We start from the raw sequence: 288,358 nt of genomic DNA on the forward strand, positions 1-288,358 counted from the left end.
AGTAATTGATGTAGATTGTAAATAGTTGTGGCCCAAGCAGTGGGGTTGCTGGACGCTGGCCCATGGGGCCCCAGCACTGGGTCTACTGTGCTGTACCCGGCTGGCCAGATCTGAATCTATTTTATGAACAATTACAAAATCTGAATTTAAAACATGAATCAGATGTTTGCTTTTTAATTCTCGGTCGATTATATTAATATAGGGGTACACACTTACTAACAGAAATAGTTTAGTCCACATTCTCCTGTCCATAAACTTTAGTCATGAAGTGTACTTCAGGGGTGGAAGTAGAGAGGTTCTGGTAGAGAGGGGCTAACTTTGTCGCTGATCTTCAGGGCCTGAACGACTATGACTTGTGCAGAATTGTAAAAAAAACTACAAGCAATGCAATATTCAATTTATCACTGTTGTTGAGTTTTTGTTAAACTGCAAGAAGTAAATTGGACTGTGTTGATATTTTCAACTGGACAAAAGTACTTACTTCAATAAAAAAGACTTAAAAATGTTATTTTTCAATTTTTCTTAAATTCCTTAACTGTTTATTAAAACATGTTAGGCTCGTCCACATAGAGCGTGCTAAGTGCAGTTTTGCTTCATTTGACCAAGTTGTAATTCTACAAGGTAGGTTTAAAATTGTCAAATTCACACTGCACACAACAAAGTCAAACCAAAGTTAATATACATATTTAATACCCAATACCCAATTTTAATTATAAGCCATCACATCAGAAAAAATGCTGAACTTACTTCTGCAACAGCCGTTTTGACATGGAAAATAAAGAATTGATTATACCATGAATAAATTGTTGTGTTGGGGTAATTGTGTGATTTGACAAGGGCACTAATATAATCACTAAACCTACTGTTTAGAGATAAGTAAATCCACAAACAAACTTAGTTTTAATTTTTAAGTGAACAACATTCGGAAATTGAACAGCTTGTAAAAGATAGTTAGATACGATCAGATTGTTTTCCTGAATAATTTATTGTTATTGATAATTTCGGCTCTCTTAGGGAATGGATAGCAGGCAGTTTTTTAAACTGCAAACATGTGACACAGAGATACCAGGAAGAGCAGACAGGGCAGTTTCAATGGATGTCAGCATAGAGGAGGTTCCATTAAAGAGACCACGACAATAAGTGCCAAACTAGTGGATGTTGGTAAACATGAAGCATCTGATTTTTGAGGTATTGAAAATAGGTCAGTGCAGTTGAAATGAACATAGTACCCATTGTCGACAGAGAAAAGACGACTACAACAATGATATTAACAACAATAATGGCAATATTGGCTTTAAAGAGCAATTGTAACTGAGAGTTAAGCATGCTGGGATTTTCAGGTAACTTATGATTAAAACAGATGCAGGCCATAAAGTACTGTTGCTATGATCTGCTCTGTGAACCGTGACCTGACACTTCCTGGGTTGACCAAATATGGGAAGTTGTTTGCTTTGAGTTGGACCTGATGGTGCCAATAGAGAATAAAGCTATGTGTTCCAAATGCAAGCTTGGGTGAACGTTATAGAGTCATTTACAAGTAATTCCATTGGCCAGGTCAAGCAATGTGATTGGTTTCTGGTTACACCTATGGCTGGATATCACAAAACTTTCTGGAAGGTTAAGACAGTTTTAGAATAAAGACACATGTTCAACCCTTTGTTTTCAGCTCAGATTAACTGTCGCAAATGTGCCCTGAAGAACACCTTCACAGAAAGACCATGAGGACAGATTCTCCATCAGGAACGGACATGACCATTTTGTTCTACACTGGGTAGTATCTGTTTTCAGTTAAAGAATTAGAGTTACTGTTCAGCTAAAAAGCTAATGTTCAGTTAAAGAACTAATGTTCAGCGAAGAGTTAGTGTTCAGTTAAAAGTTAAGTTTAGGTAAGAATTGAAGTTTAGTAAAAGAATTAAGAATTGAAGTTCAGTAAAAGAGTTTAAGTGTTGCAATTGTTGTAAGTTTGAGTTTGATACCAAAAGTGTTAATTAAAGGGAAGATTGTTGAGAGAGTTTGAATCAATTCCTGTCACATTAAACTGAAATGTGTGGAGTGAGTTTAAATTAGTAGCCGAATAATACCATATGGTTTAAAAAGATGTTCATTCCAATACCACTGGTTTGAAAGTTTCAACTGGCTAGAATACGCCTTCAAGCAAAATGCCGCATTTTGTTTTCCACGTCAAAGGTTCAGTTCAAAATACATCAGATACAAGAATGATTCATTGATTAATAATGGTTGTAACAACTGGAAAGGGGCACTGGATTCTTTTAGAGAGCATGAAAAGTTAGCAGTCACAAAGCAAGCATGTTGGCACGTGTGGCTTTCAGAGACAGTATGGTGCATGATGATGTAGTACAGCAGTTACTAGCAGCAAATGACGGTGAGATCAGAGAAAGATGAGAGTATCTTTGACAGATTATTGGGACCTCGTAATTTCTGGGAAATCATGGAATGCTGTTTAGAGCTCATGACATAACTGAAGGGAGCCCAAATAGGAGGAGTTTTGCTGAGTGCTTAAACCTGCTGACGAGGTTTGACCTGTTTCTTCAAAACTACAAAGCACCATCCAAACCAAGTTAGACTGCACCATTATCTCAGAATGAAGTTATTCAGTGCTGTTCAGAAAAAGTAACATTCACAATAGTCAGTGAAATGAAGAGATTGGGAGTGCATACGATAATGGCAGGTGAAGCAAGAGACAAACAGCTGCCAATCAGCTTTCACTATTGGGCTGCATGGTAGCACAGTGGTTAGCACTGCTCCTTTGCAGCTCCAGGGACCTGGGTTTGATTCCTGGCTTGGTGACTGTCTGTGTGGAGTTTGCACATTCTCCTCATGTCTGTGTGGGTTTCCTCTGGTTTCCTCCCACAATCCAAAGATGTGCGGGTTAGGTTGATTGGCCATGCTAAATCGACCGTAGATGCATAAGTTTGAGGATTAGTGGGTAAAATATGTACAGATATGGGGTTTGGACTTGGGTGAGATTGACAATATTGTTAGCGTTGTTCTTGTGTTCTATATTCATGGTTTCTTAATATTAAGTATAAGAAAGATTTTGTTTAGAACAAACCCAGGATCTTAAATCTGAAACAAAGGCAACTATGTATACGGAAGGTTTCTTGATCAGTATGCCAAGGAACCAAGGAGGGAGCAGGTTATTTTAAATCTAATATTGTGTAATGAAACAGGTTTAATTAATAATCTTGTTGTAAAAGAGCTTCTGGGCAAGAGGGATCATAATATGATAAAATTTAATATTGAGTATAAGAAAAATTTTGTTTAGAACAAATCCAGGATCTTAAATCTGAACAAAGGGAACTAGGTGTAAGGGGTAAGTTGATTAAAGTGGACTGGAAACAACTTAAAAAGGTAATGATAGACAAATCTTGGTAAGTAGTTGAATTAATTCCTAATTCAAGCATATATCTATTCCTTTCAGAAAAATGATTTAACCATGACTGTGGTCATGCTAAATTCTCCCTCAGTATGCCTGAACAGGCGCTGTAGTGTGGCAACGAGAGGATTTTCACAATAACTTCACTGCAGTGTTAATATAAGCCAACTTGTGATACTAATAAATAAACTTTATTACTGCAAATTTGGTTTAAAGTAATGAATTATCTTGATTTTCAAATAATTAATTTTGATTTGTGATTAGACTTGTACTTTAGACAGCGTTCCCAGCCATTTAATAACTAAATCTGTAATTAAGGATCATTTGTCACCCTTGCTACGCCTGGGGTGCAACTCCACAGGAAAATGGAGTTGAGACCACGATCAGATCAGCCATGATTTTATCAAATGGTGAAGCAGGCTTGAAGGGCTGAATGGCCTACTCATACTCTGATTAATATTCTACCTGACACTATTACTAGGGTGCTTGGGAAAACTCCCATTAATGCTTTCCGTCCCTGGTTTTCTTGGTTATATCTGAACTGATTTAATATCTTGGTTTTTTGCAGTCAGATTCTATCTCTCTATATCAGTATGATACAACATAAATTCTCTGTTTGAAAATACAACGACCCTGAAATAATTAATTCCTCATCTTAGTCACCCAGCAACCATGCCTCCAGAATGGGTCTTCAGTGAAACATATTTATTTCAATCTGCATTAATATATTTTGTTGTGAACGATACACACATTTGGGTACAGTGCACTAGCTTTGTTACCCTCACTGTCGCACTGGACTTATTTTTTTTAAACCCAAATTGTTACTTTCTGCCCTGCAGCTCTTTGTCTTTTGTTTCTTAAACGCTTTTGAATCAATCCTTTCCTGAACCCTATCAGGCACTCATTGACCATTGCTGTGCCTTGAGCTGGTTCTGGCTGACGCTGAACACCACGCTCCTGCAGCACCGCCCAACCCCGGCAGGGGGAGCCACACAGAGCAAGTGCCCAGACAGGAGAGGTCCTTCGCCAGGAGAAGCCCCTTCAGCAGCCTGAAATTCAAATGCTTTTCAAACTTGATTTTTATTTTGAGTTACAACGCATAATAAATTGATGAAAAAGGCTGTGAACGACCTCGTGCTTGGTTGAATCGGAGAGACGGTTCGTATTTATTACGCGCTCAGGCCGGCCAGCTGCCCTGGGGTCCTGGCGGGGTTGCTGTGGAGATCTAAGATGGCGGCGCTCTGGCTGGCCGGCTCCGGTGGGTACAAATGGGGCCGGGAGCGCCTGCGTTGGGCTCGGGTCAGGCTCCGGTCTTTGGGGGAGGGGGGGGCAGGTTTTAGCCGCTAACCCTTCACCGCAGGAGCGGAGGTTGCAGGGATTGGGGCTGCGCTGGCGGTCCATTCCGCTGTCATTTCCTGAGTGTGAACAGTCAGTAACGGAGGGGGGGAAGAAGGGGGCGGGAGCTGTGATTGACAGCGCGGCTGCCCAATCAGGGAGCGGCTGGCCTGTGCCCTGCAGATCCTGTCCAATTAGCTGGAGGCGGGGGCGGGTCCCGCGCGGGGACATTCCAGGTTCGGTCGCGCGGCGGATCCTGATTGGAGTAGAGAAGAGGAAAACTCAGGCTGCGAATGTGAGCCCGGGACTGGAGCCCGCAGCATAAGCACCGTGCAACCAGTGAGCCACTGCAGGGCAACCGGTGTGCAACCAGTGAGCCACGGCAGGGCAACCAGTGAGCCACGGCAGGGCAACCAGTGTGCAACCAGTGAGCCACTGCAGGGCAACCAGTGTGCAACCATTGAGCCACTGCAGGGTGGGCACCCTGGAGCACTGTGCTACCATTGCGATATAATATGGATACCCTGGAGCACCCTGCAACCACTGAGGACCCCTGGAGTACTGGAACTACCCTGCTAGTGTCTAGCTTGCAGGAAACAAAGCTTTTCACTGCATACTAATACATGTGATAATAAATCACTGCAGCATAGGCACCTTACACAACTCTGCAACTACTGTGCCTTGGGCACCTTGGAGTACTGTGCAACACCTGTGCCACCACAGCTTGTGGAATTTGGAGTACCATACAAAACCAAACCTCTGTGACATAGGTGCCCAGCATACTGTGCAATGCATGGAACCTTGGAGTACTCTGTCACTGTGGCACTGGTGCCTGCAATTTTCACATTGGTACCAAAACACATTTAGCCAGATAAGGTTACTCTTAATGGTGCCTTCTGTTGGCCATGCATAAATGTTGTAGCAACTTCAAATGAGGGGCACATTTATGGCAAGATGGACATTTTGAAAAATTGCTACCCAAGTACCCAGCTGGCTTCATGAAAGCAGCAGCTTGCTGTTTGTCTCATCATTGAATGACAAGTAGTTGCTATGTTTGCAGAAGCTATTAGCTAAACCCATCACTGAATGTTGGCCTTTTTGCAAGTGGAAGTAACCCTTTTAATGATATATGTTAATTGCTGTTAATCTCTGGCACTCAAAATGAACAATTGTGAGTGTGAAAATTATTTTCTTTTTGTGCTTATTTCTGCTTTGGGTAGTAATTATGGGAATTTTACTTTTACTTTCTGTTTCTCTCACAGTTCAATTTTCTTTCCCTTCTTTCCTTTTCAGTATTTAATTTTACATCGAATTTGCCTACTATAATTTGCACTGTCATCTCAGTACTTGCACTGTTAATTTCACAGTCCTTTAATCTGTTTGGGTGACATAAACATTTATGTTTTCCAATTGCCCAGTTTCACACATTGCAACAATATTGTGCTTTCAGTAAATTGCCATGAAAAAAAAATCAAAACCTATGGGCATGTCATGAAAAGACCACGTCTAACTCAGTGCAGATGCCATGCTGCAGCAAATTATGACCCAAAGCAATTGCAGCATGGTTACAGAACATGCTATATTAAGAAAATGAATACATATATTGATACTGAATGTAGACCTGTGGTATGGCTGATGAGGATATTTAGAAACCAGGGACTACATTTGCTGCTAGACAATGCCTTGAGGTCCAGATATGTGACCACAGGCTGATTTTTTTTGCACGATATCCCTCTGAAACCCTGTCAATTTGCTGGTATTTTCACCATCTTATGGGGTATAATGTATGATCCTGCTGTGACAATGAAAATGGTGCCAATGCACCGGCATGTTTCATGGTGAATTATACTGTATACTAAGCTTAATTGTGAAAGGTTCCTGAAACATTGTTTCTGTCCTGTGCAATTCCCAGTTGTCTGGTAATGATTCTTGTGGAAGAGAAAGGAAAGCGAATTGTCTGGAACCAAGGCAACACTTTAACATTTGACTGGAAGGCCATCCTGACTGGTTAGAGGCAGTGGGAAGCTTGTTTGGCAGGTTGTGTCATTACACTGTGTTCATCCCCAGACAGTACTCTAATAGGTTCCCTCTGTTTTGGTTCTGCTAATCTTGTCCATAAGCTCCTACTAAATAGGATGTGACCCTAAGGGAAGAGACCCTTACATACTTCTGTAAACATTCTTTGAAACATGGAATGGATTTCTAAAAATATAAAATAGCTAAAATAAATTAGCCATTTCATTTTCATAAGCAGAAATGCTGAAAGTGCTCAAAGAAACTTGAGTATTATGTGCGCAAGTACTTGGAGAGACGCGACAGGCATCCAGATGGCCCGCAGAATTGTAAATTCATCACTTTTATTATTTGCTACAAATGTAGAAACACTAAAATGCTCTGGGGCATTGGCTGGTACAGAGATCCCTTCTGCTCTTTCACTTCTGGAATCCAAAATCGGTGTTGACTATTAGCATAAAGTTTCACTTATGGCTGAAACATATCAAGTTGTTGGAACAGAAAGGCCTGTATTTAGTGCGTGCTTTGAGCTGTGTTTTATCATGGTATGTTTGATACTGACATTGAATAGTGGAGGTGAATAGGTCTTCACTTTCTATTTCCCAAATACATAAACTCAATTATGTATTGTGATGTGACAATCTCATTTGTTTGAGTTTGCTGCTGGAAAAACAAATTGCTGAATAGTTATAGAATAGAGTCCTAGAATGGTTACAGAAAGAATTCACAGAAGCCTGTTCAAATCTGTGAAGACTCTCTCTGCAAGAGCAACTTGGCTAATCCCTCTCACTTTCCTATACCTGCAGCCCTGTAATATTTTCCTTTCTGGTGCCTATCCAATTTATTTTTGAAAACCAAAATTGAATCTATTTCCGTCACTCTTTCAGACAGTACATTTCAAATCAAAACCACTCGCTGAATAAAAGGTTTTCCCTTCAGTCACTTTTCTTTCTTTTGCCAATTACTTTAAATAGGTTATGCACTGGTTCTCGACCCTTCCATCAGTGGGAAACATTTTCCCCCATCTATTCCATTGGACCCCACCAACAAATCTTTCAACCTTCTCGTGAAGGTGAACAACCCCAGCTTCCTCTGTCTATCTTAAACTGAAGTCCCTCATCCCTAGAACTATTGTAAATTATTTTCTTCTGGGTATCAGTCTGTTGTTGGCATATCTTGAATTTTTTCATTGTTACAGCAACTAGTATTATGATTTTAACAAGGTCCACTTTGCGGCTCTCCTAGAATACGAGCTCCCTGATTAAGGCAATATGTTTTGTTGAATCAGGGAGCCCTGCCTGTGTATATAATGTGGAGTATCAGGGTTACTGGCACTTTGGATTTGTACTGCATATGAGGAAGTAAGTACCTGTCTGAGGGTTGCTGACTATGTAAATAAATCTTAAGTTTGGTGAAAGGACACCTACCTCAGAGGAGTTATTTCTTTTAGTATTTGTCAATAGTAATTAGGTTCATGTTTCATTCCATGCTCAGAGTGAAGTTACAAATACCATGTTTGCAAATATCCGAGTCAAGCTTTTGGTTTAAAATTCCAACGTAGTAACATATAGTACCATTAGATTTACTGATTGCCCAGGTAAATTGGAATCGAAGATCGGGGCAGGTAGAACTGACATTAAAGGGTTGTCCTGAAAGAGGAGATATTTGAGATACATTCCCACCAGTAAAAAATGGTAGGACAAACAAAGCCAGAGCTCTCAGGGTGACAACAGTGATGGAGAGTAAAGACGAAGCAGGAAAAGGGTGGCTGTGAGGTAGATAATACAAATGAGAACCAGGCTGAGTTGAGAAAGTTCAGAGGGGAAATGAAAAAGCAAATAAGAGAAGGGAAGAGCAGGTATGAGACCAGATTGGCAGGCAATATAAAAGGGAATCTAAACGTCTGCTATTGGCACTTAAATAGTAAAGAGGTTGTCGAAGGAGTAGTAGAGATGATTAGGGACCAAAAGAGGGATTGGTATACGGAGACAGAGGGTATTGCAGAGCCTGACGTCCTAAATGAGCACTTTGCATTGTCCTTACCAGAGTAAAAGATGTTGCCAATATCATAGTGAGAAAGGTGATCATTGCAAAGAGACAGTATTTGTACTTCATAAGGCAACAGGATTGGATACACCTGAGCATACTGAGGGAAGTAAGGGTGGAGATTGCGGTGATAATCTTCCAATACTTCTTGGATATAGGGGTAGTGCCAGAGGACTGAAGAATTGCAAATATTACATGTTCGTTTAAAAAGTGTAGCGGTAACCCAGCAATTACAAATCAATTTAACAGCAGTGGAAGGAAAGCTTTTAGAAATGATGAGCTGGGTCAAAGTTAACAGTCACTTGAACAAGGGTGGATTAATTAAGAAAAGCCGTCATGGACTTGTTAAAGGCAAACCATGCTTAACTGACCTGCTTGATTTTTTTTTTGATGAGGGTAATATGGTTGATGTAGTATAATACATGGATTTTCAACAAATGTTTGATAGAGTGCAGCATAACAAAAGGACAGTGGCAGCATTTTTGAAATTCAATTTATTATTGTCCCATGCATTAGCAAACAGTAAAAAATATTTTTGTTGCGTGCTATACATACAAAGCATACCGTTCATAGAGAAGGGAGGGGAAGTGTGCAGAATGTAGTGTTACAGTCATAGCTAGGGTGCAGAGAAAGATCAACTTAATACAAAGTAGGTCCATTCAAAAGTTTGATGGCAGCAGGGAAGAAGCTATTCTTGAATAGGTTGGTACGTGACCTCAGACTTTCTTTTCTCCCCCCCCCACAGAAGAAAGTATGTCTGGGGTTCTAGGGGTCCTTGATTATGCTGGCTGCTTTTCTGAGGCAGTAGGCAGTGTAAACAGATTCAATGGATGGAAGGCTAGTTTGTATGATGGACTGGGTTTCATTTGCAACCCTTGGTAGTTTTTTGCAGTCTTGGATCGAGCAGAAGCCAAGCTGTGAGACAGCCAAAAAGAATACTTTCTCTGGTAGCATTGTAAAAGTTGAGTCATAGTGGACATTCCAAATTTCCTTAGCCTCCTAAGAGAGTGAAGGTATTGGTGGGCTTTCTTAGCTATAGTGTTGGCGTGGAGGAACCAGAACAGGTTGGTGATTTGGACACCTAGAAACTTGAATCTCTCGACCATTTCCACTTCGTCCCCGTTGATGTAGACATGAGCACATTCTCTGCTATGCTTTCTAAAGTCAGGGACTAGCTCCTTTTTGTTGACATTGAGGGAGAAATTATTATTGCCACACCACTTCAGATTCTCTATCTCATTCTTGTCTCATCATTGTTTGAGATCCGACTCACTATGGCTGTCATCAGTAAACATGAAAATCGAGTTGGAGGGGAATTTGGCCTCACGGTCACAGAAATGTAAGTAGTAAGGGATTGAGGACATTGCCTTGTGAGGCACTAGTGTTCATGATGATCGTGGAAATGCCTATCCTTACTGATTGCAGCTTATAAATTAAGGAGCCCCAGGCAATTAAGTTTGGAGATGAGTTTTGTAGGAATAATGATGTGAAAGGCTGGGCTGTAGTCAGTAAGTAGGAATCTGACATCGATGTCTTTGTTATCCAGATGCTACAGGGTTGAGTGTAGGGCCAGGGAGATGATGTCTGCTGTGGACCTTTGCAGCGATAGATGAACTGCAATGGATCCTGTCAGTCTGAGAGGTCGGAATTGATTCATACCGTGACTAACCTTTTGAAGCACTTCATAATGATAGATGTCAGAGATAATAAATGGCACAAAGTGGCATAGATTAGGATATCACTGGGATTTAAACCAGTTTCAAATAAATACTTCATGTTCCTAGAATTTGGGACATCATCATGTAAGATAGGGTTAATACAGTCAGGAGAAAACCAAATGTTATCATGCTCAATCATTTATTGCATACTCTTGTAAATTTCTGTGAAAATGAAGTCAAGTGTTTTTAACTGAAGAGGAAGATCGTGCCTTACTAACAGACATAGCCTTTCAACCGGGACTCCTTTTGACATTCTGCTGTGAGTGGTGCACTCTTGCTAATTGTGCCTTTCTCTAACAATATTAGAGACCTATCATTTGTAGATGCTTTACGAGATCATTGATTTAACATTGTGTATAATTTTCTCAGGATTTTCCATACCCCAGTGCACACGTGGGTTAGATTTAATTTGATTCATGTTGATGTTTTTCCAAATATTCTTGATTCTATTCATTAGGTTTAGTTTTAATCGGATTTCACTATTGATTACTTCAAGCCCAAACTTCATTTAGGTCTGCAAATTATTCTCTTGGAATGTACAGTCTGCAATGTCTCCAGTCTGTTAGTGGGATTCTGGAGTCTTGACGAGAAGCAACCCTCAATAACACTGTAAACTGTCATATCCAGACCATTTTCCTGTTAGTAATTCTGGTGCAAACAGATTTTTTTTGAATGAAAATTTAGCTGATAGGATGCCAGTCAAATGCAAGAGTGTCCTGTTTGATGTGATTCCAGTTTGATCTGCCATACAGCCAGGTCACCTAGTTCATGTGCTTTTTGAAATACTATACCATTGATGATATATTTGGAATCAGTGCAAATAGTTTGGATCGCTTTGCTGCTGGAGCTTCCAAGCTTTGTAACCGCAACACTTTTTTGTGTTGTGGATTATTTAATTCTGTAAATCATTATAATTGCTTGCATTAAATAATAAAGAATTATTGTTGGTAACTTTTAATCATGCGTACTTCTTACAGCTAAGAATGACAACACTGGGATTCTTGCAACAGTTGCTCTGGTGTGTCTCTCCTTCTCGATTGTGAATGCAGACTCAAAAGCAGTGACAACAACGCTCACCACCAAGTGGCCATCTACACCATTGTTATTGGAAGCAAGGTAATCGTATTGGTCTTCCATTTATCTGTCAATGGCTGAATTTCCAGTTCATTTGGTTAATTTCTTTTAACCCAAATGGAGGGCATTTTGGTAAGCAAATGCAAATACTATATGGTACCTGATCAATTAGTATTTGGTCCTGATACAGGAAAAAAATGTTCTTATAAAGAATTGCAGGGCTGTCAATGACGATCTACCCATTTCATGGTCATTTTCTGATGATTACCCACAAATTATTTGAATTCAGTTTCACATGTTAAAATTTAGGGGAAGGAGGAAGAGGGTTTAACAGTCTGGGTCCATTGTTGCTGTGAAGCAAACGGTTTTTTTCATGGAACCAGTTACATTGGTCTGATTATTCTCATTATAATTTTCTTCACTGATCCATTGAGGGTTACGCATGTCTTGAATTTTGAGCACAACTTGCTATATTGAGGTATTGAAGGAAATAAGGTTTGGATACCTTCGGGAAAATCTCATTTATTTCACGTTGCTTCACCTATGTTGATTCAAGTTCTGTGCAGCATTTTGTGTTCCATGACTGAAGTATCTATTGTAAATTAATGATCATTTTGTTGGTACCCTTGTGGATAAAGTCATTAAGTGTAGAATCTTCCATCTAAACAGATCAATAATAATGGATTGTTGCGATTTTAATGCAGCATCTCAATTACTATCTAAAAGCAGTGCAAGAAAGTGGAGTGGAAAAGGATAATTCCAGTCTTAGCATGTAGCTGTAATTTGAAATGTAATGCGATTGTTGGATAACTGATCGAAACACTTGTTAGATAAACACGTAACAAGGTCAATTCTAATAACTTTTGCATGCTGTTAACTGAAATAGTAATTTGATACTTTATTGTAGTAAGTAAATTGGAAGATGTATTTTCTTTTTCTTATTATTACAGTGAATTTTTGGCTGAAGAAAACAAAGCCAAGTTCTGGTATTTTGTGGATGCCACTCAAGAAATTCACCAAGGGGATTATGAAGGTAGTGATGACTTCATTGCAGAGCAATAATGTGCCACAGAGTTATCACATTTCTCATTCATTTACACCTTCACATTTCATACTGTAAGCCAACATTCAGCTGGAGGTGTGCGAGAAACGCACTGTCCTGATTAAGATTTTGATTGTATACTTGTCTGCTGTTCCACGCTCCTCATCACCATGACTTTTATTTTTGTCAGATGTTGTGGGCAGATGATATCTTTAAGCTCCTGCAACATTTTATATTACTTAATCAAATTGTAAGGTGAGACTGGGGTAGATGATAAAACTTATGTTTCTTTAAAATGATCACAGAATTCTCTGCAATGGCACTTTTGGTGGCAAATGCCACAAGTGAGTTTATTGTGCTCCCTGATCCTGGACTAGTGAATTCACAACAAAAGTGGCTAGAAAAATGATTAGGGTACTCTGCAGTGAGTGTGCGGGTGGATCAGGAATAGCTTGGCCAGTGTTTGCTGCACATCCAGGGAAGAGAGTCTGACGCAGAATGGAATATGGTCATTAAGTCTTAGAGCACAGAAGGAGACCCTTCAGCCCAGTGTGTCTGCATCAGCCATCAAATACCTATCAATTCTGACCCCATTTTCCAGTACTTGGCCAAAGCTTTGTATGCTACGGGGTTTCAAATGCTCCTCCAAACTCTTAACTGTTGTGAGGGTTCCCATCTCTACTACCCTCAATCATGTCGTTTCCTCCCCACCCCAAGCGCACGCTCCCTTTCTCTCTCTTTCCCTGCCTCCCCCTCCCCACCTTGTCCCAGTCTAACCTGCCTCCCTTCATAACTAATGCTCCAGTCCAGTCAGCATGAAATTCTATGGTGGTGCATTTAGGAGTAATGGCACTGATATGATGATGTGGGATGGGTTACCGTATGCACAGACAGAATCATTGCCTAATGTAAATGCCATCAAATTCTTAAAACAATGATGAAAGTTGTATCAGAATGACAGCATTTTACCTCTGAGGCTGATGTCCACTTTAAAGTCCCAGTTGGTGTTGAGTAAACAGTTGTAAATGAATAACAATTGAAGTAGGATTTCAAGTACTTGCCTCCTTCAGAGAGTACCCAATCTTTTATGTGGTTTTCTTGTGTATTCAACGCTTGTAAAAATAGTTTGCCTATAATTCTTGTAGCAAGCAAAATATTTAATAGGCACAGGATGTCCTTACCAAAGGAATACGAAGTGGGGATGTTGATGCAAATGTGAAAGTAATGTAAACATATTGTTAGACGTATTTATCACTTAAGAGGAGCTACTAGTTTATCTTTATGTCTGAGCATGTTAATCCCAGGAGCAATTTATCCCAGAATTGAAGTCCAGTGTGTAATGATTTCACTGACACAGCGATAAGGCTAATGAAGTGGGGTTTTGTGGCATTAGGTTTAGAGAAGGGAAAAATGAACCCAGGTTTCCATTTACAGTTGTTCTTCAACTCCTATTGGAGTAGACATGCAGAGTTTGGCTCAAGGCAGTGGCAGCTTTGTCTATCATCAATGGTCAAATAGCATTTTGACCTTTACTGACTAAGCTACTACAACAACAGTGGTATTTTGGAGAATAGAGTGACAAGCATCTATGAAATGTTACCAACAATAAATAAAAACAGTCAGTGAAAGAAGAGGAGAAAATTAACAGGGGGATGGGGCAACTTAAGGATGTAATTGTTTTGTTTCATATGACAGAAACCGATACCTCATACTACCAGTATATACTACAGAAAGCTGGTGAGCTTCTGACCCCTGTGCAGACCAACCTGCTGAAGTTTGCCTTGTCTCTACGGGCATACTCTGCCACTGTTCAAACATTTCAGCAGGTGAGTTGAGTGTATTTTACAGGATTCAATCTGGGTAGAAGCTGGGAGCTGTTTTTGTTCAGGATGATATAAAGGATACCAATTCTTCTCATAGATTGCAGCAGAGGAACCTCCTCCAGAAGATTGTTCTGCTTTCATAAATGTGCATGGGGAGAAAAGCTGCAATCCTGACAATTTGGAGGCACTTCTTCAGAGTGCTTTGGAGAGGTAAAAATAATACACTGCATGTATCAAACAGAAAAGTTGGGAATCATTTCTGTTCTGAATTAGTAAAATGGAATGGAATTCAATGTGTTATTAACTTGAAAATTGGCAAATTAATTGCATATGAACATGTGAATTGGGTACTGTGTAAAGTTTGAGTTCATTGGACTTACAGTTGTAATGCTCTTGAATGATCGTGGAACTTGTGCTTTAAGTGGATAATTCCTCAATTATGCTATTTTTGTGATCTGCATTCCCAATGTGCTGCAAATGGTCAAGTCACGTTCAAGATTGGGACTAATTGCACACTTTGTTAAATTCCTTTTTCAGTTGCACCTGCTTTACCTCTGTGCTCAGAATATTATAATGTCAAATGGGGTCTGGTGTTTATTTGGCAATTTGCACTAAGGAGTTCCTTTCTACTATGGTGACCAGAGTACTTAGTGTTCTGATTATGTGAGCTTCAGCTGCTGAGAGCTTGAACCAGTTGATGAACCACAAACATTTGGATTACAATTTGGTTTTGGATGATCTGATTTGCAATGAATGCAGAAGTTGATCTGCTTGACCTACAACACAGACCATATTGCACATGTGCCATGTTGTAAAGGGGCGTATGGTAAATTGGTGGAATTGTCATGTGACTGCTTGATGAAACTTAAAATTGGACTAGTTTTTTTTCAAATTAAGGAGTGTGAATGAGTTTTGTTCAATGAATTTCACGGAAGTGGTTAAACAGGTTCTTTCTTTTTATGCTTCCCAAGACCTGCTTGCTATCTTCTGTCTGTGACTAATGTTGTGTATCTGTAACATTGTTGTGAGCCTGTGATGTTTCTGTTGGTCTCTGGTTTACATAGTAAAAAGTCTGACAACACCAGGTTTAAGTCCAACCGATTTATTTGATAGTACACTCACTAGCTTTCGGGGTTAGTCCCTTCGTCAGGTGAATGGAGAGTTCTGGCCTCAGACAGAGCATATAAAGCACAGACAGTTTACAGATTACTGATTACATAAGAACCTAAGAAATAGGAGCAGAAGTAGGCCATCTAGCCCTTCGAGCCTGCCCCCCCATTCAATAAGATCATGGCTGATCTGTCGTGTCTCAGTTCCACATTCCCACCCTCTCCCCATAACCCTTAATCCCCTCTCTTATCAAAAACCCATCAACCCGCGTCTTAAAAATATTTAGCGAGGCAGCCTCCACCACTTCAACGGGCAGAGAATTCCAGAGATTCACCACCCTTTGAGTGAAGAAGTTCCTCCTCAACTCCGTTCTAAACCGCTCCCCCTTTATCTTGAGGCTGTGCCCCCTAGTCCTACTGTCCTTTCTGAGCGGGAAGAGTGTCTCCACCTCTATCCTATCCATCCCATTCATCATCTTATATGTCTCAATGAGATCTCCCCTCATTCTTCTAAACTCTAACGAGTACAATCCTAGTTTATTCAGCCTCTCCTCGTAGCCCAACCCCCTCAACTCCGGCATCAGCCTAGTAAACCTCCTCTGCACTCCCTCCAAGGCCAAAATATCCTTGCGTAAGTATGGCGCCCAAAACTGCACACAGTACTCCAGCTGCGGCCTCACCAATGCCCTATACAGCTGCAGCAAGACCTCCCTACTTTTATATTCAATCCCCCTCGCTATGAAGGCCAGTATCCCATTCGCCTTCCTGACCACCTGCTGCACCTGCAGGCTGGGTTTTTGCGACTCATGCACAAGGACCCCGAGGTCCCTCTGCACCGTCGCCTGCTGCAGTTTTTCGCCACGTAAGTAATAATCCTTCCTACCATTATTCCTACCAAAGTGGACCATCTCGCACTTGCCAACATTAAATTCCATTTGCCATTTCCTGGCCCATTCACCCAGCCTATCTAGATCCTTCTGTAGACTCTCCACACCCATTAGAATGTGAATCTTTACACCTAACCTGCTGTTCAAGTCTTAAAGTGGCTGACAATGTGAGTGGAAGGAGCGCTGATCACAGGTTAGAGATGTGTATTGTCTCCAGACAGTACAGTAAGTGAGGTTTTGCAAACCCAGGTAAGTCACGGGGGTTACAGATAGCACAACATGAACCCAAGATCCTTGTTGAGACCGTCCTCGTGTGCGGAACTTGGCTACTAACCCCGAAAGCTAGTGAGTGTACTATCAAATAAATCGGTTGGACTTAAACCTGGTGTTGTCAGACTTTTTACTGTGTTCACCCCAGTCCAACGCCGGCATATCCACATCATGACGGTCTCTGGTTTCACATATCCAGCAAAAACCAAATGATTGACTTTATCTAAGTCGTCATGATGCAATCTGATGGTTGGGGGAATTCCACCAGGTTCTAGCCGCTGTAGTGCCCAATTGATTCTGGTATAGCTGGTGAAAATGCCTGTCCAGTAAATAGGACATTGAGGTTCAAATCCCAGAAAAGCCTTATTCCCTTTTAACCTGCTGTGTTCAGGTTAAAATTTTGTAGCCACTGTAGTAGTTCTTTTTTTCCACATCCCCCAAGTCATTTGCCCAATTGGGAATTTTTCTCATTATTCTTACTTTTGCTTTTCATCTGGTTTTTGAATTTACCTGAAACCCACCCCCATCTCCACTCCCACCCCGAATAGTCCAATTTGCTGACATTCATCAAAAATTATCCCAGAGCTCTGATTTTGAAAACAGGTGGAGAGGAGTCACTGATCCTATTCTAAATGTTTTAAAAATGCTTTGTTGATTTCCTTTCAAAGTCGCAGCCACCTTTTTACTGACTGTTTACTTAAGGTGATTGGCATGTCACGGTATTTAATATTTGTTGGTCTAATGGCGTTGGGCTGCAACTTGTAACTGATTATAACTATTTGGTTCAGATCTGAAGAAATATATTTTTTGACTTTCCTAAGCCACAGTGCAGCCAAATTCCTAGCTTCCTACCCCTTTCAAACTTTAGCTGCGTACCCCGGACTCTTGTTATCTCTGAATGAGGATACCCAGTTTCTTATTGCCCTGGTGTTGTCTACAGCCTTCTCACCATCGCCTCCCACCCAGATTAACCCTATTTTTGGCTCCCTCTTAAACCAGCTTCAGCTCCAGGTCATCTCTGCAGGTGCCTCTCAGGGTAGTGCCTTAGACCCAACATCTCAGCTGCTTCATCAATGGCCTTCCCTCCATCATAAAGTCAGAAGTGGGGATGTTTGCCAATGTTCAGTGCCATTCACGACTCCTCAGATGCTGAAGCAGTCCATGTTCAAATGCAACAAAATCTGGACAATATCCAGGCTTAGGCTGATAAATGTCGAGTAACATTTGCACCACACAAATGCCAGGTAATGACCATCATCTGTAAGAGACACTAACCACTGCTCCTCGATATTAAGTGGTGCTACCGTTACTGAATTTCCCACTGTCAACATCCTTGGGGTTACCATTGACCAGAAACTCAATTGGACTTGCCACGTAAACACCGTGGCTACAAGACCAGGTCAGAGGCTAGGAATACTGCGGCAAGTGACTCACCTTCTGACTCCTCAAAGCCTGTCCACTATTTACAAGCACAAGTCAGGAGTGTGATGGAATACTCCCCACTAGCTTGGATAGGTGCAGCTCCAACAACACTTAAGAAGCTTGACATCATCCAGGACAAAGCAGCTGGCTTGATTGGCACCTCATTCACAAACATCCACGCCTTCCACCGCTGATGCTCAGTGTGGACTATCTACAAGATGCATTGCAGCAATTCACCAAAAAATCCTTGGACAGCACCTTCCAAACCCATGACCACTTCCACCTAGAAGGACAAGGGCAGCAGATACATGGGAACACTACCGCCTGCATGTTCCCTTCCAAGCCACACTCACCATCCTGACTTGGAAATATATTACTGTTCCTTCACAGTCGCTGGGTCAAAATCCTGGAATTCCTCCCTAATGGCATTGTGGGTCAGCCCACAGCATAAGGACTGCAGCAATTCAAGAAGGCGGCTCACAACCAGCTTCTTAAAGGCAACTCGGGATGGGCAATAAATGCTGGCCAGCCAGCGATGCCAATATCCCACGAATGATCTAAAAAAAACTTTTCCTCATTTCCTTGTAGAAGTTCAATGAGCAGCCACGTGCCCAAGCTTCCCACTTCCAGAGAAAAAAACAAGGTACTTCTGGAGGTCTGACGTCCTGAATCTGATTCTGGGTTTCTGGCAGCGGTCTTTTCATATCTGAACACTAATGATCTAAAAAAAAGCCCACTGTAGTTAGTTCTTAGTAAACTTTGATTTATGCCATGCAGAAAGACCAGTTGTGCCAGTCTGTTGCCAGTTATACTAGAGTTGTGTGTACAGTATTTGATAGGCTTCATGTCATATGTTCTTCTTATTGGCATTAAACATAAATGTTGAACTGTGAAAATAGCATCCATAACTTGATATGTTATTGTTGATGTAGTAAGAGATAAATTTCAAAACCAGCATCAATTTGCTTTCAATATTTCCATTGCATAATTTTATAATAGTTTGACAAACATGCTTGCATATCTGTAGTGCTATCTAAGAAAGTATGACAAAGCAATGCTTTACACTAGTAGGTACTTAACTAGTGTGTAATTTTACAAATACCACTGAGAATTAAATATTGTCTTAAATAAGGAGATATTTTCTGATAAACATGATAATCATTCTCAATTAAATATTTGCTTAAATGTCAGTTTGTAGGATGAGTAACTTAAGTTCCAGTTCATCTTTTCGTTCGATTGTACTTAATTGTAGCTTTATCTGTCTATTTGTCCCAATTATTTTAATGGACAAGCGCACCATTTTGTGACATTGAGGGATGAGGAGCAGGGTGGCCCCTGGCTCTGTCCCTTGCCTTAATTGAGTTGAGGTCAATCTCTGCTTGAATTGGGGGGGTAGTAAAATTGGGATCAACATTTGGAAAAAGATTAAAATGGTCCAGAGTTCAAGCATTTGATTATTAAGCAGTGACTCTTATGCTTATCACACTTGCTCTTTCAACAAATTTGGGTTCATGTTGGTGGCTTCTTTGTTTGAATGGCCTACCCACATTTACTCTCTCAAACTTATGCCTGATCAAAGGCTTCAGGAGCAATAGTGGAAATAGTGACCACCAACTTGCTGTCTTCGGAAAGAAAGGCTTCAGGGAAAAATGTTGGAGGGAATTTTTTGATATGTTAATTGCATTCTATAAATTCTCAATTTGAGTCTGAAAGTTAGATCAAAGATTTTTGTTCAATAATTATAGTCAAAACGAAAGAACGTTTCTATCATGGAAACTATAGATTCTGCAATGGGAATACTTTTAAAATATTTAATTTACAACTGATAAATGTCTGAGGAGAACTATTTAATGCAATTTTACTGGAAAGTAATGGGCTATTTTTAATTTTGATTTCTACCTTGTCAGACCCAAGCCATATTTATTTAAAGGCGATCATATTGAGTCATCCTTTAGAACTGAACTTCCGGTGGTGATTCTGTATGGTGAGATTGGTACCAAAGAATTTTCCAGATTCCACAAGCTTCTTCATTCTAAATCTGATGTCGGAAGTGTCAACTATGTACTCCGGCATTATGTTGCTGTAAGTAAATATGCTGTTTTGCTCCTAAATTGCATGTGTATTAATAGTAATTACTTGTTTGCCTTCGGGGAATTCCATTCAAGAATTATCAAAGTTGTCTTGCATTAAGATTGGGCAAATTTCACTTGCTGAATAAGTAACCACATTTCAGTAACCACACTTCCCCTTGCCAATTTTCTATCTTTCTTTGAATTGAGGCATTGCACCTTTTCTGGGAGATGAACATCTTTATTTTGTGCAGGTTACTCCCTAGTATCTTGCCTAAGTGGCCATTTTTATATGGAAGCTTTGTTACAGGGATGCTAATTCTATTCTAACCTCATTGACGTAGATTTCTGAGACTGCTGAGTGTTCAGTCATTCTGTTTCTTATTATTCACTTTCTTATACTTTGTGGACAACAACAGGAACACATAGTGACATTACAGTTTTCAGACCATGTGCCAGGTGCAAATAGGGATTAAAAGGATAATGATTGCTTGAGCATTTGTTAAGTTTCCAATTTTTTAAATTCAACTTTGCGATGTGAAAGCAGGACTTTTGAGCAAGTCGAAATAATGGAGCACAAAATAAAGAGGTTCATCTTTATGTAGGTCATAGGAAGTAGATTTTAATCAGCCTAAGTCAATCTGAAACTTTGTCAGTGATGTTGCTGACATGAAAGAAAGCAGCCCAGAAAGATCTAGCGATCCACAACAGTAATTGTGGAACCCTGGAGCATGTCTTGCTCTGCAGCTATAGTGATGTCAACAAGCAGTTAAGGAGCATATCGCATTAGATTATTTATGCACAGCTAACCAAAAAGTTGAAAGCACTTGATATAATTTATTTTTAATTTTCCAGGAGTAAAGTTTTCTTTACTCTTTCAGAGAAATTGCCATCACTGGGTTAGGCCAGCATTTGTTGCCCATCGTTATTGGCCTTGTAAAGGTGGTGGTGAGCCCTCTCCTTGAGTGCCCGTAGTCCATTTTGTGATACTGTGCCTCTAAGACATGTATTTTAGTCATGTTTCTGTGTTGAATGTGTTTACTAGTCCCTTCCACTTTATTGGAGCCATTTTGTCTGAATCCAGAAGCACTGTATTGTTACTGCAGCAACATAATTGATCTTAACTGATGCAGCGTTTGTTTTGATTTGAATTAATGCAGGGTTCTGTTGTTTTGTGTTTTCCTCTGGGATTGCAGAGTAAGGCTTGATTAGGTTGATTGACAAGTAGGGTCATGTGACTGGGCACAGCTAGATTTTCACAAAGAACTCTAGGCTGTCTATTTTTAGGATTTTTAGAGAGAATTTGCTTTCTCTGAATCTCTTGCTCTGTCTGAAGTAGAGACTGAAATCTGCGAAGAAATAAGCTTGTTTTGCTGATATTCTACTGTTTGGGGTTGAATCTTTCTCTGGAAGATGTTTTAGGAGAATTAGAATATAGGTGTCTGTGTGGATTATTCTTCAAGAATGTCAAAAGGTTGAAAATCTAGGACCTACGTAAGCAGCTTTTGTTTCTGTGCTAACTGGTCCTAAAGAAGGGATTCATGTCTGTGGGGATAATGCTAACTTGGAGCAATAGAGATAGCTAGCTTTTAAGGAATATACTTTGTTGTTTTAAGTATTTTAATTGATAAAAGTTATCCTAATTCTTTTTACTATATTCTGACTGTTCTTAAATAAAGGTTTTATTTTGATAAAAGCTCCCTCGTGGATTATTTGAATCATAGCTGGAGTGAAATGCCTTATGTCCATCCTAATGCCAAAATCAAATGTCAAAGTTATGATTTGGGTTAACTTCATAAAATATCTTGGAGTTTCTTATCTGGTCCTTAACAACTTGGTGCTTTTAGGAAGGGTGTTCTAGGATTTTAATCCCATGACAGTGAAGAAAATGATGATATTTTTCCATATATGTTTGGCTTGGAGGGGAATTTGCGATGATGGTGTTCCCCTGCATCTGCTACACTATTTCTTGTAAGTAGCAGCGATCATGGGTTTGAAGGAGCCTTGGTGAGTTAAAGTAGTTCCACCTCATTCAATTAGGTGCAACCTTTCAAAACACAACGAAAACAGAAAATGCTGGAAAATCTCAGCAGCTCTGACAACATCTGTGGAGAGAGAACAGAGCCAACGTTTCAAGTCTTAAAGTTTGCTCTGTTCTCTCTCCACAGGTGCTGTCAGACCTGCTGAGATTTTACAGCATTTCCTATTTTTGTTTCAGATTCCAGCAGTCTTTGCTGTAACCTTTAAGTGTTTTTTAGCAAGCGCAATAGTGTAAAAGTGAAAGGTTTTGTGAAATTATGATTGCCATGGGCATAGTAGTCTATGGGGACTTCCACAGTGTACCCTATGGAGTAACATGGACTTGCTGACGAGATTGTTAGGTTTAGTGGAGTAGTGATGATAAATGCACAATCATGACTACAGCAAAATCTGGGCCATTGCGTTATTGCATTGTTGGCAAATGTTTCATTAAGTAATGAGCCGATTTGTATGGGTGATTTATTTGTTTCTTTTATTTCATGCTTTTGGACTTTTTATTTACAGAATCCAAGTGAAGATAAAGTCTTGCTTTCTGGTTATGGAGTTGAACTTGCCATTAAAAGCACTGAATACAAGGCCAAAGATGATACCCAAGTTACAGGTGATTCAGATACTTCCATTTTGTACCAGTTCAAAACCAAAGTGAGGACTAAAGTTGTGTGCACAATTTGTGATATCTTGCTATTCTGATCTGAAGACCAATTTTCAGAATGGATCAGTTGTGTGATATTCATAGTTAATTATTGCTGGAGTAGATCCATAATGTGTGAAAACATTATAGCATTTGATGGACAGTGCAATGAGCACAGAACACCCTGGCAATTTTTCACTCTTTCCACCTGATACCATAATTCTTGCTGGGTTATGGCCCTATGGGCAGTGTGAAACTTCAGATATCTCTCAAATGGTTCTTTTTAAAGTATGTGATTTGACAATTAGTGTCACCAGGATGCTTGACTGTGGACTCCATAGGATACACTGTGCATCGCAGGAAGTTAAGCAAGTTCTTGCACCTTCAGCGAGAGTGGGGGATGGTGAGGCCTGGTGTAGCAAACTGTTTTCTAGCTGAAAAAAAAATTTGTAAAGACCTGGAATTGAACTAGAAACTTCTGATTTGGATGGCTGACTGCTGCATCAGGTGATGCCATTACATGAACACCAGGTTTCCGAAGCATTGTCAAATATGCCTTCCTATGGAAAAGAAATTAAAATTAAATTCATTGGATTTTAGGACTTGTATATTTGTAAACTGACATTTATTGACTATTAATTGTAGGTATTATATAATGATTATGTCAGTGATTAATAACAGGTAAAACAACAGGAGAAATATCCCTCCTGTGTCACACAATGAAAAGTCACATCTTTAAAGAAAATTTAGGATTGCATTTTTTTTTGATACAAGTTTCCAAAAATCCTAAGTGCTGATGACATGCTTAGTAACAGAGCAGTCATTGGGCATTACCTTTTTATGAGTGCCCATTTCCACTGATGTCAATATAATGACCTGAGGTGGTAGTGTCCAATAATTGTTTTAAAGCTAAAACATGACTTCAGAACTCTAATATAAAGGTCAGCCTTTTTGATTATTTTCTGCACCTGTTCAGGACATTTTGATGGTCTGTGTACTTGGACCTTTATTGTTGCTTTGGACCTCCAATGTTTCTCGCTTTTTATCATGTAGAAAATACATTTTTCAATATTTGTTTTTAAGGCCAAAATGGATCACCTCTCATTTACTTAATTGAAATCCATTCACCATCGTTTCACCATTCACTTAATTTATCAATATCCCTTTGCAGTTTTATGCTTCCATCTATACTGCTCACTTATCATTTTGTCATCGCCAAATCACAACATGTGACTTTCTTTCCTATCTGCTCTTAATAAATCTGGTGAATAGTTGAAGACCCAACATGAGCCCTTGTGAGACACCACTAGTCACATGCTGTCAATTCAAGTACCTGTCCGCTATCCCTACTCTGTGTCTCCTACTGCTCAGCCAGATTCCTAAATAGATCCTAAGGGGAGGTGGGCAGGGAGGAATGCTGTGCACTCTGCAATGGGTTTGCCGGGAGGGGATGCTGCACACTCTGCAACTGGGGCAGGGTGACCAACTGAGGGGAGAGAAGGGTTGGTGGTGTGGGCAGCGGCCAATGACAGGAGGCAATAGGCTGCAGAGGCCAGTGATATCAAGGGTGGGGCAACGACAGATCTTTCTGCAAACAGAGAGATCTGCGCGTGCGCAATTGCACCCACTGCTGTGAGCTGCCAGCTTTCGGGGAACTTCGGCCCAGCATCCTCCCCATTCTGGTAGGAACCAGGTTTAGCAATAATTTTTGCTCAGAGTCTGGTAACATCATATTTTTAACTTGCCCAAAATATCAGCACGATTATCTTCCGTTTTCTTGCTCCTTAGGCACTTAGAATTTTTTTGGTAAGATCGTCTATCACTACAGCTCCACCCCTCTTTATCCTTCCCATCATGCTATTTAAAACATTTATACTTTATTTAAATCTTTTTAATCATCTGTACCTTTTTTTTGGTGATGGATATCTTGGCCCTTTTGGACGTAAACTGGTTTTGTATCACAAATTCTTTTCTGAACAAGTCTCACTGTTCTTTCTGTTGTTTTACCCATTGGCAAGCTCCCTTATCCTCAGGTTATGTGTTGTTTTACAGGTTCTGAACTGAATGCCACTGTGATAAATGAAAACGATCCTGTTGATGAAGTCCAAGGTTTCCTCTTCGGCAAGCTAAAGTAAGGGTCTGCATAGGAAAACTGGGTGGACAAAAAATTGAATCTATAACACTGTTGCTTACACACACATAGACATTCTGACAAGTGGTTTGTAAATCTATCAATGATATAAGGCACATTTATGTGTAAATTTCATTTGGAAAAAATGTTTCATTTTGGTGCCATTATTATTTAATTTAGTTTACTTTAAGATGGTTCATTGCACAGGGTTGCATGCATGAGAAATACTAGCAATTTAACTGTTAAAATGAAATTACAGCACGTAACTGCAAATTCTTTGCATGAGAATGGATATAGGATGCATCAAGACAGTACACTGATAATTAACTACTTTACAAATGGAAACTGAATCAATATCGGGTTATTATCATTCTGAAAAATATATAGCTAAGTAGCGATCTATGATACCCTATGATCTCATTCCTTTCTGAGCCTTGGGACTGCCAATTATGGAATGCAGTGAACCAGTTTGAATGAAACAGACTAGAAGGTGACATTTATACTTGCTCACCATCAAGAGTTGGAAAGAATGTTTTGAGAATTTTGCGAACTTTTTTACGGTAACCGTGACCATTGGAAGTTGAGATTGGTGTAAATTATACACAATGGGAGTATTAAACTCTAAGATTTGAATGGTGTTTCTTTGTCCCAGGGTTCTGTGATAAGGGCCTGCAACTTCTGCTAGAGTGGCAATTAAATTGAATTGCGCTGTCCTCCTAGTTTTTTTACCTTAAAGTGAAGCTGCTCTTGAGGGCTCGGCTAAGTGAAGGGGTTGGGGTTTCAGATGGTGGTCAGGTTAGGCCAGTGCGTGGAGTTTGGTTAAGGTGGAGACTGTTGGGTCAGGGTCAGTCAGGGAAAAGTCAATGAGAAGAGGGTGGTTGGGGGTGTTGGGGATTTGTGGGAGAGGGGGGCGTTGGTGGGAATTCTGTCGGGGAGAGGTGTAGCCAGGGGTGGTGGTTGAGGGTTGTGGGAGAGTCCAGTTAGGTTGTTCAGGTAGGTTATGTCCGATAACTATTGATGTGGGAACAATAGGAACCACCTGAAGTTTATGAATAAAATTGCATTTTTGGATGGTTCCCAGTGTAGCGTAATTGCCCGAGCTTCCTGGAAAATTGCCATGTAATCTTTACTTGTGAATTTGCAGGGAGGATGGGTGGGGGAATAAGGTTTGTTTCCCAGACCATCTTTGGTGTATCCCTTTGACAGACTGCCCCGGAGCTCAGAGGTTAGGGGCCATTGTGTATTTATTATTTAAAATGAGAATTATATCAAACCATTGCACCCTTTCGGTGGATCAGTACAGATTTGCCCGATTGATAAAGTTTGAAATATCAAGCTTCAAGTTATTGCCTTTTGTAAATAGCAGTACAAGTAGGAACTTCAATCAATACTTGCCTTGATACCAAGGATTACTTAGAAAAAGATGATTTTGCATTGTGGTGTCAGTATGTTGCAGATGAATTCCTCTTGCAGTAATCATGGTTTTGTTTTTTTCTTGATGACAGACAGCTGTACCCAGAGATCAAGGAACAGCTCAAGGAACTGAGGAAACACCTGGTTGAAAGCACAAATGAGATGGCACCTCTCAAAGTCTGGCAGCTGCAAGGTAGGCTGAGAGGTTGTTGCCCAATTTAGGGCTGTCATGAAGTTGTCAGCCTAGTCATTACCTGGAAACTTACTCATTTAAATATACTGTTCAGGCACATTTTTGGATTTTCTTTTAAAGTAATATACTGATGCAGACGATTAGAAACATGAGATCAGGGCTTCACCTTTTAATGACTCCCAATACTCATTGGGGATGATTCTCCCAGCATGCTGCTCTGGTGGTGGAGGAGGTGTGCGTGCGCTTGTTCGTTCGTTCAGGGGGTGGCAGGGTTGCACGGCCAGCTAGACAGTGTCGCGGTGCTGGCCAGCAGTCGAGCGTTATGCTGCTGGCCTCTCCAGTGGGAATGCGCCCTATGCATTTTTAATGTGATTCACGCCAATGCATTCTGCAGTGCACAGAATGTCGGGGATTCATTTTGAAAATCATGCAAAAAGGAACAGTGGGATTTACTCCAATTTTTATGCAAATTCTGCATGTAGAAGTTTTGGGAAAATTCCACCCATTAACTTAGAATTCTTGCTAAACTTGGGAAGTAATGTTAAACTAAGTGAGATGAGAGGAGACTACTAAAGTGGATGCTTTTTACAAAATGATGCTTACATTGATTGACATCACTGAATGTTGAATTCATTTTAATCACCTGAAGGTTTATAGAAATGTGTGTCATCAAGCAATGTAATCAATTTTTGATGACAAAATACGCTTTTGTTCTCTTTCGCCCAGCCCTCCCACCTTCTGTAAGGAATAATATTCCATTCTGTTGAACCGTTAGGAACATGGTAGGCTAAAAGCAACCAAAGTCTAATCAGTTCATATTTAAATTTGCATTTGTTTCTGGACTAAGTATCTCTTTTTTTTAAGTTCAGCCCCACAGAGCACTTAGTTAATATAGCAAAAAAAATCAGGTTACCCCTGAAGTGCTGGGTATTGGATGTGTTCAGCAAGAATCTTCATGGCTAACAGTAAAGCATTTCTGCTTTGCTACTTTCATGCCAAAATGGAGGCCTTGCAAATTACCTGTCCCTCAGAAATTTCAAATCAAACATTAAAAAAAATCCTGAAATATGTTTTATAAATATACATTCACAGTTGCCTCCTTTCACTGCCATAATATATTTCTTGCAGTTTCTTGTGGATAGAGTCTTAAGTCAGCTTCAATTTAGTCAAACCAGTTTCAAACTGCTGTTGAACCAAGGAACATTATAAAATAGCGGATGAATTTAGCTCAGAGCTAATAGGTTTCATGCATACCTGCATTGGATCACCGGGAACTATCCCCCAAAAGGGAGGAAATACAAAACCTACGTGCCAGCTAATCCTATTAATCAAACAAAGGCTCGCATTCATACAGCACCTTTCAAGACCTCAGGCTATTTCAAAGTATTTAATGATATCAGTATAAATAAGGGTACAGATAGAGTACCCTTTATCTGTAAATTTGAAAACCAAATACATGCAACTTTCGTTGAAGCTCAATGACCTTTAGCACGGGAAGTCTAGTTTGTTTGTCTGTACTGTTTGTCTTGTGAAGTTTGTGGTGAATGTGACAAAAAGAAACTTACTGTAGATGCTCTGTATTTTTTATTAAGTGATACAACTTACTTTTCTTGCCATTTTACCTTAGATTATAGCTAGTCAAGACTTAGTCTTTTTTTTAGTTTGTTGAAAATGTTCATAAATTTTACATAGCAAACAAACAGATACAGATCCACACAGTTCTCGGTGTACATTCCAACGTGACTGGGCACATGGCTACCTGTGGCCAGGGGACAAGCTCCTGGTACTCCCAGCACTCACCCCACCCGAGTCTGTCTAATTCTGTCTAATTGCACCGGGAATGATGGTGATAATATAAAAACAAAAAGGCAGAGGAGCGCCCAAATAGCCCAAGCGATAAACTAGCGAGTGGAGAAAAGAAAGACAAAGAGAGAGAAAGCGAAGGAGAGAGAGGAAAGGAAGTAAGAGGGAAAATAGAAAAGTTCTCGTGTTGGCCCCCATATCTCAGTTGGGCAGGTGGAGCATGCTCACGTAAAGGGCCAGGATGCATCCACCGATTGGGGTGCGAGGTAGGGGGCGCGGTTTCTGTGGGAGCATCGTGGTCCTATGGCCATTGGGTATCTGGCTACAACTGCAGCATCCCGACAAGTACTATAAATGGTTGCCAGGTCTCTTAGAACCTAGTAGTGGACCCATGTCGTAGAGTCATAAAGGTTTACAGCAAGGAAACAGGCCCTTCAGCCCACCTTGTCCATGCTGCCCCTTTATTAACTACAAAGCTCGTCCCAATTGCCCACGTTTGACCCATATCCTTCTATTCCCATTTTATCCATGAAACTATCTAAATGCTTTTTAAAACACAAAATTGTACCTGCCTATACTATTACCTCTGGCAGCTTGTTCCAGAAACTACCCTCTGTGTGGAAAAAATTGCCCCTCTGGATCCTTTTGTATCTCTCACCTTAAACTATGCCCTCTAGTTTTAGACTCCCCTACCTTTGGGAAAATATATTGACTATCTAACTGATCTATACCCCTCATTATTTTGTAGACCTCTCTAAGATCACCCTTCAGCCTCCTGTACTACAGAGAAAAAAAGTCCCAGTCTATCCAGCCTCTCCTTATAACTCAAACCATTAAGTCCTGGTAGCATCCTCGTAAATCTTTTCTGCACTCTTTCTAGTGTAACAATATCCTTTCTTTAATAGGGTGACCAGAACTGTATGCAGTATTCCAAGTTTCGCCTTACCAATGTTTTGTACAACTTCAACAAGATGTCCCAATTCCAATATTCAGTGTTCTGATCAATAAAACCAAGCATGCCAAATACCTTCTTCACCACTCTGTCCATCTGTGACTCCAAGGAGCTATGAACCTGTACGCCTAGGTCTCTGTTCTATAACTCTCCCCAATGCCCTACCGTTAACTGAGTAAGTGCTGCCCTTGTTCAGTCTACCAAAATGCATCATGTCGCATTTATCTAAATTAAACTCCATTTGCCATTCGTCGGTCCACTGGCCCGATTGATCAAGATCCCGTTGCAAACCGAGATAATCTTCTTCACGGTCCACTCTGCCACCAATCTTGGTGTTATCTGCAAACTTAATAACCATGCCTCCTAAATTCTCATCCAAATCATTAATATAAATCATTTATATTTATGTAAATAACAGTGGACTCAGCACCAATCCCTGAGGTCACAGGCCTTCAGTTTGAAAAGCAGCCCTCAGCAACCGCTCTGTCTTCTGTCGTCAATTTTGTATCCATTTAGCCCACCTCACCCTGGATCCCATGAGATTTAACCTTCTGCAACAACCTACTAGGTGGTACTTTGTCAAAGGTCTTGCTAATGTCCATGTAGACAACATCAATTACACTGCCTTCATCTACCTTCTTGGTTACCCTTTCAAAAAACACAATCAAATTTGTGAGACATGATTTGCCACTCTCAAAGCCATGCAGACTGCCCCTAATCAGTCCTTTGTCTCTAAATGCCCGTAGATCCTGTCTCTCAGGATACCTTCTAACCATTTACCCACTACAGATGTGAGGCTCACCGGCCAGTGGTTCCCAGGCTTTTCCCTGCAGCCCTTTTTAAACAAAGACACAACAATGTTCTGGGATACTCTTTCAGGTCCTGGGATTTATCTACTTTGATGCACTTGATGTGCCATGTAGCCTGCACCTCATCTTCTCTAGTTTAATGGTATCCACCAACTCCTTCACTCGCTGAGTGCACCTGATTAGTCCTGATTAAACAGGATTAGTTATCTTGCAAGGAGTGTAGTGAAAACTACAAAATCAGCTTGGAATTTCAGCAGCGGTGGATTTAAAGGCACAACCTCAAACAGAGCAGCCTGGGGAATTGCACTTATGTCTTGATCTAGTGTTGCTGCAATCGTCTGAAGTATCAATGTCCAGTAGTTATACAGTGATGGGCAAGCGCAGAACGTATGTAAAAGGATGGCGGGAACTTGCCAGCACTGCTCACAAATGGGGCTTGTGCCTTGGTACATTCTAGAGAGTTTAACCCTTGTTAGATATGCTCTGTGAAGGAATTTACATTGCATCACACCCAGCTTGGCACATATTGAGGAGGACTTCACGATTGTACTGTAAGTTTATGTGCGGTATCTGAAGACTGAAGAGATCTGAAATCCAAAATGTAATCGGCCTAGAGGCTTCGGATAAAGGATACTCAACTTGTATATAGTTTTGCAGAGAAGAAAAGTAATAATTTGTCAGAACAGATTTGTTTTGAACAACATGGTTGCAGTGAGTTAATTTATCTTCAGAATGTCAGAGGAGCATCAACCATTCAACTTTTCTATCTGCTGATTTGTTATTGAACTTGAATGTTTTTATATAGCTTGTCATATGAGTGTACGCATTGTCTCTGTTCAGTTAATGCTAGGAAAGGCAGGGCTCTAATGGTTTTAGAATCTCTTAAGAGTTAAGATTCCATTAAAAGATTAATTTCCCAATGCCATAGACCAACTTTGGCCAAAACAATAACTGGATGATTTGCTCACTGTGCATGTGCTGTTCTGGAAATTAGATTTACTGTTCTATACTTCCCTAATTTTTTTTTATTAGCTTGCATAGTCTGGTCTCATTAGATTGAATCAAGAAGCCCCAAGAGCTGTGGTGGGAGAGAACAGCTGTAATTATACCTACAGAACAATATCTATTTTAAAACAGTTATCAAACTTCCAAACAGTGATATATTGCCCTTGAACTCTATTTGACAATCCACACTGAGTCATATTTGAAGAAGGGCTTCCCAATGTCAGTCCTAAATGAATTATTTACCAGTTTGAACTGTACTATTTGTCAGACGTGTTTCAATTGCAATATTACTCTGGATGTTTACCTTTCACATTCCCTTAATTATCTTAAATTACTCAGCTATTCCTGGCTGAATGTTCGAAGGCTTTCTATGTATTGCATATAGTTTGTAGTCACTTTAATTATTTGAATTATTATTTATTTTAACAGATCTAAGCTTTCAAACTGCTGCTCGAATCTTGGCTGCACCTTCAGTTGATGCTTTGATGGTTATGCGTGATTTGAGCCAGAACTTTCCCACTAAAGCCAGGTAACATATTGGATATCTGTCTATTGTTGTAAAACACATTGATATAGTACTGTTAAAATTATAGTTAAGTTTAAAGATGTGGGACCTGATGTTGAAAGTAATTGTGGGACCAGGGGTACTCACTGTTGGTTATGTATAAATTAGGTTACAATCTCTCGTGAATGCACATACGCAGAAATCTGGAAGTTGCTATCTGAGATGTCTGCAGGTCCATTGTCTTTGCCAAAATGGCATCTTGCTGTTTGGTTTAGCATTTAAGTATGCTGAATAGTGTGAAACTATACTGACATCGTAAGTAAGGACTGAATTCATTGCAAAGAGTTTTAGGGCCTGTCTATTCCATGTAAGTGCCCTTTTAATAGTGTGATAAGTGTTAATTACTGTCAAATAATTTCTCTGGCATTGGAAATCAACTTCCAGGAATAGGGAGTCTCATTGGTTCAGCATTTAATTACTTTTGGAGGTTCTTTTCTTCTTAGCTCTCTTTCTGCCTTTTTTATTTTGCTTTCTGTATTTGATTTAACATTAAAGTAAATAGCCTATCTGATACTTCTTGGTTCAGAATTTGCATCTCTATTTAATGGTACTTTACTTGAATTAGTACAGGAGATTCTGTTTCTTGCACTGTTCACACAGATCCCAGCCCCTTATAGGGTGTTTGGCCCTCTGACAGTAACTTACTATGTAAAACCCCATGGAAAGTCTTTTGCAAGTTTAACAAACTTCTAGTGAAATTCTAGCCCATAATTTTCAGAATATATTTAATTTGACCTGGTGTACTCATTTTCGGAGTTCATGTTGTATCAGCACAAGAATCATTGGAATTGTGAAATTGAATTTGTTTCTGAAGGAGATAGATATTCCATGAATCAGTTGATGATATTGTCACAGTTGAGTTTGCCAGGACCACTAAATTTTTTTTTACTTGGCTTAGATTCTTAACTTTAAAAGCCCATGGGTAGAATTTTACTAGTGGAGAGGTGGGTTGGTTCAGGCTGGCCCCAGCAGCAGAGGCCTGACAGCACACACTCTCTCCCTGTCTCTCTCTCTCTCTCTCTCTGAGTGTCAGGCCTCTGCTATTGGAATTGTACATGTGCAGACACAGAGATCTGCACATGCGCAATAGTTCCCTCTGCTACTGGCTGGTGATTTAAGCCCCGCCCACTGCCTGTAGTAGCTAGAAACAGTCAAGTCCATTTTTCATGCACTATGTGCACAAGATTGGCCCTAAAAATGCACCCAAAAAACAGATCTGCAACTATCCTATTTTCACGCTAACTGGATGCTTAGAATTTTTCTCATAAAATTCCACCCTATGAAAGTGATGTAAATGAGGGCAAATTTAGGGACCAATAATGGTGTTCGTAAAATGTTAATTGAGCATCCAGTAGACATTATTCAATGTATCAAATCATGTTTGCGTTTCTTAAGTATAATGTTTCTTCATTTTAAATGTACAGATCCATAACCAGAACTGTTGTGAACCCTGAAATGAGGAAGGAAGTAGAAGAGCATCAACAAGTAAGCATGTATTTTAAATTTTATCATTCTGCTCCAAATAATTGGCGATATAGGTTAAAAAAATCAAGTTGAACTGAATACAGTGCCATGTTTTGAGAATTGAACAAATGCATGTAATTTCAGGATTCAGATGGAAAAGGCTGAGTAACTGCTGCTTCTTTAAATGGCATTATGAAACCCAGTGGTTTCTAAAGAATATTCAATTTTGGTCATTGGATCTTTCGGATATACTTATTCTGCTCTGCATGTTTCTGCAGATACATTATTTGTTTCAGAATTGTGTGGGCACTGACAAACATCCAAGACATTCAAATTTATAACCATGTTATTGAGAACATCAGCAGTTGACAAGTTTGTTCAATCATTAAGTATCTTGAAGTTTTATTTTCACATTAATGTTTGGAATGTGTCCAACACTGAAATAGGTCAGTTTTCTGACTTTAACAAGTAATTTGTAACTACTGGAAAAATATAATTCTCTAACGCTGAATCTTTCCTCTGTTGTGACAGGTAGGGAATTACAATCCATGTAATGATTTATTTGTTAAAAGACCCTCTGCTTTTTTCATGCATTTCTGTAGGGTTTCTCATGACCAAAGGTAAGCTAGTTTCCAGCTGAATGGTGAGAATCTTCAGTCCAGTACAGCTGTATTAGTTTGTCTCTTTACTCATGCGTTTCTACATTCCTGTTTTCCCCAGTCCTTGCTCTGTAGACTTGTGTTCATCTGGAGTCAGCAGATTATATATATATTTTTCTGATCTTTGGATATGAGCAAAGTATAAAACTTCTGAAGGTATTGTCTACCATTCTGAACATTGGGACAAGTGACAAAACAATTCATATTGCTGCAATTTTTGAGAAATAGTAACGACAGATGTTGATGTGACATCTATTTTAGTGCTGATTTAAAATTGTACATATTTATTTCTCTCCTGCTTTCCAGTTAAGGAAATGACTGTTCAACTGCAATTTTGTTCCAAGCATGACCATTCATCTTATGCAATATGCGATTTGTGTGTTTGAGCATTTGACTGTAGAGGCATCACAGTCAATCCTGACTTATTTATGGCTGCTGTGCCTGTTTGCAGCTTGCCTGCAACAGCTGCCAGTTGGCGATCAGAAGGATTGGCCGTTATTTTTGTTTTCCTCCGCTGTCTCCCTTATCTCAACACTTGAACCACTTCTCTGATCAGGATCAGATAATAGCAGAGACTGAGTAGCTCCTTAGCCTGTTGTCTGGCTAAACACATTATAGCGCATTCACGGACTACAATAGGATTTTTATGTGGTATTAGTAGGAGTTGTAAGAAACATTTTTGGCAATAATGGTTTTTCTGCTTTCAGTATTTCAAAGAAACATTTGGCCTTCACCCTGGTGATTCTGCACTTTTCATCAATGGCCTCAGTATTGATCTTGATGTGCAAGATATCTTTAGGTATGGAGAGTTGGTCTGTCTCAATGTATGCAAATAAAACCTTGAACCCAAATACAAATTGCAGACAGTTTAAGCAGCTAGGTTCCTATTAAAATGAATGACTTTGTCTCTGCGTCTTTGTCAGTGTTCTGGACTTGCTGCGCAATGAGGCCCGTCTCATGGAAGGTCTGCATGAGCTGGGAATCCAGGGTGATGAACTACATGACTTGCTGAAACTAAATGTACAGCCTGCAGATTCTGATTATGGTGTCGACATTCGAAACCCAGCTATCTATGTAAGTTTGATTATCATGCACCCTGCATTTTGTTGTTCATTGTCCAAACAGAGGTACTTATTGAACTTGGAGATTCAGTTTCTATGTGTAGTACATTTTGCAAGTATAGAGCTGGGTAGATTACCATCTATCCATCAAACTTTGTTTTTTTTTAAGCCAGAATCTTGATACAAAATTTATTCTAACTTAAAAGGCCATTAAACAGAACTTTGCTTGGCTGAAACACTTTTCATATTCTAAATGATTTATTTGCATCTCTCAGCCATGCCTTCACTGCATCAAGTAGTAGCTTTATAAACTAACATATTCTGGCAGTGCAAGAGGCAGATCAATGTTAGGTGATACTATCATTTAGTTCAGGATATTTCAGTTGTGCTTATTATATTCAAAGCCCTGATTACATCCTCAGCATTCTGCTGAGCCAACAAAGTGACAAGAAAAAAATCAGAAGGGTGTCAAAATGACACAGAGTTGTTTTTAACTAACTAACTAAAGTGTCATGACTGGTTTCATAGAGGATGTTCATAGTGGTTATTCTTTTCAATATAGTGGATTAATAATCTGGAGATGGACAGCAAATACAACACGTGGCCTTCTAGTGTACAGGAGCTTCTGAGGCCTACGTTTCTTGGGGTTATCCGGCAGATTCGGAAAAACTTTCACAACTTTGTAAGTAAAAAGGAAATGATTTAATTTTGTTTATGTATGAGACAGTCAAATATCTCGATTTCACATTAGAGGATATTGTTATTTATGTGTACAGGAAAATAAGAGTCTGAGTTTTTATTTCCTAAAAGCAATTTTGAAAAATGCGAATCAATTAACAATATACATGAGCTCTTCCCACTGCATTATTCTGATTAATTTTCTGCTGAGAAATGACTAATATGATGGTGGTTCAATACCCTGGATAATGGAACATCCTTTAACTTCTCACAGCTCGTAATCTTATTTAGCATGACCTGCTTGTAGTGTGAAGGTTCTATTAGCTTCCAAACTGCTGCATAACTCCTCCATTAATACTTCTCCTGCTTGTATTCAGTACTTTTTCTCAATTTCCTGTGCCAATCATCCTTTGAGATAGCGTCTAATTGGATTAATTGTCCATTGGCCACATTCAAATGCGACAGTTTAATCTACCTAAACTTTGTTTACTTCTGACAACGTGCAATCATCAGAAGTGAGTCTTTCGGAACTAGGTGCTAATGGTAAAATGGGGCGATGACATCAGAAGAATATTGTGTGACCTATGCATGATCTGACTTCCATGGTGCTCCTTTTTAAAGCCTCATTTCTGTTTGCGACCCCACCTTATGAGAGACATAACACGCAAAGGGAAGATTTTCACCTAAGCTACTCTCAAAGATTTTGGGCTGTGTAAAATGTATGCTAATATTCAGACAGTGATTTTTTTTTTTGTAATATTGCTAGATCCTTTACAATTCATGGCTTTTGGCAATTGGAGGCTAGTGATGCTAAGTTCCCATTTGTTTCTTTGAAATGTTGGCACTTAAAGAGACTATATCCTCTGATTCCCGCGTTGCTGACCAATAAATAAACAATAAATGCTCATGCTATGTCTGATAATTCTGTTTAATTTTAGGTGCTTCTTGTTGACCCAACTGATGAGAGCACTCCTGAGTTACTGAAAACGGCTGAAATGTTTTATACAAATGACATCCCACTCAGGTGTGTTTTCCATGTCGGTTGGTTGGTGTTATAGCTTTGCTGATTATATTCGATATTTTAAAACGTGCACCTTTTTGAGAGAATGCAAAGTTAATCTTAAAGAATCTTGACATCAATTGCTTTCAAAAGAAACATTTCCTATTTGCCTTTGTAAACTTTAATGACTTTTTTTAAGCAGTGCTCGGACTGAGCAGTACTGTTTTGTTTCACGCTTCCTGTCTCTGTCATTTTGTATTTATTTGAGCAAAAAGCATTTATTATTAAGATGTCCAGCAGGGCATAAATTAATTAGAATAATTAAATAAGATTTGGTTATATTTCCAGTATTAAGTTCAAATAAGTTATTTGTTTCTTTTGTCATCTATCAGGCCAGGCAACTAATTTTTCACAACACAATTATTAAATGAAAAAATAATGTCAAAGTCATGTCTAGGTCATTCTTGAAATAAAACTTTTTTTTCACCCCTTCAAAAGAGGGAGATTGAGGGGGCAAGGTGACTAAAGTTTGGAAAAGAGTGCAAAACAATTTCAGAGAAACAATCAGGCTACATATTTTAAATTATTATAAAATCAGTAGACATGGCCTGAACTCGCAACTCCTGTTGAGGTGTGCTGGTGTTACTTAAGTGTGCCTTGGCACTTGCTTATAAAATAAGAGATCTGGACTGCATGGAAAAGCTCGTGAAATAATGAACTCTGAAAAAGTAAAGGAATTTTTTTCATCTATTTAAAAAGAAAATCAAGCATACTGAAGGATAAAAACCTTCCAATGACTATTCAGCATGCAGCTACCTTTTTCTTGAAAATACAGCAGATCGTAGAATAGTGCAGCACAGAAGGAGGCCTGTTGACCCATGTTAACTCTTTGGTGTAACAATCAATTAATCTCACTATCCTGCTTTTTCTCCATAGCCTGTAAATCTTTTCACTTCTATTTATTTGTCCAATTATCTTCAGAATTTTATTACTGTATCTCTCTCTGCCATCTTTTGGACAGTGATTCTAGATCACAACTTTTTCAAAACAAAGTTCCCTCATGTCATACATGGTTCCTTTGGCAATCTATCTTTAATCTGTGTCCTCTGGATACTGATCGTTTAGTCATAAGACATAGTTTCTCCTTGTGAGCACTACTTAAGCCATGCATTACTTTGAGCAAAATCTCCCCTTCTCCTTGTTCTGAGGAGAACAAATCTAGCTTCTTCAGTCTGTCCACACACTCGAAGTTCCCTATTCTTCACATCATTCCAGTCAATTGCTTCTGCATCCTTTTCAAGGCCCTGACATCACTCCTCAAGTATAGTGCCCAAAATGATTGGCGTACTCTAGCTAAGGCCGACCCATTGTTTAGGAACATTTAGTAGAACTTGTTTTTTACTAAAATCAAAGAACCCATGTCTATTTTTAACAACCTTCTCAACTTGTTTTCCACCTTTTTAAAAGTTTTATTTCCATATATCCCAGGCCTTTGCTGCATGTCTTTTAAATTGTGTCATTTATTTAATATTTCCTCCCCTCATTCTTCATGCTTATTTACATTGAGATGAATATACCAAGTGTCTGTTTAGTTCACCAATCCGTCTACATTCTCCTGAATTCATAAGCTCTTTGGTGTCAATGCTGACTCTGGGAATGCAACTCTGTAGCTTCCTCCAGTCTTAAAAACTATTTGCTACTACTTCAAACTTGCTGTCCTTCAACCATATTTGTGCTGCCACTCTTCCTTTTATTCCTTGGGTTTGAATTCTGCTATCAAATCCATACTGACTTTATACTTGTTGAAATGACTACTTTTCCAGGATTATAGTCTCCAAAAGTGTTCCCAGCATTGATTGCTGTTCCTGGCTTGTAATTACCAGATTTATCCCTCTCCTCTTTGTTAAACAGCATGGACATGTTTTTTCCTGTGGGTTTCAGGACAGAACAATGTATGATATGGGGAACAGTCAGTCATCTCTGATTTTCTTTGAACTTGCCACAGAATGGGCTCACTATCCTTAGTGGGTTCTCAGAAGCTGCAGGGCTCTCTATTGGCTCTTAGAAATAGTAGCTTGTTGCCTTTGCAGACAAATGAGAAAGGTAAGTATCCTCTCATTCAACCGTTTTTAACTTAAAAATATAAGCATGCCCTTAGAGGGGAACCATGCTACTGAGAGATCTGTGGCTGCAACTGGAGGCAGGAGGACCTCCAAGCCAGCCTAAAGCATCAGATCCTTAGTCTGCAGATGGAAGACAGCCTCCAAGCAGCTGGGCTGATCCCTGATCCCTCCTGGGAGGTTTTCTGTTGGCCTTTGACAAAAGGCCCTTATAAACCTTTGATCAGATCTACTTGGGTATTTGTAATGTCATTCAGCAATTTGAAATTCTGTACCCGATTCCCTCCAGACCACCATTGCCTTAAAATTGAACACAACGTTATTTAATTTTCTATTCCAAAAGAAACATCAAACCATAAACTATAAAATATGTAATTTTTGTTTATGCATAACCCAACAACGTGAGTGGATGACGATGTGTGATTTTATTATTTATTGCAGGATTGGCTTGGTCTTTGTGGTTGATGACTCTGACGAGGCTGATGGTCTGAAAGATCCTGGTGTCGCTCTCTTCAGGGCTTTTAACTTTGTTGCAGATGAATTGGATAATATGAACGCCTTCCAGACAATAATATCGGTATGATGGTTGTGATGGATCATGGATTGGCACACAAGCATGAGAGTGTTCTCAGTCCAGATTTATTTTTGTTCGTTGTCTTCCCTCCTTGTTGAGAGCACTGTTTCACACAGGGGTATGATGCCAGGAACTGAATGACATCGAGTTATTAATCAAAAAGCAGAATACTGCGGATGCTAGAAAGCTGAAATAAAATCTAAAAATGTTGGAAAAACTGAGCAGGTCTGGCAGTTTCTGTAGAGAGAAGAAAAACAGAGTCAACATTTCAGACTGTTGACCTTTCACTCAAACTTCTGAATGAAGAAAGGTCATCTACCTGAAACGTTAAATGTGTTGCTGTCAGCAGATGCTGCCTGACTGTCGAGTGCTTACAGCTTCTTTTGTTCAGATTTACAACATACACAGTATTTTGCTTCTGTATTGATGTTTTAAATGATAGGTTCTGATAAAAGGTCATTGACATAAAGTCACGTTCTTCCATTTCATAACCTAATAATACCATTTTCCTTTCAGCTAAACTTCCCAATTTGTATATTAACTTTTTATGATTTTTTTTCTGAATGACTTTCTCCTATTAGCTCATGCTTGAATAAAATTAATTCCTATTTGCTAATGAGTTAAAAACTCCAGGAAGACCAAGCTTTATTTATTAGACTAAAGATATCACATTATTATGTGTTTTATCATCCATATTCAAATATTAGCATGGAAATAAATGATTAATTTATTTTGCTAACAGTCATTTAATGACAGTTTGAGCGTCATCTCCAATCAATGTGAACTGTTACTTGTATAGTCAGGTTTACACTCTGGAATTTAACCTTGAACATTCATGACAGGTTTTACCTCCGTGGAGGTGTACGTTGGAGAGCAAGTGGATTAGTGTTAAAATTTAAACATCATCTAATGCAATTAATTATAAGTGGCCTGTGTTGATGTGGGAGATGGGTGGAGGCAAAGAAACAATCTAAACAAAGATAAAATCAAATCACTGGATGTTGGAATCGAAACAAGAAAGAAAATGCTGGAAAATCTCAGGCTTGACAACATGGAGAGAGAATAAAGCTAATGTTTGGAGTCAGGATGACTCTTCGTCAGAGCAAAAGAGGTCAGTAGATGTTTTGCAGTAGATGGAGTTTTATGCATAGTTATTTCTTTTGTTTCAGATGTATGGCAAGGTAAAGGAAGGTGAGAAGCTGGCAATTGAGCACATAATTGGTACCTTGGAGAAGGATTTTTCTAACGTGGAGGTGACCAGTATTCTGGGAGCTAATTCAGTGTATGACAGAAACCGAAAGGTAAGACTCGTTAATTAATGCTAGTGAGATTTGTAATATATCCAGGTTTGTTTGAAAGGGTACCTGGTAGGAACTAAAGAGGAGCTGAACATCGGGAGTAAAGTCAATAGTTCTGTTCTTCAAGTAAGCTGATTCGAAACGTGCTTTGAATTTTCTTCAGAGATTTGTTGCTGATGGTTGAGAATTCTATCGTCCATTAACCAGGAGAATATGCACTTGTGCAGTGTAATTGTAAATCTGTTCAGCTAGAGCAGCAGCACGGAAGAAAGACTCCAAGATCTTCAGTACTGTTGATCTCAAAACAATTACAATCAATTCTTTGCAAAACAAAATACACAAATCATAGATTTATCTGGAGATACAAAAGTTGGATGATTTTAAAAAACTTTGAAATATAACATCAAAAATGTTTTACCAAGTTTATTTGTAATTATTAAAAAGTGCATTCTCAGCTGTCACTTGGAAACTACCTACATCGATGTGGAAATGGTGTTTTCGTGAGGTGCTGAAAGGCTTAATTTCCAATAAATGGGATTAGCTGTTGGGATCATCTTAACAGTTGGGAAAATTTCAAGTTTTCTGTTCAGTGTCATTGAAACGTTTTGAGTATTGACCACTATCACCAGGGCAGTTACTTAGCGGAGTAGAATTAATCATCGCCTTGTCATAGCAGACTCACAATTTTATTCCTGACACCCAAGCATTGAAGTTGAAAATTCACTTCATGAGTCACATACTAAAGCCATTTTGCTTCGCAAGTGGCTAATGTGTATGATGGACAATTTAATAAAAAAAATGAAACTAAAGTTCTAGCATGCTACCACAGATAAAAGAAATTCAATACATGATATCCTGGGGTGCATCAATATCACAATTGTTATAATCTTAAGGAATCCACTTTGTTCTGGAACAATTGGGTTGCATTTTATGTTTGCAAGTACATGAAGAATTATCTATATTGGAATTTATTAGGTTGTAGTTTTGAGCAGAGCTACATTAGTCTAAGAGGTACAACTGGACTAAAAACTTGCTACACCTCAGCTTTAACCACGAAATGTCATTTACTTTGGAAGAACATCAGGCAACAGGAGTAATCAATGGCACGATAAAGCCTAGAGGCCCAGAACTGGGCTTAAAATTGAAGAGTATTTAGTAGGAAAATTATCTGAATTAAGTGATAAATCATTTTTGATATGACAAGGCTGAATCCAGTATACATATTTAATTATATTCAGTCTTTACTAGTCTGCTTGAAAGTGTCTTTCTGTGTGATCCTTTTGTTGTAAAGTTAACAGTAACACTTTGAAATTATATATTCATGAAAATAATCTGCAGCCTGAATGTTTTTTTTTTCTCAAGATGTAGTTTGTATTCTGTCAAATTTAGAAGAGTGAGTGAGGGTTGATGATCAAGGTCTTTAATATGATGGAGGGGTTTGATGAGATAGTCACAGGGGAAATCCACACTGAGGGAACACAATCTTAAAATTAGAAACAAATGGTTTAGGATTGAAATTAGGAAGCTCTTTTTCAAGTAGTGGTGGAAATTGCAAGTCATCCCCCCACCAAAAAAAATCTGTAGACGTTGAGGCAATTGAAATTTTCATACTGAAATCTATAGATTCTTTTTTCCATTATGCCTCCAACGAAAAAGGTAAATGGAGCTGAAGTACAAATTGGGCATGATCAAACACAATGACTGAACAGGCTTGAGAGGCTGAATGGTTATTTCAGTAATTATGTACTAAATTTTGTTTCACCTTGACATGGGAACAATCAGAACCTTAATGTTGAAATTTTAGATTTTGTACATGGTGTTTTAATGGCTATTCTAAAGTGAATGAAGCAGAATAAGTTGTTATTATTTGTATGGCTCTAAAGTTCTATAATCTTCACCAGCATGCTCAGTTATTAATAAGAATGAATTACTAATGCATGTAATGATTTAACTTCACTAATTTAAGTGATTGCACATTTTCTAAAAGAAAGGCTTTTGAGCAGAATAATAAAGATCGAATATAACTAAGTCTTTATATTGGATTCAGGCCTTATCGTATCAAATAAGTGATTTATCACTTAATTTAGATTAATTTTCCTATTCAATATTCTGTTCAGTTTTAGTTGCAGTTTACCATGTCCTGAAGCCTGGTCATCAGTGTCTATCAGTCGTTCCTAAAATATAGATGCATTCTAACTACAAAAATTAAACTTTTAACAGATCTTTTATAAAAATGCAAATCAAGATAAATGAGTTCTTTAGATAGAATTTCTAAAACTCCTAACACATTGTTTCTATACTAAAATAATGTTATAGTTCAGATGAATCCAAACTTGGTAACATTGTTAAAAGTTGCAATTATGTTAAGTTGATGGGTAATTATTTAATGTAAGAAAGTGTCACAACAGGGATTAGTTCCATGTTAAATTGTGTTCCTGTTACCCTTCTGTTTTTCTTTGGTAGGAATGCAATAATTACTATAAGCAGTCAGGCCTGGGCTCCCTGCCTATTGCCCTTTACAATGGCATGCCTTACCAGAGGGAACAACTGGATCCTGATGAGCTTGAAACTGTGACAATGCACAAGATCTTAGACAATACAGCTTACTTTCAGAAAGTTGTTTACTTAGTAAGTAATATTGTGCAATGTGTTGACTTACCTGAGTTAGACATGGATGCAAATATGAAATATGAACACCATGAAAGAATAGTTGCTTCATTTGAATCTTGGTGTGGACCATAATGTGAATGGGTGTGATTTAAATGCATGATTGTACAGCAATAAATCTAGCATACATTTCCAATACTTGAAATGGCTGCTATTTGCACTTGAGGCCTCAGTTGGTAAGTCATTGCCTAAAATTCTGAAAGAAGACAAAGTAGCATGAGAATGGTGATAATGTGTGTATTCCCTGGTACCATCATATATTGTATATTTAGCAATTTGATTCCAATAAGAATTGCAGAGTCACTTGTGACTGTAATATTTAAACCTCATGGTGAGGGTTAGAGGGGGTTTGGTGGTGGTGAAACAGGAAACAATAGGATTTTTTGCCTGTTATACACCCCACGATTTTCTTTTTTATTTCTATTGTTCCTCCCAAAATTGAAAGGCCCAGCTTAAATTTCTAATTTCTAAAATAGACTGCAGTTTGACTTTTATAGATTGGTTGCATTTATCCAATTCGCTTTTGAAAATATTGATCTGCTTCCACCCTTTCAGGTAGCGCATTCTAGATCATCATAACTTATGTGAAAACTAGTCTCATTATCTGTCCCTGGTTCCTCTTGACAATTTATCTTAAGTCAGTGCCCTCTGGATATTGACCACATCTGCCACTGGAAACAGTTTCTCCTTGTTTATCCTACATGATTTTGAACGTTGCTGTCAAATCCTCTCTTAACCTTCCTTGTTCTGAGGAAAACAATCCCATCTAGTCTCCCTACATAGTTAAAGTTCTTTGTCCTGTATTTTTAAGGGTGACATCAGAACTCATTTATTTAAAACTAACACCTACAAGATATTCCTTCTTTCATAATTGAGATACATTGTGGGTAATGTGTCCATGACACATCATGTTATGTTGAAGAAGTGCTTCACTCGTTGAATTGTAGATGAATTCTTCGAGAATGAAGTAAAAATCCACATTTAAATAAAATCAACCAGGAAGAGCCATATAATTACATTACTAAAATGCATTATTTTTCATAATCATATTTTGAAAAAATATGTAAAATTGCATTAGTTGTACTGTTAACTAGTTAGTCAAGAAAGTACAATTTGAAAATGAAAACTTTGGGCACAGTGAGAAATATTTGGAAGTCAAAATTCTTTGGATCATTAGCTGTATTAATAAAGAGTTGGATGAACAAGGATATAATTGTTGCTACTGTTCAATTTTCTTTTCCCACTACTTCTCCACGTACACATTCGTTTTTATAACTTCTATCTGTAGTAGTTTGCTTCCATGATTCCCACATTTTTTTTCTCTTCTGGGATGTAAGTATAAGGCAGTCACTTAAAAGGATCTTACCAAAAAAAAATCTCAGCGCTGAACGAGCATGAAAACGGGAGAGAATCACACCCTTTTTTGGGTAAGCTCCCAGACTCAATCGTACGGCAGTTAGATGTGATTCTCGCCAGCAGGGGGAGTGGACAGAGCAAATTCTTGCTGGGAAGCCATTTGCTGAGCTCTACGTGTGCTATTACTAAGGCATGCCAATGTCTCAGTGCACTGTGTACACACTGAGAGATTTCCTGTCATGGCAGCAGCTGGGACTCAGTAATTTTATTTAAATTATGTAATGCATATTGAAATTGGCTTTGTGCCCTTTATTGGCGCAAAGCTAATTTTGCCAGCAAAACAGGACTGGTAACATCATTAGAGGTGAAAAACTGGGCGTGAACTTAATTTTCCACCTCTTGCCCAATCTACCAGCAGGACGAGCCAGTACAATCACTCCCATAAATTCAAAAGGAAATCAGGAGAAGCTTCTTTAACCGTAGTGTGGTTTGTGTGTGGAATTTGCTATTGTAAATAACTTCGATTAATATTATAAGTGTATTTAAGGGAAAGATAGTTAAACACATAAGACAAAAAAAGGAAGGATATGCTGATAGGATTATATGCAATAGGGTGAGGATGTGCATGTGGAGCATAAAGACCAGCATTGAAATGTTGAGCCAACTGGTGAGTTTTTAAATTTTTCATTCTGTAACAATGTGATTTTCAGGGTGAACTGAACAATGATCAAGATGTTGTTGATTTCATAATGAATCAGCCGACTATTGTTCCAAGAATCAATTCTAGAATTCTCAGCTCTGACAGAGACCACCTGGATTTAGCTTCTGATGGTAAGTTATCAAGTAGCTTAGATTAGACTTGAGGCATTTTAATATGCTCCAAAAGCTTGCTACTTCTATTTTCTTTGAAAATAGTGCATTTTATTAAGCGATTAACCATTTAAAAAGGAAGTTTAATGTACAAACACAAAAGGATCCCCAGAGTGGTTTAATTTCCTTCCGACATTTAAGGCAACGGCTCAGTGCAGGCATGTGGTGCTGAGTTTCGGTTTTCTGCTGAAGTGGTCATTCTTCGAAACTACTGATTAATGGAGCCTGGACTTGCGTACTACATGTGTACGCCAGTATAAATAATGCAAGACACAGCTTTAAATTCTAAATACTGCACTCTTGATGTGACTGGTGGAAGAGAAAACAAAAGAGGAAAATGACTTGTTGGTAAATGGTTTTGTTATCTTGAGCTGATTTCTATGTTCATGCGATATGCATGACAAATATGCCAAATGCATAGGCCTGAATTATTGTAGAGATGAAGAGCCTCCCATCTTTCTGAAAATATAGGTGGAGACCCAGATCCAGAGGTCCCATCATTATCGAGGGAGAAGGGGTGTTGTTGGGGAATGGTGCAGGGAATGGAATGGGTGAATAGGATGGCTCTAAGTTGTACAGCTGTGCTTTATTGATGTAACAGCACATGTTAAAGTGCAGCTGCCTCAGGCTGTTATGATTTACATTTGTGGGATGTCTAGAACATGACCTATGCATGTTAGACCTGGTTGGAGAATGTTTAAAATTGCTGGAGTTCTTTGGAGTACTTGGGTACCCTTTTGGGGTGATAACATGTCCTTTTGGATTTGGTCCCGTGACACTTTTGGAGGAGGTCACATGCTCATTGGGAGATGTAAGATGCCATTTGTGATTGTTAAAAGTACACGTGAATGTGCATAAGCTTATTGGAACTGTCAAAGAGAGCGATCAAAGCATTTAAAACTTCAACCCTTAAATATTTGCAAAACATGTCTGTAGCATTTAAAAAAAGGGAATTTATTATTTCATTCTGACTGTTGTTGTAAGCCTAAGGATTATGATTACAGGATTAGTGTTGCATGACTAATTTCATACCCTTTTATTATTACAGTGGGGTGCTGCCTGTTCACAGCTTGATGGGCAGCTCCAAGTGGTTACAAATTCTTTGAGGTGGGACTACAAATTTCAGTGCTTGCTTTTATAAGGGACAAAAGGAAGTTAAATGTTTTGAATAGATTTTTATTAGTAAGAGTTCTTTTTCTGAAATAGTGAATGCATCAATAGGCATTTCAGAACTTGATTTAATCTCAAGTCCTAAGGTTTGTGCATGGTGAGTACTGGATGGGTTGGCATGGTAGATATGAAGGCAAAGGATGAGGGGTATGAGCTGACATGAGCCAGCACTAAATTGGCATTGGAGCTATAAAGGGTCATAGAGAGCAAGCAGAAAGGCACATGTTGGCATCAGGGGTCATGGTATAGATAGAGGGGCATGAGGTGGGATGGTTGGCATAGATAGGGCATGGGGAGGGTGATGAGCGGTGGAAGGTTGTTTTCTGCTTTTTTTTGATGCATAGAGGTAGGACTTTTACCCAGTCCGCATCTGTACCCTGACTCCTCAACATTGTTTCTGCGTCACCTGCAATGACTCCCTGAACCTCCTTGTCCCCGCACCTCCACCAGCAATTGTCGCAACTTAGACCTTGCTATCCTTAAATGAAGGGTAGAGTTTGGGAAAATTAGGCATTTTGCCTGCCTTTGTGTTTTCTCATTTAAGTTTGAAGAATTTATACAAATTTTCTGCTTTGAAATAGCAAATTGATATTTTAAACTGATAACTGCACTTCATCATGCAGGTTGAATTTAGAACGTTCTGAAGAATTAACATTTATAGGACTTGAGCAAATGTCCTTTAACAGCGTGTAATTGTAGTTTGAATTAGACAATGCTCCCTATAAATCTTTAATGAACTCAATTTTCTTACAGCTCATGATGGTGTAGATGACTATTCCCATTTTGCTTTCCTGAAATCTGAGGAAAAATCTGCAGCAGTCGCCAATAGTATCTTCTATTTGTCTAAAAGAGGTACAGTATTTGGTATTGAAGTGATGTCTGCTCTCTTTCTCTGTTCATATGATGTAACATTTATTTTGCTATATATACAGTCCCAATGGTGCTGTTCATTAACGTGTCAGAGGATATGATGTTTTATAAGGGTAAGAATACAAAATTGTAAACCTTAGAAGTTTCTACTGCTAAGGTTTTCATTTGACACGACTGTTTATTTACTGTTAAGCGATTTATTTTTTAAAAAGGTTCATTTAAGAAGCTGCTGTAGATATTCTGTCTTTTTGGGGAGATCCTTGCTTGGTTATTAATTTCAGAACAGTATCTGGAAATTGATAGAACAGTGTGACTGTCCAGAAACAGGTGCTAGACATACCATTTAACAACATGTATAGAAATAAAAGAAGCTGGAGTCTGAAACTTCTGCATTCATTCAAATTTGCATAGTTCCCTGATCAAATGACAATTAAACTTGTTGATCTGAAGCTGTATTTATTTAATAATTAGACTTTGTGACCTTGAAGAGATGCAGCTCCACTATAACCAGTTACATTGTGAATGCCATTGTTTAACACATCTATCCTTCTAAAATAGCATATTGCCTGGTTTATAAACAGAAAGGAGAAATGGAAATACTCACTAGCTCAGGCGACGTCTGCCAGGCAGAAGGTTGATGTTTCAGTTCATTGACGTTTCGTCTGAACCTGACTTACTGTTAGCTACAAAGAGATCAACTAATATATAAATATATATCACCTCTTCTAATATGCACCTGCCATTTGCAAGTTGTTTGAAATGTGCAGTGTATGGGTTGCTGATTTCAATAGACTGGAATCAGGCCTGTGGTACTCATTTCGTATTCTTCACTTATGTAGTGATCAGTGGTGTGAAGCTGTTAATTTGTTCTCTATAATGTAGCAATGTTGAAAATCCATCATCTGATTTTAATTGTGTTCGTCCCACACTGCCACTGGTAGGAAAGTAAGTGTGATATTTGAGTGGAGGTGGTAACAGGTGCTACTTTATAAATATTTGTTGGTAACTGCTGTATCTGTTATAAGCAAAATGAAGAAAGGTCCCCTTCAAGGTTTCCTACTATGTGTTGCTTATCAGCAACAAATAGTTCACGCAGAGAACAAGACTGTGCTTTATCAAGCAAGTCAGTTGATGTCCAAGAAAGGAGATGCATATAAATTGTCCTCAACCTTAAGTGGACATTTGTATGTTAAATTATATTCTGACCCACACAACTCGGCATTCCATGTTGTAATCGCTAAATAAAGAAGTTTCTTCTGAATTCTCTATTTGAATTTACCCATTTGGTAAAGGTACACTCAGTGATGCTGATGAAAGGGGGTTACAGGATTTTGACCCAGTGACAGTGAAGGAATGGTGATCTAGTTCCAAGTCAGGATGGTGAGTGACTTGGAAGGGAGGGTGGTGTTTTCATGCATCTGCTGCCTTTGTCCGTCTAGGTGGCAGAGGTTGCTGGTTTGGAAGGTACTATTGAAGAAGTTTTGGTGATTTGCTACAGTGCATCTTGTAGTTCGGGCTTGTTCAACTGGTGACCGATGGGCTGGATAGTGGCCTGTGACCTGTCTGGATTAGGCATGCTGAACATTGTTGGATATACAATTGAGTCTGTTAAATAGACTAGGAAGCTGCCTTGCTTGAGGACTGTGTTTGGGGAGTCAGCAAGTGAGCTACTTTCTGCAGAATTACCAGCTGACCCGCTGTTGTAGCCACTATATTTACATGGTTAGTCTAGTTCATTTTCTGTCAATGGCAACCTCCAAGGTATTGATAGTGCAGGAGTCAGCAGTGGCAATGTCAAGAGGAAATGGTTAGATTCTCTCTCATTAGAGATGGTTGTTGCTTAGCACTTGTGTGGTGCGAATGTTAATTGTCACTAATCAGCCCAAGCCTGGATATTGTCCAGGTCTTATGAATACAGACTCTCTCAGTAACTAAGGAATCACGAATGGTGCTGAACATTGAGCAGTCATCAGCAAACATCCCCATTTCTGACTTTATGATGAAAGGATGATCATTTCTGAAGCAGCTAAAGATGATTGGGCTTGGGCCACTAGCTTGAGGAACTCCTGCAGTGATGTCGTGGAACTGAGATGATTGACTTTGAACAACCACAGTCAACTTTCTTTGTGCTAGGCATGACTCAACCAATGGAGAGTTTTCCCCTGATTGCTATTGGCTTCATTTTTGCTTGGGCTCCTTGATGCCTCACTTGACCAAATGCTGCCTTAATGTCAAGGGCATTCACTCTCACCTCAGCTCTTGGAGTTCTGCTGTTTTTTACATCTTTGGAGTAAGACTGTAATGAGATCAGGAGCAGGGTGGTCCTGGCTGAATCCAAACTGAGCTTCGGTGATCAGGTGACTGCTGAGTACGTGCCAGTTGATTACACCATCAGTGACACTTTCCATCGCTTTGCTAGTGACAGAGTAGACTGATGAAGCGATAATTGGCTGAGTTAGATTTGCCCTGCTTTCTGTGGACAGACTGTAAAGTCACACTGCAATTCAGCTTCAGGCAACCAAACTGTTTCTTGAATAAAATATCATTATTTTTATAAATCTGCCCCTTTTCAATTCTATCGACCTTAAAAAAAAGCAAAATAAGCACTGGGATATATTTCTAATGATCTTATTGACCCGTATTGCTACTTTTAACGATTTGTGTATTTACACTCCCAAGTCGTTTGACCTGTTGACTGAACCATTAGGAGGTTAGGTGGATTGACCATGCTAAATTGCCCCTTAGTGTTCCAAAATGTGTAGATTAGATGGATTAGCCATGAGAAATGTTGGGGATTACAGCAAAGGGTGGAGAGAGGTCCTGGGTAAGCTACTCTGTCAGAGAGTAGGTACAGACCTGATAGACTAAATGGCCTCTTTTGCACTGCAGGATTCTATGAGCCATGCTGAGAATAAGACGGTTAACGTTTCAGCATTAGCATCTGTGACAGGAAAAGCTCTTTTAAATGTAAAGAATCCTGTCTAACTTTAATTCAGTTTGAAACAAAAACAACAAATGCTAGAAAATCACAGCAGGTCTGACAGCATCTGTGAGGAAAGAACAGAGCCAATGTTTGAGTCTGGATGACCCTTTGTCAGAGCTTCAGTTTGAGTTTGTGCTTGGTCTTGGACAGGGATTTTGTACCAGCTATTTGTAACAGTCTCATCAGGAAGCCAGTGGAACTGTGTTTCACCCAGAAACCTTGCCGATAAGTGGGCTATTATAAGCATTGTGTGTTAAATGGTATAATATTGAGTTTCCATTCAGTTGAGATATTTTTATGTGCAATTAGCCACAAATCAATAAAATCTGAAAAAAATAGCCTTTTAAGCACAAACTAAGTTTAGCACAAATAACTTCTGTGCTCTTTTGGGCTAATTTTTAAAAAGTCAGTCAAGAAGTTGATACTGCCGAACCAAACAGGCCTTACCATTCACTAAATTAATGACCAGGAAAAGATTTCACTAATTGTGCTTATTTGCATGCCATCGTAGAGGCTTCTAAAATTAAACCACTTCTTATGAGTGCAAGGACGTTAATCGCCTATTTTAAAAGCTTTTGAATATCTTTTAATTTGTTAACTTGACGATGATACGCCAAGAGATTAACACATGATTAGGTATTTTTTTTTGTCATTTTCGGTTACTTTCGGTTAGTCGCTATGATTCAGCACTCAGATTGAAATGCTTACTTATTTTGTGATTTAAACCCATTTTCAGCCATTTCAATTAACCTACAGTAAATTATTACTTTTGACCATGTTACTGATTGTTTTTAAAAAATTAAACTGGATCACGTTGGTCCATGGCAAATTAGAAAATTGGGGGAAGAAAAATACTTCTCAAAATGAGCATTATTAGCCCCTGACTCTGCAATTGTACCTAAATTGCAGGAGCATTAGTTACCCTCATGATTAACTTCATATGACAAGCAATATTGCTGCTAAACTGCATGGATACCCAGCTGCACGCATCTTGGAAGGTGCTGTGCAAATCTCATTTCATAAGAGATGGCATCTGTGTGCAACACAGAATTAAAGGGACCATGCATAAACTGGCTGTGTACAACAGCTGAAATTTAAAGGTGACAAAAATTGATTTTAACAATAGTTTGCTGTGATTTTTTTTGCCTCTGAAATTATTCTTCTTGTTAATAGATTTGATAGAACCTACTTTTCTTGTGCATATTTTAAGGAAGAACATGTTGTACTTGTTTCTCTTTCTGCACCTAAGGGTGCACAAGACAGGTTTTTATCTGTTCCCATACTGAGGTTTTCATGGAACAGGTTGCTAGCCTGTTGCCAGAGGCTTGTAACTGGTGTGGTGCCACTCCGCATGAAGCATGGCTGACCAGGAGTCTTTTCTGCTCTTAACATCCATCATTGGTGTGTTGAAAGAATTTTGTAGGTTGATACTCAACCTATTGGCCTCATTTATGAAGGCATCTTTCTTGGCCGTCACATGCTGGGATAGGACTTGAATCCAGAGCTGCTAGTTCTTGGGAGAACTTGTGCATGCCACAAATCCTACAGTGGATTATATAACTGAGTGATAGCTATTAGTCCCATGGCATGCTGCCCTATTATCAGCATTGATATAGGATACAAATTTCAATTTCTTGAAGACTTAGTATGGAAACCACTTCTTTAATGAGCGTCGAAAATCTAAACTCTTATACACGTTCCTTCTTCAGAAAAGCTCTGTGATTGATTGTTTTCTGACATTTTTGAACATTCTGGCTCAAGAACTCTATCTACTGCCAGATCTTATTATCTACTATTTTGTCTTTCTATGTTAAGCATGCTATGGATTGAAACGGGGTGTGTTGACCCATGGAGATTATTGCCCACAGTAGTTTGTTTTTCCAACTTGCTATGAATAATTCCATTTGCATACTCTTCCTCTCTTCACTGTTAATATGCTAGCTGCCAATGCTTAATTTTTCTGTTCAGCTTTTTATTGTGTAAATCTTGTGCAACTGCATAATTTTCTCAGGTGTTTACATTCCTTGTGAAAATTCAGGCATTAACTTTTGCTTTTCCTACATATTTTTCTTCAATTTCTGACAATCTTTAGTGACAATATTCCTCATTTATGGTGAATACTATCATGGGTGCGTTTTTGTCTATGTAGCTGGATTTTTTTCTTGCCCTGAGAATCCTATTGTTACACTCCATTACAATGCCTGACAAATAACATTTTTTTTTGTTGCTTTTGAACCATTTTCCATCATGCTTGAGCACTCCACAGTTGTATTAATAATGTTTTGGAGATGCTTTAAGTGGATCATTAGCAGCTTAAGTGTTAAAGTACCATTACAGGTGCACTGTGAATGTCTGATATTTCTTTATTACCTCCAAATAAAATTGCATTCTCAGCAATGGTACATTTTAAGAACATGGTTTTTTGCATTTTAATTATCAGTTCGAGATAAATTTAAAGAAAAAAAACTGCCTTTTATTTTCCACAGATGGAATTGTAAGCTTTTGGTGTTGTCACTGCATTTTAATCCCCTGGATTTGATGTAGTATCTTGATTATTAAGAACTAATTTTTCCACTCCTTACAGCATTTGGTTTGTACCGCTACTGCTGTGGTTCAAAAAGGCGGTTCACCCTTATCATCTCACGGGCAGTTAGCGATGGGCAACAAATGTTGATCTGCGCATTGACGACCACCTCTCTCTCTCTCTCTTCCCCCCCGCCAAACTCTGTGAATGAATTTTCCCATATTAAGTCATTCCCATCTATTTCATATTTTAAGATTTCATTGTGCTTTAGTTTTCTCCATTGCTTTTGGACAGATTCTAGTATGACATTACGTTTAAAATTTACCTGTGAAGGTTGTGTGTGGTGTTTGAAAGTTTAATCCAGTGACTTGATTCTGATTCAACAGGAAATGAAACCTTCTTTGTGTCGGTTTAGAGAATTGACTTCGAGTTTATCATAGAATCCCTGCAGTGCAGAAGGAGGCCATTTAGTCCGTTGAGCTTGCACCAACAACAATCCCATTCAGATCCTGTCCCCTTAATCCCACATCCTTTTGATACCAAGAGGCAATTTGGCCTAGTCAAGCAACCTAACCTGTACATCTTATTCATATGCACAAGTTTCCTGTTGCACTGTTTTTTTTGGTTCATTCCCACCTGCAACATGAATCTGAAGCTAGGTTGGAGCCATTCAAATGTTATGGAGGATAACTAACTGAATTTGATATCCTGGAAAATAGTTTCTGTTTGGCTTGTGAATAGCTTTTTTTATGTTTTGTTTTGCGGGCAAGTAGTAAGTTAGTTTGTATTATGAATTTTTTTCTAAAAAAGAACAAAAGTGAATTTCAGATTCCAAAAACATCAAAACAAAATAAGGAAATATTGTTTTTGGGTTGTGGGAAAGAACTATTAATTGATTATGCAGCTTGAAAGGAAATACAATTGCTTGGATGCATGATAGTAGCATGCTGGAGCATGGAACAAAACAGACCATTGCTCTGCCTACTGACTTGCAGACCTTGAATCTCTTATGTCTTTCATTCTGCCTGAGCAAAGAGGAGGATGTTTCTGTCAAGCAAGAGCAGGATGAATTCACATCAGGTCACACTATTACATGCCTTCGAGTGACTAATTACAGATGAGCTTATCTCTGTCAGCCTACCCACATTGTGATTGGCTGACACGAGATGGAAGAGGTCGCAAGTGTCAGGTTGGGGTGCGGGGGGACATGTAGTGGGATGGAGAAAATATTGTCTTTAAAAAGCTGAATTGTGCAACTCAGCAATCAAATCGAATTATTCTTTTTTGAAAAGTGAACTTTCATTTCTGTCAAGAGTTAAGTCCAGGTGGGATTCCAATTAAGTCAGTTCTGGAGGACACCTCAAAGTCACTAAATTGTTTTGTCTGAATGTTCAAAACTGTTTCAATAAATTCAAATGCTACTGACAGCATTTGATTTAACACTTTTTTGCATCTTTGGCATTTATGTCTTGAAGCATTTCTCCTTCAGGTGGTTGGGTTTACAAGCGGATGCTTTTTGTATTTGGGTGTCACAGGCTTTAATGTGGGAAAACAGTACCACATAATCTTCTGGGTTAAATGTGGCTGCAGCTGAACGTTGTTTGCTATAAATTTGACTTTATTCTGCTATTCATGTTTTTCATTTCTTTTTATTATTTATGCTTTTGTACAGGAATGTCTTCAAGAGAGATCTATGGTAACTTTCTGCTCTATTTGTTAGTCTGATTCTTATCTACTTCAACTGATGCATTTTTCATATTTTCCACTCAATTGCTTTATTATTGGGTTTTATTGCATCTGCTCAATTCTGCACGCATTCAGAATTCTTGTTACAAAACACGACTGTTTAAGAATCAAAATGCCCAGTTCACAGATTACAATTAACTGAATTATTGGACTGCAAATTTAAACATAAATAAAGGAGAGATAGCATAAGAACATTTGGCCCATCAAGCTCATTCCTTCTACATATTTAATTTGATCAAATAAAACCTAATGACCATTTTCAAACAGGTATTAATTTAAAGTGAGGAGCATGAAGTTTAATTTGGCAACATGTATTGAGCAGCTGCCTGAGATTTGGCCCTCAAACACCATGTTCAGTGAAACTTTCTGCTCAGTTATTTGCTATTAGAGAGCCCTTAGCAATTCAACTGGTGAATATGGTTTGTTGGTGTGACACTTAAAGCTATACCGACCTGGAGGTTGTTGCATTCAGTCTGCTCTGTGTGATGTTTAACCAACATCATTTGGGTGCAAGAAGAGCCCAGGGATGTGGAGAAGAGAAAAAAAACTGGGCTGAGTTTTTGACCATGACTCCACCAGAAAGTGTGCATCAATGGGTATTTCGCATGGGTATTTAATGAGGATCAGCTTGAGTTCAGCTGTAAATCTATCCAAGGTCAAATAACACAATGATATCACTGTATGAGATCAGTTGAAAAATAATTGTTTGAGTCGTGACCAGCACAGTTAGGGGTGGAAGGCTCTGGTGACAATTTCATTAAAATTTTCATGACTCAGATTGCATATTGGATATTTGCCTACTACATAAACACATATAAGATATACAGTGCTATTTCTGTGCTGGAATCCTCTAGTACGCAATTGAGTGGAAGAATAAATTGCTATGAGCTAATTAATCTTGCACCATTCTAACATGATGGATTATTTTCATAAATTCATGTGTTAGTGTTATTTCATTTCAACGATAGTTTTTAAAATTTTAGAAAAAATAGGGAGGCGGAAGAAAGGAATTGCACAACTCTAACTTTCAGTAGTTTATTGCAAAATTTGCTGATTCTCTCCATTCAATTCATGATTAAAGCAGTACCCTGTCTGACCATCCTGAGCCTCCCACTTCATGTTAATAGACACATCTTCATGAGAGTTGATGCTTATTGCCAAATTTGAAGCAGCTGTTATCCTGTTCCTTTGCATTTTATCTCCTCTGAACTGAAGTGCCCTTGCTATCAGAATGGTGAATGCAAAGTGAATCCCACTGCTTCTGATAGATTTTCTCACAGCAGGCTGGCACTGTTTTCAGATAGCATAACCTTCTTCTTGCCAACCTTCGTGTCGAGAAATGCAGGAGATTACTTCGGACCCTAGCAATCCCGTTTCACGTTACCATTCAAAAATATTTCATGGTTAGATCACAACTTTTGAAGGTGTAAGTTCACGAATATGGTCTTGATTGACCAATTTATTCCTAAACAGGACAGATCTTCAAGTTGTGTTTTGGTACAATCCTCCAGATTTGAGCTTCAGCACTTCTGTAACTTACAAGTTACTAAATTATACAGTTTGTAAATAAATGAGGTATCTAAATGTTGGAAATTCACAGCAGATCTTACAACATCTGAAAAGATAGCTCAGATTTCAAATAGAGATCTTTCATAAAAACTGAAAAAGGATTCAGCGAAGTCCCGCAATTGAAGCGACATAGGGACCTCCTTTTTATTTCAGTTCAAATGAGGATTATCCAACCAAAGTATTAACACAAACGATTATGTTTATTGGGCATTTTTTCATATTTTGCTTATTAGTCTATGGTGACAGTGAAGAAATTTAGATTTAGTGTGTAAGTGAGGGCTCGACTCCAGTTTTAAAGACTATCCTTGTCCTTCTCTTTCTGTTGGTTACTATTCAACTTTCCACCAACAGGTTGGGAATCTACACCAATGTCTTTGTTAATTCAACTCTCCAACCAGCTATGAGAAGCTGAGCTAAGGCGATCCTCACTTTTTCTAAAATAGAAAAACTTCACTTCGTACTTACAAAGCAGTACCTGATTTCCACTCTGAACCTTCACGTGATTCAGGAAACTAATCTAGGTGATAGCCTAAAAGAAATGATGGACATTTCCACCCTACTATGCCCGAAAGTATCCCAGTGTCTGCAAACATGTATTCCATTGGATGTGATCATTTTGATTGTTATCCTGGTCTCGGATGGATTAAATCAAGTTTTGAATAGTTTGCTTGAAATTTTCAGTGCTTCTCATATTCTGTTGTGATTTGCATGAAGAGCAGTTTTTGAAAAAATTAAATCCCTGCTCGCTTTATTCTACACATACATCAGTAAAGTTAGCGATTTGAGATAACACACTCTGAGCTCTATGGCTGTCCTAACGTGAAGTTGATTCCTTCACATAATATTCTCTTTTTGATCCATTAAAAGAAAATTAGATAAATACACGAAGAAAAGTTTACAATGCTTTGAGAAATGGGTAAGTGAGACAAATTAGTTGCTCTTTCAAAGGGCCGGCCCAAGCACAATAGTTTCTAGGGATTCATTGTATGCACTAAGGTTCTACAATCTAGAGTAGTGTGCAGTAACACTTCATGCTATCTTTATTTTTTGGAGAATGTACAGCCTTTGGTCACTGCATAGCTAAAAACGATAAATGTTGTTACATAAGATGGATACGTACCTGTGCCTTGTGTGCCCTCTAGCAGAGGCATTATAACTGCAGCTGCTAAAACGCTAAGCTAGTTATTCCAATTTTTTAAAGTTATAAACTGGCTGTCCTACCAAAATCTCAACATAACACTGTTCATCAAACATGTGAGAGTTAAGAACAAATGAGATCTTTGCAAAGATTAATCAAATGCAGGTAGTGAAAATAATGAGATGTGTAATTTTGTTATATAATTTTATGTAAAAGTAACTATCCTTAGCAGAATTTTAAACTTCAGTGAATAAATTGAACAGGCATATGTTGTGCAGACTAGTTAAAAGCCCGTAAACCTTGCAAAGGTTTTAACTCAAATGCTTAATAATATCAATTTAATTTTTGAAAAAAAATTTTGCCCACTTTATTCTTGCATCATATATAATATATATTTTACACTCAGGTTCCTTGTAACTTAATTGACTGGATTGGTGATCCAGAGTACTGTGAGCTAGATTTTAACCTTCTATAAGTAACTTTCTCATTTAGTGTGTCCCTTATAAGCATGCTGCTATTGACCACTGCTGTCTCTGATTTGAACTTCTAAAGTCAAGTGTTTGGCTTCCATGAGTTCATGAAATGTATTTTTTTAAGTAACTATTGAATCTTTGCATGTAAATTATTCTCCACCATGTATCATTAGGGAAGTTGAATGCATGTGACACTGATTTCTCCAAGATATGAAATTCCACCCACTGGAGGGTCATGTTCTTACATTTCAGGGTTTAGGTTAAACGTGACATCTGATCACCAATCTCACTTGGTTTTCAATTGAACAAGATAATTGACTGCTAAGCCACATGACTATTAATCGCAGCAATATATTGTGCCTGGTGGCTGCAATTCAATTGGCCTTTAGTTATTCCAAAGCATGGGAAATGCCTGCACAATTTCTTTGTTCTCTTTAGCTTGTGCCCTCCAGCTGGTTGAATGCAAATTTAATGGGCGAGGGATCATTATTGTATATTGGTATTTGATGAGAACTGAAAATTACGTTTTAAAATTGGTGAAATGCACATTGTTCAATTTACTTTCTTCACGTGGTTTATAGATGATAAGTATATTCGTCCACTTACGTTTTGGATTGTTGGAGATTTTGATGACCCTTCAGGGAGGCAGTTACTGTATGAATCCCTTAAGCATCTGGTAAGATATTAAAATTAAGTCAGTATCTTATTCACTTTCCATGATGTCTGTGCTACATTGTGTGCACATTGCTCTTTGTTAATATCCTCACCAGTTCAACCAACATCTTCTTTATAATGATTATTTATGTTTTTATTCCAATTCAATCAAATCATTATTTATAGACATGAGGGGTGGGGGCTGGTATTGAGATTGCATATATGCATTGTGTAAAATAACTAATTATCAAGGGACTAATCCTTTGGTTTGTGGGGGAGTTCCTGTTCTAATTTGGGATTGTCCACACATTTATGGCCCTTGTGGCCTTTGTTTTTCACCCCTCTTTGTTTCTTATTCCATATGCAACAAAAACACTTTGTACAAATGTGTGCTCTAATTTTCCCTCTTAATTAGAAAATGCATAGTCTTGGCAACGTATTTCTCTAGCACACAGCTGAATTTGAGAACTCATTGTGTAGGTAATTGTGATAATTACTGATTTTCCTTGTTCTTGATGTTTGATTACTGGACAAAATATACAACAAAACTAGGGTAAAATCTACACTTGGGGTGAAAACAGAACTTGGATATTCAACTTGTGTTGAATTGCTACTTTATGTTAACAATATTAAGCACTCAGAGTTGAGATGTTTTCATCCTACGGCTAAGGAAGCCAATGTCCTTATGGAAGGAGATTCTCTTCACTGGTTTATTTGACTTGGTTTGTTCGGAGGAGTTCAAAACAATATTTACTTAGCATTTATTGCTCTCCCAATCCTCGCATAATCTAAAGGCTTTCAAAATTAAAGCTTGGCATCACCTAACCAACATTTCTTGATTTATCTCATCTCTTCTTTTCAACCCTGGTGATATTATGCATTCTGTCCTTAATTCTTTAGCTAGATTTCTCAAAATCTAAATAAAGTTTTAAGTTTTCTTTTAAAGCAGACAAGTTCTTTGTTCTTCTGCATCTGTGTTTGTGTTTTGCTTTGCAGAAATCTAGCAATAATTTGAGGATTGGCTTGATAAACAATCCAAACAGCGAACTCACCCAAAAAAACACAATTGTCGCCAGAGCCATTTGGACTGCACTTAAAACTCAAAGTGTTAACAATGCCAAGAACTTCATCACCAAACTGGCAAAAGAAGAGACTGCAAAGGCATTGGCCGAGGGGGCTGACATCATGGAATTTGCTGTTGGCGTAAGTGATATGTCTTGTTAGTTTGTATTAGATTAGCGCCACGTTTTCATTAAATTCTAATGTGATGAGCATATATGGAGCATACAAAAGACATTCGCAGCCTTACTATTTCCAACATTTCACTCCTTTTGTTAACAGTTCTCGTTGCTCTGCAGTGAGGATATCACGTGCTTTCTGTGTCTGTTTGGGACTGCTATAGGCTGCTGGCTGCATTGATGCTCACTGTTTCTAGATTAGTATTAATTCTGTTGTAAGATACCTAAAGGCAGGTGCAGATCACTAATTGAAAGAGAGACAGTTGTCTGAGAACCCTAAAGTAGTAAAGAAAACATAGGAATGATGAGAGTGTGATAGAAATGCTGAAAGGAAGACATTCACAACATTTGGAGTTGGATGTGGAAGCCCTGCTCTCCTTTCCAGTAGATCCAATTTTAGCTGGTGCTGGAAAGGAAGGGAACATGATTCACACATCAGAGAAACCCAAACTCAGCAGGGTCATTGTCATTTGAACTTAGTGTTGAATTCAGTAGACCCCATTATGGCTGCTGCAAGGGCCTTGTGAGAGTCACAAATTGATGGAGGAAACATAAATGCTTTTGAAGGGCGGTGGATAGATCTGTCTGTCTGTCATGTTTTTTTTAGATGTCCCTGTTTTAAATTTGAAAAGAAAACAGGCTTTGCCTGTCGGTGAGAGTTTAGAAATCCTTCTGTGGGGATAGGGTAAAACAAAAAATAGCTTCTGGTTCTCAAAAGTCCAGTAATATGTGAAACATACACTCCATAGTCCAAACCATCTGAGAACCATGTCAGAGAGGACTTACTTTGGATATAACTACTTAATTGATTGGAGTTCAGTGGAACATAGAAGGTCAATAATGTACCACCTGTGTTTATCTTTGCTTTCAATTAATATTCACCATTCTTTGCCTGACCTGTTTTCTTTTGTTCCCTTTTGTAGGGAATGGACAATGATGCTTTCCGAAAGGCGTTTGATAATCTGAGTTTGGATTTCATTTTATCACATAGTTCTTTCTGCAAGGATGTGGTGAAATTGAAGGGAGGACAGAGAGCCATAATAAGCAATGGAAGAGTAAGTATTTTGTTGGTTTCTGTTGAAAAGAAAGTTACTGTAAGTTTCAGGCCAGTGACTGGTTCTGATGAAAGGTTATTGGCTTGGAACATTAACTCTTTCTCTGCATAGCGGTTGCCTGACTTGCTGAATATTTCCAGCATTTTCTGTTTTCATTATGTTTAATACTAAGACTGGATCAGCAACTTCTTTTCACCTGAATGTCTGCTAGTTTGGGGCAAATGTTTGCTCCAGCTGCACACCTAAGCCTTTAGTCTAGATTCTGCCAACCATCCTAGCTGTTGTCAGACTGGATTTAGGAAGAACAGAAACTCAGTGTCCAGCTCAGACTTGATTTTTGCTTCTCCCTCTACATTTGTTTTGGTCTTTAATCAGTCACTTTCTGACCCAGTCTTGCCTATTTTTTGCCAAAAGCCTCACTCTTACCTTTTTCACATTAGGAATTGACAGCTTTGCTTCCTGTTCCTACCCTACAAAGTTCAACTGATCAAAAACGCAGTAGTCTGTTCTCACTACCTCGTTATATTTTCAAATGGACCCTTCGTCAGAACAGGAAATGGAAACTTTTTTCTTTTTCTCCCTTCACTAGTTATATCATTCAATTGAATTGCAACTAAAAATTCACTTTGAATTGGATTAGGCTACGATGCTTTGACTATCAGCAATTAATTTAAAATGATTAAGATGTAGTTCAGTTGGGTGATTAATATTGATTACCTCTGAGTTTTCTATTCTGCCCAAGAACCAAGAGTACAGCAATGCAGTTGACTGAGCAGCTGAACATTTAAGCTGTGATGCTCTTAACCATGCCCATTGTTTTTGCACAGAGGAATTACCCACTGATTTATATTTCCACTTAAAGGAGTTTTGCAGCAGTGCAATAATTAATCTTGTGAAGCAAAAATTTGAACCAGTTTACTCTAAATTGAAGCAAATTCTTTAAACATGAGTAGTATACTTGATAGACTATCTTTTGATTAGCTGTAATGTTATAACCTTTAGACTGCTGCATTGGCCTGTTTTAAAAAAAATCTCGTTTACCATTGCGGACCATTTATGTTAAAATTCAAACATTTGAAAAATGGCAGTCAGTTAGAATAGGTCAGGAGGTGAATAAGGTTAGCTAGCCCAAGTTGAATATTCATTTGTTTCTCGATGAGTGGAACAAATATTCTTTAAAATAATTAAACATGTTGACCATTGCGCTCAGACAGGTGTCTCAACATTGATTAATTATTGCAGTTTTACAATTTCAAAATTTCTAATCGGGAAGAGCTGGTGGTGAGGGTAATTCTCCCAGCCTGCTGTGCTGCTCTAGCAGTGCAACGGGAAACACCAGTGGAGGCTGTTTAGTAGGTTCTCTGCTGGGCGCCACAGCCTCTGAGCGTCTCTGGGCTAGGTTTTTTTTAGAGTAACCAGCTCCGTGCTGGAATTCGGGGTGGAACTAATTAAACTATTGAAGTTTGGGTTTGCAACCGGTTAGCGGATTTGGGCTGGGACTGAAGTCTCCTGTCCCACTGGCATCTTTTTCCAGGAGCGCTTCTTCCAGCAGGGTCTAAAACTGCTCCCCACTAATGGGGAACAGGTGGCCCAACCCCGCAGGAAGGAAGAGAGGCCATTGAGGCCCTTCAAGGAAGCCAGGGATGGGGTGTGCCCCCTGGGCAGTGCCAGCCTGGCCTCTGCCACTGCCCAAGGAGCAAACTGGCAATACCTAAGCACCTTGACACTGCCCACTGAGATCAGCAGCGCCAAAGGGCGGTGGCTATTGGGGGGATATCAATGGGGGTGAGGGTCCCTCTGCCACTTTGCGTTGGGATTGGTGGATCAGAAGCAGGAGTGAGGATGTTGATTGGGGCTGGTCATCTGGATGTCTGGGGGGTGGTTGCAATCGAGTGGGCCAGAGATTGGGAGGCTGACAATGTGGAGCCACTGCACATGCTCCGATCTCGGCGCTGACAGATCAGCACATGTGCAGTGGCTCACTAAGCATGATGCTGTCGGCCTGTCCAGCAGGAAAAGGCACTGCCCACAGATTTTTCAGTGTGAATCCTGCTAGGGCACTTTGCAATGCTCAGCGTCGGAGGTTCATTCTGAAAATCACGCTTAAAAAAACCAGTGGGAGTTACTCCACTTCTCACGCAAATTTGACAGAATATTTTTGAAGAACTGCTCTCTCTGCTGCCCCGCCCCGCCCCCCCCCCCCCCCCGCCCCCCCCCCCCCCGATTGTCTAATGCTGTTGAACTTAATTGGTTTTATTAAACATTTTAAATATTTGCAACTTTAGCAAAACAATTCTGTTTAATACCAGCAAATACACAAATACCTGAAATCAATGTCTTTCCTGGCATGTAAAATATGCATACTTACCCATTAATGTTGCCATTAGATCAACATACTCAGAGATTGGCATACTCCATCAGAGCTGTGCGAACAGCTGTTGGACTAGGAATCCAGATAAAGATCAGAGACTATAATAAGTCAAATTGTATTTTTGTCATATGATCAAGAAAGCCGACACCAATGAATATAATATGGATACTGGGAAACTCATTCAGAATTGGAGGGAAGAAACCTCTCAATTGATTGTCTGGAGCTGAACATCAGGTTTACTCCTAATTAGTAGTTTCATTTCTCTGCTGGCATTAATCTAGTTTGTTGGGTTTGCCACCCACAATCTCTTGTATTGTGTATTTTATCTTAACCTCAAACTTATTTTGAAACTGTGCCATATTTTTCCATTCTGTACCCGAACATACAAGTTAGGAGCAGGAGTAGGCCTTTGAGCCTGCTTTGCCATTTAATAAGATCATGGCTGATCTGATTGTCATTTCAACGACACTTTGCTGTCTACTCCCCATAACCTTTGATTCCTTTGTCCATCAAAACTCTTTCCAACTCTGACTTGAATAAATTCAGTAGCTCAGCCTCCATTGCTTTCTGGGAAAGAGAATTTCACGTACGCCTCACCAATGCCCTATATAGCCGCAGCAAGACCTCCCTACTTTTATATTCAATCTCCCTCGCTATGAAGGTCAGCATGGCAGATGGCGGCGTGGGCTCGTTGGGCCGAAGGGCCTGTTTCCCAGGCTGTTTTTGTTCTTTGTTTTTTTATCCCATTCGCCTTCCTGACCACCTGCTGCACCTGCAAGCTGGGTTTTTGCGACTCATGCACAAGGACCCCGAGGTCCCTCTGCACCATTGCCTGCTGCAGTTTTTCGCCATGTAAGTAATAATCCTTCCTACCATTATTCCTACCAAAGTGGACCACCTCGCACTTGCCAACATTAAATTCCATTTGCCAGTTCCTGGCCCATTCGCCCAGCCTATCGAGATCCTTCTGCAGACTCTCCACACCCTCCGCGCAATTTGCCGTTCCACCAATCTTGGTGTCATCAGCAAATTTTGACACCATACACTCGGTTCCCTCCTCCAGATCAAATGGTAAATAGCTGAGGCCCCAGCACCGACCCCTGGGGCACTCCACTAGTCACCAACCGCCAATCCGAATAGCACCATTGACCCCGACTCTCTGCCTTCTATTTGACAACCAGTCCTCTATCCACGCTAACCCCTTACCCCCAACTCCATGTCCCCTGACCTTCTGCAATAACCTCTTGTGAGATACCTTGTCAAACGCCTTCTGAAAATCAAGAAAGACCACATCCACCGGCTCTCCTCTATCCACCGCCCTAGACACATCCTCACAGAACTCCAGTAAATTTGTCAGGCACGACTTCCCCTGAACGAAACCGTGCTGCGTCTGCTCTATCAAGCAATTCCCCTCAAGATGCCTCGCTATTTCCTCCTTGATGACGGATTCTAACATTTTACCTACAACAGACGTTAAACTAACCGGCCTATAATTCCCCGCCTTTTGCCTGGCACCCTTCTTAAACAACGGCGTAACATTAGCCGCTTTTCAATCTTCCGGCACTTCCCCGGAATCCAGCGACGTCTGGAAAATAACCACCAAGGCATCCACTATCACCTCTGCCATTTCTTTCAGAACCCTCAGACGCATTCCATCCGGTCCTGGGGACTTGTCCACAATCAGCCCCTCCAGTCTGTCGAGCACCGCCTCTCTAGTAACAATAATGTCATTGAGACCCTCCAGTCCTACCACCTTTCCATCTCTAACACCCGGCAAATTATTCACGTCCTCCTCCGTGAATACCGAAACAAAAAAGTTATTCAAGACCTCAACCATTTCCCCATCCCCTACCACTAAGTCCCCCTTCTCATCCTCTAAGGGTCCAACGTTCACCCTAGCCAGCCTCTTCCTTTTTATATACTTATAAAAACTCTTGCTATCCTTTTTTATATTAAGCGCTAGCCCAGCTTCATAGTTTCTCCTACCCTTCTTTATCAATTTCTTTGTCAACTTTTGTTGACATTTAAACCTCTCCCAATCCTCTTCTCGCCCACTACTCTTAGCTACTCTAAACGCCTCCGCTTTTAATTTAACACTTTCCTTCACCTCCTTCGTTATCCACGGCTTATTACCTCTCCTCCTACGGTCCTTTTTGACCGTCGGAATAAATTTCTGCTGAGCACCAAGAAAGATCTCCTTAAAGATCCTCCACTGCTCCTCAGCAGACCTACCTTCCAACGCACTCCCCCAGTCCACATTTGCCAATTCCTCTCTCATCCTACCGTACTCCCCTCTGTTCAAACAAAGGACGCGTGTCTGGGAACCCACTTGGTCCTCCTCCATCTGCACCAGAAACTCCACCATACAATGATCACTCTCCCCAAGAGGATCCTTCACCGCAAGGTCCCTAATTCTACCCGCCTCATTACATAACACCAGATCCAAGATAGCTCGCTCCCTCGTTGGCTCCAACACACACTGTTCAAGGAAACTATCCCGGCAGCATTCCAAGAACTCCTCCTCGAGCCCACCGCGTCCAACATGGGTCGACCAATCAATATGCAGATTGAAATCCCCCATAATTACGGCCGTCCCATTCCTGCACGCCACACTTATTTGCGCGTTAACAGCCCACCCCACCTCCAGATCATTATGTGGGGGCCTATAGACGACACCCACCAGCGTCTTCCTCCCTTTGCTGTTCCTAATCTCTACCCACAACGATTCCACGTTCTGTTCTTTGGCTCCAATATCATCCCTTGCTACCACCCTGATGCTATCCTTAATCAGCAGAGCTATGCACCCCCCTTTTCCTCCCGCCTATCCTTCCTAAACACTTGATACCCTTGGACATTCAGCTCCCAGTCCCTGTCACCTTGCAGCCACGTCTCTGTAATGGCCACCAGATCATATCCATTTGTGCTGATCTGCGCCACCAGCTCATCCACTTTATTCCGAATGCTTCGTGCATTCAGATAAAGTGCCTTCATCCCAGCCTTCACCTGGACCCTATTTCCCAGAACGGCAGAGAGTGGGGGTCAGTGGTTGCTATTCGGATTGGCGGATGGTGACTAGTGGAGTGCCCCAGGGGTCGGTGCTGGGGCCTCAGCTATTTACCATTTATATAGATGATCTGGAGGAGGGAACCGAGTGTAGGGTGTCGAAATTTGCTGATGACACCAAAATTGGTGGAAAGGCAAATTGTGCGGAGGGTGGTGAGAGTCTACAGAAGGATCTCGATAGGCTGGGCGAATGGGCCAGGAAATGGCAAATGGAATTTAAAGTTGGCAAGTGCGAGGTGGTCCACTTTGGTAGGAATAATGGTAGGAAGGATTATTACTTACGTGGAGAAAAACTGCAGCAGGCGACGGTGCAGAGGGACATCGGGGTCCTTGTGCATGAGTCGCAAAAACCCAGCTTGCAGGTGCAGCAGGTGATCAGGAAGGCGAATGGGATGCTGGCCTTCATAGCGAGGGGGATTGAATATAAAAGTAGGGAGGTCTTGCTGCGGCTGTATAGGGCATTGGTGAGGCCGCAGCTGGAGGACTGTGTGCAGTTTTGGGCGCCGTACTTACGCAAGGATATTTTGGCCTTGGAGGGAGTGCAGAGGAGGTTTACTAGGCTGATGCCGGAGTTGAGGGGGTTGAGCTATGAGGAGAGGCTGAATAAACTAGGCTTGTACTCGTTAGAGTTTAGAAGGATGAGGGGGAGATCTCATTGAGACGTATAAGATGATGAATGGGATGGATGGGATAGAGGTGGAGACACTCTTCCCGCTCAGAAAGGATAGTAGGACTAAGGGGCACAGCCTCAAGACAAAGGGGGGAGCGGTTTAGAACGGAGTTGAGGAGGAACTTCTTCACTCAAAGGGTGGTGAATCTCTGGAATTCTCTGCCCGTTGAAGTGGTGGAGGCTGCCTCGCTAAATATTTTTAAGACGTGGGTTGATGGGTTTTTGATAAGAGAGGGGATTAAGGGTTATGGGGAGAGGGCGGGAATGTGGAACTGAGCCACGACAGATCAGCCATAATCTTATTGAATGGCGGGGCAGGCTCGAAGGGCTAGATGGCCTACTCCTGCTCCTATTTGTTATGTTCTTATGTTCATACTCACGTCCCCTACTCCCTTTATTATTGGGACATCCTCGGTCTCTACCCTTACCTGTACCCTCTCCTTAACTTTAGGCCTCGTAATGTCACCTACCCTCACACACACACACACACACACACCCCCCCCCCCCCCCCCCCCCCCCCCCCAAATTAGTTTAAAGTGTCTACAGTCCTCTTTACACGATTCGCCAGGACTCTGGTCCCAGCACGGTTCAGACCCACCCCATCCTGCCCGAACAGGTCCCACCTACCCCAATACTGATGCCAATTCCCCATAAATTCAAACCCATTCCTCCCACACCAATCCCTGAGCCACCCATTCACTTCCTTAATCCTGTCAACCCTACGCCCGTCTGCACTCGGTTCAGGCAGTAGCCCAGAGATAACCACCTTGTTGGTTCTACTTTTTAATTCCATTCCCAGCTTTTCCATACTCCCTCCCCAGATCCTCAGTTCGCATTTTGCCTACGTCATTGGCACCCACATGTACCACAACGACCGGATTCGCACCCTCCCATTCCAGGTTCCTCTGCAGCCCAGATGCGACATCCCGGACCCGAGCACCAGGCAGACAACACACCCTTCTGTGCACTTTGTCATTGTGACAAAGGACAGTGTCAATACCCTTCACCCCACTATCCCCAATCACTACTACGTTCCTTTTCACCTTCTCTTTGCCTATGTCCTGCTGCATCACTGTACCGTGTGCAGTTTGCTCACCGACCTCACCTCCCTCGTCCTCGTCCACACTGGAAGCAAGAGCCTCAAACCTGTTATGCAGACTGAGAGGCTGAGGCCTCCGCTCCCCACCCCCCTTCCTGCTCTCCCCCGCCCGCCGTCCTGCTCTCCCCCGCCCGCCGTCCTGCTCTCCCCCGCCCGCCGTCCTGCTCTCCCCCGCCCGCCGTCCTGCTCTCCCCCGCCGCCGTCCTGCTCTCCCCCGCCCGCCGTCCTGCTCTCCCCGCCCGCCGTCCTGCTCTCCCCCGCCCGCCGTCCTGCTCTCCCCCGCCCGCCGTCCTGCTCTCCCCCCCCGCCGTCCTGCTCTCCCCCGCCCGCCGTCCTGCTCTCCCCCGCCCGCCGTCCTGCTCTCCCCCGCCCGCCGGTCCTGCTCTCCCCCGCCCGCCTTCCTCCTCTCCCCCGCCCGCCGTCCCCTCTTGTTCCTAACCCTTAGAGTTAACCAGTCTAGGGGGGGTGGATGTCACTTGCACCCCATTGAGAATGGCACCCTCTCGCCCCCTGATGAGCCTCAGTGTCTGTAGCTCAGAGGCCAGGTCGTCTACCTTGAGCTGGAGCTCCTCCAGCAACCTGCACTTACTGCAGACGTGGCCGCCGGGGAGGACCCTGGGGTCCACCAGTTCCCACATCATACAGAAACAACCCATCACATGCCCCTCCATTAATCACTGTAGTAGTATTGAAAATTTCAACACAAACTTACCTGGCCGTGCGCGCGCGCCCCCCCCCCCCCCCCCCCCCCCTTTTGATCTTAAGCCCTAATAGCTCACTCTGCTTCCCTCTCACTCCGCTGCCCGCTTTCTACACCAGGCCTCCTTTTAAACCTGGCGCTGATTTAAAGCCTGCTTCCCCACAACTCCCTGCAATCCACTCCCTCAGAATTCTTAAAGCGGTAAATACAAAAAGCCCACAAAAATGCTTTTAAATGATTTAAGAACATAAGAAATAGGAGCAGGAGTAGGCCATCTAGCCCTTCGAGCCTGCCCCGCCATTCAATAAGATCATGGCTGATCTGTCGCTGCTCAGTTCCACTTTCCCGCTTTCTCCCCATAACCCTTAATCCCCTCTCTTATCAAAAACCCATCAACCCGCGTCTTAAAAATATTTAGCGAGGCAGCCTCCACCACCTCAATGGGCAGAGAATTCGAGAGATTCACCACCCTTTGAGTGAAGAAGTTCCTCCTCAACTCTGTTCTAAACCGCCCCCCTTTTATCTTGAGGCTGTGCCCCCTAGTCCTACTGTCTTTTTTGAGCGGGAAGAGTCTCTCCACCTCTATCCTGTCCATCCCATTCATCATCTTATACGTCTCAATGAGATCTCCCCTCATTCTTCTAAACTCTAACGAGTACAAGCCCAGTTTATTCAGCCTCTCCTCATAGCTCAACCCCCTCAACTCCGGTATCAGCCTAGTAAACCTCCTCTGCACTCCCTCCAAGGCCAAAATATCTTTGCGCAGGTGCGGCGCCCAAAACTGCACACAGTCCTCCAGCTGCGGCCTCACCAATGCCCTATACAGCTGCAGCAAGACCTCCCTACTTTTATATTCAATCCCCCTCGCTATGAAGGCCAGCATCCCATTCGCCTTCCTGACCACCTGCTGCACCTGCAAGCTGGGTTTTTGCGACTCATGCACAAGGACCCCGAGGTCCCTCTGCAGCGTCGCCTGCTGCAGTTTTTCGCCCCGTAAGTAATAGTCCTTCCTACCATTCTTCCTACCAAAGTGGACCACCTCACACTTGCCAACACTAAATTCCATTTGCCATTTCCTGGCCCATTCGCCCAGCCTATCGAGATCCTTCTGCAGACTCTCCACACCCTCCGCACAATTTGCCGTTCCACCATCTTGGTGTCATCAGCAAATTTCGACACCCTACACTCGGTTCCCTCCTCCAGATCATCTATATAAATGGTAAAAAGCTGAGGCCCCAGCACCGACCCCTGGGGCACTCCACTAGTCACCATCCGCCAATCCGAATAGCACCCGTTGACCCCCACTCTCTGTCTCCTATTTGACAACCAATCCTCTATCCACGCTAACCCCCTACCCCCAACTCCATGTCCCCTGACCTTCTGCAATAACCTCTTGTGAGGTACTTTGTCAAACGCCTTCTGAAAATCTAGAAAGACCACATCCACCGGCTCTCCTCTATCCACCGCCCTAGACACATCCTCATAGAACTCCAGTAAATTTGTCAGACACGACTTCCCTTTAATGGAACTGTGCTGCGTCTGCTCTATCAAGCAATTCCCTTCAAGATGCTTCGCAATTTCCTCCTCAATGACAGATTCTAACATTTTACCTACCACAGACGTTAAACTAACCGGCCTATAATTCCCCGCCTTTTGCCTGGCACCCTTCTTAAACAACGGGGGCTACATCCAAGATGTGAACCTGCATTTTCTATTCACAATGTTGATTGATCTATTGTATATTTTCAATATTTTCTGTTAGACAGTACATGCCACGTCTTAAGTTTGGATCAAGGTGATCTTCCTTAAAGCTGGCCATGCTAATACAATAGAACTAACTCATGAAAGGAATCAGATGTTTAAAGGGTACTAATTGTGTGACAACTTCTTTTGGAGAGTGTATGCAGACTTGGTGGACCAAATGGTCTCCTTCTGTACTATAAGGATTCCATGGTTCAACAACATCAGTCTGTAACACCAAACTTAATCTTTGCTTAAAAAGGCAGAATATACAAATCATAGGGACGTGAGTAGAAATCAAGAATCAAAGAATAACATTAAAGGACCAAAGTGTATTACCATTTTTAAAAGAAAAATTAGAAGGTAGGAAAAGTAAACCAAGATCAATAAAAAAGAGAGAAAAGGAAGCAAGGATTATTAAAATTTAAAAAAAATGAAAGCAATTGCAAAGTTTAAAAACAAATTCTGTGACTATGTGGAAGAATAACAGTAATACAGATTGCCCAAGGCAGTGACATAACTGCAAAGAATGAACAAAAAGAAAAACATTGTCATTCAGGCAAACATAAAGCTTCAATTGCAATATTTTAATCTGTTGACTATTAAAGGGTGTTGATTTTCTTATTTGCAATGGTAAATGAGGTTGAAATACAGGAATTAAAATGTCAGTGCCATATCTTTTCCTATTTGCTTACTCCAAATACAGTTTAACTATGCCCAATAGAGTTGCATGTATTTTCTAATCGGTCCAGAACTTCTGCTCTTGTGATGGTTGCACTTTGGAGATAACCCCTCACCCACTTAGCTTTCATCCTACCCCTGACACCCTAACCCCTCACCCCCTGACATCCTAATCCTTCAAAATCACCTGAAACAAGAATTCCGACCCAGACTTGAGGTTCTCGGCCATAAGTTCATTCCATTTGCTGCACCAATTCTGAGTGTGCACAGTGCATCCTAGCCTGAAAAAAAAATGTCAGTGTATTATTGGAAAGTCAAACTTTTATGCAGCAAACAAAACCTGGAAAAAAATGTCTGCCCAATAATTAAGCATAGCATTATTTTTAAAAATTGTTTCTTAATTGATATCTACAATCTCTCAAAGCTATGTTCTATGATGGAAATTGACTAAAATGAATCCTTTATCAAATTTTAAGCCTAGTTGGTCATTATAGTTTCTTCTCCTCAGCCCTGCCAATTGTAGTCAGCTCTTCAGAATTGAAGAGAGGAGAAACAATTATTTTTCTCAAGGAAAAGAGTTTTTAATATTATTCACTTCCACACTTAACAGAGAGGAATTTATTTCTCAAGGATGTTAGTTGTCAATATCCAGTGAATATGTGAAATAATAACAGACTTGTAACTTTTCAATTCTGGTAGATTGTTGGCCCACTAGAAGAAAATGAAATCTTTAATCAGAATGACTTCCACTTGCTAGAGAATATTGCTATTGAGGCAGCAGAGAAGATCAAAACTAAGATCCGGATGTTGGCTGTTGAAGAAGATTTGTAAGTGATTTCAGTGACCATTCTGCATTAATTTCGATCAAAATCTTTTCAAAGAATTTTTGAAATGAATATTTGTCAGCCTACAAATTTGAATTGAAATGTTAATCTCCAGTGTTGGACATGCTGAGATATTTGAGAGGTTTTTTGTCAGTGAACTACACATTTAACAGACATCCAGGCAGCTACTTATAAATTTGTTTATATTTTATTCCAAATCTTATTTGGAATGAATGCAGCACAACATCAAATAAAATGACAGCATGTAATTGTGGACATCACAGTTTCATTAAATTTGGATTGTTCCAGAGATACGTTGGCAACAGATTAAAGGATTTAATTTTTAAATGTGTGGGCTGATGATTAGAATATCATAAACTATATATTGACTGCAGTCCATGTCAATCATTTCAAGCCTTCCTATTGGTGTTGTTCATGTTGTTTGTTAAAGTTCTGACCTCTGCGGCATGTTCATTGACCTGACTCTACTTCCTCATGGCCTGTTGGCAGCCACTAGCAAGCTTATCCGCTTTGATTCACCCAACGTTACAACCATAGTTGGCCACTACATTAGAGGAAATAAAATTAGCAGCTAATGCAGAAATCACAGGAGGATTTGGAGGTCAGGGAGAGCGGATGAAGAATCAGTAATGACTGGATGAGATATGCAGGGTTGTGAAAATGATCAATTCCGAATGCTTGTCAGCGGGCTGTCCTGCTCTAAGTGCTTTCCGAAGAGGGAAGAACAAAAACAGAATAGCAAAAGTGAGGAGGGCTAAGAATTGAGAAGCTAATATGGAAGAAAAGTTAAAATTGAGCAGTGTGAAAGGTGAGCATCTAAGAAGCAGATGAGAAATGTAGGAAGAGCTAGAGAGGAAAGACAATTGAAGGTGAGATGAGATGAAGTAAATGAGGGAGCAGAAAGTGAGACAAACTGGAGAGATTTGTCAAAACCAGTATCCTTGGGGGAGGTGCGTGAGAAGTTGTTAATTTTTTGTTGCGATTTGGTCAAAAAAGTTAAGAATTTTTCATTTTAGGAAGTCTCCTAGTCTGAAGAATGAACATGTTATTTGAGCTGTTTGTCAAGGTGGTTAAAATATATAAAACCGAAATGTTATTTTTACAAAATGAGATCTGCTTATTGCTGGTACTCCCAAGAGATGTAGTGGGCACATTTTAACTGGACTGACTCCCTTTTAGCAACTAAGATCCTTTCATCATCTAAAATCATTTTCATGTTCTCTTCAGCCATCTCTTTTCAATGGCTCATGTCTCCCCTATTGAATGGATCTGTCTCTTTCTATTGTAACTGAAGTATTCCATGTATTGGCATGGTACATCTATTGTGTTTTTAGGTGGCAGCTGTGCTCAATCCCTTGCTCTAGCCACTCCTAAACCAAAAAATATGGTGAACTTAATTGCAGCTTCATAGCTTCCGTCTCAGCCGAGACCACTTTCATCAGTAGTCTTAGAACCTACTTCTGCAGCCCGTCCTTCTATCCACCACACCATTTTACAGTGCTCGTGGGTTCCTAACTGCTGTAAGATCCTATCTTTGTCTTTTGTTCTCACAGCCCTGCCCTCCTCCAATACATCTAAACGCCATAGAACCATACAGTGCAAAAGGAGACCATTTGGCCCATCAAGTCTGTGCCATCTCTCCAAAACAGCATCTTACCCAGGCCCACCACCCTGCTTTACCCCTGCGAACCTATGCATTTACCATGGCTAATTGATCTAACTTCCACATCTTTGGGCACTGAGGGGCAATTTGACTTGGCTAATCCACCTAACCTGCATACATTTGAACTTTGGAGGAAGCTGGAGCTCCCGGAGGAAATCCACACAAACACAGGGCGAACAAGCAAACTCCACACGTACAGTCACCCAAGGCTAGAATCAAACCCAGGTCCCTGACACTTAGAGGCAGCGCTGCTAACCACTGTGCAACCGACTTGGGTTCCTGATACTGAGAGATAGCAGTGCCAACGTACTGCCCTCATTGCTTAATGTTTCAGTTGAACCTAATCCATTTCTGCCGTGTCTGACTGGTCCCAAGCTTTGATCTCCTGACCAATTGCTGCTGGTCTTTTAATTCTCCATAATCCCATCTTTATTCCTTACTCTTGCAGCTTGCAGAGTCATACCTGCTTCATGTGTACAGACTTGAACCTCCAACTCTTAGTTTATCCTACATCTCTAATGTTCTGGATGCTCCTAGTTTTCAGATACCTCTGAGTGATTTTTCTTTTTCCCTGCATCCTTTCCCAACCCGTACTTGCAGACCTTAAATCGTTTGCTCCAAGTACTTCAGCCAACATTCCACCAAATGAATGCTAACAAAAAGGCTTCACCCCTGCCTCTAACCCCACCCACAACCCTGAAAGTTTCCCCCAGTTTCAAAACTGCAACCCCATTGATCCTAAATTCTGGCAATTCATTCCTCGAGATTCGGTATATATTCCAGGTAAACCTTTCCTTTGTCCTCATTCCAAAAAACTAGGCTTTTACTGGCTCCCGGCTGAAATCTTTTATGTTTTCTCGTTTCAACTTTTTCCTGCCCTTAATTTGACCCCTTTCACCTTCTCATTTGGTAGTGCTGTGTCACCTCTTCAACAGGTTGGCTGTACTCCAGCTTCTGAGAGGATATACTGTTCCCTATTTTTCTGTATTCTGCTTTTGATCAGATAATTAACAATTGTGTCAATGCATGACCGTGTGTGAGCCATAGTGACACTGGAGATGTACAGAAATGGGAAGGAGTACCTTTATCAAAAAAAGGACAAAAAGAGAAAAAATAGGTACCAGAAGCAGAGAAGTGTGACAGCCAGCCTGAAAATGAAACAAGCTGAAGACAGAAGGAAATGCAAAATCAACTGGAGGTTAACAAAGAACAAAGACAACTGGAGACATTCAAGTGTTTTGCATAGTCAAACACTTCTACCATTATAAAGTAATTTATCCTGTAACTCGCTGTGAGCAATGTCAAACTGGTATACTTAAAAAAAATGTGATTGAGTATAATCATTCCTGAGTTTAGATGATGACAAACTACGTGTATAATTGCACTCTGATGTTTAATGTTCCAATCAATATAATTCTGCGACAAGCAGCCATTTAGGAATATTCCTCATTTTAAAATATTCCAAAGGTAATTTAGACAAAGCTGTATTCAGGACATTGTATTGAGCCATCCAAAGGTATCTGTGGATGAATGAGACACAGCATACCTATTTCAGAAAATGTAATCGACTGGATCTGGAGGGAGAATAAGTAATTCAGATTACATGATGTTAGAGATCATTGAAGTGAAATATCAATTAACCACACTGCTGGAGGAATAGTGAATAATTTGACAGTAACTAGCGCCAGCAGCTGTGATCATTTTCGTCTACTGAAATCCAAAGGAAATATAGACTCCACTACAGAAAGCAATTCAGTGAGGAGATAAATGCCCATCTCATGCTCTTTCCAAGTCAACCAGAAGAAATTGGAGCATGAAAATGAATGGGACAACATTTAACATGACAAACTGCAGTTCTTTTAAGAAATTGTGATCAGATTTAATGGAACCGAAGCTGTTTTTCTCTTTTTGAAGCCAATATCACTGGTTTCTTATTTTGTTATACGTTCTAATTATGACTTTAACATCTTGCAGCTTGGCTGTGTCCTTGGCTTCACCAGGATCCCTGTTCCTACCAGAATTTGTTTAATGTTAACTCAGACTCTTAGAGTTTGCAGCTCAAGAAGAGGCCTGCTGGCCTATTGTGGCTGCATTGGCCATCAAGCACCTATCTACTATAATTCCATTTTCCAGCCTTGTGTGTTGTGGCATTTTAAGTTTTCATCTAAGTGCTTCTTAAATGTTGGTATGGTTTCTGCCTCTATCGCCCTTTCAAGCAATGAATTCCACATTTCATCCACCCTTTTGGTGAAAAGGTTTTTCCTCAAATCCTCTCTAAATGTCTAGTTCCTTACATTTAATCTATGCCCCCTGGTTATTGACCCATAAGGGGAAAGATTTTTCCTATCCATGTCCCTTATAATTTTGCACACCTTGATCAGATTCTGCCCCACTTTGTTTTCTCTGCTCTAGGGAAAACAACACTAGCCTAGCCAGTCTCTCTTCATAGCTGAAAAGCTCCAGCCCAGCCAATATCCTGATGAATTTCCTCTGCACCCTGTCTCGTGCAAACATATCCTTTTTATAGTGTGGCAATTAGAACTGCAGATGTGGCTTAACGAGCGTTCTATACAGCTCCATCATAATCTCCCTGCTCTTGTATTCTACACCTTGGCTAATAAAAGCAGGTATCCCATTTGCCTTCTTAACCACCATATTTACTTGTCCTGCTCCCTTCAGTGAGTTGTGGACATGCACCCCAAAGTCCTTCTGGTCCTTTGTACCTCCTAGCATCATACCATTCATTGTGTATTCTCTTGCCTTGTTAGTCCCTTATAATGCATCATCTCACATTTTGCAGGGTTAAATTCCATTTGCTACTGTTCTGCCCATTGGACCAGCCTGTCTATGTTGCCCTGTAATCTAAGGCTTCCCTCCACGCCACCAATTTTCATGCCATTTGCAAACTTACTGAACTGATACATTATGGTACATTGCACTGATTACATATTGTAAAAACTGATTTATCTATATTCCAGTTTTATCTACAGTACTTTTACACTGGCTTTGATTAATACTTGCCTTTTTAAACACTGATATAAGCTTTGTCTTAACTGCAGAGTGTTATTAATGCAAATCATAATTACATAGTTTAAGACAAATTGAACTTTTTACTGAAAAGCATTTAAACAACGTTTCATAAAGCCTCTTGATTGTTTATATAGATAGCACCTTCCAAATGATTAATTACAAGTGCTTATCTCCAATTACAGTGTGCCTTTCATTTTTCTAAATTGGGGTATTCTTCCACACTGCAAACATGTAATTAAGAATATGATAGTGAAAGGCTCTAAGAAAATAATATTTTATTCTGATTTCCACCAGATCAGTGGAGATTGATGATTAAATGGCCTTTTGGTCTCCATTTGGAATTTATATTTATCAGTCATTTTTTTTCTTTCCCCCAGTGCTAGTGATCTTATAATGAAAGTGGATTCTCTATTGTCATCAAAGTCCAAAGGAGAAGCAAGGATTGACCTCCAGTTCTTTGAAGGACAGTTCAGGTGAGCACTAGGTAGTAAACTCTGTTTTAATATGGTGTACCTAACAACCTCAACCTCGACTGCGATTTTTGTTTTTTGTTTTTAATCAATTATTTTGAGCAAATGACTTAAGATTGTGTACCAGTATCTCTAATGTTTTCTAGCGTTATTAAATTACGGCCCAAAGAAGAACAGGTTTACTTTGAAGTGGTTGCCATAACAGATCCCGTGACCAGAGATGCTCAACGACTTTCCTCGTTCCTTTTGGTGAGTGGAGCTGTTTCCATTGTTTCCTTTGACGCATTCAAGTATTTGAGGTGATTGAGAAGAACCTCAGGCCTGAGCCTTAATGTCAGATAACTATGCAGTGAAGATAGGATAGGGGGAAAGCTCAGATTCATCTGCTTTGAAAGGAAATAAATGAGGGGTAATATTAATAAATTACTAAGCAGAACTGAAAAAGTAAATTATGAGCAGTGTTTTAAATTAAACTACAATTAATTACAAAAGATATAGGCAGAATTTGGCCTAGAATAAAGTGCCAGGAAACATTGTTTCATGCTGATATTGATTTCTGATGATCAGATTTCTGAGCATTGTCATGTGGACATGAATGAGGCAACCATTCAAGAGGTAGTGCACTGATCTTACAAGACCATGGATTCCTCCAAGATAATGAACAAGGGGACTTTCCAGCTTTGTCCTAGCCTTTCTGAATTCAAAATTTATTTCAGACAAAAAGTAGGCAGTGTTACAGTCCCAAAGTGTTAATTTTATTCAGAGTAGCAATTTATTTTGCACATCCTTTCTTTAAAAAAAATCACTTTAAAACAGCTATTTATTCTGTGGAATGATAAGAGAACAGATGATGGTGATCACATCCATTGTATCTGTCAGGTTTTGTTCCACTTCAAATATTTTTCCACTTATACCCTTAAAGTATGCAAGATGTTTTCAATCTTCCTAGGTTCTAAGCCAGCTGGTCAACATGAATATGCATGTGTTTATGAACTGCCAACCAAAGCTTTCTGAAATGCCTCTGAAAAGGTAAGAACTCTTCCTGCATCTGATAAAACAACCACTTTCAACTGATTGATACTCTGGAGATAGTGAAATATTATGCAAATATGAAGCTTCTGCATTTTTGTAGCATTCAATTTTTTTTAAAAAAAGGGAATATCATGCCCCCGGTCACATGGTTTTAGTTAGTTTAACAAAGACAATGATTACATAGTATCATCACAGGAGTGAATAGTGCAGAGGATGAAGCTGAGTACAATAGAATATTAACCAACAGTGTTATTGCTGACATAAAGAAGGGACAGTCTTTGATGAAGAGCTGAAGGTGACTGGCATTCCGTGAGGAACTCTTGTGTGAACGTTCTGGCACTTTGATGTATGGCCTTCATGATAGTCACAACCATTTTCCTTTGCATTGGGTATGATTTCAGCCTGGAGTTTTTCTCCTTGACCCCCAATGATTTCATTTTTCTCCTTGACCCCCAATGATTTCATTTTTCTCCTTGACCCCCAATGATTTCATTTTTCTCCTTGACCCCCAATGATTTCATTTTTCTCCTTGACCCCCAATGATTTCATTTTTCTCCTTGACCCCCAATGATTTCATTTTTCTCCTTGACCCCCAATGATTTCATTTTTCTCCTTGACCCCCAATGATTTCATTTTTCTCCTTGACCCCCAACGATTTCATTTTTCTCCTTGACCCCCAATGATTTCATTTTTCTCCTTGACCCCCAATGATTTCATTTTTCTCCTTGACTCCCAATGATTTCATTTTCTTCCTTGACCCTCAATGATTTCGTTTTTCTGAGGATGTCTTGAAGCCATACTCTGTCAAATGTCGCCTCATGTCAAGGACACTTGCTCTTGTCTATTCTGCCATTAAATTCTGGATCAGTGCATTCATGAAATCTGGAACGGAGTTTTCAAGCAGATATGAAGCATCAGTGAAAAGTACAATGGAACTTAAATGCGGATAGACTACAGACAAAGTAAATTCGGTTTTCAGGTGTACTTCAGCGATCTTGATATTGATGAATAAATTAGTGAATTCAGCAGCAGTTTCAGTTACCAGCCCATGCTTTAGCTTTTGGGAATTCCTCTATCGGTTGACTGAGAGGTTGTGGGAAAAAAATCATTTCACCTGTAAGCAAGTTCCTGTCAAAGCAACATTTTCCCATAAAATGTACATATGGATTGTCAGATCAATCCAAACAGTGTTCTGTAAATTGGATTAAATGGCTATAATTTTCCTTGTGTTATTGAGCAGCAATAATGCCTTAATCCATTTCAAGACAGCAAGAAGATCATTAAAATATGTAACATGTGTCTAATGAGTTGCATATTATGGTGGGATTCTCTCCCAAAAATTCTAAGTGTCAAATTTGCATAAAAACTGGAGTAAATCCCGCTGGTTGTTTTTCAGCGGGATTTTCAAAATGAATCTCCCACACTGTGTACTGCAGAGTGCACTAGTGTGAATTTCATTAAAAATTAGTGGGTGTGGCCTATTCCTGCTGGAGAGACCGGCACCATAGTGCTGAGCGGGCTACTGCATGTGCGCTGATCTGTCAGTGCTGAGATTGGCGAATACACAGCAGCCCCACGCTGCTGACCTCCCAGTTGCTGGACAGCTTGATTGCTGGCCAGCCTCACGACCCCTGCATTGCTGCTCCTCTAACCTCAATCCAGCCTCAATTTTTTTTTTGGCTTTTTCCACCCCGCAGCCCCAACACCCAAACCTACCCGGCAGGCTAACCCCACCCCCCTCAAAATCGGTGCAGACTGATGGCACCAGAAATCCAATGGCCAGAGGCTTGCGGAGGCCATGCGCCAGGAAAGCCTGCTAAATGACCCCGTGTGAGGTCTCCCAGCCTGCTGCAACTGGGTGAATTGCCCCTGAAATGTTTCTATTGAACAGATTTATTAAGAAACCATTTAATATTTTCACGTTGTGAAAAGATTTTGAAATTATATTGAGAAAGGCTGTTTAGATTGGATATAATTTTTAATGTTGCTTAAGAATAAAAAATCTCTGACCTTGTAAGTGATATTTAACTAAATTGGTGTAGCAATATCACTTTAAATGCCTTTATAACACTATTATAGTATTTTGTTTATTCACTGATACTATGATAATGATAATTAGACCCTAATTTGTTGTCAAAATTATGGTGAAGCTAATGGCACACACTGTTATTTATGTGCCAATCAGGCAGTAAGTTTAAGCGAGGGATAGATATTCAGTTGAACTCAAAAATCCAAAAGTGATTGTTTATGTTGCACCACTCTACTGTTAGCTTATCAAAAATGTCAACTCACAGATTGCATTGAATGGCATCAAGGAGGTATTGCACAATAGATACAACTAAATTTGTCACACAATTTGTCACAAAGTTTAAATTTGTCACAGATCACCAACAACCTGTCCTGGTCCCCCCCATACCGACACTATAGTTATTAAGAAAGTCCACCAATGCATCTACTTTCTCAGAGGACGAAGGAAATTTGGCATGTCAGCTCCGACTCTCTCCAACTTTTACAGATGCACCATAGAAAGTATTTTTTCTGGTTGTATCACAGCTTGATATTGTTCCTGCTCTGTCCAAGACCGCAAGGAACTATAAAAGGTAGTGAATGTAGCCCTAATCCATCACGCAAACCAGCCTCCCATCCATTGACTCTGTTTACACTTCCAGCTGCCTCGGCAAAGCAGCCAGCACAATTAAAGACCCCATGCACCCTGGACAGTCTCTCTTCCACCTCCTTCCTTCAGGAAAAAGATACAAAAGTCTGGGGTCATGTAGCAACCGAGCCAAGAACAGCTTCTTCCCTGCTGCTCTCAGACCTTTGAATGGACTTAGCTTGCATTAAGTTGAATTTTCTTGACATCCTAGGTATGATTGTAACACAACATTCTGCACTGTCCTGATCCCTTCTCTATGAATGGTATGCTTTGTCTGTATAGCGCACAAGGAATAATACTTTTCACTGTATGTTAATACTTTCGACAATAATAAATCAAATCCGATCATATCTTGTTCACTTCGTTCTGAGCACCCTTTTGATGATGGGATAAATGCTCATTACTGCCTGTCAACCTATCTTAAAATGAACTATTATCTTTATGGTGTCTCATTCCTTTAGGTTTTAATTGTTATTACAGATTTTCAAATGGTGAACTTTAAATTTAGTCCTCCTTTTATTTTTCCTTTTTGCCTTTTCTCTCCCTCAGTCCAATCTTTCTTTCCCTCCCTTTATTATTCTTTTGTAATTGACTTAATCCACTCTATACTTTCTTCTCAGTCTTTCTGTGGTACAGAGAATAGGCTGATGTTATACAACACACACAATGTTTTATGCATTGGCCAACCTGCCAGCAAGCCTCTTCACTGTCACAGGGCAGAGAGGAGTGACGCACCAATCTTACATAAGACTTTGCACAGAGTTTGCCGCCTTTTATAGCATGGAAGAGGTGGCAAAATGCATGATAACACTTGCAGGCACCAACATGATACAGCATCTGATTGCTGGGTTTGTCAGCTTCCAAGATAGCATAAACAAAAGTGGTGTTGCATAGGAAACTCATTGTGAAGTCAGGCAAGTGTCTTTTGCTGTTGTGCAAACTCAGGCTTCAAGGCTGTGGAAATCAGCACTCAGTGACTTTTCAGGGTCTTGCAGTGATCCAGCAATCTGTGCCCCAGCAGATTACTAGGATTGCTGAGGTGCTATCTGGAGTACTGGCTAACCCAAGCCAAATGTCTGCTGTATTCTGTCACAGTGACAATATTTATCTTCATACTGCAGTGATTCTCCTGCGCCGGTGACCTAGCTGATGCCATAAAACAGTCAGCCTAAGACTGGACCTTCTAGGGCCAATTCATCCTGCAAAGCCACAGCTGCTGGGTTAGCACTGTATAAGAGCATTTGACCAGTCAAAAATCCATAAGATTTAGGAAGGAAAGTAGGCTATTTGGCCCATCGAATCTGCTCTCCGTTAAATAAGATCATAATTGATATGATAATCCTCAACTCCACTTTCCCACCGTATCCCCGTGATTCCCTTATTGACTAAAAATATGCCTGTCTCAACCTTGAACATATTTAACAACCCAGCCTCCACAACCCTCTGCGGCAAAGAATTACACAGATTCACAAATCTCTGAGAGAAGAAATTCCTCCTTATCTCTGTCTTAAATGGAAGGTCCCTTACTCTGAAATTATGCCTACTGATTATGCCTAGACTTTCCCACAAGGGACTTGTGAACCTCTCAGCTTCTACCCTGTTAAGCCCCCAGAGAATCCTATATGTCTCAATAAGATCAACCTTGCAATTGCTTCACTTCTCCACCCCCCACTTCCACCCACCTCTTCCAGACTCTAAAGGACGTCATCTCCATTTCAGCTGGCTGGTCTTGAGTCAGAATCACTGCTCACAACTCTCCTATGATAAGAAAAAGGGGCTTGCGGGCCAGATTGCTGTTGTGCAGCATCATTGGGTACAGCAGTGTGTGTTGTGCTCTGATTTGGGCACGATCCAGTATGTAAGTGTAAATACATTATAACATTTGGAGCATTTTTCAAGGTTAGAATTGACAATTTTGACTTTCTTTTGAGGCACTAAAGCTTGAATGTCACCATTTATGTTATCACCTTTATCTATTCTGTACATCTGCTTTGAAAACAAAATTGTATCTGAAGCCTTTGATGCTCTTTAAATTTGCTACTCACAAAGCTAATTTAAAATAAATAGTTGGCAAACTGGAAAATAGCATGTTTTGTAGATGCCTTGATATTCATTTTTGGATTAGTTTTAAGTTGCAAAGACAGAATGCCTTGATGTTCATTTTTGTATTATTTTTAAGTTGGAAACAGAATGAAATGTTTCTAGTTTTATAAATACAGGAATTTTTTAGATGGTATAAAAAAAGAAATCTGTGCAGAACTTCTGTCCTTTTTATTTTGCAGCATCTACCGATATGTTCTGGAACCAGAGATTACTTTCACAGCAGCTGGCAGCTTTGCTTCCGGACCAGTGGCCAAATTTTTGGATATGCCTCAGTCTCCCCTCTTCACTCTTATCATCAACACCCCTGAAAGTTGGATGGTGGAGTCTGTCCATACGTCTTATGATCTCGACAATATTTACCTGAAGGAGGTGTGTCTTGTTAAATATTTGGAAGTCCAGGCTAGCGTGACCAATATACAAAGGCAAAGTGAGAAAATTAACTGGTGTTGGTCTTCCAGCATTCCATACAAAAATGTAGGAGATGTGTAGTTTTGAAAAAAAACATGCAGTGATGCAGTAGTTACTCTCGACCTTAGAACTCAACTAGGATTTTGTATCCATTGCTGGGCATCACACTTTTAAAAGGGACATCAAAGTCTTAGAGAGGGTACAGAAGAGAGATGTGAGAAACTGAAATGTTCTCCTTTAGAACAGTGAAGTTAAGGGGTGACTTAGCAGAGCTATTGAATATTGAGGCATTTTGATCAGAGTAAACAAGGAGAAAAGTTTTTCTCTGAGCAGGTAACCAGGAGGGACAAGTTTAAGATAATTTGCAAAAGAAGTAAAGAGGAGATTAGAATTTCTTCTACACAATGAGTTGTTATGATCTGGAATGCACTGCCAGAATGGATGGTCATGGATGAGAAATTTCCAATACTGATAGTTTGGAAATTTACTATTGTTCTGGTCTTTGGGGCTGGTACAGGGTTTTTAAAAAATCACAACTTTGCTGTCATTGATAGCAGGAACTGACTGCAGACCTATGATTACAGGGGCAGTCAGCATGGGAGAGACAGAACTGCTCCCCAAATCAGAAATTTACTCTTCCAAACTGGCTGCTGCAAGTCCTTAGATTGCAGGTTTTCTCTCTCTTGCTATTCTTCCAGAGATAGGACCAATGATTGGAGGAACGGTGAGAATGGGAGGGTGGGAACTTGTGATTGGAAGAATTGGAGCAGGTTATTGTAGCTGGTCCCGTGTAGGAGACTTTCAGCTGCATCGTCACCAGTTCTTTTTTGACATGTTCCAAGAGACCAATGAGAAGAAAAGAAGGGCGTTCTCACCAGTAACCAAGTAGGCCGAAGCCTTTGCTGAGGCTTAGTGTTTGGATTTTAGGGAACTCTAAAGTTTGCTGGTGGAATCGGTGAGAAAATTGTTCAGAGATACAGCTTCAGTTACTCAACCTCATGTTGGGTGGGTCCCAGCTGCTGTCCATTGTGCATCCGCAAAAATGACTTCCAGTGAACTGGAGGGCACTAATTTGGACCCCCTTTGCTTCTAGTGAAAATGCTTTAAACATAGGTAAATTGCCTTGAGTAAGTTGAGTGCTCTTTCAGTGTGTAGGAGAAACAAGTTCATTACAGGGTTGGCCATGCAGATCACAGTGGGAGGGGAAGAACAGTTGGTAACCCATGACAATTTGACACAGCACTGGCTTGGTCTACTTGGGACCTCAACGCTACTTAAGCACCACTCATGGAAGAGGCTGTGGTTCCGGGCATGCTTAAGGGTGATCAGCCTGAACCATGTAATGCGTAAAGTCCAAAAGATACCAAGGTGCTTGACTGTTGATTTAGAAAGAGCATCATGGACTGGGTCTGGTGTTAGTGGATGAACTGAGGTGCCCATTACATAAGCGTGGAATTGACATTACATTACCAAGGAGGCCAGTTTGCCCTTCCTTGGCATTACTGTTTCGTGACTGGCGCCACTGCCCTTGACAATGGCACCAGTCGAGGATCTGCAACGACCGCTGACAGAGGCAATGGCTATGATGAGGAGCTGAGTCCGGGCAAGATAGAGAATCCAGTTTGGGGTGAGGGAAGGATGGAGAAGATTGGGAGGGAAAGGCTGAATGAGTGGAAAGCTGAGAGCAAAGCGAGGCATGGGTGAGTGAGGGTGAAAGGATTTGGGAAGAGGGGCTACAAAGTGCGTGAGTGAGGGCACCAAGAACATAGGGATAGGGTTGGTGGAGATAAGCTTCATTGATTCTTCTGTCAACACGGAGTACAGAAAGTTTGACTGAAACCTAAATGATTACACAATATAACATTTTACAAAGTACTTAACTCAGATTTTTATATTTGTATGTTGATCTGTAATACATGAACTTGAATAATAATGCGAAATATTACTGTGCTGCTTTTTTACTGTTTTGTTTATCGCTAGCATCTGAGGTCATGGTAATTTTTCATGTGTTTATACTCATTCATGGGATGTGGGCATTGCTGGCAAGCCTAGACTTTGTTGCCCATCCCTGAGTAAGAAAGTGGTGGCAAGTTAAAATGGCGTTATGATGGAAAATAGTTTGCAAAGCAGTACTGTAATTCTTTGCATCACTTTTGTATGTACACAAGTAACAATGTCGTATTCTATTGTCAGTATGGAACTTCATTCTATATTAGATACACTAACTGCTTTGAAAGCTGAATGCTGAAGGACATTTACGATTTTATACAAGTGCATTGATCCACAAGTCTTGACAGTAATAAAAAGTAAACAAAGGGGAAAGTAATGTTTCTAGCCACTTGAAGTCAAATGAGCCTATTCATTTGAATAGAAGAGCCTGTAAGTATTTGCATTTTACTACAGATCATAAAAAATGTTTAAAATTGCACAATTCCTTGGCACAAAAAAAAGTCAGACCTTTTTGTCTTTGGCCAATCTCAACCTTGGATTGTAACTTTCAAGAGAGAATTGGATACATACTTGAAAATGAAATGTTGAAGGACTGTGGGGAAAGAGTGGGAAAATTGAATTAATTGTCGAGTTCCTTCAAACAGCTGACACAGGCATATTGGATCAAATAGTCACCTTCTGTGACATAAGGTTCTGCGAACCTTAGTAACAACATAACAGCTATTACAATAATATGAAGGCCTTTATAATGATTTCTGAAGATGAACTTAGAGTTTTTCAGTCTCTCGTCCTAATTCTACATTTTCAGATTGATGGCGGAGTGGCAGCAGAATATGAGTTGGAGTACCTTTTGTTGGAGGGACATTGTTACGATGTTTCAACAGGGCAACCCCCCAGAGGACTCCAATTTACCTTGGGAACCAATGCAAACCACGAAATTGTGGACACAATTGTAATGGCAAACCTGGTAGGTGGCAGAGCTTTTTACAAATATGTAAATTAATCGTGACCAATGTTTTTGAAATAAGAGACTCAATATATCCACAAGTATGAACTGCTGTCAGAATCCATTGTTTTCTTCCTTCTGCACTAATTGCCTTTACATTTTCATCAGGTAAGTTTATTTTTCTTTTTCTTTTTTCCAGTTGATTCTATTCTTCACCCCAGAAAAATTCAACCAAACTTGTTGCAGCAAACCAATTTGTCTGAAATTCAAGTTTCACAACATTCTCTATCAAGGTTTCACAATGAGTGGGGTGTTGCTCATGGTATTATTTTAAATGAGAATTAAGACATAAGAAATAACAGCAGAAGCAGACCCATTGGCTTTTCCAACCTGCTCCGATAACCCTTGACTTCCATTTTGATCACAAACCTGACTTAACTGTGAATATATTCATTGACTCAAACCTCCACTGCTATCTGTGGAAGAGAATTCCAAAGGCTAACAACTCTCTCAAAGGAGAAATTTCTCCTCATCTCAGTCTTAAATGATCCCCTTAATATTCCTCCGTAAGAATTCCAAAGCTGTACATGGTACTCACCAATGCCCTATACGGTTGTAGCCAGACTTCCCTACTACACCATTTCCCTTCCAAATTACTTGTTATATCTCTATGGGAAATTTTGTTCTTATGTATGAGAACACCCAGATCGCTCAGCATTTTGTATTCGCTTGACATTTGAATAATATTCTGCTTTTCGTTCTTCCTGCCAAAGTGGACAATCTCACAATTTCCCCACATGCTACTCCAGCTGCCACATATTTTGCCCACTTATTTAACCTATCTATATCATTGTCACATTTGTTATATCCTTCTCACCACTTGCTTTTCTACCTATTTTTGCATTGTCAAACTTTGGCTAGAATACAGTCAGTCACTTCAGCTTAGTCATTAATAAAGATGGTAAATGGCTGAGGTGCCTGCACTGATCCCTATGCAATTCCATTTGCTACAGTTTGCCAAGTTGAAAGTGACCCATTTATCCTGACTTTCTGTTTCTGGTTATGTAACCTGTCCACGCTACATCATGACCTCTTACCTCGTGCAGTAAACTTTTATGTGGCACCTCTTTGTCTTTTAGAAATCCAAGTGCGCTGATCTACTGGTTCCCCTGTTTGTTACATCCATAAATAACTCAAAATTTGTCAAACGCCATTTCCCTTTCACAAAACCATGTTTTGTGATTATGATATGATTTTCTAAATGTCCTCCTACCACTTCCTTAATTTAAAAATGGATTCTAGCAATTTCCCATTGATAGATGTAGCTAACAGGCTTATACATCTTGCTTTCTGTCTCCTTCCTTTATTGAAGAGAGGTATCACATTTGACTTTTTCTGATCTGCTGAGATCTTTCCAGATTCTAGGGAATTTTGGAAGATTACAACCGATGTATCCATTATCTCATCATTGTTTTAAATTCCTCCTTTTTGTCTCTTGATTTTCTACTAATCTTGATGCACATTTTATGTCTTCAATGTCAGGGCAAATACAAAATACTCAGAAGCCTCAGCTATTTCCTTGTTTCCTGTTATTAATTCTATTTAAAAACGTTTTTTCATGGGATTTGGGCATCCCTAATAGCCTGCGTGGGGGCATTTAAGAGTCAAACACATTGCTATAGGCAAGACCACGTTTGGTGGCAGATTTCCTTTCCTAAAGGACATTAATGCAACAGGGGAGCGGATGCCTCAGCCTCTCAATCTGCATAACAGGTTTGAGGTTCTTGCTTCCAGTCTGGACGCGAACAAGGGAGGTGAGGTCGGTGAGCAAACTGCACACGGTACAGTGATGCAGCAGGACATAGGCAAAGAGAAGGTGAAAAGGAACGTAGTAGTTATTGGGGATAGTGGGGTGAAGGGTATTGACACTGTCCTTTGTCACAATGACAAAGTGCACAGAAGGGTGTGTTGTCTGCCTGGTGCTCGGGTCCGGGATGTCGCATCTGGAGTGGGAGGGTGAGAATCCGGTCGTTGTGGTACATTTGGGTGCCAATGACGTAGGCAAAATGCGAACTGAGGATCTGGGGAGGGAGTATGAAAAGCTGGGAATGGAATTAAAAAGTAGAACCGACAAGGTGGTTATCTCTGGACTACTGCCTGAACCGAGTGCAGACGGGCGTAAGGTTGATAAGATTAAGGAAGTGAATGGGTGGCTCAGGGATTGGTGTGGGAGGAATGGGTTTGAATTTATGGGGCATTGGCATCAGTATTGGGGTAGGTGGGACCTGTTCGGGCAGGATGGGGTTGGTCTGAACCGTGCTGGAGCCAGAGTCCTGGCGAATTGTGTAAATAGGACTGTAGACAGGGCTTTAAACTAATTGGGGGGGGGAGGGTGCAAGGGTAGGTGACATTACGGGGGCTAAAGTTAAGGAGACGGTACAGGTAAGGGAAGAGGCCGAGGATGTCCCAATAATAAAGGGAGTAGGGGGCGTGAGTATGGTTGGTGGGATGAAGGCACTTTATCTGAATGCATGAAGCATTCGGAATAAAGTGGATGAGCTGGTGGCGCAGATCAGCACAAATGGATATGATCTGGTGGCCATTACAGAGACGTGGCTGCAAGGTGACAGGGACTGGGAGCTGAACGTCCAGGGGTATCAAGTGTTTAGGAAGGATAGGCGAGAGGGAAAAGTGGGGGTGCGTAGCTCTGCTGATTAAGGATAGCATCAGGGTGGTAGCAAGGGATGATATAGGAACCAAAGAGCAGAACGTGGAATCGTTGTGGGTGGAGATTAGGAACAGCAAAGGAAGGAAGAGGCTGGTGGGTGTCGTCTATAGTCCCCCAAATAATGATCTGGAGGTGGGGCGGGCTGTTGACGCGCAAATAAGTGCGGCATGCAGGAATGGAACGGCCGTAATTATGGGAGATTTCAATCTGCATATTGATTGGTCGACCCATGTTGGACGCGGTGGGCTCGAGGAGGAGTTCTTGGAATGCTGCCGGATAGTTTCCTTGAACAGTGTGTGTTGGAGCTGATGAGGGAGCGAGCTATCTTGGATCTGGTGTTATGTAATGAGGCGGGTAGAATTAGGGACCTTGCGGTGAAGGATCCTCTTGGGGAGAGTGATCATTGTATGGAGGAGTTTCTGGTGCAGATGGAGGAGGAGAAAGTGGGTTCCCGGACACGCGTCCTTTGTTTGAACAGAGGGGAGTACGGTAGGATGAGAGAAGAATTGGCGAATGTTGACTGGGGGAGCGCGTTGGAAGGTAGGTCTGCTGAGGAGCAGTGGAGGATCTTTAAGGAGATCTTTCTTGGTGCTCAGCAGAAATTTATTCCGATGGTTAAAAAGGACCGTAGGAGGAGCGGTAATAAGCCGTGGATAACGAAGGATGTGAAGGAAAGTGTTAAATTAAAAGCGGAGGCGTTTAGAGTAGCTAAGAGTAGTGGGCGAGAAGAGGATTGGGAGAGGTTTAAATGTCAACAAAGATTGACAAAGAAGTTGATAAAGAAGGGTAGGAGAAACTATGAAGCTGGGCTAGCGCTTAATATAAAAAAGGATAGCAAGAGTTTTTATAAATATATAAAAAGGAAGAGGCTGGCTAGGGTGAACATTGGACCCTTAGAGGATGAGAGGGGGGACTTAGTGGTAGGGGATGGGGAAGTGGCTGAGGTCCTGAATAACTTTTTTGTTTCGGTCTTCACGGAGGAGGACGTGAATAATTTGCCGGGTGTTAGCGATGGAAAGGTGGTAGGACTCGAGGGTCTCAATGACATTATTGTTACTAGAGAGGCGGTGCTCGACAGACTGGAGGGACTGATTGTGGACAAGTCCCCAGGACCGGATGGAATGCATCCGAGGGTTCTGAAAGAAATGGCGGAGGTGATAGTGGATGCCTTGGTGGTTATTTTCCAGACGTCGCTGGATTCCGGGGAAGTGCCGGCAGATTGGAAAGCGGCTAATGTTACGCCGTTGTTTAAGAAGGGTGCCAGGCAAAAGGCAGGGAATTATAGGCCAGTTAGTTTAACGTCTGTTGTAGGTAAAATGTTAGAATCCCTCATCAAGGAGGAAATAGCGAGGCATCTTGAGGGGAATTGCTTGATAGAGCAGACGCAGCACAGTTTCGTTAAGGGGAAGTCGTGTCTGACAAATTTATTGGAGTTCTATGAGGATGTGTCTAGGGCGGTGGATAGAGGAGAGCCGGTGGATGTGGTCTTTCTTGATTTTCAGAAGGCGTTTGACAAGGTACCTCACAAGAGGTTATTGCAGAAGGTAAGGGGACATGGAGTTGGGGGTAGGGTGTTAGCGTGGATAGAGGATTGGTTGTCAAATAGGAGACAGAGAGTGGGGGTTAATGGGTTCTATTCGGATTGGCGGTTGGTGACTAGTGGAGTGCCCCAGGGGTCGGTGCTGGGGCCTCAGCTATTTACCATTTATATAGATGATCTGGAGGAGGGAACCGAGTGTAGGGTGTCGAAATTTGCTGATGACACCAAGATTGGTGGAACGGCAAATTGCGCGGAGGGTGTGGAGAGTCTGCAGAAGGATCTGGATAGGCTAGGCGAATGGGCCAGGAAATGGCAAATGGAATTTAATGTTGGCAAGTGCGAGGTGGTCCACTTTGGTAGGAATAATGGTAGGAAGGACTATTACTTACGTGGCGAAAAACTGCAGCAGGCGACGGTGCAGAGGGACCTTGGGGTCCTTGTGCATGAGTCGCAAAAACCCAGCCTGCAGGTGCAGCAGGTGGTCAGGAAGGCTAATGGGATGCTGGCCTTCATAGCGAGGGGGATTGAATATAAAAGTAGGGAGGTCTTGCTGCAGCTGTATAGGGCATTGGTGAGGCCGCAGCTGGAGTACTGTGTGCAGTTTTGGTCGCCGTATTTACGCAAGGATATTTTGGCCGTGGAGGGAGTGCAGAGGAGGTTTACTAGGCTGATGCCGGAGTTGAGGGGGTTGAGCTATGAGGAGAGGCTGAATAAACTAGGCTTGTACTCGTTGGAGTTTAGAAGAATGAGGGGAGATCTCATTGTGACGTATAAGATGATGAATGGGATGGATAGGACAGAAGTGGAGAGGCTCTTCCCACTCAGAAAGGACAGTAAGACTAGGGGGCACAGCCTCAAGATAAAGGGGGGGACGGTTTAGAACGGAGTTGAGGAGGAACTTCTTCACTCAAAGGGTGGTGAATCTCTGGAATTCTCTGCCCGTTGAAGTGGTGGAGGCTGCCTCGCTAAATATTTTTAAGACGCGCGTTTGATGGGTTTTTGATAAGCGAGGGGATTAAGGGTTATGGGGAGAGGGCGGGAATGTGGAACTGAGCCACGACAGATCAGCCATGATCTTATTGAATGGCGGGGCAGGCTCGAAGGGCTGGATGGCCTACTCCTGCTCCTATCTCTTATGTTCTTATGTTCTTAAGTTCTAGATGGGTTTTTACGGCAATCGATCATGGTTTTAATGGTTATAGACTTTATAATTCCAGACTTTTTTATTTAATTCAAATTTCACACTCTGCCAAGGTGGGATCTGAACCTGGGACCCTGGGTCTCTGGTTTACTAGTCCAGTGGTGATAATACTATGCCAGTGCATCCCCTGGCCTCTAAGGGAATGACACTTACTTGAGCTACTCTTTTTCTTTGTGTGTATTTGTAGAAGCTTTTACTGTCTTTCTATTTCTTGCTTGTTTACTCTGACAGTCTAATTTTTCTTTTTGTACTTGTGCAGTCATCTTTTGCTGATATCTAAAATTTTCCCAATTATCTCTCCTACAGCACTGACACAGCGTTGTAAGCCTTTTATTTCAATTTGTTACCATCCTTAACTTCCTTTGTTAGCTATAGATGGTGCATCTTTCCTTCTCAATAAATTATAAGAACATGAAACTATAAGCAGGAGTAGGCAATTCAGCACTCATTATTCCGCCTTTCAGTACCATCATGGCTGATCTCACTTTCACCTTCCTGCCCGCTCCCATAACCCTTCACCCCTTAGTCTATGGCCTCTCCAACAAGGGGAACCATCTACTCTACATCTACCTTGTCAATGCCATTTAGCATCATATTTACTTAAATTAAATCTCCTCTTTCTTCCGAACCCTGGCAAGTGTAGGCCTAAACTGTCGGCCTGTCTTCATAAGACAAGTCCTTCATCCCTGGAATCGTCAAGTGAATTTTTTCTGAACTGCCTCCAATGCATTTTCATCTGTCCTTAAGAGGACCAAAACTGCGCACAGTACTCTAGATGCAATCTTAACAATGCCTTATACAGTTGCAACACCATTTCACTACTTTAATACTCTATTCTATTAGCAATGAATGCCAAAATTCTACTTGCCTTCCTTATTGTGTGCTGCACATTCATGCACAAAGACTCCCAGATCTGCACTGAAGCATTTTAAAGTTTCTCTCCAGTTAAATAACAGCTTACATTTTTATTCCTCTGACCAAAATGGATAACCTCATGCTTATTCACATTAAATTCTATCTACCAAATGTTGGCCCACTCACCTAACCTATCCATTTCCATTTGCAAATGGATTATTGTATGATCCTAGCAATCAAAGGCTGTAGCAAGCCTTCAATTCCATTCATCCCTGACTCACGTGAAATCTCGGTGTGGAGATGCCGGCGTTGGACTTGGGTAAACACAGTAAGAAGTCTCATAACACCAGGTTAAAGTACAACAGGTTTATTTGGTAGCAAACACCACTAGCTTTATGCTATCTCCACTCACATTGTCTGCACCTTTAAGACTTGATTGGCTGCAAAGACCCTCATTCTAATCAGTATTCTGTAAACTGAGTGTGTACCTTTATATGCCCTGTTTGTGATCAGAACTCCCCACTCACCTGACAAAGGAGCAGTGCTCCGAAAGCTAGTGGTGTTTGCTACCAAATAAACCTGTTGGACTTTAACCTGGTATTGTGAGACTTCTAAGTGTGTTCACATGAAATCTGCCTTATCTTCTGCAATGCTTTATTCCTGATTCTGTCTGTGCTCCATGTTTGCTTCCACTTCCCCCTTGGCCCACCTGCTTCAACTATTCCATCTTCATTCACTCCTTTTGCAGGCTTAACTGCTGTGTACATTGAGATCCTGCTAAAACGTTACATCCTTCCAACACTGGTCCACTTCCTATTCTATTCCTATGTGAGGTTAATTGACAAGTTGAATTTGCTTTTCACCTGAAAAATTGCAGTTCATTTGACAATGTATCCTGTCAAACCAAAGTGATTGCACTGAAACTAAATATCAATGTTGTATTTCTTAACAGGGCTATTTCCAGTTAAAAGCCAATCCTGGTGCTTGGGTGCTCAGCCTAAGGAAGGGACGATCAGAAGATATTTACAAAATTTACAGGTATATTACTGAGATAGTATTGACTGCTAGCAACACTTGAAACCTGCTTAACATCAACTACTCAATAAGACTGGAACCTTTGATTTTGTGTTTATAAGGTTAACTTTAACAATCTGGCTGAAGATGGTACCTTCTCTGGCACTTACTTCATCTTCCAAACAAAATAGGTGCACACATTTTTGCATATAGTGAACTGATTTTGATAATGCACTCCATGTTTAAGGACCTGTTTTAAGATGACTGTGGTGTACAACACACTCACATCATATGCAGGTCAATGCCACTGTGCTTAGTCTCACAGCTCAATTTGCACTCTTTTAAAACACAGTGCAGTCATATTTTGTTTTTTTCTTATGATGTATCCAGACTCGGATTTTAATATATGAATGCATTATATTCATACCTACATGGCTATCACCTTAGAAGAATTATATATATGCAGTATTTTGAGAGGTTTGGAAAAGATACAAGTACCTTTTTTTAATCAGTGCAGCTGATGTTGTCTTTGTGTGCTTTATCAATTTGCCAGTTTTACCCTTTCCCCACCTCTTCTCTCTTGACTGGCTTGGCCCCTTGCTGAGTAGTGGTTCCATGTGTACTGTCATCCCTGTGGTATTCAAGTAGCCATTATTCATGTGCAAATGTTGACCATGATAGCAGGTTTTTTATTCATGGGAGCAGTAAAAAGGATACAAAATTATGCCGTTCCCCAATGAACATCACGAAACGGGTGCAATTTGGGAGAAAGAACTAACAGTTCCTTCTCCCTGCTCCCCACCCATTAAGTGAGTGCTGACACTGGCATAACTGCTACCTGGGAACAGTTTGTATTGATCAGGGAATAGAACTGGTATGGCTCAACTATTTCCTGAATAAATTTGCTGGCTTAGCTAATTGCTGAATAAGTTTACTCAGCCACCTGTTACCATTCTAGTCAGGAAGTAGCATGTCAACAGAAAAGCCAAATGATGATAAGTAAGTGAGATGGTTAGAATCCTGTTTACTGCATTACTAAGGACCTTGTATTTTCTAATAATGTTTTGCAAAGTTTTTCTGACAAAATTGTAATTGTTAGCTATTTTTAAATATTTTGTTATGTTGCCTCCTTTTAAATACACAATTTTCATCTCCATCATGCAGCCACGATGGAACAGACTCTCCAGCTGGTACTGATGAAGTGACTGTGGTTCTTAATAGCTTCAAGAGCAAAATTATTAAAGTGAAGGTATGTGTTTAAAATTAGGGTTAAAGGGATAAAACTTTAAAGTTTAAATCAATTCAAGACTGTACCATGTGAAGTTTGTTCTTGTTTAGTTTTTTAAGCAACCTTGTTCAATATTTCCACACACTTTGCACAATGTGTTTAGCTTGGGAACAATTGCTAAATCGGAATATTTTTAGAAGGTAACAAAATTTTTAAAAATGTACAGCAGGTGAGAAAGGAAATGGGTGGTTTAACATTGCGAACTTTCAAACTTTTCGCTGGAACTGTGGTTGATTAAATTGTTGGAAAATAAGCATATACTGTTGGAAGATGGAAAAGAAATGGCTGATAATTGATTTCCAAACATGCCAATCCCATTGATGAGCAGTGTTGTTGATATGCCACTAGAGGATCAACTGTCCTCCATTAAGCCCAATGAAATTGATGAGCAGATTGCTCAATGGAAGAATCCTGTATCCAGGATTATTTAAAGATGACATTGATTTAGAGACTCAAGTTGGCATTTCTCCAAGGGTGGGAACTTACACTTCCCAGAATTTGAATCTATAGTCACATTGACATGCAGACTATGACATTAGAGACTTAACTGCAGGTCAAGCGTCGCCTGAGCAAGCTTACTTTTAGGAAGAAAATGAACATCTTGGTATAAGTTGTGACCTGAGGACAAGGAAAAACTCACTGCATATTAGCCTAAATAAATTGTTTTCGGTAGGCTCGTTCTTCCCGTTTACTTATAGCACATAAAATTATTTTAACTTGAAATCCACGCTGAAATGAGTAACCAATTTCTGACCTATGTCAAAAGATTCATTATCAGTGATTTATTCACGAGTTGTTTTATCATTGGTGTCTTGCTCTCCTTCCAGAAGATGCTACATAAGAAAACACACCTGTGATCATTGTGGTATAGAATATAACCTAATGCACTTCATTACTGGGTGCCCTTCGAACATTTGTAGAAATGTTAGAGTTAGTTTGAAAACCAGAATTAATTATTAAGCCACAATAATAATTTATGATATTTCTTAAATCCAAACCATAGAATCCCTACAGTGCATCAGGAGCCCATTCAGCCCATTGGTTCTGCACTGACTCAGCATCTTATCCAGTCCCCCACACACGTTGCTTCCCGCCTGCCCAATCCCTGTAACCCCTAATCCATTTTACCGACACAACTTGGGATGCTGAGGGGCAATTTATCATTGCCAATCCACCTATACATCTTTTGGATTATGGGAGAAAACTGGAGCACCCGGAGGAAACCCATGCAGACACAGGGAGACCATGCAAACTCCACATAGCCACCAAGGCTGGAATTGTTCCCAGGTCCCTGGCGCTCTGAAGCAGTAGTGTAAACTGCAGGGCCACCATGATTACTTGATATTTATTGCAGTGCTGCATTCCATAACCTGTTCCTCTTTAGAAAGATTTGAATTTATTAATTACTTTTCATGACCATTGGACATCTGAGTGCTTTACTATTGAAGTGTCATCACTGTTAAAATGAGGACTATGAGCACAAAGCTACATTGTTTGCTTTATTACGGTCATTAATTGTTCAATACTTAGAAACCTATAGTTTGTCGAAAATGTATTACAATGAGGACTAGAGAATGTTAAGTGGTTTTCTCCGGTTCTGCAGGTCCAAAAGAAACCTGACAAAATGAATGAAGAACTCCTTAGCGATGGAAATGCTGAAAACGAAGGCTTCTGGGAATCTATTAAGAGGTAAATTAACTCTTTGATCTGTAGAGATTATTAATTATTCATGAATAATTTCATTATTCATTTGTGGGACATGGGCGTTACTAGCTGGCCAGCATTTATTGCCCATCCCTAGTTGGCTTTGAGAAGGTGGTGGTGAGCTGCCTTCTTGAATTGCTGGAGTCCTTGTTCAGTCGGTTGACTCACAATGCCGTTAGGGAGGGAATTCCAGGACTTTGACCCAGTGACTGCAAAGGAACAGCGATATATTTCCAAATCAAGATGGTGAGTGGCTTCGAGGGGAACTTGCAGGTGGTGGTGTTCCATTTATCTGCTGCCCTTGTCATTCTAGATGGAAGTGGCCGTGAGTTTGGAAGGTGCTGCCTAAGGATCTTTGGTGAATTGCTGCAGTGCGTTTTCTAGATAGTACACTGCTGTTACTGAGCATTGGTGGTGGAGGAATTGAATGTTTGTAGATGTGGTGCCAATGAAGCAAGCTGCTTTGTCCTGGATGGTGTCAAGCTTCTTGACCGTTGTGGGAGCTGCACCCATCAAGGCAAGTGGGGAGTATTCCATCACACTCCTGATTTGTGCATTGTAGATGGTGGATAGCTTTGGGGAGTCAGGAGGTGAGTTACTCGCTGCAGTGTTCCTAGCCTCTGGCCTGCTCTTGTCGCCACTGTGTAAACATGGTGAGCCCAGTTGAGTTTTTGGTCAATGTTAAACCCAAACATGTTGACAGTGGGGGATTCAACGATGGTAATATTATCGAATGTCAAAGGGTGGTGGTTGGAGTGTCTCTTATTGGTGACGGTCATTGCCTGGCATTTGTGTGGCATGAATGTTCCTTGACATTTGTCAGCCCAAACCTGGATATTGTCCAGATCTTGTTGCATTTGAACATGGACTGCTTCAGTACAATCGCGAATAGTGCTGAACATAGTGCAATCATCAGCGAACATCCCCTCTTCTGACCTTATGATGGTGAGAAGGTCATTGATGAAGCAGTTGGAAATTGTTGGGCATAGGACATGACCCTGAGGGACTCCTGCAGAGATGTCCTGGAGCTGAGATGACTGACCTTCCACAGCCATCTTCCGATGTACCAGATATGACTCCAACCAGTGAAGAGTTTGCCCCCGATACCCATTGATTCCAGTTTCACTAAGGCTCCTTGATGCCACACTTGGTCAAATGCAGCCTTGACGTCAAGGGCTGTCATTCTCACCTCACCTCTGGAGTTCAGCTCTTTTGTCCATGTTTGAACCAAGGTCGTAATGAGGTCAGGAGCTGAATGACCCTGGTGAAACCCAAACTGGACATCACTGAGCAGGTTATTGCTGAGTGGGTGCCACTTGATAGCACTGTTGATGACTCCTTCCATCACTTTAATGATGACTGAGAGTAGCCTGGATGATTATTGGCTGGGTTGGATTTGTCCTGCTTTCTATGTACAGGACATACCTGGGAAATTTCCCACATTGTTGGGAGAACTGTATACACAGGAGTTACTTCACCCAGAGATGAAAAGTCAGGATCACTAATCCACAATGCCAATGCTAGCCCTACGCCCCTGTTTTAACTTTTTTTTAAAGCAATTGATTATTTATTATTTCTTTTCACAGAGGATTCACTGGAGGACCAAAACCTGAAGAACTGAAATTGGATAAGGAAGATGTCATCAATATATTTTCAGTTGCGTCAGGTCACCTTTACGAGAGGTTCTTGAGGTCAGTTGAATATCTCTTTCTGATCACCTCTTAGTTGTTTCATTTTTGGCTTCCAGAAACTTTATGCATCCTCAAGATTTCAGAACAGCATTCGAGTCAATGTCACCAAAGTGTTTTCCAGTGTGTGCAGAAAAGATCTTTACAATATTCATTTGTGTAGAGACAGCATAGCAGGAAAAAAAACTTGAGCATGTCTGAAGTACAGCTTTGAGAGTTTGGATTGGTGTGGTCCTGCAAATTATGTTTCAGGAGCCATGCAATCTTTGGGCCTCACCATAGGTACCTTAATTTACTAAAGAATCAATAGCATGCATACAAAGAAAGCATTAAGACAGTCCTGATGGTTCAGTGGTCATGACCACTGACCTTGAGGAATTAGTGAAGTTTCAAGACTGGCACATTAGCGTTGTTACATTAACTGATGGCAGTCTGGGTATAATTTGCACCTGTTAAGACTCCTAATGTAGATCATTTTGCAGGAATCTTTCTAAAAAAATCTCGTAAGGTCAGCATTGGGCTTAGTTACAACTTTCAATCCACTTCTGCTATCAAGTAGCTTTCTGATGTTTGCAGCCTCATACCTGATGAATAGACACCAATGAGGAACTGGGAAGAAGCAGGGGCTGTTGGTGCTTGTCGAATTACCACAGAATAGCTTAATGCTTTTATTAGGAGAGAGGCAATAAAATATAAGGTAAAGTTTGCCTGTCTGCTTTATTGACTGGCATTTCAGTTGTGCATAAAAGGAAAATTGAGGTTAAATAGCATTTTCCCCATATTTAACGTAATGAATTTATAGTTCCAGAATGTTGCAACAAACTTCTCTGCTCTGCCAACTTACCGTGGTGGATTGAATGGAAATGGCTTTCTTGAGCAACACAGTGGTATAGTGGTTAGCACTGCTGCTTTACAACTCCCGGGATCTGGGTTTAATTCCGGCCTTAGGTGACTGTCTGTTTGGTTTGCTCGTTCTCCCGTTGTTTACGTGGGTTTCCTCTGGGTGCTGTGGTTTCTTCCCACAGTTAAAAGATGTGCAGGTTAGTTAGATTGCCCATACTAAATTCCCCATAGTGCCCCGAGTTGTGTTGGTTAGGGGGATTAGCTGTGGGTAAATGTGTGGGGTTATGGGAATAGGGCTGAGGGGAGGCCCTGGGTAAGATGCTCTGTCGGAGAGTTGGCGCAGACTCGATGGGCTGAATGGCCTCTTTCTGCACTGTAAGGATTCTATGATTTGTCTGTAGTTTCTGTTGTCATCTATGCAATAATGCACCTAAAGGTTCAACTTTGTTTCATTATCTTGCAAAAGGTGATTGAAACACATAGAAAATGTACAGAGCAAGATATGCCTTTAGGAAGGGGTTATAAGAACCACGAACACGTCTGGCTGTGGCACTAATAAATTTCTGTTGATGGAGAAACATATTTTAGAATTTCATAAAAGATCACTGCAGTATCTGTTTTTCTGGAATTTCAAAATTGTGAGGAAAAGGATAAAAAGTTCCCTAATTTGTCAAAGGACTCCAATAAGACACAGATGCCTCAGCATAAGGCTGTATTGATTGAAATGTTATAAATTTAAGTATGTCAAAATGCCAGAGAGGAAGGGAATAACAGCTGGCAATTAGTCAACAAATTTCACCAGTATCATATTGAAGTTGTTGAGGTTTGACATATTTGTTGCCCCTTACATATCCATATTTATAGCCTGATTTATGGTCTGTACTTTGGCTTCATTTGGAACCATTGGGTAGTAATGAGTTCTGTATTTGACACCTGCATTTTTTTTGGTAGACAGTTCCTCCGTAGATATGTATAATAAACATGCTGTCTTCCCTCTGCCTTGCAGAATAATGATGCTGTCAGTGCTGAAACATACTGAAACACCAGTAAAATTCTGGTTCCTTAAGAACTACCTCTCGCCCACATTCAAGGTTTGTAGAAGAAATTAATCAAATTCTAGCATGGTTGGCAAGAGCAAAGATATCACGATCCATTTAAGAACGTGTATAGTTACTGACTGGTCACGCTTTGGCTCTTTCTCCCACATATAGCCTTTTTAAATAATGGAGCTGTGATTGTCATGCCCTGATCTTTAGGGATCTGTACAAAGTTTAGCAAAAATAACTAATTTCTGTTCCTATTACTTTTTCAGATTTGTGGGCAGAAGTTGACAATGCTAGGCACTTAGCTGATTTTACAAATATCTAGATATGTTTTGCATTGTGTTTAGCTCCTAAGTGTTATTAGACATCTGATGTACATCTATTATGTTATACATCTATAATGTTCCTCTACCTTCTCTCCTGGCACTATGTTTATTAGTTGCATTGATGTTCCCCACAAATTCTTTTGGCAAAGCTGATGTGTTGACATTAAATTAGGGCTTTAATTTAGCCAACAAGTGCTTTGTGATGACACTTCATGTTTGAAATAGGAAAATTACCTTCATTGGCCCTAGTATCTTTCAGCTTGAACATAAAAATTATTTGGCCAACAGATGTTCAAAACAATAAAAGCAAAATACTGCAGATCCTGGAAATTTGAAATAAAAACAGAAAATGCTGGTAAAACTCAACCTCTGTGGAGAGAGAAACAGAGTTAACACTTTGAGTTCAAAATGACTTCTTCAGAATTGAAGCTTCCATGAGCCAGGAACCATACTTCGGAACAATTTCGAAGAGGGGTCACATTGGACTCTAAACATTAACTTTGTTTCTCTTTCCACTGATGGATGCTAGACCTGCTGAACACTTGATGTTAAAAATTATTCTGTTATTGCTTTTGATTCTATAATATTTTTAAACAATTTAGCATTTTAGTTTCACCTCTCCCAAAGTGTCACAATATAAGAAATATTAGATCTGGGCAGATTTTAAATCCAAAGTACAGCTGCATTTCAAACAATGTTACCACATACCCAGCATGAAGGATTTGCAAAGATTGTTTCACCTCCATTGAACATGTCAGTTTATCTTGTGTAATTGCTGACGCGTTTGTGTCAAAATAATGATTGGTACAATTTGTACTGTTTTCTGAGAGATAATGATGTTCATTTGTGTTCTGGTAGGAATTTATCCCACACATGGCAAAAAAGTACGGTTTTCAATATGAACTGGTGCAGTATAAGTGGCCCAGGTGGCTCCATCAACAGACTGAAAAGCAAAGAATAATCTGGGGCTACAAGATCCTCTTCCTGGATGTACTTTTTCCATTGGCTGTTGACAAGATCCTGTTTGTTGATGCCGATCAGGTAATTTTTTTTAAGATGCACCGTTTCATGTTACAAGTAGTACATATAACATCTGAAGATTGTGAGCCAGACTAGTGAGTATTGTTGGCCTATTCACTCCTGGCAAGTGGTAACTCCACAGTTTTAAAACATTTGAAATCCTGCAGACTACCCCAATAGATGTGCTTTCAAGCAGTGATAGTGCATCAAAACAAACAATTGCCTTCAGGACCCAAAATATTCATTGGGACGATGGATTGGATATGACATTAAGTATCCTGTTGCAAAAAGGAAGCAATGACCCAGATTCTCTTGTAAGAAAGAACTGACAATAATTGGCATAAGGAATAGAAAAGATTTTGTTTTACAAGATGTTGATGGGGTGGAGATTTCACTGAAGGTCTTATTGTCAACTTCTTGTCACAGTACTGGTTTTGAAAAGATGTGAAGATTTTGAAATGGAAGCCAAGGCAAGACTATCACTTGGAATTGATTGTGCTTTCCTTTGATACATATCAAATATTTGATGGAGACCGAATGAACAGTAACAATGGCCAGATCTTTTTCCTCCTCAATCTATCAATTTTCTCATCTTCTTCACTAATTCCACAGGAATCATGGAAGCTCTGGTACCGTCCCCACACTGCATTCTTGATATGAGTCACTGACGTATTTAACCATAGAGCACATAACAGTCAACTCCAACTGGCCTCCAGCAGAGATTATTGGATTGCAATTAGAGAGGAAGATGTAGTTGACATACTCCTTAACCCAAAGGTGCTGGGACTAGTTCAGTGTCACACCGAAAGTTAACTAACTCACAACAGACTGGGTACTAAACGCAGGTCTATAATCTGTATAGTGCAGCAGTTCAATACCTTGAGTTAACCAGCAAAGCTATTAGATGACTTTTTAAATTTGTCTTGAATAGATGAAAATAGAGACCAGTTCTGTGGACAAACAAGCAGTCAATAAGATTTCCATCCCTTTTTGTGTACAATTCTTTGAAATGCGTGAATGTAAAGTTCAATTAAAGAGCTTCCATAATCAAATTACTTTAATAACTAGTCTTATTTTTCATCCAGTTGTTTTGGATTTGAGTCCATATCAAGGCAAGCCAAGCAGCTTGTAGTTTTTGTCTTTGCAGGTAATGCATTTTAACTTGGAGAGTTAGATGGGACAGTGATACAGTGGTTGAATCTGATTTGGAGGATGCCTCTTGATAAGGATAATAGTTTTTTGTTTAATAAAAACCAACAAGTGATTCTTAGAACCTTAAAATGGAAAGTTGAAATCATGCTGGTAATTATGCTTAAGTCTGTATTTCTTCAATTTATTAGCCTTCCTATGTTATAGCTAACAGCTCAATTTAGATATGTTTTTAGGCTCATTCAGTTGCTTCAGCAAAAGTCGCAAAGTTCAATCGTCACTGAATCACAAAGTTATAACAGATGTTGGCAGCCCCTCCTAGGAGTTGGGGAAAAGCTTAATCCATTTCCCTGATAGTTTTTCTTTCTCACAGATAGTACGTACTGACTTAAAGGAGCTGCGTGATTTGGACCTTGAAGGAGCTCCCTATGGGTATACTCCTTTCTGCGAAAGTCGCAAGGAAATGGATGGATATCGCTTCTGGAAGTCAGGTTATTGGGCAAATCACCTACAGGGAAGGAAGTACCACATAAGGTATAAGTCTAACAGTTTATAATTGAGCAATTTGATTTCGACATCTACCTTTTTATAAGTCTTTTGACTCTCATGTACCATCTGTTCTGTTTTTAATTCATTGGTTGTAAACTGCTTTGGCACATTCAGAGGTGTCAAAGACATTAGATGTAAATACATGCTGCCTGACCTGCTGAGTATTTCCCAGTGTTTTTTGTTTTTTTTCATTTATCTCATGTGTTTACTTTCTGATTTGTCACTACTCTCATTCTGCGATTTTTATTTTTGAAGCCAGTTTTGAAAGTGGACCTGTGTTTCATGTATGCGTGAACACCAAAGAGCTTGTCCCTGGTGGGACTTGATGCATACAGTACAACCAGAGTTGCTTCCTACACAAGGTGCAGATTTCAATATTAGCTTGTTGCTCACACAATTGTTCAGATGCCTATACCTTGGGGTGGCAGATTTCTGTGCCTATATATTGGAACGTGCTTTTGATGATCAGAGTTACTGTTAGCATTGCTCTAAAAACACTTACCTGCTATTTCTATCAAGATCCTTTTGAAGCCTCAATGGATGTAAATTTTCAGAGCATTCACAAAACCATTTAGCACTTGCCAGACTTCTCAATTCCTGCATGGCAGTGAGTGCTGCTTCTGCAGCAAAAGAATTTTTTTTACACTTTATCATGCCATAGCATCTCAAAAGACTCCATTGAATATATTAGTTTTGAGAAAAATGACTGCTGTTACATGGGAAAATCTAATGTTAGTGTTCCAACAACTTCCGTAACACAATGTAAGTTCTCCAGTTCAGTCATCCCTCCGGACAATAGTGTAGATTGGTATCCTAGAAACAATTCAAAACACATTGTCATTGATATACTGGGAATTAGTGCTCTGTGAGGTAAGTGAAGTGTTCAGCTGAGCTCCCCCAACAAATAGCTTTACTCAAGATAGGTCTGAACCTCTGTATATTGGACCTCTGATGTAATGCGTATCTCAGAGCCCACCACTTTAAGTGTACACACAACTTGGTAGTTCTGTCTGATTTTTTTTTGTTTACCTTTGGCGTATCTGAAACACTTGAGAATCTAGGTTAATATTTTTGTACAGTTAATTTATTCTGAGACCTTAGCTTTGACATTTTTATTCCTTTATCAGTGAAGCTAATGACATTCACTGTAACTTCAGGCAAGGGGCAACTACACAGTTGAACCTAACAATCCATAAACCGTTGTCCAAGTTGTGCCATTTTCCTAACATCTGTTTGTTGTGCAGCTAGTTGTGCACTGTGCAGCCCTTTAAGATTGACGAGAGGCCATGTTTGCACTCGTCTTGAAAGGAATAATGCTTGTAAGCGGCACATTCATTTTCTGCATGGCACATTCCTGACTGCTGCATACAATGCAACCACACAGCTTAGAACTTAATTTCTCTGTTAATTTCAAAAAAATGTCAATTTGTGGCATCTTTAAATAATTGAGTGAAGTAAAGCTCATGCTAACCTGCCTGTCCAGCACATCCACTGGGGTCTAATCTTGCTAATTTCCTCTCTGTCCGACTATCCCATTCCAGTGCTGACCCTGTAGAGTTTGTCAGCATATCAGCTTTCATTACCCATCTCCAGGTTTGCTGAATTTTGTTCACTTGTGAACAAGGCCCTTGCTATCCGTCATTGTCAAGTATTAATCAATATCATGGCCTTGACTGATGATACCTACTTTTTAAATGAAGCTTCTTTGCGGTTTTACCTTCCACACTTGTCCCACCAAAACTGTTGTGTTGCAGTGTGGCTCTTATCTCCAAATCAAATCTACTTCTCTCACTCTTTCTCCTCGTTTTGAGCTTCTCACCTTGTTCTGCCCCTTATTCTCATTCCTCATTTAAAATCCTCAATCTCTATAGCTACCCAGAACTATTTTGTTTTCCTACCAAGACATCTTGGCTGTTTACCCTATCAGCTTCTGCACTGAGTGACTTTCAATTCTTGCTGATTTTAATCTCAATTCATCATTCTGTCTCCATTCTGATTTCACTGCCACCTTTCCTGGCTTAATCTTTTCCTCCTTGTAAACACTCAGGTCCCCTTGACTGTGTCATTTCATGTGGCCTCACTACTTCAATCATGTCAATGATAGACACAGCCATTTTTTTGTATCACTCTCCACTAATATACATCTTTCCCTTCCTAACTCCACTTTCTTCTGTGTTGGCCCCTGGGAAAGCTGCTGCTTTTCCTCCCCCCCCCCCCCCAATTCACTTATAGTTCCATTTTCAAAATCCCAGCTGCCCATTTGCTCAGCCCCCACCTCCAATGTTGACGTCCTTGTCTTCATTCAGTCCGTTATTCTTTCACCTTGGCTGATCCCCCTGTTGCGGCCCCATCTCTGCTCCCTCAAGTCCAGGAACATGGACTTGAATGAATATGGCAGACAAATAGTTTAACCCTTCACTGCCAGGTCTGGCTGATCTCATAAAGCACTACTGGGTCTTGTTTTTGTCTGCCAAAACTATGAATTATTCCAGAATCAACAGAAATACAAGGATCATCCTGGAATGCAGAGATGTTCTATACTGCAATTTGCCTTTAGTCCCTGTCTCCTTCACCTTCAACAAGAAGTGCAAGGAACTCGGGTACTAACTTGCCACTAAGACTGAGATTATCCAGTGAGTTGCATGTGTGGCTTTATTCCCTTTCCCGGTTGACTGGGTCAATCTGAGGTCCACCCTCGTCCCAATCCAAAACTCACATCTCTCCTATCATCAGTTTCTCTCCTATCTTTCCTCATGTGTTCTCTGAACTTGGCCTCTCCCAAGACCCCCATGCTGCTCCCTTGATGCTACTTCTACTAAACTGTTGACCAGAACTTCCATTTCTGCCTGCCACCCAAGTTGATAGTGTTGACCATTCCCTTTCCTCATGTACTGTCCCTATCTTCTTCAAATCTGCCAATATCCCTCTCCTCAAAAAACATGTGACCCCTTCATCCTTACAAACTATGTTCCACCTCCAACTTCCATTTCCTCTCCAAGGTCTTCACAAATCTGTGCTCATTTTTCTTAGAACTTGATGTTTGAATCTTTCTGGTAGAATTTTGCTGCTGCCACAGTATCCAAGTGGGACTTAACAATGTGACAAATGACATCTTAACATAACTTTGATAAAGATATTACTTCTTCTTTTCAACCTGCCTATTATCATTACTCTCCCAAAATTGCTCCATCACTGTCTAGACGGGAGGAATTGCAGTCACTTGCTTTTGTCCTTTATCCAGCCATAGCCAATGGACCACCTACAGTGGTTTCGCTTCCCACTTTTGCATCATTCCATCTTGTGTGCCCCAAGTGTCAATTTTTGGCCACGTATCTCTTGCCTGCATTTTGTCCCTCGCCAATGTCATCCAAAAACATAGTGTCACTTTCTGCACTTGTGCTGACAACACATCGTCACCTTCTTTGATCCATTCTGTGTACCTTAACTGTCAGACAACTGGATGAGCAGAAATTATCTCCATCTAAATATTGGAAAGACTGAAATCTTTGGTTGTCACCTAAAGCTTTGATCCTTAACATCTTTGCTGATTAACCTTCTGATAAGTCTGTTCACAACCTTGGTGTCATGTATGACCTTTAGATAAGTTTCTGACTGCTATCTGCACCATCATTGAAACTGCTTATTTACACCTCTGTAACACTGTCCAACTCCAATCTTGCCTCAGCTTGCAGTCGACTTCGTTGTATCCGTGCATTGTATGGCATCCCACGTTCTATTCTTGGTAAACTTGGGCTCATCCAAAATTCTGCTACCCGTGACCTTACTTGCACCAAGTCTCATTCACCCATCGCTCCTGTGCTCACTGATCTGCACTGACTTCTAGTTAATCAAACATCTCAATTTTAGCATTCTCATCTTTGTTTTCAAATCCCTCCATGGTTGCATCCTTCCCCAATTTTGTAACTTTCTCCTGTCCTGCAACCCTCCTGAGGTATTTGTATGTATTCAGTTATAGCTTCTAGAGCAAGGCGAAAAGCTGCAGCATGCTACGGTGCAGACGGACTTGGGGGTCCTTGTGCATGAGTCGCAAAAACCCAGTCTGCAGGTGCAGCAGGTGATCAAGAAGGCGAAGGGAATGTTGGGCTTTATAGCGAGGGGGATAGAATATAAGAGCAGGGAGATCTTGCTGCAACTGTACAGGGCACTGGTGAGGCCGCAACTGGAGTACTGTGTGCAGTTTTGGTCGCCGCACTTGCAGAAGGATATATTGGCCTTGGAAGGAGTACAGAGGAGGTTCACTAGGCTGATACCGGAGATGAGGGGGTTGGCCTATGAAGAGAGACTAAATAGACTGGGTCTGTACTCGTTGGAGTTTAGAAGGATGAGGGGGGATCTTATAGAGACGTACAAGATAATGAAAGGGATGGATAGGGTAGAGGTAGAGAGATTCTTCCCGCTTAGAAAGGATAGCAGGACTAGAGGACACAGCCTCAAGATAAGGGCGGGGGGCGGGGGGGGGGGGGGGGGCGCAGTTTAGATCAGAGTTGAGGAGGAACTTCTTCACTCAAAGAGTGGTGAATCTCTGGAATTCTCTGCCCGTTGAAGTGATGGAGGCTACCTCGCTAAATATATTTAAGTCACGAGTAGATAGGTTTCTGATAGACAGGGGAATTAAGGGTTATGGGGAGAAAGCAGGAAATTTGAACTGATTGACTTCAGATCAGCCATGATCTTACTGAATGGCGGGGCAGGCTCGAAGGGCTAGATGGCCTACTCCTGCTCCTATTTCTTGTATTCTTGTGTTCTTATCCCTGATTTTAATTGTTGACAGATGGACTTTCAGCTATTGAGGACTTAAACTCTGGAATTCCTGTCTTAAATACATATGTCTCTGTCTCCCTTTCCTCCTTTTAAAATACTTCTTAAACCCTACCCTTTTGACCAAGCTTTTGGTCATCTACTCTAATATCTTCTTTGTGCTGCTCCATATCAATTACTTTTGATAATACTCCTGTGAAAATCTTGTTAAAGGTGCAGTATTACTGCAAGTTGCTGCTGCATTGTAAATGAAAACAAAACACATTAAGAATTTGTCTTGCGCATTATAGTCTAAAGTACTATTTTAATGATACACATTTACTTGTCCAGTTCATCTAATTGCATGGTTCCATTCATGATAACATTAACTCATTCTTTCTGCAATTTGCCCCCTACAAATTTGTAAACATGCTTTATTAAGTATAGAGGACGATTCTCCCAAAACAATTCTAAGTGTCGAATTTGTGTAAAAACTGGAGTAAATACCGCTTTTTTTCAGTGGAACTTTCAAAATGAATCCCCCACACTCTGTGCATTGCTGAGTGCATAGCTTGATTTATGCAAAAAAGCGTGGGAAGGGGAGACTATTCCTGCTGGAGAGGCTGGCAACATAGCACTGAGTAGGCCTCTGCGCATGTGCCGATCTGTCAGTGGTGCAGTCGGCGCATACGCTGTAGTCCCGCACTGAGTGGCAGCAGAACCTCTCACCCGCACCGATTACACCCCAGTAAGGCCGTGGCCCCCACCCCTGCTCTGTCCTAGCCCCCTTGGGAAGTGCCAAAGTGTCCTCTGGGCATTGTCACTTTGCCCCTTGGACCGTGCTGGGGGCACCCCTCCCTTACCCCAATCCTCTGGGGGGGGCCTCAATTCACTCCAGTGGGGTTGGGTAGCCAGTTCACTGTAAGCTGCTGGAGGAACTGTTGTAAACCTTGTTGAAGTGAAACATTCCTGGTGGGGAGGCTTGTGGGCTCCGAGATTTCAGTCCTGGACCTGCTAATTAGATGTGAAGTACATTGGAATACTAATTTAAATAAATTTATACAGCTCTGCACTGGAAATCTGGCGGCCTAAACCTAAAGCAGTGCAGCGGGCTGGGCAAATCACCCCCATAATCTGTGGCAGGTGCTGTTAAAAGCCCTGCCACAGCTGAGCTGTGTTATGATTACTCTTGAATAATTGGATTCCGTCTGTCCTGTTTGGTACAAGGTGCACATTTTTATTTGACATAGTTTCAAGTCCAAAGGGTAGATGAAAAGTTCTTGCTAGAAGAAAGACACAGAAAGCAGGGTCTGGGATTGATGCATTTGATTCATTTAATCTGATTCATTCCTCCTTCTTTCTGATTTGGGGATTAAATGCAATGAAGCTTTTTGTCATCACTTGCTGTTGAAAATTATTTTGCTGCAAAACTGAACTCGGACAATGTTTTCAAAATATAACTTCTTATCACCAGTGGCCTCCCCCATCCGTGTGTCATTGATGATTACATAATGCTTTTCAAATTCTGAGGACGTATTGAAGCACTTAACTACCAGTAAATTACACTTGAAATATAGTCAGTTTTAGTTTGCAGGTAGATGTGACAGACTTTGTTCCATAAAAAGCAAAAGAACCAAAGGGCAAATCAATTGATTTTGGTTATGTTTGATAACCTTTGCCTCCACCTGAACTGGAAGATTATGTCTCGAATATACCTTATTCAAAAGACAGCAGCTCTGACCATGCATTGGTCTCACATTATTGTATTGAAATGTTGGTTTCAATTACTTCCAAAGTCCTCAGGCAGAAATTGAACTCACAACATAAAATATGATTTAATTTTTTGACTTTTTTTTTACAAAGGACTACATTGCCACCATGTGTCAATGGACTGCACTGCTTCGTCTCTGCAAATCAGACTCCATCAGTCATATGATGCCATCTTTCCCTGATTTGCAATCTATTCTTCATTACGTTTTTGTTTTGTTTATCAGTGATAATTTGGCAAAAAAGCAAAACCACCAACTATCTTTTAACAATTACTGGAACTTGCCATTTTGGCACAAAGTAGATGTCATCATTTTCAATCAAAAAAAGACATATGATCAAGATACTACAAATGGATTATAACTCTTAATATATACTGATAAAGAAAGTACCCAATAGTCCATGTTGAGAAAAGTGAGTACAGTTCTGAAAAATATGCATCAACATTTTGCACATTTTTTTTAGAGATAATGGCCATCTTTAAAACAATTTGAGCCATTTTGATAACAGCTAATCAAATATAAACAGTGTATTTGTTGTTCATTTGCAAATGCCATGGCAACTTCAGGTGAGAGCAGATGCAAGTTTAAACATGAATATCCAAAAGTTGTTCTCTGAGTTGTAATTAGCATCCCAAAAGGAACACCTCGTTTTCTACCTTGCCATTGAAATGCATTGAAAGGTGTGATTTTGCTGCACTTGTGCAATGTATTCGAATTGAATTCACTGCAGAAAAGTCAACTCTTGTTCATTTTAGTCCAAATATCCTTTTTGCAACATGCTGAGTAATAATCACTGACAGTCAACTCCTCTGGTACTAAAAATTGTGTTTCATTCCTTCAGGTCTTTATTGTTGGAGATTTTAAAATGGTGAAATTTTATTTTAAAAAAAAGTTCCTTCTTTCTATCTCAACCCAGCTTTCTTTCCCCTTTCTGTAAATAATTTGACATAAGAACATAAGAAAATAGGAGCAGGAGTAGGCCATCTAGCCCTTCGAGCCTGCCCCGCCATTCAGTAAGATCATGGCTGATCTGTCGTGGCTCAGTTCCACATTCCCGCCCTCTCCCCATAACCCTTAATCCCCTTGCTTATCAAAAACCCATCAACCCGCGTCTTAAAAATATTTAGCGAGCCAGTCTCCACCACTTCAACGGGCAGAGAATTCCAGAGATTCACCACCCTTTGAGTGAAGAAGTTCCTCCTCAACTCCGTTCTAAACCGTCCCCCCTTTATCTTGAGGCTGTGCCCCCTAGTCCTTGTCCTTTCTGAACAGGAAGAGTCTCTCCGCCTCTATCCTATGCATCCCATTCATCATCTTATGCGTCTCAATGAGATCTCCCCTCATTCTTCTAAACTCTAATGAGTACAAGCCTAATTTATTCAGCCTCTCCTCATAGCTCAACCCCCTCAACTCCGGCATCAGCCTAGAAAACCTCCTCTGCACTCCCTCCAAGGCCAAAATATCCTTGCGTAAGTGCGGCGACCAAAACTGCACACAGTACTCCAGCTGCGGCCTCACCAGTGCCCTGTACAGCTGCAGCAAGACCTCCCTACTTTTATATTCAATCCCCCTCGCTATGAAGGCCAGCATCCCATTCGCCTTCCTGACCACCTGCTGCACCTGCAAGCTGGGTTTTTGTGACTCATGCACAAGGACCCCGAGGTCCTTCTGCACCGTCGCCTGCTGCAGTTTTTCGCCACGTTAAGTAATAGTCCTTCCTACCATTATTCCTACCAAAGTGGACCACCTCGCACTTGCCAACATTAAATTCCATTTGCCATTTCCTGGCCCATTCGCCCAGCCTATCGAGATCGTTCTGCAGACTCTCCACACCCTCCACGCAATTTGCCATTCCACCAATCTTGGTGTCTTCAGCAAATTTTGACACCGTACACTCAGTTCCCTCCTCCAGATCATCTATATAAATGGTAAATAGCTGAGGCCCCAGCACCGATCCCTGGGGCACTCCTTTGGCATTGAACCTAAGGGCAGCATTTCCCATCCCACCACCCAAAGAGTCGCTGGGGCACACGTTCCTATTGATCACTGTGGGGGTCCATCAGCCATTTAATTCTCCATGGCCAATCTGTGGCCCCAACAACACCAATGGCATTAGTGACCAGGACTGGGGAAATAAGCGGCCCCAGATTGTAAGTCCTGAAGTCCAGGGCCAGGTAATTGCAGATGGGCGTTTGGGGTCTGAAAGCACAGGGGAGGATCTCACATTAGGATGGGGATGTGGGCCAAGGGAGGTATTGTCGGAGAGGCCAAGAGGGAGGGGGAGAAAGGCTTTATGTATAAAAAGGAGTTGCGAACTCCTCCTACCATTCTCAAAGTTGAGGCTGGCAGGAAGCGGCCTATAAGAGATTAACAATTGACCACTTAAAAGCCTCCATTAGGGCGAGGATGGATAATGTACTTAAGCCTCACCTGCCCTACTTAACATTGCGGCTAGATTAGAGACAGGCAAGATGGCGAAAGGCAGACCACCAGGGGGTTTTATGAGCTCCCCTGACCCCACAAACCCACTAGATTGTATCCTAGGTTGGCCCTAGGTTCCATTTCCTTCTCAAGCTTTGCACTGTTCATTTCACAATCCTTTAGTCTGGTTAAGGAGAAACACAGTTGTTTGCCTTGTTCACTAATATCCTAGGTGTCCCATTTTTGTCACTGTGATATGATCAGCTTTTCAACTACATGATAGACAAAAAATTAAGATACCTAAAGGTACAATGGTTTTTAATTAACCGGCCGATGTCATTAGATTCACTCAGAATTTTACAATGCAGAGGAAAGCCGGAAAGCCCCTTCCCCGTTAAGTCTGCACTGGCTCTCTGAAAAAATGTTTTATCTTGTTCCACTCCCCTTCCTTATCCCTGTACACATTACGTTTTTTCAGACAGCAATCCAATTCCCTTTTTAGAATACCTCAATCAAACTTCAACCATCTTGTCAGGAAGTTCGTTCCAGACTCCAACCACCCTCTCGGCAAAAAAAAAGTTTCCTCACATCAACTTTACTCCTTTTTGCTAATTATTTTGAAACTATGCTCCTGTCCATATCCATCAGGATCTTGAATACCTCTATCAAGTCTCCCCTCTGCAGAGAAGACTAAGGTGATCTGATTGAGGTGTACAAGATTAAGAGGCATGGATACAATGGATAGGGAGCAGTTGTTCCCCTTAGTTGAAGAATCAATCACGAGGCAACATAGGTTCAAGGTGTGGGATAAGAGGTTTGGGGGGGATGTGAGGAAAAACCTTTTTACCCAGAAGGTGGTGACAATCTGGAATGCGCTGCCTGGGATGGTGATAGAGGCAGATTGCCTCACATCCTTTAAAAAGTATCTGGATGAGCACTTGGCATGTCCTAACATTTAAGGTTATGGGCCAAGTGCTGGTAGATGGGATTAGGTGGGAGTTCAGGTGTTTTTCTTGTGTCAGTACAGATTTGATGGGCTGAATGACCTCTTCTGCAAAGTATGATTCTATAGGCTGAGAGTTGATATCCAAAAGCTCTGTAGCTAGGTGCGCTTCCAAAGGTCAAGAATAATTACACAGTTTCAGAATTTCAGCAGTAGTTTTGCTATTCAGTATCAATGATTTGTTCAAATAGGAGATGGAAGAAAATCTTTTAAAAAAAGATTGAAGTGCAAGCTTTAGTCATGAAGACCTTTGGCAGCCAAAGAGTGGATTGCTGAGTCTCTTTGTAGCATTGTTATTGTAATACAGTGATGAGACTCAGTGGTACTGTGTGCTGTTGTCATTGTTAATGTCCCATGATATTAACATGACATTAATATAAACATCCTTTTATTGTTCTCTCCATTTAGTGCCTTGTATGTGGTGGACTTAAAGAAATTCAGAAAGATTGCTGCTGGTGATCGACTCAGAGGACAATATCAAGGCCTCAGTCAGGATCCTAACAGCCTGTCGAATCTTGACCAGGTTTGTATATATGTTCTTATAATTGTGACGTGGCAAATAATAATGCTGGAATCAGTTGTACAGCATTCCATTTATTCATTCATAAAACGTGAGTGTCATTAGCTGGCCAGTATTTATTGCCATCCTGAGTTGCCCTTGGATGGCAATTGAGAGTCAACCACATTACTGCAGCTCTGGAGTCACAAGTAGGTCAGACTAGTAAAGATGGCAGATTTCCTTCCCTGAAGGGCATCAGTAAACCAGATGGATTTTTACAACAATTGACAACGAATTCATGATCATCAGTAGATGCTTAATTCTGGATTTGTTTATTGAATTCAAGTTTCACCATCTGCTGTGGTGAGATTCAAACCCAGGTCCCCAGAACTTTAACTGAGTTTCTGGATTAATAGTCTAGCAATAATACCACTAGGCCATCACCTTATCATTTATAGATCTATTTATACAACAGTGCATACAAGATTATAAAAAAAAATACAATATTTTGGAGTTCAAGTATTTCCAACAATTGGTATTTGGAACATATTAAAATCCAGGCATAGCTGTTCTTTCATTTGGATATGTTTAAGAGCACTACTACAGGGCAACTTGTGTGAAAACCTTTCCTTGTGCCTCTTGTTTTCATCTTGTTCACAAATACAATGTTTTGCTTCTTGAACTTCAGAACAGTACAAATACTAAGACTTTTTTTTGTAATCCTTAGGATCACTAATCAATGTACTTAAATCCCCCTTATTCCAAGCAAAATTCAGTGTATTTCCTTCACCTTTTTCTCAACTTGAATCTGATCTCTTAGAAGATATCTTCTCATTCAAGAACAAAATATTGCTAATGCTAAAAATATGAAATAAAAACAGAAATTGCTGGAAATACTCAGCTGGTGTAGCAGCATTTGTAAAGAGAGAAAGAGTTAATTTTTCATTTTGATGGCCCTTCAGAATCTTTTTGCTCATTGTCGGGTTCTTTTAATCTTTGAATCAAAGCAATACTCTATCAGGTGACATAAAGCGAGTTACATTTATTCCAGTTTGATAGCCAATGAAGTTACTTTTAGGAAATCTTTGCTGCCTGTACCTTGCTGAGCACTTTGTTGACCTTTTTAACTGGCACAAAAAACTTGATACTTCACCTTTCTTCTGTCAGGTCAGGCATTTTTGGTGAAATTTAATACTGGTCCCAGGAGCATGAAATGAGGCGGACAGGAGAAATTTTACAGGGGACAAAATGTCAGCTTCCCCCACATTGGGATTCAAGTTGCGAATTAGGTTGGCCTCAGATTGGAAGCAGATCTGCATTTCCAATGGCAAAAGGCAGGAACCTATTTATAATGCATTAGCTTGGCATACAGGTTCATTAAGTCCCATGTTTGCCAAATTAAATGCTATCTTTGCAATTAGGTCAGCAGTAAATAAACATCTGCATTCAGATTCGCATCTGGTAAAAGCTGGTGTGAAGCAGGTGACATGGTCTTCCTGGTGGATTACAGTCAATAAAAGCATCTTGAAAAGGGAACTTTGTGGTGGGGGGAGATGGTGGGGTCAATGCAGTTTAAGGATGCAGCTGGGTTGTGATTTGAGGGTGCTGGGGAATGCCAAATGGTGAAATGGCAACGCTAGGTCAGGACTGATGGTCATTGGGTCTAGAGTTACCAAAGGCAGGGCAAGGGAGATGGAGAGGTGGTCACGGGTGACTGTAGGGTGATGGTTTGCAGCTCCAGGATCTGAGGGAGTGTGCAGGGACATCATGAAGAGCTGACTGGAGACCAGGTGGAGGTCAGTGTTGGTCACATATAGGTAAGTGGAGACTGGGGAATTTTTTATTCATTCGTGGACATGGATTTGCTGGCTGTTGCTGGCCGGCCAGCATTTATTGCCCATCCCGGTTTACACTTGAGAAGGTGGTAGTGAGCTGCCTTTCTGAAACGCTGCAGTCTGCGTGCTGTGGGTTAACCCATATTGCTGTTAGGGAGGGAATTCCTTGATTTTTGACCCAGCTATGAAGGAATAGCGATTTATTTCCAAGTCAGAATGGTGAGTGTCTCAGAGGGGAACTTGCAGATGGTGATGTTCCCATTTATCTGCTGCCCACGTCCTTTGTGACGGACATGTTTGTGGGTTTGGAAGGTGCAGTCTAAAGATCTTTGGTGAATTTCTGCAGTAGATAGTACACACTGCTGCCACTGAACATTGGTGGTGGAGGGAGTGGATTTTTGTGAATGCGGTGCCAACCAAGCGGACTGCTTTGACCTGAATGGTGTCAAGCTTCGAGTGTTGTTGAAGCTGCACCCATCCAGGTAAGTGGAAAATATTCCATCACACCCCTGACTTGTGGACAGGTGGTGTACAGGCTTTGGGGAATCAGAAGGTGAATTACTCACTGGTTTTCCTAGCATCTGACCTGCTCTTGTAGCCACTGTATTTATGTGGTTGGTCTGGTTCAGTTTCAGGTCAGTGGTAACTTTCGGTCTGTTGCTCATGGGGAATTCTGCAATGGTAATGTCATTGAATGTCAAGGGAAAATCGTTAGATTCTCCTTTGTTGGAATTGGTCATTGCCTGGCACTTTTGTGACGTAAATGTGATTTGCTGCTTATCAGTCCAAACCTGACTGTTGTCCTGGTCTTGCTGCATATGGGCAAAGATTGCTTCGGTATCTGTGGAGTTGCAAATAGTCCTTCACTCTGTCCAGCCTCTCAAAAGACTTCTGACCTTGATGGTATTTTTACCTCCTAAAGGTAGCTACCTCCAAACTTACACCCATTACGTGTCTTCATATCAATTTGTTTCCAGTCTGATTTTCCTCCTGGTGGAAAACTTCTCATGTTCATCCAATCCCTAAGAAAGGTGTTTTCTCTTTTGTCCTATGGCTCTGATGTTGGTACTACTTGAAGTGATATTAGCTCCAGTAGGAACACTGATTAGATGGGTCATCTAGAGAAGAGTTTGGGAATTTGTAGGATACTTAAGCTCAGGATAGTGATTGGAAACTAAGATAGAGAGCCAGTGACAGACTGAGTTTGGACTCTGACTTTTGGTGGATTAGTTTGATATTGCCTTTAGTACATCACCCAAGATACCATTCTTTGTGTCTGAGCCAAGAATATCCTTCTTTGCATGCCATATACTCTTGCATGATGCTGCTCTCATACTATACCCACCCCCTCCACACATATATATACACACACACCCACAAAAACATACACACACACAGACACAGACACACACTACATCCACACACATTCCCCCTGCCACACGTGCACACACATGCACACAGATATATATTTTCCAGCTGGGCTCATTGAATGGCAATGAGTTTAACATTGGCTGCTGTTTTTTTCCATAGACATAATGAAGCAATTGGAAATGTTGTTCTTTCTGAGGCCATCAGTCTCAACATAATCTCGGAAAAACATTTTTTTAATTAAATGCCATAAGAAAAATGGATTTTGCTCTGATATGAATCAAATTGTACCAATTTTAATTATAAATTTACAGTGAGTAATGCTTGCTCACTCATTGTAACACTTGTATAATGCAACCTTTAATAATGTTAGGCATTGTTTAATGCCTTTTACAATGATAGATAAATGCATATAGAACACCACCAATAAAGCACATATTCTGACTCTATAGATATAAACCTAAATTATGTTTCGTTTTCAGCAGTCTAGATATTTTAGTTTTCTTAGAATCTTTCCTCTTGAAAAGGCTGCTAAGTGTCTAAATTTTCAGATAATTTACTAGAGTTCTTAGAGAAGAGCACAGCCCTTCAAAGGTGTAATATTTGGTAGTTCCCTTGTATAAATCATAATGAATTTTGTTCTTTGAATGCTGATGTTACAATTTGGACTTGCCCCACACCCAACTCCACCCCCCCCCCCCCCCCCCCTCCCGCCGACACACACACACACTGTTGTCTCTCTCTCTCTCTGTCCATATTTATAAACAAAATGCAGTTCTACTTCTGTGACCTGAAATCTCTGCTTCTGCAAAAAGGATTATGCAATTAACAATCATTTGTAATATTTCACACTGCTTTCTTGTACATTGCTGTCCACTCTTAAAAACAAAAATAAGTAGATTTTTGTCATTAAGATTCAAATTGATTTATTTACATCAATTTATCATTACAAAGATGCAGTACAATACAGAAATACATTAGCAATATAAATTTAAATATTTAAAAAATAAGCTTTTATCAGCTCATAAGAGTTTAAATCTCCCCTTTAGAATCTCTTTCTTGCATAGTGGGATAATCTGTTCGTCTTCATGGTGATGTATCTGTACACAACTGAAGCAATATTATTGCTCAATGTCACTGCCAGTTAAGTATATTTGCGTGAAACTTTCTGCAATGGCAATTATTTCAATTAATTTTCAAACAAATAATTGAAACGCATTGCAGTGAACATAATGGTGCATCGGGGGTGATGTGACCAATGATTGATACATGTGTTAGATATGAAGCCCCAACGCAACAGATACAAATTATTTAATGACAACGGCCAGGATTCTCCCAAACAAAACTGAATCCCCAGTGCATGGGAGCAACTCTCACTTTTTTTACCGTGATTTCCAGAATAAATCCGTGACACTCTACATCACAGACTGTCGTTGCGGGATTCTCTCTGAAAAGCAGGGGGCCATGTCTGTTCAGCCTGAGAGGCCAGCAACTGAATGGGCCACTGTGCATGTGCCGATCTGACAGCGCAGAGATTGGCGCATGCGCAGTGGTCCCCCCATATCGCTGGCCAGCCCTGCACCCTCCCATCACTGGTCTTCCAAATGCCCCCCACCTCCTGATTTCTGGCCTACCAGACCTCCCCCTGACCAGTCTGTATGACCGCTCCCGCCCCCATCATTTGCCCCCCTCCTCACACCAGTTTCCCCCACCCCAAGAGAGGGAACCACTCCGGCAGGCTTGGGGGAAATACGAGTGGACCTGGAGAATACCGTCACAGGCTTGCTAATCATATAGAAATGTCAATTCCCATGACATCTCCACATGATAATCAGTTCTGTGCCAATTTCCGGTGTAAAGCTGATGCCAAAAATCTTAGGCTGGGAGACGCACAGAGGCTGTGATGCCCAGCAGGAGTCCCGTGAAACAGTCGCTGCTAATGTCTCCCACCCTGCTGGGAGAATCGCCCCCAGTATGTTTAGGAACAATGGCTATGATCTGATTATATGGGGATGGATCACAGTATGTACGGACATAGTGTCTGGGGTGGGTTTAATTTGATAATGTTTTTGATGAAACAATATAAACATGTAAATCAGCATTAGGAAGGGAATTGTACTCATTGGGATCTCTCTTGAACGATGTACAGTCCCTAGCCATATTAAATTACCGGTTCCAATCCATCGAGGAGAAAAATGTTAGAATGTGCTTGACTGTTCAAAACGCTTGGATTACTTAATTGAGGTTTAAGATTTCAATTAAATTTCTGGAACAAGTGAGTCGAAATCTTAGCCCCAGACACCTCAGGGTCTTGACAAACAATTGAACACTGATTCTGAACCCTTCAGTGCTATTCTATAGGCCCTGTGTGACTCTGGAAATCATGGTGATGTTAATTCAGCAGACTCTGTTTCACCATTGCAGAACTACAATAATTAGCTGTCCAACCTTTTTGGTGAGGTTCTGTTGAACAATGCAAAGGTCCTAGCAAAGGATGGGATTGAATTTTACAGGGCGGGTGGAGGGTGTAAATGGCATATTCATCATCGACCCCCTCATTACAGAAGTTGGTTTCAATCCAGCCAGCCTAAAATAGGTCACCAGGAAAAGCATGCTTGGGTGGCCTAAACGATCAGAGAATTGGACTTCTGTCCCTCAGTGGGAGGAAGTTCCACTGATGCCAGCAACTCTAGCAATTCCAGCAGCAACCAAACTCAGCAGTGGACACTGCTGGGACTTCAAGTAGGTCCTAGGAGGAAGAGCAATGTATCCCAGAGTAAGATAAGCTTGGGGCTTTTGGGGCAGAAAGAAATTTGGTACCCTAGGGAGGAGTGTGGGGAAATCAGGCAGGAGACAAAAAAAGGGAGGGGCAGGCTGTTATGAGGGATACCCTGTTGCACAGAGGGCAACCCCCAAAAGAAGTAACACCTCATTCTTCCCACCTTTTTAATGGCTGCATTTAACAAATGGAATTATAACTCTCACCTGTTTGTCCATACGTATTATGGCGTGGGCAGTGTAATATTCAGGTCAACTGGCTTGTGAACAAACTTAATTTAAAATAAAACCCATTGTTTTATGGGGACTGGTTTGGAGGTGGGTAGGAAGGTGGTAGGCTAGCCACTTGTTATATTTTAAATGCCCTCCACCCCCCCCACCCCTTTCATTGAAAATACACCAGCGAGGGGAGCATAATGTCCAGCCCATTGAGTCACTCGGACCATGTTTTCCAGGTGTCCTGGCACCATAATAATGGCACTGCCATAGATCCATCTTTCCTTTGGCATGGGTTTTCAACAAATTCAGGCCCATGTTCTTTCACCTCAAAGGTTCAAGGAATTTCAAAAGTCTAATGAAATGAAGACCATTTCAAATTTGCGATATATCAACTAATGTCAAACATAATATGAAAAAATGTAATAAAGATTTTATTAACTATCAGTTTAACTCTATTTTCATTACAGTTGCTATGGGTTTTAATGCTGAGAACAATATTGCTGTCTAGTGGTGGGTGGTTCTAGGAATCCACATGAATGGATAGAAGATAGACTAATAACAAAAACAGAAACTGCTGGAAAATCTCAGCAGGTCTGATAGCATCTGTAGGGAGAGAATAGAGCCAACATGTTGAGTCTAGATGACCGTTTGTCACAGCTCTGACGAAGGGCATCTTGACTCCAAACGTTGACTTTGTTCTCTCCACAAATGCTGCTAGACCTGCTGGGATTTTCCAGCATTTTCTGTTTTTATTTCAGATTCCAGCATCCACAGTATTTTGCTTTTTTTATAAGATTGATTAAGTTTGCTATGATAGGTTCATTTACAGTTCAAGTGCTTCTTAGGCAAGTTGCACAAATGAGGCATTCACTCAAAACTTGGTTACTGTCATTTTGTAAAGGTCAGTGTGAAAATGGATCTGGGACGTGAGAAAATTGATGCAGGCTTGACTTCAAACCACTCATTAAACAACTTACGAATGTTCTTTGGGCATGGTTGTTCCATTGCGACTTGTGATTTATTCACTCTCATTTGGTGATTTACAAATCTTTTTGTTATTACTCCTGCCTATTTTAGTATCTCCTATATCATTTCCTTGTGATTCCAGAATTATTGATGGGCTTTTAGTAATTACTTTTGCTGTTATGAGAAAACAACACTTTGGGTCTAGTTTGAAATGGCTGTCTTCCCGCGCTATATAGAATAAAGTATATTTTTATGAAACATGATGAGTGCGAATAATTGTGGCGGAAAGTCTGTTGTGGAGAAGTATAAGGTCACCTGCTTTAGATCCAAAATTAATGAGGCAAGGCAAGAAATTGGGTAAGCAAAAGGGGAAGGGTTAGGAACACAAATCACTGAAAGATTGTGTGTGGTTTTAAAAAGTAATCAGAAGTCCAATAGACTATTTGCCTTTATTTTCAACAGTTTGGAATACAAACGGGACAAAGTTATGCTTCAGTTGTACAGAGTTCCATCTGGTGTACTGAACCTCAGGAAGTATATATTAGTCTTGGAGGGGTAGAATGAAGCCCAATCTCACCAGAATATTGTGGTCCTAAAGGTTAAATTAGGCAAACAGGATTTGTAAATTTTGTTTTTATTCCCAGATTTAGAAGGTTCAAAAGGTGATGATCCGTGAGGTGCTCAAAATAATTCAGGGATTTAATAGGAAATAGTTTTTCTGTATTTGCCCTCGAGTGAAAGCACCTAGAATGGTGTATAAGTAAATTAGAGCCTGACTATTTAAGAGTGAAATGAAAAGGCATTGTTTTCCACAAAGTACAGTGGGAATCTGGAACACTTAGTCCAAAAACAGAATGGCTGATTGTTTATCCTATGTTCCACTTAGTAGTTTTCTATGTTTGGAGAAACAAACTGCAGACAGCGACTACAGTAGGAGAGGCTGTCAACATCATTGGACTGCAGAGTGACAGTTTCCCTTCTTGTCCTCCTACCCAGTCCAATTTCTCAGTCACAGATATCAGACATAGAATTCTCTCATTCATAATATATGGTTTGGTCATGTTTCCCTACGAGATTTCAAATATTCCCTCTCTCTGCATTTCATGTGGTTTTTCTCCCTGTGCTCACTATCCTGTATCTTCAGGCTGGATTACTTTCTAAAGTAAAAACAAAGACCCTTTCTCTTGAGTTGACAATCAGTGTTTGAATTAATTACCAGGTAATGGGTTGAAATCATGATTAGCAGGGGAAGGAAAACAAGGGTGCGAGTAGCCTATAGACCCCCAAACTGTGACCTCTCAAGAAACCAGAACATAAATTGGAAAATATCAGGGACATGACAGGGCAATTGTTTTCAGTTTACATAAATGATTTGGAGTTGGGGACCAAGTGTAGTCTGTCAAAATTTGTAGATGACACTGAGATGAGTGGCAGAGCAAAATGTGCAGAGGACGCTGAAAGTCTGCAAAGGGATATAGATAGTCTAAGGGTCTGGCAGTTGGAGAACAATATTGGTAAATGTAAGATCATCCATTTTGGTCGGAATAACAGCAAAATGGACTATAATTTGAATGGTAAAAATTTGCAGCATGCTTCTGCACAGGGGGACCTGGATGTCCTTGTTAAAGAATCACAAGGAGTTGGTTTGTAGGTGCAGCAGGTAATTAAGAAGGCAAATGGAATTTTGTCCTTCATTGCTAGAGGAATGGAGTTTAAAAACAGTGAGGTTAGGTTGCAGCTTTACAAGGTGCTGGTGAGGCCACACCTGGAGTACTGTGTACAGTTTTGGTCTCCTTACTTGAGAAATGATATACTGGCACTGGAGGGGCTGCAGAGGAGACTGTTCACTGCTTCTATCTTATCTATTCCCTTCATAACCTTATATGTTTCTATAAGATCTCCCATTCTTCTGAATTCCAATGAGTATAGCCCCAGTCAACTCAGTGTCTTCTCATAAGCCAACTCTCTCAACTCTGGAATCAACCTAATGAATCTCCTCTGCACCCCTCCAGTGCCAGTATATCCCCTGTCAAGTAAGGAGACCAAAGCTGTACACAGTACTCCAGGTAGGGCCTCACCAGCACCTTATACAGCTACAAAATAACCTCGCTGTTTTTAAACTCCACCCCCCTAGCAATGAAGGGCAAAATTCCATTTACCTTCTTAATTACCGGCTACATCTGCAAACCAACTCCTTGAGATTCTTGCACAAGAACACCCAGGTCTCTCTGCACAGCAGCATGCTGCAATTTTTTATTATTTAAGTAATAATCCATTTTGCTGTTATTCCTACCAAAATGGATGACTTCACATTTACTGTTATTCCTACCAAAATGTTAAATTGAAAAGCAGAATATACAAAGTTGCAATGGATACTGGTAGACCAGAGGATTGGGAAGATTTTAGGACCCAGTACCAAAGGATTAAAAAACTCGTAAGAGAAAATGAATTTTGAGAGAAAACTTGCATGCAGCATAAAAATAAGCAGTAAGAGTTTCAAAGGATAAATAAAGAGGAAACGGGCAGCTCAGGTAAATGTAGGACCTCTACTGAACAAGGCTGGTGAATTGATAACATCAAACAAAGAAATGGCGGACAGAGCAAATAAATATTTTGCATCAGTCTTCATCGTGGAAGACATTGCAAATACCCCTAAGTTAGCAGATGGGCTGATTTCAGAGTAACAGGGTAAACTTACAAAAATCCCAATCACAGGGGATAGACTATGAGATAAACTCAAGGGACTAAAGATGGACAAGTTGCCAGCACCTTATGAATTACACGATGGGCCTTAATGAAAGCGGCTGCAGAGATAGTGGACCCATTGGTTGAAATTTTTCATAACTTGCTAAATTCTGGGAGGGCACCAGAAGGTTGGAAAATAGCCCTCCTTCAAAAAGGGAGAGAGACAGAAGTCAGAAAACTTTTGGCCAGATAGTTTAACATCTATTATTGGCAAAATGCTGGAGTCAAAAACCAAAAAGAAAATAGCTAATCATTTAGGAAAGCTTAATACAATCAAACCTAGTCAAAATGGTTTTATTAAAGGTGAATCATATTTGACAAATTTGCTTGAGTTCTTTGAGAATGTAACTGGGAGAGTAGATAGAGGGGAACCCAAAGATGTAGTGTATTTAAATTTCCAAAAAGCACTTGACAAGATACCACATAAGAGGCTGGTGCATAAAGAAAAAGCCCATGGAATTGGAGGAATGGTCTTAGCATAGCTGTCACAGAAAACAGAGAGTTGGAATAAATGGGTTCTTTTCAGAGTGAGAAGCTGTAACTAGTGGAGTACAGGAGGAGTCAGTTCTTAGCCCGCAATTGTTCACTATTTACATGAATGACCTGGAAACCGAATTAAGGTTTCCAAATTTGTCGATGTAACGAAGATAAGGTGGAAGAGTATATTGTGATGAGGATATTGTGATTCTTTGATTTGGTTTATGATTGTCACATATATTAACATACAATGAAAAGAGAAGGAAACGAGAGTGCAGAATGTAGTGTTACAGTCATAGCTAGGGTATAAAGAAAGATCAGCTTTAATGCAAGGTAAATCCATTCAAAAGTCTGACAGAAGCAGGAAAGAATCTATTCTTGAGTCAGTTGGTACATGACCTCAGACCTTTGTAAATTTTTCCTGAAGAAAGAAGTTGGAAGAGATAATGTCCAGGGTGCGTGAGGTCCTTAATTATGCTGGCTGCTTTGCCGAGGCAGCAGGAAATGTAGAGAGAGTCAATAGATGGGAGGCTGATTTGCATGATGGATTGGGCTACATTCACAATCTTTCTTTTGTAGTGCCTTGTGGTCTTGGGCAGAGTAGGAGCCATACCAAGCTGTGATACAATCAGAAAGAATACTTTCTATGGTGCATCTATAAACATTGGAGAGAATTGTAGCTGACATGCAAAATTTTCTTCGTCTTCTGAGAAAGTAGAGTGTGGATTTCTTAACTATAATATCGGCATTGAAGGACCAGGACAGATTGTTGGTGATCTGAACACCTAAAAACTTGAAACAGTCGACCCTTTCTATTTCGTCCCCATTGATGTAGACAGGGGCATGTTCTCCTTTACGCTTCCCGAAGTTGATGACGATCTCCCTCGTTTTGTTGACATTGTGGAAGAGATTACTGTTGCCGCACCAGATTCTCTATCTCATTCCTGTCCTCTGTCTCGCCATTGTTTAAGATCTGACCTACTACATTGGTGTCTCTTCAGCAAACTTGAAAATTGAATTGGAGGGATATTTGGCCGCATAGTCATACGTGTATAAGAAGTATAGTAGGGGGCTGAGAACACAGCCTTGGGGGACGCCGGTGTTGAGGATGATCGTGGAGGTGGTGTTGTTGCCTATCCTGACTGATTGTGCTCTGTGAATTAGGAAGCTCTGGATCCAGTCACAGAGGGAGGTGCCGAGGCCCAGGCCACAGAGTTTGAAGATGAGTTTCGTGGGAATGATAGTGTTGAAGGCTGAGCTGTCGTCAATAAATAGGAGTCTGGCATAGGTGTCCTTGGTATCTAGGTGTTCCAGGGTTGAGTGCAGTGCCAGGGAAATGGCGTCTGCTGTGGACCTGTTGCAGTGGTAGGCAAACTGCAGTGGATCCAGGTATTCTGGGAGGCAGGAATTGATTCGTGCCATGACTAGTCTTTCAAAGCACTTCATAATAATAGATGTGAGAGTCACTGGCTGATAGTCAGTTAGGCATGCTGCTTGGTTTTTTCTTAGATACTGGGATGATGGTCTGCAAAGGATATAAATAGATTTGATGACTGGGTGAAAACCCAGTCACATGGAGTTTAATGTGAGGAAGTGTGAGGTCATGCATTTCAATAGGAGGAATCAAAAGGCAGATTATTATCCAAATGGAGATTGCAGGTGAGTGAAGTACAGAGGGATTTAGATGTTCTAATGCATGAATCATTAAAAGATAGCAGGCACATCTAACAAGTAGTAAAGAAGGCAAACAGCATTTTGCCTTTATTGCAAAGGGATTGGAGTTGAAAAATAGGGAGGTTTTATTGCAATTGTACAGGGTATTGGTGAGACTTCACCTGGAATACTGCTCGGTCCCCTTACCTAAAAAAAAATTGCAGGCAGTCCAAAAGAGATTCACCAGGCTAATTCCTGGGATGAGAGGATTGTCCTATCAAAGAAATTAAATAGTCTGGGATTCCTTGGAGTTTAGAAGAGTGAAGAGTGACATTAGTCAAACATAAGACTCTGAGAGGGCATGACAGGTTGGAAATGTTTTCACAAGTGGGAAAGTCTCAAATAAAGGGACATAGCTACAAGATAAAGGGCCGGTCATTTAAAACTGAGGTGCATAGAAATTTCTTCTAGGAGAGAGTGATGAATCTCAGGAATTCTTTGCTGCAAAGGGTGATGGAGACTGGATCATAAGTATTCAAAGTGGAGGTGGATAAATATTTGGTAGATCAAGGAATAAAGGGTTATGAGGAAACAGCACAGAAAAGGAGCTGAGGCTGTCATAGATCAGCCATGATCCTACTGAATGGCAGAGTAGGCTTGAAGGACCTACACCTGCTTTTCTATTATTGTGTACAAGCATGTTGAACCTAATTTGGGACACTAAGGTATAATCACATGATTTCTGATGAATCATTCTGACATTGAGGGAAATAGCCTTTGTGTAACTAGGACCAGTACCTAGCCTGTTAAAATGAAATAAACAGTAACATTAGTCAACAGTCAGGGTCAACAGCATGATCTATTTCTTGAATAGAAAAAGTTATCAGCCCCTCTCATTGTACACTGTCCTCTGAGTAAGAAAGTTCTTGGATTAAATGCTACTGCACAGACTTGGGCACAAAATCAAAGCCAACAATAAAATGCCAAGGGATGCTGCACTGTCAGGTATTGTCTTTTTGTAAGAGACATTCAACCAAGGCTGCTGCTTCCCTTTTGGCTGGATGTAAAACATCAGCGGTGGAATTCTCCCAAAAAACTTCAAGTGTCGAATTCACATGAAAACTAGAGTAATTCATGCTGTTGTTTTCAGTGCGTGTTCAGAGAAGAATCTGCCACGCTCTGTGCAGCACAGAGGCCACGAATTTAAGTATCATTTAAATTTCAGGGTGCGGGGCCAATTCTTGCTGGAGAAGCTGAAATCAGCGCACTGAGTGGGCCACTGCACATACGCTGATCTGTCAGAGGTTGGCGTATGCACAGTGACCCCCAAGAGGCCTTCCGATTGCTGGCCAGCCCCGCGACCTCTGCAACGCTGGCTCTCTGCTCCCCCACAGCCCGATCACTGATCCCTGACTATTCCCGGGCCCAACCCCCGATCCTCCCTTCCCAGTCCACCCCACACAAATTCTCACCCTCCACCTTGCGCAATGCTGAAACCAACCCCCCACCCCACCTCAATCACTAGTGGCAGCGGGACCTCCCCCACTCTCGCCAATCGTGCCCACACCCTTGCCACTGTCCCATGCCTGATGGGCAGTGCCAAGGTGCCCCCTGGGCATTGGCACTTTGCCATTTGAGCAGTGCTGGGGTCACAGGCTGGCACTGCTACAGTGCCAATCCCCAGGGAGCACTCCCTCTCTCCCTGACCCACTTGGGAGGCTCTGATTGCTCCCCCCCCCCATTCCAGTGGCCCCTCACAGCCTGATCCCAGAAGGTGGGAGCCAGTATAATCCTCGCTGGAGTGAACCACTCTGGTGGGAGGAGGAGATGCTGGTGGGCCCAGAGTCTTCTGTCCTGGGCCCACTAATCACATTCAAATTAAATTAAAATGGTCTTTATGCCTCCCTGCTGATTTCCTGCATGAAGCAGACGCCATTGGAAATCGGGCGCTGAGACTTATTAGTGGGATGGGAACGCGCACGCAAATTCAGCAAATCAGCTGATGTGACGATCTCCCATCCGGCTGCACTAAAATATTAGCGCAGTGGGTGGGAGAATCATGACCCACTTGTCACTGTTCGACGGAGAAGAACAACTCTCCCCTGTATCCAATTGACGTAATTAAAACAGATTATCATTCAATTTGAGAGACCTTGCTGTGCACAAATTGACTGCTGTTTTCCTTGATTAGTGATGGCACTTTAAAATGCTTCTTGGGCTGTGAAACGCTTTGTGGTGCAGGTCAGTAAAGATGATATCTAAATGCAAAACTTTCTATTTGTTAGGAATGTCAGGGAATTGGAAATAGCAGTGGCAGATTGCCAATGGGGAATGTTGTCATGACCAATGTGTTCACAATCACGCTGTCCAACATTTGTGTGGGCAGCACTGATTTTCTTTACAAGATACACAAACTTAAGTCAAAGAAATAGTAATTAATGGAATTTATTAATTTAAAGTTGCAACAATCTATAATAGTTAGAAACTTCTTAAAATTACTTAATTTGCTTTTGTATGGTAAATGTGTTTTATAGGATCTACCTAACAACATGATCCATCAAGTGCCCATTAAATCCCTTCCCCAGCACTGGCTGTGGTGTGAGACGTGGTGTGATGAAGCATCTAAGAAGAAAGCTAAAACTATTGATTTGGTAAGTACTTTTCACTGTGACATTAAAACTAATCTGTTTTTGGAAACGATTGCAAGCTGAGCTATAATGAGGAAATTGGATCATGTCTACCTGATGTTTTTTAATGTAGACAATAGTAGTGTAATGAATTTGGGTAGGGTCAGCATCAAACACGTGTTTACCAGGCAGTATTGTGTGATTGAAGATTTCAATAGGCCGGGAGGTTATTGTAATTGAGTCCTTAAAGTTCCACACCAATTTCGTGAGACTAGTGTGAAAGTGAGTAAGGTATTATGATATATTGTCTAAACATCAAATCATGGGATCATAGAATCCCTACAGTGCAGAAAGATGCAATTCGGCCCATCGAGCCTGCACTGCCAACAATCCCACCCAGACCCTATCTCTATAACCCCATGTATTTACCCTGCCAATCTCCTTGACACTAAGGGACAATGTAGCATTGCCAGTCAACCTGACCTGCTCATCTTTGGACTCAGAGGAAACCAGAGCACCCAGAGGATGATCCCGGATAAGGTTGATTGGAGAGACTCCAAACTGATATCTATTTTAAGGTTTAAGGAGAGACTGAGAACTGGTGTTTTTATTTTGGAAAATTGTCAACTTCAAGGAGATCACAGAATCAGAGGATTGCTATAGGGTAGGGAAAGGCTGTTCAACCCATCATGTCTGCACTGTCTCTGCGAATGAGCGATTCATCTGCCTTCTCCGCAAAGCCCTCCACATTCTTCCTTTCCAGATAACAATCTAATTTGCTTTTGTATGCCTCAATTGAACCTGCCTTCATACACTTTTGGTCAGTTCATTCCACACGCTAACCCTCACTGCATTAAAAAACATTTTCCTCATTTTGGTTTTGCTTCTTTGACCATTTCCATTAAATTTGGGCTCTCCCATTCTCAATCCTTTCATGAGAAATGTTTCTCTCTGTCTACCTTGTCTAGACTCCTCATGATTTTGAATAACTGTCACTTTTCCTCTGTCTTCTCTTTTCCAACTTCTCATTATCTAACCTCGTACCTGAAGTTCCCCATCCCTGGAACCATTATCATGAATCTTTTCTCCAATGCCTTCGCATCTTTCCAGAAGTGTGATACGATTGAAGTTTTTAAATATTGGTAGGATTAAACTCTGACCAGGTGGATAAATAATCTATTTGAGCTGGTTATTAATTTAAAATCTGTTTTCAAAGCCTCTTCAAATGGTAACACTAGCCCACTGAGCACAGCATCTGCTTCAACCAGTTCTTTCAAAAAATGACAATCATCACATTCTCTCCATGTTATCGATTAGTATATTGAAAGGAGATTTTATTTAAACCAGGTGGGTTTTTTATGCAGCCACTGTAGGCCCCTGTAAAAATGACAGCAATCAGATCGCCAGCACAAATGGGTCATTGCTATCTTGTTAAAACAGGTTTCAGCAACTTTTGATCTCAATGACTAGCATATTAATGTTCATGAGTAAGTCTTCATTGTCATCTAAATATTCGGTGAAATTCTAATAACTGTTGTTCATTATTGTGTTCTAGTGCAATAATCCAATGACTAAAGAACCGAAACTGGAGGCAGCTGTGCGAATTGTTCCAGAATGGCAGGACTATGATCAAGAGATAAAACAGCTTCAGAAAATGGTCCAAGAGGGGAAAATGAATGGATTAACTCATGCTAGGACAGAAGATGTAACCAGCACACAGGGTGAGTTTGATAACATTATTGCTCTTCAGCATAGGTAAAAGCCATTTGAAATCCATGAGGCCCATTTTAGAGCCAATATATGTAACAACAGTTTTAATATAATAATCTATCCCAAGGTACTTCACAGGAGGATTATACAACAAAATATGACATTGAACCCCATAAGGAGATATGGGCCAGATGACCAAAAGCTTGATCAAAGAATTGGTCTCTATAAGGAGGAAAATGAGGGAGAGAAACAAATAGATGTAAATAGAATATTTCATAGAGTTGAACTTTTGCAACTAGTCATTGTTGGAGCGAATAAAATTGAGGATGATCAAGAGTTTGGAATTAGTAAAGTGTAGATATCCAAGATTGTGCAGCTGAAGGAGAGATAGGAAGAGACAAGGCCATGAAGGAATTTAAAATGGAGGATGAAGATTTTAAGGTTTAATATTGTTTGATTGGGAGTCACTGTAGGTCAGTGAGCATAGGTGTTAATGGGACTTCTTGCAAATAAAGACAGAGGCAGCAGAGTTTTGGTTGGACTTAAGTTTACGGACCATAGAATGTAGGAAACCATCCAGGAGTGGATTGAAATTGTCAATTTGAGAGATAACAAAAGGCAGTGCAAGCTTCAGCAGCAGATGAGCTGAGACAGGATCAAAGTGGGGCTCTGTTATGGAGGTGGAAATATGTGGTCTGAGTGATGCCACAAAAATGAGGCTGGAACCTGATCTTGGAGGTCAAATATGACACCAGGTTTGCGAGCAGATGGTTTGATCTCAGACCAGGAAATGAGATGGGAGTCATTAATTAGGAAATGGAGATTAGAGTGGGGACTGAAAACAATGGCTTCAGTCTTCTCTGTATTTAATTAGATTCTAAGGTATTCTACTGTGATATACAATATGGTATTGCAAGAACCACCATGAAAAAACAATGAGAGGAAAGGTGGAGAGAGCATAAGGTGTCTCAGGGGCAATAACCACACCTTGTGGGGAGTAGAGCGACCTGTGTCCTCTGTCTTGTCTCATTATTAGAGCTGGGCTTTGATAACCTCATGGCATATTTGAAAAGAGGTGCTCCCAAATGCATCATTAATCTGTGCCACATCACTTAGGGAACTGTTCCTGATTTTCAATTTTCTCAAAATAAAAAATCCTAATCTAAAACCACATTCTTAACTTTCCATTACATTCTTCATGCTTCTTGTAAAAATCCAGACCTTAATAGCAGCTTTGGCATGAACAGAAGATGTTTTTTAAACTCCAGTTTTTAGAAGTGCATCGATAGCCATTGAGATACCTGTCTCAAATTGTTAAATCAAGATTGCTTATGGAGACGTATGGTTATATGTATGGACGTTGCTGCAGGGAGCCATATTTATGCTTTAATTATTCAATGTCTTGTCCACCAGCACAATTGTAGATTAAGCTTGGCTGGGTCTTCAGAGAGAAAGAGAGCTGCACAGAGGCATCTACCTTTAGACAGTCCTCTCCAGCAACTGAACTCAGAAAGCTGTTTTTCTCAGCTAAAATCCTAGCCCTTCCATTTTTAGTATCACATATCGTATATGATCCTGTATATCTACCTCACTTTCCATTACTTTAATCAAGAAAACACTCCAACAGTCCTTTGGTAAACAAAAATTCATTAAGCCTTCTGGTGAATAAACACTCATATGGCTAAAATAAGTTCTTATCCTGCTTTCCAGGATCTGCTGTATTCCTACCAGATTCCCTTTGACAAAACACCAAATCTTAAAGTAGTCCTTCCTAAACATGAAATATATTAATGGCATAGTATCATCACACTATTGAGTTGGGTGATCAGCAATGATAATGATGGTGGAGCAGGCCTGAAGAACCGAATGGCCTGCTCCTATTTTTTATGTTTCTCCATTGCAACTGTGGGCAGGATTAGAAGCTGTTGTGGACCATGTTTTGCCCAGGTCTGTGTCAGATGGTTTTCAGAAGGAAGTATTGTGTGATCTAAGATTTTCCTGGCTTAAATTTCTTATGGAATACAAGCTGATGTAAATCATGGGGCGGCGTGCTTCACAGCTCCAGAGACCTGGGTTCGATTCCCAGTTTGGGTCACTCTCTGTGTGGAGTTTGCACATTCTCCTCATGTCTGCATGGGTTTCCTCCGGTTGCTCTAGTTTCCTCCCAGAGTTCAAAGATTGGGGGGGGAGGTAGTTTCATTGGCCATGTTAAAATTGCCCCTTAGTGTTCTGAATGTGTAGATTAGAGGGGTTAGTGGGTAAATATGTAGGGATATGGGGGTTAGGGCCTGGGCGGGATTGTAGTCGGTGCAGACTCAATGGGCCAAATGGCCTCTTTCTGCACTGTAGGGCTTCTATGATTCTATGTTCAACATGCAAATTATTAAAAAAACTAAGGTTAAAAGAAGTTAAAAACTGTTAATTTATCAAGAATTCAAATCAAAATATTTCCTGGAGGAGAAATTTTAGTAGCTTGATTTGCTTTTTAATCTGGTCAATTACTTAACACACAAATTTTGCGCAAGATGTTTTGATTTCTTGTATGTACATTATATGCAAAATATGGACTGATCGTTGATGATAGCAAACCAAAAGCTTGCCTAAAACAAGATAAACTTGTTAACTGTTTACAGTCCTGTTAACTGATATGCAAGCATTGCATATTTGCATATTTTTGCATGTCCTATCCAATTGTATAAATGCAATGTTGCAAGAGTTCTGGAATTCTTGTCCCATAACTTCTTGGCTCCCCAACATCACATTTGGGGGGCACCCCTATGCTATGCCAGGGAGTCCCTCGAAGTTCCCAGGTAAGGGTTTAGCTGACAATTGCCTGAAATGCTAACTTATTCTGGCAATTGTGCTGAGCTGGGAACCATGTGACAGAAGCGATTTAAATTGCTAACTTTGGATGGTTCTGCCAGTTTTTCCCTGATGGATAGTTATTATGAAAGAGTTGGAAGGAAATAAAACACTTCTAATTCCAAAGTAACTATCTAAACAACCAGCTTCACAGTGGACATCCCATGTGTACATGACTTCCCAGAAAACCCACCGCAGCACCCTGACCCAATTTCTCCGCTGCCACCCCCCCACCCACACACATCCATGCACCCCCTTGCAGTCCACCTCACCTAGCTCCCTTCCCTCTGGTATCTTCCCCCTTCTGGTCTCTCCACTTATCCAGCCTGAACAAGGGAGTTTGGGTGTGACAGGGGCTTCAGATTCCCAGCTATGCTAAGTTCAATCAGAGTGGCAATATGACAGAGATTGCACTCTTCAGGAAATTACTGGCCTTTGTGATGAAAGTCTGGATATGCAATCCAGCAGCATAAAGAACAACTCCGGATGGAAGCAGGGAGTGTTCCTGATTGAACATATTTTGATTGAAAAGGGCAATGTAGTACCGTTATCATGGATTTTATTTTGCCACAGTGCTATGAGTTGGTGATTTCTAACCTTACTATCTCCTTCATTTCACAGATCACGTCCCACATGTCGAGCTTTAAGCTGTGAATGTGATAACCGTTTAACTCTGTTTAAGGAGTTCCTCCTTTTTCCTACGTGAAGTCTTCTCAAATGTGACAGCTAAGAGACTGGAATGAGAATGTGCTGTTAGTTGTGTTTTGTTTTCTTCAGATAAGGTGTATTATAATTTGGGTTCAGTTCTGTGGACAGGTAAAGCAATGGGGGTGCAAAATCACTGGAAAATATATAGATATTCACCTCAGGGACAAAAAACAATCATGGAAAATCAGATGGTTTCTATATGTTGGTCAGTGGGATGGGGTTTAGGAAAGACAAAGTCATAGGGATGATTTAAATTCCCAATAATTAAAAATCCAAATCTTTCAATGCATTGATTTTCAGATTCCTGAATTCTTTGTCTAGATTAATCATTACAGTGAATGTTGATGTATCATTCTTGTCCTTGAAAGAATATACATGACTCATTCCTCTCTCAATCACACATGCAATCTCATTCACTCCCAAACACTCCCACTCCCCTGCTTGCTCGCTCGCCTCTCGATTTAAACTCACTCTGTGTTTACTGAAGGGCAGACCAAGGTGAATCCTTATTTGAAGTTTATGTATTCTATAAGCCTATATTTTCAGCAAAGTACTCAAAAGCCTCAGCTGCTATGCTGTCTGGAAAATTGCAAAATCTGGTAATTTATGTTCGGGAATTTCTATTGTGGAATATGCAGCTATTAGTTTTTATTACTATTTTATAGAACATAGTTCTGCATTTGCAGATGAGAAATGAAGATCACGTGTTGTCTTCTGTAAATATTCTAGAATATCTGCCACACCATGAACAGCATGACTGCTTATTAGTCATATAGTATTTGTTTTATTCTTTCATAACCTATAAAGTAGCGCTTACATCTGAGGCCTTCAATTTGTGTAAATCCACCTTAACCTCACAGTCTATTGTGTAAACTATCAGGATACACCCTTACGCTGTATAGCGACAGTGCATCTTCAGCTTAAACAGCAAACAGATGAGCATTTAAAAATAGTCTGAAGGGCATTTCATCCTTATCCTATCACCACTTTACCAATACATACATGTTTGTATTCAGTGTTATTTGGATTTCCTTGTGTTCATGCTGCCCAATTGCAATGTATGTGGGGGAGAGTCCTTTATTGGACTTGCTGTCTGAAGTGATTTGCAAGTGTACGTTTTGTATTACGGCTGATTATAGGTTGAACAGCTAAATGGGTAGAAGATTGCTGTGCATATAGCAGACTTGTATAGGAAGAAATTCTTCATGGTTGCTCCACTGTATAGAACATCAGAGGTTAGTTAACATTTCAGAGCTAGCAGTTTTTACACACAATTTCAGACTTTCACCAAACCTGTAAAAAAAAACAAAAAAAAATTCCCATGCTGTTTACTTTCTTTTGAATTCCATTATAACAATAGAACATGAACGATTCACCATGGTCTTGACCGTGGTGTGACTTGCTGCTTCAAATGCATTTTACATATTTATACTTCAATGAAGTTTGGATATTTCTGATGCAAGAAACATACTAGAAGATGAACTGCAAACTCACAATCAGCTCTGATGGAAAACGTTAATGTAACCTCCTTTATCGCGTGATGTAGTGTCGGTTGTCAGAAATATTTAACATTTTTGTTTAATATTATTTGCATTATGCTTTGCCTGTTGTGACTTTTTTCCATCTGTTGAAAGGGAAGAAGTGTTTAGCATATTGCAGACTGAATATAAGAACTCAGAACTTGAGAAGATAGGGAATGAGCACACAACTAACTTCCAAAAACTTGCATACGTTTAGCATGTTAGCTGTGTGCTTACCAGGTCTTAATTATATGGCCAAAATAGTGACCATTGCTTTCACCCTGGAAACAAAGTTTGCCTCTCAGTTTAAGCTGAGTGAATGAAAGGCACTTTTCTCTGTTGCCATAGTTCAGCCTTAATTGGCACTAACTGGGCATTCCAATTTGTGGCTGTAAAAGAGGCATATGTGAGAACTAGTGATGTTATACTGCTGTGTAGCGATGGTTTGTCTACGTGGTGTGGTTACCTTACATAGTTTGTTAAAAGGGGAAACACTTTAAATGTCATTATTATGAAATGTGTAAAACACCAACCCCCTACTGGTGGCTCATGAATTTGAAACAAACCAGAAATTGATCCAGCTGAAAAGCTCAAGTAAGTGTTCGATTCCTAGTTTTAAAGGCAAGATCTATTCAGTCATCCTAGATTTTTCTAAGATTTGCTGTATCAATTAGTAAGTAGCCAAGTTTAAATGCTACTTGTGCTTTGCTGTTGCCCTTTCAGCATTCTACACCTGGAAGTGAACTTTGGTGTATTTATGGGATTCTGAATTTTCAGTTTGAACAAACTGTTTCAGTGTTTTGTACGATTGAAAAATTTGACTTGAAATACAAATCAAATTGTTTCTCTTCCATGGCATAAAAAATTTGGATTTGTTTCTTTAACCCTAAGCAATATGAGTTACTGGGAATCTAAACTCACAATGCAGTTAAAAACTTCACCTGCCCTTGCACTTTGATATTTCTGAAACTCTCACCTTCCAGTTATATGGAAGGCTGTTCTGTCAGCCTTTTCTGCTCCACAGACCCAGTGTTATCGATGAGAAGTTTTAGTTAAATCCTAAAGTGGCTTAAGTATTCCCTAAAATGGTTTATAGCGAACCACACTGATTATTGTCTGTCGTACTTTCTATAGCCTGCGATATTTTTAGATGGACTCTTATGCATTTTACTTCTGTCATTATAAGTTCCTCAATACCCTGTACCTGTTGTCTTTATTTCTTCTTGTTTTTAAAAACACAGAAAATACATTATGACATCTTGACCCTTGGATAAACACATTTATTTAAGCCCACACTACAGTTCATTGGATCCAATGCATTTTAGGTGTGTGTGGCACCATCTTCAATAAAGATTTTTTTTTCAATTGGCAATGAGCTTCTTGACCTTGCAGTCACAATTTTGATGCAGGTTGCTTGAAAGGTTTGAAGAAATTGAATATCAAGCCTGACTTATTATCATGAAATCACACTGCTGATTTAGGGTGAAGAAGGGAGATCACAATTGCTAATTTTTAAATAAACTGCTTATCTTTTCACCGAACACTTCAGAAGTGATGTGCATTTGAAAAGGTTCAAAGAACAGAAATAATGATCCCAAGTGCAAATTGGGTGAGTGATGAGGAAAGATGAGAGGTGTTTAAGCTCTCAAATATAGAGAGAAGATGAATAAAAGAGTCTCACTAATATATAAAATCACTAATATTTAACACGCGATTCACCCTCTACGGTTTTTAGGCTAGCATGGCCAGTAAAAAAAAGGAAATAAATTTAAATTGGTGAGAACAAAACAATCTCAAGGGGAAAAGGATATTTGAGTGATATATACTTGAAATCAAAGGTGTTGGGAGAGTTCACTATCTGGTTAGATGAGAGTTGAAATTATAAAGGGAATTTTTCTATGGGATTAATAGCATTTTTGAATGTTTTAAATATTAACTGCTGACATTGCAGAGGTTTCAAACAGAGCTTTGTTGCAGTGACAGGTGCACTAACCAGCAATCTTGGGAGATGCAGAAAAAACCCACTGTCACTAAAGAAAGCACATCAGAGCTGTTGCAGCATTCTGCTCGGCAGTCGCAGCATTTATTGATTTTACAGGGATTTGTTATCGCTTCATCTTGCTTGTTCCGTCATGTGTACTGTCAAAAGAATTTTCTTGCTATTTTACCATTTGCTCTTTTTTGTGCTTCATTATTTGCATTATTAATGGATCTCTCACGGTCACGTCAAAAGCGTGGGCAGAATGTGGTTCAAACCTGACACACAGGAATTAACTGTATTTTGTATAGATCCCTGTTGCAGCCTATTAAGGGATGTTTCCAAAGCCACTGTCAAATATGTATTGTACAGTCAGGAAATTCACAACATAATTTTATGGTTTGGAGAGTACTCTGCTGCCTTTCGCAGGTGCCATAGCATTGTTGCTGAAAGGAAAGCAGCTATGCTTTGTTTTCCATGTGACCCATTTATAATGTTGAAAATTATTTTCCAAAGTTGTGGAGGTTCAAATGTTCTTTCTACCCAAAATAACAATAAAGCAGTGAAGCTGCAAAATAATTTATTGTGGTTTCTCTCTAAAATTACAATGATAAACTGTTTGTGACAGCTTATGATTTTTTTATTTGCAAGATTTTTCGCTGCCTTTTTGGTTCGCCATTGCACTGATGGAAGCTAAAATCTATATCTGTGGATCTCATGACATCACGTTGGGGATAGGTTTATCAGCATTAGCACAGCAAACTTTTACGGGGAGCGGGGGGAACGAAGTACTTGCCTCCCTATTAGAAAGATCTGTTGCAAACTGACCAACTTGAAAAGAAAATGCTGTCCCATAACAATATGACAGTGTAGGTGCCCTTACGCTGAGAGTGGAACGCTCAGTGGATGGAGTTCCCACTCTCGAGAGCTGCTGTTTGATCTTATTGGCTGTCAGCTCTTAGTGTCAACAGGACCAAAGCTCAATCGTGGCTGCAATTGCAAGCATTTCCACAAAGAAGATATCATGGACACTGGAGTGAGGAGAGTCCAGGTGTTTTGGGTAGGGAGGGATCAGGCACCCTCAAGAGAGGGTTGGGTTTTGGAGAGAAGGTTGGGAGGGGATACATGTCTCTAGGGATGAGCGCAGGGCACACCCTGAAGGAGGAACTCCTTTCTTGCCCTTTCACCAACTTTGGTGAAAAAATGGCCTTCCCACTCTCACCTGCTTTCCACTGGATAACAATTTATGGCAGTTAATGCAAATTGAGGGCTTTAAATGTGCAGTGATTTAGCTGGGTGGACGAGTGAACACCATGCACTCACCCTTTATTACGGGGACCGAGTCAGGGACAGGTTAGAAGGCAGTAGGTTACCCACCTGTTACATTTATGCACCCCTGCTGAAAACACACCCAGCAGAGGGGTCATTAAATCCAGTGCACACAGTTAAAAGATTTTGGTCTGTCTTTGGCTATGGTCCAGTGAAGATACGGGTGACACAGTGATTAGCACTGCTGCCTCACAGCACCAGGAACCTGGGTTCAATTCCAACCATAATTGACTGGAGTTTGCATGTTTCCTCCCTTTGTGTGGGTTTCCTTTGGGTGCTCCAGTTTCCACCCACAGTCCAAAGATGTGCAGGTTGAATGGATTGGTCATGATAAATTGCCTCTTACTGTCCCAAGATTTGTAGGTTAGAAATAGCAGGGCAAATATGCGGGGTTATGGGGAAAAGATCTGGGTAAGATGCTCCACTGAGGAATCGGTGCAGTCTCGATGAACTGAATGACCTCCATCTGCAAATAGGGATTCTATGACGCTTCCATCTGAGTTATGAATTCAAGTTCCATTCCAGAAAGTATAGTTGTGACAAGTGGTAACCTTTAGATGTTGAACTGCAGTCCCATCTGTCCTCCACAGGTGCATGTAAAAGATCCCCTGCCTACAGTTTCAGAGGTAAAAAGATTCCTATAGGGTCTCGGGCAATTTTCATTGCTCAACTAACAGCATAAAAGAAATGATCATAACTTTGCTTTTTGTGAGTGCTTGCTGAGTGCGAATCAGCTATTGTGTTTCCCACATTGCAATAGTCATTACACCCTAATAGTTCCTTGAGATGTCCTGAGGTTTTGGTTTGATTTATTATTGTTACATGTATTGGTATACCGTGAAATGTATTGTTTCTTGTATGCTATACAGACAAAGCATTTTTTGTACGAGGGAGGTCATACCTCACAAATTTGATTGAGTTTTGTGAGGAGATGACAAAAATGATTGACAAAGGAAGGGCCATGGATGTCGTCTACGTGGATTTTAGTAAAGCATTTGATAAGGTCCCTCATGGAGGCTGGTGTGAAAGGTTAAATCACATGGGATCAAGGGTGAACTAGCTAGATGGATTCAGAATTGGCTTAGCCATAGAAGACAGAGGGTAGTAGTGGAGAGGTCTTTTTCTGATTGGAGGTCTGTGACTAGTGGAGTTCCACAGGGTTCTGTACTGGGACTTCTGCTGTTTGTGATATATATAAATGATTTGGAAAAAGATGTAGCTAGTCTGAACGTAAGAACATAAGAAATAGGAGCAGGAGTAGGCCATCTAGCCCCTCGAGCCTGCCCCGCCATTCAATAAGATTATGGCTGATCTGTCATGGCTCAGTTCCACATTCCTGTCCTCTCCCCATAACCCTTAATCCCCTTGCCTATCAAAAACCTATCAACTCGCGTTTTAAAAATATTGAGCGAGGCAGCCTCCACCACTTCAACAGGCAGAGAATTCCAGAGATTCACCAGTGGGGGTCAATGGGTGCTATTCGGATTGGCAGATGGTGACTAGTGGAGTGCCCCAGGAGTCGGTGCTGGGGCCTCAGCTATTTACCATTTATATAGATGATCTGGAGGAGGGAACCGAGTGTATGGTGTCAAAATTTGCTGATGACACCAAGATTGGTGGAATGGCAAATTGTGCGGAGAGTGTGGAGAGTCTACAGAAGGATCTAGATAGGCTGGGCGAATGGGCCAGGAACTGGCAAATGGAATTTAATGTTGGCAAGTGCGAGGTTGTCCACTTTGGTAGGAATAATAGTAGGAAGGATTATTACTTGGCAAAAAACTGCAGCAGGCGACGGTGCAGAGGGACCTCGGGGACCTTGTGCATGAGTCGCAAAAACCCAGCTTGCAGGTGCAGCAGGTGGTCAGGAAGGCGAATGGGATGCTGGCCTTCATAGCGAGGGGGATTGAATATAAAAGTAGGGAGGTCTTGCTGCGGCTGTATAGGGCATTGGTGAGGCTGCAGCTGGAGTACTGTGTGCAGTTTTGGTCGCCGTACTTACGCAAGGATATTTTGGCCTTGGAGGGAGTGCAGAGGAGGTTTACTAGGCTGATGCCGGAGTTGAGGGGGTTGAGCTATGAGGAGAGGCTGAATAAATTAGGCTTGTACTCGTTAGAGTTTAGAAGAATGAGGGGAGATCTCATTGAGACGTATAAGATGATGAATGGGATGGATAGGATAGAGGTGGAGAGACTCTTCCCGCTCAGAAAGGACAGTAGGACCAGGGGGCACAGCGTCAAGATAGAGGGGGGGCGGTTTAGAATGGAGTTGAGGAAGAACTTCTTCACTCAAAGGGTGGTGAATCTCTGGAATTCTCTGCCCGTTGAAGTGGTGGAGGCTACCTCGCTAAATATTTTTAAGACGCGGGTCGATGGGTTTTTGATGAGAGGGGATTAAGGGTTATGGGGAGAGGGTGGGAATGTGGAACTGAGCCACGACAGATCAGCCATGATCTTATTGAATGGCGGGGCAGGCTCGAAGGGCTAGATGGCCTACTCCTGCTCCTATTTCTTATGTTCTTATGTTCCTTTGAGTGAAGAAGTTCCTCCTCAACTCCGTTCTAAACCGCCCCACCTTTATCCTGAGGCTGTGCCCTCTAGTCCTACTATCCTTTCTGAGCGGGAAGAGTCTCTCCACCTCTATCCTATCCATCCCATTCAACATCTTATATGTCTCAATGAGATCTCCCCTCATTCTTCTAAACTCTAACGAGTACAAGCCTAGTTTATTCAGCCTCTCCTCATAGCTCAACCCCCTCAATTCCGGAATCAGCCTAGTAAACCTCCTCTGCACTCCCTCCAAGGCCAAAATATCCTTGCGTAAGTGCGGTGACCAAAACTGCACACAGTACTCCAGCTGCGGCCTCACCAGTGCCCTATACAGCTGCAGCAAGACCTCCCTACTTTTATATTTTATTTTATATTTATAGTCTGATTAAGTTTGTGGATGACACAAAGACTGCTGGAGCTGCAGACAGTGGTGAACTTTGTCAGAGAATACAGCAGGATATAGATAGGTTGGAAAATTGGGCGGAGAAATGGCAGGTGGAACTTAATCCAGATAAATGCTAAGTGATACATTTTGGTAGATCTAATGCAGGGAGTTGCTGTACAATAAATGGCAGAACCATCAGGAGCAGAGACACACAGAGGGATCTAGGTGTGCAAGTCCACAGATCCTTAAAGGTGGCAACATAGGTGGAAAAGGTGGTGAAGAAGGCATATGGCATGCTTGCCTTTATTGGACGTGGTATAGGGTATAAAAGTTGGCATATGATGTCACAGTTATATAAAATGTTGGTTAGGCCACATTTGGAATACTGCGTCCAGTTCTGGTCACCACACTCCCAGAAGGACCTGGAGGCTTTGGAGAGAGTGCAGAAAAGATTTACCAGGATGTTGCATGGTATAGAGGGTCTTAGCTACGAGGTGAGATTGAGTAAACTAGTGTTGTTCTCCCTAGAAAGATGGAGGTTGAGGGGTGACCTGATAGAAGTTATAAAATTATGAGGGGCATAGATAGAGTGAACAGTTGGAAGCTTTTTCCCAGGTCAGAAATGACAAACACAAGGGGTCACAAGTTCAAGGTAAGGGGGACTAGGTATAATACAGATATGCGGGGAACGTATTTTACACAAAGGGTGGTGGGGGCCTGGAATGCACTACCAAGCAAGGTGGTTGAGGCAGACACGCTAGGATCATTTAAGATAGCCACGTGAACAGACTGGGAATAGAGGGATACAAACAGATGGTCTAGTTAGGAATACATGATCAGTGCAGGCTTGGAGGGCCAAAGGGCCTGTTCCTCTGCTGTATTGTTCTTTGTTTATACCGTTCATAGAGAAAGAAAGGAGAGAGTGTTACAGTCATAGCTGGAGTGTAGAGAAAGATTAACTTCGTACGAGGGAAGTCACAATTATTTTACTTAACTGAAATGAAAATACAAATGGAAGTGCCATAATGTGCCAAATATTCTTCAAATTCTTTACTCGGGGAAAATAATCAAATCGATTTGGTAATATCAACCTATAGCTTCAGTGGTGCTTTCCACCACAGTGCTTGATATCCCCAGATTATTGGTTTAATTGCATAGATATGGTGAATGATATCAGAGGTTACAGCAATACACATAAGCAACAAAAAGGTTGATCTAGTAATCAGAAAGAAAGTCAAACCAAGCAGTAGGAAGTTATACCTCAAAGTCAAACTCCCTACGAAACTTTAACAACTCGAGAGACGAACAACAATTGCGAATGGCTAGTGTTTGGGGATGAATAAAGGCACCAGTTGTTAAAATGAACACTTCTGGATTATTTGAGGACTAGTGGATGAATGTAAAAGCTACAAAGGCTTTTACCTTATAAAAGTTCTTTGCTATTAGTCATTGAAACAATGCTAGGTATCTTGTGGATATTATATGACTTAAGTGCTAATCGAGTATTTGTCCTTTGAGTCTTTCTACACCAATATACTTACTTGTTCATTACACAGAAAATTTGGTGTGAGTGATTGTCAGCAGTTTGAATCATTCTACCACTATGTACCAATTGCGAGCTCACATGATTCTGTGGGTTTATCCAGTAAGTACCTGAGACAGACCCAAAAGAGACTTAGATTTGTTCCCTGGCCTATGCATTTGAGATATGACAGCAGAGTATGCCAAGAGTTCATTGTATGTGAAACCTCACACTGAGCCATGTACATGGTTTGAATGTTCGTGAAGATGTAAAGTTTATCAACAGCCTTGCCTCCAACAGTCTGTATAAATCCTAAACAAGGACAATCTCATCTGAGATGCACAACAATGATAATATTGAGACAGCAGAAAAGATGATGACAAAAGCATCAAAAGCCCAGCAACTAGAAAAAACAGCAAGAGAAATTACTACAACACAAGGACAGTGCAGGAAAAATGTCAACAGAGCTCCAAGAAAGGTTAAAATAAAACCTTGTGTGTACAAGAGTGCTTTGATCACGTGCAAGCTGAGATCAATTTAAGAAGTAGCAGGACTGGCATTATTGGTTTACCAAGTACAAAACTGCTTCGGGACTAGCAGAAAAGGCTAGCAAAAAACAAGTTAGTACCATTCCCTATGCCATAAGCAGTAATGTAGACAATATATTCGTCAGATAGGGCATAAATGAAGAGATGGTTATACAGATGTTATAAAAGCCTTTGATACATAATACAGCCTTCGAAGTAATACCATCATAGTCTGGGAGAGCACATAGATCCTCTCATTAATAATTTATATGAGAAAGGCATATATAGAGCCCTGGAAGATCAATTAATTCAGAAATGCATTGTTGTAGGAATCTTATCAGATTCCCTGCAGTCAAGGGAGGATTTAATGCAACCAATGGCTGTGCAGTTAACAAAGCCGGCAGAAGTAAGAAAGCTGTCTCTTCATTTGAGGTGACAGATTTCTGGAGAAAATTGAAAATTGTTTTTAGAACACAAGTCACAGCCACCCATTCAAGAACAGGGAAACATTGAAGAGGGCAAGGTAACCATTATTACTCCATGTTTTTGCTGTGACAGGAAAAGGTGGTGTGGCCCTAGAATGCCCCAACAAAAATGCAAAGTGCCATTATATTCTTTCACAGGATGTGGGTATTGCTGTCTAAGCTATAAAACTTTGACTATCACTAATTGCCTTTGTGAAGATGGTGGTGAGCTACCATGTGGTATAGGTACACCCACAGCGCTATTAGGGACAGTTCCAGGACTTAGATCCAGTAACAGCAAAAGGACAGAAATATAGTTCCAAGTCTGGATGGTGAGTGAATTGGTGAAGACGATGCATCTGCTGCCCTTCTCCAAGGCGGTATAGATTGTGGTTCTGGACAGTGCTGTTGAAGGAGCCTTAGTGAGTTACTGCAGTGCTTCTTGTAGATTGGACGCATTGCTGTCACCGTGCATCAATGATGGAGGGAGTGGATGCTGAAGGTGGTGGATGGGGTGCCAATCAAGTGGGCTGCTTTTTCCTAGATTGTGTTGAGCTGCTTGAGTTGTAGGAGCTGCACCCATGCAGGCAAGTGAATTGTAGTCTATCACACTCTTGATTTATGTCTGACAGGCTTGGAGTCAGGAGGAGGATTCATTTTGAATCTACCACAGCAAAAAGCTAACTTGAATCTTATACCTCAGGCAACTGAGAACAAATTAGGGAAACCATCACATTATCTCTGTGAATCAGAGACAACAGTGGACACTTCAGGGAGAGGTGTGGAATAATGTAAATAATGTACTAATAGGGCCAGAGACTTGGGAGATGCAGTGTAAATGGTTGATGTTAAATGTGTAAACAGCCAGACTACATCATCATGATGTAAGATCACATGACAACAGAGTATACTGAGAGTTCTCTGTGAAACCTCACGCTAAGCCTCATCCTGAACCTTGTATTGAACATTGTTTTAACTGTAAAGTTTCCCAACAACCCTGCCATGAGCATTCTCTATCAACCCTGGCCAAGGACAACCTCATCTCAGACTTTGAAGGTAACAGAGGCTGCAATAGTTTAAATACTTGTACTCCCCTAACCATTTGACAAGTTTGAATGGTAACTAAAATTAAAGCTCATGGAATTGAAGGCATATTATTGACGTGGTTAGGAGATTGGCCAGGTAGTAGAAAACATAAGCTTGAATTGGGAGGAAGTGACAAATGGAGCCTCACAAGGATCTGTGCAGGGGCTACCACAATTCACCATATTTTAAGGTTAAAATCACCATCGTCCCAGATGACTGGTGCTGATTTAACCCGAGGATCACCACACCTCAGACTAGGGGCAAGGTTGAGAAGGAAGGCCTTCATGAATAACCTCAGCCAGTATGGGAATTGAATCCGTGCCTCTGCATCACTCAGTCGCTCTGCATCACTAACCAACTGTCCAGTCAACTGAGCAAACTGTCTCTATATTTACTAATGACTTGGATATCTGACTCTATTGTTTTATCTAAGTTTTCAGATGGTGACAGGGTTATTGTTATTGTAAGTGGTGTAGATTGGAACCTAAAGTTTCATAGAAAAACTGATAAAGTGAGTGGTGAATACAGGGCAGCACGATGGCACAGTGGTTAGCACTGCTATCTCACAGTGCCAGGCACGGGTTTAATTCCCGGTTGGGTTACTGTCTGTGTGGAGTCTGCACGTTCTCCCTGAATCTGCGTGGGTTTGCTCTGGTTTCCTCTCAGTCTGAAAGATGAGCTGGTTTGGTGCATTCACCCAAACAGGTGCCGGAGTGTGGCAACTAGGGGAATTTCACAGTAATTTCATTGCAGTGTAAGCCTTACTTGTGAATAATAAATAAACTTTATTTTAAAAACTTTGTGGTAGATGGATTTCAACACAGCGATGATCAAAAAATGATAGATTCAAATATTATTTAAAAGGTGAAATATATTCTAACAGTAATCAGGAATAGTATGTATTACGTTCATATGTCTTACATATGGAACTATTGAACAGAACTTGTACACACTGATAGAAACTATTTGAAAAGTGATTTGATAAAATAAAACTATATGAGGTTCCAAATGCATCAATTAGAGAAATTAAATAATTATTTGGTTCCCAGCTAATTATCTACTGAACAAGAGCAAAAATTATAACTACATTGGAACAATTAGATTTACAAAAGAACATAGGAAAAGAAGTCCATCTGTTTACTCGCATCTGCTCTGCCATTCAATAAGATTTTGGCTGATATGTTGGAAGCTTTTCCTGCTCCGTAATCCTCCACTCCCTTGTAGGTCAAACATCTTTCCAACTTTGACTTGCAACAAGTGCTTCACTCACTGATTTCTTGTGTGTGTGCACGCGCGCGTGCTGGGTCCCGCTTCCAGGAACTTGCTGCCTTCAACATAGTGAATTTCAGGTTAACTTAAGCTGATTCTTAAAGGTTACAGAGTCCCAGGCATAGAATTTTTACCTTCTTGTCCTGCAATAGTAATCAATACTATTACTTTAATCCCTGACCTTGCACAAAATATAAGGAATCAGGGCCACACAGTGGTTAGCACTACTGCCTCACAACTCTAGGGATCCAGGTTCAATTTTCAGCCTTGGGTGACTGTGTGGAGTTTACACATTCTCCCCGTATTTGCATGGATTTCCTCCCACGGTCCCAAGATGTGTAGGTTAGGTGGATTGGCCATGATAAATTGACTCTCATGGCCAAAGATGTGTAGGTTAGGGGATTAGCAGGGTAAATGTGCAGAGTTATGGGGATGGGGCAATGTGGAGAAGGGCAAGTAAAGAACTAAATGGTAGGTTTAATCTTGCACTTCCCTATTGACATGTTTACCAAGCCTGAAATTTTGTATTTCTCTTTCTTGGACTGTTCTTCCCATGAAAATGAAGTCTACTACATCCTCAAACTTACAGTGCAGAAGGAGGCCATTTGGCCCCTCCAGTCTGCATTGACCACAATCCTGCCCAGGCCCTATCCCCATAATCCCACGCATTTACTGTAGCTAGTCCCCCCGACATTAAGGAGTAATTTAGCATAGCCTATCCACCTAACCTGTGCATCTTTGGACTGTGGGAGGAAAGTGGAGCACCTGGAGGAAACCCACACAGATATGGGTAGAATGTGCAAACTCCACACAGACAGTGACCCAAGTTGGGAATCGAACCTGAGTCCCTGGAGCTGTGAGGCAGCAGTGCTAATCACTGTACCACTTTTTGTGGACCCCAGCAGTTGTGACACAATGCAATGTCGAGATTACCTTTTCATTCACACTGTTTTTCGCTATGCTAACATTGCTGTGATTCACAATTACGTTGGGTTAATTTTGAAGTATTATCAATCAAACAAACACACAAGGCACCATTTCCCATCTCTTACCACTGAAAATATAAATTATTCCATTTAATCAGTGGGTATTTTGTTATATCTGTGTTAACCAACTGATATGGTCAGCTGTTTATAATAGTCAAGACATGCACTTGGGCTATTGCTCAACTGTCATTTTATTGTTGAACATTGATCACTCATGATACTTGCATTTTATTGCAGTTTAGTTCATATTGCGCCTGAATGTATAACAGTCCACTGTGTCCTCCAGCTGGTATATTGTCCTCGTATTTTGTAGACAAAATCCAATCTTTGTCAGGGAATCAAGAAGAATTCCCAAAACATTGAAGCCCAGAAGAATTTTTTTGTCCTCCTGAGTCACTTGCACGTAACTAAGGGATAAAAGACGTAAAATTGAAACCAGGGTAAGCATTGTTTAAGAAAAATGATTTTGTGAAATACAGAATAATATGATTTGGTAAATTATCTGTCAATATTTGGTCCCACGGATTCCCTTTTGAGGATTATCAAGAAGTTTTCATTGTTCCGAAACATTAATTTGCCTACAATAACAGTTGGCTGATTTGAGTTGTCTATCAACCAAGGATATAAAGAAACAAAAGCTTTTTAATTCTACATAACTTCTGTCAGACCGTTATTGTTAATATTATCAATTATTACTTGAAGCCACAACAAGTCACCTTCAACTTTATTAAAACTTGCTTACCCTTTTACTCTTTGCCAATTCCCTCACATTTCTCCTACTGTCATCCAATATGCTCACTTAAAGTCGGAGTTACAGGATAACAATGCGGCTGACCTGCACTGAAGTCAACCTTACTATTCCCATGATTACATTTGCTGTGACTATCTAAGTCAGCATTAGACCATGGCTGGAATTCTCCAATATTGTATGCTCCACCACTGTTGTCAGTGAGAATGGGGAATTTGGCACTCAGCCAACTCTCCATTCACTGCAGCAGGACTGGAGAATCTCAGCTGTGGGTGAGGTCAGAGAATTCCAGCTCATATGTATCTCATTGAAAATGAAGTAGTGCCAGGGACTGGCTGAGTGCTATTGTCTTCATGCTCAAGATAGAAGAAATTCAGGCAACTATACATCAGTTAGGTTTAGTAGAAAGGATAGAATTTACTCAGATGTACGACAAAGAAAAATTGCTGCTAAAAATAAAAATCAGAAATTTCAGCATGGATGCTTGATCAATCATGTTGACAAATGTTAAGCAGCAACAGAAAGAGTAGACAATGGTAATAGGGCAATCTTTAAATTTGAATTTTCAAGAAGTCTTTGATACAGTCATAGAGATATGAATACAGTCAGAGCATGTGAAGTCATGATTGGTGGAAGAATGAGAAACAAACTAGTTTAGGGGATAAATAGGCAGACTGACAGAATATGAGAATGGTATTCCACAGGAATCAGTGCCGGGACCACTGTCGCTCATCATTTGTATAACCGATTTGTACTCGGGGATCAGATTTATGGACAAAACCAAATTGTGGATTACAGTTAATCTTGAGGAAGACTGTAACAAAATCCAATAAAGTGGTAACAAATTTTCAGATCGGTATGAGAACAGCAAACTAACTAAAACATAAAGAAATGTGAAGTGAAACATTTTGATTGGAGGAATAAAAAGGTCAGATACTTCTTTGAAAGAAAGAATCTAAATTGGGCAAAGAGGAAGAGCAATCCAATCATTAAAATTAGTAGTGTGGATTAAAAAGGCCCTAACAAATGCAAACATTGGAGGAATAGACTTCAAAAGCAGAAAGATTATGAGTATTGTGGATAGTTCTGGACTCTAAGTTACAAAAATAAAATGGAGTCACTAGAGAAAATGCAAGGAAGATTTAGGAGAATGATCACAGAATCCTAAGAAAATAGGCACTCTCTTTTTTTGAGAAAAGATAAGATAGAAAGGTAATTGAGTAATCTTTAAAATGAGGAATTATATAGGCATTGTTCCACTCGTGAGGGAGTCTAAAACTAGGGAGCCATACATTATAAAGTAGTTCCAAACAAATCTAATATGGAATTCAGAAAGATTTTTTTCCCACAGAGTATGGAATGTAGAATGTAAATGGAGTGGTTGAGGCAAATATAGGTTAATTTAAGAGGAAGTTATGTAAATATTAGGGTTGCAGGAAGCTGGTGTTAACCTTAAACACCAGGATAGATGTGTTGAGCGAAATGAAATGTTTCAATATTGTAAATGCAATGTAATTCCATGGAATGCACATGATGCCGATTAGCGTGTCTTCCTTATGTGGTGAAAAAGGTGCATGCCAGCAACATAGTATATTGTGGTTAATGCGGCCTTCACCAATTTGTGTTTCAAATTTTCATATACACCTTTTACTCCTTGGGGCAAAGTGAGGAAGCGTTAGGAAGGATTAGCAGTCTGATCATCAACTTGTTGAACTGTATTGAGAACATCCTTCCATGGTCAACAATTCCTGGAGTAAGGCTTGAACCTGGAGTCTTTGACAGGGGCGTAAACCTGAGCCACAAGATTTCCTGGCATCACTAGTTAAAACAGTGCAGACCAAATGTCTCCACCTGGGAATGAACCTGTTGTCTGAGTGTCTCTTCATTGAAGATGGTGCTGGTTGGTATCTGACTACAGGCAGTCTTCGACTTTGACATTTGAATTACAATGAATAGCACTTACAATGTTTATGAATTGACGCATTTCAAATTTAGAACATTGGTTTTGACTTTATGATGCTGCACCAGTGAACAAGCTTAATCATTCATGCGTGTGCATCACTGTTCTGCACAGCCCAACTCTCTGACTCAGGTTGAAGTTCTGACATGTTTTTATTTTGTGAATCTTTGTTTCCAAACATTTTCTTAAAATTTGTACTTTATAATGATTACTATAGTATAATTCTGGATTACATACAAACCGACTCGAGAACAGCTTCTTCCTGCTGCCATCAGACTTTTGAATGGACCTACCTTATAGTAAGTTGGTCTTTCTCTACGCCCTAGCTATGACTGTAACACTACATTCTGCACCCTCTCCTTCTCCCCAGTGCACTCTATGAATAGTATGCTTTGTATTGCCTGCAAGAAACAATACTTTTCACTGTATCCCAATGTATGTGACAATAATAAATCAAATATTTGGTGAAAATACGACATCAGGAATTAGATCAGGAACCAGTCCTCCATTTGTAACGTTGTTCTTATGAGAAAATCAGTTCCAAGTTACAACATTTTGACTTAAGATACATTTTTCTAGAATCAGTGGTGTCGTAACTCCAAGGCCTGCTTGTGTAAGGAGTTGAAAATCCTGGAAAAACAGGACAATATTCACTTTACTGTGTGATTAACCTACAAATGAAATCACATATGCTTAAATCCCACAGTTTAAAGCTGTGCAGTCCCACAAATGAACAAGGTGTTATAGTCGTTAAAAAGGAAATTTAACCACTTGTTAGAAATATTGTGCAGAAAGCTTATTTCTCATATCATGCCCTATATTGATATACCAGGTGTCTTTTAAAATTAAGTCGTTGACCTTTGTATTGTGAGTAATGTGTAAATTTTAATTTTGAATCTAGTACTTACATATTAACCTGCTCTCCATTTACATAGGGCTTAGCTCCACATTGGAAAACCAGGTCATGGAATGATAAATTCTGGACAGAGATCGGTTTTTTCTTCTCAGTGGAAACCTGCGGGTTGAAGCTCTTTTTCTCCACATGCATTCTTATCTGATTGGAAAGTGCAAGCACTGTTTCCACTGATGATCCAAAGACTCTGAAAAAGGCTCCCATCCTCTTTCGAATGTAGCGTACCTCCAGAATCTCTGGTTTGTTTTCCCTCTGCACCGTCTCCAGTGTGCCCAACGCTGGATCCAATTCATAGAACTCAAACTCCTTTATCAGTGAGTCATACTCGCAGAAGTCACTGGGCAGCAGTAACTCAGATGTCCTGAGGAAGTCTAATATGTAACCAAACAATGAGCCATCCCTGTCAATGAAGTACTCCCTGGGTCCTAGCTGTTGGATGGAGGGCTCTGATCCAGTGAGAATCCTGCACAGCTTGCTGCTAGGAACCTTGGCAAGAGTATCAGGAAATGTCTCAAAAATCTTTCCTCCAACGTTTAACTTTAAGGGTTGCTGTTCCTCGTCCATTTGCTATGGAAATATGCAGAGAGTCATGTGTTGGAGGCTAAAGTCCCACCCTTGAGAACCAAATGTATTCCTTTTTAGCTCGATAACTAAAGTTAGAACATTCTTGATTAATAAGGCATAGGAACAATTAAAATGAGTGCTTACAGATGAAGGCTTTTTTTTTCTTGAATGTCGCTTTTACTTGGTTGCTAAGATGCAAAGCAAAAACAGTAACAGACACACCCCTGGTAAACTGGTATTGTGAAGGAAGGCATGGGAACTTTTAAAGAAAACCCCACATTGTTGTGATCACATTGTAAAAACCTTTAGGGTTTCATGTACATTTTTGGCACTGCTTTTTGTAAGTGTCATATTCAGCATTAATAGCTGGGGAAAACAGAGGGCAAGTGATTAGTCAGCTGCTGATGTGGTTAACACTAATTAATGGCATCTATTATTCTAAATACCAATCGGCAGGTAAGCATTCAATCGTCCTTTTGTGATCCTGTGACTGGACATGACCATGGAGGCCCAGAGAAAGAGATGTACTCGTGGACTGTAAAATGCTGACTTTTCCAGTGGAGTAATGGTGCTGCCTACAGCAGGAATGGGACCAGTAGATAAAGGCAAAATACCGTGGATGCTGGAGTCTGAAACAAAAACAGAAAATGCTGGAAAATCTCAGCAGATCTGACAGCATCTATGGAGAGAGAACAGAGCTAATGTTTTGTGTCAGGATGACCCTTTGTCAGCTCTGGTAGAGGGATTTAATTTATGAATGCTCAAGAATTGCCGAAGTTCTTCAGTTTTTTTAAACAACAGAATTGTTTTATATTGTTTAACTTACAGACTGAGTCATTAAAATCTCATGTGAAATGCTCTCCAAAATATACATTTTTCAAGTGTAGCTTTTAGGAGTTTTGCCCAATTCTTAACTCTGGAGTGAGAAGAAGGAAAAGAAGTAGGGAACGCTGCACACCAAGCAATTGATGTGAATATACAAATTAAGACCAGGAGTAAGCCACTTGGCCCTCAAGCCCAACAAGATCATGACTGATCTGATTGTAACTTCAACCCCACAATCCTGCGTAACCCGCTAACCTTTCACACATTTACATCTCATAGTGGCTCTAAGTTTATTTTTCGAGTCAAAAAATTCTCCATGAGAATGTATTTAGGATTTGTCACTGTAAAATGCAGTGTGCAGTGTTGCGAAAGTCAGCGCAATGTTTCAAAGCTGTCACTAGATGTCACCAATCGCTTGTTCTATGTGGAGCAATGTCAACCAACTTACAGACAGTCACGTTTATCGTTGTGACAGCTCATGCAATTGCTACTGACATACATTATTGTCATTTTTTTGAATCAGTTTTTTGGAAAGTCTGACAGATATCACGTTATATATTGCAAACTGTCCATAATCAATTATTGTTTGGAATATGTGTAACTGGATGTACAGTTGAAAATAAATAGTTTACAGTGCTTTGGAGAGAGAGTAGCAACATGGGATTAACTGGATAGTTTTTTCAAAGAACCAAATCGTGCCTGATGGGTTAAAAGGTCTCTTCCTGTGCTGTAAAATTCTTTGACTTTGGAACAATGATTTGGTCCATGGCAATTTTATCTGGGAGGATTATTTTTCAATAGTTGTTTTTAAGGAACACACTTTTATGTCTCTGAGATAATACGCAGGAGATTTCTTCTATTATTATAGAATTGTTCTGGAGTGTACAAGCTTTCCATGGTCACTGCAGGCTACAGAGTTACAGTGCACATGCCACTTTACAGGTTTCCATGTATGTAGTTCTTGAAAATAAGTGAGCTGATATAACTGTGAAACGGAGTTAACATTTCAGATCAATGACCTTTCATCAAATTAATTCATCAAACTGAAACATTAGCAATATTCAAAGCACAAACAAATACAAGCTAATGTTCCCTTTGTCCTGTCTCTGTGACATAACTGGAAGAAGCCTATTTGCTATGAAAATTAATATTCTAGTGATTTCTCCACTAAGGCACATAAATGACCGGACCACTGTCTGAGTTGGTCCCTATTACTCCTCTCCACCCACACATTCTTTTTCTCAAGGTGTCATGGAAGGGATCTTGGTTCTTTTTGGATGAAATGTTAAACTGGGCCCCTACTTCTCAGCTTGGTGTAAAAGATCCCATGGCACCATTCAAATATTTTCTTGTTTGGAGGCTAAATGCTGACATTTACTCTCCACCTGTAATGTACACCAGTAAATGCTGGTGGAGCTGAATGGTCTCTTCCAATGTACCGTACACCTATATTCATAAAAAACATACAGCATGATGATAGGCAAATATGACAACAAATGTATCCTCACTGAGTCAATATATTCTTTGACTTTTGTTTTTGAAGTTTATAACTTCATAACTTGATAACAAAACTTTTTAAAGTTTATAACAAAACTTAAGCTGCGTGGGTTAGGTTGATTGGCCATGCTAAATGGCCTGTTAATGTCAGGGGGCTTGGCAGGGTAAATACAAAGAGTTTTGGGGATAGGGCCTGGGTTGGATTAATGTCTGTGCATGCATGATGGGCTGAATGGCCTCTTTCTGCACTGGAGGGATTCTAAGTAGACTGTTTACAGACCTAGTTGCAACATGGCCACTTTGAACAGTATAATATTACAACAGCTGCTGTGTTTGTCACTGCTTCCATTTTTACAAGCAGACCTTTTAAGTAACTTTATATTCACCATGTTTTTTTTAGCAGCACTTGCAACAGGAGAAGTAATGAGTTGCAGTCTGTTCAACTAACAGAACTGTTTCTTGCGAGATGTCATTGCCCTTTTGAGGTGCAATGACAAGATATTTACTGCAAGTCATCAGTTAAAAGCTAATATGTACTTAATGATGTAGAAGTCTCACCCCCAGTGCTACTTTTCTCCTGCAACAGGTCCATGCAGCAATGTATGATTTTATAAAATTTTGTTTCAAATCTTGAGACAGTGCTATGTTTTGTTGTTTAGTCTTGGTGTTTAACAGTCCAAATGCTTTGTAGACTGGCAATTCCAATGAATTTGTTAGAGAAAACTGGTGGCAATGTGATGATATTGAAATGGGTCAGTTTCAGTGTTACACATGAAGACTTCACGTGTTTGAGGTGGAATCCTTGCACATTGTTTCTACTCAGATGATCAATGCCTCAATTGAACCTGTCTCCAGGCAGTGCATTCCAGACCCCAACAACTCATTGCATGAAAGAGCTTTTGCTCATATTATATTTGCTACTTTTAAAATCTCATATGACCTGCCCCTCTCGTTCTTGATCCTTTTATGAGTAGGAACAGGTTCTCCCTATCTACACTGTCCAGCTGCCTCTTGATTCTGAATACAAGAGTCAGGGGAAATCTTCAACAGGATTTTGGGACTGAGATCTGCAGTACTTGGAGGGGTGGCTGTATTGAAATCTGGGACAGAGATTTTCTATCAGTTTCAGGACGTCTGGGGAACTCGTCAAGAATGAGGTTGTGGGGTGAAGGTGGCTAACTTGCTAAGAGATTGGATATTTTGAAGGTCAGTGCATCGTGGTAAACAGGAGGGACCGAATGAGTGGGTCATTTATATTTGTTCATGGAGAATGGTTGCTGTGTTCAGAACTGCTACAGAGGTGAACAGAACAGAGGATGATAGCTAGAGCATTTGGTGTGACCATTTGAATCATGGAAAAGCGATCAAAGCTTGGATTGCAGTCGAAATAAGAAGCTAAAGAAACTCTGATAGGCAGGAAGAAAAATGTTAGAAATATTTAGGCTGGACCAGCGTTCTTTGCCCAACTCTAATTGCCTTTGGGAAGGTGGTAGTGAACCGCTTTCTTCAACTGCTGCAGTCCCTGACATATAGGTATACCCAAAGTGCTGCTGGGGAGTGAGTTCCAGGATTTTCACCCAGCAACAATGAAGGAACGGTGATATATTTCTAAGTCAGGATGGTGCGTGACTTGGAGGGGAATCTCCAGGTGGTGGTGTTCCAAGGTGTCTGCTGCTCTAGTCCTTCTGGAGAGTAACGCTGGTGGGTTTGGAAGGTGCTGCCAAAGGAGCCTTTGTGAGTTGCTGTAGTGCATCTTGTAGATGGTACGCATGGCTGTAGTTGTTCGTCATTGATAGAAGGGTTGAATGTTTGTGGATGTGGTGCCAGTCAAGAAGGCTGCTTTGTCCTTCATGGTGTCAAGGTTCTTGAGTGTTGTTGAAGCTGCACCCATCCAGGCAAGTGGAGATTATTCCATTACACTCTTGACTTGTACCTTGTAGGCTTTGGGGGTCGAGATGAGTTATTCACTGCAGAATTCCTAGCCTTTGACCTGCTCTTGTAGCCACAATATTTATATGACTTAGCCAATTCAGTTTCTGGTCAATGGTAACAGGATGTTGATATTTGGGGGTTCAAAGAAGGCAATGCCATTGAGTTTCAAGTGGTAACAGATCTCTTCTTGCTGTTGATAGTCATTGCCTGGCACTTGTGTGGTGCAAATGTTATTGCCATTTGTCAGCCCAAACCTGGCTGATGTCCAGGTTTTGCTGCATTTGGACATCCCCACTCTTGACCTTATGATGGAAGTTCATTGATGAAGCAGCTGAGGATAGTTGGGCCAAGGACGTTCCACTGATGAACTCCTGCAGTGACGTCCTGGAGCTGAGGTAACTGACCCTCCACAACCACAGCCATCTTCTTTTGTGCCAGGTATATCTCCAAACAGCAGAGAGTTCCCCTGATTCCTATTGAATCCAGTTTTGTCAGAGCTCCATGATGCCATCATCTGTCAATTGAGGTCTTGTTGTCAAAGGCAGTCAGTCTCATCTCACATCTGGAGTTCAGCTGTTTTATTCATATTTGAACCAGGGTTGTGATGAGTCAGGAGCTGAGTGATCGTCATGGAACTCAATCTGAGCATCACAGAGAAGGTTATTTCAAAGCAAATGCTGCTTGCTAGCACTGTTGATGACCACTTCTATCACTCTACTGATGATTGAGAGTAGACTGATGGGGCAGTAGTTGGCTGGGTTGGATTGGTCATGTTTCTTGTGTACAAAGCATGCCTGGGCAGTTTTCCACATTGCTGGGAAGATGCCAGTGTTGTAGCTGTACAGGAACAACTTGTCTAGGGGCACGGCAAGTTCTGGAGCACAAGTCTTCAGTATGTGGTAATCTGTTTCCACGTTTGACCTGATGACATGAGACCTCAGTGGAGTCAGTGTTGAGGCCTCTGAGTAACTCCCCTCCTACAGTATACCAGTGTGCTGTCTCCTCTGCTAGGCCTGTCCTTTGGTGGGACAGGACATACCCAGGAATGGCGATATGGTGTCAGGAACATTGTAAGGTATTATTCATGCAATGCTGGCTATGCCAGCTTGAGACAGCTCTCCCAATTTCCGATGTTACTAACAAGGGTTTTGCAAAGTTGACCTGGTTGGATTTGCCTTTATTGTTCCCAGAGCCTAGGTTGATGCTATGTAGTCCAAGCACTTCCATTGCTTTTTGTAGATGTTGTGGGTGGAATTTTCTTATCCATGTCTGCCATGGGAATTATAGCAGGCAGAATGGCGGTTGGGGGTGTTGAGGGGGGTGATGGGTGGGGGGAAGGGGGGTGGTTGTGGGCAGGCAGACCATGTAAAAAGGTCCACTGACTTCAGGTGGAATTTCAGGCCTTGAGGTGAACACGGTCAGAAAATCCCACCCTGTAGCAGCTGGATGCAACTGAGTGGTTTACTCGGCTATTTCAGAGGGCACTTAAGAGTCAGTCACATTGCAGTGGGTCTGAAGTCACATTTAGGCCAGACCAGGTAACGACAGCTGGTTTCCTTCCTTGAAGGGCCTTGGTGAACCAGATAGGTTTTTCCCAACAATTGATAATGGTTTCATGGTCATCATTAGACGTTTAATTCCAGGTTTTTATTGAATTTAAATTTCACCATCTGAACCCAGGTTGTGAAATCATGACCCTGGGTCTCTGGATTACTTGTCCAATGACAATATCACTACACCATTGCATCTTCGAAATTTCAATGGGAAGGGGAGGGGTATTGGGGTGATTTGAGGAGAGGTCCAGGAAGTTACAAAGAGAATGGTCCCTTTGGAATGCTAATAGTGGGTGGAAGAGGAATGCACTGCCTGGTAGCGGTCGGTTCAAATGAGGCATTCAAGAGGGCATTAGATGTTTTCTTGAATGCAAAAAATGCAGGGGTACAGGGAAAAGACTGGGGAGTGGTACTCAGTCACTATGCTCATTTGGAGAGCCACTGTGGATATGATGGGCCAAATGGCCTCCTTCTGTGCCATAACAGTTCTGTGAAGTGTTTGTGGTTGGCATCACAAGAAAATGGTGGAAGATGATTTGTTGAATGTAGAGTCTGGTTGGGGGGGGGGAGGTGTGAGAGCAGAAATGCAGAAAATGGGAAGTGCGTGGTCAGAGGACTGGTCAACCACTGTGGAAGAGAATCCTAGTTGAGGAAAATGGAATACATGGCAGAAGCACTGCTATGGAACATGCCAACAGAGACAGGAGAAACTGGGAGAATGGAATCACTTTGTTGCAGAAAGTGGGGGAATTGTAGTTGAGATCACTATGGGTTTCGGTGAGCTGATATTAGTGTGAATATTCTACAGAAATAGGGACAGAGAAGTTGAAAGAGGAAACTGCACTGATATAGACCTGGTGAAGATGAGGGAGGAATGTAAATTGGAAGCAAAGTTGAAGACATTTCCAGTTCAGGGTGAAAGCAGGATGTGGCACCATTCCAGTCAGCAATAAACTGGAAAAATAAGGAATAAAGGATACTTGACTAGGACAAAAACTGGTTCATGTATCCCATGAAAGGGAAGACATGGGCTTAGAATTCATAGGTACCTGATGGTCGTCGTGGACGTTACGTGCCAAGGGCCTTTTTCTATGACTCAGCTAGGAATCTTACCCGTTCTTACATCCTTTTTATTAGGAGGAAGTGAGTGGAACTGAAGGTGAAGTGCAACATAAATATGTGTTCAGTGAGGTGTGGTGCTGGATACAGCCTGGTTGGGCTTCTGTTTGGGGAAGCAGTGGAGAGGCCTTGGACTTTCCTGGTGGCATGGTCGTGGAGGTGCAGGGGGATTGGATCTCCGTAATGACAAGGACATGATTAGATCTGGGAAACAGGAATCTATTGAATTGGAGGAGAACATGGGAAGTTAGTGATATAGGTCTGGAATGGAATTCTCCTGTCCTGTCCCTCAATGGGAATCGTAGTGGGTGGGACAGAAAATTCGGCGGACCATGTAAAGACCCATTGACCTCAGGCAGCAATTTCCGGTCGTAGGGTGCGTTTGGCTGGAAAATTCCTCCACAGACAAGACTGGGCAAGGGGGAAAAAATAGTCAAATGGAAAGAAATATGAACAGCTAATGTTTCCACTTCCTCCATTGGAATAGAACCTTGTCTATTGTTCATTCAGTGATTGACAGCGATCAGCAGGTGAGGTTGGAGGTTTCAATATCAATATTTTCCGCATCATTATTGTCTCCGACTTCCTGCAATTGTCATTTAGGATCAGCTACAAGTTTAAGCCTGCATTCTGTTTATGAATCCAAATGATTAAAAATTTACCCTTCTCCTCCACCAACATTTACAGGCATGATCTTACCAGCTGACTCTGCCATTCAATCAAAGTGTGAAGCTGGGAAAGTGTGCGAGGCCAAAAATCCGATTCATGCCTAGCTGGAGAGCTGTCGGAAAATCTGATTGCTTGAGGAGGGGTTGGAATAGGTTGAGAATAAACATGCTCCCAGAAAGACCAAGTAAAGGTCCATTGAAGTCAAGTGGGAATCTCCAGTTTTCAGGTGAGCACGGTTGGAGAATCCCACCTATTGTTTCCAAAGGAATTCGACTGGGGTAACTCCAGGTTCCCCTTACTTTATGTTGTACGCATCAACAATTTACACTTAAAATTAGGGGGTATGATTAGGAAGTTTTAGATGATGCAAAAATTGGTCATGTGGTTGATTCGTGAGGAAGAAAGCTGTAGACTGCAGGATGACAGTAGTAGGCAAAAAAACGCCAAATAGAATTCAGTCTAGAGAAGCATGAGGTAATGCACTTGGAAAGTTTTTTTAAATTTTAAAGTTTATTTATTAATGTCCGTTGGAGTTTTTTTCCAGAGGTTCAGTTTTAAACTGGCTTTCACTTAATTGCGGCTCAGCTAACATAAAGACTCGCAGTGACAATATTCTGGCAAAAGACGTTTCTTTATTTTCCAGGTCTGGTCAACATATGAAGGAGAGGGATTTAAGGCAGCTCCAAATCACTCTAAAATTGCATTATTACAGTTATACAATTTTCAAAAGTCATTTGCTCACCCCAGCCAGGTATAAGCCAATCATTATTATATGGATTATTTAACTTGGCCAATAACATTTACCCTCTGACAACATGGAAATATGGTGAGTGTGTGCATTTTGAGAGTCTATCTCTCAATCTCATAACATCCCCTAGACCATCCTATCTGTTGTAATGTATAATCTATTCATTGACCTGTCTGAGATCTCTAGCACTGTCCTTGGCTAGTGAAAATTCTATTCATTAGTGTCATGTAAAGACACTAATAAGAACTGCCTTTCTCTTCCCTCAATAGCTGCATTGTTCTGAACAATGTGATTTGTTACTTGCCTATATCCCATCATGCCTTAGAGTAGTGTGTTATGAGCCAAGGTATATGCTTTTAATACAGAACTTAATATGTTTTCAAAAATACATGTTTAAATGTTTGGGTACACTGAGGGAGAATTGACCAATGCACCTAACTCGCACGTCTTTTCAGACTGTGGGAGGAAACCCATATAGACATGGGGAGAACGTGCACACAGACAATGACTCAAGCCTGGCAGTGTGAGGCACTGGCCTTTCCCACGATGATGCATTAAATTTACCATTCATGTTCTCTTCTTCAAAACCCTCTTGCCACTGCACAGTGAGTTCTGCAGACCGAATCTTCCTCTTACTTTCTTATTTTGATTGCCCCCCTGTTTTTCACCATGGTGAGAGCATTTATTTGCCTAGATTACTCTCCGGAGGTGCCTCCCTCAACGCTTATGCCTTTTTCTCCTTCTTCGATGTTCTCTTTAAACCTATTCTTTTTCCCAAGCGTTCAGTTGTATCTCTTCAATTCTCTCCTCTGTCTCAGTGTTCTGTTCCTCTTATTGCTCTGTAAAGCAGCCGAGGATGTTTTGTATGTTTGTTCTGGGTGGAATTTTCCATTAACATGGCAAAATGTCAGTTTGTGACTGAAAACCGGTATGTTTTTCCCAGCCAGGTTTTCTTTCCACATCTCCAGGCACTTTGTCAGAAAGAAGCAGGGGAGTGTGTTTTGGGCCATCATACCTGAGAAGCACGACCTAAAGATGCCAGCAAGCCTGGCTGCAAAGAGATTGGGGCACGCTGATCTCAAAGTGAAGAGACAGGCAACCCACCCATCCCCTCCAACCACAACACGGACATGAGACACCCTGCAAGCAAGGGGTGGAACCCAAATCCAAACAGCACTGAAGGTTTGGGTCAGCCCCTCCATCCCGAACCACACAGGCATTACACAGTTGCCAGCCATAACTCTGGGGGCTACATTCACCTCTGTGCCCTGGGCCTGTTCACTTCGGTTGCTGCAGAGTGGTAGTGAATCACGGCTGCGCTGCATCACTTCGGGAACATCTGACATCCCTGGAAGACGTGATGTTAAGCTGTTTAATCAAATGTTTGTTAATTCATTGAAATCCATTCAAATGCCCTTTAGGGAAGGAAATCCGCTGTTCTTACCCGATCTGGCCTTCATGTGATTCCAGAGTCCACAGCAATGTGGTTGACTCTCAACTGCCTTCCAAGGGTAACTAGGGATGGGCAATAAATGCTGACCAGCCAGCGATGCCCATGTCCCACGACTGAATGAAAAAAAAATCACGTTCACGCCCAGATTATGTCGCTGGCAGCAGGGGCAGGTAAGATCTCATTATGACATAAATCCCATTATGGTTTTCCCATGAGAGTTTCCGGCCATAATGGGATTGGCTCTGCGGTGACCGAGCCTGGAAAATCCTCTTTGTATTTCAATAGGAATTATTGGCATCTTCACGTGTGGGATCAATGACTTTGAATGTGCAGTTTTGTGAATTTTGATCTGCAGTGTGTTGGCTGAATGGTTGGTTAGTGATGCAGAGTGATGCTAACAGCATAGGTTCAATTCATATACCGGGCTGAGGTTATCCAAGAAGGCTTCAACTTCTCAACCTTCCCCCTTGCCTGAGGTGTGGTGATCCTCAGGTTAAATCAGCACCAGTCAGCTCTCTCTCAAAAAGGAGAGCATGGTCATCTGGGACTATGATGACTTTACTTCAATAAGTATCAATCCCTGTCATCGTTTCAAAAATTAAATACTTTAAATTTTGCTTTCTAATTAGTATATATTGCAGCAGTGAATCATTTATTTTTCAGTCTCAAGATAATAATGAACTTATTCTATCAAAATCTTCAGTTTATCTTCAGATGGAGATCACACTTCAATACTCTAAAGGTGACTTGGAAATATGTAGACAATTGAAGTTATGAGACAAGGCCAGTTCAAAGAAAGGTAATTTTCTGTGTTCACACTACATTGCAACACTTTCAATTACTTCAAGGCAAGACTGACTCTGAGAAGCAAGTCTTCTAGGAAATACTAATTTAGTTCTTCTCCTTCATTAATTTTTTTTAAACATTTAATTAAAGAGCCTCTAAGAGTCATATCATAACCTACAGGTTATCTTGCTTTAGAGAGGCAGTGAACTTGAATAAGCTGTTCATGTCTGTAATCAGCTTCAGGACTTGAGGAAAAAGACATGAGATTAGAATGGGGGCAGGGGAATCAGAATGGAGAAAATGGAATGGAATTTGAATTTAAACTTGAATTTCCGAACTTGGGTTCCTTTCCTATTTTAATTAAGTTCCTGTTTTTCCATTTTCCAATTGAAATTCCAATCCATCTTCTTCCTGATTCTCAGCCTTTTCTTCTTTTCAATTGATGTTTCAATCTCCCCTCCACCTGAATTAAAATTGCTGTCTTTTTTGATATTTCAGATCTAGATTCCTTCCTTCGAACTGTTGCAGAGATGATGGATGAAAGGCAAAACCATCTTTTGCTGATGGAGTTGATCTTTCTGAATAAATCACACAAACAGTTCAAACAAATCCCATTCAAAATTAATGGCTATTCAGTCATGTCTATGTGGGTCAATATCTTATTAAAGCCAAATTGATCTGGCCTTGAAAACTGTTATATGAGGTTGTGTGATGGTTTTCTTTCTGACCTCCCAAGCATGCTTTATTGAAGCAAAGACGAGCCTTTAATGAATAAATTCAATACTCATAATCATTAAACCTAAATCCAATTGATTTTTCTGCCATGGGATTGGGAGTCAGAAGGAGGATTCCAAAATGCAGTTGCCTCGCTTTGTTCTGTGCTCCAATATATGTTGACCATTACTCATGGTCCACATGAGTATTAACTTTGCTGCGTGGATATGTATCTTTTTTACAGGATTGTACAATATAAATCAAGTTCACAGAAGCTTTGAGCAACGAAGGTACTTCTTAATTCCAACATAAACTTTTCAACACTTTTTATTCATTGTACATATTGAGGTAAAATTGAAAAGGCCGAGTGACGTAGAACAAGTAAAAACTGTAAGCATTATGTTTAAATTAGTTTGTCCTTTTTCCCGAATCAATCATATTTATCCTTGGAATTCCTCCATTCCTTGCCAGAAATGCCTTCCACTACGTATTAAATTTGTTTATCAAATCCATTTTTATGACTTGTTTTGATGGCTTTTATTCAACAATTCCATATAGTTGGGATCAAAAGGTTCTACCTCACTTCCTGGCTGTTTACGTCGGTAGGATCTTCTGACTCTGCTGTGGGCTGCACCGGCAACGTGGGGTGGATTCAATGGACAATCTCATTGACAGTGATGGGACTGTAAGATCCCACCAATGGTGAATGGCGTGCCCCCTCCTGCTGTGAGAAACATGTTTGTGGAAGGCCCAGAGAATTCCCCCCTCTCTTATTTTATTAAACTTTTATTAAAAATGATCCCTTCGTTTTGGTGAACAATATGCTAAATCAATTTTTTAAAAAATTCCCCATGTAACGCTTTGAAATTTCGTAATTTTCTCTTTTCCAAAGGAAACAAGCTCAAATTTTCTTTGCTTTGCCTGTGTCTGAACTAAAATTCCTGATGCTCATAGTCACCATCTACTGCTGATCTTTGTACTTTCTTAAGCCCAAATATCAGCTTCATATAATTGAACTACCAGATTACCAACGGAATCTCATCCATACTTTGTAGAGTAAACTTAGATCAGTGAGCTATGCCTTTTTGGTGATACAACCCAATAGCTTCGTGGCTAAGAATTATGCTGATCTTTTCCTTCATTCATTCCTAGATTGCCCTCTCCATTAGCAGGGTGAGAGGGTTTTAGTGGGTGTCATTGTCTGCCCCCCACCCCCAACTAAAATGCCAGGTTGGGAAATGGGGATGGCATCTGGCTGGAGAACGAACGGCTACCTGCAGCTGTGCTGTATGCTAGTGCCACCGGAAACAGTGGTCATTGCCGGTACTTCTTGGGGGTGTACGCTGTGCTGGATTGCATCATAAGTGTTTGAGGGTGGGGCGGGGACAGGGTTTGAGAAGCACTGGTGGTGAGGTTGCCGGGAGGGTTGGTGAGGGTAACAATTTAGGCAGGGGTTTCTAAAGAGCTCAGAAGATCTATTTAGAATGGAACCAGCCCCCTGCTGGGAAACCTGCTGGGCTGGCTGCTTGGTGAGGGCCTCTTCCAATGTCAGTTAAATCCTGGCAGCAGTAAGATGATACCCTTGTGTGGGCTTTAGTTGCCCACTTATGAGTCTCAGTTGGCCTATTGTTCCCATACTAATTATTTTAAAGCTGTACACATTGAATAATCTCTTATCTACCTAAAAGATCTAAATTCTTCCAAATGTGAGTTGTGATTTGAATATAATCTGACTGGTTTAAGAAACCTAATGTCATTCTGTCCATTTAGTCATTACCTGTCATTCCTCAACTGCTTTGCTTTCTACTTTAATATTGTTATTCAAGAATTGAGATTTCATTCACAGTTCCCATTTGGTTGAAGAGATGCTGATTCTTTTCCACGCAGCACCATTCTCAAAATGGCTCCGCTTTTGTATGGGAAATGGGTGATGTCTCTCTGGCAAAGCTTGGGGAGAGATAAGTGCAAGTGTGTTAAGGTGAGTGAGGTTACATTTTGGATTCCAGTCTTGATCCAGTGAATTACATTTTTCATGAGCCGTGTATTAACTTGACGTCGTGGCGGCGTTCTTGTCTCTGAGTCAGAGGCAATGAATTCAATCCCACTCTAGTTCCAGGGCAAATAATCAAGGCTGACATGTCCATGCATTACTACTTGCGGTTAGTTCCACCTTGCCAGTTACACTCGGTCCACCTCTTACTGAAGAAGTAATGACTTTAGTGCATAGGCTGCTCTTTTCATGTCTGAGACTGGGTTGTAAACTGAACAAGGCTGGTGTTTTCAAAGGCAGGATCAAACCTAATAAACACACAGCAGTATAATTAGGTGCAGTGAATGGGATGTATTTTTCCCATTTCAGCTAATGGAAAATTGCAAATGAAAAGTTTTCTTCAAATAGTTTTTGAATTTTTTAGATCAGAAATCCAACTCTGGGACTCTTGCTTAAAAATCAGTAGGAAGAATGGTTGGAATTGCAAAGGGGAGTGATTATTGTCAATGTGTTCAAAAAGAAAGAACGTCAAACTTTGCAAACAAAGTGTTTCTCAATTGATGGATAAGTTTACAAAAATGGCATCACTCATTTAACACGATGGAAAGCAGTTCTTTGTGCATAAGCAGGCCCCAAAAACAGTAATGAGTAGTTCAGTTCAGGATTTTGTTCAGGAGTTCCAGGATTTTGACTCAGTGCTGCATCGTTGGACCAGATATTATCTGCAGTATAAGGAGTTAATTCTAACTCTGTAATATGCAAAGTGATGTGATGTCACATGATCTTGCTCTCTCTTGTTGAGCCTTATGGCAAGATGAAGCTGCAGTAAGTTGCTTTTTAAAGTCAGTATTTCTCTCACCTCAGCAGACTCAGTAAATGTCCTGTGTTAGCTGGACAAGACCTTTATGTTAAACATTGTAACATTTCCAGGGTAAGTACGCAGGAAAATTTTGCCTATTCAGCCCAAGTCCCTGATACTGGGCTCAGTGTTGAAGACTCATGGGGGGGCAGGGCAGCATAAATCAGCTCCTTTTGAAGTTTAAACTTCCTGGGCAATTTTGACACATTTGTGCGCTTTAGAGTTCCAGTCCTGACATGTATCTTTCAAATTAAGTCCAATCATCACTGATCTGGACACCATGATATTTGTGACTAGGGAGCATTCCTTTGCAAGGTTCTTAAGCATAGTTTTGATATGCACTAATATCACACAAACTGTGTGTAATTATGAGAATAACTTTTTTGGTTTTAAACTTTGTAAAATGTATATTCAAGAGATGTGGGATTTGCTGGATGATCCAAATAAAATAATTAAGCCAAAAGGTTCATGATTTAAACAAAATATTTTTGCTGCATAAAAATATCTAAGAACCTGAATAGCAATAGCTGCACTATCTTAAATAATCAGTTACATTAAAAATGAAATGAATTGACTTACCTAAAATTTAAACTATGCAACTTTCCTTCTGCATGCATTTGACTGACATCCTCAATGTGCTCAGGTCAGATACTTATTAGAACTTAGAAGATTAACAATTTAGTCTGAGTATTGTTTCAAAGATTTGCATAAGGGTTAGATTTGTTAGGCTTTTTGCTTACTTCTGGTAAAGTTTTCCTTTCAATCAATTTCCCCCCCAATCATTCCACAGTTGTTAACTTCTAATTCAACAAAGGTATTATTAGACTTTTAAATGTAGCCATCTCAGGAAAGAATGCTCCTGGTTCTAACTCTGGATGGTCACATTTAAAACTCTGTCTCTCTCTTTTTGGTTCATCTATTTCCAGGAGGTCCAACTCATTGTTAGTGGAGTCCTTTAGGAAGTAACAATTTTATACTCTTAGCCAGCACACAGAATTTCAACTGAACTCTTTTTGGAGATGATGCTTCTTATCCTCGGCTTATTCTAAAATAACACTAAATAGTAAATCGCTGGAACAACAAATCACAACCAAAACAAAAATGACCTAATCCTTATGCTTACCTTCTGGTTGACTTTTTTTTAATCCCTATTGGTCATCTTCCAAGGCAGCTTGGTCACATAATCTCAATTACTGGAAGCAAGTGACTGTTTACAATAAGCAGTCAGAGAAACTTAGTTCTCATGGGGACCATGACCCCAAACAACACATGAACTATTACAATCTCCAAATACTGGAGACTGACTATTTATAATTATAGATAGGGACGCTTTGTCAAAGTTAGCATAATTACTATTTTCTTTGAGTTCAGTCATGTACTATCCTTCCAGCTTGACTTCAGTGAAACCACATCATTGTTAGAACAAAAGGAAATTACAGCCAGGAGAGAAGAAGGTGAGCAATAAACAGGATGGTATGCATAGAAAGAGCTGGTAATGAAATAAGCGCTTTTACCTGAGTGAGTAGGTGAGCACCTACACCAGGCTAACACTTGAAGTGCTGCATTGATAGAGGTCCCATGTTAAACCAAAGGCTGCAAAAAGATACAATGGCACTAAATAAATGCAACAATTTTCATTATCACCTGCATAGAATGAATGTAACTAAAATCACAGAACATTACTGTGTTAAAATATTGAGGTTTTATTTCCATACTTATGTAATCAAACCATTATAATAGCTATGGACATGAATATTTTTGATTTGTAATGGGGACTTTGAATGTACAAATAAATCATTTCATTGTACAACAGTAAAATTGGTATCTTCAGAACCATACCTGACATAGCAGCAAGTTCCACATTTGTGAATAGAACAGCCACTTGCTTGATGTGTCTTAGGTGAACATATAAATCCCAGTTCACAAGCTAAGCTCCTTTTTCTCCCTTCTATATGAATCATAAAGCCTTAGGTTATTTTGAATTATGACGAGGGGGTAAGTGAAATTCATGACAATTCAGCACAACTGAAAAGAAAAGCCAAGCATGACACTTTAATTTCATTCCTGAACGATGGCATCTTTAAAATGTGAAAGTCGGGACACAAGTCTATCATCAGCTGCAAAAGCTTCTGAAGGCCACGTGGGTTAGGATTCTCACCAAATCACATTACGCAAGAATATCAAGAACACTCAATCCAACAGGGCATAACTGAGAAAGTCAAAAGGAAGTAGCTTGTCAAATATTGCTGTTATTGTTTCCAAAAAATCTATAAAGAATGCCAGCAGCAAAACTTCAATGACTATTCATCCTGTCTATTGAACTTTCCAAGATAATATTGTTACCCTTGCATTCAGCAGATCCAACTAGGCTTAACCATTACCTCAAGTTTTCAAATCACTTCCAGATCATGCACCTTAATGTACAACTTAATGATATGTAATATATCGACATATATGCATGCATATTTCAGCAATTCTTCTTAATGGTTCAGACTTGATCATTTTTTTCTTCATCCCTTGTTTGTCTGTGCTCACCCATGAGAAAAGCCACAGCAGTGAGGCCAAAATGAATTCCACCAAACCACGTTTGGTGCCTTAGAAAAGGATACACAATGTAACTTGATTGATGGCATCCGATTAACACTTTGGGTGGTCACACAGGACTGTGGTTTTAAAAGTATTTTCTTCAAGGATATGTCAGAATGTGAACCCAGACCAGTGGGATATGTAATGTACTGAATTACAACAAATAGGCTTTGTCTGCAGCGTTACAGCAGTAGGATTTTAGGGATTTGCACAAATCCCTCAAGAGAAGCTGATTTAGAATACAGTCCTCACATTGAAACTGAGATATATTGCAAAACATCATTAGACTAATTCTGATCTAATTAAATTTGAAGAGCCACGGCTGAGCTCATTCCATAACCAAAATGTATAGAGATGGCACTCAGCTTTGACAGCATGTCCATGGATTCAAATTGCTCAGATGCTACAAGCTCACCAATGTTGAGCTCCAATAATATTTTGGAACATGATTGACACAGACCTGGTTACTTCGCAATAGAGTGGTGCACAAGATTTTGCAAAGAACTAAGTTCAAGTGAAACAAAAAACGAAAATACTGGAAGATCTTAGCAGGTCTGACAGCATCTGTGGAGATAGATTTGAGCCAACTTCGCATAAGAATTGTAAGAACTATGAGTAGGAATAGCCTCTTGAGCCTGCTCTACCATTTAATACAACCATGGTGATGTCATCTCAGCCTCAACTCCACTTTCCTGCCCATTCACCTTCACCCTTCAAATCCTTACTAATTAAAAATCAGTCCACTGCTTTCTTAAATTTACCCGCAGTCTCGGCACCCACCATGCTCTCGGATAGTAAATTCCACAGACTCAGGATGCTGTGATAGAAATAATTTCTCTTCATTCCTGCTTTAAATTTCCCACCCCTTATCCTATGACTTCTCTTTCTAGATCTCCCTACGAGAGGAAACATCCTCTCCACGTTGCTTTGTAAATCCCCCTTATCTTGTACATCTCAATTAGATTCCCTCTCATTCTTCTAAACTCCAGGGAGTATAGGTTTAAAAAGAAAATTACAGTGCAGGAACAGGCCGTTCGACCCTCTGAGCCTGCACTGACCATGATGCCCGGCTTAACTAAACCCTCCTAGCCTTTCGGGGACCATATCCCTCTATTCCCATCCTGTTCATGTACTTGTCAAGAAGCCCCTTAAAAGTCACTACCATATCCGCTTCCACTATCTCCTCTGGCAACAAGTTCTAGGCACCCACTACTCTCTGTTTAAAAAAACCTGCCCAATCTCTCTTCATAAGACAAGCTTCTCATATCCAGAATCAATCTAGTGAATTTCCTCTGAACTGCCTCCAATGCAACTACATCCCCCCTCAAATAAGTGGACCAGAATTGTACACAATATTCTAAGTGTGCTCTCACTATTGGTTTGTACAGTAGCAGAAACACTTCATTACTTTTATATTCTATTCCTTTAGGAATAAATGCCAAGATTCCATTTGCTTTCTTTGTCATCTGCTGTACCTGCATACTAGCTTTCTGTGATTCATGCATGAGGACACCCAGATCCTTCTGCACCAAAGCATTCTGAAGTTTCTCCATAATTTCTAGATAATTTGCCTTTGTATTTTTCCTACCAAACTGAATAACTGCACACTTATCCACATTAAACTCCATATGCCACGTTTAGCTCCATTCACTTAACCTACCCATATCCATTTGAAATTTCTTATTTAATTATTGCACCTTGCTATCCCAACTATTTTTGTGTTATCCCCAAATTTGGCCATGGTACCTACTATCCCTGCATCCAAGTCATTAATATAGATTGTAAATAGACCAGTTCTGATGAAGAGTCATCCAGATTCGAAACATTGGCTCTGCTGTCTCTCACAGATGCTGTCAGACCTGCTGAGGTTTGCCAGCATTTTCTGTTCTTGCTTCAGATTCCAGCATCCACAGTACTTTGCTTTCATCTTAAATTTAAATGAAGTAACGTGTAGAATGCACACTCCCAGGGTTACAGATGTGTCCCCAGACACATTATCCCAACTATTCTCATGATTTAGCATGAGTAACATTTCTGACACTTTTGCATTCACAACAAAATAGACAAAGCTTTCTAAAGCCTGAAACATTAACATGTTCCACATTCAGAATAGTGTGAAAGATGAAGACAAAAGGGAAGGAAACAAAGAACTTGCATTATGAGATAGCTTTGAAGTGCAGTCACTATTGTATTGTATTAAATACTCTGCACTGGAAGCATATAGTACATTGGTGATCATATGCATTGTTCATTATTGGAAAAAAAGACAAATGTAGACAGAAAATACCATGCTAACTGTCAACTGTACACGGTTAGATTTATTCAGAGAGGTAATGCAGAAGCCATATGGTACAGCAGGATTTTGAATCACGTAAGATTTAAGACTGAAATAAGTGCAGAATAGGTTACATTGTGCATTTTAAAATATTTTTGTGTAGTAATTTAAGCAATTATTCATGCCTGTTTCATGGTAGGCCTCCACATGCAAGGCTGTTATGTGAATAATGCATCCAGAGTTTGTATTTCCTGCCAGCATTGTCGTCTATTATGTATGATTGTGAAGCACAGAAAACAACTTTGGGAGGATTTTTTCTAACGTAATTTGAGTTGATTCTAGTCCAAAGACATCCAAAGTCAGAAGTGTCAGTCATCTATAATAAGGATGCAGTGGTCAAGCCATTACAGAAACAATCAGTAGTCTCTCATATTGCTGGCTTCTCAAGCACCAATTACTGACAAAGAACAAAGACAATTACAGCACAGGAACAGGCACTTCGGCCCTCCAAGCCTGCACTGACCATGCTGCCCGACTTAACTAAAACCCCCTACCCTTCCAGGGACCATATTCCTCTATTCCTATCTCATTCATGTACTTGTCAAGACGCCCCTTAAAAAGTTATTACCATATCCACTTCTACTACCTCCCCTGGCAACGAGTTCCAGATACCCACCTCTCTGTATCAAAAATCTGCCTCATACGTCTCTTTTAAAACTTGTCCCTCGCACATTAAACCTATGCCTCCTAGTAATTGACTCTTCCACACTGGGAAAAAGCTCCTGACTATCCACTCTGTCCATGCCCCTCATAATCTTGTAGACTTCTATCAGGTCTCCCCTCAACGTCCGTCGCTGCAGTGAGAACAAACCAGTGAGAACAAACCAAGTTTCTCCAACCTCTCCTCATAGCTAACACCCTCCATACCAGGCAGCGTCCTGGTAAATCTTTTCTGTACCCTCTCCAAAGCTTCCACATCCTTCTAGTAGTGTGGCTACCAGAATTGAACACTATATTCCAAGTGCAGCCTTACTAAGGTTCTATAAAGTATCAACATAACTTGCCAATTTTTAAACTCAGTACCCTGGCTGATGAAGGCAAGCATGCCGTATGCCTTCTTGACTACCTTCTCCACCTGCGTTGCCACTTTCAGTGACCTGTATACCTGTACACCCATCGATCCCTTTGCCTATCAATACTCCTAAGGGTTCTGCCATTTACTGTGTATTCCCTATCTGTATTTGGCCTTGCAAAATGCATTACCTCACATTTGTCCAGATTAAACTCCAATCTAAACTTAAATTAAAAGCAAATTTCTGCAGATGCTGGGAATCTAAAATTAAAACAGGACAAACTCAGTAGGTCTGGCAGCATCGGTGGAGAGGGAAACAGAGTAAATGTTTCAAGTCCACATGACCCTTCTACAGGACCGAGGGATAGAAATGTGATGAATTGTATACTTGGAGAGCAGGATGAGGCACAATGCAAAGTCAGGTTGGAACTAAGGAGAGATTGACAAAGATGTCATGGACATGAAACGAAGGGGCTGTTATGGCCCCATTAAGGACTGAAGAGTGTTAATAGTGGCAAAGGTAAGATAACAAAATGAGTTAATAGGAGAACAGAGGTCAGTGCTCAGTGGGAGCAAAACTGAATATCAAGGGACAGTGGGTGAGGGATGAAGTTGCGTTGGGACAGGCCACAGGAGCCAAATAACAGAAAACTAAAGGTGGGAATCAAGATGGAGGGGAAAGGTCACAGTCTGAAGTTGAACTCAATATTCAGTCCAGAAGGCTATATAACGTGCCTAATCAGAAATGAGCAATTGTTCTTCCAGTTTGCATTGGGTTTCACTGAAACACTGCAGCAGGTCAAGGACAGATGTGTGGGCATGAGAGCAGGATAGTAAGTTGAAATGGCAAGCAACAGAAAGGTTGGGGTCACGCTTGAGGACAGAGCAGAAGTGTTCTGCAAAGCGGTCAGGTCACCCAGTCTATATTTAGTCTCCCCAGTGTAGAGAAGACCACACTGGGAACAATGAATCAGTTGACTAAATTGGAGGAAGTGCAAGTGAAATGCTACTGAACGTGAAAGGAGTGTTTAGAGCCTTGGACATTGAGGAGAGAGGTGATAAAGGGGCAGCTGTTGTACCTTCTGAGATTGCATGGAAAGGTGAATGAGCGTGGAATCAAGGGTTGGGCGTGATGGAAGAGAGGACCAAGGTATCACAGTGGGAGTGGTCCAGGGGGATAAGGGGATTTAGTGGTGGTATCATGTTGGGATTTGCGGAAGTGGTGGAAGATGATCCTTTGAATGAGGAGACTGGTAGGGTGAAAAGTGAGAGCAAGAGGAACCTTGTCATGGTTCTAGAAGAGAGAGCAGTGATATGGGAGATGGGCTGGACACGGTGAGTGCCCTGTTAACCACAGTGAAAGGGCATTGTTTTCGAAGGTGGCATTATTGGAACAGATGCAGCAGAGATGGGGAAACTTGGAGAATGGGATTGGGTCGTCACAGAGAAAGGGATGTGTTGAGCTGTACTGAGGTAACTGTGGGAGTCAATAGGTTTGTAATAAATATTGGTGGTCAGTCTATCACCAGAAATAGAGTGGTCAAGAAAAGGAAGAGGACTATCGCAGATGGACCATGTGAAGGTGAGAGAAGGGTAGAAATTGGAAGGAAAATCAAGTAGTTTACCAAGTCTGGATGAGAGCATGAAGTAGCACGTTATAGTCATCATATAACTGAAAAAGAGTTGTGGGATCGGGCCTAAGTTATACTGGAACAAGAAGTGCTCCATATACCTCACAAAAAGACAGACTTAACTGGGGCCCATGCAGGTACCCAGAGCCACACGTTTTATTTTCAGGAAGTGAGACAAGTCAAAGGCAAAGTTGTTCAGTGAGAGAACATGTTTAGTCAGGTGTAGGAAAGTGATGGTAGATAGGAATTGTCCTGGCCTCTGCTTAAGGAAGAAGCAGACAGTCCTAAAATCCTCCTTGTGAGGAATAGAAGTATTCCAGAGGAACCAATGATTGTACAAGGTTCAATACTATTTGCGACTCCTCAGATACTGAAGCAGTGCGTGAAACTATTTATATCAGCGTTGTTCCTGATCATGTACTCGGGGTATGCAACAAGACCTGAACAATATCCAAGCTTGGGCTTGCAAGTGGCAGGTAACATTCATGTCACACTAGTGCTAGACAATGAACAACATCAAAAAGACAGAATCTATCCATCACCTCTTGACATTTTACATTATAACCTTCACTGAATCCTTCACTAACAACATAGGGGTTACCATCAACCAGAAACTCAACTGGACTAGCTATTTAAATACAGAAACTGGAATATTCCAGCCATTCACACCCCACCACCATTGCAAGCGAGGATGGAAAATCTGGTACTTAAATTTCTGTTCATTGCAGCTGTGAACAGCTGGAAAATCTACAAGAGGTAAGATGCTATTGCCTGACTCCCCAAAGCCTGTCTGCAATCTACAAAGCATAAGTCAAGAGTGTGATGGAATACTCTCCCTTTGCCTGGATGAGTGCATCTCAAACATTCGAGAAGCTTGACGCCATCCAGGATAAAGTAGCCCACTTGATTGACATCCCTTTCACAAACATTCACCACCACCAACCCATATTAGCAGCAATGTGTACCATCTACAATATTCACTGCAGGAACTCACCAAGAGTCCTTAGACAGCACTGCCAAAACAATGACCATTATCACCTAAAAGCATATACTTGGGACACAACCTGGGAAGTTACCTTCCAAGCCATTCACATGCTATCTTGGAAATATATCACTGTTGCTTCACTGTCACTAAGTCAAAATCCTAGAACTCCCACCCTAATAGCTTCAAGAGTGTACCTACACCATCAGGGCTGCAGCGGTTCAAGAAGGTAGGGCACCATACATTTTCAAGGGCAATTAAGGATAGGTAATCTGGGTTTTCAGATTCTGTAAAGAAAAACATGTCACTGGTCTCTACCAAGATTGTAACAAGAGTACATTTTTATAGTAAGGTCCAAGAAAAACAAAAACATTAAACAATTTTTTGATCTTCAACAAATCTCTGCCACATTGCTTCATATTAATAAATGGCTCTGTTTAAACATTATGGGAATTTGTGTCCCATTCGCCAAATAAATCATTAAAATCTTCCACAGCAATGGTGTTGCTTTATGTATCTGTCTAATCCGAATGGAGTTTTCTCTTCCATTTTCCTTCTCACAGCTGCTGATCTGTCAAAAATGCCAATCCAATGTAACAAGCCATCCTTGGTGCCTTTTTGGGAAGTTTGCTAACATTCCTCCTCCAATCAAAAGCAAATTAACTGGTCAAGCAACTTGTGATCTTCTGATTGGGCACGGACAAATCATCTGCTGCATTTTCAGGCACAACAGCCATGACTGTACTTCAGGGGTAGTCTGCTGTTTGTGAATACCCTGAGTACATGATCAGGAACACTGCTGATATAAATAGTTTCATACTAGACATATATATCCAAATATGTGGTGACTAGAACAGCCACCTCACCACACTGCAACTCATTTTTTTGTTTGAAATAATTGTTAAACACTTAAGTTTATGTTTATTTATTTGTGTCACAAGTCGGCTTACATTAACACTGCAATGAAGTTACTGTGAAAATCCTCTAATCGCCACAGTCTGGCACCTGTTCAGGTACACTGAGGGAGAATTTAGTGTGGCCAATGCACCTAACCAGCATGTCTTTTGGACTGTGGGAGGAAACCGGAGCACCCGGAGGAAACCTACAGGGAAAATGTGCAGACTCCACACAGACAGTGACCCAAACCAGGAATCAAACCTGGGTCCCTGGCTTTGTGGGGCAGTAGTGCTAACCATTGCGCTACCAATCCGCCAGTGTAGTATAATTTCAAAACTACAGCAAGTGGGCAACTCTGGAAAATAGATACAACACTGACTAATACTGAATCTATTTTCTCTGATCTCTCACATAGGCAGGATCACTGCTCACTTGGCAACATGCATGAGATGCTTATTTTCACATGTTCCATCTGAATAGTGTCTTTCTCTTCATGCTATCCAGAACTTGTAATGTGTCAGAGATGTTAGGTTGGCTGGATTTTAGTTCCAGGGTCCCAATCCTGATGCTGAGCTGAACTCCAGATTGGGAGCCTGGAAGTATGTGTGACAGGACTCTAGAGGAGATGTTTGAGGAGGTGTCCAATTAAGAGGCTGCCCCTGGGAATGCTATCCAATTAGGGCTGGCAGGCAAGTTCTCTATCTGAGACATGTTGGCAGTGCCCTCGATTTCAGGCACCAGGAGAGGTGGGCAGTGCCAATGTAGGAAAACATGAGTGCCCATAAATTAGTCAGTCAGGATGGAAGCGCTCCTGGAAGATTTTACATTTAAAGGTAAAATGTGGCCACTACTGCCAGACCATCATCATGGAATAGAAACTCCTCCACATGATAGTCCGTGTTCAATGCTGGCGTTCTCTGGCATCCAGGCACTGATGTCGGGGGTGGTGGAAACATTCATTAAAGGAGGCCTTGCTGGTGTCACCAGCCAGGCTTCGACCTCAGTGGTAGTGGGCATCTGTTGTCTGTAAAATTGGCATGTGATTAGTACCTCAGCACTGGCCTCAATTGACACTCACTGCTTTCAGGCATGAAGATGACAACCCTGAAGAGAGAAATTAGATTGGAGGCAGGAACATGCTTCAGACCATGTTTCCAACCAATAATACAAAATTGCAAGCATCTCTGTTCCATACCCATCACTTTAGCAGAATTAAAATCCACCACGTTGTCACAATAGAAAAACGAAACCTCAGTGGGAGCATCATAAAAGAAGAAATAAAACAAAGTCTACACATTTGCAGGAAAAACATCTACTTGAGTCTCAGGATCAAAGTGACCCAGGATCTTGGATAAGTAATATTGGGAGGACAGCAGGGCTGGTGGGTAGCTCTCAATAGTTCTGCCTCACAATGTCAAGTTCCTTGATCAAGCAGGGCGTAGTTTTGACTGAGGGACACCAGTCTCCACCCTATCAGTGGAAATGATATACTGGCCGCACGTTTTTAGCTTCTGTGCACACTACATGGTGACAGGCTGGCCTGCAGCTGGGTTAATGCCAGAAGCAGTGGAATGAGGTCCTCCCATGATAATTAACTGGCCACTTACGAGCTTTAACAATTGGCGGGGTCCTCAAGTTTGACCATGGGCCTTCTGATTCAGAACTTAATTCTGTTGGAGCAGGCAAAGTGTTCTGGTACACCACTGTGCTGCTTAATTACGTGCCTTCCCACCTTCAAGCTTGGCACTAGTGAGGGCAGAAGATTCTGTCCATGGAGAGAGATCATAGATCAGCCATGATCTCACGGAATGATGGAACAGGGCTCTGGGGCTAAAAGGCATGCTCTCGCTCCTATGTTACTAAATGGGGTGGACAAAAGCAAAATGAAAATGTGCATGTTTGCAGGATGTCTATGAGTATGTTTACAAGCATACAAATATGTGTATGTGTATACATGTCTATAAGTATGTGTCTGTATCAGTATGTAAATATGTATGTATATTTCAATAAGGCTTCTTACATAGTTGTGTTAATTTCTCGGTATGTGATGTGAGGATGAAATGATCCTTACGAAAACTGGAATTTCTTTGCAGCTGTTGAATAAGAGTTTGAAAAACCTTAGCTCGTAGATCACTGAGCCATTCTCCATTCATGCTTGTTAAACTTTGCACGGATGAGAGAGTGCAATGTATCACAGTTCAAAACTGAATCAGTGCTGCTGCCTTGTGTAGTATCAAAGGAGCATTAGCCTTTATCTTGGGAACTACAAGGCACGACAGGCATAGGTCTTGAAGAGCTTTGATTTGAGCAGCATGGATTTTTTTTGTACTGGAACTAATTGGAGAAGATTCGATCAAATTGAATGCCAAGTATTTTTTTAAAAGTCATAAACAACCGAGAGAGTTTTTAAATGCTAATCCACTCCATGCATTAGCTAAAATCTAATTTCCTGAACCTGTTGGGAGAAGCAATTTGGCAAGTTTCTGAAATATGTGTCTATTCCCTTGATGGTTGGTTAATGTTGAAGAGCTGTGACAATCGGAACAAATGTTCCTGAGCGTGACTAAAGGTGGATGTATGTTGTTAATGGCTCATGGTGGATCAGATTTACACTTTGTGAAACAGGAGCATTTTCACACCTCATAGGTTTCCACACTGACCAGAGAGTGCGTTTGTCACAAAAACATCTATGACAATGATAGCACCTCAATTCATGATGATTTATCCATTGTTTTTCATTCAGAGTTGAACAGCATATGGGTGCAGCAGAAAGTGATGCAGAGCTTCATTAAAACCAGCAGTTATATTTCTGGGGACTGGGAAAGAGGGGAGGGACTTTCCATTCTACCCCCGATTTTCTACACTCTCCGGGGATAGTAGTGTGGATGGAGCATCAAGGGGCCAATCCCAAAATAGCTTTTATGCCAGCAGGATTTGCCCTTGCAATGACAAGGACCCTGTTACATTACGTTTAAATCTCGCTGTCTGCCTTACGATTGGACTGCATGTTTGCTTAAATACACAGTGGATATCAACTAAGTTCATGACAGGTATCCATCTGTTTCCTCCTTTGCAGCCTCCACTGTGTAGATAATTCCACAGATTTGAACATAAGAACATAAGAACATAAGAAATAGGAGCAGGAGTAGGCCATCTAGCCCTTCGAGCCTGCCCCGCCATTCAATAAGATCATGGCTGATCTGTTGTGGCTCAGTTCCACTTTCCCGCCCTCCCCCCATAACCCTTAATCCCCTCTCTTATCAAGAACCCATCAACCCGCTTCTTAAAAATATTTAGCGAGGCAGCCTCCACCACTTCCTCTGAGGGCTGAAAACAAACCCCATTCGGTGCATTTCAAGATGAGGCAGACAGCGAGATGCCCTTTTTTCAAAACTTATTCAGGAATTACTCAACTCGGAAATCAATTTTTGATATTCCTTTCAAGTCTCACACTTATGGTCACCTGCATTGGCTGTTCCATGAACAAACGTAACAGAGGACATCGCTTGAAAACAAAATCCTGACCCAATATGGTCATCAATCACTGACTTGTTGCAGTGTCTCTTAAATTTCCTTTAAAACCTACAAGTGCCAGAAAATAATGCACTTCAAGTAGAATTACTTGTATTGATGCTTTTAAGCTGTTGCTAAGGAAAGAAATGTGGGTACATCTATTCCTTTGTTTGACAGTGGGGTTGGAAATGTTTAAACTCCACAATCCACTTTCCAGGTTAAAGATCTTCCACTTGAAATGATCTTTCTTCCGTAAGTGTTTCTACTTTAGATGTGAACTTGGGCACAACAATGGAAGATGAACCAGAGTTCCAGCTATTGATCACCTGTGGGTGGGTGTCTGTTATAATGAGGATGGGGGTAGGATCTGCTGTATTTGAAAGCCCCATCCTTCCTCACAAAGTTAAAATGTCTGCAGCACTTAGAATCATAGAATCCCTACAGTACAGAAGCAGGCCATTAGGCCCATTGAGCCTGCACCAACAATCCCAACCTATCCACATAACCCCACATATTTATCCTTCTAACCCCCCCAAAACTATGGGCAATTTAAAAAGCCTGACAACACCAGGTTTTAGTCCAAACAATTTATTTGATAGTAAACTCACAATTTAGCATGGCCAATCAACCTAACCCACACATCTTTGGACTGTGGCAGGAAACCAGAGCACTGGGAGGAAACCCACGCAGACATGGGGAGAATGTGCAAATTCCACACAGACAGTGACCCAAGCTGCGAATCGAACCTGGGTCCCTGGGCTGTGAGACAGCAGTGCTAACCACTGTGCCACTTGCTATCATAGAGAACACAAAGAATGGTGGTGTGGGTGAGCTACTGAAGGCTGACTCGCTCCATTCTTACAAAATCATTTTCTTTTAATAGGGGTAAGAACAGAAGAAAAACAAACCATGAATGGATGAGGTAATATAATGTTGAGATGCAGCATCCTTACTGTCAGTGACACTTTCTATTCATGGCTCAATGAGGCTATGATATCGCAATGGAGCAAGTGAAAGTGCCATGCCATGCCATACTATGCCATGCCCCCGTGACTTGCCTGGGTTTGCAAAACCTCACTTACTGTACTGTCTGGAGACAATACACATCTCGTTAACCTGTGATCAGTGCTCCTTCCACTCACATTGTCAGCCACTTTAGGACTTGAACAGCAGGTTAGGTGTAAAGGTTCGCATTCTAATCAGTAATCTGTAAACTGTCTGTGCTTTGTATGCTCTGTCTGAGGCCAGAACTCTCCATTCACCTGACGAAGAGGGAAACCTCGAAAGCTAGTGAGTTTACTATCAAATAAATCGGTTGGACTTAAACCTGGTGTTGTCAGACTTTTTACTGTGTTTACCCCAGTTCAATGCTGGCATATCCACATTGCAAGTGAAAGAGGCAGGCCCAAAGAACTACTTGATGCAGCAAGGGAATCGAACTCACTTTGGCACTGTTAAGCACCATATCATTAACTGTCTGATCTATACTTCACTTAAAAGATAAATTACTTTCCCAAACCGCACAGTCATATTATTAATGGCATTTATTTGCAAATAGCCTGTCAGGCATTCTTTGAAAACCTCCCTAATGATATCTCATAATTGTATCTACTGCACAAACATCCATCAGTTGATTATGTGCACTTTTGTGATGTAACCACTTCCCCAATGAACATATCACACTGGCATAGTACCTGGATGTTCATTAGTGATGCCAGCCAGGTGAAAGTTGGACCATTGGAGCAAGCTTGGTGGAAACCTTCAGAAGGAAAAGTATTGGTGAAAAATCCATTCAAACCCACTTCGGAGAGCACCCTGCAACAAACGTAGGGAGTGAGAGTCGAGGGTCTGTTTGGAAATATATTTCAGAGGATCGTAGGTGCCCTACAGTGCAGAAGGAGGCCATTCAGCCCATCGAATCTGCACCAACAACAATCTCATCCAGACCTATTCCTGTAGCCCCACATATTTGTCATGTTAGTCCCCCTGACACTAAGGGGCAATTTAGCATGGTCAATTTACCTAGCCCACAAATCTTTGAACTGTGGGAGGGAACCGGAACACCCTGAGGAAACTCATGCAGACATGGAGAGAATGTACAAACTCTACAGTCACCCGAGGCTGGAATCAAACTCGGGTCCTTGACACTGTTAAGCAGCAGTGCTAACCACTGTGCCACCATGCTGCCCTGGTTTTTAAGCTTGTCCAACCCCCTGGACATCTGATCTGTCCCTTTCTTCTTAATCTGATGAATCTTACTGAAAATGTTTTGCTAAAAGGAATTACAATTCTCATTTTCAACAAGCCAATATGAGGGTCAGTTGTACTTGCATTTCAGCAGGGCCACTGGAGAGTGTTGCTTTCTAATATTGCTACTGATAAAGTTTGTTTATCTGCTTTTGTGAGTGACTGGATTTCACTCCAGGACAGCCTAATTTAATTGCAAAAGCACTGAAGTAACTTCTGAAACAAAAATATTTATCAGCAATGTTTAAATGTAATTGTATAAAGTCAATGGTTCCTGCCCCAACACAGACATGTTAAATAGCCACAGCTTTCTATCTTCTGAAACATCAGTCTGAAATGATGCATTGCATTTACAGGACATTAATACTCATAAATATTAGACATTTGCTATTTCAACCTTGATAAACTCCTCTTGCTTTCTACTTCCTTCCTTACCTGGCCATCATTAGCAGTAGGAATGAATCAATTGACATTTATCTTGACATATTTGGGTTTTTCCACTTCTTGCATGGGAAGTTGCTGAAAGTGTGAATTGATAACATTGCAGTGAAGAAAACTGTTTCAACAACCTGATTGAATGGATCAAGCGACTGTATACCTCTTGAACCAATCCAGCTGATAGGTTGTGAAATTAATGACAGAAGGACAGAGAAGGAAATGTAATTTCAAATGGGTGAGAAAAAAAGGGAAATTTAGATTGAGCGAAAAAAAGGAACAGAATTGCTAAGTTGAAAATAAATTTAAAATTATGCTTTCAAAAAGATCTTCAACTAAAACCTGAATAAGTGAGATTCTAAACTTGTAAAAGTTCATTTTCACTGCCAGAGAGGTTAACTGGCACTAATTACATTTACCACGTTGTTAAAACTGAGTTAGACTTGAAATTTCTAAACCTTTTATGGTGAGTATAGTTTGTATCTGTCACATAAATACAGTTCTTGTGATAAGAACATAAGAACATAAGAAATAGGAGCAGGAGTAGGCCATCTAGCCCTTCGAGCCTGCCCCGCCATTCAATAAGATCATGGCTGATCTGTTGTAGCTCAGTTCCACTTTCCCGCCCTCTCCCCATAACCCTTAATCCCCTCTCTTATCAAGAACCCATCAACCCGCTTCTTAAAAATATTTAGCGAGGCAGCCTCCACCACTTCAACGGGCAGAGAATTCCAGAGATTCACCACCCTTTGAGTGAAGAAGTTCCTCCTCAACTCCATTCTTTATCCCCTTTATCTTGAGGCTGTGCCCCCTAGTCCTACTGTCTTTTTTGAGCGGGAAGAGTCTCTCCACCTCTATCCTATCCATCCCATTCATCATCTTATACGTCTCAATGAGATCTCCCCTCATTCTTCTAAACTCTAACGAGTACAAGCCTAGTTTATTCCGCCTCTCCTCATAGCTCAATCCCCTCAACTCCGGTATCAGCCTAGTAAACCTCCTCTACACTCCCTCCAGGGCCAAAATATCCTTGCGCAGGTGCGGCGCCCAAAACTGCACACAGTACTCCAGCTGCGGCCTCACCAATGCCCTATACAGCTGCAGCAAGACCTCCCTACTTTTATATTCAATCCCCCTCGCTATGAAGGCCAGCATCCCATTCGCCTTCCTGACCACCTGCTGCACCTGCAAGCTGGGTTTTTGCGACTCATGCACAAGGACCCCGAGGTCCCTCTGCACCGTCGCCTGCTGCAGTTTTTCGCCACGTAAGTAATAGTCCTTCCTACCATTCTTCCTACCAAAGTGGACCACCTCACACTTGCCAACATTAAATTCCATTTGCCATTTCCTGGCCCATTCGCCCAGCCTATCTAGATCCTTCTGCAGACTCTCCACACCCTCCGTGCAATTTGCCTTTCCCCCAATCTTGGTGTCATCAGCAAATTTCGACACCCTGCACTCGGTTCCCTCTTCCAGATCATCTATATAAATGGTAAATAGCTGAGGCCCCAGCACCGACCCCTGGGGCACCCCACTAGTCACCAACCGCCAATCCGAATAGCACCCATTGACCCCCACTCTCTGCCTCCTATTTGACAACCAATCCTCTATCCACGCTAACACCCTACCCCCAACTCCATGTCCCCTGACCTTCTGCAATAACCTCTTGTGAGGTACCTTGTCAAACGCCTTCTGAAAATCCAGAAAGACCACATCCACCGGCTCTCCTCTATCCACTGCCCTAGACACATCCTAATAGAACTCCAGTAAATTTGTCAGACACGACTTCCCTTTAATGAAACCGTGTTGCGTCCGCCCTATCAAGCAATTCCCTTCAAGATGCCTACAATATGCATTCTTCTTTAAGGCGGTACCTCTTAAATTACTGTCAATCACTAACACCTCTCAGGAATTAATATATTTAGTCCTGTGGCTTGCAGGCAGTCAGCCTGCAGACATGTGTTTCTCAGCCTCCCGGTGAATGCTGTCTGTATATAATCGTATCTTCAAATAGAGAAGCCACATGACTGTTTCACCAATCCTTGAGTGTGTTTAATACATTTACCATGAGGAGAAGTAAAACATAATAACAACTTCACTCTGGTGAATGAAATTCAATAGTGAAGCAAAGAACAAGGTGGATATTTCAGATATTTGTGTTTTAAAACACATTGACCCCTTGCCTGAAATTACATTGCTAGTTCTCTGCACCTAAGGTTGAGAGTCATAATCCCACTGTTATTTACACAGCAAACTCTTGCTCATGTTTTGGTTTAAAAAAAAAACTTTACAGAAAACTGTAAACTGTGGGCGACATGATGGCACAGTCATTAGCTCTGCTGCCCCACAGTGCCAAGGACCCGGGTTTGATTCCAGCCTTGGGTGACTGTGTGGAATTTGTATGTTCTCCCAGTGTCTGTGTGCTCCTTCGGGTGCTTCAATTTCTTCCGACAGTCCAATAGTGTGCAGGGCAGGTGGATTGGTCATGCCAATACCAAGATTTGTAGGTTAGGGAGATTAGCAGAGTAAATACTTGGGGTTTTGGGATAAGGCCTGGGTCAGATGCCCTGTCTAAGAGCCGGTGCAGACCCAATGGGCCGGATGGTCTTCTTCTGCACCGTAACTGAAAAGGAAATCTAATAAGCAGATTTCTATGAAAACCTCAGCATAAAGCATGCTAATATGATCATTTATTTCCCAGGATAAGTTTGTGCTTTATTCTTTGAATCTATCAGCTTTGTAATTCTTTATTTATTCTTGAGATATGATGCCTCTGGCAAGGAAGTAGTTCATTCAGTTTGTTTGATTTAATTTATTTGATTTAGTTTATTTGATTTGCCAAAAAGAATGGCAAGGAAGTTGATGTTACCCATCTCTCATGCCCTGAGGGTATTAAACGTCGATAACATTACATGGAGCCATACAAAGTTAAGTAGATACCAGAAGAGGTAGGGTTTGCAACTACACTTTCTTGAGGAATACTAGTGAACCTATTGGTTTTAACATCATTTCCTGACACCAGTCTAGAATTATGTAACTTATCATTGTACTATTTGAACTTGTAACCTCTGTTTCCTTGTCCAGGACTACAATCAATAGATTGCTATGTCCTTTCTTGTTTAGTCTTGTGCTCCATCAATACCAGCCAATCCCCATCCAACAGGCTCTCCTACATTTAATAAGCCATTCCCTCCACTTTTTGTTTTTGTTTGTGTTGAATGCTAATTAAATACCTGGATGACCAACTTGTATAAATATGAAAGGAGCAATTGGATTCTGTTTTAAATGGGATAATGGGGGTTAAGCAAACATGGGATGCAAATTTGGCATTGGTGACATCATACACAACCTGCCTACCAAAGGTTTAGTCCTATCATGCTTACTCGGAAAAAGACCAAATAAACCAAGGTGAAAAGAAACAAGAATAGTCGTAATCACACAGCCCATTTCGACACACTGGGATGTATGGACGGTATCATCAACATGGGCTCCCATGGAGCCTTTTCTGATGGATGGGGAGTTCGAGGTTCTGGAGCAAGCTGACTCCCCAGAATTGTTCCCTTTTTGTTGCTAATCTATTGAATAATTAAATATCTTGATCAGAAATACAAGTCAAGCTCCTGTAAGCATTCCTCATAACTTAATTTTAAGCATTGGGAGCCTTCTTGTGAATCTGTGCCACATCGGCTTGTATCCGTCTTGAGGTGTGGTACCCAGGTCCTGAGCCCTATTCTTCAGATGGGATCTCACCATGTGGTTAGCACTGTTGCCTCATAGTTCCAGAGACCTGAGTTCAATACTGGCCTTGGATGACTGTCTGTCTGACTGTGCAGTTTGCACATTCTCCCTGTGTCTACATGGGTTTCCTCCCACCGTCCAAAGATTTGCAAGTTAGGTGGATTAGCTATGGTAAATGTATGGGGTTACTGGGACAGGGCAGTGGTGGGGGTGGGGGGGGGGGGTGGTTGTTGCGGGGAAGTGTGGAGGTGGTAGGCCTGGTTAAGATGCTCTCTTTTAGAGAGTCAGTGCAGGCTTGATAAGCTGAATGGTCTCCTTCTGCACTGCAGGGATTCTATAATTGATTTTACCACAGTTCTATACAACAGAAACATGTGTTACTATGGATTCTGTGCTGAAGTTCCAGTGGGGATCAGGGGAATTCCTGCAGAAATTATATGTCTCTACTATGTACGAACAGTAGAAATCTGATAATATTTGACAATTCTCAAGAAGGATACATCTATGTTAACTAGACTCATTTTTAAAAAAAATTCATGTGATGTAGGCATCATTGGTTTGGCCAGCATTTATTCTGCATCTTAAATGGCTTGAATTACCTGAGAAGAGGATTTTTTTCAAAAAGAAGTCTTGAGGCAAAATTCTGTAATTTAATTTCTAACGTTATGTCTAGGGTGAGAGAAGCAAAGGTGTCATGGATTTGCCTGGTAACAACAAAACCCAGAATTAATAAAGGGAATGATGGAACACAATCTACCCATCAACAGGGAAGAGCCTGTTAGCAGCCCACATTCAAGGGGGCTGGTTGAGATCCGTCCTTTTCCCAGTAATGAGATTAGCAGACATCTAGATAAGATCAGATGTAAATGGCCCTATTATCAGGGAACAGTTTACTGAGATGACTGAGAAATTAGGGGATGTACACAGATGTTAATTTTAAAGAGTCAGGAATGCAGGAGAGACAGGGATAGCCCAGTTTATGGTGAGCAGAATCAGAGTCAAATTCTGCAGAAGCAAACAGGCCAAATTAACATCTCACTGCAAGGCTCAGGTAACATTTAACAGCAAGCCAATCAACAGGAGAGATCCTTTTTAAAGTCTTACAGTTAAGTTAATGCAGAAATCTTCATAAAAGTTGTTTCAATATTTTTGTTGAGCCAATTATCCTCCTAGTATTGTGTGGTAACTATAGGATGCATTTAACTTGCAGATTTGTTTCAGGTAGATATTGTTTAGGGAACAGGGCAGTTTTACTGAGTTCAAGTATCATAAATATAGTTTGGAACAGGGGTAATTTCTAGATAAAATTGTGTGTGTGTATTACTCCGGCATTTGTGTGATTTATAGAATTATAGTCCTGTTGTGTATCTTTTATCTCTTCTTTCATTTAATAAACAGCCTTTAGTAGTTGGTACATGACAATTGGATTGCTTATTCTCATGAGTGGTTTCACTTGACTCCTCACATCATTTCAAAAACAATAATGTACACCACCATGAACCGGTGTCTCTTGTTTGGACACCCTCACAGATAACATCAGCATAGATTGTGAATAGCTGGCTGCCTTGCTGGGCTTTTCAGCCATATTTTTAAACACTTAAAAATGGAATTAAAAAAATGGAAGTGGCAGATCCCGCAAAGCCCTGCTGTCTGGGTGAGCTCCGCCAGCAACTTTACTTTTGAAAAATTGTAATGCCATTTAAAAGTGGGGAGGTTCTCATGAAGGTGTTTGTCTTTTTATTTTGTTAAAGATGAGGCACCCTTTAAAAATGGTGCCCTGATTTTAAAAAGAATTAAGAACATAGACACCCCATGAAACCACCCCCATACACCTCCCATCCCTTGGGGCACTGCCTGGCATGACCCTCTTCCTACAGCCCCTCCCTGCACCCTCTTGTCCCAGGGGCTGTACTCATCTGTGTCTCTCTGGTGGGTTCTGTTCACCAAGTGCACAACATAGTGTGAACATATCGTGATTTCACTGAAGTGAATGGACAGTCTGGCTTGAAGGGGACTCTCTTGCCAAATCACTTTGATGTAAATGGTAATCCCAACTTTTAAAGCCAAGACCCACCATCACATCATTGATGGGGGTGAGGATGCAAGGATAATCGAGTGGGGAAATCCTTCTGGCAAAATGCCTTTTTGGGTCTCTCGCTCGATTCTCGCACCCACTGTTGTTCCTGCTCACTGAAAACAGATGTGGAAATTTACTTTTCTTTTTGAGTAAATTAATTTGAGATCTGATTGAAGATTTAAGATGATTAAAGGATTTGATAGAGTAGCTCATAGAACCCTTACAGTGCAGAAAGAGGCCATTTGGCTCATCAAGCCTGCACTGACAACAATCCTACCCAGGCCCTACCCAGTAACCCCATGTATTTACTCAGCTAATCTCTCTGACACTTAAGGGGCAATTCAGCATAGGCAATCAATCTCACCTCCAAGTCCTTGGACTGTGGGATGAAACCAGAGCACCCAGAAGAAACCCATGCAGACATGGAGTGAACTCCAATTGTGCAACCTCTGCACTGTCGCTGGAGGCCGCAATTGAACTCGGATCCCTGGTACTGAGAGGCAGCAGTGCTAACCGCTGTGCCTGCTAGAAGGAATTTATTTTTCTCATGGTAGAGTCTAGAGTAAGGAGAAATCTGGAACTCATTACTCCTTCCTCAACCTCATCAAGAAGTTTAGTGCCAATAGTAGAGGTAAAAAACTGTCTTGGTGGAATTTTGTTAGGCAGTGAGAGCAGAGGGTGTACACGCCATTAATGTACAGATTGATGTGGAGATGCCGGTGTTGGACTGGGGTAAACACAGTAAGAAGTCCCACAACACCAAGTTAAAGTCCAACAGGTTTATATGGTAGCAAAAGCCACTAGCTTTCAGAGCGCTGCCCCTCTGTCAGGTGAGTGGGATTTCAGTTCACAAACAGGGTATATAAAGGCACAAACTCAATTTACAAAATAATGATTGGAATGCAAGTCTTTCCAGGTAATCAAGTCTTAAAGGTACAGACAATGTGAGTGGAGAGAGCATTAAGCACAGGTTAAAGAGATGTGTATTGTCTCCAGCCAGGACAGTAAGTGAGATTTTGCAAGCTCAGGCAAGTCATAGGGGTTACAAATAGTGTGACGTGAACCCAAGATCCTGGTTGAGACCGTCCTCATGTATGCAGAACTTGGCTATCAGTCTCTGCTCAGCGACTCTGCGCTGTCGTATGTCGTGAAGACCGCCTTGGAGAACGTTTACCCGGAGATCAGAGGCCGAATGCCCGTGACCACTGAAGTGTTCACCAACAGGAAGAGAACAGTCTTGCCTGGTGATTGTCGAGTGGTGTTCATTCATCTGTTGTCGTAGCATCTGCATGGTCTCCCCAATGTGCCACGTCTCAGGACATCTGATAAAGAGGATGTCCCAAGGCATGATACACTGGGGAGACAATGCAGTCGCTACGACAATGGATGAATGAACATTGCTCAACAATCACCAGGCAAGACAGTTCTCTTCCTGTTGGGGAATACTGCGGTCATTGGCATTCACCCTCTGATCTCCAGGTAAACGTTCTCCAAGGCGGTCTTCACGACATACGACAACGCAGAGTTGCTGAGCAGAGGCTGATAGCCAAGTTGAGGACAGTCTCAACCAGGATCTTGGGTTTATGTCACACTATCTGTAACCCCCATCACTTGCCTGAGCTTGCAAAATCTCACTAACTGTCCTGGCTGGAGACAATACACATCCCTTTAACCTGTGCTTAACCCTCTCTCCACTCACATTGTACTTTAAGGCTTGATTACCTGTAAAGACTCACATTCCATTCATTATTTTGTAAATTGAGTTTGTGTCTTTATATGCCCTGTTTGTGAATAGATCTCCCACTTACTTGAAGAAGGGGCAGAGCTCCGAAAGCTATTGGATTTTGCTACCAAATAAACCTGTTGGACCTTAACTTGGTGTTATGAGACTTTTTACTGAGTGTACAGATTGGCCATGATCTAATTGAATGTTAGAGCAGTCTCAAAGGCCGACGTGTCCTATTCCTGGTCTTGTGCTCCATTCCTCATAGAACAAAGGTCAGTCACCTTTTGAAGGTGAAGATATATATTTTGTGATTTTATCGCAAGTTTTTTCTTGTCCCCTGTTTCTGAGCTGTGCTGAATTGCCAATACCTGGATCAGAATTAAAACTCGGTGGTTTCTGCAAACTCCAATGATATCCGAATAACCAACTGAAATGAGGAAAGGGACATCACATACAGACATCTGATCAAATTGGGAGCATCTTTGGGAGTCAGCTCTGTGGATCCAGGAAAGAACATTTAAACAAAAGACAAATATGAAGCTCTTTGTTCTTGAACATAAAAGTTGCTTAGATCAAAGTTGTCCAGTCTGAAATGCCCATCAAAGGTGGACATAATGGTGGGTCTGTGTTGAAGATGGAAGGTAGAAAATACAACCATGAATAACTAGAAGCGATGGTGAAGGGCCAGACTGTTTGCTTCATGTGGTAATGATCTCTTGAAGAAGCCTGTGTCTCTTGAAGTTCAGAGCACTTCTTTTAAGTCTGCAATCAAAGTTTTGACCTGTTGAAGGCTCCTGAGACAAAAATAATTAAGTTGCATTGAATGCTCAAAATTCTTGTTATTGTGAAAACAAATTCCCTTGATGTTCAGTGAATGTGATACTGTAGAATGTTAAATGAGAATTTAATAGGATGTATGCATTGTTAGAATGCAGAAGGCATGTTCTGCTATGCCTTCGAGTATATGGTGTGATGTCCTGGTTTGTAAAGATTGTTACCCAAGACATTGGCTGGTGATTCATAAAGAAAGTAATTTTAACTATTTATTTCACTGAGTTTTAGGCTGACTGCAAACTTAAAGGAGCCAAGGTTTCACAAGATGAGCAGTTCTGATCTTCTGTGGCTTGTTAATTTGGGGTGGAGGCAACTCCAGCTATAAATCTCTTGTGGCCTTATGCTTATTGTAGGGTACCTTCAATACTTTTAAGTAATGACTTTTGGGTGAGTTTGAATGTGCATGATCCAACTTGGAGCTTTGCATCTGCAGGATGTGCCACAATTTGTATCATGCAGGAAAGTTGGTTTGAAACAATTTTGGAAAGAGAAATTTGGTATGGCTGAAGAACAAAATCGTCAGTTCACTCTAGATTTGTATTACAAAGAGATTCTCGAATTTGAGGATGTATCTAATAACGAGATCAAATCTTATGAAAAGATAGCATTATAGAGGAATTCTGAACTGCAGTCTTAATTCCGATGCTGTCACTGACCTGATGAAAGGGCTTGGGAATCTTGTACTACCAAATGAACCTGTTGGTCTTTAACCTGGTGTAGTGAGACTTCTTACTGTGCCCACCCCAGTCTAACACCAGCATCTTCACATCATATGCTGTTGAAGGGATTACTTACATAAATTAGGCAGAAATGCAATATATAATAAAAAACTGCATTGCTTGTATGCAAAATAAGCTGCTGATAGTTTCTACACTGTAGAAACTGCCCAGGTATTGAAAGTCTATTCCAATGATACAGTCTTCTCCCAGGTTGACATCTCTTTCAAGAATTTGACTCCTGGACAAAGGCTAACTTTGAGTTTTTCTCTCATTCACTCTTTTTTTAATGATTCATTTTATTCTTCCTTCACTGAAATGTATTCTCATTTTAATCCATTTGCAATGGCCCTAATAGGTGAAAGAAAGAAATGTTGTAAAGTGAGAAACATGTAGCATAATCGATTATGAAAAGTCAGAAACAACCAGAAAGTCAATGGTCCCTCATCCGACGTATTAACAAAAAACCTTTTCCTTTCAGGTGTTGAGCAACACAAGCTCCAGCAATTCATTGATAACCAACACCCACCCAGTTCCCTCTATCTCCTACTGTCCCTTGAATCCATCCCTCTGAACCCCAGCCCTTGCTGGTTATTCACCTTACTCTCTGAGCTTCCCCTCTCTAAAGCTGAACATGCTGTAGTCAGCAAAGGACTTGGTTTTGTACCCTTATGCTCTCACTTCAATGAGTTCAGGCTCAACATGATGCCCCACTCTTCTTCCTTTGTCTCTGTGATCACTTCTTTGAACAAGAGTCCTCTCCTATTCAACAGACCCTTTCACCCACCTCCAGCATTCTCCCTCCACTGGGACTCTTCCCTCTGGCCTCTTACCTGTTCTTGATCTTTTCATCGAGAACTGTCAGCATGACATCGGGCGTTCAATTTTTCTGCTGCTCTCATCCACACTAACTTGTCTCCTTCTGAACTTGCTGTACTTTGCTCTCTTAGGTTCAACCCTGACCTTGTTATCAAAACCGCCGAGAAGGGCGATACTGTTGTTGTCTGGCATATGGACCTCTACTTCGCAGAGGCTGAGCACCAACTCTCAGATGCTTCCTCCTACCTCCCCCAGACTACGGCCCGACCATCGATCATCAAGCCACTGTTTCCAAAACTGTCAATGACCTCATCTCCTCCGGAGGTTTTCCCTCCAATGTTTCCAACCTCATAGTCTCCCAACTCTGGAGAGCATTTGTCTACCCCTTTCCCAAAATCCACAAACGAGACTGCCCCATATCAGCCTGTTCCTGCATCACTGAACTAATTTTCTCCTATCTTGACCCTGTTCTATCTCCTCTTGTCCAGTCTTTTTCCACCTCCATCTGTGATACTTTCGATGCCCTATACCATATCAATAAGTTTCAGTTCCCTGACCCAAAGCTCCTCTTCCTCACTATGGGTGCCCAATCCCTCTACACCTCCATTCCCCACCAGGCTGGCCTCACAGCTTTTCGCTTCTTCCTCCAACAGAAGACTGAAAAATCCCCATCCATCACCACTCTCTCCTCTGTCTGGCTGAACAATTTCTCCTTTAACTCATCTCACTTCCTTCAAATAAAAGATGTGGTTATGGGCACCTGCATGAGTCCCAGTTATGCTTGTATCTTTATGGGTCACGTGGAGCATTCTCTGCTCCAGTCCTAATCTGACCCCCTCCCACAACTCCTTTATCTACTACATTGACAATTATTTTGATGCCGCTTCATGCTCTTATCTGGGACCTGGAAAAATTTATCAATTTTACTTCCAATTTTCACCCCTCCATCACCTTCACATGGTCCATCTCTGACACTTCTCTTCCCTTCCTTGACCTCTCTGTCTCCATTTCTGGTGATAAATTGTCCGCTAGTATCCATTACAAGCCCACTGACTCCCACAACTACTTTCACTACCGCTCTTCCCATCCCACATCCTGTAAGGTCTACATCCCATTCGTCTCCACAACATCTGTTCTGATAAGGCCACTTTCCAAAATAACACTGCCGATATGTTGTCCTTTTTCCACAATCGTGGTTTTTCCCCTCACTGTGGTTGATAGGTCTCTTGCCCACAGGTCACTGCTCTCACCCCCTCCTCTCCCTCCCTGAGCCAGGATAGGTCCCCCTTGTCCTCACTTTTCACCATATCAGCCTCTGCATTCAAAGGATCTGCCAACTCCAGCATGATGCCACTACTCAACGTATCTTCCCCTCACTCCCCCCCCGTCAGCATTCCGCAGGGACCATTCTCTCTGGGATACCCTGACCCACTCCTCCATCACACCCAACACCTCACCTCCTGCCTATGCCATCTTCCTATGCAATTGTAGAAGACACAACACTTGCCCCTTTACGTCGCCCTTGCTCACCATCTCAAGTCCTAAATTCCCCCTTCAGGTGAAGCAGTGCTTCACATACACCTCCTCCAATCTAGTCTATTGCTTTGCTGCTCCCAGTACAGTCTATTCTATGTAGAAGAGACCAAACACAGACTGGGTGACTGGTTTGCTGAACACCTTCTGTCCATCTGCAAACAGGACCAGACCGATCAGAATGCGAGAATTGCATCTGTATCTCTGTTCTGCCATTCACGCATTCTGATCACTTAATGGACACTTTTAGCACCTTTTTCATCCTCATTTACATTCCCTTTGTCCCATTACACCCGCCCCTGCACTCCACCCCTCCGCCACGTAATATAAATTTCTGCTGATTTTCTTTACTCTTAGCTCTGGACTCAAAATGTTGGCTCTATTCTCTCTCCACAGATACTGTCAGAACTGCTGAGATTTTCCAGCATTTTCTGTTCTTGTTTTGTGAATGGTCCCCATTTTTTTGCCTTCAAATACTGGAGGGAATTTAATTGCCACTCTGGTGGGCCTGTCTACTGGCCGGACAGCTGGTGGTAAACCTGCCATTACTGTTTTCAGGAGCTCATTTGAGAGTAACTCCCAGTTAGGTAGACTGCTGGCTGCCCTCAGGGTTCCTGCATCTACTGGAGGCAATTTCCCTCCAGGCTTTCAGGTGTGGAACAGATTTCCCACCTCAGAAAGCTGCCAGCTAACCAGAGATCAGCAAATCTAAAATATTGGCAACGTCTCTGGGGGCGATGGCTCCAGCTGATACTGCAGTAGGCCTGAGGGTGAGGGTCATCATTGGCTGGCAGGAATCAATGTGGCTACTCAGGGACGCCCTTGTGAGGGGCAAGGGGTGACTTTCTGAAGGTTCCTCTCTGTGGATCCTTCTTTTCATTTAATCCTACGTTACAGAAGGAGGCCATTTGGCACATTGAACCTGCACTGACAATGATCCCAGGCCCTATCACTGCAACCCCATGTATTTACCTTACTAATCCCCCTGACACTATGGGGCATTTTAGCATGGCGAATCCACCTAACCTGCACATCTTTGGATTGTAGGAGGAAACAGGAGGAAATCCATACAGACATGGGGAGAATGCGCAAATGGCACACAGATAGTCATCCAAGGCCAGAATCGAACTCGGGACCCTGGCTGTATGAGGCAGCTGTGCGAACCACTATGCAACTGGGCTGGCGCAGGATGTCCGAGGTGAAGAGACCCAGTCCCCCACAAGGCCGCAGATTGAAAACTCTGTGTGGGAAGGTTGTCCTTGACCTTCCTGCCCTGGTCTCCACCCTATTCTTCCTGCCCCATTGTACACCCTCTCTTAGGAGCATTAAGTTCTGCCTATTGTATCCATTAGAGAAAAAAGCTTGTGAATCAGAGGGAAGTTAACTAAGTAAACATTTGAAGTTTTAACAGGGTGACTTTGGGAAGTTTGTGTTCTTTGGTTCAATTTTTCAAAATGCATGATGTGGAGGCGTATGAATCAAAATCGTGTCAAAGATTCTACAGCCAACGATATTCATGTGGGTTCTACATCTGTTCTAGAGAAACAATGCAGTCCTCTGGTTCCCTGTTGCATGACTGTTTCAGAATATTGTGTACTAATTGCTGAACATCTTTTTATTGTGGCTGTCTTTAAATAAAGTCCAAATGCATTCCAGCTCTGTTACACAGGGAATTTTTGGAAGTCAAGTAGAATAGGTTCATCACATACAGAGTAATAAATTTGTTGCACTGTGTGATTGTATGAAATAAATCAGAACTGTTATCTCTTGTTGCACTAAAAGACAATAACATGAGCTAAGAGTTCAGATGATGAATTAGCAGAGCTTTCCTTTCAAGGTTTGGTATTTTCTGAGCCTGGAGAGATTTTTCATTCAAATGAATTTTCCATTTACTTCTGTGCAGTCAACAAAGATAAAGGAAATTTGTATGAGTTACCTCACTTGCTCCTGTAGATTTTTATCTTGCAGATTGTTCAATGAGGTGAAACTCACCTTCCTGTGTCCCAGTTTTCACTTGGCCAAGTAGCCAAGACTTATAGTACACACCAGAAATGCATGGTGAAATCAGATTGTTCACCCTCTCATTCACCTCCCTCTCCATAAGGAGCATATTTTCCAGTAGTGGAGGTAGCCCATCATTGGCTGGTGGTGGGCTCACCAGACCCACCAATGTCTATGGGGTTTTGCATTCTCCGCACCCTCCGCCACTGGAGAATGTCACCATCGGCAGGGCCGGATCATCCCATCAGCGGGAAGGGATAGAAAATTTAGAAAATGAGAAAACCTTAAACAAATTGCCCAGGTGATTTGATTTATTGTCACATATATAGTGAAACGTATTGTTTCTTGTGCTCTATACAGACAAAGCATTACCATTCATAGAGAAGGAAATGAGAGAGCGGAGAATGTAATGTTACAGTCATAGCTAGGCTGTAGAGGAAGATCAATTTAGTGCAAGGTAGGTCCATTCAAAAGTCTGATGGCATCAGGGCAGAAGCTATTCTTGAGCCGGTTGGTACGTGAACTCAGACTTCTGTATCTTTTTCCTGACGGAAGAAAGTGGAAAAAAATGGGTGAGTGGTGTCCTTAATGATGCTGATTGTTTTTCCGAGATAGAGGGAAATGTAAACAGAGTCAATGGGTGGGAGGTTGGTTTGCATGATGGTCTGGGCTTCATTTGTTTCTTCAGAAGGAACTCTTCAAAAATGGAGATATGAAAATACAACAAAACTTATTCCAATTTATAAATGAAAGAAAGGATTTAATAAAGACATCATTACTCCAAACTTGGGGTCTCGCCCTGGGCTATTCCAAGCACTCCACAATTTTACATGGTTTCTTATAGTGAATCAACTGGTCAGCTGACTATTATATCATTCTAATTGGTTCCATGGTTTACTGGGTCAGTTGACCATTAGATCTTGTTCCCATTGGTCACATTACAACCAATACAAAGTTGTCATTGGTTCAACTCTAACATCATTCATGAACCTTTGTAGTTCCTTGTGGTCTTGGGCAGAACAAGAGACATACCAAGCTGTGATACAACCAGAAAGAATGTTTTCTACAGTGCATCCTTAAAAATTGGTGAGAATTGTAGTTGACATGCCAAATTTCCTTAGTCTTCTGAGAAAGTAGAGGCGTTGTTGGGTTTTCTTTACTGTCGTTTTGGCATGAGGGGACCAGCACAGGTTGTTGGTGATCTGGATACCTAAAAACTTGAAACTTTTGACCCTTTCTACTTCGTCCCCATTAACGTAGGCGGGCATGTTCTCCACTATGTTTCCTAAAGTCGATGACTATCTCCTTTGTTTTGTTGATGTTAAGGGAAAGATTATTGCTGTCACATCAGTTCACCAGATTCTCCGTCTCATTCCTGTACTGCTTTTCATCATTGGTTGAGATTTGGTCCACTACGGTGGTGTCATCAGCAAACTTGAAAATCGAGCTGGAGGAGAATTTGTGTATAAGGAGTATAGTAGGGAGCTGAGGGCAGTCTTGTGGGGCACCCCTCTGAAGATGATTGTGGAGGAGGTGTTGTTGTCTATCCTTTGTGATTTCAGTCTGTGGGTTAGGAAGTCTAGGATGAAGTCACACAGAGAGAAGCCAAGCACTGGGCCATGGAATTTCTGGAATAATGGTGTTGAAGGCTAAGCTGCAGTTAATAAGTGGGAGTCTGACATAGGTCAGGTTGGGCTTTAACTGCTGTAAAAATGATTAAACACTAAATAAACGAACAAACAGAAGGAACAGTATAATAAAAAAAGTTTTAATAGTTAAGTTTAGCTAATCCATGTAGTCGAATGTAACAGCCCCTCTTAAATAAACAGTTTTATTTTTTAGCTGATTTTGCACCAAGTATGGAAGATATTTGACTTGACTTTTCCTATTTAAAGGCTGTTGTCAAGGTGGAAATGATCTTATCGCTTAAACATTGACTCCCGTCTGTCCAATGTGATATCGGTATCCAGCTTTCAATGGGGAATTTTCTTTTTCTATGAATTCTGCCCTGCTACATTTGAGAGAGAGTGAATCTTCCTTAGCACTGCTGGTTATGAATGAGACCAAATTTGAGGAGCAAATGCAATTCTGTTCTTTTAAACTGTAAAATCTTTTGCTTTTATGTAATAAAAATGTGAGTCGGCCATTTGAGTCTGCTCTACAGTTCAATAAGATCACATTTGCTCCTCTACCACAACTCCACTTTCCTGTACTAGCATCTTGGTTCAGGTCTTCAGATCTGCAGATCATTAGAGACCGACAGACAACCTAAGATACATTCCGGGACCCTGTGGAAGACCTAACATCGACTCCGAGAGAATTTTGAATTTCTGAAGGGCGCTTCCCCTGTCCTCCAGAAACTCTTGATAAAGTCTCTGACCTAGAGTTATAGTCAAAAACTTTGGACAGTTCCAATGTATTTAACCAAGATAGTTGCCCAGGGAAATGCTAGATGGAAACCTCTTCTAACTCCTGGGTAACATACAACTGATCCTCCATACCTGCATTCACCCACACTGACTCACCCTGACCCAACCCAACTATTGGTCCTGACCCGACCAGTTGAGTCTCCACCACCCAGCCGTTTCACTGATCTGATTGCCTACCCTTGACCCATCTACTCACCTCACTCAATTGCCACTCTTCTGCCCCTGCCAACTCACCATCCTGTCACCTCACCCATGTATCTACCACCCTACTCACATACATTCACTGGAACAATGTAAAGCTTTGGAACTTTTAAATATTTAACAGAATAGAGCAGCCGGTGCCATAGGAAGGGAGCATGGTTTCTGTGTTGATACTCTTTGCTGTCTCTTCCTGGATTTTGCATTGTGGGGGTTGTTCTGCCTCGTGGATTAGACATTTGGCCAGAAAAAATCATTTCCAGCTAAGTGGGCAGTATTCTGTCTGATCAGCATTTGTCCTAAACTGATCAGAAATTCTGGTCTAGAAAATGTATAAGAGAATCATTAATATAGATCGCAAATAGTTGATGCCTAAGCTTTGATCTGTGTGGTAATCCATTAATTGCTGACTGCCAATCCCAAAATTCCCATTTTTATTTCTACACTTGTCAATTAATGAATCTACACCCATGCTAATACATTAATACAGTATGCCCTGACTTTTTTGTAGTAATTTCTTACTGAGCCCTCTCTGAAACTCCAAATGCATTGAGTTCAACCTTATCCATTCTACCAGCCACAGCCTCAAAATACTGAAACAGGTTTGTTCAACTTGATTTTGATTTCATACATCTGCTTAATCATAATCTGATTTTTTTAAGTGTTCCATTACCTCACCCTAATAATAGATTCTGGCATTTTGTCTCTGAATGGTGTTAGGCTAATAGGTCCACGGCTCCCCACTTTCTTTAATCCTATCTTAAATAGTTGCTTTTCAATTCTTAGGATCTGTTCTAGGTCTAAGGAATTCTGGAAGATCAAAACTGAATGCATCCACTATTTGCACCCACATCTTTTAAACCTGTATGTTGTCATGTCCCCAGGATTTGTTACCACTTAATTCATTTTAATCTCTCCAACTCTAGTACTGATTTATTTTACATACCTGATTCTTGCTTGACATCTGAGGCGAGAGTTTTGGTATTCAGGTGGGGTCAAATAGGAATCTGAACTTAGCACCTGATGGGAGACAGTCAACTTGAGGCATTTTTTTTCTTTTTTTTTCTCTCTGATGTTGCCAATTACTAGCCAGAGGCCACACTCAGCATCCATTAAAGTGCAGCAGGCAAGCTGTTGAAGCTGGTATGAACCTGGGAAACACTAAAGAAACAGCAATCTGATATTGCTGGTAAGGGAGAGAGGGCATCTTAATTTTGAAGTATCCTCTCAGCAACTTTTTAAAAAATTGTTCAATTTAGAGGAAAAGGCTGCATTTCCTCGATAGGGTAACCTCCTGGCTGAAGCTATGGTGGGGTAGGCAGGTTGGGCCTTAAAGCCTGCCTGGAGTCCTGGACCAGGAGGCAGTCTTCAGCCGTGGAACCAGCAGGCCAACTAGAAAACTCTTGTGCGTCCTGTTACTTGCATAGCCAAATGAAATGGGATGAAAATTCTGCCCTCGATTCTCCATTATTTCCAGAATTTGTGTTCTGTGGTGAAAATGGATAAAAGCTGTTTGTTTAGTGTCACAGCCATCTTCTTATTTTCTGGTATAATTTCATCTGTCTTTGCCACAATTGGGCCCATGCTTTCTCTTATTTTTCCCTTTATGTGCTTGTTTACAATCTGATTTATATCATTTATTGGTCTCTTAAATTGTCCTTCCCCTTTACTTATTAATTTCTTGGTTTCACTTTGAATTCTATAATTCTCCAAATCTCCAGGCTTGTGACTTTTTTTGGCAACATTATAAGCTTCTTTCTTTGATCTAATGCTGTCTTTAACTCTTGTTAGTTATGGATTGACCACTTTTCCATGAAGATGTTTGTGCTTTTAAGGAATGTATATTTGTTTCAAATTATATGGTAATTATGCAAATACTTTCCATTGCTGTTTTAACTTATAATTTAGTTTCTGAATCTACATTAATCACCTTACATTTATGTCATTTGTTTGACTTAGATTTTACACTGAAGTAAATCATTTTTAAACCCAATGTAAAATTCTGTCATACTACGGTCACTTCTCCCTCATGACCTCTACTACAAGTTTATTAATTAACCAATGTACATGCATAACTCATGCATAATACTAAACCCAAAGTTATCTGTCTTCTAGTTGGTTCCTCAACATGCTGATGTAAAAACTGTCTTTTAAACATTCCATGAACTCACCCTCCGCACTATTTAATGCAAATTTGATTTGATTGGTCTATCTGAAAATTAAAGTGCACATAAAAGCTAAGATTTTCTGAACCCTACCCTCGGCAACATGTTTTACGGTGGCGGAGGTGGCTTGCCATTGGTCACTGGCAGAATCTGGTCCCACCGAAGTTAATGGCTACTTGTATTGCTCACTGGCTGCACCACAGAGGGGTGGGAGCTTGCTGGGAATGGAAGATCCCACTGGTGGGCAGGGCTGGAAATCCCGTCCAGAGATTACAGTGCCTCCAATTTCCTGATCTGTATTCTGCCCTCACTGCAATGACTGCGAAGGGATCGCTAAACTCCCAGTGTTTATTGTCACCGGCTGTTTCTTAGCTTCACCAAGCTGATTGCAGTTCTTGATTTTCTACGCCGAGATCTTTTCTCTCCACTGTCTTTGCCCCATCCTTCCCATACCAGGGCTACACATCCCTTTCTCTTTTGGCAATCTCTTCTAAAAGTTAAATATTCTGAAATATTTAGTTCCAATTTACAACCTCATTTCCATGATGGCCTTTGGATCAAACCTCTTAATTTCTGTCTGTGCTACTAACTCATCTAACATGTTGTGAGTGCTTTACACATACAAACATATTGCCTGCTAACCTCAACTTTTTCAAGAATTGCCCCCAAAGTCACCTGAATCACTTACTCTGCCCCTTCCTTATTTTTACTCAACACTGTTGTGCTTTAGAATCTTGACATTTTCCTTGTTGCTTTTGAAGTTGCACTTTCTTGAATTCTTTCCTATGCTCACCACACCCTTCATTTCTTTAAATCCTTGTCTAATTCTCCAGTTATTCAATTCGCCAGGACACTGATCACAGTTGCTTTAGAAGGACCCTAGCTTAACTCATCAGATTCCCCTTTCCCCAGTAACGATGCCAATGCCCCATAAATCAAAATCCCAGCCCTCCATACCACTTCTCAAGCCATGTATTTAATCTTCTAATTTATTTATCCTTCTGCCAATTGTCATGTGTGTCAGATAATGATTCAGAGGTGATTACTTTTGAGGTTTTGCCTTTCAGTTTGGACCCGAACCCCGCATATCCTGTCAACAAAACACCAGTCCTAATTCTATCTGTGTCATTGGTTCCTAGTTCAAGTGAACTCTATAAACAAATAATTAGTGCAAATTAAATGTAAAGATGGTATTTATAATGGGGGGGGGGGGGGGGGGGGGGTGGGGGAAGTAGGGATGGCATTTGAAAGTGTTGTGAAACAAGTGTTGAAAAATAATTGGATAAAGGCAAATTACTGCGGATGCTGGAATCTGAAACCAAAAGAGAAAATGCTGGAAAATTTCAACAGGTCTAGTCAAGACCTGCTGAGGTTTTCCAGCATTTTCTCTTTTGGATGAAAAATAGTTAATTGGCTGACCTTACTCTATGTGCTCACTTCATAAAGGGAAGAAATTGAAAGGTCAAATGGACATGGTTGTTTGTATTCAACTCTGTCTAGAATAATATTTATGAATTCACCACCATCTTGACTTATTTTCTGATGTGGTGCCTACAAAAGTTAACTTAAATAAGTCATTTGTAAAGGGTCAACTGATCAAATCATGGAAGCAGACCAAAGGAACAACATCTTGTAATTTAAGGCCCAATTGAAAAAATGGTTTACATACATTTTTATACCATCTAAAATATGGATAATTTTAGTGCATATCTAATCACCTATTAATTAAGCACAGTCCCACATATATTCATGCAATCCTCAATGAATCTATAAAGCAAAATACATTTGGTGTCTCTCTGTACTAAAGGCAAGGTTATTTTAAATTACATGTAATTTATTACATTAAGTCTGTGCAACCATAGAAGCTGTCTCTAGATGTCAGCCCTCCACAACTATTCAGGAAGATGAGAGCAGGAATTTTAATAGCTTTACAATCCCTCAGATATTTTTTCTTTCTTTCACTGATGCAGTTGTTTAACTGACAAGTTTAAATGGATCTTCATGTTAGTAAGAAGGAATGAATAATGTATTTGGCATAACAAGGTTTTGTATAAATAGTGTGGAATGGAATTTTAAGACAAATGATCTCTGTGTGAGGTGCATTGTTTAAACATAATAAAATTTGGACCTTGTATAAGTAAAAGTTATATTTCCAGAGTTGTGAAATTATATCATCACAGTTGTAGGTTTGTAGAATTAACAATGAGATAAACAAATACCTCTCTACTTTTTAATGGCTGAAAAAATGGTTCTGGTTTCTGCTGAGATTCTGGGATGATTCAATTTTTAAAAATATATAGAATTGCTATCTTGAGAACTATTGCTCCTCAGAAGATAAGTACATTGCCATTATACACAAGTGAGTGTTGGCATTGAATGTTAGCAGTCTATCCATCTCTGGGAGAGATTACCAAACACTTACCATCCAGTGGCAATACGTACAGTTTCAACAGGCGTTGTTGATCATGCTGAGATCGGGTTGTGTGAAATCTAATTCATGGTTTAATATGTTTTAGGATATAACTTCTACTTTTTTGAACTAATGTTTTAATTACAAATGAGGGCATCTGATTGAAAAAACTGATCAGCAACTCTGACGTAACTGCAACTCAGACAAGCTTGGTTTTTACAACAGTGTTTGTCTAACAAGGTTGGCGTGGAAATGCAAAACTTAAACAATCGTTGATACGTCACTTGACTAGGAAGGGAGTCAGAAGATTAATACTTCAATAAAAGACATATATATTCCCTGATCAAAATAAAGTAAAACTAAGTTGTAAACAAGACAGTTCCTTAATAGAGCAAGCAATTCTAGATGGAGATCAATTACATCCATTCATTGTATAAATGATTCACATGTGTTACAGAATCAAAGATTTGTGTTGAAGGTAAACTAATTTGTTTACATTTCTTTTTAAGATCATCCCATCACATTGCCATACAGATGTCAGGTGGGTTTACAAGGTTATTTTGTTCACTGCCTACAGAAGCAGACAGTTCACTTTAGATCCATGAGGGAAAGGCAGCCAAAACATTTGTTTCAATTTGCAGCTAGTGAGACAAATTGAAGTGGTCCTTACAGGTCCTTGTGGCAGAAAGCAATCAGCAGAGTTAACTTCTAAAGCTATGGGAAGGCAGTTGGATATCTGTTGGCATCTGAATAAAGAGCTAAGGCATCCACTATCATGAGGTCTGTAAAGAAAAAAGATGGCAGTGGGTCACATAACAAAAAAACTAATGAAAGCATGTTTATTATCTTAGAGGAATAGCTGAAAAATGAAGGCGAATTATAGTAAATTATGGAGAGCTGTGTCACATCTTTTGCATTGGTCCCAGGACAAGTGAGTACACTTATAAGATTTCATGAGATAAGGGAACTCTTAGGGCAGGGGAAGGGATTTGTTAATGGAAGGGAAGTACTCTACAGTGTTAAGTTATAGGTATGTGCTTTGTTTCATTTCTCTTTATATGAGCAATAAAGTTTTCTTTTGTTTAGAAAATGTGAAATTATGAGGTGTAGTTCAATTGGTTAAGTGCTGGGTGTTCAGATTTTTTCTTTGAACATCAGTGCTCCCTAACAAGAGCCATGACAAGTTGTCCTGCTTTGATCACATCATCACCGAAAGCAATAGACTTTTTAATTTAAAAAGAGGATACAAAATTAACTCTAATTGCAATTCCTGTCCCTGTGGCTCAGATCAGCCTAGCTGCTTTCTGCAGAGTAGTGTATATACATAAGTTGAGTTCACTTTAATATTGATACACAGCTGAGTGCAGGAGATCCTAAAGTGCCTGCATTTTGGCAAAATCTTGTCATGTTGAAATGTCTTCTAAGATAGCTTTGGATGAAGAAGACTATTCCATTGATCTTGTCCTCCAGAAAAGTAACCTTACTGTCTTTCCATTATAAAATTGAGCTGTGTCATTAATCAAACAGGGTTCTTTGGTAGCACAAGCCACAAGCTTTCAGAACACTGCCCCTTCATCAGGTGTGTGGGAGTCATATTCACAAACAAGGCATATAAAGACACAAACTCAAGTTACAAAATAATTCACTTTGAATTATGAAGGGACAGCGCTCTGAAAGCTTGTGGCTTGTGCTACCAAATAAACCTGTTGGACTTTAACCTGGTGTTGGGAGACTTCTTACTGTGCTTACCCCAGTCCAATGCTGGCATCTCCACATCATTAATCAAACCAGTGTCCTGCCTTCAAATATCCAGCAAACTGTTCATGTAATTGATAGTCTAAGTTCTGAGATATATTCCTCACAATGATAAATATCTTGCTTTGCTTCTCTGGTGTATCTGAAATTTTGTTTCCAGTTTACTTTCCTCATCTTGCTAAATCTCTACCTAATGCTCCCACTGAGCTGTTAATTTGCAAGGCTAATGAGCACTAGCTTATCAAGTTGTTCCTCTTGTCTCTGCTCATACTAAGAATCTGTCTCTCTGTCCTGTGCACTGCTGTTCAAATGGGAGTTAGGGCAGAACAGCAGGGTTGATTAGATGCCATAAATATATTATATTTTTTCAATGAACATTAATGTTGAGCACAGTTACTGCTAAATGTTGTGATTTTGAAGTAATTATGGGTGCTGAGCAAGGCAATGAAGTGGCACTGGGTAAAAAACATTTTGGGGATTCTAACACAATCTTCTTGTACTAATAGCTATAAACCCATTAAAGATTGAACAGTTAGAAAATTGAAGTGGGTTTGAAAATTGTAATTTGAACATTACCTGATGTGAGCAAATTAAGTACTGTGCCTCTAAATATAAATTTGGTTCAGGATTCTAGGATTAGACAAGTGTGTGTATATATGAATCTAGTCTTTAAGAGAAGCCAAACTTGCAATATTAACGATGAAAGTTGTGGAGCAATTTTAGCTTAGGGGATAGAATAGGTAATTTTCGGTGACCCAGTCAACCAATGTTTCTCATTCTTGTTTTCTCTGGAGGTCCCTTGGAATTCTCTGCCCGTTGAAGTGGTGGAGGCTGCCTCGCTAAATATTTTTAAGACGCGGGTTGATGGGTTTTTGATAAGCGAGGGGATTAAGGGTTATGGGGAGAGGGCGGGAATGTGGAACTGAGCCACGACAGATCAGCCATGATCTTATTGAATGGCGGGGCAGGCTCGAGGGGCTAGATGGCCTACTCCTTCTCCTATTTCTTATGTTCTTATGACACTCCCTATTTACGTACAAAACTTCTTCCTTTCTTTATTATGTTCTCATGGTTCCTGATGATCAGTATCCTGTTCCAAAATCAACTTTCCTTAATCTCCAAGACTTCACGTAGGGTTGTATCAGTTGGACCAAGCTGTTTCAGTTTGTTGAATGAATACTTTGACTTGCCTGCAGTTTGTACCATTAAGTACCAGTTATGTTATTGTGTAGCTCTTCCTGCCGTATATTGTTGTTCAACCTTGTGTATCTGCTAATCATAAATCTGATGGTTATTCGTCCATTGGAAACCTTCAAATTCCATGTCTTGCCTGTGTCTACCCAATCATGCAATGTGTTTCATTGCAAAGACAGACCATTGTGAAGACATTTGATTGAGAAGCAAAACAGTAAGGAAAGTGTTATTTTCTTCAGTAAAAATCTGTAGTAGTTTTTAAGAATGTTTGAAAAGGACTTTTAAGACTTGCATCAATTGTATTTTTTAATAATGAATAATGATCCGGCAATCCTTGATTTGGAAGCAGTACTCACCAGAAGCCATGTGGCTGGCAGACACAAAGGAGTGTGACAAGTTGAAGAGCTGCAGGGTGCAAGCAGAGAAGCAGATAGAGACATAGACAGAAAGGGGAACACAGTGAATTCCTGTGCAGAGAAGACATAAATCTCTCAGGTAGAGGTTAGCTTATCTGTTTGACATAAAAAGAGACAACAGCTCCTGGATGTACTACGCAAGCCGGGTAAAGAGATCTAAAACTTGAAATGTTCTGTGACTAATTCTGAGATGCGAGAGCTGGGTGTTTGGCCTACAAATGACCAAAATGTGAATTGGGATGTTATTGATTGAAAAGGAATTCTGGAAAGTTACCCATAGGACTGGTCTGACGTGAGGGAGAGGGGGTACAAAGAAGTGTGCCTTGCTGATTTTGGTCATATCTGGAAACTTGAGGTGAAAACGATTACTGAATCAGACTCCTGAACTAATTACATGAATAAAAAACAACCTAATGTAGAACTGTATAGTTATATAATTCCTTACATACTGGCTGAGAGTACTTGTCGTTATGTAAGATGTACCTTTGTTGCATTGACTATTTAAACTGAAACTTAACTTTTTATTTGAATCATCATTTACTTGTTAATTCATATTAAATTTGCATTGATTCTGCTTCATATTAAAACAAGAGTTCCAAAAAGTGGAATCATGTTGGGAATTCCTTCGTTGGGGGATCATTAATTAAATTTGGTTATTTTGGATTATATTCCCCCAAAGGAATTGTAACAAAATACCTGCTTCATCAGGCTGAAATCTCTTCTCATCCTTTAGCCACAGAGTTTGCTCTCTTATCCATTTCTCTTACACAAACCATCTGCTCAAGTATTCCTTCCTGTGCATGACTGTTGAATAATTGATTGGTTATTTCATGATACTGTGGCTTAAAACCCGCATCATTATGCTTTACAAATTGAAGTTTGAGCCATAACTTCTGCTGGAGTAGCAACTAAGTCAAATTGCTTCTCCATTTGTACAAATGTAGCTTGAAATCTAGTTGCCCCTCTCTTGTCTGACTTTCTGACTCAGGCTGGATGAAATCCGTGTTGTGCAGCAGGTACTCAGGATCTGCAGTCAAGGGCAACTCAGTCAAAGGGTAAATCACATTACTTTTATAGTAGTTTTTTTGGGGTGGGGGAGCATGGTCCAAGGATGTGCTCAGGCAGTGGTTGGTACATGTTGAAGGAGGAGTGCAGTCAGTGGGATGGAGTTGCAATCATGGGGGTCCTGTGTGGGCCAGAGGGTATTGGAGGTTAGCCAAATGTTCGGAGAATTCCTTCAATAGGTGATACAAATCTGGAAATTTTGGCAGTATCCACACATCGTGATCTCACCGCAAAAAATTCTGAAAGCTACTATTTTGTTTATAAAAGCACTCTCTCCATTCTGTAATCCATTGTAGTTCATTTCTGTGAAGAATTATGGGGTAGGGTACGGGTAGTATTGGGTCCTGGACCTGGAGAGGTGGAGTGCTAGCGGAAGGGTGGAATGCCAGGGGAGGTGTCCAACGGAGTGTCAAGGTAGTCTGGGGCTCTGTGAGAGACACAGTCAGAGGTCTCACAACACCAGGTTAAAGTCCAACAGGCTTATTTGGTAGCAAACGTCACTAGCTTTCGGAGCGCTGCTCTTTCGTCAGGTAAGCGAGAGTTCACAAACAGGGCATATAAAGACACAAACTCAATTTACAAAATAATGGTTGGAATGCGAGTCTTTACAGGTAATCAAGTCTTAAAGGTACAGAGGATCTGAGTGGCGAGAGGGTGAAGCATGGGTTAAGCACACGTTCTGTGAGAGAGTCAGGGGAGGCCAGTTAATTATTACCCAGATGTTGGAAATGATTTTAACTGTAAATTTTTTGGGGTAACTATTGTTGCAAGACAGTCGGAATCATCCAAATTTTGCTATTTAGGTCACATTTTTGGATGCTATCTAGTGCAAGACAATTGCCCACTGGAAGTTTGAACTTCCCAAGCAATTGCCATTGTACCTGTGTTGGCTCTCTGCCCAATGTTCTGTAAATCTTTTCACGTATTTATCCAATTAAATTTCAATTGAATCTGGTTCCACCATCCATTCAAGCAGTGCATTCCAAATCATCATAATTTACTGCATAAAAAAATTGTCTTTTTTCTACCCGTGGCTTGATTACTAATTATCTTAACTCTGTGTTCTCTGGTTATAAACCATTCTGTCATCGAATCATAGAGCACAGAGAGGTCCTTCTGCCCATCGAGCCTACACCGAAACATTAGAAACACTTGAACTCCCACCTAATCCCATTCACCAGCACTTGGCACGTACACCTGAATGTTATGTTGTGCCAAGATAATCATCCAGATAAAAGATGTGAGGCTACCCACATCCATTGCCCTCCCAGGCAGCACATTCCAGACTGTCACCACCCTCTGGGTAAAAAAGTTTTTCCCCCCAAATCTCTTGCCCTTCACTTTAAACCGATGTCCCCTCATGCCCTTCAACTAAGGGGAACAGCTGCTCCTTATCCACTCTGTCCATTTCTCTCAATACACCTCAGTGTACACCTTGCAGTCCTCAATCAGGTCACCCCTCAGTCCTTTCTGCTCCAACAAAAACAACCCAAACTTACCCAACCTCTCTTCATAACTTAAATGTTCCATCCCAGGCAACATCCTGGTGAATCTCCTCTGCACCCACTCCAGTGCAATCACATCCGTCCTATAATTTGGTGACCAAAACTGCCCACAATACTCTAGCTGTGGCCTCACCAAAGTTCTATACAGCTCCCTGCTTTTGTAATCTATGCCTTGATTGATAAAGACAAACGTCTCATATGCCTTTTTCACCACCCTACTTTTGCCTTCAGAGATCTGTGGATAAACATGGCAAGGTCCCTTTATTCCACAGAACTTCCTGGTGTCCTACCATTCATTGAATACTTCCTTCAAATTGCTCTTCTAAAGTGTATCACCTCACACTTTTCAGGCTTAAATTCCATCTGCCACTTATCTGCCCATTTGGCCATTCCATCTAAATCTTGAAGCACAAGACATTCCGTCTCATTGTTAATCATCTAGTCAATCTTTGCATCATCTACAAACTTAATAATCCTACCCCACATGCAGTCAACAATGTCATTTATATAAATGACAAATAATACAGAACCCAACACAGATCCCTGTAGTATGCCACTGGACTCTGGCTTCCAGTCACTAAAGCAGCGTTCTGTCATGACCCTCTATCTCCTACAACTGAACTAATTTTGAATTCACTTTATCAAATTACCCTGCATCCCATGAGAATTTGCCTTCTTTAGAAGTCCCCAATATGGGACCTTGCAAAAGAATTTGTTAAAATTTATACAAACTACATCGACTGCGCTACCCTCATCTGTACACCTGGTCACCTCCTCAAAAAAATCAATTGAATTTGTTAGGCATGACCTCCCTGTCAATGGAAACATTTATCACTTTGTAATCCTTCATCATTTTAAAGACCTCTATAAAATGTTCCCTTAAAAATGCTGAATTTATTGAAGGATTAATGCCATAGCTACCTTTTGTAATAATTTTCATCCCGGCCCATTGCTTCTTCCAAAGATATAAGCTCCAATTCAGTGATGGAATAGTATTTACCATCTGTTATGCTTACAGCTCGCGCAGAAGTTTTATGGATTTTTGGGTGGCAACTTGCAGTTCATGTGAGTTTGAAACAGTGTGATACCCCTCCATAGGATCTATGAACAGGTCATGAAAGAATATGTCCCCTCAACAATCAGCTTGAACAATTCTCACTGAAGTTTGCAGAGTTTAAATCAGCAAGTGTACGCTGCAATGAACAGAACTTTACTGTGGTAATGACAATGAAACTGTCAGTCATCCATTACCCTGAAACTTGCAACAGCTTTTGTCATCCTGACGTGGTACAAAAATTCAGAGATTTTAGTTAAGTTCTTAGTTTATTTATTAGTGTCACAAATAGGTTTACATTAATACTACAAAGAAGTCACTGTGAAAACCCCCTAGTTACCTGTACACTGAGGGAGAATTTAGTATGGCCAATGCACATAACTAGCACGTCTTTCAGACTGTGGGAGGAAACTGGAGCACCCAGAGAAAACCTACAAGAATTTGCAAACTCCGCACAGACAGTGACCCAAGCTGGGAATTGAACCCAGAGTCGCCCGTGGTGTTGTAAGAATAAACTTATAACTTCCTGGTTTGCCATCTGTGAGAATCCTTTAATGTGATTGGCTGCTTAGTCTGCTTGAGGTCATCACTGTTGCTAGACTCCAGAGATCCCCTGTAGTTAGTGCCAGAATGAAATCAAAGTTGGAAAAGACGAAAGCAACATGACAGATTTCAATGAATCTTTGTGGGCCACCATTTTATTCAAAGTTGGAGGCCAGTGGCTTCACTTTATTGATGACCAGAATACCCAGGTTAATGTTTTATTCAATGCAAAATTATGTAGTAAAAACAAAACAAAAAGAAATCATAAATCCCTACAGCACAGAAAGAGGCCATTTGGCCCATCGAGTCTGCACCGACCACAATCCCACCCTGGCTCCACACCCCTCCATACACAAAAAGAGGAAGAGAAAGATTAGACTAATGGATATATTTTAAAAGAGGCAGAAAGAGAAGGTGAAAAGTTTATCATTTTTAAATTTCCAGTAAGTAAAGTCTGAAATAATGACATGCCATGCTTGTCATCTCATCTTTTGATTAGGCACTTCACAGTCCTCCAGACTCATGGATTGGTTCAACAATTTTGCAAGCTCTGTTGCTTTTTGTGATTTTTGGATGACAGTTGTTGCTGATAATTACGTTATTGCCATTTACAGGCAGGATTCTCTGGTCTTGTCTGCATCCATCCCACTGAAAGTGAGAAAGGAGAATTTGATGTTCTAGCAAAAATCCCATCCACATACAGCAGCACTGGAAAGTCCCAGTCATGGACAGGGATGGAGATTTTTGGCTCCATCTTCTCTGGTACCACTTTTGTTTCTTCGCTTCTCCCATTACCAGCATTTATTTTTGATGTCCAGTATCTCAGTGCGTTATTTGCAGAGTGAAGTTTGTGGGAAAGTAAGGCATTTGAAACAGTGAAAAAAGAATTCCCTGATTTGCAAATTTGATTGCATCGGTGAAGATGCCAGAAGTTGCTCTCCAAATTACAGTGAATGCTGTTAGCCTATGATCATCCATAATGCAAACTCCAAGCCATTAGTTAAAGCAGATTCTGTGTTCGCTTTTCTGCATGGAACCTTATTTGTTGCTAATAAACCCATTTGCAAAGGTTTCTCTCAATGAGTTACCTTTAGAAGGCAATGACTGCACTTGTACAGCCAGTAAAACTGGGAGTTAGTGGAGATTGCTTCTGACCTGCTTCACTAATCATAGAATCCTACAGTACAGGAGGAGGCCATTTGGTCCATTGAATCTGCACTGACAACGATCCCAAGCCCGATCCTTGTAACCCCATGTATTTATCTTGTTAATCCCCCTGACACTAATTTAGCATGGCCAATTAACCTACATCTGTAGAGCATGAGAGGAAACTGGAGCACCCAGAGAAAACCCGTTCAGATACAGGGAGAATGAGCAAACTTCACACAGTCACCCGAGCTGGAATTGAACTCGAGTCCCTGACACTGAGGCAGCAGGGCCAAAGGCTGTGCCCCCATGCCACCCCAAATATTGCTGTAACATTGAGCACCTTGCTGCACCAAAGGTATAATTTTGGGTTTGTGTTGTAAACTCCCTTGTAAGTTTATATTTCTGAACCTAATGACCTGTACAGAGGGCACAGTGCCAGAAAGGCTACTTAATTTCCTACATCCCTAACTCTGTTTGTGTGTGGATATTTATGTCTTTATTTATATTTGTGGGGCCACCTTATTTCACGGAAATGATTTAATTGTTAAGCATCATTTGGGATGTGAAAGGAGCAGGATCACAAAAAATGGGTACCAAACCCATTATAATGTTTGTGGTGATACCTACACCCAGGCTTACAACTGTTGAATAGCCTGCAGTAAAGACTTTTCTTCTGTAGATGTGAGCTGCTAATTAGCCAAAATTAAGTCTGCTGCTTTGGAAATTGAAGGGGTGGTGAGGAAAGAGTGTTGGAAATTGACAACAAGTAACTCTGGGCTCCTTGAACACACAGTTCCATGGTGCCTGTCAAATGGTATTACTAAATGCTTGGGGGTGTGTTTCTGGTTTGTGATAAATTGCTCCTTGTTCATTCTTAGTTATTTGTTTTCATCGCTCAATTCATGGCTGATCCAGATGATGAAATATCACTGCTGCTAGAATTCAGCATTCTTCCTACTTCTCTGTTCAGCTCTAATATGTGTTATTATCTTTCATGAATACTGGACTAGTTCTCCCTCAAATAGCATTCACTTGTAGCTGGAAATAGCAAAAGCAAAAAGAAGTAATGGGATTCCAGCCACAATACCTTCTGTTCCAAATCAACATCTTGGAAGTTGCCATGTAGAGTGAAATGCTGAGTTGTTTCCCCTTGTATGAGAGTCTACAAGTCATTTGTGACAGACAGGAGGAAGGATTTCTTCTGAGGGTGGTGAATCTATGGAATTCTTTACCGCAGAGGGCTGTAGAGGCTGGATCATTGGGTATATTCAAGACCGAGAGAGCCAGATTTTTAATCAGTAAAGGAATCAAGGGTTATGGGGATGTGGCAAAAAGTGGAATTGAGGATGAGCATTTCAGATCAGTCATGATCTCATTGAGTGGCAGTGGAGACGATGGGCCAAATGGCTTACTTCTGCTCCTGTGTCTCATGGTCTTGTAGTGATTGAAAGTGGTTAGCATGCTGCCTCACAACATCAGGGTTTAATTCCCGGCTTGGATCACTGTCTGTGCAGTGTTCGCACATTTTCCCTATGTCTGCGTGGGTTCCCGCTCCGATTTCCTCCCATAAGTCCAAAAGACATGCTGATTAGGTGTATTCGCCATGCTAAATTCTTGCTCAGTGTACCTGAACAGGCGCTGAAGTGTGGTGACTACGGGATTTTCACAGTAACTTCATTTCAGTGTTAATGTAAGCCAACTGTGACTAATAAGTAAGCTTTAACTTTATCTTAACTTAATTGGACCAACCATGTAAATACCAGAGCTAGAAGAAGAGCTCAAAGTCTGGAAATCCTAAGGTAAATAACTCACCATCTGACTCCCCAAATCCTTTCCGCCATTATGCTGACCAGGTGAATAATGAACTTGCTCCCCCTTCTTTCAGCCTTCCCGGTTGGATTATCTCACATATATCCACATTATACCACATCTGCCATGCATTTGCCCACTCATTCAGCTTGTCCAAATCATGCTGAAGCATCTCTGTGTCATTGTCACACTTCACCTCCCAGCTTTGTATCATCTGTAAATTTAGAGATATTACATTTAGTTCCATTGTCTAAATTATTATTATATACTGTGAATAGCTGGGGTCCTAGACCGATCCCTCTGGTACCCCAATAGTCAGTGACTGTCACTTGGAAATAGACCCATTTATTCCTAATTTTTGTTTCCTCTCTGTCAAGCAGTTTCCTACTCAGTCCGATTCTACCATTGTTTACCAATTGATCTGCTGTAAGACCTTTAATAACGGACTCTAGAATTTTTACAACGACTGATGTCAGGCTGACTGGTGTATACTGCTATTTTCTCTTCACCTCTTTTTAAATAGTGGGGTTACATGAACTACCCTCCAACTGTAGGACTGTTCCAGAGTCTATACAATCTTGGAAGATGACTGCCAATGCATTCACTATTTGTAGGGCCACTTTCTTAAGTACTCTGGGATTATCAGGCCCAAGGGATCTATTGGTCTTCAATCCCATCAATTTCCTCAGCCCCATTTCTTTACTAATACTGATTTCCTTCATTTCTTCCCTGTCACTGAACCGTATGTTCCCCAACATTTCTGATATGTTATTTGCATCTCTTTGTGAAGTCAGAACCAAAGAATGTATTTAGTTGCTCAGCTATTGCTTTGTCTCCTACTATAAATTGTCTTGTTTCTGAATGTAAGAGACCTGCATTTGTTCTCACCAATCTTTTTCTCATCATATACTGACAAAAACATTTACAGTCCATTTTTATGTTTTCTTCAAGCTTGCTTTCATATTCTACTTTTCTCCTTCGTAATCAATCCCTTGGTCCTCCTTTGTTGAAATCTAAACTGCTGCCAATCCTCAGGTCTGTTGTTTTTCTGGCCAATTTGTACTCCTCTTCCTTGGATCTACTACGATCTCTAATTTTCCTTTGTAAGCCATGGGTTGGATACTTTTCTATTTTACTTTTGTGCCAAACAGTGATAAACAATAGTTGCAGTTTACCCAATCACTCTTTGAATGTCTATCGTTGCCTGTCCACCGTCATCCCTTTAAGTTACATTTCCCAATCCATCATGGCCAACTTGTACTTCATATCATCGTAGTTTCCTTTACAAAGATTCAGGATCCTAGTCTCAGAATCAACTGCATTACTCTCTATCTTGATTGAAAAATCTATCATGTTATGGTCGCTCATCTCCAAGGGGGTCTTGCACAACTGGATTGTCAATTATTCCTTCCTCATTAGACAATATCTGGTCTAGGATGACCTATTCTCTAGTTGGTTCCTCAACATGTTGGTCCAGAAAACCATTCCATACACTCTCCAGGAATTTCTCCTCTACAGTATTGTATCTAATTTGATTAACCCAGTGCATATACAGCATAAAGTCACAGATAAATTCGGGTGTTCAATATTGTCAGATCTACAGCAGATTAAGCCTTATCTTTGGATTTCACTCCAGATCCTCTCTACCTCCTCCTCTTCCTCCTCCTTTGAGATACTCCTTGACCAAATCTTTGGCCACCAACTCTTTGCTCATCAATTCTAATATCACCTTTTGTGGGTTGGTGTCACATTTTTGATTGGCATCTTTGTGAATGTTTTACTACATTAAGATCCTATGTAAATACAAATTTTCATTGCTAGCATATTCACTGCCCTCCTGTTATGCCCAATTTGCTCTTCCTAATGCTTTGTTAGCCAAATACTGTTTCTTCTCCCTCTATCAGAAGAATTGTATGTGCCCTCCCAACCTACTACCAATTTAATTTGGCTTTGACTACCATGTGAAACATTTACACTTTTGTCCAAGGATAATCCAGAGGGAAACAACCTTTAATATGCTTTAAACTGTCATGCGGTGCACAGTTGACATTTAATTATGTCAAAGCTTATCAGTGATTAATCATAAACATTTATTTCCATTGAATGAACCCAGTAGAAAAAACATGTGGCATTGAAAATGCTTCAAGATTGATTTTTAGCCACACCTTGTCAAACCTGTGTTAATCTTCTTCAGCTATTTAATTAAAGAAACAGATTAATTGTGCTAAAATGTACAAAATAAAGCAAATTCTGAAGGACTCCGGTGCTGAAGTCTTCACAGTTTGAATTAACCTCAGCAGTTTGATACAGATTTTTTTCGAAAAGCCTTGAGAAATTAGTGGTGGTGTTATGGAGCATAACATCAATCACGTCAAAAGGCCTCATTGTGGGATTGCTAATCCTATTTCCCTCTGCTTCTCAACTTGCTGATATTCACGCAAACCATTAATTAACAGACCTCATTAAGCAGCCAAATGGGTCATCAGTTGTGCAACAGGATGTTTGAGTAGGGATGCACGATTCACTGTCAGTTCAGACTCCTGGCCTGGAAAGCTGAGGCTTTTTTTTCTTGTGGCTGGAATTACTGAGTGTTGTGACTTCAATGCATTGTGGACATGTTTTTATCACCATTCTCGCAGACTGACTTCTATTGAATTCACTCAGCAGAAAGGTTATTGGAAAAGATGATGCTATTCTGGCTGCATTCATTTTTAATCTTCAAGTTTCTTTTGTAGAAGGGCCATACCTTGTTGTATTCTATTTCTTCCCGTAACAGCACTTCTGGGCATATTCATTTCAGTCTGAAATAAACTAATGACCGTGCTACTCTTAGCAGCTAAGAATTGAATTGCTGGTAACATAAATCATGATACGTTGATGTAATGGAGAGAACCTTTTTCAAAAGAGGTAATTAATATAGACTTGAGAATCATTTTTTGTGTGAGAATATAGCAAGGCAAAGATGGCTTAAATTGCAAAGATCTGACTCCATCAGCATTCCAATGACCTCAGAGGATTACACTTCACTGAAGCCAAGGGCATGCTACCCACCACTTATTCCAAGTGTCTTTTTTTTAAGAAAAGTCTTTCTTTATGTTTCCCTTACCTGCTACAACTACCATCTCCTCACTCTGACAATACCCAATTTTTTGAATTGAGGAAGATAGGCAGACTCCTCAGTCCCAGCTGCTGACCTGTGCTATTCAATAAATGGTCATTGAATGAATTTGTTTCCACATTTCTCTCCAACATTGGTGACTGTACCTTCCATAACCTGATTTGATTTATTATTGTCATATATATTAGCATACAGTGAAAAGTATTGTTTCTTGCATGCTATAGAGAAGGAAAGGAGAGAGTGCAGAATGTAGTGTTACAGTCATAGCTAGAGTGTGGAGAAAGATCAACTTAATGCAAGGTAAGTCCATTCAAAAGTCTGATGGCAGCAGGAAAGAAGCTGTTTTTGAGTGAGTTGGTACATGACTTCAGACTTTTGTATCTTTTTCCCAACGGAAGAAGGTGGAAGAGAGGATGCCCGGGGTGCCTGGGGTCCTTGATTCTGCTGGCTGTTTTTCTGAGGCAGTGGGAAGTGTTGACAGAGTCAATGGATGGGAGGCTGGTTTATGTGATGGACTGGGACTCTGTTTAAAACCCTTTGTAGTTTATTGCAGTCTTGGTCAGAACAGGAGCCACATCAAACTGTGATACATCCGGAAATGATGCTTTCTGTGGTGTATCTGTAAACTTTGGTGAGAGTCGTAGCAAACATGCTAAATTTCTTTAGCCTCCTGAGAAATTAGAGGTGTTGGTGGGCTTTCTTAACTATAGCATTGGCATGCAGGGACCAGGACAGGATATTGGTGATCTGGACACCTAGAAACTTGAAGCTGTCAACCATTTCCACTTTAATCCCATTGATGTAGACAGGGCATATCCTCCACTATGCTTCCTGAAGTCAATGACTATCTCCTTTGTTTTACTGACATTCAGGGTGAGATTATTGTCATTGCACCAGATTTTCTATCCTTTCCTGTGCTCTGTCTCATCATTGTACTGATCCTTTCTCCCCAAACCTGCCCAATCCTCTCTTCTCCTTCCAACTCCCACAGCACCTTAACCAACACCAATTTCATCCTCACCTTCTCCTTTACAGATAAAATGTAAATACTCAACAAATTGCTAATGAGAGTTATTCTTGCATTGAATACAATCAAGACAGAAATGGTAGTTTATTTTTCTGCCTATTTTTGACAACGTTCTGTAAATGTGTCTTTTAACAAAAAGATTTCCTGCAATGTTGCCCTTCATACATCAGACACATTAGGCGAAGTGATAAACCCAAACCCATTCCCTATCAGAAACAGATTACGTAATCATCAGTCATTTCACCAAAGCTATGTAAATTGCATCACCATTAGTAGCTGTGCCTGCAGCTGCTGAGGCTCTAGGCTCTAGAATTTCCTCTCTAAACCTTTCTGCCTCTTCATACATTCTCCTCCTTTTAAGACTGCCCAAATACCCTTCCTCTTTAACCAAGCTTTTGGCTACTCTGCTTGAATATCTCATGGATTTCTGTCAATTTTTTTGATAGCATTCCCAGAAATTCTATGTGACATATTACTGCAAACAAGGTTCTATGTAATCGCAAGCTGTTGTTATTATATTGGACAAAATGAGGGAGGGTAAGGTGAATCATCCATAGATGATTTTGAGATTCTGTATTCACAAGTTCCATCTTTATCTGATTGCATCTCCAGGGACTTGGGACAGCTTTTCTATCTTGGAGGTGAAAATTAGGGGGAGTAGTTGTATTGACATTACACTCGTAACCCAGAGACCCAGGATAATGCTCTGGGGACCCGGGTTCAAATGCCACCATGGAAGATGTTGAAATCTGAATTCATTAAAAATCTGGAATTAAAAGTCTAATGATGACCATTGTTGTTTGTTGCAAAAAAACCCATCTGGTTCACTCGCATCCCTTAAGGGAAGGAAAACTGTCATCCTTACCTGGTCTGGCCTACATGTGACTCCAGATCCACAGCAATGTGGTTGACTCTTATATGACCATCAGGGATGAGCAATAAATGCTGTCTCAGCCAACGATGTCTACATCCCATGAACAAAATAAAAAAATCATAAAGGTGAGCTGTTACATTAATTGTTTGGGAATTGACCTGAGGACCAGAATTTTACTGCCCCGCCTGCCACAGGAATCGGAGTGGGCGAGGGATGAATCATTGATTTTGGGCAGGATTTTCTGGTTTCGGGACAAGCAAGGCCATAAAATCCCATATCTTTATTTCTGCCTAAATCAAGTAATTCTTCAATCTTTTGTCTTGTCTAACAAATGAAGCATCACAAGAAAATTTTCAGTGCAAAATAATGAACACAAATATGTGACTTTACTGTATTAGCTCGTAATTTCTGTGAAAGGTAAGTACGGTGTTCCAAGAAAGGATCCTGTATCTGTTACACTGCTTGACTTGCATTGTACAGCAGACAGCAGTGAAGTCAAAGATCTGGCAAAGCTGTAATGTACATTGGATACAATAATCTAAAAGTGCTCCCGGGCTTCATTTCCTTAAACAACATCAAGCTACCTGCTCATTGATCTTGTTGCTGTTTGTGGGACCTTGCTGGGTGCAAATTGGTTGGAGTGCCTCCCAACACTTCAAAGCAATTATTTTGCAAAAGTAAATCAAGCACTTTGGGGCACCTCGAGATTGTGGAAACTGCAATGTAATTACAGGCTCTTTGGCTCAGCATGCAGCTTTGATTATATCTCTGTGGAGCACTTTGGGGACTTCTTTGTTAAGTGTGTGATGTAAATGTAAAGTGTTGTTGATGCTGGTATTTGGAGGAAGAATAAGTCAGTTTTCCAGTCAGTCTTTTAAAACAACTTCCAAAGATAAAGGGGTTTTTTGTGAAATTCTTCTTATTCTTAAAGGTAATTGAACAAAAGCAACAAGAGAGGATCTAAGCATCACCCCTTAAAATTCAATTACATTATCATTGCTGAATTCTCAACTATCAAAACCCCTGGGTTTACCATTGATCAGAAACTGAACTGGATTAGCCATGTAAAATCTGTGGCTACAAACCCAGGTTAGAGGGTAGGAATCCTGTGGTGAGTAACTCACCTCCATGCTCCCCAAAGCTTGTCCACCATCTACAAGGCACAAGTCAGGAGTGCGATAAACACTCTCCACTTTCCAGAATGGACATTTTCCTGGAACTTGACACTATCCAAGGATAAAGCAGCTTCTTTGGCACACCTTCCACAAACATTCAGGATCTCCAGTAGTAGTAGCAGCAATGTGACCAGTCTATCACTTAATGCACAACCAATATTATTTGCAAATTGAGTCAATGAATTTCAGGACTGGGCAGAAGTTGAACAGCAGAGCTTTCTCTGAAGTCTCAGTGCCTGCAGCACTGGTTGTTATTGATTGTAGACATGATTGCTAATTATTACTCTAATACAGGAAACTAGTCACTGAGAAATGCCTATTGACAAGAAGGCCTGATAAAGCCAGTAACACATTGCTTTTAGTTCTGAAAGATGGGTCAGGCTTTTTGTGTTGTTTTGGGAGCAGGAACTGAGGTAGACAGGCATGCTCCCCATTCCCAGCCATTTTCCCAGAGGCTGGATTGAGCATGGAATGGTGCCCACCATCCAGTCACAGGTAGCTTGTTAACTCAATCACAAGGTCAGTCAAAGCCTTTTCAGAGACAAACCCGAATATTCTAGTTGGCTTCTGATTTCCAATGATGTCAGGAGCAGAGCAGAAGCTGTGGGCTGCCTTTCAGCAGCAGAACTGGAGGGCCAATGCACTGGATCCTCCCCTGTAGCTACCATACCTACTTTCCCACCTGGCTACAGGCTGCAAAGGCTCTTCCTCCACAATTGTGATCTGCAAGCTTTGGCAATTTATTTTCTTCAGTTTTGTAAAAAAAAAAGATAAGAAGACACCTCAAGATGTAGGTGCTCTCTCCCTCCTTTATGTGCTGTGGCAGGCTGCAGTTCCTTCCATGTTTGAGTGGTCATTGGTACCCCCAGCTTCAAACCCATACCCACTGTCCTCAATTGGCCAATCTTGCAAAAATGGCTGTTGGGTGACTATTCCTGTTAAAGCAAATGGTTGAAACCTGCATTGATCTCCATATCAGGAGTTCCAATCTTCAATTGAAAATCCTACCCATAGGTACAAGTTCAACCAAGGCACATGGAATGGAAATGTTTCACTGTCAGACAGGTTTCTTTTCTAAATGAATTGATCAGGTTCAATCTAGTCATTAGCGGGGGTAGCTCTACCATTCTGCTGCAGCCTTGATAATCTTTCTCAGATGTTAACTATGTCTGGTGCATATGATACAAAGGAGCTTTCCTCATTGTATAACAAACAATGGAACTTGGATTGAAACACTTTGCACAGGAGAAAATAAGTTTTATCATCATTTACTTGCAATTTGTGTGAGCTGGCAGTATTTGGGTAATCCAGTTCATCCCTACAACTGATATCTTCACCTTCAATGTGTATGGGATTGCAAAAAGGCATTTCTGAATAGAAATGTTACTTTAGCTATATTCAAAATGAATTCTTTAACATGACTACTCTTTCAAATCCCTTTTGGAATTTAGCTTCTATTATCTTTTACCTAGACTTGAATTTACCTCAGTTACAGACAGGATGATGCAATGTTCCACCCTACACAGTAGTAGTGGTCAGGTATTTCTAAAGAAACCAGTACAAATCAGGACTGATGTAGAGCAGGCTGCTGGCTCAGTATCACCTATTATACACTGTCACACAGGTTAGGATACCTAAATCATGTAGTTATTTCTTAAATCCCCTCTGAAATCACCTAGCAAGTCATTCAGTTCAAAGACTGAAGGTGGAGGGTATTTCAAATCTTGAGGCTAGCTATTCCAGTGGTCTTGAAGCAATGTGCCATGGCACACAGGTGTGCTATAGAGACACTCCCCTTGGTGTGCCATGAAAAAAGCTTCAAAATTCATGTAATGAAAGTAAAATTAACTTTCACCTTTTCAGTTCTGTGGTTGGCATCTCGAAAACCCAATGAATCTTGAGCCTTCTGTGAATGAGACGGTTGGGAAAGAACCGCACTTCCGTGGTTTAGATTATTTACACTAGTTAGGTACATGCGGATGACCAATGGAGCTAAAGACAAAGGTCCCATGTGTCTGCACAAAAAGTGAAAACTCACAAAGGGTGCAAAGACCCTGGGTGAAGCGAGAGAACAGGGAGAAGTTTAAAAAAATGGTGAGAGGACAGGGAGAAATTAAAAATGAAGTTCCCAGTAAGAGAAGACAGTAGGTGTGCCTCAATATTTTTTAAAGTTTAGAGGAGTGTGATGACAGAGAAAAGTTTGGGAACCATTGACCTATTTGGTTCCTTTTATTTTGAACATTTGAAGAATTACTACTTATTTGTAAAATTAATTCAGATTCCCAAGGAGCTGATTATTTGGTGACCCCATGTTCATCTAACACTGGGCACTGTAAGGCCGAATTAGTCCCATCTGCTGCTTTCAATTTTTAGATGTATCTCTTATTTTCCTTTCTAGATGTTGCCAAAGATTTTCATGCATTTCGCATGTTCAACTCAGTCGGTTGAAATTTCTTTTATCTGTTGCTTTAAGGTGGGATAATGATAGATTCAGAAGGGGAAATGGGGGAATGAGGCCTAGCGACGCTTCACAGGCTAGACCTGGAATGCCAAACTCAACATGTACATATGCTGAATTCCTGGGAGTTTTCCTCTCAATGAATGTCCTGCATCAACTTTCAGATTCATCTGTTCAAAGGTGTCAGAGAGTCTAGATTTGCAGTGAGTTTTTTTGTCTTCTTTTCATGGGATTTGTGCAGATCACTGGCAGGGTCAGGGCCATTCTTCATTGTCTTTGAACTGAATGACTTGCTAGGTGATTTCAGAGGGGATTTAAGAAATAACTACATGAATGACTGCAGTCACATGTAGGCCAGACCAGGTAAGGATGGCAGATTTCCTTCCCTAAAGGACAGTAGTGAACCAGTTTTTATGACAATCAACAATGGATTTGAACCCAGGTCGTCAGAACGTTACCCTGGATTACCAGTCCAGTGCCAATACCACCATGAAATTGTCTTCAAATAATATGAAGAACCTTCCTATATCATTTTGCAACTTTGATCTGGAAGCATGGCCAGACATGAGAAGTCAGTTGTAAGTCAGTATAATAGATCACAGAAAATATGAACATAAATAGTTTTGGAACCTGCATTTAAAATTTGCCATTATTTTATTCTGAGTTGGCCAATTCTGACTGGATAAAAAAATGGAAACTTGAGGCCAGGGTTTTCCAGTCTCCCAACAGTGGTTGGTTTAATGGTTGGCAGAGTGAAGGATCAGCAATGTGGTGAGGATTGGATTCCCACTGGTGTGAATTCATGCTGGAATGTGTGCTCCTGTCCATCATGGTGGGTGAACATTCCTGTCACGTGAAGCCATTTTGCATCCTGTTAATAGGATGCTGATGAAGCTCCAACCAGAATAGTATATCCCATCCAATTATCTACACTGCCAGCGGGATATCACTCTAGTCCAGAACACATCCAGACCTATGTGGCATGGATATGTCAGTAGTCACATGGAGTGAGTAGCTTGCAGAGCAGGATAGCTTGCGGCATTCAGAAGCGACCATAGACACTAGAAAACCATATGCAGCGGTGGGTGGATGGAGCATCAACCACATGGATCTTCTCACTGCCAGTGGACAGCTGCTTGAGGTACATTGGGTGGTGATGGTCTGTAAGGGGGGATTAAGAGAGGGCTTACTTTGACTCTCCTGCTGTGGGGCAGCTGTGGACCAGAGGACGAAGCTGAAGTCAAGGGGGTTCTGAAAGGCTGGACAACCTTAGTGTTCTGAGTGGAGATCCCAGGGGTGTCCAACAGCTACTACTCCTCCCTTTGCGTACCTCAGAGCGCCTGACTGACCCCTTGGGGAGAAGAGTGAGCTAGAAGGAGATTGAAATGTCCTGTCAGCTTCTTGTGCAGACACTGCAAAATCTCACCCATGGCTGCAGGGTGGAGTTCAGGTCTGGGCACATCTCTAGCAGAAACTAGGCATTCTGCTGGATCAGGTTCTCCAGGGAATCTTCCACTCTCACCATGGATACACACACATCGGCATCACTGATAGACACGCTTGCTTCAATCACTGATAGACTCCTCCGCTTCATGTGTCATTCTGTTGAGAGCTTCTAACGTCCCTGCCTGATATTCCCCTATCCTTCACAGTAGCCCCGGCATCTTGGGGATGGTTGATTATGGAGGCTCGTCCCCTGACTTAGATCTTTTGGCCCAGCAGTCTTCCAAGTGCCAGTGAACTTGGCTGACCCTGTTTCCTCCTGTTGTGAACATGTGATGGCCATCAGAATGTGAACTAAATGAAGTGTGCACTGAAGTGTGGGTCTCTATATTAGTAGATGAATGACACAGTTAAGACTGGTTATCACTGCTGCCTCAAAGCACCAGGGACCAGGTTCAATTCTGGCCTGGGGGTGACTATCTAAGGTTTGCACATTCTCCCCGTGTCTGCATGGGTTTCCTCCCGATTTCCTCCCAGCCCAAAGATGTGCAGGTTAGGTGGTTTAGCCATGCTGAATTGCCCCTTGGTGTCAGATGGATTGGCAGGGTGGATGGCGGGGGGGGGGGGGGGGGGGGGTAGGGGGGTGGCGTGTGGCGGTGTTACAGGGATGGGTGGACTTGTTGTCAGTGCAGACTCGATGGGCTGAGTGACCTCCTTCTGCACTGTAGGGATTCTATGATTTTATGGTGCAGGTGATAGCTGTGACAGTTCTCCAGGTACACTTCCTTACTCCTCCCCTTCAATGTCTTCAGTCCTCTGTGGGCTGGAGGCACCGCTGGACAGGCTGGAGATGCGGCTGGACAGGCTGGAGGTACTGCTGAATAGAGATTCCTCACCTGCCCTTCCCCATTTCCTGCTGGCATCTGCAAGTGGGAGAGGAGATTGCGAGTGACTGTATGAGCTGTCTCCTGTGCAGCAGCTCAGCTCTTTGCCAGCTGAAGAAAGGAGTATTTAGGGGGTCAGCACCTTTAACCTGAGAGTATGGTCATGGTTTACTGGGCAACAGGGATCGCTGCACTCCTTAGATTGCTTATAATAGGCACCTGAAAGCACTGAAGGAATACCACTGGGGACAAGATTCTCCAAATTCAATGACAAGAAAGATGCTGCAATTGCAGCTTTCCCGCTCAAGCCGACTTGGCCACCCTCAAGGTGCTAATCATTTCAAACCGGCTCCATTGAGCCAGATAAGTCTCAGACCCTCAAAGCAACTGCTTTACTTTGGGCGGCATGGTAGCACAGTGGTTAGCAGTGCTGCTTCACAGCTCTAGGGACCTAGGTTTGATTCCCGACTTGGGTCACTTCTGTGTGGAGTTTGCATATTCTCCTCGTGTCTGCAGGGTTTTCCTCCGGGTGCTTCGGTTTCCTCCCACAGTCCAAAGATGTGTGGGTTAGCTTGATTGGCTATGCTAAAATTGCTCCTTTGTGTCCTTTGTGTAGGTTAGTAGGATTAGTGGATAAAATATGTAGGGATATAGGAGTAGGGCCTGGGTAGGATTGTGGTCGGTGCAGACTCGATGGGCCTAATGGCCTCTTTCTGTACTGTAGGGTTTCTATGTTTCTATGATACTTGGTCGTGGAATGAGACTCCCAGGAGGACAGCGGAAATACTCCTCAAAGCATCCTTGAAGAGGTCAAACATCACTGCTGATTCATGGGAGATCCTGGCTTGGGACTGACCAAAATGGAGAAGGCTCATTTTGGAAGGCATCGACCGCATTGTGAGACTTCATCAAGAAGGTGCAGAAGGTGGAGGGAGAGCACAAACCTCCAACGAAACCATTTATCTAACCAACCTGACCACCTGCCCTTGGATATGGAGGAGTCTGCAGATCATGCATTGAACTTATTAGCCATCTCAGAACCCATTGAACAATAGTGGAAGTAAGTCACCCCCAAACCTCAGGAACTGCAGAAAATTTTATTTAGCAACTTGCAAAATGTATGAACAAGAAAGGACTTGAACTGCTGAGAAAATGGATTTATATTAAATTCAATTCAATTCAATTAAAATAATAAAGCAATGCTTGGAATCAGCCTTTGTTCCCTTCTATTTTTATTAGTGGCTGAGCTGTTTGTTAATGCAACTTGTGTGTTTAAATAAAATTCTTGGGGCGGGGAGCACTGGAGTTTGAAGATGACCTCCGGTGATGGGTTCCCTGGCAGCAGAGCTGGCAAACAACTCAAATGACCATCGAGTTCGATGGGATCGGAATACCTCAGCTGTGGTGGACTTCTTGTAGTCTCAGAATGATAGAGAGACAGAGAATTTGAACTACATTTTTTCTATGAAGCTACACTGTATAAAACTGTCTTACAAAATATATTTTTAAAAAAGTGTTGTCTCTGGAGAGATTTCACACAATCTTCTTAAATATTTTCACTGCGAGTCTCCACTTCTCCATTTCTATACCTCAACATCATTGCCCTTGAAACGATGTAACCTCTGATTCACTGTAAGAAACAGCACAAGGGGCTTGCTGATGATAAATATATTTTAAAAGGTACGGCAGGACATACTTTTTGCCTGCCAATGTCATACATTCGGCATTATTGTTGGCTTAAACTAAGAAAAAACAAGCTGTACTGTGCAACCTTGGTGCTGAACAAAATCTTTAAATTATCTTAAAAGGGTGCAACTAATAAAAAATATTGGAGGTACCTTATTACCAATCTTTGAAGTGTCATTTTTGTTCCTTTCAAGCTCCAGAGCTAGGACTCAAAATAGGAAAATGAAGTGTTTCACAAATAATATGTTGACATGCATCCCAAAAATTGTCTTGTGTCTCTTTAGAATGCCTTTTGTTTTTAATCCATGGCTTCAATCTCTTTCAAATGTTTGGCCTCTTTTATTCTGATAGAGCTATCATTCAATCATCTGAAAGGTGTCACTAGCCACATTTGTCCCTGCATTTTGATTGTGTAGTCTGAAGATTTCCGCAGAATGCATCCATATATTTAGAGGAGTTTTTCAATAAAATGCTGCAATGAGTTCAGGTAATTTGGGAACAAGCTGGGCCTATTCAACATTATTGAAGACAACTTGAGACAAAAGTAAAGATCTATGGATGTTGGAAATTGGCGAAAAGAAAATGTAAGGCTGGCAGCCTCTCTGCAGAGTGAAACAAGAGTTAAATGGCTTAATTTTTTCAACCTGTTGGGACCAAGGTTGGAGGTGAAGGTTAAAAATAGCTTTGCCAGCCCGTATTTTCAATTCTCCATAGGATGTGAGCGTCACTGACTAGGCCAGTATTTTTATTGCCCATCTCTAATTGCCTTTAATGTCGAGGGCAGTCACTCTTACCTCTCCTCTTCATTTTAGCCCTCTTGTCCATATTTGGACTAAGGCTTTAATGAGGTCAGAAACTGAGTGGCCTTGATAATCAAACTGAGTGTCAGCGAACAGGTTATTCCTGAGTAAGTGCTGCTTGACAGCACTTACTACTACTCTCAATGATGCTTTCCATCACTTTGCTGATGATCTAGAGTAGACTAACTTAATAGTAATTGGCTGGAATAAATTTGTCCTGCTTTTTGTATATGGGAAATATGTGGGCAATTTTCCACATTGTCAGGGAGATGTCAATGTTGTAACTGTACTGGAACAGCTTGGCTGGGGCAGGGCTAGTTCTGGAGCACATTTCTTGAGTTCACTTGCCACAAAATCGTTAGAGCTCTTAATCTTTAATGTATCCAGTCTCAACAGCTATTTCTTGATATCATGTGGGGTGAGTTGAATTGGCTGAAGACTGGCATCTGTGATGGTGAGAAGGCTGAGATGGATCATCTTCTCCAGCTGAAGATGGTCATTTCAACTTTGTCTTTTGCGTTAATGAACTGGCCTGGCCCATGATTAAAGATGGAGATAGTTTTGGAGACTCCTCCTATGGCTAGTTAGTTAATTGTCCACAACCATTCATGATCTGAGAGTTCAAGACTACAGAGCTTTGATTCGATCCTTTGGTTGTGGGATTACTTGGTTCTGTTCATCATGATCTGGTTCTGCTGTTTGCAATGCAGCTGTGTTGTAGCTTTACTAGGTTGGCACCTCATGTTTAGGCAAGTCTGATGCTGCTCCAGGCATGTTCCTGCACTTGTAATTGAACCAGGGTTAAATCCCTGTAATTGAATATAATGCTGCTGCTAATTGTCCATAGCCAATAGATTTTAAAATGTATCATATTTTGTGTACTTCTTGTCTAAAAATTCTTCTGACCTTGTATTCTGTTTTCTTCAACGTTTGTTTATATTATGATATTGAGATTTATACTCTGTACAGTCTAGTAAACTTGTCACACCATAATCACAGGCCAGAATTCTCCAACCTCGCCCATGGTTGGGATTACCCGGTTCCCCTGTTGTGAATGGAGAGTTGGCTAAGTGCCAAATTCTCTGTTCTCACATGGTGGTGGTAGTGGAACATGTGGGACCAGAGGCTTCCAGCCACAGTCTTTCACCGGTGATCACAGAATGCCTACAATACAGAATGAAGCCATTCAGTCTATCAAGTCTGCACTGGCTCTCCAACAGGACACCTTACCCAGGCTCACTCCCAGTAACCTCATGTATTTACCCCACTAATCTTTCTAACATCTCGGGACACTCGGGGGCAATTTAGCATGGCCAATCCACCTAACCTGTGCATCTTTGGACTGTGGGAGGAAAATGAAGCATCCGGAGGAAACCCAAGCTGACACGGGGAGAATATGCAAACTCCACACAGACAGTCACCCATGGCTGGAATCAAACATGGGTCCCTGAAGCTATGAGGCAGCACCGCTAACCACTTTGCCACCAGGTCTTAGCTTCTCAGTCTGCTCCACACAAAGTTGTTCATTCCAAGCAATTAAACAACTTTGGATGTGAAATCAAGTTGAGTAACATTGCATGTGGCACCGAGGTATGTCCAGACTCTCTGCTGTGGGTTTAAGTGTTTTGTTTGTATTTCAAAGTGCAGAATGAGATGAGCTGAACATCAATAAAAATGCAAATACACATGGTGCCTTCAAAAACAAATGAAGGAAAAGCATTAAGATGTGTAGTTTGGTGAAAATAAAATGAATATGCTAGATTACCTGAAACATAAAGAAAAATGAACAATCTGTACTTAATAAGTGGAAACGCTCAGACGTGAAGAGTTGTGAAGAAGGAATTGAAAGGAATACAGGTAAAGGACAGGAATTTGAGATTGGACAGCTGCAGTTTAGAATAGCATTTTCACATCATCTTCTTTTGTAAAATGATATGTGAGTATATAATCAATTCCAGCTATCACTGTGAATTATCTTATGTGTATTATTTCAGCTTGCTGAAAAGGAAATTAAAAAGCCAGTGTTAGACTTACACAATTAAAGAAAAGGTTACTTTCACCATCATAGTTTCATCTGTTTGTTGGACTTATGAGGGTGAAATTCAACTTCTGTGTATTGCAGAACTCACAAATGGATCATCCATCAGTAATGTTCCCCTCCCAAGCTTTCTTTCTACTGAAGGCGATGAAAAGGAAAATTGGACAACTCATTGCTTGGCTGCGTTCATTCGCACCCTTGCAAAAGTTGAATTTTGCACACCATGTTTCTGGCAGGCAGTAACACATTTTTGATGCCTTTCACATTATTACACTTTTTGCTTGAGAAACAGAGGTGGAGAGGGAGTGAAAAAAAAACTAATACATGGCATTCCAGTTGATCAGAGAGCCACCATTTTGGTACCAAAGAGACAGCTGGTTATATTGTTGATGTACCAATTTAAATACCCAGTCATTGTTTGGGTGAGATGGGTGGGGGTTTGCTGATATCCATGGAGCCATAATTAAACTCTGCAATGCTATGTGATTAAAAGCCTTTTTTTATTGTACCTTTCAATACTTTAGTTCTAATTTTAAAAATCCAGTTCAAATTAAATCCAATCATGATCCCCACATGACGAGCAAATCAGATCCAAGTTGACAAGACAAAACATTGCATCTCATCTTGGGCTCAATCAAAGAAGATCCCAGCTAACAAGATGAGGCATTGCACCCCTTCCTGGACTTGATCTTAGCCAAAAGGCCAAGAAAGCTTTAAAAAATTCTGTCAGATGAAATATTGGCTTTACCTCACTGACTATCCTGGTCCAATACTCCAGCTTAGGGAAACCATGATTGCCAGCATCAGCGCACCCCCAGTGCAATGATCTAGCCTTGTCCCATGCCTGATCATAGTTTTTGTGACACTAAATTGGAAGGTGACGTGAAATAACCATTTAATAGGTATTTGTCCCTAGTGCTTTCCCTTCTATAAGAACTGTGATTTGGCAGATAGGACTGCAGATATGTCTCCCTATTCCCTTTGGTGCTCACATAAGCATCCATATTTTAAATGTATGTCCAGATACCGAGTGTGTAAACGGGCTGCCTCTCTTCCATAAATCTTCTGCTTGAAGGTGGCAATCCTTTATGTTACTTTCTGCTGTAACTTCTTGCAGGCAGTTCACACCTTTTGTGCTGGATTGGAAAAGTTTGCATTTTTCTTCAGGGAACTGTTGCAAAATAATAATGCTACACAAATTAAATTTAGTTTGGATATTGCTGTTTTGCACCTCAAGAGTGAGGAACAATTTATTTTGTGGAAATATGTCTTAAAGCAAATGCATAGAAAATATGACAGCAGGAGAGAAAGTACAATTCATTTCAAGAAAGTTGGACAGCCAAACGCCACTCCAGGGCGGTGGTTTGTCAGACAGGAGAATAAAAACAAAACTAGCTGGATTTTGCGGAACAGAACTGGAAGGAATTGATAACATGCAGGCCAAGATGCGGATGAACAATGTTAGTCCGAGGAAGAAACATCGCGTGCAAATTGCAAGAACAGTGCTCTGCTGTGCAGATGTTTCTGTTTGATCATCTTATCAGTATGCTGTTCATCAAAGACCTTCTTCTCAAATCTCTTGCAGCCCCTCAGTGGTTCAGAGTTAATTTGTTTCAGGAAACAGTCTGAGTGCAACAGTCGATAAGATGGTGCAGATACCCATTTTCAACAGTCTAATCGGGACTCTCAGGGAGACAGGCTGGTAGAGTCCTGACTTGATGAGAAAATAATAATTAATTCATTGAGTGTTAATATTTACACAAGCATTGATGCAAAACCATTCTAATCTGAAGAGAAACAAAACTAAGATTTTGTTTGCTTATGAGATTGGGCTGGGGACAAATGTGCATAAAGCTTCAGAACTCCAAATGATGCAAGCTTTACAATGTATTAGTGATTTATTTTTCAAAATTTAGGAAGGATCATTCTGGATGATGGATATTCTCTGAGCAAGGTCAATATATCACGTGCAGATGGTGTATCCCACTTTCTTTAACTTGGCCTTTCTATAATCCCATTTTCTTCATTTTACCTATTTAGCTTTTTAATTTGCTTGATTTTGCCTCATTTTCTTTCTCTCACTATATCATTCTATCTAGAGACTAACTTAACCTCTTCTACTCAAATGAGCATGTTCCAGCAGACCAATGTTAACACTTCCTTCAATCTTAATGCTATTATTTTTGCTTTATCTGCATGAGAATTGCAGCCAAATTGCAAGCTATTCTTTCTTTGGACTCCTGTTTCTTGGGCTTTCACTTTGCGAGCTTGGACGAGATGGAGATACAAGATCAACTGCTGACTGGACATGTAGCAGATCAGAAAGGGTCTTTTGTTTCTCTTCAGTTTTCTGACTGTTCTCTCGTACCCTCTCAAAAGAATAAATTGATTTAACTTCCTGAGAATACTTTTTCTACTTTGTACCATAGGCAACATTACCTATGACCTACGATTTTATTTTCTCTTCATAACCAAAATAGTGCAACTGGAAAAGTCATTCCCAAATTTAGGGAACCACATTTGATGCTTATTAGAAATTGACTATTTACCCTTGTTTTTGAACTAAAAAAGTTCAAAATTTGGAATGGATTATTCCACCTTTTATTGTTGCAGTAAAATGTTGTTTTGAAAAGAAATGGCTGGGATATGACCTACAGAATTTACAAGTCCTTTGATTTGTTGAAATAGTGTTTTATGGCCTCTGGAATATCATCTACTTTTTGACCAGTAATTAAACTTCACCAATGAACTTCTCAGCCAGAAACTAACCATTTTATTCAAAATATGACAGTACTGTGGTCACAGAAATGTTGCTCAACTGGCTTGATAAATTATTCATCCCTGGTTCTAACTTTAAAAAAAGAAAGCATTTGCTAACGTTTTGATACAGTGAACTTAGTCCAGATTTCCAGCATTGGCATGATATTTCTTATCAAAATACCTGAAGAATTAACTCATATTCAGTTGCATTTAGTCCTTTTGCTAAGTCTTTTCACATTAAATTTGATGCATGTTTATCTTACCGGGGGCAACAGTTTATGTTCTGCAGTTGATTCTTGTATCCCTGGGGCCTGGGAAATATTTAGCTAGGAGTGTCTCCCTTCTTATCCCTGGGCGGGAACACATTAAGCCTTGCTACTTGCCAACTTCCTGACCAAAATCATGCGAATCTTGAGTGTTAAGGTAAATTGCTGGGTGGGGTGGGAAGATCAGAAGCTGGAAAAGGTTTCAATTGGGCCTGGAAAAGGAAAGTCTGCTTTTTGTGATCCTCAAGGAAATCCAGATAGAGACTTGCTGGCTCTCTTCTAGCATAGGCTGTTCCTGGCAAGCTTGGTTTGATGGCTCCCACACTTAGGTCTCAGGGTATGATTGCGGATTGCGTCAAAATTATTGGAGATAAATTTGTATATCTGAAGAGGGCCTCATTGGTTTGTCATGGGTGTTGTTGCTGTCTGCAATTTGAAAGTGGTGAGATTGAGGAAAGCTGGAGTGGGTAAGTCCATGGCTCCGTTTTGAGTGCCACCACTCCAACCCAAGCTGCCAACTGGGGTGCTGGGGTAGGGGAGGGTGGTTGCTGTGAGGCAGGAGCTAAAGGTGAGGTCATAGTTTTCACTTCTGCTGCAAAGTGCAAAGCTGGTGCTATCTGCAAGTCATGGGAACAGGTAAACTGTGCCACCTTTCATAGATTAATAGCTTGTTTTGACAGTCACCAGTAAAAAGTTGCTGATATCTGTGGGAGTGTGCCCTGAAAAGAATTAACTTGTGGCCGAGGAAGGCAGAAATCTACAGAGAGAGAAAGATATCTTGAGTCCAAAGAGAAGTTTAACTAAATTGGCTTAGTTCACTAGCTTTAAAATGTTACTCTTTTAAAACACAGCTTATGATGTGAGTGAAAAGGACAATAGACAAAAATGTTAACTTGGGCATAGAACATTGTTTCTTTCAAAGTTTACAAAAATTGATCTTGGATAATCCATGTCCCAAGGGCTTGTTGTGTTAATTGATCTGAATGGAATGCGCTCTCATAGAGTTGGGTATTAGTAGCCAGGTTTGTTGTGTTCTATGCACTGTGCAGATACCTGCTTGTACAGTCAAATCCTCATCCAATGAGAAATTGAGAGCCTCAGCAAATTCTTGCTTTTCCTTGTACAACTGGAAAATAGCTGGGCCAGGGGAGAGGTTTGTGGGAAGGGGGAATAAATGCATGTTATTGACTTCATTTATATGCAATGGTTTTTATGCAGATTTTTAGGCTGGTGCAAACAAAACAGCTGAGCAGGCAGAGAATGACACGGCGCTGAGAAATCAGTGTGAAACTCATTACTGTTTGCCCAGCTGTTCCTTGGCTTTCGGCAAATCATCATCTCTTTGAGCAGTGCCTCAGATTTCGGGTAAAAACCATTTACCTGGATGCAGCGATGAAGTTCTGCACTCTGCTTTTTTTTTATTAAAAGAAGTCAAGCAGTACATTGTGCCACAAAGTCGTAAGCACTGTGTTTGTAATGAAGGTACCACAGTACTATAACTTCAATATGTTCGAAGGAGATGCAATACATTGGGTACTATTTAAAGGTTTTGTGGTTGATACTTAACTGATGTTCCCTCTTCCCCCTTTATTTTCTGAATGTAGGAAGCCTAAGCCAGGTCTTAACCCTGTCCTGATCACTTGCTATAGAAATTTCCTGGCAAACATATGATGAAGTACCTGGCAAGTATTATGTCTGGAATTAATTATAATCTGCTTGCAGATAATTTTCCACTGGCCAATTTTCTCTCCTTTTCCTCCTCTTGGAATGTTCGCTGGATCATGGGTGCATGGATTATGCTTCCCCTGTTGGATGATGTTGCATATGCCTGCATGGCATTGTAATGCAATGGTGCGCGACAGAGCCAGGGTTATTATGTGACTGGAGAATAGCACTGCCTATAGTATGATGTATAGAGTTGCATGGTAATAGACTGAGCGTCTAGAAAGAACACCCTCGAAATAACAATCCTGCATGGAGATAACAGCACCATGCATGATGATGTTTGGGATCTACAAATGGAAAATAGGAGGAGGAGGCGGCCATTCATCTCATGAGCCTGCTCTGTTATTCATTATGATCATGGCTGATCATCAAACTCAAGAGCCTGACCCCACCTCCCCACCCCCCGTCATATCCTTTGATGCCCTTTCGTCTCAAGTGCTATATCTAACTGATTTTTGAAAACATACAATGTTTTGGCCTCAAGTTCTTTCTGTAAAATGAATTCCATAGGCTGACCGCTCTGGCTGAAGAAATTTCTCCTCATCTCTGTCCTAAATTGTCTGTTCTGTAACCTCAAACTGTGACCCCCTTCTTCTGGACACCCTCATCGACAGGAATCTATCTTGCATCTACCCTGTCTCATCCCCTGTTAGAATTTTGTGGGTTTCTATGAGATTCCTCCTCATTCTTCTGAACTCCGGCGAATATAATCATAACCAACTCGAGCTCTCCTCTATGTCAGTCCCGCCATCCCAGGAATCAATCTGGTGATCCTTCTCTGCGCTCCCTCTGTAGAAAGAACATTGTTCCTCAGATAAGGAGATGAAACTGCACACAATATTCCAGGTGTGGCCTCACCAAGGCCATGTATAATGCAAAAAGACATCCTTGCCCTTGTACTCGAATTCTCTCGTTATGAAGACCATCATGCCATTTGCTTTTTTCCACTGCTTGTTGCACCTGCATGCTTATTTTCATTGAAGATTAACATATGAGTTTCAAGATCTTACCTTTGAGGTATCAAGTGAACCCACAACGTAACATGATGTGCATTGATAGTGGCAGGACACAACATCCCTTAACCAAACAATTTCTTCTCAACTTGGTTCCTGTTTATGGCTAGTTGGCTTTGACAATATGGCTTCCATTGCTCCCTTTTTCAGATCTTGGCCAAAAGTCACTATTTTGGCTGTGCCTTCTGCTGATGAGACCCTCAGATCTTGAACTTTATCACCAAAACTCTCTTCACTCTCCATCTTCTTTCCTCCTTTACCATTGAACTTCAAACCTATCTTTTTGAAGCTTTTGGTCACTTCTCCGAAAAGAACTCCTTAATAGTTTTTGTATTCAATAGTATTCCTGTGACTCAGAGGCATCAGTACCACAGCTGAGGAAGGTCATAACCAGGAAGGAAGTAGAGAGATTAGGAGGGAAGTAGGAAAAAAACGGAAGGCAAAGGGAACTATAAAATTTAATTCTCAAGGAACTTAGAACAGTAAAGTATTCCACAGATACGAAAGCGAGACAGGAAAACATCACAGCTAACCAGTCCCCTCATTTTTAAACCGTGCCCCCTAGTTCAAGATTCACCCACAGCAGGAAAAATTGGCTGGAGCTCTACCACCTCGACCACCATGGAATCGGAGCAGGCGAGGGTCAGATAACGGAAATCTCCATTGACCTCTGGCAGAATTTCTAGTCTCACCCGAGCGAGCCCATAAGATCCCGCCCAACGTCTCAGTAATTACTCTGTCAAGCTCAGCATAGTCCAGGCGAAGGCTAGCCAAATAATATTGCTCCCTCTTGCCTCAGTACTCATGTAAGTGCCACACAAATCAAAAATTATTTCTCCCACACCAATCTTTAAGCCATGCATTCAACTCTCTGGTTTTACTTACCTGATGCCAATTTGCTCATGACTCAAGTAGTCATCCAAAGAGCTCCTTTTATGGCAAAAACAGAAAATTCTGGAAAATCTCAGCAGGTCAGACAGCATCTGTGGAGAGAGAATAGAACTTTCATTTCGAGTCCAGATAGCCCTTCTTCAGAGCTCAAGGTTGGAGTGGGTGAGAACAGCAGAGAAATTGAGATGACCGATGAGAAACGTCAGGATGACAATGAAAGGGTCAACAGCAGGTAAGAGGCCAGAGGGAGGGGTCTAGGTGAAGGAGGAATTCTGGAGGTGGGTGAAAGGATTTGCTGAATGAGCCCAAAGATGAACGTGGCATAAGAAGAGTGCAGGATCATGTCAAACCCAAAATTCATTGAGGTGAGAACATGAGGATATGAAGCCGAGGAGGGTCCTGGGTGGTTGTTGGTATTGATGAGTTGTTGAAGCTTGTGTTCTTTAACACCTAAAAGGAAGAGAAAAAGTTTCTGGTTGAGGCATTGGATGAGATGAAAAAAATGAAGTGAAATTGGAGAAAAGGTAACTTTCAGATATGGTGAATCAGTGCAGCTGGAGAGAGATATCAAGTGAATGCATATGGCGGCATAAGGCACTGAGGGTGGACCTCAGGAGCGGCAACGACAGCAGTCCTGGACAGACACGTAATCCTGTGTGAATTCAAAAGATGAGGGATGAAACTCCAGTTGGAATCCACGTGGGGTAAGTTGGAGATGGTGACAGTTGCTGAAGAAGGCAATCTGGCTGTGCAAACAAATTTTGGTAAACACCTTGTCAAACATTGGGCAGGGGGGTGAATAGAAAGCAGTGAAAGTGGATAGGGCAAAAGAGATAAACAGAAATTTTATTGGAGGAAAGAGCAGTACTTCAGAGAAGTCATTCCTGGAAGAGAAGTGGCAGTGAGTTAAACACTAAGATAAAATCAAAATACTGTGGGTACTGGAATCTGAAACAAAAACAGAATTGCTGGAAAATCTCAGCATGTCTGTGGAAAGAGAATAGTGAAGCTCTGATAAAAGGTCACCCAACTTGAAACTTTGGCTCTACGCTCTCTCCACAGATTATGTTAGGTCTACTGTGATTTTCCAGCATTTTCTGTGTTTATTCCAAATTCCAGCATCTGCAGTAACTTGCTGATAGCTTTTGTAGTTCTGTTTTTATAATTTAACACCTACCTGCTCAAACTCGCTCAACAGAACCTCTTTCCTAGCCCTGCTTACATTGTTGATGCCTACACGGACCGTGACAACTAGACTCTTTCCCTTCCTCACCAGGTTCCTCTCTACCCTGGAGATTTCTTTAACCCTGTCATCAGTAGGCAACATAGCTTTTGGGACTCATGCAAAGGACTGGGTCTAACCTCTAACTATATTGTTCTCTACTAAAACTGAATTCCTTCTTGTTTTCCCCCTTCCCAACTGAAATGGCCTCCTTCACCATGAACCTGTGGCTAGTTTGCTCATTCTTTCTGCCATCCCTGTTCTTATCCACACAAGCTGCAAGGACATTGAACCAGTTGGACAAGTGCAAAGGCTGGGTCTCCTCATTACTACCTTCTGAGTCCCTATATCTGCCTCTTATAGACAGGTCATGTGTCCCTGACCACAGGCCAAATTTGAAGTACCTAGTCTAAGAGGTGTGACTGCCTTCTGGAGCAAAATGACCAGATAACTTTCCCCCTTCCCTGATGCACCTCAAGTTCACACCCTGGATCATCAACTCTAAGCTGATGTTCCTTAAGCTGCAAACATTGATTGCAGATGTGGTTCCTGCGGATCATGTAGATGTCTGTCAGCTCCTTTCTGCTGTTGCTGGAATATGTGACTTGCCCTGTATTCTTTATTTTGTTTTGATATAATGAATTTGGTTTAAAGTTTAGAATCTCACTCAATGATTACCCATAGTTATACTATGGAGTTTAACTTGTTACACTATAAATTTATTACTATACTTGTATTTCCCTGATATCAGTCTAAATTACTGCCCCAGGTTAAAGGGGAAAAGTCTTAACAGTTACCTGCCTGCTCACCTAATTAATGTCTTCCGCTCTTGCGTCTCACTGTATTTGGCTCCCACTCTGGAGCAGTAGAGGTAATAGGGAGAGGGGACAAATATAATGTAGTATAGGTAATATAGGCATATTTCCATTAGATCTTCAATAAGGTGCTATATGATAGATGAATGAATAAAATTAGAGGAGATGGATTTGAGAGAAATATCAGAATGGATAACTAGACGGCTGCAGACAGAAAACACACAATAAGCAGAAAGGGAGGCAGCCCAGAGTGGCAGAAGGTGACATACAGGGTCATGTAAGGATCAGTGCTGGAACCATCTCTGTTCACAATTTATACTAATGATCTGGACCTTGGAATTGTAAACCCAATTTCTAAATTGGCCGAGGATAATAAATTAAGGGATGTAGTGAATAGTGAGGAGATTTTGACAAATTAATAAATTTGCAGAAGGAGCATATAATTGGCAAGTGAAATTCGTCCAAGGTAAGAATCTAAATGAAACAGAGGAGCAGAAGGGTGGCACTCATGATACGCAAATCGTTAAAATTAACCATTTAAAAAGCAAACAAACCTGGGACTAAGTGTTTTTTCTAGAAGAATAACAAAAAGCAAAAGTCATGAACGTAGCCCAATCCATCTCACAAACCAGCCTCCTATCCATTGACTCTGTCTACACTTCCTGCTGCCTCAGCAAAGCAGCCAGCATAATTAAGGAGCCCATGCATCCGGGACACACTCTCTTCCACCTTCCGTTGGGAAAAAGCTATGCTCTGTCTGTATAGCACGCAAGAAACAATACTTTTCACTGTATTTAATACATGTGACAATAATAAATCAAATCAAAAATTCACTATACCGGAACAAAACAATGGTTACACAACCCCTGAGTACTCTGCACAGGTCTTCTCACCAGATTATATCGAAGCATTGGAGAGGGTGTTAAATTTAAAATGATGATACCGGAAACCAGATAGGGAACTCAGAAGCCACTTCTTTATACAGAAAGCAGCAAGGATGTGGGACTTGCTACCTTACAACATTACTGAAGTGAATACTATGGATCTGGTATAAATAAGCACATGAGAGAGACCAGAATAAAAAGGTTTGGCTGACAGTTAAATGAGGAGCGATGTGAGGAGGTTTGAGTGGTGTATAAATGCTAGCATGGACTTATTGTGCTGAAGGGCCTGCCTCTGACCTGTATGTTCTCTCTTAGCATTATGTTGTTGAGTGCTTTTACTCAGAAAACCATGGTACAGAGGAAAAATATATTCATTTTGTGTTGAAAGTACTTCAAAGTATCTTGATGCCTGTGAATTACACTGGGAATGGTAGCAATTTGGGTTTAAGTGTATTCATCTACATTATTAAGCTGTGTGTAAGACAGATGTTCATTTACTTTGGATTTGCTAATGGACCTGGATCAGTGGAGTTCATCTTCAAGTTTGCAGTTTCTTGTTGCTGACAGTGAAATATTTAAATTCATTTTTCCATTTGTCCAAGTTTAGCTTTTTAGTCATTCAGTTTTTTAATGAATGATTATTCCAGAATATGCAATTCTCACTTAAATTCTGATGAGAGATGAATGTTGATTTTGAATTTTTAAATCAATGTGAAAAGTCACATCTGCTTATGATTATATAACAATAATTTCCTGCTGATTTTGAACTCAGTGTTATGCAAGCAATTATCAATCTACAGAGAAACTATTAGTCATTAAAGACCTCAAAGTATCCTTAACTGAATTATTCAAATTGACCTCTGAAAATGTCTATTCACAATAATTGGATCCGAGCAGATAATACGCATTCTCCCTGAACAACAGAACAATCATTTTCAAGTTACATGGAATAACGCTGCTACAAACCTCAAACTTACCAAAAGAGGTCAATCTCTCCATTGCTCATTCTGTGAGAGAGGAGTTTTAATATGGATATGAGTGGGTTGAGGAGGCGGTTAATACATACACATTTCCAAGCCCATCAGGAAAGCTGGCTCCAACTATGATGACCAAATATCTCGTGTTCTAAAGGAATCTCCCTTATTTTGACTGGATCTCCCATTTCCCTCAAGGAATGCCTTTTGTCTACATTTTTGGGACAGCCTGTGGGAGACTGATTCTACGAATCTCTAGGGTGAGTTTGAATGTTTTGGATGGGATTGTAAATGAGTCACTCAGCAGACAGAAGATGTTGTGATGCAATAAAATAAAAAGTTGTAAGTTTTGTTGTCTTTAACTTCCCCCACCCCAGACTACTGCTATTTCCCATGCTATGACGGTCTTAAGAAATTGTTGAATTCTGTTTTTAGGATGCAGTAATCACAATTCCTGACCTATCACTTCTGTTCAGATTGAGGTAGGCGCCATGCAAATTTTGCGTCCTATCTAATTGACTGTAGCATTGGTCTGAGCAACTGAGGGCAGCATGTTGGCACAGAGGTGAGCACTGCTGCCTCACAGCACCATGGAGCCAGGTTCAATTCTGACCTCGGATGATTGTCTGTATGGAATTTGCATGTTCTCCCTGTGTCTGCGTGGGTTTCCTCCGAGTGCTCCAGTTTAAAGTAAAAGTATTTATTAGTCATAAATAGGCTTACATTGAAGTTACTGTGAAAATCCCCCAGTCGCAACACTCCAGTGCGTGTTCAGGTACATTGAGGGAGAATTTAGCATGACCAATGCACCTAACCAGCATGTCTTTCAGACTATGGGAGGAAACCAGAGCAGTTGGAAGAAACCCATGCAGACACAGGGAGAATGTGCAGACTTCGCACAGAGAGTGACCCAAGCTGGAAATCAAATCCGGGTCCCTGGTGCTGTGAGGCAGCAGTCCTAACCACTGTGCCACCGTGCTGCCCATTGCTGTGCCATCATGCCACCCACCACTGTGCCATCATTTCTTCCCACTGTCCAATGATGTGCAGGTGAATTGGAGTGGCCAAGCTAAATTGCCCTTCGTCCAAAGGTTGTAATGTAGGTGGATGAGCCATGGTAAACATGCAGTGTTACGGGTATATGGCGGTTTGGGGCTGTGTAAGAAATGCTCTTTCAACGTGTCAGTACAGACTCAATGGGCCGAATGGCCTATGGCCTCCTTTTGCAATGTAGGTGTTCTATGGTTCAACTCCCACTCTGCTTTCTATTCCTGAGAACTGCTTCAGCACTTGTGCACAGCAGAAGGTCCAGTGTGTTTGCAGAATACATGGTGCAGCCAGTTCACCGTTTTCAAAGGCATGCTGTTCCTTAAAGGGGAGCTATTCAAAAATATTGCTGCAATGTAAATTATTGCAAAATGAATACCAGGGAAGACAGAGGATCCTTGATGTGTTCAAATCATCAAAATCCCTGGGTTGCTTCTTCAATGAGGAGGCATGCATGCTTCTCAGCAAATCCACTGACACACCAAAATACCACTTCAGATATGCCTGACCTTGCAATCGAAAAAAGTCCCGAAATTTATCTTCAACCAGGATGCCAGTGCATGGCCCAATTTGAAGATTCATGTTTGTTATTTTTCACTTGAATAAACAACTCGAATAAACTGCCCGAATATTGGGATCCTGACATCCCATTGTTTGGTTTGGTTCAGGATAGCACCAAATTAGATCCTCCTAACAAAAAAAAGGGACACACTAGCTGGATCAGTTTCCTGTCAGAATATCCCATGGAATGCACAGGAAACATCCTGCAGTGGAGGAATATGGGTAGAATGGCACAAGGCTACTGTACAGCTGTGACAAATAACACTTTGGGCAATTTCTCACCCAGGGCATTTGTTTAAGATGAATTCAAACCAAATTTAAGCTCATTCTGTTCACGTGCCACTAAATAAGACGATACATACATGTATAGAGTTATATATATGTGATCCCAGGCACAATGGACTGAATATGACCATGAAGATCTCCAATTTTTATATATCATGTTGAGAGATTGAACTAGGGCAGCATGGTGGGTGGCACAGTGATCAGTACTACTGCCTTGCAGCACTAGGAACCTGGGTTCGATTCCTGGCTGGGTGACTGTATGGAATTTGCACATTCCCCCTGTGTCTGCATGGGCTTCCTCCAGATGTTTTGATTTCCTCTCAGTCCAAAAGATGTGCATTGGCCATGCTAAATTCTCCCTCAGTGTACCCAAACAGGTGTGCTGGGTTATGGTGACTAGAGGTTTTTCACAGTGACTTTATCAGCCAACTTGTAACTGATAAATAATAAACATTACTGCACATAACCTGCTTTGATTGGAGATGATGTGGGTATGCCGGCGTTGGACTGGCGTAAACACAGTGAAAAGTCTGATAACACCAGGTTTTAGTCCAACCTATTTATTTGATAATATACTCAAGCTTTCGGGTTAGTCCCTTCGTCAGGTGAATGGAGAGTTCTGGCCTCAGATATGCTCTGTCTGAGGCCAGAACTCTCCATTCACCTGAAGAAGGGACTAACCCAAAAGCTTGTGAATATATTATCAAATAAATAGGTTGGACTAAAACCTGGTGTTGTCAGACTTTTCACTTGATTGGAGATTGCAGGGCTGGTTCCATGAAAATCTGAAGCTAGGTTTCACTGAATGATAGGCTACAGTTTCCATATCGTTCTGCTTTATCTTGACAGGAACTGTTTCATTTTAGTTGGTGTGCTAAGTGGCAAGGTTGATGCATAATCTCCATATTATCTTGCTTTAATCTGTTCATGAATGGCAAGACATCAGTTCCAGGAGAGCTGGAATCTCTTAAGTTTGACCTAAGTCTCCTGTTTCTGTTTACTGATGTCTGTACTAAGCAATGAATAGTGGCCGCAGTCAATTTTAGTAAAAGGTCAGTAATTCTATTAAAACTTTGGATGTATTGTGACACTACACTCAATTTACTCTTCGCATAGAGACCCTCTGTGTTCTAAACCCAGGATATAATTAGATAAATAAACATTTTCACAATATGTATCAGTCTTCAAGGAGTATCTTGCTGATATTTGTTGTGACGAATATTGGGATAATTGAGCGGTGCATTTGCTATCGAATTATCAAAGAATAATGCAGATTCGTCCAATTGCTGATATATAGGTAGTTGATTTGTGGTGTTGGCATGTTTTTCCTCCCTCAACAGGGGATTTCCTCCCAGTCATCTTTGTCATAGAATCATTGAAAACGTACAGTACAAAAAGAAGGTATAGTGTTGTGGCTGTGCTGCCTCTTTGAAAGAGCAGTTGTGCTTAGTCCTCAACTCCTTTTTTTTTGTCTGTGATCCTATAATTTCCTCATCCTCAAGTACCTGTTTAACTCGCTTTTAAAATTATTTCTGGAAGCAAATTCCACCAACTTTTCAGGTAGTATTTCCAGATAATAGAATCACAAAATCCCTACAGTGCAGAAGAAGGCCATTTGGCCCTTTAAGCCTGCACCGACAACAGCCCCAACACCTGCCCTATCCCAGTAACCTCTCATATTTAGTCTGCTAATCATCCTAACCTACACATCTTGGGGCTATTTAGTACGGCCAATTACCTAACCCGCACATCTTTAGAATGTGAGAGGAAACTGGAGCACCCAGAGGAAACCCATGCAGACATGGAAAGAACGTGTAAGCTCCACACAGACAGTGATCTGAGGCCGGAATTGAACCTGGGTGCCTGGTGCTATGAGGCAGCAGTGCTAATCACTGTGCCACCATGTTGCCCAACTCTTTCTGATAACTGATTAAAACAATTCTCCTCTTCTCCCTTTTAAATCTATTGCTAAATCTATAACCTCTGGTTATTGATGCAGTTAGAAGTCTCACAACCCCAGGTTAAAATCCAACGGGTTTAACTGGTAGCACAAGCCACTAGCTTTTGGAGCGCTGCCCCTTTGTCAGGTGAGTGGGAGTTCTGTTCACAAACAGGGCATATAAAGACACAAAAAGACACAAACTCAATTTACAAAATAATGGTTGGAATGCAAGTCTTTACAAGTAATCAAGTCTCAAAGGTACAGACAGTGTGAGTAGAGAGAGCGTTAAGCGCAGGTTAAAGAGATATGTATTGTCTCCAGGCAGGACAGTTAGTGAGATTTTGCAAGCCCAGGCAAGTTGAGGGGGTTACAGATAGTGTGACATTAACCCAAGATCCCGGTTGAGGCTGTCCTCATGCGTGCGGGACTTAGCTATCAGTTGCTGCTCGGCAACTCTGTGTTGTCGTGTGTCATGAAGGCCACGTTGGAGAACGTTTACCCGAAGATCAGAGGTCGAATGCCCATGACCACTGAGGTGTTCCCCAACAGGAAGGGAACAGTCTTGCCTGGTGATTGTTGAGCAGTGTTCATTCATCTGTTGTCATAGCGTCTGCATGGTCTCCCCAATGTACCATGTCTCGTGACATCCTTTCCTGCAGCCTATCAGGTGTACAACGTTGGCTAAGTTGCAAGTGCATGTATCATGTACCGAGTGGATGGTGTTCTCACGTGAGACGATGGCATCCGTATGAATCCAGAGGCAACAGTGTTTATCTGTTGTTAGCTTGGAAATCTCACTTAGGTCACCACTTAAACTTTTTTATTCCAAAGGGAACAGGAATGAACTTTTCCAATCTCTCCGAATATAATTACATCCAAATGCTTTTTCTGAAGTGTCGTATCTGTTAATTCTCAGGTACTTTCAACCAGTTTGTTTACTCAAAGGTTTTACCCTAATGACCTTATTTGCATGATGGACAAAGGACAAACACAAGTAAGGGTTCAATAAGTTTATTAATATTAACACTACTAACTCTTAAATTACCCACATAAAACAAGAGGATACCACAGATTCAAGTGTACTAGCCGCAAAGATGGTTTGGTTAAACTACAGGCCCGCTTCTCTGAGTCCCTCTGATCCGTCGTCATAAAGGTGAGTCTCGATAGCAGCTTCTTTCCTTCCTTCTCTGGTCAGTCTTCCGGATGGTCAAGGGTGCCTCCCTCGTTGAGTCTTTGCTGCTAGTGTGGCTGAGATGTATACCTTTATCCCCCTGCCTGCTTGCCTTTCCAGAAACTTCTCTGGTTTCCGACCAATGGGGTCCCAGGAGGGGGTTCTAATACCCAGTGGGTTTTTTGATGTCTGCCTAACAGAACACCGGGGCCTACTCCCTGGTGTCCCTCTCCATGCTATTGCTTACGTGCAACCTATTGCCAGATAAGGTAACTGCAGGAACTCTAGGTGACAGAAAGCCTGGCCCAATCTGGCTTCTAACAATAGGCTTGTGCATTTTAATGGGGTGCGATGATCTCCTGCAGGGTCTCAGTACAGTGAAATGATCTTTGATGGGTGATTGATGGGCCAGACCTAGACATGTTCCTGTATCTTTGGATATTTGACTTTCAAGTCTGGCCTGCCTGAGGTTTGACTGTGTTTGATTTTAATATGCCCAATTTTTTAATTTAGGGTATCTAATTTAATCAGCCTTAAAACTAGGCCCTGATTATATTACCACAGAAGCATTTACAAAACTGCTAAACAGCAGTACACAGAATCGTCCACAATAAGCAAATGGAATAATCTGAGATTTATGAAGTTCTTGTGTGTGACAGAACCCTGAAGTGTCTCAATCTTAGAATGTAACTTAACTCTTGAATATATGTGGCCAGTGCTCTGCTCTACCTCAGGCCATCGATTTTGTATCCATTCTGTGCACATATCCTTATTCAATATTTGACCTCCTTGTGTATTCTTCATCTCATCTCTGATTCGTATTTATAAACTCTTCACTTTTACCTCTCCTCCTGAAATTTAGCCCACCTTTGCCAAGGATGGTAATATTTTTCATTGCATTGAGATTACGTTGTGACAATTGTGATTGGGCTCTACGTCCGTTCTCCAATGTAATGCAACAACTTGTACCAATTTTAACACAATAAAACATCCCTGGTGTTTCACCCTGGAGACTTATAAACCTAAATATGGTCCATGGTAGCAGCTGTGGTCTGAAATGCCACTTGGCATGAAGCACTCAGAGGAAAGTTAAGCTGTTTTAATGGCATGACCCTGGAACTCACAAAGGTCTTGTACCAATCACATTAATTGTTTTTGCACACTCATCAAGATCCACTGAGTTCTATAAATAGGTAAACAGTTTGAAAAATGAGTTCAACTCTTCACCAAACAGCATTCCAATGTTCCATTCTCATCCAAGGTAAAGATTGGCCAGAATCTTACCACTGTTCATGCCAATGGGATTTTCCCATCTCACCATAGTGAATGGAAATTTGGCTGGCTGCCAAATTCTCCAACCTCCCAGCAGGAGTGTGGCGTGAAAGGCCAGTAAGATTGCTCCCATTGTGAATGCAGAGGAGCAATTTGGTACTTTTTGTTTCCTGAGTTATCATGGGTTTCTGTAATTAAGCCATTTATTCTAACTTTGTTTCTGTGTCTTTTCCCAGAAAGCGTGGAGCTAAATATTAATAAAATCTTTTGACAATGACTGCCCATTTAGTTGATTCTCTGACTCTTAAATCAAGCTGCCTCTTTGATTCAATGATGTCACCTGGATATATAATCAAACCTCATCTGGGAGGTCAGGATGAACCAGCTTATTGGTTGGATAGATGAAGGGGAATAGTTTGTGTGTGCGAATGGCAATGCCCAACACATTTATGTATGTTTTTCTACTTTTTAAACAGTGCAGGAAAAAAATTGGTTTAATAAAGCACTGCATTACAATTACCACTTTACATTGACATCCCTAATGGACTGCAACTCCGAATTATAGCAGCACGCCTTGACAAATTAGAAAAATAGTAGTGTTTTTTTGCTAGTAGACTGATGGTGGTCATTAGCACGTAACTGTGACAGGATTTGTGATTAAGTATTCTCTGAATACTTTGCACTGCCTTACTCGGAAGATTTTCTCCTACCTTATTTGCTAAAGTTCGTCATTTGAAAACACTTCATTTCTTTTCAGAAATGTTTCCCAAACCAAAAAGATGGCCAAGTTTATTAAAAAGGTGTGGCTTTTCTGAATCTCTAGCACTGCAAAACAATACTTCTCCAAAGTGAACGTTGCTCAATTCACATTATATCATCAATCAGATTGAAATTGTGTACAGGATTGGGAGGTGGAATGCCTCTCCACTGAAAATTTGTTGGATCATCCAAACCACTTCTGTTGAAGTTTTGATTGATTCTATTTCCCACACCGAATGGGTCCTGACCAGTAAGATCCATTGCTCAATTCAAATCAACGATCAACATCCAGGCACTTAAAAGCAGCAAAGTTCCTCCTTCAGATCAGATTTATTGTGACATTGGAAAAATATTGGCTGTCCCATTAAATAGTGGATCTTCCTTACAGGATCTAGGAATTAAGTACATGAATAAAAGCACTGTTCATCTTTGATTTTGATTTGATTTAATTTATTGTTGTCATAGTATTGTATACAGTGATAAGTATTGTTTCTTGCGCTCTATACAGACAAAGCATACTGTATGCAGGGAAGGAAAGGTGAGAGTGCAGAATGTAATGTTACAGTCATCGCTAGGGTGTGGGGAAAGATCAACTTAATGCAAGGTAAGTCTATTCAAAAGTCTGATGGCAGCAGGGAAGAAGCTGTTTTTGAGTCAGTTGGTATGTGAAATCAGACTTTTGTAACTAGGGCTGAGGTCATAGGTGGAACACTGGTGTTGAGGATGATCATGCAAGAGGTGTTGTTATGTTACTGACTGCAGTCTGTGGGTTAGGAAGTCTAGGATCCAGTTGCAGTGGGAGGAGCCAAACCCCAGGCCACAATGTTTAGAGGTGAGTCTCGTAGGAATAATGTATATTTGAATTCAGATTCCTGTACTACTTGATGGGTGTGGGCATTCTGAGCTGAAATTTATAACTGGACAAATATATGTCCATGGTGCTGACACATTTTCTCCTCACTCGACAAATCTCTTAACCAGACCTCTCTGCCACAGAAACCTAGGGTGACTGCTCTTGGCTCTATAAATGTGGCCAAGAAAAGTGAGGGCGTGGTGTTGACCAAAGACATCCCTCCCACCATTGTCTTTAATGATGCCATTGAAATGCTTGAGAGATTGAATGGCCTACTCTTATTCCTCTTTAACAACTTGTTGAACAAGGAGAATATCAGCCCTCAGGATCTTTCCAGCCAAAGGAAGAATGTGTAACTTATCCTAATGCAAAGTAGCTCTGCTGACCTCTTTCAAGTGGGTTAGGGCACCTTACCGTTCACTTTTCCTGCTGTAAAAACTGATTTAGTACAGTGCAAAATTTGCAATTAAGTTGAGTGTGGGTCAGACATTTCCAACACTGTCACACAAAATGGAGGCAGTTGACTTTCATACATAAATCCTTGAGAACAGGGTGATGCAGTTACTGAAATTTTATCCAGTCATAAGTTTAAAGGTATCATTCATGACGGTGAAACTATCCCTTTTGTTAATAGTATGGACAGCTTTCATTAAAACTAACTAAGCTTGGAAGAAAATCAAAGGGCAGGTCACTGTCCTGACTTCCTTTTGGATTAGTAGAGGCAGGAAACAAATTTGTATTTGAATCCCCCTCTCTCTTTGTGCTCCCTCTGAACCCTCCTTGTCTTGTCATTGGGATTGTTCTCCCAATTTTGTCACAGATGGCAGTGAGGAGGGTGTTTCAGGATTGACTAAGTTGGGTGGGCCTTTGTTGTGTTCAATGCCAAATGGTGCATTGGTATTATTCTTAGTGATTTTTGTAGCTGCTTGATGCAACAGAATATGTTGCTGGGTCAGAAGATAATTAAAAATCAGCCATATGGCTATGGAATTGGACCCATTTATAGACGAGACCAGGTACATTCGTTCCTTAGAGGGCCTCAGTGAACTACATCAGCTTTTCTGAAAATCTGGTAATTTTATGGTCATCATTATTAATAGTAGCTCCTTAATGCAGATGTATTTAATTACCTGAATTTAAATTCCTCAGCTACTCTGATGGGATTTTTAACTCATGTTGCCAGATCATTACTTCAGACCTCTGGATTAATAATCTATTAACATAACCACTATCAGCAAATGTCTCTTGGCATTCTTTCAAGGAACAGTACAGAATGTATCCCCAGTCAACATTAATCCCTCAATTAAAACCACTGAAAACAGGCTATTTGGCTGTTACACATTGCTGTTTGTAGGAGCTTCCTGGCTGGTATTTTTTTTCCAACAGTATGACTGTGACTGCACTTCCAAAGTCTTCCATTTGCTGCAAGGCACCTTGCAATGTCCGAAGACCACGGAAGACACATTAGAAATTCGAGTTCAGGGAAATGTCAAAAAGCTGATCAATTTGTCTCATGGTATTAAATCACTTGTCCTATGTTTTTCTGATGTTCATTTCCTCCTCCCTCCTTCAGATGAGATGGTGGGACTTCTTGGCCATTATTTGGGCTGTGAGTGAGTTGGCTGGGTAAATATCAACATATGATTCATAAAGTTATGATCTTTTATTTGGCATTAACAAACACTGGCCTTTTGCTTACAGGTCAACTCCCAATGCAATGCAAATTTATATGGTTTTTATTAGAATCCCTATCGAATTTTATTGGCACAACTCTTGCCTTATCTTTGGTTTGCCAATGTTTATTGTTGGCCAGCTTCAATCTTGCTGTGCTTCTTGAGATAATTTAGCTACCTTCCTGAGTGTACCTCATACTGTCAGCTCTCCTGGCATTGAATACACTGTGTAGGTTTCCTCCAGATGCTCCGGTTTACTCCCACATTCCAAAGATGTGCAGCTTAGGTTGATTGACCATACTAAATTGCCCCTTAGAGGTACTATCAGGGTAAATGCATGGGGGTTATGGGTGGGATTGCCAGGATTGCTAAGGTTTAATGGCTGAATGGCCTCCTTCTCCACTGTAGGGATTCTATTCTATGATCTATGACAATTGAATGTAAATATTAGTTAATATCGACTTATATATTTATAAATCCTTTTAACTGACCAAGTCCCCCATCACCAAACCCCCTGAGAATAGGCCTTGTGGGATGATTAAAATATAGGCAGATCTACTTTATCAGGTGTGTTTCACACAGCATGCGAGGCCCTTGCCCCAAGCAGGCAAGGACTTCCATGAAATTATGAAGACGTGGTCTGATGATGTTGTTCACACACTGACCTTATTTTAACCAACAGCAGTAAGATCAGCACCGGACGGTGACCTCACCAGGGCATCAGGCACTGAAGAGCAGCGATCACAAAGGGAGGGCAGAAAGGTAAGTTCATGTTATTTTTTGGAGATTCCCTGATGGGCCTGGAGGAGAAAGAGTACTCCTTTGGATTCCACAGGAATCCATGGGCCTTCCCTGTCTTGAATATTTCACAATCAACTTGGACTATCACCTCTAGATTTACTGTTACTGAGGTGTGCTCCTCTATGAACCTGATACCAACGTTTTGGTCCTGCTTGCCCACATCTGATCGTCAGTGGCATGCCATTTGACGTTGGGTTGTGATGGAAGTTGGGTTTAATCTATTTCAATTAGGTTAGAAGTTAAATAGCCCTGGGCCTCATGTCGTCAAGTGATCTTAATGCTTGGCCAACTGGTACCCTATATGCCCAGTTCAAATTAGACTTACAGCACAGGATGTATATATGTAACTATGCAAAATGTTTTAAAGAAATACATTTAAAAAAATGATGAGTCGCTGGCCTTCTAAGATTGATAATTAAATTGAAGTCCCATGAATTAGAATGAAGTAAGTCCTCTCAAAGAGAAAAATTACTTGCAGCTATATAGTACCTTTTATGATATCAATATATCACAATTAATTTTTAGCCAATTAAGTACTTGAATGTAGTCACTGTTGTAGGAAGTATGATAGTTATTTTTCTACAGAGCAAGATCTTGCAAGCTACCATGAATAAATTACAAGATCATCTATGTTTTACTGAAACTGGTAGAGGGACAAACATCAAACAAGACAAATAGGAGTCCCAGGGGTTGGGCGGGTGGCTGGCTATGTAGTAGCATTGGCAGCAGGAGTTCTTCTTTGAGTAGATTTATGGGATCTGTTTACCTGAGAGAGCTGACAGCCCGGTTTCACATCTGAGCCTGAAGACAACTACATACAAGCGATTGAGAGGTTAAGCAAATCAACAGCTGCAGAGATATTTAATTCTATCCTGTCTGCCACTGGAAATCTAGTGGATGGAGGATGGCCCTTGTAAAAGTCCATTGAAGTTGCATGGGAATCTTTAGTTTTCAGGCGAGCACGGCTGGAGAATCACACCCATTGTGGTGAATGGAGGATCGCTAATTGGGAATTTGAAAGTGATGTTGGAAAGTCACTTGCTGTGAGACATTTTACTCATCGCCTAAATTGAGCTCAAATTCAGATGTCCTCAATATTTTGTCCTTTAATAATAATTAAGAAGTGTAGCTGTCAGTAAAACACATCAATAGCATTTCATTTGAATTTTCAAGTAATGAGGACTCAGTATCTTGTCATCGTCCGTGTGGGTGATAATCCAAAGCAGTTCTAAGATCCCCAGTCTACTTTGATTCTTTTCAAAATTACAGAGCTCACTCAGCAGAGAGCCTTGGTGTATTCTTCCGAATTAAGTCAATTTACCTTAAATGTCACTGCCTTCAGATAAAGACAGGAGAGATGTCTTCTGAGCAAAGCCAGTATATGGATGTGAACAAGTCAATGGGTGTGATGAGTTAAAATGTTTCTTTATCAGAACAATATTGTATTATTATAACTTTGTGATCCCATCTAGGTGTACATTTATTATCTCTCTAGTTTTGCAGAGCTGTCTTCTGTATGTAAGACACATGTCCTAAAGGAATATTGCTGATGGATTTTTATCTTTACCTAAAAGATTGGTGGGTTCAAACCATGTTTCACAATGAAACCTCCCAGATTCTAGATCATAAGGTACTATTGTTACATTGCCTACTTTCTCTGTTACAAAATAGATACAAGGCAACCTGAGTCAACTCTTACAAAAACAGGGATGCCCATCTAGGGGTCTGTGAATAGACCGAATTTGAGAAGGCAAAACAGAAATGACAAGGTATAGTTTAGTGTTATGTTTTATATTTTTCCTGAAGGTGCTGCATGCAAAGATTATCACCAATTATTATTGATTATTACCTATTTTTCCAAAATGCTCTGGAATATTTACTTCACGCAAATCCTTGATTTTCTTCAGCATTTCCCTGCTAACCATCCATAGATGAAGTATGGAAATAATGGAATGAAACTTTTGACACTTAGTTGAATTGAAATTTTATTAGTACTCTTCTATTTATTACATTGTATACATATTGAGCTTCAAATTTACTTCTGATTTGACTGCAGTTTGTCATGACAAAACCTGTTGTAGTTGTATCATGTTGATTTAGCCTTTTGGATGAGGTAGCATCATGCACAATTGACCCTGGCTGCATCGATACTTGCGCTGATGACACTGATTGTTGCTGTGAGCACGGAAAACATTGCTGGTGTCAACAATTAAAACCCAGATAAAGTAAGGCCTGAACTTGGACTTCAGATGATTGTTGCAAATCATATATGAGCTTTATTCTCAATTTCTGGTGTTACTGAACCTCCTTTGTGTATTCACATCCAATTATTCACTTTCTTCTTTATCAGACATGATATGAGGCAGGAAAAGAAACATTCAGATGCTTCTGCGATCTGTTTGTGTCAGCAATATTTGCATTTGTGTATTGGAGTGATAACCTTTCAGTTATGGCAATTCTTCAGATGTACAATGGGAATTGGGAGGGAAAGGGTGGACAGAAATGAAAAAATGTTGAAGGGAAAGTGCAAAATATCAGGAACAATTGAGATTAAATTTGGCCAAGGAGTGAAGTTAAAACACAAGGGCTCACTGAAGGGATAGGAACAACAATGTGAATGGCATTTATGGGTAAATGAAGTTTATTATATACAATAGAAGGGATTATTGAGGTGCTGCCAAGGTCAAGGATATTAAAAGAAAATTACAATTAGGTGAAAACACCCAGTCCAGAGAGATGCTTTTTTTAAAGTTTAAAGCTTATTTCTTAGCAGGAAGATTGGGTGAGCCAGGAAATTGAGGTATTTGAAATACTCACTACCTGCAAGGCAAAAGAGAACAACTAAGGAGTGTTTGCTTCTACTGGTAATGTAACATTGCTATTTTATTATAATTGTTAAACAACCACCATTTCTGGTGTTCAGGATCTAATCTTGAATAATTATGGTGCAGCAGTGAAAACTCAGCAAGCCCCCAGGCACCATGATTATAATATCTGTACATGTTCACTTGCAAAAGGAAAGAGGACTTTGAACCATGCAAAAATGAATTAGTAAAAGCTACTGGGGTGCAATAAGAGTTGGGTGAGGTGTACAGCGGAAAAAGTATAAAACGTTTGAACAAGTGACCAAATGTGAAAAGCATATTCTACTTACTCAGGCTTATAGAGCTTAGGCACAGATTGACAAAACCTAGGCTTATGAACATATATTCATTTTAAAATATGTGGCTAATCCTACTAGAAAGGCACTGGCCTGGAACGTTACCTGTGTCCAAGAAGGAATAATTGTGCCATCCCCATTCAAATTAACAAAGCAAAATGAAGTCCTTGTTATGAAGACTTTGCTTCAGAATGAAATGCTTTTACTTGATGAAAATTAAACCCTAAACAATTCAAATTCGGAACAAACTTCAGATTGCATAAAAACACCCAGTCCAAAGAGATGTTTTTATAAAATTTAAAGTTTATTTTTTAGTCACAAGGAAGGCTTACTGTGAAATTCCCCTAGTCACCACAGTCTGGTGCCTGTTCGGATCAATGTGCCCAACATGTTTGAGAATGTGGGAGGAAAATGGAGTGCCTGGAGGAAACCCATACAGACACGGGTAGAACATGCAAACCCTACACAGTCAGTGACCTGAACCAAGAATTAAACCCGTGTCTCTGGCACTGTGAAGCAGCAGTGCTAACCACTGTGCTATTGTACCACTCCTATGATGCTGTACCAGATCCCTTTGCCTATCAAAAATTGTCACTGCATTATGTTCGAATTTGAAACGCTGTTCTGCATTTAAAACTACAATGGCAAAAGTTTCATTAAAACTGTCAACAAGGAAGAGTGAATTGATGCATTTGAAGGAATTCCATATGCCAACAAAACTGTTAGAAAACAGAAGCCCCAGTGTTATTTATTGAATTCATATCAAAATTCACTGCAATTTAGCTGGATTGGCACTGACAATGCAAACATGTGTTTTAGATGAAAGTCAACAACTTGAAGCAAATCTCTGGGTTAGATTTCTGCATTTTGTCCATGTGGTAGAATAACTTTTCTAAACTTTTGATATGAATTTGTATGGAAGAGCTTCCATTCTCTGCATGCCTGGATTGGGTTCAGTTCCATAGCCCCTCAAATAAGAAGGACCAACCTTCTCACAGATACTGTATCATCAGCAAACTGGAGGAGTGTTTTGATTTCCAAATAAACATCTACTAACATGTGAATATTAAACTGTTGAACATTGTGCATCAGACAGTTTTACTTTGTCTGGCATAACCTGATAGGAGAAATAAATGGACAAGTTTTGCCATGACCATTGTTGAGATTTTGTAGTATGATATAACTATTCATTATGGCATATAATAATTTACTGACTGGAGATCAACACAATTCACAGGATGAATATCAATTGTGAAGTTCTATTTTTGTTTTTATCTCCCACTTGCTTGTAAGTGTGGTGTCAAGTAAGAATGTTGTTAATTGTAAAATTAATAATGAGTGACAGTACGTTAAACTGAATGCTGTGGGCTTGAGTGAAGGCTATATTTTATCTGAGCTGATTAGAATGCTTCTCACACTGTGCAGTGCTGGATTGGCGTTGTCAGTTTGGGCTGAAGATTAGTCCTATTCCTCATTTATGGACTGATTTGTTGCAACAGCATTTCAAACTGGAAAATAGATTTTCCTTAATGCAACCTGCAACATGGTGGCTTTAATAAAGAACTCCAGCTAGGCGGAACTTAAGCTTCAGTTGAAATGCTGGAGTCCGCTGCCTTGGCCATTCATCTTACTTCCTTTAACCACCAAGTGGAACAAATTCTGACAGGAGTGTCCCAGAATCATACTAAAATAAAACATGGTTTTTCCATTGTCCTGTTTTCTACATTGTAATATTTGTTGTTTAAGCTTCCAAGAAATTTTTTTCCAAGCCACCTTATGGAAAAAAAACAATCACTACTCTAAAGCTAAAAATAACCTAAATTATTGATGAAAGAAGCAGCCCAATAGTCTGATTTATTTGAACTTTTATGATTTGATTTTATCGGGTGCTGTCCCATTCATGTAAAGCATGGTTTTGGTTATGCTTTGAGAAATGGGAGGTTGATTAAGATGAGAATCATCTATTCTTGTACTATTTTAAGATGAGATATATAAAAGACCATCTAAGGTCAATTTGTTGCCATCTTTGGTTTGGTCATACCTTTGAGGTTGTGACTTCAACATCTCACTTGCAATGCATTGCTTCCTGCAGCATCCCATAAATACTTCCAGATTCACAGGAAAATGTCCAGTGTTTTTAGTGCTTCAATTATGCCAGTCAACAATTTCTATGCTATTTTTCAAGTTATTTTCGCTTAAGGTCAGACCCAACAGAAAATAGTTTGTTCTGCTTTGCCATTGTGTTAATTATAACTTACCCTAGCTAAACTAAATGACTTTTCCTCACAATAGCCTATGGCCACTCCAATGCTTCCTTTGCAGAAGAAGAGAAACACTGTAGCTCTGGTCTCAACTTAACCTGTTGTTTGTGGCTTTTTTTAATTCATTTATGTGACATGGGCCTCACTAGCTGGTCAGCATTATTGCCCATCCCTAGTTGCCCGAGGGTAGTTGACAGTCAACCAAATTGCTGTGGCTCTGGAGTCACATGTAATCAAAGCAAGTAAGGATGGCAGATTTCCTTCCCTAAAAACCGTTAGTGAACCTGATGGGTTTTTTTTGACAATGGACATGGTCATCAGTAGTTTCTTAATTCCAGATTTTTTTTTGAATCCCAATTCCACCACCTGCTGTGGCAGGATTCAAACCTGAGTCCTCAGAACATTACGTGAGTATCTAATTAATAATCTAATGATAATACCACTAGGCCATCAACACCTGACTTTACAACTTGCCCTGACTCAATTTTTGTGCTCGAGTAAAACAGACAGTGTGATAAACAAACAGTTGATCTGATCTTGTCATCTGGATCAGGCTAAAAATAACCCGCTCAACCTCACATTCAAAGTAATGTTCACATGTGTATGTCCATGTTTTTTTTGTAGTCAACCACAGGTAGGTTTTGCAAAAGGGAATACAGAAACTGCTATTGAGCTTAGAAATTACCTTGGATTGGAAAGGGAAATCACAATGTTGTTTAATGTCATTCATGATGGACATTGATGACAATATTTTAATCATCATTGATAATAGTGTCCTGGCACATCTATGATTAACTCTGAGACAAACAAATGACAAATACTGCCCTCCTTTTGGGTTGTGACCTTCATTATGGGTAAAAACAAACTTTGTACAGAACAATGGGACAATTTGCTCAATGGGGGAGCACTGAAAATGAGCTGATTTATTTCTTAGTTAAAGCGGGAAATGTTGTTGTAAATGTGGTTTGCAAGGTAGAATTTTCTGGTTCAGAAAATCAAAGTGCTTCTCAATCTGCTTCTGACTTAGCAATATCACTTTAAAAATAACTCAAAGAACATATGCTTTAAAATATTCATAGGTGACACTTACATGGGGTGATAAGTTTGCAGCTGTCTTAGGTAATGATGGGTAAACACTGCTGTTGGAAATATTTTGTGTGAAGCTACATTGACATTTTGCAAACACTCTACAAAATTGTGATGGTATAGCTGAGGATATTAAGAAGGATTTTTTCTGTGATTGATGAGTTACCATGGCAATCAGAATTACCATAAAGTTAGAACAGGATATTTTCTAATAAATGTTTGTAAACTTGTGCAAACCAGGAGACAAAAGCATCACTTTTTGGTTATCTGTGTTGTGGACTGTGCCAAGGAGAATTTTGCACTCAGAAAGCTGAATAAGTTCTTGGCACAATGGCAAAACTTATTTGAGTACTAGAAACTTTACCTTGAAGATTCTCTGATGGTTTGATGGTCCTGAACCAAGACCACAAACTCTTACGTTTTGATCCCTGGTCAATGCTTAGACTACTGATGCCCATTTTGGGAATTCCAATTGATTTTGTGCTCCCTTCGTTATGAAAGGGAATGACTTTGTTGGGTGTTTTGTGTGTGCATGTGTGTGCGAATGAAGGTGAGTTTGGGCTCAGGTGTAATGCCCACATTATTAAATATTCCTCTGACACTTAGCATTCACATGAGGCATGGCTGCTTGAATGAGATTTTGAAACCCGTTTCTGTAAATGCTCACCCGAGCATCAATCAACAGGGTTAGGTGCAACAGAGAAGTTAAAAATATTTTTACACCAAATCAAGACAAAACAATCAAATTTATAGCCCCTATTGTGTAAGTTCCACTTTTTTTGGTCACAATTCTTATTGACACTTATTTTAATTGCTTATATGATCAATATTTAAATTGTCAGGTAAATTACTTCACGGACAACATCGGCTGAAAAGTGGGCCACATGAATGGCCTTCCTTCATCTCAGTGGACTACAAAATTGAAATTAGGACTGTTCACTAACCATGACCCCTTGAATGTGATTAAATACATTTAATACATGTTGAATATTTCATAAGTTATAGGAAATGCTTAATCATTCATATATTATTTTGGTCACAAAAAAAGACTAGAAAAACTTTTTTCTGATGTAAAGTCAGCAGCCTAAAGTGTTGGCTCTGCTCTTCATAGGTGCTGCCTGATCTGCAGAGCTTTATGGCATGTGATTCCCAGCATGCAAAACAATTTGCTTTGGTTCCATATTTCAGTTGTCTTATGTTTAAATTAATAATCAGTTAAAATCCTCTCTCAAATTTCTGAATGGGTACAGTTTTGTCAGAGAAGCCATTCAGAACTGATCCTGCAGGATTAACTTCTCCATGGTTTAGTACTGTACCAAGTTGATTTTGAACTCATTTTGCAGCCTGTGCAGAAAGGAGTGAAGTGTCATCTGTTAGATAAATGAGAGTGCTTCTCTTATCATTAGAAATATTGGGATTTGTATTGCTTACTTTTAATTACAAGAGGATGCAAAGCATGTAGAGAGACGCATTAATCAGGTAACAGAGGGTGGATGGTTTTAATTGGATCTATACCTGTTGAGTATGAAGTGAAGGGTTCTTCAATGAAGGACCAGTTGTTGCCTATTTTGGTTCCAAGTGGAAAAATCCCAACTTTCTGGGACAGCTTGAAAATTTGCATGCTTTATTAACTTTTAATTAAACTTTGCTGTGATTGAATGGTTTTAATTGGAATTCTCACTTTAATGGAAAATGGTGATTACACCAACTACTTGCAAAATTAACAGCTGAAGTTATTTAAAGAGGAAGTTCTTGCCTTCATTCTTTCAGAAAGGGGTAAACCACAAGCATTGACTGAAGACAATGGCCAATGCATTGATCTCAGCATCATGTGGTTGTAATTGCATTTTCATGTTGAGAAAATGCTTAAATTTGGTGGCCATTTTTAATGAGCCCTACCTATTTGATGTAGCAATTCTCCTGCTTCCAATTGTAAAACTTCCAATTTTTTTAAAGTTCCGCTTTTGTCTGTTTTAATCTAAATAAAGTTTAAATGAACCCAGAAAAAAATCAATAAAAGGTGACCCAATTCTTATTGACACTTATTTTAATTGCTTATATGATCAATATTTAAATTGTCAGTTAAATTACTTCATGGACAACATCGGCCGAAAAGTGGGCCACGTGAATGGCCCACCTTCATCTCAGTGGATCGCAAGATTGAAATCAGGCCTGTTCACTATCCATGACCCCTTGAATAAGATTAAATACATTTAATACATGTTGGATATTTCATAAGTTATAGGAAATGCTTAATCATTCATATATTAATAGAACTGTCATCAACTTCAAATGGTAAAAACAAAAGAATTACATGATGGACACTAAAGCTTGGTTCTCACAGTCAAAGTTGTGTGCAGTCAGCATGCACCTCACTTCACATACCCTTACTTTATATGCATATCAAATCAGTTGTACTCGTAGAAAAAAATTACCTGGATGAAAACAAACCGGATGTAGCAACTCTGTTTGTGGGTAACAGTCAACAAAATGCCTCATTGGCTGCGCTCAGAACCCAATGGCCTCCTGGCTTTAGGTTGTCCAGAACTGCTTAAAATATTTTAGATAGTTTTAAAAACATGAGACAATGTAAACAAAAAATTGCCAAACTAATGCACTCCCTCTGATTTGGAGCATTCTTTAACCACTTGAAATAGCCTCACATTTACAGCAACAGCAGCAGCTGAGATATTTCATCCCACCCGACTGTTTCTTTCCCCTCAATACTCAATATGTTAAATCTCTGTTAGTAACAATAAAATATCAATAGGTGATGGTTTGGGCTTGTAAATTTAAGCAAGGTTTGTTTGCATCAGTCGATGCAAACTGTCGAGACAGTGAGGTCAATTCATAATTAAGCATTGTGTGCACCCATAAAAAGAACCTTCTCACTGTTTCCTGTGAAGGGAATGACAGAGTATGGAAAGGTCAGAGGAAATTTTGCCCTGATGTCGTCATTTACGCCATAATTTCCTCTTTTGCTGTATTCGAGGAGCATTCAAATATTGCTGAGCCATTGGCACAAGATGTCATTGAAATCGGGACCATTATGTTGGAGCATCTGTACAAAAATGTGAAGTATAATCCAATAGCTGAATCATGTCTGTTAGTCAATAAAAACCTGAGCAACTTGGTGTTGTGCTATAAGAATATGCAAAGCTGTTTGAAGTTAGGTGAAGCAAAGCTTGCTGATGCAGCAGCTAAGAAGATTACAGATGATTCATCTAAGCTGTAGCCAGAGGTGGAATCATTGCACCATTGAGGGGGGCTGAACTGCTTCTGTGTTGTGCTTAAGATGCAACATGATGAAAGAGGTCTACATCTTTGAGCTAGCATCACCCGAGTGATGGAATTAACACTAGAGGTTTACCAGCAGTCTCTTGCACTTTAGAATACAAAAGTTAACCTTGATAAGCATGCATTCTAATCCTCGAAATTGAATGTTTCTGAAGCGCTGTTGAATTAGACTCAGCTGAGACATTAATGCTGCGATTGCAATATGCCAGCTTTGCTCAACTAATTCTGTGCTGTAGTCATTCTGAATTCAAACTATTGTATTGTTTGTGATGATTGATAATATAATGCAATATTCTTGTCTGTGTACTTTGGTGATATAAAGGAACATTATATGTGAATTTGGTGAATGGATCACCATGCCAGCATCAAGGATTATGATATAGATAATAAAGATCATAGCTGAAGAAGGAGGTTGCATAAAGATAAAGATTGACAGATAAGGACAGAGAAGAAATCATAAAAGAGCGTTGCTTTTTATGAGAAAAGTGTGAAGCTAAGAAAAAAGTCCTAGATTTAGTATGAAGTGGTATCACCATGTGATTACAAGATAATTGCAGATAATAATAATTTGTTAATTAATCTATTCCTACAAATCCCATGCCCCGATGCAACATCTAACTCTTACCTTAATGATTCATTGAATCCCAACAGTTTAGAAGGAGGCTATTCAGCCTTTCAAGTCTGCACTGACTCTCTGACATAGTGTTTTATGCAGGCCCTCTCCCCCATCCTATCTCCATAACCCCTCACGTTCACCATGGCTATTCCAAACTTACACACCTTGGGACATTATGGGGCAATTTATCATGGCCAGTCCACCTAACCTGCACATCTTTGGACTGTAGGAGGAAACCTAGACATGCGGAGAATGTGCAAACTCCACACAGTCACCCAAAGCCGAATTTTAACCTGGGTCCCTGATGCTGTGAGACAGCAATGCTAACCATTGTGTGACCGTGCTGCCTGTTAAATAACTCCATGTTTACTCTTGCTGCTGTCTCTAGACTTTATTTCACTGATTAATTACTCTTATGAAGAGGAATTTCCTGTTGTCAGTCCTAAATTTTGTTTGTACCTGTGCCTTCTTATCCTCTCCTCAATTTACTTTTAAAGTAATATTCTGAAATTTTCTTTTTTTTTACATACTCTACTATCTTCCACACTTCTTTCTGTTTGCTTATCAGCCTTTTATTTTCCAGGCTGAAGATCTCCTGTTTCCCCAGTTTTCCTCATAACTGGGATCTCTTGTCACTGCCATGAAGTTCAAATCACTAAATTTTACACCTAAAGCTTCTTTAGTATCTCACAGACAGGCAAGTTACATTATATTGTCAGTACTGGGAATCGTCCTATAACACAGCCTGCAGAGTTTGAATTGTTCCTTTCTGTCTCAGAGTTGGACAAAATACTCAAGGTGTTGCCTGGCTAGAGCATCACAAGAGTTTGTTCATGACTTCCTATGCCTTGTATTCAACTATTTGAGCTGTGCAATTTAGCATTCTATTTGCTTTGCTCACATCTTTAGGGATGTTCCATTTGTTCAACCACACTAAAATGGGGAGTAACTTTGCCAATCCACTTGTTTTTATGATTCCCTTAATTGTTTTGTTTTCATTTTTTGAATTTTTTTCTACACTTTTGAATGGACTTACCTTGCATTAAGTTGATCTTTCTCTATACGCTAGTTATGACTACATTCTGCACTCTCTCCTTCCCTTCTATGTGTACAGCAAGCTTTGTCTGTATAGTGCACAAGAAACAATATTTTTCACTGTATACTAATATATAAATAAAATACCTGACTTACGTTCTAACTTTCAGATTCTGCTGGACGTGACCATTTTGTAGCCCCAATCCCAGGCTCTATGACTACATTTCCTGCACAGAATCTAGGTCATTTACCATACCAGTTCAAGATTAGCTATGCCTCTTCTGACTCCCGGATATGCCATTCAAATCCCTTTGATCTTTCTGTTACCTCAATCTGTTTCAACACTCCCTTGAAACAAAGGGAGACAAAATCTGTCAGTAGAAACTTTCTTGTTGGCTACTGTATCAGAGTGAGGGTACAGGTGTTGATCAATATACATTTAAGCATGAAAATCATGGGTGGTTTTAATCAAACAGGACATAATTGGGACAGTTACTGTGGGAGCAAGAGGTAAAATATTACCTACACGCGATGATGGCTTGTTTCTTCACTCATGTACCAGGAAGCAAACAACCCTGGACCTGATATTATGTACCAAACAGCAATAATTGAGTAAGTTAAATTTCCCATTTATGTGGTAGGTGTTTTCTCAGGTTCAGCAATATTGTCTGGTCTATGAGAAGAAATGACACCTTCTGTAAAATGGAGTATTTTTCTGACCACTAACCACTATCTAGATAAGCAATAGCCTGACCCAGGAATTGTATGAGATGCTGCCACTTGGTTTTTATTTGTTGAAAAGGCAGGCTGAATATATACTATAACATTACAGTATGATCTGAACGAACAGTTTAATTTTGAATAAAATGGGTCAGTGATCAATGCGTAATATGGAACAGAGAATTTTGTAATCCATCATTTCTTTGTGCAGCAAACAACGAGGATTCACTCACTTTCCCTCTGTGCATATACTTTGACATTATAGTTCACTTCTTGTTCAATTTTGAAACACAACTATCTTTTCTGTTGGCTGGAATACTGACTTGGAAAATCTCACATCAACAGTCTCCTCCCGGATATGCCATTCAAATCCCTTTGATCTTCTATTGCAATAATGGGTTGCAATTCCGCTGTCAATCTTTGACAATACATAGCAACATTATCGGTGAATGCAAAATCACCCATGTAACCCAATTTGCAACTTTTAGATCTCCCGTTGAGCTTTTCCTAGCAATTCACAATGTATAAAGCCCAATATAGTTCTGTGCCTGAACGCTGAACTTATGACTTTTCTAACGTGACCTATTTTGTATTTCCAGTGTGCGATCGCCATTGATAAGGTATGCATAGTCAAAAGTCAACTTTTTATCACGTAATTCACCCTTTGCATGTAATCTAGATGCATCTTGCGAGAATGCTGGGCAGGCTGTTGGTCATGTCATAACTCTTAACCTGGGTCCAGCCCAGTGGAATTGCCCTCCTGAATTAACTTTAACTTGTCTGAATCCAGCCAGTGTTTGTCTTTTCCTTTTTTATTCATGACCAAGATCCCTTTGCATCCACCTCTGCAATCTCCCCGGTTTCACTCATACGTCCCCACACTGTGGTTGAAACCTTTACCTATGCCTTTGTCATCTTTCCCTACTAGCCTCAAGCCAATTTCTATCATCCATTTTATCTTGGTATAAGTCAGCTCCCCCTCCATATCAATTCCTTCTAACATATTGTTCCCTCGTTAACTGACTTACTTTGGTTTTGTTTCCCCTCTCATCACAATAAACTTAAAATCCTCATCCTTGACTTCAAATCCATTCATGGCCCCTCTCCACTCTATCCTGATGTTTTTCACAGCCTCAGGATGTGTTTTTACTGCTGCAATATAGGAAACTTGGCAACAATCTGCCCACAGCACGCTCCTGCAAAATCTCAATAAAATAATGACCAGCAAATAAAAATGGAATGTTAACTGATGGAAAAGTATTGATCAGGATAGCATGGAGAACCACCCTGCTCATTTGCCAGTGGAACCATGGGATCTCCTACATCCACTTGAGTGGATAGGCGGGACATTGAGATCACTTATCTGATAAAAACTGGGTGGAATCTTCAGCCCACTTGTGCCATGCGTGAGATTGCTGGCAGGTGTTCGAGATGTGGCAAAACCCAAAAGTTGCTAACTTCCTATCTTCGCTGGCCCTTGTTGGTGATGTAATCAGGTTCACATCCGTTTCCATATTATTAACATGCCCCCCATACCGTATATTCACACTGCACTGACATGACGTCAGCCTGTCATGGGGATCTCCTGGGGGCGTAAAAGGCTGTATAGCCCCTGGAGGAGAAGTACGTGGTCGAGAATGTCCCAGGTGCAGGTTGACGTGGCTATGTTGGAACGGGTGCAGTCCCTGAAGCGGGCCCCATTGGAAACCTCATGCGGGGTCTGATGTTCAGGGGAAGGAGGTGGAATGGGGTGCTAGCACTAAATAATGGTGAGGGTGGCAGAGGTGATCGATGCTCGGGGAAATGAGGTATGTGTGTCAGCACTGATTATTTGGGGAGGCGGGAAGGCATCCAATGTTCGAAAGGAAGGGGTGTGCTAGCACTGTCTGTTGGGTGTTCCAGCAATTACTGTTGGGGAGGAATTTGGGGTGGGAGGGGGGTAGAGAGAGACAGAGGGAGAGACGTGTCAACTCCGATCAGAGGGTTTGGGCGGGATGTGAATGCCATCTCCGATCAGAGTAGATTTGTAGAGAGGAAGCCCTGACACCTCCATGGTGAAGTCGGAGGTGGCGGGGGAGGATCGATCATGTTGTGATTGGGGCTTTAAACATGGCATCCCAATCTCAGTGCAGCCAGGCTTTGCCAGTATGTTTTTAGATCCCATCCATCCTCTATGATGGCGTGAAATGTAACTAGCATTACTTTTGACAATGTGTGCCAAGACTGGGAGAGAAACATACTTCTCTCGCCAGAATCAACACACTGCCAAATTCTGGTAACATTATCCCCACCATTTCCTATAGTGCAGTATTTTTTCAATACTGTGGAGAAGTGTTAGCCTAGATTTTGTCCCTGTATAATAATTATTGCACTTCATTCCTGCTGAAATCCCGACAGTGACTTGTATTTTTAATGGTTGGGTTACCTATGATGACTGAAGAGTCAATTTATATACCATAATAAAGCACTTGATGCAAATATCAGAATCAATAGTCCATCAAGATTTGTAGCTGTAATACATCAGCAACCTTCACTGCTCTTCTGTTTCTGATGATGCTTTCTGTAATTAAGACAAATATTAATTTCTTTTTGTATTTCCTTTTATGTCAGTGTTTCAAATGAAGTGTGACACATCATACTGGGTGCAAAATACTGTTACGTGATTTATTGTAGCGCTCTGTAATCTCTTATTTAAATTGCCTTTCAAATGATCTGCTAGGAAACATCTACTAGAGTCTGTGTTCCAAATAAAGATTGCTATCCTCGTGGAGCTAAATGGGGAAAGTGAAGGAAAGACCCTGATGATGAAAAGATATTGCTTTATACCCCTTCCAATTCCTTTGTGCCTATGTCTGAATGACAATTTGATGTGTTTAGCCTGAGGTGGATTGGGTTGACGAATACTAATTTGATGTATCTCAGAATCATTGCATTGCTGATAGCTGGATGACTTTTCATGTGTTTCTTTTTAATGTTTCCTTTTGGCTGAAAGCAAGGTTAATCAGCTGTCTGTTGACAAGTGACTTATCATCATATAATATAGCTATACCTCCTGACAGTAGATTGTGATCTTTATGCTGGGCATCTAATACATGTGAACTTCCCTTCAGATAATGTTTGATATATGTCAGATTTTTGAATTATCTGTGTTGATGGCGAATCATACCATCTTGATGATCACTATACTAATTTACCAAACATCCCATGATGTTCTGATTGGGGGAGTTTTATTATTTGTTTAAATTTAAATGTTCCTGTCCTCTTCCTTTGCCAATATCCTGCTCTTCCCCAGAGCTTTGACATTTTTTTCTGCAATATTGATGCATGGTTCCTGTTGAATTCTATTGCCTTGTCCACGTGGTCATCATTCATCTGAGTATCTAGACCGTGCCTTTCAATGGGCTAATTGGCATCACAGATTGGTTGAGTCTCATTCTAATGATGAGCAATGGTCAGTAAATCAAAAGGAGTAGGGCCTAGCTAATTTTTATCTCTTTAATCTGGAGATGCTGTAACGTGAGTGATAGAGTCGTAGTCATAGAGTCATAGAGGTTTACAGCATTTTTAAGATGCGGGTTGATAGGTTTTTGATAAGCGAGGGGATTAAGGGTTATGGGGAGAGGGCGGGAATGTGGAACTGAGCCACGACAGATCAGCCATGATCTTATTGAATGGCGGGGCAGGCTCGAAGGGCTAGATGGCTTACTCCTGCTCCTATTTCTTATGTTCTTATGTGAACAGGCCCTTCAGCCCAACTTGTCCATGTCGCCCTTTTCTTTAAAAAAAACCCCAAAGCTAATCTCAATTGCCCATATCCCTCTATACCCATCATACCCATGTAACTATCCAAATGCTTTTTAAAAGATAAAATTGTACCCACCTCTACTACTACCCCTGGCAGCTTATTCCAGACATTCACCACCCTGTGTGTGAAAAAACTGCCCCTTGGTCATTTTTGTATCTTTCCCCTCTCATCGTAAACGTATGCCCTCTAGTTTTAGACTCCCATACCTTTGGGAAAAGATACTGACCTTGTCTATGCCCCTCATTATTTTATAGACCTCTATAAGGTCACCCCTCAGCCTCCTATGCTCCAGGGAAAATGTCACAGTCTATTCAGCTTCTCCTTATAACTCAATTCATCAATTCCCAGTAGCATCCTAGTAAATCTTTTCTACAGTCTTTCTAATTTAATAATACCATTTCTATAATACAGTGACCAGAATTGCACACAGTATTCCAAGTGTGGCCTTACCTAATGTCTTGGACAACTTTAATAAGACCTCCCACCTCCTGTATTCAATGTTCTGACCAATGAAACCAAGCACGCCAAATGCCTTCTTCACCACTCAGTCCACCTGTGACTCCACTTTCAAGGAGCTATGAACATGTACTCCTAAATCTCTTTGTTCTGTAACTCTCCCCAACGCCCTACCATTGAACCAGGGCAGGACTTACTCAGTCAATCTACCAAAATGCATCAGCTTGCATTTGTTTAAATTAAACTCCATCTGCCATTCGTCAACCCACTGGCTCAATTATTCAAGACCCCGTTGCAATTGGAGATAACTTTCTTCATTGACCACTATGCCACCAATCTTGGTGTCATCTCCAAACTTACTAACCATGCCCCCAATATTCTCATCCAAATCATTAATATAAATAATAGTGGGCTCAACAGTGATCCATGAGGTACACCGCTTGTCACAGGCCTCCAGTTTGAGAAACAACTCTCTACAACCACCCTCTGGCTTTTGTCAAGAAGCAAATTTTGTATCCATTTAGATACTTCACCCTGGATCCCATGAGATTTAAATTTATGCAAAAACATACCATACAGTACCTTGTCAAAGGCCTTGCTAAAGTCCATGTAGACAATATCAACTGCATTGCCCTCATCTACCTTCTTGGTTACTCTTTCAAAATATTCAATTAAATTTGTGAGACATAATTTTCCACTCACAAAGCCATGCTGACTGCCCCTAATCAGTACTTGCATCTCTAAATACCCATAGATCCTGTTTCTCAAAATACGTTCCAATAATTTACCCACCACCGATATGAGGCTCACTGCCCTGTAATTCCTAAGCTTTTCTCTGCAGCCTGCATCACTGCAGAATGATGCTCCAGTTGAGGTCAGATAACTAATACAGAAGATTAAACCTGGAGTTTTTCTAGTTTGTGCCATTCAACTATGCACCACAGAAACTCACTGAACCGTTGGAGATGTCTTCTTTTATATATGAAATATCGATGCAAGATCAGTCTCAAGCCCTCCATTCCTGCCATGTTTTTGTCGAGCTAAAATAGACAAAATTCTGTGTTCCCTGTGGCTGGGATCCTCCGACCGAAACCTTTGCTGGGATTCTCTGGTCCCGCTGTTGTGAATGGAGATTTGTCTGCGTGCCAAGTTCTCTGTTGTGGTGCTGGGGCATATAAAATCAGGGAATTTCGACCTGTGACTTCAGCCTCATCAGATTACAATATCCAATAAAGGCATGTCCTATCCACAACTTTGAACATGTATTGGGTATACAATCTTCCGGAAACACCTTTTAAAATAGACTTTAACTGGTTGCTAAGATGGCTGCCAAGGATCGGATGCCTTTTGCAATTTTTGCACAGATTCACTTTCTCAAGTTTCCAGAAAGTTCCTAATTGAATGACCATAAATGGGGTGTTTCCTCTGAATGAACTTGCCAAGACAAAAACCAGTTGGGGAATTCACTGCTTGTTGTTTGTGGACTTGCCTGAAACTCCTCATCGATTTTTATGATCCTAGAGTAGACTCTGTTACAGACCTGGACAAGACATCAAATTTAGTTACAATCCAGTCAGGAAAGAATAACGTTTTGTTTAAAGTGGACAAAATTTGAAATTCCAGTTATTTACCTGTAGAATAAAGCCACAGGATTCCTTGTTTTTTTTTAAAAAAACAAAATAAACGTTACTATCTAAAAGGTCAGCAAAGAACCAACATCTAACTTGTAGAACATCCAGAATTAACATGAGGTAAACATGAAGTAACAGACAAAATGTGGTTGTTCACACCACAAACGGCAAATTGAATGGCAGAGACAATCAAGTCAGATCCCTCAAATTTTTTCAGCAACCCACCTAGACGTCATTGAGTCTTAAAAAAATTCTTCAAAATTCCATCTTTCTCCTGAGAGATTTCAGCTTCTCTCTTCTAAATGTCTAGCCTTTGATTTCCCTCATAAGGCACTCAAACTCAGACTGGCCCGATGACTGCTCACCTCCCAATAGCTCAATCTCTTCTCCCAGGACTGCATCCCACTGTATTCCGCAGGTTGCACCTACCTCAGCATCTAGTTACAGGCACAATTCAACTCTCACTATTCTGAGTAGTACTCCACTGGCCACGTGCTTTCCTTTGCCCAAACTTACAACTTTAAGGCACCAATAGTTGGTGTACACCTCTGCTTCACTGGGCTGATAATTGTCGTGGGCTTGTCTTGGCTTGGTCTCCCTAGCAGCATGAAACTGGCAACATTTTTGCTACCTCCTACAGTGCTGGACAGTTTTGAGCAACCATTGTTAACTGTAAGTTGCTATTCCTGCCATAGCATGGTGCTAATGACAGCTCTTCATGGAGCTGGCCCTCCTATTCATCTATAATAACAAAAACAAAATACTGCAGATGCTGGGAAACAGAAGATCCTGGATCAACTCAGCAGATCTGGCAGCATCTGTGCAGAAAGATACAGAACTGACATTCCAAATCCTGTCTATTTGTTGTCTATGGATGCTGTTCGCTTTGCCTAAACTGATATGTGACCAACAGAGTACTCTCCCTACTTTGAGGCAGGGTCAAATGTATCAATGCTAGGCACATTCTGTCCTTTTTTTAAAATTTTACAATCTCCAGTAACCAAAGGTCATCTCCTCAGTGCTAACTTGGAAGAACACATGACGTCAGTATACTCATGCTGTCCCTCTCCATCCTCCTGGGTTTTCTGCGCCTTTCATCTTCCGAGGAGGTCTCCTCCTCCTCCTGTTCACCATCTGGCAGGGCCTCACCTCTCTATATAGCCACATTGTGAAGGGTGCAACAAATTATGAAGATGCAGCAAAACTTCTTATGGTGCAGAGACCTGTCTAAGCAGTCTAGGCATCTAAATTGCGTTTTCAGGTGGCATGGTGGCACTGTGGTTAGCACTGCTGCCTTGTGGCACTTGGGACTCGGATTCAATTTCAGCCTCGAGTCACTGTCTGTGTGGAGTTTGCACATTCTCTCTGTGTTTCCTCTGGATGCTCTGGTTTCCTCCCGCAGTCTAAAGATGTGCGGGTTAGGTTAATTGGCCGTGCTAAATTGACCCTAGTGTTAGAGGGATTGGAGGGTAAATATGTGGGGTTACAGGAATAGGGCCAGGGTGGGATTGTGGTTGGTGCAGAATTGATAGGCTGAATGGCCTCCTTCTGAATTGCAGGGGTTTTATGAATCTACCATTCAGAATTTCTATGATCTCCTCTGAGAGGGTGGGGTGGTGTGAGAAATGTCGTGCCTTACCTCACTTGGAGTCCGAGGCTGCCGCACTTGAGTCATGAGTAGGTGTTTAAATGGGTAACCCTTCTCCCTCAGCAACCATCCCTGCAAAGTTCCTGACTCCTCAAAGATCCCAGGCACTTGTGACTGACTGAGGATGTAGGAGTCGTGGCAACTCCCAGAGAACTGTGCACAAATGTGCAGCATCTGTTTTGATGGTCACATATTAGCACAGATTGATGGTATGGAAGACCTTGCGGTTGATGAACACCAAGGGCTGCTGCTAGGGAGCCCTGTATGATCATTTAGGTGCAGTCTATTGCTGGCTGGGCTCTAGTTGAGGTAGCTGCGAAACCCATAAATCTCTGAGCCTGGCTATCCTTGTTCACAGTAAAGTTTACACATGGATGGTCCTTTTTGTAAAGGGCATTGGTCATCTTCAATATGCAACGATGTGTTGCTGACTATGAAATGCTGCATAGATCTTCAATTTCTCCCTGGAAAGACCAAGAGGCAAAGAAATTTTGAGAGCTGCTTTCACCTTCAGGGTCACTGGCAGGGGGAAGCCTTCAATCCCATGTAGTATCAAGTCTTCCAGGAGTAAGTGGCATATGTGATGGACCAGAAAAGGCAGCCTTGCTCTGTACTGTGTGTCACTCATTTATAGAAAAGAGATTTGTGGATGATATAAACCTTTGGTTCTCCATTGTCTTGGTCTCTGCTCCTCAGCTTCCTGTTGATGCTCACGCTCCTCCTGGCCTTGTCTCGCATACAGTGCCTCCTGCTGGAGCTCCCGGACCAATGCCTTTCCCTTGTTTGCCTCCTGCTTCGAATGAGGATTCATTGAAAAGTTCCTTGGACTATTGGATCCATTATCACTTTGCCTCCGTTTTGAAAATCTAACTTGAAGAGCAGAATGGTTAAAGAGTGCTTAAAAAGGTGTGAATGAGAGAGCTACAGGAGAATTTGGGCAGCTGAGCTTTGGCACTTGAGATCGCATTGTTCTTCATGCTAACTTGATCCTGGGAATCTGGCAAGAAATTTGAGATGAGCCTATTGATTTGTGCCAGCTCCTTCAAAGTGTAAAATTAGATACCTGGCTTGCTCTTGTTTCCTGGGCATTTTGTTCTCTGTCCTGTGAAATTGATTTGGCGCCAGCAAGTGAGCATGCTTTGCAAGAAGAAGCCCCAAGAGCACAGCATAGTGGTCCACCCACACTTCATCATACTTCTCCCAGGCAGAACAATCTTATTTTCAATTTTGGAAGATGCCATTTTACCCGAGTGTCAAGGTGGTGCTACTGCTTTATTACAATATGGAGTATGACCCTCCCTCCCTTATTGTCCATGTGCTTCTGAAATCTCATGACGTGCAAGCCGAGATGCCCCATCTGTTATTCTCCAGCCTCCCCAACTAACACTGGATATTTTCATTGTGATAGTGGACAATGACACACTCCATTCTGAGCCCATCACCTGCAAGGCGCCCATGCCTCATGTGGACCTGTACCCAGTCCATTGAGTGGACAAGGGCATTTTCATTTCCAGGAGTCTCCCCCTCCCTCATCCCGAGAGTTTCATGTACAATCATATACCATCATACACCAAGCTCTGCTTTCTCTTTCGAAGCACACAGCCTTTGCCCCTTCCTGCCAGCTCTGACTTCAGACTGCCATAGCTCCTGGATTGCCAATCATTTATGACTGCTTTCCATTTTGCAGCAGGAATGTCGGCACTCTCTGACTCCTGTCTGCCAGCCTCTGAACTTAAAGAACAGTCTTGCTGTAGCTCTGCTCTCAAAAAAGGACTATGGACAATAGTGACCAACATAAAGCACTGCAGCCCTGACCTGTTGAGAGTTTGTGCAAACCATCCATAATGCGCCAACCTAACGGGCATCCACCCCATAATCTACAGTCCGTGTGCAGCATCTTCCAGTGATCCATACACCATCTTGGTGTAGACCATCTTGTTTGTTCATGTTTCATGCCTTGTCAGGGTCCAGCTTCCCTTCCCTCAGTCTTGCATTGTTCATCCTCTTCATCCGCCTCTGCCTGCCATCCTGAGCCCTCACCATCCCCACCTCCTCCTTGTACAGCCCTCCTCCCAGATTCCCACCCTTGCATTTGCCAGGCCACCCCCATCCTCCTGACCTCACCTCAATCCTCAACCCAGGTCTAACTGTAGACCTTTTTTTGTGGTGACTGCGTGAGTCTCATAACACAGTGCTGTCCAGATAGCCACTGGTGTGTGGCACCAGGGAGGGAAGGAGACCCCCTGTACTCCCCAACTCCAAGTGCTGTACTGAACAAAACGGTGACACGGGGGATTGATGAGTCCAACAGTACGGTGCTGTCCACGGAGGTGGAGGGCAGTAATCGGTCTGTCCTCGCAGTGCAGCACTGTGGCAGAAAGTTGTTGCAGTCTCTTATAAAGTGTGGACGGTCTTGTGTGCACTGCCCTTCAGCAATTGGGTTTTAGACCAATGTAATTTCATGCTGGCATGAGGCAAGATGGAAGGCTGATGGGGTCTGGTGGGAAGCTTTTTAATGAGCATTCATGAGATGTAAATGACATTCATGCCACCAGCCAGAGGGAAGACAGACCTGCCATTAACCTGCCTTCGGGAGAATTGCAATGTGGTTTAGAAAGGCCAAAAGAGAGCCTGGGAAATTAAAACTGTTGGAACAAAGACAGCAGACATTGAAGGGAATACAGCAGTGATATGGTTAGCAGAGACCTTCTTCCAGGATTTAAACAGGGAGAAAGAAAGTGCCCAGGAAGAACATGAGGGGGATGCTTCACCTAGTCAAAGTACCAGAGAGGAATATAGTGGGAGCTGAGGGCAGTAATATCCCAGAGGATATGAGACATGGAGACGATCAAATGTCAGATCAGGCTCAAGATGAGGTGCAATGCTTTATCTTGTCAGCTTGGATCTTACCTGCTGCTCTTGTGGGGACCATGAATTGGGTTCAATTGAAATTTGAATTTGATTTTTGGAGCAAGTAAAGAATGGATTAGGGTTTACCTGGTCCATTCTGAGCATGGGCTTTGTAATTTTAAGGATGAAATAAAAAAACATTTAAAAAAAAACATGGGGAGAAACCCTTCCCTGAGTTTGTGAACCTGGAATTTGGAGTGATCTGTCAAAAATCAAATTTCCTGCTATATTATCAATTCAATATCTCACCAGTGACTGATGGGAATTTAATTGCCTTTGATCTGGTGTGGGTCTTGATGCTGGCTTTGTAGTGTTGAATTTGGGTTCACAAAGTCCATTTTACAGGCCAGGCTATGTGGATGCCAATTCCAGAAATTGGCAAGAAATTATTGAGCTCTATTGAAGTCATGACCTCAGTGACAACTCACCAAAGGCAATAAGAGGACAGAGTCAATGTAATCTTCATTACTTCACAGGTAGATGGAGGCAAGGAAAGATTTTAATAGCACTAAGCAGCAAGCAGTAGTAGTTCAGCATTGAATTCTATACAGGCAGGAATAGAGAGGAAAAAAAAAGTACATTTTACATTATTTTGTCAATGACATGAGAACCTAAATTAAATATCTAAAAAAGTGTTTTATTCCATTCTTAAAGTTACAAAATCAATGCTCAGAATCAATCGGGCAAGCCTTAATCCATCTCCTCGCTTGCTCCGAAAACCAGCTCCCAATTGAATCCAAATCCTGGTTCCCACAAGAGAGACAAATAAGATCCAAGTTGACAAGGTAAGGCATTGCACCCATTCCAGGGCTTGATCTGAGCCAAAAGGCAATTTATTGCTTTTAATATGATCCTGATATTCATATGTGGGCAGCCACTGACTCTGACAGAATGTCACATTTAAAATAATAACTGACTAAAATTAATTTAAAGAAAATGAAAATGCAGGAGCATTCAAAATTTTGGCAGTACATTGCGGCCACAAATATGGTATGATTAATAAGTTTGTGTCTGTAGAGTATGAACAAGCAGAGGAGATGCATAGCACTTTGTTTGCAATGCAAATAAAAGGCATATGAATATTTACAAACAAAAATCAGTGTATTAAATGGGCAATACTGTTTTTTCCTCTCTATTAATAAATTCATGATTGCTGCAGAGCCAGATAGATGGAGAAGGCTTTTTCTTATCTTGGGAAAATTGCAAAATCACTCAGCCATTAACTGAGCATAGGTTTGCAGAGATTAGAGTCTAGCCACTGCACAAGGCTAAGACCGTGAACCAAGTGTGTGCATCATGTACAGTGTGAACTGCACCACGGTATACGTACGTTACAAGATGTGTCTGTATAGCTTTTAAGAGGCTATGGTGAGTGGGGAGCCTCCTAATGACCAAGCAGAGGTCATGAAATTCATAATGGCAGCTGATTCAAAGCAATCCACATTGTGAAATGAGAAAAATTGTCTGGGTACTTTTGGTAGTCCTTACCCGTTCAACATTTCCTCACCAATCCTGTTACTGATCCACATGGAAAGAAGCAGGAGTGTGTGGATGGTGTGGCACACAAGGTTTTGCTTCCTGCACTTAGGCAGCAGTTTTGTTCTTGGTTGCCAAGATTTTTTTTTGTTGTTTCTCAACTTGTATAGTTTTTGACTGCAGAGTGAAATTTCTTACCATTGTTTCCAATTCTGTTTCATATGAGCGCCTTCCTTCCAGTGGTTATTTTACAAAGTGGTTGGAAGATGAATTTAGTTGAGAGTTGCAATGGAGCTTGTTAATTTGGGTTGGAAAGAGCAACTGTTGAGTGAAGAAGGAAGACAGCAGCAAGTATATGTCACGTGGTGGCCAAAGATTTCTACTTTGGCCGCAATCTGACCATGGTTGTAATTTCTGTCAAACCAATTTGCCTATCACTAGAAGGAAAATATTCCATGAGCCAGTGCAGTAAGGCTTTGTTTTAGAAAATAATTCTTCTTTTAAAAAAGTTGCATTGAAAATATTCCTTGATATATTAAGGCTGGAAATCTGGTGCAGCTGTGTTAATACAGATGACAATGTGTTAATCACAAAAAATAAGCACTGCAGTCAGTGTCTAGTCCACCACTGAACTGAAAATGATGATAGAATATAAATAAAACTGTTTAAAATCTGTTGGTGTTTAGAAACTTAAGCACATATATCTTGAGTGCAGTACAGAGGGAATATGAACATACAAATTAGCAGCAAGATTAGGCCATTTGGCCCCTCGAGCCTACTCTGCCATTCAGTAAGATCATGGTTCATCTAATTGTTGGCTCTATTTCACATTCTTTCTATGCCAATATGCTTTGACTCCCTTGTTAGTCAAGAGTCTATTGACTTTTGTCTTAAAAATATTCAATGACCCTGCTGCTTCCGTGCTCCAAGGAAGAGAGTTCCAAAGACTCTCTGAGAGAAAAGATTTCTTTTCATCTTTTTCTTGAATGGGAGACTGCTTATTTTTAAACTGTCCCCTAACTTGGGTCTCTCCGACAAAAGAAAGATCCTATCAACATTCAACTTGTCAAGAACCCTCAGGATCTTATAAATTTCAGTAAGGTTACCTCTCATTATTCTAAACTCAGATTTGTACAGGCCCTGCCTGTCAAACTTCTCCTGACACGATAAAACCCCCATCCCAGGTGTCAGTCAAGTAAAGCTCCTCTGAACTGCTATTGCAATTACATCGTTTCTTAAATAAAGAGACCAAAACTGTACATAGTATACCAGATGTGGTCTCACCAATGCCATGTACAATTGTCGCAAAACATTCATACTTGCATGTTCCATCCCCTTTGCAATAAATGACATTTAACTTGCCTTCCTGCAAAAATTGCTTGCTGTATTTGTATGCAAACTTTGCCTGATTCATGTGCCAGGACACCCAGATCCCTCTGTACCTCAATCTCTCTCTATATAAATAACACACTGCTTTTTCATTCCTCCTGCCAAAGCAGACAAGTTCACATTTTCCCAGCTTATACTCCATCTGCCAAACTTTTGCTCACTCACTTAATCGGTCTATGTCCCTATACTGACTCCTTGAGTCCTCTTCACAACCTATTTTTCTATTGGTGGCACAGCGGCAGGGACCTGTGTTTGATTCCCAGCTTGGGTCACTGGCTGTGTGGAGTCTGCACGTTCTCCCTGTGGCTGTGTGGGATTCCTCTGGGTGCTCTGGTTTCCTCTCACAGCCCAAAGATGTGGAGGTTAAGTGCACTGGCCATGCTAAATTTTCTTTCTGGGTACCTGAGCAGGTGCTGGAGTGTGGCGACTTGGGGATTTTCACAGTAACTTAATTGCAGTATTAATGCCTACTTGTGGCACTATTGAATAATATCTATGTTTGTGTCATCTGCTAAGTTAGTAACTACACGTTCAATCCCTTCATGCAAGTCATTGATAAAAATTGTAAAGCGTTCAGAACCCAGCACTGGTCCCCGTGGCAATCCACCTGTCACATCTTGCCAACCCAATATGCCTAAAACAAACACTTTTATACCTTCTCTCAGCTTCCTGCTAGCTAACTACTCCTCCATGGTGCCTTGGAACTTTAGGAATCTGTCCACCTTCAAACCGAGATGAAAGCACCGGCATGCCAACACACCAAGGCCACAACTGGCAGGGTGTAGATCTCAGTCCAGGACACTGGTCCTGCACTGCTGCAGGAGCAGCACTCCATCATTAAGCTGCTTGCTGGCATCTACCAGCATCAATGTAAAAGTTGGGGGAGTGGAGGTGTCTGTGTGGGCAATGGTGTTAATCACTTGGACATAATTTTCATGATTGTAATAAACTCCCTGGAATGTTTCCTGATCTATCGCCCCTTGTTCTGATGAGTGGTGTGCCTGTCATTCAGATGTGAGGCTTAGAGGACAATTCTCCCAAAAGTGCTGAATTGGTGAGAAAATTGGTCTAGATCATGACTGTTTTTTCAGACCTGAATCTCTCTTTCTGTGCAATGCAGAGGTTACAATTGTGAATATCATTAAAAACCCAGGGGGTGGAGCCTATTTGTGCTAGAGTCTGACAGCTCTAGAACTCTGCGCATGCGCAGTGGCCCCAATCTGTCAGTCTCCCTGTTTGCTGGCCAGCCCGGGACGCCTGCAGTGCTGCCCCTCCACTATTCCCCACACCATCCCCACCACAGTCCGATTGCGACCCCCACGACAATTCGCGGGCCAGGCCAGGCCCGACCCTATCCCACCCTTGTCCCAGAGTGCCCTGATGTCCAACCCATTCCCCCGACAATGGCAATTTCCCCACCTCCCCGGCCCACCTTGATTGTTGGCCTCCCTCCATCTTAGACTGATCCCCATGCAGAGTGGCAGCGGGACACCCCCATCCCGTCAATCAACCCTGAGGCGCCACTTACAAGAGGTCCCAACTCTTTGGCACTGCTTCATGCCCGGTGTGTAATGCCAAGGTGCCCCCAGGGCATGGGCACTTTGCCCTTTGGGCAGTGCCAGGGTGCCCATGCCCAAGGGATACCACCCTCCAGGCCACCTGATCCCTCCCCCAGGGGGCCCTGATTGCCCCCCCTTCACTCTGGTGGGGTCTCCCGCTAGTTCCCTGAACATGGGGAGCTACTCTAACTCCGCCAGCGTGAAATGCTCCTGGCAGAGTGGGAGATGCCGAACCTGATAATCAGATGCAAAATAGATTTAAAGTACAGTTAAAAAACATATAAATCACTTACCTCTCTTCCCATCGGTTTCCAGCGCGGTCCCGATTGCGACTGTTCTCCAGCTCTGGGAGAGACACATGCATTGGGAATGCATGTGACATGTGATTCTCCTGACTGGATCCACCAGAAAATTTGTGGGTCACAGTGGGAGCATCGCATCCACCCCTCCCTTCCCGCCCCAGTTTCTTACACAAGATGAAGGCAAGTGCCTCAGTCTAGGTCTCGTCCTCTGGGCAGAGTGTAATTTTCAGAGGCAAGTGATTATCCGGCTCCACAGCCACTTGACACACTAGTGATGCCTGCACCTTGACCCGGCTTGTCATTGCTGCCATGCGTCACAGAGTGCCATCATTTTCTCAGGGTCTACCTCTGGGGGTGGGGTGGGGGCGCCCCCACCCACATCTTCTCTTCAGTATCTGTGTCCAATGATGGTGTGGTCCTCACTAACAGGAAAGGCAGTGAAGACTCAGGTGCTGTTGAAGTATATCAACAGAATATCTCCACGATATAACCCTGTTCATGGAGTGCAAGTGAACTGCTCTCAGCCAGATGTGGAGTCAAACATTGACGGATGCATTATGAAGGTCTTCTGGAGTGCCCTCACTGCATCACATCATCATCCTGTGGTTATTCGAGCCTTAAAAGCATGCCTGCCTCATCTGGCAGCACTATGGCTTCATTGCTGGCATCCTCACCATGGAGGACCTCATCACTTTCATCCCCTTCATCTTGTCTTCATCAGAGGAGACATTCAGCTTTTCCATTTCCTCCTCAGTAAGGTCCCCTCCCACTGTCACACTGCCAGGTTGTGCAGTGTGCAACAAGCTGTGCTGATACATGAGCCTGCACTGCAGAGCTCCACCACACCTATCAACCTCATTTTCAAGATGCCAATCATGTGCCCCACCAAATGCTGGATTGTGGTATGAGCCTGGTTATGTCAGCTCTCTGCTGCAGTATGAGACATCATTAGCATGTTCTCTGTGAGTAATTCTTGTCAATGAGGAGCCAACTCCACAGTCTGTGTGGACCCTGGAAGATGTCAGGGATCTGAGACCTGCTGAATATATCGGAGTCATGGATGTTTCTGTGGTATTGTGCACATGATGCATTTACTGTGGTTACCCACTGAACATTCAACAAATGGGAGACCTTGCAGCTGATGAACTGGATTGTTTGTTGCCATGGAGCTCTAAGCATCAGATGCTTGCAGTCGATGGCATCCTGTAGCTGTGGAAAACCCGAGAGCGCTGTAAATTCCAGTGCTCTTGTTTCCAGGCTTGCCTGATCCCAGTCAAAATGCTCACAGTTCTACAAATTCACACAGGTGGTATTGTAACCTTCTCAATACACTTGTGGGTGGAGGCTTATGAGATCCTGCACAGGTCATCTGTGGAGCCCTGGAAGAAGCCACTGGTTTCAAAATGGAGTAAGAAGTCTCACAACATCAGGTTAAAGTCCAACAGGTTTAGTTAGTAGCACATGCCACAAGCTTTCAGAGTGCTGCTCCTTCGTTAGGTGAGTGTGATTTCAGTACACAAACAGGGCATATAAAGACACAAACTCAATTTACAAAATAATGGTTGGAATGCAAGTCTTTACAGGTAATCAAGTCTTAAATGTGAATGGAGAGAGGGTTAAACACAGGTTAAAGAGATGTGTATTGTCTCCAGCCAGGGCAGTTAGTGAGATTTTGCAAGCCTAGGCAAGTCGTGGGGGTTACAGATAGCGTGACATGAACCCAAAATCTTGGTTGAAATGTGTTTGAAACTTGGCTATCAGTCTCTGCTCAGCGACTTTGTGTTGTCGTATGTCATGAATGCCGCCTTGGAGAACGCTTACCCGAAGGTCAGAGGCCGAATGCCCGTGACTGTTGAAGTGTTCTCCAACAGGAAGAGAACACTTTTGCCTGGTGTTTGTCAAGCGGTGTTCATTCATCCGTTTTTGTAGCGTCTGCATGGTCTCCCCAGTGTACCAAAACTGGAGTCTGGAAGCAGGTAGATTTACAATGATCATGGGTTGTAAGGCAGGGATGGGGTATGTATTGGATAGTGTGTGATTGGGAAGTTTAGGTGATCAATCATAGTTGAAAATGGTGTTAAGAAACAGGAAGTTGTGAGGTGAAGAGATTGTGGAGGTGATGAGGGATGTCAGTGATCACTGGGGAAGGAGGATTCATGATGAGTTTAGGAGGAATTATGAAGTTGGACGTGGTGTTGTTTACAAGGTTGTTGTAGACCTGGAACATTCCTATTCTTCCAGGTCCATGAGCAAAGCTGTAAAGGCACATACCTGATGAACCAAGTTCTCCTAACCTTTTTTCTGAAGGGCAGGTTGAGAGTAGAAATCTTGCAAAATCCACAGCCACCTGAAAAGGTTTCAGAAATCCTGGCATGTTGGTGGCCATCCCCGAATTAGTTTCTATTAAAATTGAATGTGGGTGGCTTCTTGCCTTTTTGAGCTCCCATTTTAGATTTTTACCCTCCTACCCATATTCAGAGGTTAGAATTGCTCCCTATGTTTGTGTTTTCACTAATAGCTGAAAATAGGCCTCCCAGGAATATTAATCTAATCCTGTACTCTCACATCCAATTATTTTCATTGTATTGAAAATGGGACTAATGCATAATTCTAGCAGAATGTAAAACATTATTTCCTGTTGAGTACTTGACTCTAGTCTTGACTAGTGTGTAGAGTCTCTTGTTCTATTATATTTAATCCCAGCGTCGAGATTTTTTTCAAAAGATTAGTTGAGTTTGAAGCCTGAAACAAAGACAGAAAGTGCTGGAAAACCTCAGCATTTTCTCTTTTTGTTTCAGATTCCAGCGTCTGCAGTATTTTACTTTTATTTTAGTGTTTGAAGCTTATCTTGTTTAATATTTTGCAGTGTGGGTCAGGCAGCGCTGACAGACACTGGGCTGAATGGCTTTTTGTTCAGTTTGATTTTATGGTGCCATGGGATGGGACGGGGGAATTCTAATCTTTCACTTCAGTTAGGATTTACTGATTTGTTCTAAAGATGAGATATGGGGCTTCCTTTGGCTGTTTTCTTATCCCTTTCAGCATCTTGAAGTAAAGCAAGGCATCATCATGGAAACTGAGCTGCCTGTCACAACATAAATGTGAAAACATTTCAGTGAGAGGTCCTGTTGCCCTTTTGGTAGGATACAGAGTGATCTGTTAGGGGTTACCTTGGGATATGTGTGAAAATGCTGAAAATACTCAATGATGCCGAGCTACATCTATTCTCAGCCTGATTCCCTAAAAGTGATGGGATTGGGCTGATTCCTATTCTCCACTGAGTCCTGCTTAATCAGTCTTCCTGCTGCTTGTCAAGGATCAGTTAAGTAAATAATATCATTAATGGTCCTTTCACATTTCTGTGCATCAATTGTTCTAAGTGTCCTTTATTTAATTGCCACATTTATATTATTGTATTATCTCACACACATTATTAAATTTATTAGAAATGAACTTCTGTGACACACATACTTCTGAGAATTTAATTGCTACTGGTGTTTGATCTGACTGCCAATTATTGAGGCAGCTGGACAGGCCTTGATGAGGACTTGACCACGATTTTCCCAAAAAGTTCAATGTGTTGAATTCGTGAGGCAACTGGTGTAAATCACATTGGTTTTTTTCAGTGGGAGTTCAGACAATAATCTCCCCCACACTCTGTGCAATGCAGGGGTCACAATGGGGAATATCATTAAAAGCTTGGGGGAGCGGGACCTATTCATGCTGGAGGCGACAGTTCTGGGCCTCTGCGCATGCATAATGACTCCTATTTGTCAGCTTGCACTTTGCTGGCCAGCTCAGGACTGTTGCAGTGCTGCTCCTCCAACTCCCAATGGCCAGATTATGGCCCCCTGACCATTCACAGGCCAGCCCCAAACCTCCCAGTCCTGGACTACCTGATATCCAGCTCCCCCCTCACCTGCCCCCAAGTAGTTGTGATCCCTCCACTCCGCCCCCACCCACCCTGATTGCTGGCTCCCGCCCCCATTGATTGCAATGGCAGAGTGGCAGTGGGACACCCCCCCCCAGGCCACATGATGGGCAGTGCTAAGGTGCCCCCTGGGCATGGGCACTTTGGGCAGTGGCCAGGGGGCATATGCTGGCATTGCCAGGGTGCTCATGCCCAGGGGCCACCACTCCTCCACCGCCCGACTCCCTGTGGGGCCCTGATTATCCCCCCCTTTACTCCAGCGAGGTCACCCCACTCGTTCCCCAAAAGCTGGGAGCTAGTCTGAATCCTGCTGAAGTGAAATACTCCTGATGGGGTGGGAGTTGCTCGTGAGTCTGAGAATTCCATCCCGGGCCCGCTAATCAGAGTTAAATTACATTAAAATTAGATTTAATCACTTACCTGGTGTTCCCGCTGGTTTCCAGCATGGCTCAGACAGTGCCAGATATCCAGCGCTGGGAGATATGTGTGTGATGGGAACATATGCGTGAATCCTGCGGATCACGGGCACGCAATTTTCCCAGCCAGAACGCTGATACATTAGCGTGGCAAGGTGGGAGATTCGCCTCCATTTTTTAAATTCATTCATGGGACACTTGTTGTCACTGGCTGGCAAGCATTTATTGCCCATCCCGATTTGCGTTTGAAGGGCTGTTAAGCGAAAACCACATTGCTGTGGTTTTGGAGTTACATGTAGGCCAGACCAGGTAAGGATGACAGATTTTCTCCCCTAAAGGACATTCATGAACCAGTGGGTTTTTCGACAATGGTTTCATGCTCATCAGTAGATTCTTAATTGCAGATATATTTTTACTGAATACAATTCCACCATCTGCTGGGACGGGATTCGAACACAGGCCCCCAGAGTTATTAGTTGAGTGTCAGCTAAGTTTCTGGATTAATAGTGTAGCGATAATACCACTAGGCCGTCACCTCCCATAAAATGGCAAGATTTCTTGCCGGGGAAATGGCCTGCTTTCCATTCCTTAATTGGGGCTAATGAACAGGGTGCTTGCAGTGAATTTCAGTGCTGATTCTTGTTTGCCTCTCTTGGAATGATGCTAAATTGCGCTCCGAGCCTGGAGAAGCTCTTTGCAAGTGCCTTTGGTCTTTCTGTCACAGGTACTGCTGGCTGAAAGGGGCCATCTATAATCGATGATTGCTTTCAGCGAATCGTTATTTTATTTGTTAACGTTCCCAGTAAATAGAGCACAAGCATTATCCAGGGATGTGTCAGCCGCAGCTGTTTGACCGGGGGGTGATGCGTCGCTGCAAATGAATATGTGATGTAGTCATTAAGAATAATTGGACTGACTATATTAAGTATTTTAAAACTTAATACGGATTCAGGAAAATGTCAGATTTAGTAAATGATGCCCTGCTGATGCTCTGCAAAAGCAGGTGTCTGATGGATTTAGATTGTTTAGCTCTTGTCAGTCTGTATTATTATCAGTTACTAATTGCATCGTATCATTGGAAGCAACACATTGATAATGAAACGAGCTGTAGGCGACATCTCCCCGTAGAAATTATTGCCAGCCTGTTGTTGGAAATCCTGCCAAATTAATTTACACCCTGGTAAGATTGTTCACAGAAAAAGATTAGCTGTCTAATGGAGGAGCCCTTGCTTTCGGAGGTGCTTGTTGGTTCTTTCCACTTCTCACTTTCTCTTGCTCTCAAGGCGTCAAAATGAATAGGTTCCATAACCAATCTGTTAATTAGCACTGTGTGGAGTTGGACTTGATCATAAATTACACATTTCTTCATAAGAGATTATAGCACAGTGTGCTCCACTCAACAATTTGTAATCCCCCCAGTGGAATGCCGCAAGAGTTCACGGTAAAACGAGTTGGAGTCGTTGCAGTCTTGTTCCTACCATGTGCTGATCCAGGCCCTGTGTTGGATATGAATACCGTTTGAAAAGGGGAGTGTGCATCGTAAATAGCAAAATTCACACTGATGCACAAGGAGATGCTTGACTTTGGCCCTGGCATGTGTGTTGAATGTGGGAAGCTTATTAAGAATCTACTTTTAGGCAATATCTCTCTCAAGTCAAAGTAAGCTGGGGATTATTCTGAAAGAGGGTTAATTGGTTGTTGCTTTATGACATCATTAGCTGCCAGGAAAAGCCCATGTGACATGGGCTGGACGTGGGTATGAATAGTTAAGAAACAAAGGGTAAATAGAAAGCTAATTGCAGTGGTGTTGGGTCACCCAGTGTTTTCTGTTCTGTAGTTCAGAACACCAAATTTGTGTAAAGATGAAACAAACAAGATTGTATCTGCATGGAAGAGTTTCTTGTTTGGCAGCCTTCAAACAGATCTTGATATTGATGCAGGTCTATAAGAAGAAAGAAAAGACTCCAACTGTAATTCTTTGTTCCTGTTGGAACAAAGGAGTGGAAAATATTGCAAGTTGTGTTTTATGTTGACATGAAAGTCTGACACGATTGTCTCCTCTCTCCCCAGGCCCCATCAGTGATGTGCACTGGGGACATAATTATAATGAATTTACATATCATTATCAGAATGATCTTCCATGTCAAAAAACCTCGACCACTGCGGCGCAATGGCAGAATGGCATGAAGCATGACTGATCTCCGAAAGTGTGCACCTGGTGAGCACCAGGGGAGCTCAGGTGAGTGCAGCACTCGGGGGAAGAGGGTCATGCCAGGTAGTGCCTCAATAGAGCCACTTAATTGCAGGATAGTGCATGTGTAGTGCTGGGGATGCCAGTTTGATGCCAAGGTAGTGCCAGTGGGATTGCTGGGCAACATGCCTGGGTGAACTGCTTTGCTCAATGTGCACTGTGGCATTAAAAATGTCACTCGGTTGCTGTTGGCAGGATCAACATGGCTTTTCCTGATATTGTGGAAAAACCCAGCCTCTGCTATTGTGTGTATTATACACTTAGAGTGGAGAAGGGAGTCTCGGCGCATTTTCTGCTATCAAGTCCATCATGACCTGAGTGAAACAGGGTTTGTAGGTGTTGTGGTAACTGTATCTGGGGACTTTGGGGTGGAACATGGTTGCTGGTGAATGCTACTCGAGGACCAAAATGATTCGAGGGGAAGTGAGATATCCTACTAAATGAAGGCTGAATTGGAAAAATTGTGAGATTGCATTGTAATCCCACATTTGTGTGGGAAGCAATACAAGAGCTTGTAACTATGTGAGGCAAATGTTTGAATTTTGAATGAGATTTATTTGTTTGAAATATCCTTTGCTTCTTAATTAATGCTTGAATCATAGACAATTTAGTTCATTTGTTACAGTAAAGGTTTTAAAAAATGAAATCTTGACCAGCAGTTTTCCTTCTGTTGATACAGAGGTTATTTATTTTTAATTGTTGCTCTGTAGGGGGCTCCAAACAGACGTGTCTGTGTTTTGCAGCAGGCTGTGCTATCACCAACACTGAATGGCCAGGTGGAAAAGAGTTGAATTAATATCCATGGAAAAAAGAACTTCTGTTCTCCTTGGCCACAGGAAGCCCATTCATCTTCACATAATATTTTTAACACATCATTAAAACTTGTGGTTGAAAGTATTCAGACTATTTTGAAAGTTTAAATTGGAATCAAGAACTTTTTTAAAAACTAGTACTTTTTTTGTTTTGGAGATGTTGCAATCAAAATGTAAAATAGATTTGTAGTCAAGTTTTCAACTTGTAATGCTGGATAATGGTCAAGAACAGAAACCTTGTTGATGATTTTAATTCACACTTTTCATGTTTTGTGGTTAATTACAGCTGTTGAGCCTAGCCAAATATTATAGAGATCAGCACTTAAACCAGGGACCTAGCTTGGTGCTCTTGCTAGCTAGGCCTGGTAAAATTCCTTATTATTTTCAGTTCAGCAATACATGTCTGTTAGGGAAGTGTGGCCTCATTTTCCAAGCAGCTATATTCAATTCCTGAATAAAACTTCGTTCCACCTGTTATTTTTGTAGACATTGAATTTGGGTGGGGGAAGATTGGTTAACTAAATGAAACCAGAGAGATTCTTCATCAGTATCACAAAGAACTCCCAGTAATTAATCCAAGGGCAAAATATCGCAAATTGTCATTTGAAAATAAATCCTTAAAGGATGTCTACAAGCTTCCTTTTCAAATGTATGTCTTCATTGACTTCAGTCTTTATATCATTTCTTCATGAAATGCATTCTTATCAGGATCTTAAAATCTGCGATTCCTTTCATCCTCCCCTTGCCATCAAACATACCCCCACGAACTCCAACCCCTTTGAATCAGGGGCTGATCGTTTGGGGCTGAGGTGAGAGATTTTGCATTCAAAGGGTTGTGAATCTCTTTCATTGAATATTCTTAAAGGTGGATACTCTTTCATTGAATATACTTAAAGGTGAAATAAGCAAATATTTAGCCTCTTAGGGAATCGGGGGATATGGGGAGCAGGCAGAAAAATGGAATTGAAGTCAAAAATCAGTTGTGATCATATTGAATGGCAGGGCAGACTTAAGGGGCTCTGGGGCCGACTCTATTATGCAGTTTTAATTTAAACCCTACTAAGCATTCCAGTTTAATGAGATAAACAAAGACATTAATTCAATTATTTCCTTATTTAACACTTATAGTACCAACTCAAACATAAACACTTGTAACTCATTAAGTCATTACTGAACTTTAACTGAACATCAACTTTAACTGAAAATAGATACTACTGAGTTTAGGCAAACCTTGACCAAGAAATATCATTGATGTAGAATCTATCTTCTCCTTCTTTGAAGCATCCTTCAAAGTACAGGTCTTCTTGCAATGGTTGGTCTCTTTGAGTTATCACTGCCAATCAAAGAACTCACATATCTTTTTATCCACCATTCTCCACTCACTTCTGGAAGATTCTCTGTCATCCAGTCAATTATGTGAGTAGAAACGCTCGAACAACCTGTGAAATTACTTTAAAAATGCGTAGCTCTCAGCCAGAATAGCCATTTTAAAGCCACTATTGCCATTACTGTTGTTAGATTATTGTTGTAGCGTTCTTTCTCTGCCGACAACTTATGCTCCTATTTCTTTCTTATGCTCATTCCAAAATTCTCCTGTCATTCAAACATCAAAAACTTGGTGCCTCCTGTTAATTATTTTTTAATGTATCTTCTCTTATTCTCTTAAGCGTTGAGGTCTGTTAGAGGAATTTGAAATACTCTAGGATTTAAAACACTAACAAAAACTATTAAAATAGAGTGGATTAATTTAGCATAAGAATCATAGACTGCCTTATACATATATTTTGCAGAAGTATTGTCTGCATAGAAACTCATATAACCACAGTTAAAGAATTTAGACACATTTTTCTGAAAAGTGTGTTGCAGCTTGGCTAATGGCACAAAGTTCTAAGGCATCATGGTAAAATTGTCCAGTAAAGTGGTGGCACGGTGATACAGTGGTTAGCACTGTTGCCTCACAATGCCTGGGATATGGGTTCAATTTCGGCCTTAGGTGACTATCTGTAAGGAATTTGCAGTTTCTTTTTATGTCTGTATGGGTTTCCTCTGGGTGCTCCAGTTTTTTCCCACGGTCTGAATATGTGTAGGTTAGGTTGATTGGCCATGATAAATTGTCTCTTAATGTCAGGGGGACTGGAGGATAAATATGTGGGGTTACAAGGATAGGATAAGACCTGGGTGAAATTATAGTTGGTGCAGGCTTGATGGGCCAAACGGCCTCCTTTTGCACTGGAGATTCTACGATTCTATAAAAGTGAACCACATTCTTTATAACAATACACTCAAAAGCATAGCCCTTATTGATGTGGACGCTAGACAATCTTATAAATAGAAAATTCATAAGCCTAGGGCAAAGCTAGTGAACTCAGACGACTTATGAATGAATAAAGACTTCAACCAGATACGAGAGTCTGGAACAGGCAACTGGTGGCCAAGGGAAAGTCAGACAGAAACCACTAGAATTTATTGTTCCCATGCTGTCAGAGAATACCTGAAATTGGTCAAGGTATATGACATTTACTAATAATAATTGACCTGTACTAATGATGATTGGTTCACTTCCAACTGGGGTGGGCCTGAGGGTGGGTAAAATGTCTTTTGGAAGATGTATAATTATATTGCCACTGTGATGTAACTTCAGAGAAGTGTTGGACTGCCCAATCCTCCTCACCCAATGTACGTTGGTCAGCAAACGTCTTTCACCAGGAAACTGTGTCATGAGTCTTTGTATTAGCTGAAGTTCAGTTCAATATTTTGTCTCTGAAAAAACCCCTACACAGTCCTTCACAATAAGCACAAGCATTTGAAGCTGAGTTCCTAAGAGCAGCAAATATCTTGCCTGTTTCAATCCGTGTAGCCGATATCAGCAATGTAATGCTGTACTCTTTTACGAGGAAATTATTGCGTTAAGATTTCACACTATTTTTTTAATTTAACACATTCTTGAAGTTTTGCCCATACATGTGAAAATCTGTCCATATGTGACTCGTTCTTCTCTTGCTCATTAACAAGGAAGTCGCACCTGATTGGATTTTCACATAAATTAAAGTGAATCTGTTGAAAGGGAAATCTTTCCTCAGTCTTATGTTGCACAATTTAAATATTTTAGTAGTCACACGTCTCTGTTCTGGTTTCACGGATTTCCAAAGTAGAAAGTTCCTTTTCTATTTTGTCCTTGGATTATTAGCAAGGATAAAAGCCATTGGGTGGCATTGTGAGATAGCTCCTTTCTCTTTTCTCCGCTGGGATTGGAGTTCAAATCCATTTAGAGTGATCGGCAGCAACTTATTTCTCTGATCTGTCAGAGGCTGTGTGGGAAAGCTTACTGCTGTCTAGCACTGAGTCAGAGGGTGTCAGCAGCACAAACCTACGAACAAACAAGAATTCAGCACAAGTTAATCTCACGTTGAGATATCATTCAAAAATTTGCACCACCCGGCAGCATGCCAGTTTGCCAGCCCCAGCCATTGCCCAAGGCTGTTTTCCTGGAGGTGGTTACCTACCTGCAAACAATGGGTAACTAATTAAGATGTGGAGATGCCGGCATTGGACTGGGGTAAACACAGTCAGAGGTCTCACAACACCAGGTTAAAGTCCAACAGGTTTATTTGGTAGCAAACACCACTAGCTTTTGGGGCTCTGCCCCTTCATCAGGTGACTCACCTTCCAGTCAGGGAACACTTCAGCAGTCATGAGCATTCAGCCTCTGATCTTCGGGTAAGCATTCTCCAAGGCGGTCTTCACGACACGCAACAGTGCAGAGTCGCGAGTAGAGACTGATAGCCAAGTTCCGCACACATGAGGACGGTCTCACTGGGATCTTGGGTTCATATCACACTACTTGTAACCCCCATGACTTGTCTGGGCTTGCAACATCTCACTTACTGTCCTGTCTGGAGACAATACACATCTCTTTACCCTATGCTTAATGCTATCTCCACTCACATTGTCTGCACCTTTAAGATTTGATTAGCTGTAAAGACTCACATTCTCATCAGTATTCTGTAAACTGAGTGTGTGTCTTTATATGCCTTGTTTGTGATCAGAACTCCCCACTCACCTGACAAAGGGGTAGAGCCCTGAAAGCTAGTGGTGTTTGCTACCAAGTAAACCTGTTGGACTTTAACCTGGTGTTGTGAGACTTCTTACTGTAACTAATTAAGGAACATACATTTTCCAGTTAATCTGCAGCCCCCTCCCCCACCCTGAGGCACCAAGAACTGGCCTGCTACAGCCCCCTAGTGGCGGGCCAGAGTGCTGCTTGAGGACGATGGGATGGGGTGGTGGTGTATATGGCATTCCAGGGAGACTTTGAGCTCCTCCCTGTGTGTTCCTGGCTGCAGTTGTGGTCACAGGTCATCACTGTCTGGTTGTGGAGCAATTTAAAACTATAATCTTCCATAAGTTGCAGAGAGGACACTTGGAGATGGACATGTGTTTCCCCCCTTGCTCTCTTACTGAACTACAGGCTGCTATTCCTCCTGAACAGAAGAAACTCCTATTGGCTGTACAGCTTTGAGCCTGCTCATCATCCTTAGTTGTATAGACAGTCTGCTTTCTTGGCCCAATTTGGCTAATTTGGACTAAATCACTGCTGGTTTACTGCTCCCCACTCAGTTCAGGGTTGTGACCCCCATTTGACCTTGATGTCAGTCTCCTGATCCAAACCCCAGAATCCTGCCCCACTGTCAACATTGAGATTGAAGTGAAAACACAGACTTTGTGAAGAAGCAGCTTCGCACTACACTTGGCTGGTAAGAGACTAGACTTGAGCATT

General features: G+C 41.0%; 1 protein-coding gene and 1 pseudogene across 2 annotated transcripts; one reads left to right on the plus strand and one right to left on the minus strand.

The window, feature by feature from the left end:
- The first annotated feature begins 4,610 nt into the window (after window positions 1-4,610).
- uggt1 (UDP-glucose glycoprotein glucosyltransferase 1) lies at window positions 4,611-136,572 on the plus strand. Of its 2 annotated transcripts, XM_080185439.1 has the most exons (41): window positions 4,611-4,655; window positions 11,487-11,625; window positions 12,534-12,616; window positions 14,321-14,451; window positions 14,546-14,658; window positions 20,044-20,218; window positions 22,750-22,846; window positions 24,929-25,007; window positions 26,513-26,613; window positions 31,612-31,711; window positions 33,172-33,232; window positions 34,578-34,669; window positions 34,794-34,944; window positions 35,494-35,613; window positions 36,548-36,633; window positions 39,171-39,306; window positions 40,473-40,604; window positions 43,065-43,229; window positions 45,335-45,455; window positions 47,418-47,516; window positions 54,714-54,737; window positions 58,549-58,643; window positions 59,618-59,824; window positions 60,783-60,914; window positions 71,938-72,065; window positions 77,154-77,249; window positions 77,393-77,495; window positions 78,196-78,275; window positions 83,217-83,406; window positions 86,204-86,362; window positions 93,618-93,703; window positions 94,844-94,928; window positions 96,571-96,656; window positions 98,258-98,362; window positions 100,209-100,293; window positions 101,430-101,612; window positions 103,114-103,274; window positions 113,649-113,763; window positions 128,315-128,431; window positions 129,963-130,128; window positions 133,601-136,572. In XM_080185439.1, the coding sequence occupies exons 1-41, from the start codon at window positions 4,628-4,630 to the stop codon at window positions 133,624-133,626; spliced, it is 4,638 nt and encodes a 1,545-aa protein (XP_080041565.1). In that variant the 5' UTR covers window positions 4,611-4,627; the 3' UTR covers window positions 133,627-136,572. The 2 variants fall into 2 exon arrangements, with proteins under 2 accessions (XP_080041565.1, XP_080041566.1); XM_080185440.1 differs by lacking the exon at window positions 54,714-54,737.
- A 10,965-nt stretch (window positions 136,573-147,537) lies between these two features.
- LOC145341214 (putative potassium channel regulatory protein pseudogene) lies at window positions 147,538-151,484 on the minus strand (annotated as a pseudogene).
- Window positions 151,485-288,358: the final 136,874 nt, after the last annotated feature.

This window comes from Carcharhinus amblyrhynchos, chromosome 3, assembly GCF_965287045.1.
Source record: "Carcharhinus amblyrhynchos chromosome 3, sCarAmb.v2.hapA, whole genome shotgun sequence".
Lineage (NCBI taxonomy): Eukaryota > Metazoa > Chordata > Chondrichthyes > Carcharhiniformes > Carcharhinidae > Carcharhinus > Carcharhinus amblyrhynchos.

Excerpts from the sequence above, each read along its gene's own strand:
- uggt1 (XM_080185439.1), top strand. The coding sequence starts at position 4,628 with ATGGCGGCGCTCTGGCTGGCCGGCTCCG. Across the intron at positions 72,066-77,153 it reads TTGGCTGTTGAAGAAGATTT|TGCTAGTGATCTTATAATGA; the intron begins GTAAGTGATTTC and ends TCTTTCCCCCAG. Across the intron at positions 96,657-98,257 it reads TTCTGGGAATCTATTAAGAG|AGGATTCACTGGAGGACCAA; the intron begins GTAAATTAACTC and ends TTCTTTTCACAG.